The sequence below is a fragment of the Candoia aspera genome, chromosome 13 (genome assembly GCF_035149785.1).
Source record: "Candoia aspera isolate rCanAsp1 chromosome 13, rCanAsp1.hap2, whole genome shotgun sequence".
Lineage (NCBI taxonomy): Eukaryota > Metazoa > Chordata > Lepidosauria > Squamata > Boidae > Candoia > Candoia aspera.
In genome coordinates this window covers 267811-550949 of record NC_086165.1, presented here as the reverse complement: position 1 = coordinate 550949, position 283139 = coordinate 267811, and the positions used below count along the sequence as shown (strand labels likewise).

The following is a 283139-nucleotide window of genomic DNA, read 5'->3' as shown; positions in this document are numbered from 1 at the left end:
AAAAGCCCACTGCTTCCCAGCAATCCCTTGCGATTGCAGATGCCATCGCTCACTCTTGGGCTGCTCCTGGGTGCCCGAGTGACTCATCTCCAGCGGTCACCAGGGTTGATGCCCAGAACCTGGACCAGCAGCTGATCAGCTAACAGACTGAGCACATTCTTGCTCAGGCCCAGAACGACCACCAGCAAAATGTCCCAAAAGATGTGGTGTTGCAGTCACCCTGATGGGGCTTGGATCTGTGCTGGATAAGGCTTCCCAGTCCTCAGGGCTGATGGGTGAGAGGACGCGCTCTGAAGCAAGTTTTCCAGGCCCCTGAAGCCCCCTCCTCCCCCTCCCAGCATTGGTACTTTCTTTTACTCAGCAGTAACAAAACAAGTGTTAACCATGAGCCTATTCTGCACTTTACCACTGAAGCTCTTTCCCCAGAATTATTTTATGCCCAGTTGCATATTAATAGGTATATTTTCAGCACCCGTTTCTGTCACAGCAGGCTAGAAATCAAGGTGGCATCTGCCCTTAAAAGCTTAGCTGTGCTCCCTGATCAGCTGCATCCTTGCTCAGAAGGAGGTGCCGCTGAATTCAGGAGGGTTTATTATCCATTATTCCACACATGTGAAAAATAGGATCTCTGCCCAGGCTGGCAATTTGTAGGCATTTAGCAGTCAAGGTCTGCAGCTTTACCGAGTGGGCTCCGCGGTGGTCAGCCACTGATGGGCACAGGGTTGGGTCCAGTCTTTTTAGCATTTCCAGGCTCCCAGGGACTGTTCCTCCTCCTCCTGCCTGGCACCAGAATGGATGCTCTCCCCGGGATCCTTTGATGTGTCCCATTTGAGCCCCCACCCCACCCCAGCCCTGTTCGTGGCTCACCTCTTGCAGGTGGAGGCCTGGTGGTGCAGGAGCCTTTCACACACCGCCAGGGGCTGTCTTAGCCAAACTCCCTTGTCACGGATCACTTCACGCAGTCCCCCATTGCCGGCTTTTCATCCATGGCTCATTAGAGACAGCGCGGCAAAACGGACCCAGACACTGCTCTGGTTTTTCCCAAAGTCGTGCTTGACCATGCATTTGGAAATGGGGGAAATCAACAAAACAGTCCTCCCTTGAGCCCAGCCTTCTCCACCCCATGGATGGGTGCTGCCATATACGGAAGATGCTCTTCTTTATCGTCTGCCGGTTCGCTTCTTCCGCAAAGCAGCATTTGAAGAGCCGGGGGTGGGGGGGCGAGGAGGGTCCTGCTTTCCTCCCCACTTTCCATCAGTGCCTAAAAGCTCCCTTGCTTTGGAGCCCCCTCCGCCTGTCACTCTGGGTGCGTCTTACTTGACCTTTGCTCTTCGGCCCTTCGGCTACGTGGTACTGCGGCACCGCGGCTATTTCACAGTTCCACCCACCTTCCTCTGGGCCACAACTGTGCGTGTTTGGTCATCTCTTTGCCAAGGGCCATGGCGGTGCCAGAGCTGAACCCTGCAGGTCGCAAGGTGGGGGGCCAGGCTGGGGCTGGGGACCAAGTGGGTTTGTCCCAAGTAAGCGCTTGCTCTGCATGGGGAGATGGGCAGGCAGTTGCACATCTGTGAGTCATTTCCATGGGGTTCCATGGGGCTTGAGCGCCTGCAGCTTCCTTTCCACTGCTGGGCCAAAAACCAGGGGGATGTTCACTGCCAGGGAGGCAAAATGCCAGCATTTTCATGCTAGGAGGGAGAATGTGGGGTGGCTGAGCAAAGGAGATAGAGCTTCAGGTGTGAAGGTGTTCCATTAGATCTCCTGAACAACGGGAACAAGACATGGATGAGCAGAGATGGAGGAGAACTTAATTCAACTGAGTAGAATATTTCCACTTCACATTTCCCAAACCAAGATACAAAGATGCAATTAATTCTTCAACCAAGTTCTGTAGCAGCAAAAATCAGGTGGTCTTGCAGGGTGTCTCTCAGGCCTGGCATTTGGTAACTATAACCATGGTTTGGCTTGCTTTTAATTCGTTGCCTGGGAATTTCTCGAGACCACTTGGTTGGCGACTCTTGGAGGCCGAATTCTGGGTTACTGGATTACTCTGACCTGAGCTGATCTCTTCAGGCGAGTCTTGTGTGGAAAGAGTCCAGCAACATACTGAGAAGGCAGGTCCTGGGTGTCACTTTGGGAAGCTGGAAAGCCATACTTCACTGCACGTTGTGGCAGGGGCGGGGGGGTGGATATTAATCCCACACTGCAGTTGGCTCCTTTTTGGAGAGCCTTGCAAATCTCTATACTTAGCCATAGTTTCTGTTCCAAAGCAATCACGTTGTTTCCATCTCACAAGATGATTTACATTTCCTCACCCCCATCCTGTCCCCTTTAGACAGAAACTCTAGACTGATCTCAGAACAATTGAAGTTTGATCCAAGTTTACTTTCCCTCGGCAATCAGATGCAGCTTGTGTAAGGAGATGAATGGCTGGGGTTTGGGTGGTGCAGCAGAGACACACCCCAGTGAGCTGGACACATTCTCTTTTGTAAGTTGTGTGTGTGTGTGTGTTTTAATGGTTTTGGTGGATGGTCCAAGATGTTTAGCCAGGTCCCTCAACAACTTCAATCAAAAGCCTGGGAAACAGTATGCCTGCCTAGCTTGCGCGAGTGTTTTCTTTCTGCCGTGAAGAGCTGAACAAAGCATGAGTTCATCATTAGTCAACAAGATATGGGGCAAGACCATCAAAGCAAACTACAGGAGAGGCCAATATTGATTCACGCCAAGCAAATGTTTGGAGCGAACAGCTGCCTTACTGCTGATAATAGCTGCCCTTCTCAGCAGGCACCTCCTGTCCTGTTGCCAGAGCCAGGCCAGCCAGCCACCTCCGGTAGGAGCAATGGGGCTGGGCCTGCACCTTTCCCAGGGTATCACATCCTCCAGGCTAGGGACAGGCAGACCGACCCCTGAGAGAAATACCATCTCTTTGCAGAGCTCCTGGAATTATTTGTGGACATCCTTCCCAAATGTTGTGGTGAACTCCATTTCGGTGGGAACCCTGAATCGGGATCTCCTTGAGAAGCTAGGAAGTTGCCCCACAAACTGCAAGTCCAGAAGCCAGTTAGGAGATGGTGGATGGCGTCAGGGAAGCAGACTTGTTGGAGCCAAAGGAGCCCAACTTGCCTAGAGGGTCTCCCCCTCATGTTCCACCAACATGTACAGAACCTCCTCTGGGAAGCAACTGTTTGCGTTTTTCAACCTCAGCCCCAAAATGTCTTGGTCAACCATTCCAGGAGGCCACAAGAGGTCCTCTCCACCATCCACCATCCTTAGGCTACAACCTGATCCTGTATGTGGCTTGGGCAGAACCTCCTCCTGTGGGGTTGTGGAAGCTTGTCTGGCAGGGTGAGCTCAGCTGGGCCCCAGCGCTGTGCGCCAACAGCTGGCAGATTCAGGAGCAGGTGTCCATGTCAGTCCGAGGGGGGCCTTGTGTTTGTACAGCAAACAGGCCCCTCCCAGAGGCTTGCATAACCATGGTGTGCTCCACAAGGCAACTGAGGGCTCGAGGGGGGGGGCAGTCTGTGGGAATGTTGTAATACCTGCAAGGGACTCCTTTGCTTGGGCTATATTCCTCTGTTTTAATATAACAATTTTCCATTCAGCCATAAACCAAGTCTCCAAAGCAGCTCGCCATAAATTTAAAACAGAGTTTTTAACAACTCACAAAGAAAGCAATTAAAAAAAAGGGATCAAAGAAGAAGATGAATGAATGAGGGTAGAGAACAAATAGGATTTTGACACCCTTTCCCCCTGCTGAAATTGCATAATTTTTTTGGGCTATTTGGAAGTTCTGAAGGCAAAGAAACTTTGCTGCACATGAGTCAAACAAAATGTAAAAGCCTTATTTGCAAATTATACCTCGTAGAAAATAATGCAAGGGTGTTAACAGATCTAAATGCTGTTGGCCAGTCTCTGAGTAAAACCTCAGATTTACCTGAGAAGAACCAGGGTTTTCTTCCCAAGACTGGCCCATCTTGGAAGCACGTTTCCAACCCCCTTTTGAAAGGTGGAATCCTTGGACCAAGTGATACAAAAGTGTAAAGGAACCCCCAAGGAAAATGAAACCAAGGTTGTCCCAACAGGGACTGGCGCTGCAGGGGAGGCAACCAGTCAGTGGCAGCTCTACAGGTCCTTCAGAAGGTGCCAGGCAGTTAAAGGGTCCAAGCTCTTCATTGTTTTTTAAATCCCTGCTTGGTCTGGGCTTAAAACACAGAGGGGATTGTTGGTCTCTTTCAACCACACGTTGCACTTCCACACCAAGTTTGAATTCAGCCCTTGGACTCTGTATTTCCATGACACTGGCGATGGCTGAAATGAGTTAATTTATTCCATGCTCAGTGGCAAAGTGGCTGCTGTTGCTTTGTTTCCCCATTAGAGGGAACGTTTCCTTCCTCCTCCCAGCTCTTGAAGTGCAGGCCCTGAAAGGGGAATGCTGGCCATGGGGTTTTGCAGCTCCCTTTGAATAGCCCCGAAGAAAGAGCAGGTGTTGCATCTGCAGGCAAAGCCCCTGGCTCCTGCCTTGTCTTTCCCTTGGATAAAGTGGGGGAGGGTGAGCAGATGTTTGCTGGGACTGAGCAGTAATTTTTACTCCTTGGGTTCAGCATTTCTAGTTAGCAGAAGTGAAGATGATCTTGGATCACCTTCAAACTGCACTTGGGGCGTTGGGCAAAAAAAATGGACAAGCTAGGGGTGTTTTGCTCTCAGAGGCAAGGAATAAGCTAGAGTCCCCTCCCCATTCCACCCTGGACTGTGTGGACAGGCTGAGATTCTCTGGGGGCTGTATGGGAGCTGCACTAATCTCCCCACTGCTTCTGATTCACCCAATTTAGGGATTAATTGAGGGATTAAAGTGGCACCCTCTGCCCAGAGCACTGGGTGGCGCTGAGCTTTGTGTGATGATGTAGGACAAGCTAAACTCTTCCTTCTTCTTCTTTTGAGGTTGGAAAGCTGATTCAAGAAGCAGCTGGCAGAAGCAACTTGAAGAGGGTGACTCTGGAACTCGGGGGAAAGAGCCCCAATATTATCTTTGCAGATGCAGATTGTAAGTTGTCCTGCCTGCAGGCCTTGCTGATGTTCCTCGGTGCCCCGCTGACCTCAGAACACCCCTGCACCTTTGTGCATCGGCCTCAGTGTCTCCTCCTTCTCCTCATGACAAGATCCAGGGCCCCAGGGTCTGAGGAAAGAGCTCCAGGGGGTGTCAGCCCAGGGACCACCTGGGTGAGACAAGTGCCAGCAAAGAGATGTGCCCAGGAGCATCACGCCAGTCGCTTGGGACTCCAGGAGTCCAACTTTGAGTCCTTGCGCTCTGAGGCAAATTGCTGCAGCTCCTGGGTTTTTATTTGAACAATAGGCCAAGTCCTGGGTTTCTTCCAGTGGTTTGATGATTTTTCCCAGCCTGAATTGTGCAAGCAAAAATATTAATTAATCCATTGTTGTCAGAACGAGTATCGACCACCACAAGCAGCATGTCGTGGGCTTTTCTCATAGCTCTGCTCAGACTCTGGAAACCATTTTGATCTCTGCTCCATTTTAAAGGGATCCTACATAAAACCATGTGACTAACATGTGTATGGATGTTTTGATCTTTTAAACCCCCCAACTCCTCTGCAGCAGCCCTTTTTCTGTCCCTCCTTTGAAGCTGCAATGCAGGGAGCAATGTGTGATGCAAGAGCGGCCTGCAGATGAGGCTCTAACCCTTTTCTGACTTTGCAGTGGACTACGCAGTAGAGCAGGCCCACCAAGGGGTCTTTTTCAACCAGGGCCAGTGCTGCACGGCTGGCTCCCGGATCTATGTGGAGGAGCCCATCTACGAGGAGTTTGTCCGGAGGAGTGTTGAACGGGCCAAAAGGAGAGTTGTGGGGAGTCCCTTTGACCCAACTACGGAGCAAGGACCACAGGTTGGTAGATAATGGGTGGGCAGGCAGTGCCTGCAGCCGACCCTCATGGCTCAAACTGAGCCCTGGGCAAGGGGCAGGGAAGGCCCTGTTCTCTGGGTGGACTTTCAGCTCTGGACCAATGGCGGGACAGAGCAGTGGCCTGTGGGCAAGCAACCCCCTTTCCTGCTGTGGGGCAGAAGGGAAAAGGTGTGTGGCTGACAAAGACAGTTTGGAGTCCTGGGCCAGTGGGGCCAAAGAACCTGACATGGCCCCTCCCCTCCCCTTCTCTCCTTCGAGATCGACAAGAAACAGTACAACAAAATCCTGGAGTTGATCCAGAGTGGAGTGGCCGAAGGAGCCCGGCTGGAATGTGGGGGCAAAGGCTTGGGCCACAAGGGATTCTTCATCGAACCCACGGTTTTCTCCAATGTGACCGATGACATGCGCATTGCCAGGGAAGAGGTACCCCACCCAACCTGCCCTTCTGGGCCTGACAAGACCACAGCTCCAACTTATCCGCACGGCCCCCTTGTGCCCCTCCCCTGCCCTGTCAGGCTCAGCAAGACCCCCAACCCAGCCTGACTTGATAGGCCCCAGGGTCCTATCCTGGCTGAGACATCCCCTTTGGCTGAGACATCCCCAGGGCTTCCTGGAAGAGGCCATTAATATAGTCGATTGCCCCCCATCAACAGGAGCATCCAAGCCCCTCTTCAACCCACTGGAGTTACTGCTGGGGCTTCTCTCTCCCACCCGTCGCCTGGTCAGAGGACATTTCACCCGGTGCTTCTGGGAGTCCCTTGCGGGGTTGCGTGTCTGCCCTGAGACCCCAGCAGCTTTCAAGGGCTTCCTCAAGGGGAATATTTCTGGGCACGCCCTTCTCCGCCACTCCCATTGTTTGTTTGTTTTTCCTTGCCATGGGCTTAAAGCTTCATGAATTTCTTTTATGCAATTAACTCAATTATGTGTCTATAGAACAATGATTTCCCATGCCCTACAGGGGCCTTATGCGTAGGCGGCATACAAATCATTGTAAGGAAGGATGGACTCTGATTTCAGAGAAAATTGGGATGTTCCCAACATCGAAGGCTTTGCTCTACCTCCACCCCTTTCTCTTGCAGATCTTCGGGCCTGTTCAAGAAATCTTGCGGTTCAAAACCATGGAAGAAGTGATCGAGAGAGCCAACAACTCTGACTTTGGGCTGGTAGCGGCCGTCTTTACCAGCGACATCAACAAGGCACTGACGGTCTCCTCCGCCATGCAGGCGGGCACTGTCTGGTGAGGGACGGGGCAGAGCTTGGCAGCTGTTCCGGGGCGTGGGCAACGTGGGGGCTCCCCTCATTCTCCCTCTTTCTATTTTTGTCCAGGATAAATTGTTACAATGCCTTAAATGCCCAGAGTCCTTTTGGGGGTTTCAAGATGTCCGGCAATGGAAGAGAAATGTAAGCAAAGATGTTCTTGCTGGGGACTGACGGGGCTGGTCCCTGGGGAAAAGGAGGATCCTGGAACCTGCCCGACAGCAGCCTCCCAACAGAGAGGAACTTGGGGGTGGGGAGATCAGCTTCTGCTTCTGTCCTGGTTAGCTACCCCGCCTGCACAGTCACAAAATAGTTTGGGGGTGAACCCACCAGGACTCCCTTTTTTCCTCAGAGGTTGAAATCCCTCTCCACAAAATTCTTCAAAACTTGAAGACTTTTCAACAGCCATATTTCAGTCGGGCCTTGTTTCTGAGGGGGAAAAGCCAAATGTCTCCCCCCCCAAAGAACTTGGAATCACACAGCTGGACACAAGTGGTCTGGCTCATCTCCCCTTCCTTTGGGGAATCTGGCCACAGCTGGTGCCCGAGCCAGAGCTGCCCACTTTTCAGGCGTCCCTTCTGGAGCATTCTCCCGGCTGGTCCTCCTTCTGCCCACGAAGGGACCAGCTGGTCCTGTCTGTGGCGCAGGAGCTGAGTGCTGGTGGGGGGCAGCCAAGCCCAGCCTTGACCCTTCCCCCTTCCTTTTGCGGCTAGGGGCGAATGCGGGCTGCGAGAATACTCCGAGGTGAAGACGGTGACCATAAAGATTCCCCAGAAGAACTCGTAAGGGAAGAGGAAGGTGCCCGGCTCCGCAGCACCAGACGGGCCTCTGTACTCCTCTAGAGGGACTAAGCACTCAGGAATTTTTAAGAAGTGACACTGATGTTTGTTTTTTTAAAACATAGCATTGCAACCAGGTTCATTATTCAACTTGATGGTTCTTCTCCACTGCTGACACTGTACTCCTTTGATCTTGTGCACTAGAAAACCCTTTTAAAACGTCTGAGCTCGATCGCTGACCAGTGTTCCCACACAGAGACACACGTGCACACAGCCTCCTCAGCCTGACCAGAAAGGCCGCTTTTATAGGTTTTTTGGCTTGGTGTGATGCCGGGGGAGGAGAAGGCAGGACGTGGCCCACTGCCACGGCTGGAAACGAGCCACTGGCCACAGAGAGCCGCTCTTCTCTCTGGGCAAAGCATCCAGACAGGTCTTGAACGCGCCCTGGGCTCCTGATCCACTGCCTGTGCCGTCGCCTTGGGGTGGGAGGAACACGCTGCTTGGCCAGTAGCATTGTGGGGCCTCCATCCTGGGCTGAAAGCAGGGGTCTCGGAGAGGAAGCCCCACCTTGCAAACAGCTTGATTTGAAATAACTCACTGGGTAGAAGACCACCACCCCTGCAAGTTTTGCTGCATCTCCCCCACTTCTCCTTGACTTAGAGGCAGCAGCACAGTGACAAGAGAAGCCCCCATGGCTGCCATGGCCTGGCACACAACATCCCCTTCCCACCTCCTGCTGCGCCAGATGGAGTGAGCTTTTGCCAGGCCCGAATGTTGTGGCTCCCCAGAGGCAGGCTCCAAGTCCTTTGCCACGAGGCCACCGGAAAGCATCAGCCAGTTCAGTGCGCCCCAACTTTGCCCTTATAAAGCCACTTCTGGGAAGATCCCTACAGCAGAGCACACTTGGTGCCTGAGAGAGGAAGCCGTGCCCGTTCGTGGCTGCCTCTCCAGTCCTGGCCCAAGGAGCTCCCATTCTCATTCCTTCACAGAGGGGTCACAAAGGTGCCCACTAGGGCAAAGCCCTTCTGTTTCAGTGAAAATGGGCTTCCTGGATTCCCCACATTTCCTCCCCTTGCATGACTGCACAAGGCAACTGAGGGTGCGGGGGATGCTTCCCTATCCTACCCAGGGCAGTGCCGGCGTAGCTACCTCCTAGTTGCCTTGGGAGCTATGATGCCAACTCCACATAGGCTAATCAGCCACGTGGCTCCTCCCTTGCCCCCAAAGAGCACAACATCACTTCCGACTGTTAGATCTCCAGCTCATTGGATGATTTTGGCCTAGATGCCAACCTGGCCCCCTTTGAAGAGGGCAAAGGTTGACTTAATCAGCCGCTTGCAATGCTGCCTCCACCGGGTGACCAAGCAGCCCTCCGTCCCAGCACTGGCAGAAGTTTTGGGGAGACCCCTCCCAAAAAACCTTTGCTGAGCTACAGCCCCAGGAGGCTGCTTTTAAGATGGAGGAAGCCACAGGTAGGCAGATGGAGCCCAGTCACTCCGGTCAGTGGCTGCAGCATCCACCTCTGAGCTGGCTACGGTGGGACCGCTCCTTGGCTGCTTTCTGCTTGACATGCCAGTTTCTGATCTCAAGCAGCCCACGCTGTCCAGGAAGGGGGAGGCCTTTGCTCTGAAAAGAAATGAACTCAGAGGGTGCCCTCACCTTACTCAAACGGCCCCCCTGGAGCACCCCTGTCCCCCCCCCAAATTCTGGCTAGAGGAGCTCAGAAGCACATGGGAAACCGAACCGCCAGCCGCAGCGCAGATTCTCAGGCCTGTCTGGCTAGGATTCACCAGGAGTTGTGCCAAAGCACAGAGTGCCTCCAGAGGCATTTGAAACCCAAACACCGAAGTTGCTGTTCTGAGCCGTTGTTCTTGGGTTGGATTTTGGATGTCTGAAGGACAGCTGTGTGTACTCAGCTGCATTCTGTGAGTGGGTCTCCCAAAATGATTCTGGGTCAGAAACGCCGAGCTTCGGAGTGACAGCGCCTTGACACAGATGCACCGGGCAATACTTGGGAGGGGGGGCGTGCAGCTTGGTAGGGACGCAGGTACAGGATTGGGGCTGCTGGGGCTCAACCCCACACAAGTCTGGCCCAAGGCAGCGTGGTCTCTGTGGCATAAAACAAAATGGCTCTCTCTGCCCCGCCCCCCCATGCCATGTGGCACAGAGTAGCGGGTGCCTTCTATGCAAGCCTCATTGCCCAAACTGTGTGTGCGTGCAGGTGCCCACCATTTTGACCCGCCTTGCACAGGAGACGCTCCCTCTGACCTGTTTGGGCAGACCTGCCACCTCGGCCCTTCGGGGTGGGCCAGGGGCCTGCAGGGTTTCCTCCGTGCCCTGACTCACCTTCTGCCCGGGTGTATTTTCTGCCAGGGCATCACCAGGCGCTTCTTCTCTGCAAGCGCTGAAGCATTTCCAAATGAGATAAGAATATTCCTGAGCTGTGCAATGTGCATGTCACATCCTGTAGTGTTATAGCAGAGGGTTTTTCTTTAAATATGCTCTAAGAAATTAGTTTTCTTGTTATATCCAATATTCATTGTGAAAGGAGATGTCTCTTTCTTTTTCTGTTCTGTACCTTTAAAAAGGCCTGTGCTAGCAATAAGCATTTATACTGTATACTCTGAATTACATGTGTGGTGTCAGTGTGTGTTATTCCAAATAAATAATCATTGTCAGGTAACAATCAAAATTGCCATTTTCCCTTAACATTAACAAACTGCTGAAATTCAGCTTCAGGGTGGCATACCTCTCGTAGGTCTTGGAAATCTCTGGAGATCCCTTAAAATCTTGCATATAATTTTAAACGCAAGCAGCGACAAGAAGAAGAAAAACCTTATTTTCCATAAAGAGTTTCCAGAACAAAACCTGCCCCTTTTTTCCTCTCAGTGGGACCCCAAGAGTGCCTATCTGAACCAAGGCAAGGCCTTCTCAGTAGCTGTATTTTCCTTTCGAAATTGAAGTGGGGGGAGAACAGATTTTAGTGGGATTATTATTGCAGCTGCATTATGTTCTTTTTTTTAAAAAGAAAACCCTATATTGTAGATCCAGGTCAGAGGCAGAGTTCATTCTCACCCACTGTGGCCATAAAGTTGAGCTATCAGTGAAAGTGAATCGTCAGCCTCTGCAGTAAATTCTTGCTTCTCTGCAGGACTCTTGGATTAAGTTTTAAGAAGTGATGATTTTATTTCCTCCGTGGATGAGTCACAGGTATGAAGTTAGCACCCCAGTCCCTGCTGAGCCCCCTGGGTTTGAAGGCCCACTGGAACAGGAAAGGGAAGTCGCCGAGTTAGGTTAGCACAGCCGGCTGCATTCACGGGGTGGGAGCTGGCTGAGCAGCAGCGAGGGGCCCGGGCTTTTGAAGGACGCTTGTCTGCGACCTTCTAGGATGCTGCAGCACCTTTGGGGCATCCTGCATCTCCACTGAACGGGCCCCTCGCAGTGCCTGGAGACGCCCTTTGCAGGTATTCATCCACACCTGGGGAAGCAGGTTTTCAGGTGGTTCGACCTGTGGGGATTATCGAAAAGCAGCAGCTCCGAGCCCTTCCCCCCCTGCATCCCGCTACGCGACTTGTTCATGCACCCCAAAGCCCAGAACCACATGGGCCACCCCACCCCCAGGGGCCAGACACAATTATCCTGGCCACATTCAGCTATTTATTCTCTTTTTGACATTTTCCTTTGGAAGGCTCTGGCCCTCCTGTGTTTCTGCAGGCCTCATCAGGCTGGGGGGCCAAGTGGTAGGATCTGTGCCCAATGATTTCATTCCGCTCTTTGGGTTGAAAGATCAGCACCAGAGCTTTCAATGCCCTGGGACTCCAGTGGCCAGTCCGTGGCAGTTGCTGCTTCCGAGCCTCTGGAAGGCTGCAGGCCTCCAGCATCTGAAAATCCAGGGTGCACCAGCAAGTGTGAGCCTTGCTGAGGGAACCCTTGGAAGCCAAGGCGGTTGTTGGGAGCCATCCTCCACCTCAGGGAGCTGGAGCCAAAAGAGCCAAAGCTCAGGAAAAGCACAGAAGGAGCTAGAGCCTTCCCAAAGCCAGCTGGTGTCCAAACAGCTGGGAAGGTAGCAAAGCAGAGGCCCGCCTTCCCAGAAGAAAAGCGCAAGGCTCTCCAGGCAAATGAGAATCAGAAAACTCAAGGAATCCTGTAGCAGCCGTCCCAGCTGTCAGTCCCCAGATGTGGTGGGGTTGCGCCTTGGTCAGAGCCTGCACCACAGATAATTCTGGCAGGTGCAATTCCACTGATGCTGATGCTGACTGACAACGCACCAGTCCAGTGAGGGTGCTGGTGCAGTGTGGGACAAAATGTGTTGTCCTCCATGAAGCGGAGGGATGCGCATTCACATTGCATGCTGGAAGCAGCTTCTGGGGAGGTGTCTTTCCTGGGGAAGATGCTTCACTCAATAAACACACTGTGGTCCAGGCCGATTCTGCAGCTGCGTTTTTTCCTTCAGTGCCCAACGTTCTCATGAGGAGGGTGCCTCGGGGCCGCCTTCTCAGCATAGAGAGCTTGGCCAGACGGCTGGCCATGTTCCGCCTCCCACACGGAAGGGGCTCCTGAGCCCACAGGGCTTGGCCACTTCTTGCTCTGCCGATGCCCTTTGGGGCTGCTGGGCTGGGGGGCCTCAAGAGCGAGTCTGTGGCAGGGCAAAGAGCCCTGTCCCGAGTCTTTCAGGACCCCTCTCCTTCCTCTGGCTTGGCCGGATCATGCTCTGGGCTTGGATAAGCACCTGGGTGCCTTCCAAGGACGCTGTCCATTAAATCTGGGCTTAAGCAGCTGCTCTGCAGCACAGATAAATGGGGAGAGGAAACATTATCCAAACATCGTCCACTTCAAAGGCCCCATTGCAATCTGTCCGTTTGCCAAACAAAAACTGTAAAGGGATCCGAGATCAGGAAGACCAGCCCATGCCGCTTGCTCCCATGCTCTCCTGCCAGTCCCGCTGCATTTGATGTGCTAATGGCTTGTATGCCTGCCAGCACCACAAACATTGTGCAACAGACCCCTGCCGCCCCCCCCCCCCCGCTTGTGCTTGCCTCCCAGCCAGCTGGGCCTCCTCTGGAAGATTGTCGTCACCGGCACCTCCTGGGCTTTCCTTGGAGAACACATAGCTCCTCCCCACAGAAAGGGCGTGCCTGACTTGAAAAGCAGCAGAGGGTTTTAAATGTTGATTTGGGGTGGGGGGTGGAACCAGAGAAGACCACAGCGCAAAGCTCCAGAGTCAGCACTCTCTGGAGGCTCCTGGCAATGCTCTTCTTTGCTTGATTCAGAGGTTGCAAACAGTCTTGGAGGTCCCCTCCCATAGCCAGGGTTTGCAGGAGCTAAAATGCTTTCATAGCTTGCTTTGGGATGATCTCGTTTTGTTTCAGTCCATGTTTTTCCACCTGGAAGACATTTGAACACAGGTCCCTTTCTGAGAGGCAGGAAGATGACTTGCCATGACTACTCAAACCGGTCATGCTGCTAGGAGGACCAGAAGTTCCCTTGCTGCTGGCCACTGGGCCCAAAGGAAACCTCCACCAGCTGCTGCAGCATATCTCCAAATTCAATGTCAGCTGCAGGGAACTCTTGTCCCCCCTGCCCATCCCCCCAATTTAAGGCCTCTGCTAAGCTACATTTTGAAAGCGATGCTGGAGAAGATCCATGGATCCAGGTCTTCTTCCATGTCTGCCTTGAAGGAAAGCTGGACCAGGCATGAACGTATTGAGCAAGCACATTCTTTTCCTTTCACACCAACTCATTGAAACAAAAATGGTTTTAAAATCAGAAGGGCCCAATCCAGCCTCTCCTCTGTGCTCTGGACTGAAGACCAGAGGTTCCCAAGGGAAGAGACAAGGAGGTGTGTGGAGGAGAAGCCCAGAAGAAAGGGCCTCCTTTGTGGGCAGCTGGAGAGGCCAAGGAGGAGGCAAAAGGGGAGGAGAGCCTCCTCCCCAGCCCCACCAATTCAGATCCCACCCAATTAAGCAGTAGAAGTCGGAATTCATTAACTCTCACATGAAGCAACCGCTACCTCTGCTTGGAACGGGCTCCTCATCGGGCCCAGGTACGGATACCTTCCACTGAGCGTGGGCCATCAGGAAGCAAAAGGGCCAAGATTCCTGACTCTGGCCCTGAACCCTTCAAGCATGAGGGAGACCCACTGTGAAGAGCCACTCTGTGGCTGGATCAGGCTGGTGGCCCCTCAAGTGCAGCATCCTGAGTGTCAGACTAGGACGCTCACGTTGAACATGGGCAAGCAAGCGATCGCCCTTTTCCCCGCCACTCTCGGGTGCCTCAGATCTAAGGCTCACTGCCTCTGATTCTGGCGGTGGGAAAGAGGCCTCAGGATGAGCTGCCACTTACGTCCACATCCTCCGTGGGTCCATTGGACCTCTTTTTAAAACCCTCCAAACTGGTCTGTGTGGCGCCAAGAAGCGCTCCCGTGAACCAGCCTTGAACCTCCCTGCAGTTTGAGTTCATTGATTCAGCTTTGGAGAAAGGAGACAAGCTTCTCTCTGTCTCTGTTTTCCGCAGCATATCCCACGTCATGGGCTACTTCTGTCTCGCCTGCTTTGGCTCCAAAATGTAAGCCCCGGATGCTGTGGTTGTCCTCACAGGGCAGCAGCACTGGCTGCCTAAGTACCCTGGTTGCACAGCTCTGCAGAGACAACAGAGGGGCAGAGAAAGAGAGGGCCACAGGGCCTCTAGGGACCCCCAGGGCTGTAACTAGGGTCTGTGTCACCCAGGGCAAACATGGATTCCATGCCCATTTTGGCCCCCCCCGCACTCTTTTTGGTGCCCCCCAGCACAGTGCCTAGGGCACATGCCCCGCTTGCCACCCTAGTTGCGGCCCTGGGGACCACCCCACCCCCACATGTGGCATCTGCTTAGCCTGCATGACTGGAAGGATTGCCGGCTTTTGACTGCCTTCAAGACTCCTGCTGGACCCTCAGATTCCTAAACCTTAGGATAGCCCAGATTGCATGCCTGTTGGATTTCCAAGCATTCAACTCATAAGTCTACATTTCTCCCAGAAAGTCCCTTCTGGATTCAGTAATGGTTATAAGAAGATGAATATGCTCCTTGCAGGCAAACATCTTTTTAAAGCATAAAATATGGCCCTTGGAAGACAGAACCATAAATCTTCTTGACTGGCTTGGCATGGGAGAACAAGAAGTTCAAAGCAGATGGTAGGGAGTCCAGCAGGAACAACATTCACAGGCTGCCAGGATCAAGTCCGCTGAACTGAGGCCTTGGGAACGCCATGGCCGCATAATGGAGCTTTAGAAGGGTCAGCCTTGGTCCGAGTCTCTCAGATGCCTGAGGGGGCATCGGGCCCCAAGAGGCTGGCAAACTCAGGGAACAAAGACCATGGAGATTTTTGGAAAATTCTCCTTTGCAAAAGGTTGAAGTAAACATGCACAAGACTACGTATCTCAGAGGCTCGGCAGGAGAATGTCCTGATAGTCTGCCGTATTTGTTTGGATCAGCCCCATCACCTCCCACCGTTAAGGGCGTCCAGAATCCACCCCTCTGTGAGGTCATGCCATCTTCCTCATGGCAATAGGGCTGGTGCCAAGCCTGCCTCCCCACTCAGGGCCTTGTTTTTTTACTGCTGCACCAGTAGGTTGGTTGAAGCAAGAAGCACCTTCTACAGTGCAGTCACCAGCTGGTTACAAAAGGACCCCAAGCTTTGTACGGCTCCTGGCAATTCTGGAAAGAATAATTCTGCATTGATTGTGGTCATCTGCAACTCACCAATGTGATCGTCTTTGGCCCTCGTTTTTAAATGCAAAAAGCCTATATTTTCCATGGACAGCTAATTAGAACTGGTGCTCATAGGAGTCCGGGGGTGGCAGCGGTGCAAATCCCAGCCTTACAGTTTAGTGACAGCATTGAATGCCGAGGGTCAGGCGTGGACATGTGGCAGGATCCCCCTCGTCCCTCGACAGGATGTGGATTCTCTGTTTATAGAGAAGGGAAATTAAATTGTGCAGTAGAAGAATTATCCCACCGGATCTGCTTCTTTCCCAGACAAAGAGCGGCTGGGAGCACATTTAGGAAATAAACGTCCATTTTTCCTGTCATGAGTTCTGACTTAAGTCTGCCGTTTAATTTATATTGGAAACCCACTTTTCTTCAGAGGGGAGCAGGGAAGCAAGAGATCCCACGCGTTCTGGGGCGACTGCTGGAGACCCAGCTGGGAGAGGGCCAAAATTAATGTAATTTCTGGTCAAGGAATGGGACTGTGGCGCTCCACTCTCCCTCTTGCACTCCAGCTGGAGCTTTGGGCCAAGCAAATGTGCTGCAACCATGGGGTCTCACCAGCTCTCTGAATGCCACGGGGGACAATGGCGACAAAGCTCCACTCCACAGGGGAAGGTTCCTCCGAGCCCAGCTGCGGCCAGAAGACGGAGGAGGCTGCCCAGTTCACCAGTGCTAGGAGTGAAAAGCAGAAAATGGCACTTCGTGCTACAGGGTTGGGATGAAGCACCAGCCGCAATAGCAGCACGTTTACTCCTGAGTAAGACCACTGTAATCAGCAGGTTTCACACCATGTAAACAGTTCTGACATCTGCAATAGAAGCAGAGCTCGCGCTCTCCAAATCTCCTTTTTTTAAAGTTGGGGCCCCCTCGGCCCTCCAACGTCCATCTGTTCAGAAGTGCCGAGTGGTTGCTGGAGCCCCACGCGTGACATGGGCAGGAGGCCAGCCGGGACAGCAGCCGGGACTCCCCCCGCCCCAGCACTGTTTCAGCAGAAATCCCCAAAGGAAGGCATCCCAGACGCTTCGCCAGGCCTGGGCTGGAAGGTGACGGCTCCAGGGAGGGAGAGGCTGGGGGCCTTGCAGTGGCTTCCCCAGCAAGGCCAGCACCCGCCCCTGCGACCGGGCACTATGGGGGCAGAGGGAGGAGGTGGTGCAGAAGGGGAGGGAGGATCTGGGGCGAGAGCCAAAGGGCAAGTGGAAGAGGCCCAGGGCAGCTGGCAGTGGCGCAGGGGAGGAAGACGAGGATGCCCGCCAGAGCAGGAGGACTGTGGCGCCTTGACTTCTCCTGTGGGGCCACCGATTCCAGGCGGTACAGGGAGGACAGACCGCCCCACCCATCCGTTGGGGAGAACAAGGCGGGCACCTTGGACCCGCAGCCTGGGGAAGGGGAGATGCCTTCCAAAGCCTCTCCTGCAGCCCACGAGGGGCCTGCTTGGCCAGAGAGCTCCTGGCTGACCTGCCGTTCCTGCCCTGAAGAGACGTTGGGGAATGCGACAACTCATTTGTTGGGCTGCTCCCTGAACTGGTTGCGGTTGCCAGACATGGGGGGTGTAGCTGGCAGGGGTAACCGATGGCTGTGTCCTGGCCAGGAAGCCCTTTCAGTCATCTGCCCCACCTGCTCCCCTTGGGTGGCTCTCAGAAAGCCTCTGGGGCTGGATAAAGGGGGCGCGGGGCTGTGGGCTCCCTTTGTGCTCTGCTGGAGGGGGCTACAAAGCACCAACCCCCAAAGGCAACTTCAGGTGGGCAGGAAACTCACAGAAAAGAGAGTTAGGGCAAAGGGGTTCTGCCCTTCAAGCAAGGCGTGGGACAAGATGCCAGGGTGCCTGTTGCTGCCTCAGTGCCTCCAGAATAAAGGCCGGATCCAGACCAAACGCACCTCCCCAAGCAGTCAGGGGTTGGGCACTGCCTGGGGGGCAGTCAAGGGTGAGGGACCTCAGGGCATGGCCAGACTCTACTCCAGGAGTCACTTTCCCCATCCGGTGAGCCTCGATGCCAGCCAGGAGCAGTTGGTGGTTCCCAATTTGGCAGAGCATCCATCCATCCTGCAAACCCAACTGATTTGGCACCTCCTTGGCAGGCCCTCGATGGCCTGGTGTCAAAATGGACATCTCCAGTCCCAACGCCAGTCCTCTTTTTCACACACCTCTCAGCCCCGTCCATCAAGGCCATTTGCTCCTTTAACTAGGTGCAAAGGCGAGAAGGGCAAATCCAGTCTGGTGCGGGGAGCATCCAGAAGAAGCCCCCCCCCCATGGTAGGTTGTTCTTGTCCAAAGAGGCTCAGCCCGCAGCCGCTTGCGTTGGGTAGCAACAGCTGTGATGGCTTCATTCAGAGGATCAACTAGTTCTGGCCCTCCTCCCCATATTGTCCCTTGGCTACTCAAGAGTAAGTCCTAGGAAAGCTGTGGCTCAGGGCTGCCCTGGGGAACAAAGAGGTTCACCTCCAAAGACTTCCAAGCAGCACCCCAAATTGGGGGGAAAAGAGGGGGCGACAGTTATACTGCAGACAGGCTTCTCTTGTGGGGGCAAACAGAGACCAGGAAACAATGCTGGAAATCTCAGCTCATAACAGTGTAACCAGAGTTAAACACTTCAAGTCCCCTTGATTAACTCCTGATAAGAAAGGTCAACAAGTTCTTCTGTTTCTCCTATTGACCATAACCAAGTCAACCACTTGAGGAAAGAATACTGAATTATTTGTGTCAGTTAATTATTTAATCAACAGAAGTTTACCAAGTCATGATGAGTCTGAAGATAAACCGAAACTTTTCCACGTTTTCAGATAAGGTGGGCACATGATGCCAGAGAGGCGTCATGAGAGGAAGAGAGGAGGTCTCTTCCAAGCCAGGAGCAGCATCCAGAGGGCTGAACATTTCTTTCCACGTCAATGGCCTGGCTAGCTGTGGCAATCTTGATATGCGCATTGAGTTATGCAACCTGCACCCCAGCAACTATCCAGTGCCCCTCTTTTGCTGGAGATGCCACGGCCCTGCAGGGGCATCTGGGGTGTGTGTGCGTGCTACAAAAGTCAAGGTGGTGGCAACAACCCTGTGGCTGAAGCACAGCCCCTGTTTTATGTGGGTCCTGGCTTCCCTGCTGGCCCACCAGCTTTAATGCCCACCTGATGCAAAGCTGGCCAGGATGGCAAAAGCTCTCAAGCCACAGGGGATCCATTCTTTTGTTCCTCCATCCATAGCTTTGTTTCATAAACTGGTGTTTGGGGAGGAGGGACTGGCATCTCTGGGGCTGGCCAGTGCCCTGTTCAGCCTCTTTCCTTCACTGGGAGCTTCATACATCCACCACCCTTTCTGCAGAGAATTGATAAATGACGTGTCGTCCTCCTAGGTTAGAGAGCACCAAACTTCAAATAACTACAACATCTGATAACGAATTTTTTTCCCATCATTTAGAATCAAAGCACCAGGAACAGGGCCCTCTGGACCCCTCATCCCTCTTGCTCAATAATAAATCCTGGTGAAATGGTTTGCAGGTGTAGGGATTAAAAAATATCCATGGATTATGGAAGCAAAGTGCTGGGCAGTCTCATTCCCCATTTGCAGGCTGGACTCATTGCTTTGTTTAGAGATTGTTGATGGTGGAACAGCAAATAGTCCTTTGGGCGGAGACAAAGTTAAAGAACAGCCAAGGTGAGCAGCTGGGAAGCCAGAACTGTCCTGCCCCTTCCACTTCCTCTGCTGTTTAACGTACCTGCCTGCCCTGATTTACAGCAACCACCTTCGCCTGGTGCCTGCAGTGCAATAACTTCAACCTGAGTCCCATCCCTTTCGCCAGGAGGGGCTGTGGGGGCAAGAATGCAACCAGGGTCCCCAAAAAGAGGGCTTCCCAGGTCCCCCAAGGGCCACATGGCTGGGCCCAAAGGTGGGAGTGTGTTTTTCCCTGTCCCAATTACAGCACGGCTGGGTTCCAATCCCTTTTGGCTCGACTTTCTCATTGGCTCGGCCACTCACAGGCATTCAGGGAGAGGAGCTGGCTGTGGATTCCTGCGGGGTTGGATCAGGGGTGCCAGAGTAACGGAAGAAGGGCCGAAGAGAGGTGGAGCAACCCTAAAGGTGGGGGGGCAAAGCCAAGCTGCTCAGACATTAGGCCGGGAGGAGCTGCCCACTATGGTGGCTCTTTCTGCACGGCCTGCCTGCCTTTTCCCCAGTGGCAAATTAAACCCAGCACCTTTGCCTCATCCGTGTTGTTTGTCGACGGCGTTTGTACTCACGGTTGTGGGCATTACAGGCGATCTGGCCTGTTCTCTTTTTCAGAATTGTGCCCAAAAGGTTCTAAACATCTATTCTGGGGTCTGGGCCACAACACGCACAGGACCCATACAGGGGCCGACTCAACCCTTCTGAGCTGTCCAGGTCAGGGGCTTCCCACTGGCCCCTTGTCGGTCCGAGCATCGCTTCTCTGCTGCCCCTCTCCCCCTGCGAGGGACCCCCCTCCACTGCCACTCCACTGATTGGGAAGTGCTGCAGGCTTGGTATAATTCCGAACAAAGGAACAGATGCACAAATGGGCACTCTTAAAAAAGAAAACGTCTATCGCTGCCTTTTTGCCACTTAATTTCCTTCCTTCTCAGCAAAGCACGTCAAGCTTCAAAACCATTTCGGTCTCTTTGCCACGCTAGTAGTGCTTTGCTCCACTTACATACAAGGGAGATCTTGCTTTGCTATAAATAATCTTTTCTGCACTGTCATGCCCGTCCATCCACCTGCAAAATGCACACACCACTATTGTGCGGTTGTCTATTGCCAAAGACAAATGACGGTCTGAATTGGCTTTGCAGCATGTTTGGAAACACAACATGGTGCCAAAATATAGCAATGCAGGAACACGCCTAGAGGAGAGCGATGATCACATTACACGCAGGCGGGCGTGGAAACGGTACTGATCATACCACGCTTGAGCCTGAAATGGTTTGTGCTCGGCTGCTGCCTCCTCTTCGGACCCAGCTGCTTGATCGGAGAGCCATTGACTCAACACAACTCAAGCCAGCACCAGTTGAACCTCAGCAAGCGGCAACTTCCTACGGCCCCGGGGCCCAGAGAGGAGCATGGAAGCAGATCAACAGAACCTCCCATTTTGGAGAAAATCCAAGTCGCATTAGGGAAGGCCGACAAGAACTGTGAGGGTGCCTCTTTTTAACCTTTTCTCAAAGGAAAAGAAGTGCTCTTCCCAGTATGGGGTCCAGGGCGAACCAGTGAGAGCAGCAGGTGCCCACTGCCAAACTCAGATGCCATCACAAAGACCCGTCTCCCACCGCCGAAGGAATTTTTAATGGGTTTGTGGTTCTCCCCCTTTCCCTTGGGCAGAAGTAAAAACATGCAGGGTCTTCTTCCCAAATGATACTAATGCCCGACACACCCTGATGGGTCACCAATGCCATTTTCCCTGCTGGTTGGCTGTTGGTCATGCTGGTTGCCAGGCTGGATTTGTATCTGTGGAAGAATGCTTGAGAAGCCCTCTCTTGGCCCATCTGCTCCCACCCCTTTCCTCCCCTTTGGGAAGAAAAGAACCATTTCGTCCCCATTCACCCCTTTGGCTTCCTCCCTGGTCCATCCTTGGGAGTTTCCAAAAAGAATTTGCATCTGCTGAAATAACACATCTGTAACAACCACAGAGGGACTGCAGGCAGCATCAGCGTCTGCTTTGATTTTGACAGAAAATACCTTGACAAGTGTTTTTCTTTCTTTCCACCTCGCCCAGTGCTGAAGACAGGGCTCAGGCAAGAGAGCGATGGGGGAACCTGGAGGTGTGAACCTCGATGCACAACTGAGAGGGCTGGGTCCCTTTGCAATTCCACAAGGTCGTGTAATTGGTGGCACCCACCTCTGGGAGACCTCATCCATCAAGGCCGACAAGAGGAGAAGGGCTTTGACCATCACCATCATAGTGTTGAGAGATTAAGCCCACCCTCTTCCCAAGAGGTGGGTAGCCAGTTGCTCCATTGCCATGTGGGAAAGGTGGGGGAGGGAATGGAAGGGAAAGGAAGGGAAGGTCTCAGCCAGGAGCCAACCAATTCTGTGGGTCAGCCCTGCTGGCAAATGCTGTGGCCAGGTGTGAGCTTGTGAGCTCTTCTCCATTCTCCTGTGGTGCCAGTGGCGGGTTCATGTCATCGGCCTGTTCTGTTGCTTAAAGGGAGGGGGCTCCAGCAGGTACAAAACCTTCCGGGCACAATCTCTGGCTTGGCAGTTTGGCCAGGCACATGGGACCTCAAGCACTTTGGACATCAACAGCTGGACTGTCCATGGAACCAACCTCCACCTATCAGATTGCTTGGCCCAGAATAGGACCCGAATGACTGTCCAGTTTTCCCTGGAATCATCTCTCTCTCTCAGTCACACACCCAGGTGACTGACATGGAAGGACGAAAGGCTTCTGTGATCCCCATGATGGAGCCACATACCCAGGATCTCCAACCGAGGAGCATTTCTAAGGCTGGGATGCTTTCTCTCACAGGTCGTATGAGTTCAAGTTGGAGCAGAAGCTGACACACCACCAAGTTTCATCCAGGAAAGGAAGTGGGCTTCCTTTGCTCTGGAGACTTTGGGAAAGCTTGGCTTGAGCTGATCAGGCCTGGCACCTCAGAATACTTAGCAGGTTCACACAAAAATAAATCCACAGAGAATGCAGCAAAACACAGGAGCTGCATCTGATGAAAGACATGGGAAGGCTGGCATGTCACGCATTCTGATTTCTGATTAAAGTGTTTTCGGCCATTAGTCACAAAAGCCCTTGGTGACAATTCACCTGGGGGAGCTGCGGCTTTCTGCCCATGCAGTCCGAGGCTTTCGGAAGATGGCTACGGTCTCAAGACTCAGCCAGAGCCATTAAATAATGATCGGAGGAAAGTGGGAGCTTCTTCCTGATTAGCTGCATCTATGTGGGGAACCCAAAGGCTATATGGGCAAACCTGGACCCCCTCCCAGAGATTCAGTGCTTCTTAATGCCCTGGGCTTGTTCCAAAGGACATGGCTGCAGACTGGCCTAATTACTGCAATGCTTGTGCCCTGGAGACCCAACCTGGAAGGAAATTCTCCCTAAGCGCAGTTGGCATGAGAGGATTCTGAACAGACTCCACCTTCTGATTGGAGAATGGCATGTTCTGCAGATGTACACATCACTGTGGATTCCCACCAGGAAATATTCACTGGGGAGGGTCCATTTATTGCTGTCAGCATTTGCAAATTAGCACGTCTGCTGTCGCCTTTTAAACTGGGGGCTTTGAATCCTCCTCCTCAAAAGTGTCTTGCCAGAGCCAACCTGGCACCTAATTTAGTCCACCCCGCACTCCCTGTCCCAACTTCCCCAGCCTGCAGCCCTGGCACTATGTTGGGCCTCCAAGTCCAGAACTTCCAGATGGCCAGAACCAGTGGATGGTTCACAAAAACCACCAGGTGGGCTGCTTTCAAATGCCTCCTTCCTCTTGGCTGTTAGCAGGGCCACCACCACCACCACAGCAGCTTCCTTTCCAAGGGCTAGTGGTCCTGGAAACTCTGAAGGTGGGGATGAGTTCCATAAGACCCTTCCCATCTCCTCTCTTCTCTTTTAAACAATAACAAGCAGCAGATTCCGAACACTTCACTTGCTGCCATCCTTGGTTGAGATCTCCCTGGCATTCCTTCTAGCTTGTTTCAGAGAAGGGGGAAATACTGTGGATAGTTTGTCAGTCTTTCCCCTTCAGAATCATTTGTTTTTCTTTAAGCTTAATGTAGACCATGTATATTTACTGACACCCCAAAGTGTGAAATATATGTACAGTTCTAAGCTTCTCTGGCATTGCACGCCTTGCATTTAGGGACTCCGTACATCAAAAGAAATAAAGCTGTCCTTGTTGTAATCCAGCCCCTCCCCCTCACCCCAGCCTCTGGCAACCAATGTCTGCTCAGCTGCTAATCTGCATCCAGGATGAAAAAATGTTGATGGCCGCACAAATACTTCCACACAGCATATTGGATTTTACAAACTGTCCAACATCATTACTGTCAAATGAAGGACAGGTCCACATCTTCCACTTGCTCTTTTTTCATTCTTGTACAATGATATTTAATTCTGATTGAGCTAATTATAAATTGACTGCTTGTCAAAGAAGATGTCCTCCCTGAGAGCACTATGGAAGTTCTAGAATTCAATGCTTTCTGCCTGGAACTTACTTCCAAACTCCAATAGGCTGCCATCTTCCTGGCATGTCTCTGTTGCCCTCTCCTGTGTCTGGGGCACCTTTGGAATAGCCCCCCACCCATCCCCATATTGATGCCTAAAAAAAGGCATCACTTCTTGTCCTTTTTTATGCCTTCCTGCTCTTCCTTTTCCCCTGTGGTCTTCTTCAGATGCTAGCTTGTAGACCCTGAGGGGCAAGAACTATGTTTTCTGCTTTGGAAACTCCCAGACACAAGGAATGGAGGAAGAGGGAGCAGATGAAAGGTACCACCTGGGTGATGAAAGAGACGGGGACCCAGTCAGAGCTGCAGAGAAAGCGATTTGCGCCATCAGTCCCATAATCTGAGAGACACTGAAATATTCCACTGATGCTTTAATGCATTTCCTTGGGATTTTAAGGCCCGGTGAACCAGGGGAAATTGCCTCTGCTTAGTAGCGCAGCGGATCTCCAACTCCTCCCCAGGTCTCTCACCCGCCCTGCAGAAGGCACCTTCCAGACAAAGCAACATCTCCTCAAAAGCCTCCTTGAAAAACAGTTTCTTTTCCTTTATTTGGAAGGCTCACACTTTCATATTTTTAAGCAGCTTGCTTCAACCGCTATCTCGTTCTTCTCAGAGACACCAAATGCATTCACTTTTGACCAGACTAGAAGAATGATCTGCCTGCTCCGTAAATGTCTTCGCTTTCTGTCCGTTCCTGATAAAGACTGCCTGAACCTCTGGCAAAAGAGAGAACCTTATTTATGAAAGCAATTACTTTGCAAAATCCCTCAAATCTGGCCTTCCTGGGTTGTTCGGAACCACAGCATCATTCACATCTCCAGAAACCTCCAGGGCAACCGAGCTCCAGCCAGGGACCGCAAGCTTCTTGCAAACCCCATTTTTGCTTTGGTTCCTTCTTGACAACAGTCATTTCTGGATAAGGCACAACTCAGTTTCCCCACCCAGCCCAGCCAGCTGCTCAGCCCAGCCACACACGAAGGTCTCACCTTGGTCGTAGCACATTCAAGGTTATTCCAGCTGCCCAGCCTCTGGTCTTCAACCTGGAGGATATGGTTGTTCATGGCCAGCTGCTGTTGCCCAACTGCTGTCCCTTTAGCGGCAGTCCTTTTGTCCCTCCAAAGGAGCTGCTGCAGCCTCTGCAGTACAACCCGTGGATTGCTCCAGACCTTCCTTCCACCTGGATTCATCAGTCCTGCCAGTTGATGGCTTGCTTAGCCACGTGTCATAAGCAACGGGCTTCTAGGCTCATGCAACGGGCCAAGCCAAAGCGCCTTAGGTCTCCTCTGTTACCTGAGTCTAGGCCCCTGCAGGCCAGCCTCGAGCTCCCGCAACCAGGCAGCTGGGGGCCTGTGGCCATCTGGACGAGGCTGCAGCTCCAGAAGGCCCAGCCAGGAGGGCTGGAGGAAGGGTGCTGGGGGGCCGCAGCTAGGCCACAGCTGCAGAGCAGGGGTGAGCTTGGCTCTGCCTTCTAAGCGCTTGAGGGCCTCTTCATCTCGATATGAGCAGAAGCACAAGCAGGGTCTGCTGGTGAAGTGTTAGCAAAGCGTGTGCCATGTATCTGGTCAGGTGCAGACACACGGGATGGTGGTGAGACCCCCAGAAGAAAGCAGGTGGGGAGCAGAGATGTCACTGCTCAGAACATCTACCTTTATGAAACCCCTCCTCTGGTGCGAGCGGATAATCCCCAAGTGAAGGCCAAGTCCAGGTGCACTTGGTCTTCTGACCCTCCAGGAACGGGGGGAGCTGTTTGGGGCCCAGCCAGCAAGCCCCCCTCCCTGCCGCCAGTCAGTCCTTCGTTCCCCAGCTGCTGGCTTTCAGAAGGGTTAATAGGGTGCCTTTCCAAATATGTTTGGGAGTATTGTAGGAGGCCAGGATTAAATCAAAGGATGGGAAAACATTCCCACAGATTTGACATTCAAAACAGAAACAAGCAAAAAGTTTGCCTTCCCCTCTTGTGTGACATACTTGCCTGAAGGGCGGACAGGACGGGAGGCAAACTGTCGGGGAAACGGCAGGGCTTGAGCCGGTGGGCAGTTGGGGCTCGTCCCCCACACACCTTCCCGCTTGAAGAACGGCTGTAAAACCGGCACCAGGAGTCCGACGGGTGACCGCCGAGCCTGGCTCTGCTCGGGGCGGGAGAAGCCGCGCCGGCGAAGTCCATCAGCCTCCAGGCGGCTGCGGAAGGGACAGTCGAGTCTTCGCTGCCATCTGCTGGCCAGGCAGGGAAGGAACGGGCCCGACCCCTGGATCGGGGCCTTGCTTCGGAACGGCTGGTTTGGCCAACAGCTGGCTGTGCTCCGTTACCGAAGGGGCAGCATTGAGGCCAGCGCAAGAGCACCCGCAAACGTCTTCTGGCACTGCGGGAAAATGTGAGTGAGGGGAGCAGGTCTTCCCCCCCTCTCCCTGACTTCTTGCTCTGCTAGCTGTGGATTCCTGGGAGCATCTGGGCCCAACAGAGCCCCCCAGTTCTGCAGAGCTGCACTCCCAGCCAACGTGATAAAAGCAGAGCTCTTTCTGCTTCCTGTGAAGATATGCTACCTATGTGCTTCACTAGGAATTAAATTACTTTAACCAATTGTTGAATGCAAGCATCTCTAACCTGGTTAATCTCAGGCTCTTCTGCCTTCCCTCCTTATCATGAGCAATGACAGCTGCTGCTCTGGAAGTGCTGTGCCTTTAAAAAATCCAACCAATTCCCTTTTCAAAAGTGCTTCAGTAGTGACAGCATGAAAATACCAGTTTGCATTGCAAAGCCAAGAGCAACAACTTCAGGCACCGGTTGGGGCTGGGCTACTGCTGAGGAACCCAAGTGCGTCTAAATAGTGATCCAACAGTTGCTCACAAGGGAGAGGGGCCCATCAGGAATAGGCATCAAATGCATGACACAATTCTCTCAGGGTTTAGCCCAGCTGGTCATTTTGGGCATATTGTAGGAGCAGGCATGACAAAGGAGCGTATTCCACCTGGGGACAGGAGGCAGGGTGATCTGGGGTTGCTGGTAACGCAGTGGGGGAAGGCAGGCTGAGAAACTGGCTCACTGCCCTCTGGCTCACCTCCGCTGGCCTTGAAGAGCAGAACCTCCCTTGTTGGGAGAGGAACCACCCCCCCAAGATGAATCCCAGCTGTGAAAAACCCACCTTCCTTCCATCCAGCACCCGCAAGTTACCCACTTTGTAAAAACAAGCTTTAAAGCAGCACGCCTTCCTCTTTCCTCTGTGGCAAAGCATTCTGTTTGAACGCCACCTTGGAGAGCCCCATCTTGGCATCTTCCTGGTCTTCTTGACAACTCCCAGAGTTCCCCAGCCAGCACAGCTGTCACTGAGAATTCTGGGAATCTGGAGGCCTAAAAGCTGACTAGATACAGCTTTTCCCAATTCAAGTTGTATCATGCCAGAGTTTCCACACTCCACATCCCAATAAACATTCTGTGGGATGGGGGACAGAGCACGGTGTCACCAAATTCCCAGTAATGATTCAAGCATTAAATAGGGTAAGCAGCTTACCATTTTGGAAGTAAACAAAATTAAGTATGATCTGAATATAAATGGGAATTGAGCATAAAAAAAAGCCAAATTCAAATTCAATAAACTTCAGAGGAGGTTCTACCCATGGATAATTAACTCTGATGTCTTTCTAAAATGAGAATAATTGAAAACAGGGATTTAAAGTTGATTCATGGAGGCTTCTGAGATATTTATTATTGCAAGCCCACAAGATCTGTCTGGGTTTTGTCACTGGGGATGACTAAACTTGGTGTCCAGATGTTTATTTAAGTTGCTCCCACATAGCTCTGAAGTCTGTTAGCAGAAGGTTATCAGGGAACAGCCCTGCAAATCTTCTTTGACTAATATTCTCATTTCTTCTGCAACTTTGATGTTTTCTTTCATTAAAATTCCTGGCCCTTTGCCACCAGGGGAAAAAATCTGCTTGGTTTGTAAAAGAGTGGCCTGCAGACATGACATACGATCTTACCTTCAGTCTGAGGACAGCCAGTATTTTTCATCAGCTGTCATTAACCCTTGCAGAAATTGGTGCAGTGACAATCAGGAGGAATTAGAATGGAAGAAGAAAAAGAAAGGAAGGGGAGAAATCACAAGATGGTAAGGAACAATGGGGGCCCAAAGAGATTTTCAACAATTAAATTAGGAATTAATAAACTCCAGCACTTAGATTGGAAGAAATTGTACCTCCTTTATATAAAAAAGGGCAAAAGAAAGTAAATCCAAGGAGATTTAAAAGCAGCTGCTATGCAACAAAGACAGGTAGTAGCTCAGGACAGGGTTAGAGGCAGACAGACCAATCTTCCCCAGAGAAGGCCTCCTGTGCAGAAGACCTGCAGGAGCGGCATTCTTCAGACTTGGTGGCTTTAGGATGTGTGGACTGGGTGCTGGCTGGGGAACTTGATGTCCACACATCTTAAAGTCGCCACGTTTGAAGAACAATGTACAGGAGCAACAGGGGGCAGCACAACTGGACTAAAGTACATGCACGCGCATGTTCGTGTATGAGAGAGAGAGAAGCAGAGAGCACAGCCATTACCATTGTAGGTTGTACCTGTTCACTCGTAAAGAGAAGGGTGGATGTGCTCAGGAACCAGCCAGAAGACTGGAGTGGAAAAGCCTCACTCCTCCCATCCCAGGTGAGAATCACCAGCACCGTCACACCAGTCGGGGAGGCAGCAGACAGGGAGGAGGGAAGGGGGGAGTAAAGGAAAGAGGGAGAATTGATTGTTGGAAGAACGAACCACAACCTTGAAGTTCTCTTAGGCTGTTTTTGCACAAAGTGCTAACCTTGAGTTCACTGAATGACCCGCTTTCCTGAATGCACACAGGACTTTTAGCCACAAGTGACCCACTGAAGCCCAAGCTAGCCTATTTTAGTTTTCACTCAGGCAGGTTGTGTGAACCCAGCTTCCAGGTGGGATGAGAACTCAGCAGAAAGGTGCCCACAGTTCCCAGTGCAGCTGTTCCTGTTCTTGCAAGGGCTCTGCTTCTTCTAATGAGCCTGACCTTAGGTTAATTTATCCAACCAAACTGTAACTCTTCTACCCTTCAGGCTGATAACCAACCGATCATTTTAAATGCCAGCCAATAGCTCTGCAGCTCCTTCTTTAAGTGAACAAAGGAAGGGGACAGAGGAGCCCCCCTTCTTGAAACTCCCACCAAGGCTCGACTCTTGTCTGGAAGACATTCATGCGGATTGAACTACATTGCACTTAAGATTTTATTAGGGTCACACGAGTTCCCCTCTGTGATCAAACAAGACATCTTTAAGTGCCCCAATGACTCACTAAAGTGCTGGCAGGGCAAAAGTAACAAATTCAAGTTGGATCTGAAACTAAGCACCTTCTTCAGGGAAAGCAGAGTTAGCAAAATGCCCACCCAAGCAGGGCCTCCCCCTTCCCAAGAGCAGCTACACTAAATGTTATGAAAGCAACAGAATTCCATCTCGAATGAACACTACTGGACAGCTGCCAGCCATTTCAGGCCTGCCTCTCCCCCAGGATTTTTCAAGCCAGCCTTCCCCACCAGGCGTGTTGGATTTCAGTGCCCATAATAGAGGCATGCCTAGAGGTCAGGGCTACGGCAGGCAGCTCTTAGTGTTTCAAGGGTGGCCCTTTAGTGCCAGCCCTTGCTCCAGAGGCTGGCCATTTGTCCGGGTGGAGGGGGAGGCAGTAGAGACCACCATCCTGATGCAGGATGATCTTTTTTCTTCTCCTAGAGATAACAAGAAGATCCATATAGTTCACAGAGGCTCCAAATTTTAATGTAAGTTAGAAAGAATGTAGAAACAACCCCAATAAAAAAAATATTGCAGCCTTTTATAGGAGTCACTGTATTTGTTTTGGAGCAACTTTCACCAGAAGAGACTCCAAGGCAGCTGGAAGGGGTCCGTTGCTCCTGCACTGCTATTCTTTAATCCTGGGCCGTGGGAAGCCCTTCTGCCGTGGACTGCTCTTCTTTCCTAACACTCCTGCGAATGTGCACACGATCTGGATGAGCGACCATCAGGCTTCAGGGCTGTGCCAAACACAAGCCATGGTCAGGCTTACCAACATCTCGCATCTTTAGGCAAAGTTGATGCTGCCCACCAGGCTAAGCACACTCCTGACTGGTCCTGAGCACGGAGAACTTCTTCAGCGAGGCCTATCTCACCTCTACCGGCCAATTCTCTTTGGAATCAGTCCTCAGCTGAGCTGTCACCTTCTTCATCCCTTACTTCTCTGTAGCTGGTCATCATCTTCCCTTCTGGCTCATAGTGAACCATCTTAATGCCAAGCCTTTCAGCGAGTTTTTGGCCTGCGACCTTAGCTTGCATCTCCTGCAAGAAAGGAAACCATGTGTTAAGCCTCTGAATGGGTGTCAGACAGAAAACGAAATTAGGTTACTTCAAAGCAAGCACACTTAAGATACGCAGGTCACCAGATCCCTCAATCAATTCCCTTCAAGGAAAACATGGGAGGGGAGAGGAAGTTGGCTTCACAATGGACAAGCAGTTTTATGATAGCGCAGAGTACTAGAAAGCGTCTGGATATTAAAAGAACATCAGAACGAGACATAACTAGAAGGCCACAAAGACAAAAGAGGCTTATTTGGATAGAAGAAGTGAAGGGAGGAACTCCCCAATCCCAGGATTGTCACGCTTGTGCTTTTGTTCAGGCACATCATAAAACATATACATCACAGACTAAATTAAGCCAGGAATTTCATTAAAAACTGAAAGCTTTAAGGAGTCATTTTTAAAGTGAAGGTGTTCAGAGAAGATCAAATATTCCAATCTGAAGTGTTTTAGGGAGGGGGGAAAGGGGAGTTGCTTGGAGCAGATTTGTCTCTACTACATTTTGAGACACAATCACAGCAAAGCGCCAAACGGCACAATTATCTTCCACTGCTCTGGTCGCAGACCATGCCCCCCACCCACCCCCGCCTTGCTTCCACTGTTCAACCTCGCCTCCCCGCGCCCGTTCCCCCAGGTCTCCCCCGAGATAGGAAAACGCCGAGCGCGCGACGCGACTGCACTTGGGGGGCGGCCGCGGCTGCACAGAGTCCCTCTTTCCGTGACGACGGAGCCTCGGCTGAAGGGGGCGAATGTCCCCTTCCGCGCACCGAGAAAAGGGGGAGCTCGCGGCGCCCTTTCCGCCCCCTACTCAGCCGCCCCCCCGGCGGTCCCTGACCGGCTCCGGCGCGGGCCCGCCCCCCGCCCGCGTCCCCGCGCGCCCCGTCCGCACCTGCCGGGCCTGCTCCTGCCGGACCTGGATGGCGACCGACTCGGCCAGGGGCAGCAGCTGCGCGGGCGCGTGGCGCAGGGGGGGCGGCCGGGCGGCCGTCGCGTCCTCTGAGCGCCGCCGCTCCTTCTCCGCTGCGGGGGCTCCGACGGGCCGCCTGCGGAAGCGGGAGCCGCTCAGCGGGGCCCGAGGAGGACCCCGCCAGACCCGCCCGAACCCCGATACTCACACGCCGGCCCCGCGCAGACCCCGCGCCGCGGCCCCACCCGGCGCCCCCAAGGAGAGGCCGCCCAGCGCCAGCGCCGAGGGGGGAGGCTCCGTCGGGCCGGGGAAACCGCTGCCGCCGCTCCTCCGCTGCTCCTCGCGCGCCGCCACCGCCGCCCGCAGCCTGGCCGCGCATCCGCGCACGCGCTGCCCGCCGTCGGGCAGCCGGGAGACCAACGCCCTGCAAGGCACGAGGGAGACGCTGAGTCCGCGCGCGAACCGGCCGCGACCCTCCCCCACGCTCCTTCGTCCCTCACCGGTCGGCCAGCAGCCTCTCCTGCCGCCGTAGCATCTCCCGCAGCTCCGGGAGGCTCCGCCCGCTCAGCGGGTCCGGCTCGGGCTCCGCCATGCTGGCAACAGGGGTCCGGCGGCGAGGCTCTTCCGCCCCGCGCTGCGCGCCGCCATCTTTCCGGAAGCTGGCTACGGCGGCCGGGCGGGCCAAAAGAGCTGGGCGCGGCGGCGCCTCTAGCGGCGGAAAGGGCGCCGCGCAGGCCCGCCTCTGGGACTCTCCCGAAGCAGCGGGCCGCTTTTGAGCAAGCGCGGAGCTCGCGCTGACCCTCGAGGGATGTTCAGGGAGGCGTTCGCGCCCGCTGGTGGAGCGCTGCCCCAGGCAGGAGCGAAGCCGGAGCTCTGGATGCCCCCTGCGTTCCGGCCGGGCTTTCGCCCCTGCGCGCCCCGCAGGGCCGCAACTAGAGTCTGTCACCCGGGGCAAACATGGATTCCGCGCTCATTTTGGCGCCCCAGCAGTGCGGCGCCCAGGGCACATGCCCCGGTGCCCCCCCCCCCGCCCCAGTTGCGGCCCTGGGCGCCCCGTCCTGGCTTGCAGGCTGCCTCAGCGGGTCCAGAGGCTGCTGCTTTCCCCCTTTTAAAGGCTCGGCTGCTCGCCTGCCCGCCCCCCGCCTGCCTCCTCACGAGCGCTCTTGCCAAGAACGGCTCCTCCCGGCCCGCGGCTGGGCAGGAACCCCCTGGCCGCGCTGTGCTCCTTGGGGGCTCGGGCGACCCCGTCGGGGTGTAGAAACGGGGCGGGCTGCAGCCGCCCCCTCCCCAAATTGGGCAGAAGCGGGTCTGCCCTGCGCCCCCCCCCCTTGACCCAACTGGGCAGAACCAAAGTGGGTGACACCAAAACCGACTCCCAACTCGAGGTGGTATGATCCTCGAGAAAACCCCAGGACCGGCTCTGGAGGTCGACCTCCCCGAGTGCGTCGGTGGGCCAGAAACTAAACTCCGAGTCTCAGCAGCACCTTTTAGCCCTCAGCGGCCTGGGGGTCGTTTGCTCTGGAGAGAAGCTGATCTGGATCTCGGGGTCTCCTGCCAAAAGTTAGCAAGGCATTTGGATTCGCAGCAATGAACCAGAATGGAGAATCTTGGCATTCCAAGGGTAGATTTGGGCATGGAAGGAGCAGACCGCGCACTGCTGTGCTCCTCGCAATCTCGGGGTGCTGTGGGAAAGCAAGCTGTGCGTCTCCTCAGCCCAGCAGTCAGATAGGAACAGGTGATACCGTCTGCCTCTTGCCTGGGATCGTTAGCCTAGCCGGTGGAATCAACACGCTTGAAAGGCGTCTGTCTGTTGGGGTCGTGATGCAAGGGTGTCATTGTCATGGTTCCTGTTCCAGTGTTCCTAAAACATCGTAACAAGTTCCCATGCCTTGATGATGCTGACACGTGTTGCTGGACTGGAGGGAGCTGCTGCTGTTAGTCTGTACCAGGCAGGAAGGCTGATGATGCGAGTGCAAAGGAATTCATGTTTGGACTATCTTGCCTGGCCAAGGTCATTACCCGGAGATTGCCAGCAACCGTTTTGAACGCCTGCAGAGGAATGGGATTGTACCGACACTGGGGGGAGGGGTCTGGGATCGCTTGTGGTTTAATTGGGAGAAATCCCGCGCTTTTGGTATTCTCAGCTTTGCCTGTGTTTCTGCATACTATTCATCATTACATTAGATTTCCATAGACCTCTATGTGGGTCTGGTTGTTGATCGTTACAGTCACCCAGAAGTCAGAGACCCCACCACCCCGGAGCGCTCCCCGTGGCCTACTCTGGCTATCCCACCACTAAAGCTTTATTGACCACTTAAATAGCACAACTCCACAAAGAACGACAGCTCTGTTCATGTGTCTGCACAGGGCATTCCTTTAAAAGGTCTTAAGGAAGAAACGCTTAGGAAATCTACAAAACAATGCAATTGTTTAAAATTCTGAATTGGAGGTTTACAAACAGAAACGTAAGATCTTGTGGGTAGTTGCATGTGAGACCCGATGTGGTGCTTCCTGGATCCAGTGGAAAGGCAGATGTGGAAGGTTCCTCGGCAGAAAAGGGCCAGGAGCTCTGAGATTTCTGCACAGCTCAGGAAGCTGGACAGGCCACGCTTTTGCCCCCCCCCATATACCCACGCACATGGAGGGGGGCACGGGCATTCCCACATGGCAGCCCTGCCCTCCCTCTCTTCCTGCATCACGGCCGAGGAGCATCACAGTCCGGGCCGGCACAGCGGAGCCACGTGTCCCCAGCGCCAGGCAGTACAGGTTGGGCGCAAAGCCGCCACAGAAGTAACTCCGCTAGGGCCGTTTTGCCGTGGGAAGTGCAAAGCTCTGCTGTCCCGGGTGAAGCGCAGACGATGAAGCCATTTCCTCTCACAGTTCGGACTGCCGATGCAGCAGCACGTTCCAAGTGGGGCACTGCCTTCCCTCGGAGAAGCATCAGGGCACTTGGCTCGCCTTCCCGTCGCCGGGTGCCCCGGTGCCCCAAGCGCTCTGCTTGCCCCCACCCGCCCCTTGAGCTGGAGGGGGGCTGGGCACTGCCTCACTCGCAGGGGGTGCCGGGCCCAGGAGGCTGTGCTTCAGCGAATATTCCAGGACCCGGGTGAACGGGCTGTAGGTTCTAGCTGGTTTCAGCACTTTGGGGGGTGCTCTGCTTCCACTTTGGGGGCTGCTGGGACAGAAGCCAACCGCACCACAAGGTTAGACCTTTTAGGGTTCAACTGGTGCAATGCACCGCACAAATACCGGGAGTCCAGGTGCTAGGGTTGTAACAGGCATCGGAGCTCAGGTGGGCTTGGCAAAATGCAAAGCAAGAACACAAGAAAGCTGGCAGGCTGTTACCAGCCTGGGCGGAGGCACCTTTTCCACACATCTCTCCAGGTTGAAGCCTTTGAGAATTGACTTTCACTATGAAAATCAAAGTGATGGCCCCAGGGTGACCCAGCATGAAGGTCAAAATGGAATTTCCAAATGGGCTACACGCAGATGCTGTGGCAGCTTCAGAGGCCCCAGGAACAGCCCATGAACCTCCCTCCTCGGCTCAGAAACTGGGGAACGTTTCCACCTGCACTCGCCTCCAGGCTGAAACTGCTATACTGGCACAGCTGGCAGGCAGGAAAGGCAGGGCTGTACCTGTTGCTGGGGCCTCAGCCAACCGCACGCTGCCAGGACGAGGGTCTGTGGCAAAATACAGCCAGCTTGTCCCAGAAGGCGCCTCTTCTTCTATGACCCCGGGGAGCCTGGCCTCACCTGGAAGGGCCGCAGGGGCAGTCCCTCTGGCACCCAGGCGTGTCCCCTGTGCCCCCCCCAACTCCCTCCAAGAGGCGGTCTGCAAAGGAGCCACCTAAATGGCTGGAGGCTGCTACCTTGCAGGGAGGTCACATCCGACCCCAACGTCTCTGGTGTCCACCTCAGGCCTGGACTGGGTCTCCCTCAGGTAATCCAAACGGTCTTGCAGCTCTTTGTTCTGAAAGACACACAGCACGGCCCACTGGTCTTCTCTACCTTCCTCATTATTCCCCTGCCCTATAAGCCGAGCCTCGCTTGCCCAGAAGGAGAGGAACATGGTGGTCTTCCTGAAGGGGCAACAGCAGAGCTTCACACCTTAAATTTTTCTAAAGCTTTATTTCCCTTACTTTCTTCCAACGTGCAGGGGTATGCCAGAAAGAGCTCCCCCATTTTATCCTCACGATGACCCTGTGAGATAGGTGAGATTGGAGAGGGAAACAGTGAGGGGCCCAAGATGGCTCAGGGAGTTTCGTGACCAAGCAAGAACTTGAACTTGGCTCTCCCCAGTCTTGGTCTGGCACTCTGACTCCACATGGGCTCTTAGCCAGTCTTGAAGAGGCCTTGGATGGCTTGTTTTAAACTGTGATCTAAGAAGGTCTCTGCAACCTAGAAGAACAAGAAATCTTGGCCAGGGTTGGGGGCCAGCGCCCAAACCCATTCAGCCTGGAAACTGTGTCCTCACACAGGCAAGCCATCGTCCCACTAACAAAGCTTTTGGATTTTGGTTGCCATGTACAGATGCTGTTTTAGCACCTTGGATCCTGAAAGGCCCAGGATTGTAGACTTCACAGAAGTCTCTGCTGACACACACCCTCAGCCCAGTCTTATCTCCTGTTTTCAGGAGAGACTATAACAACATCAAAAGGGACCTGGGTCTGGATCAGGCCTCCCACTTCCCTTGTTCCAAGCTCAAGAGCCTCACTGGCTGGAGTTCCCTTGTAGGGAAGCTGCTTCAAACCCTCATCCCTTCATTGCCCCTTTTCAAGCTCTAGACTAGCATTTCTTAACCGTGGCCACTTGAAGATGTGTGGACTTCAACTCCCAGAATTCCCCAGCCAACATGGGTTCTGGGAATTGAAGTCCACACATCTTAAAGTTGTCACGGTTGGGAAATGCTGCTCTAGAGCATCTTTTTGCCATGGGATGATCAGAACCGGCCCCATCAGCTCAGCATGATCTCATCACAGACATGGTAAAATCCTGCTTGGATATCTGTGGCTAAACGCTGCTTTCCTCTCAACCTCTGCACATTGTAATTCTTGAGATCTGTCATGCTCTGCAAAGGGGAGCAATGGAAATACAAATGCTGTGGCCTCCAGAGTCTTCCCATGTTCTCCTGGCATCCAGTTCAAAACTCTAAACACCAATGAATGAGCCGAGAGGCACCTTCAGAGATTTATGGCTGAATGCAAAGATTGTCTGCTGAGGGCCTTTAAAGCCTTCTGAATTCGATGACTGAATGGTTTGATTTTAGAGATAAAGTGTTACTAAATGTTTAATTAATAGTAAGAGATTAACTTTTATGTACTTTTATACCTGTGCTGGAAAAGGTCAGAAGCCACTGGCCTGATATGCTTTTTTGCTTATTCCTGTACCGTTTTAGCCTTTCCTGTTTCTTTTTTAGACTTGTATTCTATTGGTCTTATATTCTGCATTATGTGCCTTAATTATATCTTGAACAATTAATAATAAAAATATATTAGAAAATAAAAAAAGATAAAGCCTTTTTACAGGCACATAGGAAGATGGATCCTGCCCAAGGAGGCTTGCAATCTAATATTGCCCAGAAAAATCAAAGTCAGGCATTGGAATTAAAACCACAACAAAGAGAGTTCAAAGCAAGCTGAAGCAGATGTAGCCTGAGACATTTTTACACAGGAAAAGCTGATGGTCAAGTGTAACCAGCAACAATAATGTTCCGATAGTTAATCAAAAGCTTACCTCTCCCTCGAGAAAAGAGATTTTCTCTAAAAGTTGTAATATAAAGACTTCCTTTTGTTTCATCTTTCTCTTTTGTAGCTCTATCTATGGAAGAAGAGCAAAAAATAGTAACTCCAGAAAATACAGCCATGCCATTCAGTTGATTCACTATGTAGAAGTCACGATTGTTGCCTATCACGGTTCATTCTATCATCGTTAGAAGGTGAAATGACTGATTTTAAAATGGTTTTTGCAGAATGTAACTGGGTGATTTTCAAATTGCAACTGGGGCACACATAAATATTTAGCATCAGGAAACAGAATTCGTTTTAGGATTCAGAGTGAATCCAACAGTTCCCTTTTGCATTTAAAATCTTTTTCTTCCATCTTTCCACAAAAGTGGCCAGTAAGATCGAAATATCAAATTAAAAACAACCATGAGATAAATCCTACAGCTGGCACTTTGGATAATTTCAGAAGACAGGATCAGTAGTAACAGGAGGAGGCAGCTGTTAGAGGCCAGGGAACTGACTATCCTGCTGAATCCTGGCAGAGGGAAATCACGCCTCGGCAGCAAAGTGAAGGTTGTGGCGCTCAGTGGGAGAGGCTGCTGAGGCTTGAAAGCACCTCCGCTTGGGGAGGGGAATGGAGGGGGGCCAAGCAAATTCTTGACCCCTGACTTGGGCAGTGCTTCCTTTGAGCCTATCAGGCAATGTTGCAGGTTTCAAAAGTGGAGGGTTTGATCTCAGGACAGAAGTTCAATCCACCCCTCACCGCTGTCCTGCTGCGCTAAGGGAGCGATTGCAGCAGGTCACTCTCTCTATCTCACACACACACGTGCGCGCGCACACACACGGCTACCTTGACTTCCATGGTGGAAAAAGGCAGGAGATACATTTAGGAAATGTGGCCTAACACACCAACAGATTCGACCAGTGAGACTGGGGTGCATCTCCTTGCACTGGACAGAGTTCACTTGGGCTCTTTGGACACATTCATGCTTCAGCTATTACTCCTGGCTCTTGCGCCTCTTACGTATCCTGCACCCAATTTCTTTAGAAGAAACTGCAAATGTCAGTGCCAACAAACTGCAACTTGCATCTCTCGCAACGTACGCCCAAGAGCACTGCTGGGATTGATTTATTGGGTGCAGGCATGATGGAGGAGAGAGGACAGACAGTGTCCAGACAAATGTGCTGCTGTTTGGAAAAGCAGAAAATTCAAACTGTCTTTATGAGGAACTGGGCTGGCATATGGGCCTTTTAAGGAAATGCAGACTAAGCTGGCCCCGCAGGGCAGGATCTTCTCTCGAGCAAGCCACACTGAAATCAACTGCTCTGCTTTCCTGCTATTTATTGGGGCTGTTGCAACAGAGCACCTCGGCTTCCGTCTCTCCAGCCGTAAACCAAGTATCATCCCTGCTATCAGAACCAGGAAGCAGGTGGGAAAGAGCACGAGCCCTGAGGGTTGCTAGGAGAACACGTTCTGGAGGGAGTCGAAGGAAGAACAGATGTGGCTGAGGTGTGCGTGTCCATGTGCAAGAGAGAGGTCCCACCTGCGGGCCTGGGAAAGGTGCGTCAGCATCACCGGTCAGGGTGGGCAGCAGCTATTCTGGCTCCGCCAGACTGAAAGGAAATGCTTTGGCAGCGAGGATTCAAAGGCAGGCACCCAGCAGGCCACCAGCTCTTGAGGCTAGGATGAAATGCAGCCGCCCCGATCCAAACCCTTAAAGATAATTGCCAGCTGATAATTATTGCATCCCAATTAGAGTAATAGCAGCATGGAACAACAACCGACCTTTCCTTGTTTGTTCTCTAGTCAGCAAAGTCACTATTAGTTGTTTTTCTTTAATAAATGTGTTCCGCAAAGTTTTTTTTCAAAGTGGCGTCATTGCAAATGGCAACAATTTATTAAATGAACAAGCCAAGCAACAAGACATTTTTTAAAAAATAGTTCATTGAAATACAGAGTTACAGAAACTCCTGAAGAGCAGCAGATACACCAACCCAGGAGCAGCCAGTGGGCAGAGGAGTTCCAGAAGCCAGGCAGACAAAACCCTCTTTATTTGAAGACCGAAGCTCTGGAAACCAGAGCTCCCGGAGGGACGGTCTCTTCCGGCCATCCCAGCCTCATGCCTGCAAGATGCTGTTCCAAGGCAAGCTTTTAGGGTCTGTGGGATGCTTCAGTTCCCACTCAGTTGGAGGAACAACCACCAATTTAAAGTGAAGCAGCAAAGTCCATAATCGAGCAGGCTTGTCTTTAAAAATAGTTATGAAATGTTTATTAAAGCACACATTCTTGTAAAACAAAATTGCACTGCTTAGTAATATTGCACAAGGTAGCACCACATAAGATAACGGTGCGCTGATCAAGTCACTGGCCCTTAAGTGATTCCGTTCTGTGTCCTGGTTTTGCTCCCCAGGAATCTTCCACCACCAGTGCAAAAACGGAGCCAAGGGACTAGTCTGGAAAGCGGGGAGACTGACAGGAAAAAGCAGCTGCTCCCAGCACATCCAGCATGGAAGCAGCCCAATCAGCAGTTTTCTCTGTCCTTGCGGTCATTTTTGGTGACTTCTGCCTCTCCCGTCGTGTATCTGTTTTCATGGCACTTTCCACTCCCACTCCTTCGCTTCCGGGATCTCCATCGACTCAAGGGTTTTCCTCGGATATCCTCTGCTTCCTCAGCAGCCGGGAAGTCCTGTCCCCCAGGATGTTCTCCCCGGAACCTGCCCCTCCACCTGGCCCCCCCGTGAACTTTGGGGCAAGGGTACCATTAAAATGGGCCATGCAGGAACCAGAAGAAGCCATTTTGGCTTTCACCGCCAAGGACATCGGCATCCTGCGCCCGAGTGTCAGACCCTGGGGCCGTCTAGCCCAATACGGTGCACTGTATTGTTAGGAGCAGCTCTCCCGCATCTCGGGCAAAGACAAGCCCCTTTCAGCCTTGGTTTTTACCAGTTCAATGTTAACTGAAGACGTCCCCCACCGGAGAATGCTGAGGAAGAGAGACGCAGAGTGGAGGAGGAGGAGGAGGAGGACTTTTCTGACAAGGGGGATCAGGGCGCCATTTAGAGCTTCCACGTGTTTATCGATGCAATTCACCAGCCCCAAAGGACTCACTTTGCAACTCTGCATTTTGGTCTGTGCAGGTTTTCTGCGTAATCCAAGCAGAACGGAATCCCACAGGAGATTCTCAGGACATTCTTGCTGTACCAACGCTCCCGCTGAGAGAGGACCCCACCGCTCAGCTTCCTCTTACTCCTTCCGAACAGGGCAGTTACTGTCATTGCAATGAGATGTTTTTAGATAGTAGATTCCAAGTCCCTTTCACAGCAAGCTGTTGCTTTTCCCTGTGTACTCAGCCTTGGGTTAAGCCTTGGTTCAGACTTTGCCACGGGTACAACCCTGAGGAAATACATCACAAGGGCCTGCAGTATCATCTCTGCCACAAGACGCTCCCGCGTGTCTGTGCTCAGTCGCCTTTTACTTTTGGCACCCGTAGGAAACAGGTGAATGCCACCCATCGCTCGGGTCCGTCCAAAAGCTGAAGGCTGAGAGACAGTGCTTCTCTGTTGCCTCCTTTTCCTTTTCGTTTGTTTAATTAAGCCTTCAAGAATCACTGTGAACTGATGAAAAGATATGCAACGCTGTATGGCTGACAATTTTTATGGCCAAGACAGGTCAGCGTTACCTCTTTTGGAGCACAGTTTCTAAGCGGACTATTCCATCAGCACTGGACTTCCCCGGGTTACACAGGATCACGATCCAGCTTGAAGAACGCTTCTTGGCCATGGTGCACCAGAGTCACTTTTCTCCATCGTGGGTGATGGACACCGCCCCTTTTTGTGCTGGGTGATCCCCATTTATCATCGTCCAACGAATCTGAGACTAAATGTGGAGAACAGCTCATGCGCCATTACCTGGAGACAGTGCGATTCAGTTGGTTAGGGGCAGGTCACGCTCAGAGTGGGCTCTGCAAGCCCTGTCTTAACTAAGGAACTTCTTACACCTTCCTTCCAGGGTCATCCCATCCCTTAACCAGCCCAAGGCGGGGGCAGAATCAGCTAACTGAGCAAGGAGCTGAATGTTATTCCCCATAATTAGCAAACACCAACTTGGTTTTTGCTGTGTCTTACTACACGCTACTTCCATACCACAAAGATTCACCAAATATATTAATCTATATGTGGATGTTTTATTTTACTTCAGTCTATTCTGACAGAATAGACTGGAACTTCTGGGCACTTGATGGTAAATTTGGAAAACCATAATACCTAAGAAATATCAGGAGAACAATTTTCTTTACGTAGTGCTGCGAATTACATTAAATGGTTGGACTTGACAGCCCTCCCTACTCCGGCAGAGCCCCAAGACAGTCAGAGTGTTGCATTTCACAGCTGCTTCTCCCATTGCAGATCTTTCCTGAACTTTTTGAGAAAACTATGAATGTAGCCTATATTCCAGAAGACATACTAAACCCCAATCTGGATGTGCACATTCAAGGCAGCTGCTTCTAGGATTTTTTTCTAGAGAGTTATGAGGTGTGAGAACATCACAGCAGAGCAGGAGAAGCAGTTTTAGCCCGAATGTAACTTCGCTCTTGGGAGTTTTTCCTTATAAACCACAAGCAAGTAATCATCATCTGGGTTTGGGGGGTTGTAACTTGCTTGATTCTTCTTATGGATGTATTGCAGACCTACAGCACTGCACACAACTCACCTCCTCAACCATGTGCTTGACTTTTTTCTGCTGACACAGAACCATATCGTCCAGGTGCCGGATTCGTTCTCGGAGACTGTCTGTAATTTCCTCCAACTTGAGAGACCTGACCGAGGAAATGTGCCCACCCCACAAAAAAAAAACCCTATTATAGTCTTCAGTACATCACTTCCCTGCAAACTCAATTCATTTTTGCCTCACAGACAGAAGTTTCCTCAGCTATTTTGACAGGTGGATCAGACAGTGGGGAGGGCTGAAGGGTAACTGAACCCATACAGCAACAACCTTCCTTGTGTCCAATTCTGTAAATAAGTTACATGGCACACGGTCCCACTGGTTCTTTAAGGGCCGATGTCTTTGGGGAGTTCTGGCCTGGGATTTTATTTTATTTTTTAATTCTACATCTCTGCAAAGTTTTCTTAATTATCCTGTGCTTTACACTTTTCTGGACCTGAGCTCCAACTTGCGATGGTCATCGTCACCATCCCAGACCCTGCTCTAACTGGCCTTCCAGGCTGGGAGTGGGACATTCAGACATTCCTGGGTTCCAGCTGAGCAACCTCCTCAAGAGAACTTTAAGACAAGTTATGACCTGCTATAGTAAGAGTGAATCTTAGAAGCACGGGAAGTCTTACCTCGGTTGGCTGGACAGGCTGTAAGCATCTGCTCCATGTAGCTGCATTTCATACTCTATTAATTGTTTTTGCAATTGATGGCGTTCCTGAGGGGATAAACAAACCAAGAAATGAATATGCTTTTAAATATTTTAATTTGGCTACAAAATGTGCTTCTCAAACTGTTTACACACGCTCTGGGCCCAAGACACAAGTTTTCTAGTTCCGGGTCTAAAGGTGCTTCCACTCGGCCATCCAATGTAGGAACATGCCTCAAGAATCTAACTAGAGACTACCAAATCTCATTCACCCCTATCCAATTTCCAGCCATTCCACTCAGCTGAAGGCTCTGAATTAGGATATTCCGGCTCCAATGCTTTTGCATTTATAAAAATAACAAAGGTGGGATAGAAAATAAATAAATAAATAATAATAATTTGCTCTGGAGAGTAAGGTGGTCGAGTTCTAGGAGGGTAGAACAAACAGTCAAGCGTTCCTTCAGATGATGGACAGAGAATGCAGCTAGTCTATGGAAAACGCTTCTCTGAAAGCCAGGAATTAGGGTGGTCCCTCATTCCTACTTTAGAGCTAAGCTAGATGAAAACGTTGGAGGCCAACATTTGCCCCCCCCCCCCATGTTTTGCAAAAGCAGCACTGTGGATCCTTGGAGATGGCATTGTCGAACCCTCTTCTGGATGTTTTCTCAGTTTTAACTCCCAAACCCTCCTCAAATGCTCATTCAGTTTTCCTGGTGGAGCAGAGGGCTAGGAAAGCTGAATAACATTAGGAAGATGGGGGGAGGACGAGGTTACTCCCCCCACCTTCTGGGCCTTTCCATGCCAGATCTTGCTGCTGTTTTCAGAGGTGTGCAGAGTGGAAAATCTCCCCACTCTTGACCCTTGTCTGGTTCTGCTCTCATCAATGCCTGGGCCTCCATCACTCAAAGTAATGCCAGTCAAATAAACTATGGCATCTACCTTTCAAAGCAACAGTCAGCGTGTGACCAAAGATACATATCCTGGTATTTCCAGAATACTGCATTTCGCTTCTCTGTCAGATGCGCATAGATTTTATTGTGGCCTGTGAAGCATCAGAACTTTCATAAACCTGCTACCAAGTTATAGGTTCCCAAGTGAATGGTGGTATTTCCCCCAGTGGCCCTAAAATAGCCTGCAAATCTTCTACTCCTTTGAAGAGCAAGAATCTGCACAGGCAAATCGTGAGCACCACCTTCTAACAGCCATTCAAACTGTGGCTTGATGACTCCCACCACCCCAATCTCCATCTCCCTGAAACTTCACACCCGTCTTCAAATAAGGAAATCATCTCCATCGAACTCCACCTCAGCAGTGGGATTCTGTTCCAGCGGGACCCCCCCCTACATAGCGGCAACTCCACAGGTCAAATAATGAAAGAAGCAATGCTAAAAAGGTCTGTGAGGCAATCTGAAGGAGCCAACTTAATGCCAAAACGAGGATGCCTAAGAAAATGTGCACTTTTATGTTCTAAACAGATTTCACATTCAAAGGACCATTTGATAGATTTCCTAGCATACATTAATTCAAGTAAAATCTTATTCAACAGAGGGAAAGAGAGGCTCCTGCATCATCCAAAAATCTCCAGACATTCACCCAGCGTAAAGTCCACCCGGGGAAAGGGCTGGGCAGAGCAGGAGATTCGAGGAAGCCGAGAGAATCTACTATAACCAGTTTAGCAGCCCTGCCTTTCCTGTCGCTGGAATCATGCGGGCAGCAGGACTTGTTTTTACAGGCAAATTGCAAGTTCCTAAGAATAAGAGACCTGCCGCCACAACATTCTTCTTTTTAAAAAATCATCCTGCTCCATGGCATAGCTGAATTGGCAAGCTCTCTCGCAAACTACGTTCTATGACTGCACAAAAGGCTCCCTTCCATTCCTGCCACCGGTGGGTGGACGCAGCAGCTACTTGGAGGCTGAACCCCTTCCCTTCCAGGGGCACCCCACAGAAAGGAGGGAGGGAGGGAGACCACCTTGGACCTGATGTGGGAGGGGCTTCCCCCTCTCTGCCAAAAAAACCCAAACAAACCTGCCTTCCAGCTGCAAAAGGGATCCTTTGTCTGCAAACCACCCTCAAGGCCATTTGATCAAGGAATAGTCTATACACCTTTAGAATAAGTATTTGGATATACGGACTGGAAGAAAATGATAAACATGGCTGTCCCTGGCCATCATGTTACATATGTGAAATATTCTGTACTGCAAGGATTAGGCGGATTTTAATCTTTATTTTGCAAAGGGCAAAGAAAGTGGAATAAACCCCGCCCCAACACACACATCAACCCTTATATTTAGAGAAAGACTTAAGTGACGTCCTTACATCTTCCATGCGCTGAATGAGCCGATCCAGTTCTCCAATTCGTTGGTCTTTTTCCTGCAAACTTGTCTCTGTAAGTTTCATCTTTTTATTTGCATCTTCGATGGCTATAAGTACCCGATTTGTTTCCGACTTCCGAGAAAAAAACGTATCAGGTCACACACCCTTGACCAGATATGACAAGGCCAGATGGCTGCCCTGTGTCTAACACAACTTTTTTCACCCTTTTCCCCAAAACCCAATGATCACTTGCAGCAACAAGGAACAGCATCAGCTGCTCACTCTACAAAGCCTGTGTCTATGTTCCTCCTGGAAAGACCTAAAAATGTAATTTATTCCCAGTAATCTTACAGCTATTAAAATCTCAAGGGAAAGGAAGTGAATTAATACAGAATTATAGGAAAGTCACCACTTCTTACAGCCCAGTTCCCAAATGCTTGTTTGAAAACTACTTCAGCTGAGTTTAATGAGACTGACTTTCAGATCATACGCACAGAGCTGCGGCATTAGCATGCGCCTTATGCTGCTTAGGGATCTTTATTCTTCACCCATTATCTTTACTGTTTCTAAAACTTCTGGAAAGTCCTATTTTCAGAGAGTGAGATTCTGCACTGAGTAAAAATGGTTTTGTGTATGTCGCCCCTCTGTAAATGGAAATTCACTCAAAGCATACAAAGCAAAGATGTTCTTCCCTCACACCAACAAGCCACACTGGAAGAGCCCCGTTCAAGCTGGCAATTTAGCAAGCTGGATTTCTACTGCTCATCTTTGGGAAGTGGAAAACTCCTGTCAACGGGCTGCAAACAGCCTCCGAAAATTGCTCTTCTAGCCTGATCTGCACTAACTGTAGCCCTCCCAAGGGGAATTTTGCTGCATCTCATGGAGAGCATCACACATACCATGAGAGTTTCTTTCTCAAGTTTATGTTTCTGTTCTTCTTCCTGAAGCCTTTCTTCATACTGGCTGTATAATTTCCTGGTCATCTCTCTCATTACTTCCACATTTGCTTCTTGTGAACATTCCACCTATTAAAAAAAATAAAGGGGAGGGGGGACATTTTTAATGTGGGCAAGTCTACAGACTAAGTCTTGTCTGATAATCCCTCTTTGCTTCTGAAACCAAAAAGTTTAAAAAGTTTCCAGCCAGTTGGTGGTTTTGGAAGGTTATCACGTTCCTCATTCTTGGAAGCCCTGTCGTGATTCCCCAGTCCAGGACAGATATCCCCACGGCTCACCTTGAGTCTGAGCAATTCATTTTCCACTCTGGCAGTTTCCAGTTGCTTCTGCTTTTCCTTCAGTTTTTCCATAGACTGTTCATGAGTTTCTTTTAGATTCCGTATCTGGTCACGTATAACCGTGTTCTCCAAAGTAACATCAACTAAGGTTTTCTGAAAACGTGTACAATGAAATACAAAATTAATTCACAACTGCCTGAGAAGAACTGGGATGAATCCTTTTTTTGAAATACACTTTTGGGTAAGAAGGACAAAGAACTAACTCTTCTGGGTTCCTTCAGGATGAAAATGTACAAAATGCATGTTATATTGGAGGACAAATAGGAGAAGGGTAAACAAGTCATCCTCTGGCTTAAATCCATCCAGGAATCATTTATTCATTTCAGTCTATTGGCTGCCCAGCGCCAGGGGACTCTGGGTGGTGAATGGCCCTAGAAACTCTGGGGCAGCAGACGTGAAAGCTGGCTCTACGGCCACAAATCAGGAAGCTAACGAAGTCCATCAAGAGCACCTGGGAGTTGGGCAGCATGCAAACTGAATAAGTAAACAAACATCCACAAGGCATATTATTTATTTATTGTATTTGTACACTGCCATAATAAAAAATACTCCCAGAGATATGACCAATTATGTCCTTCTATAAATTTGTTACATGTTTAAATACAGCACACTGACCTAACAAATTTCCAAATGTTAAAAAAAAAAGAATAAAATTTGTGAGCTGATTAAGTGAATAAATCAACACTTCTTTGGATTAAAGAAGTAAATAAAAGCCTACGAGTTTTCAGCACAATATTCTTTCATAAGCAAAGCTATTTATATATAGTAAAGGAACCAACCTTTAGCCTGTTGGTTTCAGATTTAATCACTCCCTCTGCCCCTGGGGTGGTGGAACAGCCCGTCCTCCAAAGGATTACCTAGCAGCCGGTTTCTCCAGCAGGGAGCAAGAGTGGGAAGACGCCTCGGTGGGGCCGCTTTTCCAGCAACTTACCTGCAGCTCAATGGAGGCCGAGGTCAGCGAGCTGCTCATTTCCCGAAAACCATCCAGAGCTGCAGCGTGCAGCTGGATGTGATCTTCCATGGATGCCTGCTCAGCATGTGACACCTGCAGAAATAACACCAGGTTTTACTCCCGAGTCTGAGGAAGCAGGATGTGCACATCGGCATGAATCAGACTTGCTTTGAAATAACATGCTGATCCAATCCTTTTATCGGCTGTCCTGGAAATCCACGAAAGACAAAACAAGGTCAGTACAACTTGCTGGAGGGGAAGTAAGGCTGGACCCTCTGCTTGGCCAGAAGACCCACTCCGTCTTCCTCCTCCTCTAAGGACCCACGGCGTGATGCTGACTCTGCAGCCACACTCACCAACTACCCAAGGAGCTATTGCAGGCTTGAGACCGCCCATGGCAGCACCCCAGGATTTGGCAGGGACAAGCAACAGCTCCACAGTGCAGGGAGGTCTGATCCCAACCCCACACAGTCTTTTCTGGGAACAACTTCAGGCGAGGCCTTTGAATAAAATAGAACAATGCAACAAAGCATTTTGTAAAAGCCCTAAAAGACTCAGCATTTTCAAGTTCCATAATTTCCCTTTGGAAAAGTGACAGTTAGAAAGGTTATAAGGGCTGAGCAAGTGAATAAACACTAACAAGCATCTCACGTTTTTTCAGGCTATAGCCAAATAAAATATTCCCTTTAAAGAGACACTGAAGAAAATATTCAAGTACAAATCCTAGCCCAGGTGGCCCTCTGGAAAAAGGTTTAGGAAAAAATTTATGAGATTACACCGGTTTTTGCAACTCAAATATACTCCCGCACGCCTTGTATGAGCCAAGAACAGATCTGGAACAGAGGTGGCTATTTGGTATTTTGAAGGAAAGAAGTGTGGCTCGAATGTAAGAAAAGCAGAAATCTGCAAGGCAGGCCATGCAGCACCAGAATCGCCAAGGAAGGTGTCAGCAGACCGACCAGCACAAGAAATGAGGATCGGCACAGGCTAAAAGCCACCGTAGTGTAAAAGATGCCAATTAAGGATGGTCTGACCTAGGCAGCCACAAGGAGGTCCATACTTAGATCAAACATAGAAGTTCCTGAGGCTGTTTTTCATAAATGCAAATTAATAAATTGCTCCGTAAAACATTTGGCCACCGGGGGCCAGCATGGGAGGAGGCGAAGTCCAGACTTCGAGAAAGAGGGGCATGAGAAAGGCCATCTCCACTGGGGAGCGGAAGCTGCAGCTGGGGAAGCATCTCAACCACGGTGACAAAACGTCAAGCCAGGCCTCTGAGCATCAGACCCAACGTGGGCAACGCAGAGGCGCACGAAGCATTTGTTCCGTCTCCACGTTCCCGGCAGCTCTGAGAGCAGAAACGAGCCTTCGCTGCCTTGACCGCCTTTCGAGCACAGAGATGCTTACCGCCAGTTCACTTGTAAGCTCTTGGATTTTACGTTTCATTTCGTCATATTCGCCATACATTTTCTTCCTCACTTTTTCCAACGTTAGCCTCACCTGGAACAGAAAGGTTACAGTACCTAATACTGTACAGTACCTAATACTTACCAATGCTGGGTAAATTGTAATTTTCACAGTCTAAATAGCCAAATGTTTAGAAAAGAGCAGAAACTAAACCAAAATGCTGACTTATCACAAAATCCTGGCTTCCTTGTACGGGAACCTGATGCAGGCGTAACATCAGAGCGCTCACAACTTCAAAAGGGGGCTCTGCAGTTAAGTGAGCAGCCAAGGGCAGCCCGATCCCAGGGGCTCATCACTGTAACCGAGCTTTTGTCCTCAGCAGCAGAGCCGGGCGAAATCACCACGCTCATCATGTCCTGCTACTTGAGGGAGGAGGGAAGCCTACACCTGCGTAAGAGATGCTCCCCTCCTCCCAACCCAGCCCCACCTGGTGCTTCCCCCCCTTTCTACTCCTGATGTCGATGGGGAAGAGCGGAGAGACTCCCTGGGCCTCTCAAGGGTTGGCAGAGGACACATCTGCTGAGAGAGGGCCCTGCCCTGCTTCCAGCCCCAGGGAGCAGAGCGTAGCTCGGCTGCCACACTGAGATTCACCTTCAGTCCAGATGGACAGTCCTGGGCAAAACGGACCACAGTCTGCATAAGGCACCTTCCCATGTTCATCTATACATGGTGACTGTCCAACAGACTCACAAGTGACGTAGCCAGGTCTCCTGGGGCCACGCAACCAGTGATAAATGCACCATGCATCCAAATGCATGGGTATACTTTGCAGAATTTAAAGATACCCAAATTATATTCCAGACAAAAAGCTGACTTCACAATTTTGTTCGGACAGAAACCAGAACGAAACGCACAGAGCCACAAAGCAACAGGCCCGGTGCCGTTTACTTTAGCTGGGCCTGACCTGACCTCCTCCTGCAGCTAAAAGTAAAGTCATCAGAGCGCAGGGCTGAGAAGAAAGGAGAGAAACGCTTGCTTCGTGGGGGGAACAGAAGGGGGGGGAAGGAGCAGCAGAGGCACAGCTGACCCAGATTCTTTCACTCCCGCAAGGACAACAGATACAAAGGTAACTCACATCCCTTATATATCTCATTTCTTCTCTCAGTTGCTGAGCTGACCATCCATAAACCACCATTTCTTTGTTATGATTGTCATCAGACCGGCGCACCACGCCATACACCATGCCGTGCTTCGAGCCCCTGGCAGACAATCCACAGGGCGCTTGGCAGGGTTGCTGCAGGGGAATATTCAAAAGTTATAAATGCAAGGAAAAGGAAAGGTAACACTTTGTTGTACGACCGTATTTTTTCTAACCTACCAATTTCATAAGGATCTTTAAGATGGCTTTGAAAGAGTAATAAAAGGATGAAGCTTGGTATAGTTTTTAAAAATTAAGCAGTATTGCTGCAATATAGTCCTTTTTCTTAAAACTGCTCCAAATGTCAATACACAGCACAGCACTAACAATTCACCCCCCTGCGTAGGTTTCTCCCCCAGACTGAACTGAGGGGAGTCATGGACCACAGCCACCCTGTCTGCAGGAGCGGGGCAGAAGGTCTCCAAAGGTGGTTGCTGGGGACCACAGGAGAAAAGGGCCACTGCCCTGCCCACCTCCCTGGGCTTCTGAGGGGCATCTGGTTGCCCTCTGGGGAGAAGAAAACCGCTGGCCCAGACAGCCTCCAGTGGACCTTCGTAAGTCCCTCTCTGAGCACTTTCAGTATTTCCATGGGGAGAGAACATCGGTGAAAACTCTGCTTGAGCCAAGCAATGAATACACAGACCAGGCATAGCGCAGAACGAACAAACAACTGTTCCAGAGTGCTAATTCAACTGCTATCTTTTTAACACTAAATAACCTTCCTCAAGAAGGAAAAATCAGCTTTGCTGTATTAGACAATATTATTGCAAATGTTCATATGGAGAAAGGTGAGGAGAGAATGACGTGCACTTGAAATCCTGACTGAAGCTCAATACGGCATTGCTCGTCTGCCTCCCCAGAAGATCCGCGGCAGTTACCTTTAACACCCAGGGAGCGTTTTATTTACCTCTGATTTTAATTCATTGGCTAAAATGTCAAATCAATACAAGCTGCCCCTGTTGCAATAGGTAGGCACAGTCATATAATTGCATAATGGAATTCAGACTTATCATGCAAAATATATTGTTTGGTTTAGACAAAAGGTGGGTGTGAGAAGGCGTTACCGCATGAACTGGGTGTGGTGCCAGATGCAAAAATAGCTTTTCATTTCCTGGATACGATAGTTTTGGGGATATTTTGGTTTCTTATCAACCACTTGACTATGTGGTTATTCCTCTCCAGCACCAAGGAGTGAGGTGACTGGAACTGGGAATAACAGTTTCAAAAGTATGTACTCTTCTGAAAAATATGTACAGAACAGGAAGTTCTGGCACTGCTCAAAACATCACATTCTTCCCTCTCAAGATAGCCAGTCACAGTCCAGCCCTGAAGTATACTTGCACAAAACTAAACTTTACACAGAAACAAAACCTGTCAATCTAATTAAATCCTGGAGAGTCTAATTATCCACAGTCCAACACACAATTACCTACGAGGAGCCCTTCTTGAACTTAATGGAACGTATTTCCAAGCAGATACCCTCAGGATTCCCCTGCTAATTCCCCTTCTACGTACAGAGAGGTTTCCCTAAATTGGATAACGTACGAGCCAATTACAGTGGTTTCGTACAGATCCCTTGGGGAAACCATCTCTGCAATCAGTGATTAATATTAATATGCTAGGCTTCCTGCTTTTTAGAAGGTACTAATCTCTCAGAGGAATTATTCTGCAGATGATTCTGTTATTCTTAATTTACTTATGTGCCTCTGCGAGTTTCGAAGGAGAAGGATGAGATGCCACCAGACTCACTTGCCTATGCTCACCGTGTCAAGGATGCTGCAGCAAGAGACAAGATCCAGATTCAAAGCCTTCTGCATAGAAAGTGCCCATCGCCCAGGCCATATCACAAGCTGATTCGCAATATAAATCGGCAATATAAAATCAGCTCTAGCCCAGAAAAGACGACTTGCTTTTGCAACTACCCAGATAGAAAGGCTGGTTTTTCACAGCGGTGTTTTTAGAGGTTTCTTCAGATGCCCCATCTGAAATTTTGGTGCCCCTTAATTATGAGATTCCAAAATCCAGGGTTCGTAAAACAAAATGGTATGTAGGTTTGGGGCCGATAAGGTGATGTTAGTTTTGGGGCACTCTGTCGCTCTCTTCTGGGGGCAAGTCAGTATTTTTCTGAGGTTAAAAAAACCCAGGCCTGGATGAATAAAACAGTACAACAAAACTGGTACATAGTTTTGATATAGGTTTTGAGTCAATACAGCAATCTCTGAATCCCTTTAACTAGAGGGATATAAAATTTCAGGCTAATGGTACAAAACTTTGCCACAGGTTTTTAATAAAATCTAAATCTGGTAGTTCAGTTAACCCAACTTCCTCCCCAAATGCTACATTTTAAGAGTAAGGGAAACCTGCTTTACTATTTCCAGCTATGATTAAAAAACAATCAATCAATATTCACAGACAAGATAATTCTATTTTCTGCGGGCAGTACAAGATGAGAGTTGCTCTCGTCTGGCTGTAGAAGGCTGAGCAAAACTCTTCTGCAGACACAGACCTCTGGCGAATTTGAAATCCGTGCCGAGGCCCCCTGGGCCAGACTAGCAGGCAAAGGTCTGCGATACGGCACACGCAGGTGAACCAAACCCTGCCCCCCCGGCTCCTGCCTCAGCCTTTGCACTCGTCCATCAGGCCTTCCCTTCCCCGTACAACCCAGCCACACGTGGTTCTCCTATGTGAAGAGAGATTAGCCAATCAAGACAAGTAGAGCAGCCTCATTGCTCCCAGGGTGATCTCACCAGATTTTCAATAACCTTTGGCCCCTTTGGCTGCACAGTGCCTGTCACTTCCAGTGGCCTAGCGGGGGGTGGGGTTGTTGGTTCTTTGTGGGCCCAGCTGTTGCTGTGAACATGAGCACCTCCTGTTTTTATGGACCAGGTGGCTCCTCTGGACGGATTTGCACAGCTGCCTCTCCATGCCCAGGGCACTGGCATCTCACTGCTAATCCAGACCACAAGAGAGCACGTTGCGCTGAAGCAAAACCTGCTTGCGACCCAGTAGCCAGAGCGGTTCTTTGCTGAGCAACTTGGCAGTTGTCACTGGAGCACCACCCTGACGTTGTCTCCCAAAGGTCGGACTACTGCCCTGTTGCAGAGGCAGACTGGCACCAACAGAGCGCAGGGATTTTCATGTGACCTCATGAAGTTGTGGGTGTGGTGATAATAAAGCTGTTACAAAATCCACATGATGCCGCTGGACATTCCAGGGTGGGGAAGGAGGGAACACTGTCACTTTGGCCTGGCACGTGCGGTGGGTGCCCTGAAAGCTCCAATCTGGACTAGGGGGGTGCCTCTGTTCCCACAGGGCTTCTGCAGGAGTGTGTGTGTGTGTGAGATATATCCCTTCCCTTGTGCTCTTTTCCCAATTTAAGTCTCAGGTATTATTTATTCTGCAGAGAAAAACATACAAGCGCCTTATGGGCATTTTCCCCCACAGTACAAACAGCAGTTAAATCATAATTTAGAGTATGAGATTCACGTATTATGTACTGTATTTGTATCTGTGCTGGAGAAGGTTGGAAGTCACTCTTTCTGTATTGCTTTCTAACTACTTCTGCACTTTTTAGTTTGTCTTTTTTCTTTTAGTCTTTTCTTCAATCTTTCCTTTATTTTGTATTTTATCTGTATTTTGAAACTTCAATGAAGTTTTATTTTTGAAAAAAGCAGTTAACTGGTTTAACTTTAACAAAGCAAAAATAACGTTACGTACAAGTTTGGCCGGTTATTTTCCCCCAAAAGGATGAAGGAAATTCCCACGAAATATACCACACAAAGAAGCCAACTGTGTTTCTGTGGTAGGATCTGCAACTTTGGCATGATGTCGCTCACGAATTTTTGGGGATTGTTTTCCAGTGGAGCATCAATTCCGGACAACGTGGGGGCAGCAGCCAAAGACAGGCCTCCTGTGAGCGACTGCAAAGGGCTGGCGGGCCAGCAAGCTCTTACCTTCCAGGTCCTTTCAGTCTCATCTGTTCCTTCCCGAGGAGGCTGGCCTTCTTCAGGGGGAAGAGTTAAGCGCAGCCGACAGATGTTTGCCTGGGGGAGAGCAAAGATTCTGCTTACAATCCTTGTCCCTTTTTTCAGAAAGGAGGAAAAGTTACTCCATTTAATTTGGGGCATGTAAACAGCCGAAGTCAAGGGCAGCTTGTATCAGAAACAGCTGAACGCTGCGGAAGGGCAAGGGACCACCCCTGCCAGAGCATTTTCTTCATACCTCTTTCAACTTCAAGTGAAGAAGTGGTTATGATGAAATAATCTCACGGAACAAGTAGCTTGTGCAGTTTTATAACTAAAGAGAGTGAAGCTGACAGGGATTGCAGAAAAGCTCACTGCTTTTGCTGCCATCCTGCAGTATCTTTCAAGGGAAAATAAACTGAGAATAAATTCGGGGCACCAAGCAGATTTACAATATTCACAGATGACAGAAATAACACTCTACTACAACCTAATTTTTTTTTTACTTGCCTCGCTGGCTTTTTGGCCTGAAACTCCTGCATCAACATTCTGCCGTCAGTTTTGCTAAAACTGAACTTCTGAGTGACGTTTTGTTACCTGAAAGCTGACAATAAGGGTCCCCGCCGCTTCACAGCTCTGTCAAGACAGAGACAAGCGAACCGGCGATCCCGGGGGAGCAGGCACGGAATGCGCGTCCGGCGCCGGCGGGCGGCCCGCCGTCTTGCCCCACCCGGCGACGACTGCGCCAGAGCCTGTCGTTAACTCCGGCAGGGCCAGTGAGCCGGCCGCCCAGCTCCGCGCCACCAGACGTCTCCCAAACCGCCGACATACTTGGAGCGAAGACTCTCAGGCCCGACGGGCAGCATCCGCGGCTCCCCTGCCTTCGGGTCCTCTCACACCTGCCGACGCCAACTCCGGGTCTGCCTCTCAAAGCGCGGCTTGGGGAGCCCCTGCCCGCCCCTCGCCGTCCTCCCCGACCGAAGCAGGCAGGGACCGGCAGGGCTCTCCACCCGCTTCGGGGTCTCCCGGGGGCTGGCGCGGACCCTCCGGGACGCCCGCCCTCCGCCGGCGCAGCGTGGGCAGCTTCGGAAACGCTCCCGCCGCCAGAGACGGGCGCGCGCAGCTGTACGAGGCGCCCGAGGCCTCCGTCCGGGAGCCCCCAGTTGGCTACGAACCCCTCCCCCGGCTCACGGCTGCCGGCCCTCGGGGAAAGGCAGGCGGGCGGTCCCACCCGGCCAGACCGACCCACGGCGGCGGGCGAACGCCTCCCTCCCCGCCGCAGAGCCCCCGCTGAGGCCGGCCGGGGCTGGGAGACGGCCCTGGCACGCGGGCAGGGGGCGGCCGCGGAGGGGCAGACCTGGCCCAGCCAGCCACTCCGGCTCCACGGGAGGGACCGGGCGCCCGCCCCGCTCTCCCGAGGCCGGCGGTCGAACGCTGCCCGGCGCCGGCTCACCTTCCTCCTGCCCTCGGGCTGCCTCGGCGTCGTGCCGGTGACCGTCAGCCCCGAGCTGTAGCGCAGCATCTCACTCGCCCACCCGCCGCCGCCGCCGCTTTTTTGGGCTGCCCGTCGCAACCTCCCGCCCCGCGACGGACCGGCGGGCGGCGCCTTCTCCGGGAGCTGCGCGTCCAGGCGGCCGGGGGCAAGAGCGCTTCTCCGCCCGTCCGGCCCGGCAGAGAGAGGGAGGGAGGGAGGGAGGGAGGGCGCCCCGCCCCGCGGCCAAAAGCCTTCCGGGAGGGAGGCGGACCCCGAGTTCGGGCCGGGCGCTGTGGCCGCCCAGGACCCGCCTCGGCAACCGGGCGCGCCCACGTGAGGCGTGGTCCGGACGCGGAACAGCTGCGGGGCCGTTTCCCGGCCGCGGCTCAGGAGGCCCTCGCTGGAGGCGGATTGCTCCGAGGAGGCGCCCCCGAGCGCCCCCGGGACCTGGGCCGGCGCCCCGCGTTTCCACGCCCGCCTCGCCCCGAGCGCCAGGCCAGGGCGGCGGGCTCTTCCGCGGAGGGGAGCTTCCCCGCAGCCAGCAGCCCCGCCGGCCGGGCGGGTCGCCCCGGCCCTTCTTGGGGCGGGAGGGGAGCTGTTGCCAGGCAGCCCCGGGCCGCGACTCGGCGGGGCCTCTGCTGCTTCTCCCGGAGCGGGGGGGGGCGGGGGTGCAGGGACGCCCGCCGGCGAGGCCGCCCTGCTTCCGAGGTCAGGGGCTGGCCGGAGTCCCGGTGGCCCCCGGAGACTTGCTTGGCCCCGGGTCCTCGCCAGCCTGAGGGAGGCCAGGGCCGGAGCGCTGCGTTGGCCGAGGCCGCCCCCAACGCTGCCCGTTCCTGGAGCTGCCCAGGCAGTGTCAGTTTCACCCAGGCCTTTGCCACTGAACCAGCCGCCCTGGAAGCAGATCCGCAAGGCAGAACCGCAGGCCTGCCCGGCCATCCCGTTCCTCCCTCCCTCAAGTCGGGTGGGAAGGTCAGCTCACCGCCAGGATGGGCCCTTTCCACTCCTACCAGCCTCCAGGCAGCCCGGGGCCTTCCCACCACCTGCCTTCGCAGAGGAGCGTGAGCGCTGCAAAGGAAGGATGCCCTTGGCCTGGGGAAAAGGGGGCGGGGTGTGTGTGTTTCACATCAGCAAGAGAAGCAGAGCGGCGCTTGCTCCTCGGGAGACCCGGGCACTCTTGACCACCAGGCAGACTTTGCAAAGGCAAACTTGGGAAGTGAAAAATGGTCTGGTAATTTCAAGCAAATGTTGTGTTTGTTTCAAATATGCCTTCTGCTGTTTGTTCAAGGGGATCCATTGTACTCCAGCCTAAATATAGATTTTATTCTCTTGAGTATCAGATGATGAATTTGTTATAATCTCAGATGTTTTAGATGCTGCTTTTTAATCATGATTACAATAGGTTTCCTTACTGTTTTCCTGGTGTAAAGTCAACATTTCCTCAAACAAAACAGCTCATAGGATGCAGCGGCGAAGGGTGAAGAGTCTCACCAGTGTCCTTTAGCAGGAAAAGGCAATGCAGGAATAGCAACATTGCTGCATCAGGGCTAGAATTCACCCTGACCATGCCAGTTGAGCAATTAAGCCAAAAGGACACAAGCGTGGCACACCACAGTTACCAGGCGAGCAGCAGAATTAAGCAGCTGTCAATCACAAGCTTGGCCTATGACTTTTATTCTGTCACACACATCCACCCAATTACTTTCCTGTTGAGGAATGAGAAGAAGTTGCAAAAGTCTGACAAGGTGCTGCAGGGCGTTCTGGCGTGGGCCCTGAGTTCAGGCCACTGCAATCCGAACTGCACGGTCTTGCATGATGCATCGTCTGCTGACTGACAGACCTAGCGTTTCTCCACGGAAAGGAAAGCTTTCAGAAATTAAAGTCACATCTTCCCTTGTTTTTGTTTGTTTGGGTAGTGCTGGATCAGGGCCTTGATGGGCATCACGTGGCTTCCTCTCTGCATGTTCCACAAGGGCACATTAATCATGAGCTATCAGGAGTGCGCAGGCAATCCCAGTAGTCAAATGCAAGCTGCTTTTGCAAACAAAAGGGAACTTAAGAATTAACATAATGGCTAATTACAGGTGACCGAATGTTTCGACAAATATCTTAAACAACTCCCAAACATTTGCGCAGAGTGCATCATCTCTCCTTCACACACCGACCCCACGTACAATTTGCATGTGGCACTTTGCACTGCTGTCCTGGGACTGCCTGGACCACTGCTGGCCAAGAAGCAGGGCAACTGGAAGCAGCTGTTCGCCCTTCATCTTCGTGCTGGGACGGCAGGGGAGAAGCTGGGCAGGCTGCTCTCTCATCCTGAAGGGGTGATGCGGGCCCGGGGGCTGGTGGCCCCATCTTGGGGATGGCCTGGACTCTTAGACCTTTGGTCAATCCTATCAGCCATTCAGTTTGGGGTAAGTGAGGAGACTTGGTAGCCATTGCACACACTCTTTGTGCACTCCCAATCTCACTTGTAAAACTTACTTAATATGTACTCAGGCTCTGTCAAAGCCTATAACGGTTTAGTAAATTAATTTTGAAGCTATACCTCCAATTATATATGTAGATTGGATACTAATTAGGGTTGTACAATGGCATCGCCGTGGATCTGACATTAAAAGTATTTGTTTTCTTTATAGACTCATATCCTGAGCTTTCAACAATTATTAAAGGCTGGAGGGAGTTTGATCTTTTAATGCTCGGTTTCATCCACAGAGATATGGCTGAGTAACAGATGGGATTAATAGAAAGGAACCTCCATAGTTCAGGGCCGAACTGTGGAGTCCTGGGCACTCTTGGAGTTTGGTGGTTAGCTTGCGGATGCTTCGTGACCCAACTAGGTTACATCCCAGGGAGCAAACCCCACCCTCACCAGCACTCATGATGTGACCTAGTCCACTCATGAAATGTCTGCAAGCAAACCGCCAGGCTCAGCATGAAGGACTCCATGGATGGGATTAAAGATTGAACTACTGTATAGTTAACAGGGAAAAAATAGCCTTTCCTTAGCATGCCAGTTGAATTGCCACCTAGCTGAGATTTCTGTTTCTGAAAAATCCCCACCCCACCCACTGATGGGTTTTCCCACTGCTTGTTCCCAGCCCAGTTACGTGCAAACAGCCCCTGCTGGGAGGCATGAAGGTCTCTGCTGTCATGGCTGATGTCCTGTTGATGCATTTACATGAGTTGGGGAATTCTTTCAAAAACTGAGTGAGAGGCTTTCCTCAAACCTGTGTTTGCTTGGAGCCTACTGACAGTTAATTAAAAGGCCCTGAATGTTAGCGGCTGTATGTTTGTGTGTGAGATCTGCACTATCATTCCATAACCTTATTAATAATATACTTCAAGCTACTGATTTGATATAGGTCAACATGGAGAATGTGTTTAGACCAAGGTTGAGTGACTAACAGGAAGCAAATTATTCTCGTAGGAGGGATGATTTTGTAATTAAGTTCTATAGCATGATGCAGTACCCACCTTTTAATGAGATCCCAGACATGGAAACACCCCAATGCTTTGAAAATGTGCAGTGTGTTTATCTGCGCCACTGCTCCTAGTATTTTTTAATTTTATCATCCACCCATCGCATACCGCAGCTACTCATGTATGTTTGAGAAGCTCAAACTCCTAGAGAAGCCTCAGGCTAAAGTCTGTTGAACTGAGGCTGGTCTTCTAAAAAGGGGACTTTTTAACTGCAACATTGTGAAACTGATTTTTTTTTTCTTTTCCTACTTCAGCTTTTTGGAAAGTGAGTAAGATGGTAGCACTTTTGTTGAGTCCTAGATATGTTAAAGTATTGTCACTCAGGGCTTTCTTGGGGCGGGGGGGATACTGCCCTTGTGGATTAAAAAGACTTTACCAATGTAAACCAGAAAATTAGTTCTCCAAATGTCAAGAGTTCTTTCCAACTTTTTAACATCCATGTGTCCTGCCCTTCCTTTCCTTTCCTTTCCTTTCCTTTCCTTTCCTTTCCTTTCCTTTCCTTTCCTTTCCTTTCCTTTCCTGTCCTGTCCTGTCCTGTCCTGTCCTGTCCTGTCCTGTCCTGTCCTTTCCTTTCCTTTCCTTTCCACCACAATCAATCAACATTTTAAAACATAGAAGGAGAACCTTTCTGCCTCCCCAGTGTAATATTCCGAAGTCTGGCGTCCTCCTGAGGCAGAATCCCCTGGAGCTACAGTAGAAACCCTGAGCCTTACACGTGGCCAGCAGCGGACCCCCAAGGGGTTCCTTAGCCAGGAAGCTGGCAACTGTGTCCCCCTTCAGGAGAGGCAAAGGTGCCTGGGGAGGGGAGGAAATGAGGGCACCCTCCGTGTCCCCGGGACTCAGGGCTGACACTTCTGCCACACTATGGTCGGTCTGCCCTGCCTGAGCTGGAGAATTGGGGGTAATTTTTTTTCTGGGAGCAAAGCTTTCATGACACATTGAAGATTACAATCCCGGGCTCTCTTCATGCTAAAAAAAAGAAAAAAGCCGCTCCATCCAGAACAGGTTTCCCTCTGCCCTCCTTCTTCAGAGAAGCTCCCAGGCCGGTGCCCCATGGCTGTGGCTGGCTTCCTGCGGTGGGGACAGCACTGGGAGGCTATTGCTGGCATGGGGGTTAAGCCCACCCCGCGGGCAATGCTGCCTCCTCCTGAAGACCCCCTGCATTTCCACCAGGCAAGGATTGCCAGCGGAGAGGCCGAGCCGTCCTCGAATGTGGGTGGGGGGCTCTGGAGGGCCAAAGGCACCCTCTGACCTCAAGGGGCTCTTTCTTCCACTCTGCTGGAGCCCACAGCTTGGAAGGGTGAGGGTGCCACGTGGGAGTCGTTTGCTCTGCTGCGCTGGAATCATCTGGCAGAGAAAACAGGACGCGGAGCTGGGACCAGCAGATTGTTCCATGAGCGTTTTCCTCTTGCCGTGACACTACAGGAAAGTGTCTGCCAGGGAACGAATAGAGCACCTGGCCCTGATCCCCCTCCTGAGAACAGCAGCAACATTTCTGGGGACATGGACACAAGCCATACCTGATGGGATGCTTATGGCAACAGACTGGGAGTTCACCACATGGAAACAGGAAACATCTGAGGGTTATTTGCCTTCCTCCAACTTCTTAAGTGGGCTGGTGGGAATAACAGGGCACTTTTGGGACCCTTGTGCGTTCATGTTATATACACACACACACACACACCGCCTTGCATGCAAAAGGCTCCACTTTCAATGCATATCCAGTGAAAGACATCAAAGTGCTGGTCATGGAAGACCTTTCTGCTGAGAATGAAAATCCAGCTGAGGAGTGTAGAGGAGCTACGCAGAGGTGGCCTCGAAGAAAGTATTTGGTGGCCGCAAGGGACACAGTGTAGCCCGGGAAGACAGGAGGGGGTGAGGAAGAGACTCGAGGTTGCCCTGCCTTGATTCTCTGAAGTGTAAGCGGGAGGGAGAGAGAAACTCGGCCAGGCTTTTGAGGATCTGTTGTTATGCCCTATGATAATAAAGTAGAGAAAAGTCGGGGAAATCTGGTCACCCCTTTAAAGACTAGCACCTTTTATTAAGAGGTCCAAAAGACTGCAACTGTGCCTTTTAATACAACTTGTTAGACAAGATGCTACCAGGCTCCTCCTGATTTTTTGCTATTGTAGATGAACGTGGCTCTCCTCCTCCGATGTCGAGGGCCAGAAGCAAGAAGTTCTTGGGACGCCTGTTTTTTGACCTGGCCTACCTCAAAGGGACCCAAGTGGGACAGTTCTCAGCACAGGCACTTAGTTTTACTTTTGCTTGCGTTAGTCAGCCTTCTCCCTCCCACCTGGCCTTGCCTGGAGGGCCACGTTCCCTGGGTTGTAACAGGGCTGCTTGTACACCCAGAGGGCCAGTGGAGGCCTTGCTGTGTTGGGGAACATCAAGAGGGCTGAAGTGGCCCCAAAGAGGGCCAGTCTAGCACCAACTAACTCCACCTCATCAGGTCTGCCAGTGGTGGGAACTCCGCTCGGCCCCCCGGTGCAGTTTGTACGCCCAGCCCGTGAAGAAGCAGGGCAGCTGGGAGGGCAAGCGCACCCTGTCTGGCTGCGTTGGGGGTGCCCTGAAGCCTCCTGGAGAAACAGACTGGGGTTCTGCAGCCCCATCTGGGGAGACACCAGCCAGGTGGGGTGAGGAGGGGCTTGCAGGACCGCAGAAGAGACCTGACAGGGTTAAGGGTCCGATGGGAGCAAGGGCTTTGCATAAAGGCAGAGCTGGGCTGCTGAACAGGGAGGAGAGCAGAGCAGAAGCCCCAAGGGTGCCCCCACTGGCCACCGGCTGAAGTGAACGGGGACTGTGCTGCTGGACCTTCTCAAGAGCACAACGGCAAGAGAAGGCCATCGTGTCTGTGGCACAGCGACTGCTCTCACTCCACCACCCTTAACAATGCCCAGAATCTGCCGCAATTATCACGATGCCTGAGGAAGAGTTCCCAGAACTGCACACTGAGATACCAAAAGTAGAAAGATTTACCAGGTAATTTATTTCAAAATAACTTGAGTTTTATGGTTTAGCATATCTGGAGGTAGCTGCAAAAATTATTCTGGTTTTTCTCCAAATTAGTTACAGTCTCAGCTTTCACTGGAAGTTTCTTCGGCAAAAGCCCTTGAAATTAAAAGTGAATTTGTTTCCCAATGGATTTTTGTCTTCTACTTGTCCAGGTAGAATCCAGGAGGAGAGTTATAAAGAGTAATATTAAAAGAAAGTTGGCATTTTAGCATCAGAAGAAATATACAAGAGTTTCTACTGATTGTCAACACAGCAAATGTCCAGGTCCTTTCTTCCTTGTTTTACAAAAAAAAGCTATTGAAAGGTAACGCAAAATGCATCCCATTCAGATTAGCTGCAAACCTCCTGCAGGATTCATCTGTTGAAAATCTGCTGAAAATCATGCACATCTCAGAACAAATATATTCCTATTAGCTACCCATGGATATCAAATGCTTTGTAATTCTGTATATATTGAGACATATTTACAAATCATGTCATCAAGGAGTTAATTAATATTCCAGGTGGGAGACAGACTCTAAAGTTATCCTAATATTTGGACAAATTCCTTCATGATCCCATTTCTGCTGGAGTAGAAAATAACACTATCTGGGTTCAAGATTTCTCCCAACTACTTGCTACTGTCAGAAACGGCCTAGCAAGAAGTTCCAATCCTTTAGGTTATCTTCCGTGGTTCCATCGTGGCTACCGTTAATGTGTTCTATAAAACTGAAGCAACGCCCCTTCCCTGTAGGAACATGGGCAGCTCGCCTGGTTGACTTGCCTCCTACTTTTCAACAAAGGCTCTTCCACCCCCTCTGGGATGGCAGGGCTGAACCAGGGGCCTTCAGCACACAGATGGGGGGGGGGTTTCCACCGGGGTCTTCTGCCAAGCAAAAATCTTCCTCAGGCTGACCTCAGCAGGCCGGCAGAACTTTTTTTTCCAAATCTCATGGCAACACAAAGATTCTTTACGCATCGGCCCACCCCAAAAAGCCATGGCCACCACAGTCAGCATCCAACTGCAACGGAGACCAGCTAATCCCAGTGCTGCTGCCGTACTTCCACGAACTGGTCAGTCGGGAGTCAGGATGTTTTGCATTGCATTTGGGATGTGTATGCAGACACGCACACGAAGCCCAAATGAAAATTCTGGGTTTCCCTTCCCTCGTTCCCTTTATCTATGGCCTCGGCTCCCACTAAGTGGCACTTGGACTTTGGAGGCAGGTGGTGGAGTGAAGGCAATTGTTGGTGTGTCCAATGGAAATAATTGCGTGTTTGGATCTAAAGCCCAAAACATGTTTTTGGGGGTCAAACCGGGTCCTACTTAAGGTTCCACTCACACACCAAGCACCCTCAAAGTACAGATGCCAAATCTTTTTAGGAACATTATTTTTTTCATGTGACTGCATTCTCCCTTTACAAGGTCCACAGTGGACCCTGCAGAAATTAGTGGATTGTACAGCTTCCAGGATTTATTTTTATACTGAAATTCAATATCCTCAATGCTGTCTCTGAGAAACACTCATATTTGGTGCTAACCAATTCTTAATTCAACACTTTAACCAACAAAGCTGTAGAATAGGACAATTACATAGAGCTGCCTATGCTGTTATTTCCTCATTAATCTGAGGATCAGATTGTTCCCATAGAGCAAAGATTTGGTGAAAAGATAAAAAAGCAGATTACAATAGAAACTTTTGCAAATACCCCAAAGTTCTTCCAATGTACTCAAATGCCATTTACAGGTACCCACAGCTAAAACCAGGAAACAAGAGGGTCCCAAGGGAAAACGGAAATGCTTTTTCTCATATGCTCGTTGGACAGTCCTTTATAATCCACATTACATCCAGATGTAATGATCGGTGAAGGAAAAAGCAGCACGCCTCGGCTGGGAACATAAACGGCTTCGACCAAAACGTGGCCCTTGGCTCGAGCAGGCAAGTCCAGCCAGCTTTTCTCGAGCTAAGGCTGATACCTTCCCAGAAGGCTCCAGGCCCTTTGAGTGTTGGGCCAAACTTTGGGCCAGTGGAAAAGAGAGTTCCCACTGAGAAAAAGAAAACTTTTCTGGAAAGGCAGAAGGGCTCAGGAATGGCTACTGCACTTCCTGCTGAGGCCACGGGGAATTCAGATCACCACCTGGGAGCAAAGGTGCCTTCCTTCGCTACGGCAGTGCAGGATCAGGTGCAAACGTCGACGGTCTCTCCATTGATCTGCGGAAGTGAGAGCAAGCTCCCCACACACCCTCTGAAACTAAGGGAGCTGCTAAGGCTGGGAGGGGAAACAAGTTTTCTGACCAGAAATTGCTCCCAATGTTGTAGAAGGTCCTGCTTTTTTGATCTTTCCAAGGTCACCCTCCTCTCCTTCAGACCATAAAGCACGTTAGCTGAACAAATGGAATTTAACAGGGTCTTACAGCTTATAAACAATGTGACACTGAATGTAGATTTCCACACTACTGATGTGCTCTATAGAAACATGAAATTATACCAAAATGTCGCAAGAGGAGCAAAAGACTCTCGTTTGGAAATACATACATTCGTACCTCCTGCTTTGCACGTTCCTTCCTCGGCTCACAATAACCAGCTAATCCCCCTCCTCCCCGTCCTCTGAAAAAGCCTTGCCCCAGAGCAGAATGCCGACCTCCTCAAAGTCGGGCCGAGGAGCAGCCCGTTCTGGCGGGGCACTCGTCACCAGAGCCGGAGGCGCCTTTGGATCGCCGGACTGCTCCCTTTTGTTCGCAAATGTTTATTCCTGAACTAAATCTGAACACGGCACATTTCAGAAAAATGAGTAAAATCCACCCGACGCTAATACTCCTGCTGCCAATGGCTTCTCAATTCCGCAGAGCCTGGACTTCCAACGGTGAAGGTGGAGCATCCGCAACCGGCTTCCTTTTTAGCTTTGCTTTAAGGACCTAAATCCCAGCGGGGCGTCGTAAAGGCTCTCCCCGTCAGTGCTGAGATCATCGTCCTCACAGTCAAAGTCACTTAGCAGTTTACTCGAAGTCTTCTTGCGTCTGGAAAGGCAAAAGTTCACCCACTTGAGAAAATGCCTGCAACCACCTGGGATGCTTCTGGGCCACACTGTGGAGACTGATTGATTGCAAGGCTAATAAGACAGACAGTTTTGAAGCTGTGGTGGATGCAGCCAAAGTGTGCCAAGTCCGGCAGGGCACTGCTGGTTTTGTGCAAATGTATTTTCACCTACAGAAGAAGACCTGGCAACACAATTCTGGAAGGCCAACCCCGTTTCTGGAAATTCAAGAGCAAAAGGTCCCACCTGAACCCATTGGGAAGAGCAAACTGCTCTGTGTTGGGACAATTCAATCTGCACATCAGGAAGCCCAACTGGGTGGGTCAAAAAGAGGCTTGGTGTGAATGCAACGTTATCAGCTTTGTAAGAACCAGGCCCCCCACTCCCGTGCACGGTGCCGGGGCATAAGAGAAACCTGCAGACTGCGAAGGGCTGGCCGTGCATGCAACGCGTTTCCCTTCCCACCTGAGGTCCTGCCTGATGGCGTTCAGCTGCCGCTGCAGCTGGTCGTTCGCATCCACCTGCTCTTCCAGCTCCCTCTGAAGTTTCTTCTTGGTGCTCTCCAGCTGGTCTATTTCTTCTTCAGCCTCCTCCACCTGCCGCTTCATCGCCTTCAGGCGCAAGCTGAGCTGTGGAGCAAGAAGAGGGCCCTCTTGGAGCTCAGGTGGAGCGGTGTCCATGCCTTCTTGCAAGAGGGCCAAGCTCCAGAGCAAGGTTCTGCAGGGGCCTGGGGACAGCTGTCCTTGGGGGCCCTGAAAGAGATGTGGGAGCCATCCCTCAGGGGCCCTTCCCTGCTTACCTGGTCCTTCTGGTCTGTCAGGGAGAGATGCTCGTCGTCCACCTGCATCAGGAGCTCCTTCACAGTCCTCTCCAGTCGGCGGTTAGTCACCTGGAGGTGAGCTCGGTCCCTAGGAAGGCCAGGGAGAAGGGAAGGCGAATAGAGAAGCCGTGCACCAGGTAGGGGCTCCCTGGGCCCCCAGCATCTGGCCACAAGCGCTTTCCTGGTCTCTGCTCAGTCTGCTGTCGTCACGGCACTCCCTCCACATACCACCTGCAGCCCTTTGGTGCATCCTGGCTGAGGGACCCTCAGTAGCTGACCCTGGGGATTGCAGCCAAGCAGGCTGGACCTGGATTTGAGGGGAAGGGGCTCTCCTGAATGTGGGGGGCCTCACATTGCTGGCAACCTCTTAGAACATCTGCATCCTCTCCTGTATCTTCTGCGTGTCACTGTGTGATTCCGGGGAAAGATATGTTGGATTTAAGGAGGTGCTGACAGGCGTGATGTGTATATCTACAGGCGCTCAAATTGCCTTTTCCCCTTCAAATCTGACTTGCTGCAAAGTTATTTTTTTGATTCGATTCGATTCGATTCGATTCAATTCAATTCAATTCAGGAGTCTGGGATGGCTCCCAGTAGCCAGAAAACTCCCGAAGGGCTATTTGAGGATGGCCCTGGTACCTCTCCTCTCTCTCCAACCGCTCCTCCAGTTCCACAATCTGGGCTTCCATCTGCACAAGGAGGCCTTCCTTGCTGGATTTGTAAGAGCCTTCGAGGTGAAGGATCCGGCTTTTCAGGTCCTTGTTCTAGAGGAGGAATCACCACAACTAATGAGCAGATGTACTTCTGAGCCAAGTAAGCCAGAAAGCTGCTCAGGGCCCTTTGGAGCCCGGGACAGGAGACAGAAAGTGGGATTCAGCAGCCACAAGTGAAGGACACCCCCCAGGTTCTAACAAATCTATGGGGTGTGAAGGTAGGGAAGAAGAGCTGCCTTCACATTCCAACCCAGAGTAGAAACGGCAGGAAAAGGCACCCAGGCTGACTCCATTTTGGATATGTGTGCCTGAGCACATCTCAGGAGCTTTCTGGGGATCATTAAGTGATGCCTGCTCACTCGCAGAGGAGCGAGAAGGACCAACCCCCCAGCCTCTTGGATTTGTTAGCATTACTGGTTGGTGCCAAGAAACAGGTTCTCTGGATAGCCCATGCAAATCAGATGGACTTGAAAGAGAGGAAGCTGAGGAAGCTGGCGCATTTAGGCACTTTGGGGCACCCAGCCTGGGTGGACACCTTTTCCAGGCACTGGCCATTGAGAAACCTCAACACGCTGGATTCTGGGTAGCTGAAGGGGCCAGAGTCCGCCACAAGGGGTCACTCGGCCCCTCGGGATAACACTGGCCATGGGCACAGAGTGTGCTGGATGAGGCAGTGGTGCCCGTGGAGCGAGGGAGCTTGGCCCCCAGCCCAGAGTGGAGCAAAGATGATGTAGCCACTGACCTGTCTTTCCAGGGCGACCTTGTCGCACTCCAGATCTTGCCTCAATGCCCTTTCCTGAAGGAGTTCACTCCTCATTTGCTCAATCTGCAGTTAAAGGGAGAGAAAAGGAAAGGAAAGGAAAACAACCGCAATACATTAACCTGCTCCATCAGTCAAGTTGGAGCAGGGAAGAAATATGGTTGTAGGTGCTCTACAACCATCCATACCAGTCTAGGCTGGTGTTTCTCAACCTTGGCAACTTTAAGATGGGTGGACTTCAACTCCCAGAAGTTGAGGTGGCCTGCCCCCCTTTTGCACAATTCCTCGGCATCCCCCCATTAGTACATCTCAACCCCACAAGAAGCCGCACGTACTTTGGCCCTGTCAGACTCCCTGGCTGGAAAGAAGGGCTTGGTGGGAGCAAAGAGCCCCCTTCCAGAAGTCTCCTCTTTGCCACAAGCTGAAAGAAGAGCTGGGAGATGGCCGCGGTGGCTGCAGTATCCCATCTCCTCCCAGGGGTGTGCATGGCTCAAGGCGAGCAGAAGGACGACCTTACTTCCCCAAACTAGCTGAATCAACTGAATGCTGCTGGGGGGTGGGCGGTGGCTGGAGGCAGCCATGCGGGGTTGGGTGGCAAGAAGGGGCCTGCCTCTCTGGCGGCTCCATCGGCTGTTTCCAGCACCTGCACCAAGCGGGGAGCAGGTGTATGCTGACCCCCGAGAAACTTTATCCAGAGAAACAAATGAGACTGCCTGGGACACCATCCGCTGTTTATTTCCTCTGCAGTCACCATGGAAATAACCTTTGCACAGAGTTAGAAAAGTCACTTTGGAGCCAATGGATTTGGGCTCACTCTATTTTATTTTTCTGCAGCTGATGAAGACCCTGGATGCAAACGCCAGTAGGCCACAGAAAAGGGGCTGCTGTTTGACTTAAAGAAGTGAGGGGAACAAGCAGAGCCCAGCTCCTCGTCAGCCAAGGTGGTGGGAATATGGAAGAGGCACACCAGCTGGCTCACAGGGACCACGGCCAGGCCCAGCACACTCAGTCCATCACCAGGCTTCATAATTGATAGACCTGGTTCCTCCGGATGGATTGAAGGCACTGCTGAGCGCAACGATGGAGCACCACAACATCTTCAATTTTTTACAGAGAAGCTACAGCTGCCTAGATCAGCGCACAATGGAGAAACGCAGGCCCTTCCCAACCCGTGAAGACCCATCTCACTCTCTAGCACCTTAGGGAACAAGGTGGGAGCCCACGTGTTACCCTTGCCACAGCAAGCCACGGGATTTCTGTGGGAAAGAAGCGCAGAGGGGAGAGCGAGGCTGGCCTTCATCTGCCCACTCGGGAGGTAGAGAAACCCAAAGGAGGGGCCCAAATTGTGGTCTGCCCCCATCCGAGGCAACGGCCCTGCGGAGCCTGGACACCTCCAGCCTGATCCCTGGCCGGACCAGGAGGAACAGTGAGGGCTTCTGCCCCTACTGCGCCTGGGGGAGCAAGGGACGGGGGCCCCTTTGCTCCTGGCCTCCCTGTGGGGTTTGCTCTTGGCTGCCCCCAGGGCCAAGGTCGCCTTTGCTACCCAGGTTCAGCTTGAGGGAACGGGCAGTAAAAGGCAGCACCTGCTGGGCTGCCATCCCTCAAGTGTGTCCTGTTCCCTCGCAGCAGCTCCAACCTGGGCCAGCATTGAGGCAGGGCAGGCGGCACTCCTTGTGCCTGCCTGTTGGCAGCTGAATCCCAAGCAGGGCTGTTATTCTCCTGTTATGAATGTTCAGCAGACCGGAAACAGTCTTCAGAAGTCCCACATCCCAGCCCTGACGGGGAGCAAGGCAGGCTTTGCGGCTTGTGTAGGAAATCAGGGACTCCAGAGCCTTTAATGGGGACACATATTTTGCCTAATTCTCCACTTAAGCAACCAGCTGGCAGTCAGCTGAGGTTCAGGGTGCTTCTGGCTCTAGAGGAAAGACGCTGCCGAATCGTTCCAGGAGGGGGTGGGGAGATTCTTCCTGGTCTCAAAGAGGCTGCAGCTGGAAGTCATCCCCTTAATCCACAAGGGCCAGAACTGTCGCAGAGGCTCTGTGAGCTCCGGGATTGAGCAGGGGGTGGGGAGGCGGCTGCCAAGGGCAACGGTGAAGGACCCGGTTAGGGGAGGACCAGTTTTTCCCAGCGCTGCAGGGCAGAGGTGCTCTGGCAGTGGGGGCAGATGAGGCCCAGCTGGTTACCCCAGACCGTAAGCTTTCTGCTCCCTTCCTGGCCCTGACACAACCGACTGCGAGTTGGGCCGAACAGCTTACCTGCTCCCTGCACCTGAGAACCCTCTCAGACAGGATATCGGAGCTGTTCTGTTCTTCTTCAAGCTCCAGCTCCAGCTGGGATATTTTGTCCTATGAGGAAGGATGCAACACGGGCTCAGGGCAAAATCTGCTGCATGAGGGACTTCTGAGCACACAGTGCAGCCCCTTGAAATGTGACAGGCTGCCAAGCAGAAGAAGGTGGAGCAGCTGCCACTTTATGGGTCCCACTCCGCATGAGGGGAACTCCGGGGAGGAATTCCAGCCTGGGCACACACAAACTGCAGCCAAGTGCACATGGGAGCAGGCACTTTGCGGCTGACAGCTCTGAACGGAAAATCTTTCGACCAGGAGGAAGTCAGGACCATCAACCCAAACCTCTCTCTCTAGATGGCTCCTGCGTGCAACCCATGCTTGTTGCCCGTTGCAGGAGTCGCCCTAACCTGAAGGGTCGAGGAGAACTACACCCACCCTAAGCCACTTTGCTGGGCACCTCAGGCTTCTCTTCGTGCCAGCTGCAGATGGAGAGATGGATGCCTGGAATGGCCTCCGCACATCCCAGGCTTCATCTACAAGCACATCTGGTGCAGTTTAGTGTGCTTCATTTTAAGGGTCTTGCAAGGTAAGCACGTGCTGTGTGCCCTGCCTGCCTTGCAACCACCACCAGCGTCAGCTGGGCATCCTGCCCAAATTTCTGACCTCTCTGAAGCTGGTTCCAAGGGCAGCTGAGATAAAACGGGGGGCTCTGGGAAGGGAGGTCACTGACCAAGGGACACTGTGCGAGGCAGGGCAATAGGCTACTTCGGAGAAGACGCAGCAGCCTCATATCCCCCTCAGGGTTCTGCAGGTGGGACCCTGAGCTGATCCTCATCTTTGTGCAGGAAAACATGACTTGTTTCTCCCTCTCAATCTGCCTCCCCATACAAAGCTCATCTTCTACCTCCATGATCTTGGCCTGTCTTGCCCGATCTTCTTTCAACTGGTTCTTGGTTTCCAGTTCATATTCCAAGGTCTTCACAGTGTGTTCCAGAAGCTGAGTTTTTGTAAGAGCTTCTTCCAGGGCTTTTTTGTGACCCTGTAATTCTTCTTCCACAAAATGTGCCTGAAATTAAAGGAAATACACCCCATAAATGGTGCTGGTGGTGAACGGCGAATCTGATATTCTAAGGATCAACACACCATTGGAACCTGGAATGTAAGATCTATGAGCCAGGGCAAATTGGATGTGGTTATTGGTGAGATGTCAAGGTTAAAGATAGACATTTTGGGCGTCAGTGAACTGAAATGGACTGGAATGGGCCACTTCACATCAGATGACCACCAGATCTACTACTGTGGACAAGAGGACCACAGAAGAAATGGAGTAGCCTTCATAATTAATAGTAAAGTGGCTAAAGCAGTGCTTGGATACAATCCAAAAAACGATAGAATGATCTCAATTCGAATTCAGGGCAAGCCATCTAACATCACAGTGATCCAAATATACGCCCCAACCACAGATGCTGAAGAAGCTGAAGTAGAGCAGTTCTATGAGGATCTGCAGCACCTACTGGACAACACGCCTAAAAGAGATGTTATTTTCATCACAGGAGACTGGAATGCTAAGGTGGGCAGTCAAATGACACCTGGAATTACAGGTAAGTATGGCCTGGGAGAACAAAATGAAGCAGGACATAGGCTGATAGAATTTTGCCAAGACAATTCACTCTGCATAACAAACACTCTCTTCCAACAACCTAAGAGACGGCTTTATACATGGACTTCACCAGATGGACAACACCGAAATCAGATTGACTACATCCTTTGCAGACAAAGGTGGCAGACATCTGTACAGTCGGTAAAAACAAGACCTGGAGCTGACTGTAGTTCAGATCACGAACTTCTTCTTGCACAATTTAGGATCAGACTAAAGAGATTAGGGAAGACCCATAGACCAGTTAGATATGAGCTCACTAATATTCCTAAAGAATATGCAGTGGAGGTGAAGAATAGATTTAAGGGACTGGACTTAGTAGATAGGGTCCCGGAAGAACTCTGGACAGAAGCTCGCAGCATTGTTCAGGAGGCGGCAACAAATTACATCCCAAAGAAAGAGAAAACCAAGAAGGCAAAATGGCTGTCTGCTGAGACACTAGAAGTAGCCCAAGAAAGAAGGAAAGCAAAAGGCAACAGTGATAGGAGGAGATATGCCCAATTAAATGCAAAATTCCAGAGGTTAGCCAGAAGAGATAAGGAATTATTTTTAAACAAGCAATGCGCGGAAGTGGAAGAAGACAATAGAATAGGAAGGACAAGAGACCTCTTCCAGAAAATTAGAAACATTGGAGGTAAATTCCAGGCCAAAATGGGTATGATCAAAAACAAAGATGGCAAGGACCTAACAGAAGAAGAAGAGATCAAGAAAAGGTGGCAAGAATATACAGAAGACCTGTATAGGAAGGATAACAATATCGGGGATAGCTTTGACGGTGTGGTCAGTGAGCTAGAGCCAGACATCCTGAAGAGTGAGGTTGAGTGGGCCTTAAGAAGCATTGCTAATAACAAGGCAGCAGGAGACGACGGCATCCCAGCTGAACTGTTCAAAATCTTGCAAGATGATGCTGTCAAGGTGATGCATGCCATATGCCAGCAAATTTGGAAAGCACAAGAATGGCCATCAGATTGGAAAAAATCAACTTATATCCCCATACCAAAAAAGGGAAACACTAAAGAATGCTCAAACTCTCAAACGGTGGCACTCATTTCACATGCCAGTAAGGTAATGCTCAAGATCCTGCAAGGTAGACTTCAGCAATTCATGGAGCAAGAATTGCCAGATGTACAAGCTGGGTTTAGAAAAGGCAGAGGAACTAGGGACCAAATTGCCAATATCCGCTGGATAATGGAAAAAGCCAGGGAGTTTCAGAAAAACATCTATTTCTGTTTTATTGACTATTCTAAAGCCTTTGACTGTGTGGACCATAACAAATTGTGGCAAGTTCTTAGTGGTATGGGGATACCAAGTCATCTTGTATGCCTCCTGAAGAATCTGTATAACGACCAAGTAGCAACTGTAAGAACAGACCACGGAACAATGGACTGGTTTAAGATTGGGAAAGGAGTACGGCAGGGCTGTATACTCTCACCCTACCTATTCAACTTGTACGCAGAACACATCATGCGACGTGCTGGGCTCCATGAATCCAAGGCTGGGGTTAAAATTGCTGGAAGAAACATTAACCATCTCAGATATGCAGCTGATACCACTTTGATGGCTGAAAGCGAGGAGGAACTGAGGAGCCTCATGACGAAGGTGAAAGAAGAAAATGCAAAAGCTGGGTTGCAGTTAAACCTAAAAAAAACCAATGGCAACCAGCTTGATTGATAGATGGAGAAAACGTAGAGGCAGTGACAGACTTTGTATTTCTAGGCACAAAGATTACTGCAGACGGTGACTGCAGCCAGGAAATCAGAAGATGTTTAATTCTTGGGAGGAGAGCAATGACAAATATCGATAAAATAGTTAAGAGCAGAGACATCATGCTGACAACAAAGGTCCGCATAGCTAAAGCAATGGTGTTCCCCGTAGTAACATATGGCTGCGAGAGCTGGACCATAAGGAAGGCTGAGCGAAGGAAGATAGATGCTTTTGAACTGTGGTGTTGGAGGAAAATTCTTTGAGTGCCTTGGACTGCAAGAAGATCAAACCAGTCCATCCTCCAGGAAATCAAGCCAGACTGCTCACTTGAGGGAATGATATTAAAGGCAAAACTGAAGTACTTTGGCCACATAATGAGAAGACAGGACACCCTGGAGAAGATGCTGATGCTAGGGAGAGTGGAGGGCAAAAGGAAGAGGGGCCGACCAAGGGCAAGGTGGATGGATGATATTCTAGAGGTGACGGACTCGTCCTTGGGGGAGCTGGGTGTGGCGACGACCAACAGGAAGCTCCGGCATGGTCTGGTCCATGAAGTCACAAAGAGTTGGAAGTGACCGGATGGATAAACAACACCCCATAAACCTCTCACCTAAATGTTCTGTATAGCAACTACCTCTATTGTGGTACTCTACTATAGATCCAGACACAAAGGAAATAATTCTATACTTTGCAAGCCCAGATCCCAAACCCCATGTAGGTTCCTTCCATCTCAGCCAGACTCAAGTCTATGAAGATCCACAGGGGTGGCAGGGGGCTGACATTTGATCTTGAATGCACACTGGCTTGCTACCCTAACCCTAACCCTAACCTTAACCCCAACCCTAACCCTACTCCAATGCATTTATTTGTTTGTTTGTTTAATTTATATCACCGCCCATCTCCCCCAGCGGGGGCCTCTGGGAGGTTTACAATAAAAGATAATAAAAATATATAAACCTAAAATTACAATCTAGAAATATAAATAGGATAGATATAAAACCCAAGAGCAGATGGAATCCCAATCAGTAGGGGGTGCTATGGTGCCAACCATCCCCAGGTGGAGCTGTTACCTTTCCCATCCCAAGTGTCATGAGTACTGATGGCGAGCTGGAAGGGACCTCTATCCAGGGGGGAAAACGCATGTGTAGTACTGAGGAATTAAGCAGCCATTCAGAGAGACACAGATCAGACCCGCCTTAACTTTTGGGGTTTATCTGTCTGGGGTTTTCCCACGCTTCTTCAGTTTGTTAGGATTCTGTCATATGTAGCAGTAATAAACGCTAGAGACCTACTCCTCATCTCAGCGTGATTTCTGACTGTTAGGACACCAAGCAAGGTGGCAGAACCAGGTCTTCAAATTACTCCAGAAGGCCGGGAACAAGGAAACCCATCTCAATTCTGGGGGTAAGAGGTTCCAAAAGGCAGGTGCCACTGCAGAGAAGGCCCGCCTCCTGGACTCCGCTAGATGGAATTCCCTTGCTGATGGGGTCCATAGCATGCCCTCTCTGCCCGACCGGGTGGGGCGGGTCAATGTGATGGGGATGAGATGGTCCCTCAGGTAACCTGGTCCCATGCCATGTAGGGCATTTACTGACATTCAATTTGTAGTTCTTCCCTACTGTCCCACTACTTCTTTTATCTTACCCTTCACACTCTGTTAAGCAACTAGAGTGGCCCAGTGCTTTGGACTGTTTTAGCTTCTTGCCTGGAAACACCGAGGGACCACGTGTGTCCCTTGTCCCGGGTGCAATTCTGTGCATGAAGCAGGGCTGTTGTGCAAGAGAACCCTTTTTGGAAGCTCCCTAAAGCTTGGGAGAACAACAAGGGGAAAGGGAGACAAAGGAGAGGTAATGGAGTTCTAGCTGCACTCATGAGCAACTGGGGTCAAGTGGCTAAATCAGTGGCGTTTGCCAAGGTCAGCTAGTGAAACGTTTGCTGCCCCACAGAGCAGAAAGCAGTACTGGGCAAAGCAGCATCTTCAAGAGAAGCCGGAGATAAACCGAAGCCAGAGTGAGAGCTGGCCGGAAACATTTCATGCTCATGATATGAAAGGTTTTGAGTGGTTATGCAATCCCCTCCCATAGAAACACTAGGAAAGACACCCCCTTTTCTGGGCCGATCCATCCAGATCACATTCCAGATGAGCTCCAGAAACCGTGTGCAACAGCCTGAAGACTACTCAGACTCGGGCAGCATCCTCACCCAGTAATTAGGTGCCATGAGATGTGGGGCTGGGCACCAGCTTGTCTGGCCTCAAAAACAAGTTGGACCAATTCACGGAAGTCCTGCAGATCAAGGGCTCTGAGCCTTGATGGCAACGTGACCGCCTCTGAAGGCCATCTGTTGGGGCACTGGTGGGCTTCCTTGGGCAAGTGGTGGGCCACTGTGAGGACCGATTGCTGGACCGGGTGGGCCAGGGGTCCCATCCAGCAGGGTGCTGCTTATATTCTTATGTTTTTATGTGGCCCACTCCTCAAAGCACAAGTCCACCTGTGAGCGCTGAACTTGTAGAGAGAATGCATGAGCTCAGCGGCTGTGTCCCTCTCTTCCAGCCACCAGGCGGCAGCAGTGCAACGTGATGCAAAGACCAGACCCTGGGAAGTCTAAGCAGCCGTTAGGAGAGCAAGCTGCCCTCTCCTGGCTTACGGGATCAGGGACAAAGGCCTGAACTTCCTTGGCCCTTTACCCAGCTGACAGCTAAGTTGAAGACCAAACCTCTTATGAACTGGAAAATTTATTTTCTTTGTATAATCAGAATTTGCTTCCAGACGCCCCCATTTTTGGCTGACATTTCTTAATAGCTAGTTGTTTGTTTTTTAATAGCCAGTCCGTAACTCCTTCTAGCTTCCTCCACACTAGTTTCAGCTTGCTTTGCTTGTCCCCTGCAGGGTGAGTAATGCAAATAGGGCGCTTGCCAGTCTGGCACCCGGGACTCTCTCTGTCTCCCTCTGGACTGCTCACAAGCACAAGCAGCGTTTATTTCCAGCAAGGGCAGCCGGACCTTTGGTGACAGGCTCCGCCACGGTGTTCGCTGGAACCCCGAGCGAGGTCCTGCCGTGCCTGGAACTGGGGCACCCCACACTCAGAGCAAAGGTCAGGGTGCCTCCTCAGGAGTATAAATTGGGTGAGGAATGCTTGTTGCTGCTGCTGCTGTTGTTCTTATAATACAATTGGAAGTCAGTCACACATGGGTATTCTTAGCAATTTATCAAGAGAACCCATCCATTTTATCCACATACTAGTTTCTGCTGGGCTGTTTTGTTCCAATCATCTTTAGTTTGGGTGGAGTTTAATTGATGCTTTTGGTTACATGGTGCAATTGATGTTTGATTGCTGGCTGTGTTGAGCTGTGCTTCTACTTATTTGACGAAGGAAGGAAGGGAGGGAGGGAGGATTTATGAATGCCATGAGGCCAGGCGTCATTACCTCCTCTTGCATTTTGAGGATTGTTTGGCTGGTCTTTTCTAACTCCAGGGTTTTCTCCTTCAGCTGCCGCTGGGAATTTACCAGCTCCTGCCAGTTCTTCTCCTTGTACTCCTCAAGCTGGTTCTGGAGTTCCAGCGTGGATGCCTGTGACACCTTGATGATTTCTGCCATCTGCTCAAAAGAAAACATTGATATGGGGGAGGATTAAAAGATGTCCAAGGGGGAAAGGGCATGTGCAACTTACGGGGCAAAGGCAGGTGCCCCAAACTCCACCTGTCAGACAGTCTTTCTCCTGGGTTGTGCTGAACTGGTAGACAAGACTACTTGAACGTTTGAGTTGGGTCTTGGACCTTAAGTTAAACCACAACAGTATCTGGTTTCACTCTTTTCCCTCAAGTTCTACAGACCTCAATGAGGTGGGACATGATCATGCTGGAAACGCTGCTACTGAAATACTGCCTCCTCCACAATTTATTTTCCCGTAATATATTTAAGGGATTTCCAGAAGTTTCTGCAGTGACTCTGGCTGACCATTATTTGAAAACGAGAAGAAGCCACCTCCCTTGAGAGCTGATTGCTCAAGTGTGTTTGTGTGCTGAATAAACCTCAACACTTTGGAGACTGGGAGTTGTAATTTAGGCCAGAGAAAGAAACTCTACTTGACTCTCATATAGACGCCCCCAACCTCTTTGGCCAGATAGACAGTTCAGAGTTTTGGGAACTTTTTCTGGCTGTTTTGCAAAATGTAAGCCTTGCTCATTCACAAAACAGTTGCCTGGGAACACAACTAGTCGCAAAGCACCCATGTCCTGGGCGTTCTCCTTTCCTACCAGCCCTGCTCACCTTCACCCCTTTTCGGGGCAAGGGGGCACCACAAGGCAGCTACTCTCAAGCTTAAAGGGTCCACACCACCCCAGAAACACAAGGAGGTTTTCTTGTTATTCTGCATTATAGTTCCTCCTCGGAAATAGCTTGGATTCAATTTCTTTCACTGTGCATTCCACATGGATGTGGAAGGCTGCTCGTTCACCCTTTTCCAAGATAATCTGTAGGACACACACGAGCAGAAAAATGGCGTAAGTGTTTAGAAACCAAACAGAGCAGAGAATGGCTCCGAGGTGCATGTGTTTCTGAGTGCATGACTTTTGGGGGGCTGGCCTTGAAGGGCCCCTTGGTGCTTTCTGTAGCCACCAGCCTTGAGCCCCTGGATTAAAAGGGACAGCAGCCTCCTGTGGCTGGAGAGACAGTCCTGGTGAGAGTGGCATTTTGGCTCCTGGGGAGGAGAAAGATGTCAAAAGGCATCCTCCCCTTAGCTCAAAAGAGCTTCCTTGCTCTTCTTGGTCACAGACATCCGGTGCAAAGTTGCCCTTTCACTCTGCTTGGCTCTTGTCTTCTTCTAAACCTTCTGGATAGCTTTGGGCCAGGCCCTTCCCACTCAGCCACTCAGTACTGCGCCTTCTCTCGGCTCTCACCTCCCTGTGCAGCCTTTCAACAGTCTTGTCCAGCTGCTGTCGCTCGTTCTCCAATCCACTCTTCATCTTCCGAAGCTCATCCTTCTGGGAAGCTTCATCGTTCAGGCAGACCATCAGCTGCTGCTGCTCCTGGCTCAGCCGACTGATGTTTCTCTGCAGAGGGAAGACATGGCTACGCGACCTGAGGACTGAGATGCTGGACACAGGACACTGCCAGAGAATGTGGGTGGTCAAGAAAAAGGGGACAGTGGCAGACCACCACCATAATCTCATTTGTAAGGGCACGTGCTCTTCCCTGGGACAGAAGGCTGGGTCTTTGGGCTTTCCCCACTTAACCATGGCACAAACCTGCCCCAACAGCCTCTTTTTTTTCTGCTGTGTTTCCACCTGTTGCCTTCATCTCATCCCCTGCCCAGGAGTGAGACTGCCTTAAGGCATCTCGAGGCTGTGAAATACTACCTGTCAAAGCATCTGGCATTTCTGCAGATGTTCCACAGGCATCATAAACTGAACTGCCCCCCTCAGGAGAGCTAAAAAAATCAATTCATCTTTAAAGGAAATACGAGATCCAAATTCTGCAGCAGGCACCTGAAATTTGTGAACAAGGGGAAGGCAAAGGCGCTGGAAAGGCTGGCCAGAAAGCAGAACTGATCTATGCTCCCTACTGTGGCTCCAACGGTCATGGAACCAGAGGGCAAAGGAGGTCCCACAGAAGCACAAAGAGGTGGGAGAAGGACATTACAGCATCCTGGCCTTAATTGAAGTCTTCTGCTGCACTGTTTTGATGGGAATTAAGAGAAACAGGCTAAACCTCTTGATTACTCCTCAAGAAAAGCAGCCTCAGGAACAGCCCCCTTTGAGAGAAGCATTAGCATACAAGCCCGGTTATCATCATCAGCAACAATGATCTGGAAGACAATCTGGCATTAAAAGCTGCCTAGACGGTTTGTCTTCAGCAAAGGATCGTTACATTGTCGTGGTGCTGAAGCTTGAGCACCTCAATGATGCCATGAGCTAAACCGTGAAGGGCCACCCAAGACGGGAAGGTCATGACAGAGAGGTCAGACTAAATGCGATCCCTGGGGAAGGTCATGGCAACCCACCCCAGTATTCCTGCCGTGAAAACTAAATGGATCAGTACAACCAGAGATATGTCGGTATACCATTGGAAGATGAGACCCCCAGGTCGGAAGATGGTCAAAATGCTACTGGGGAGGAACAGAGGATGAGCTCAGCTAGCCCCAGACGTGATGACGCAGCTAGCTCAAAGCCGAAAGGACGGCTAGTGGCCGACGGTGCTGGTGGTGAACGGCGAATCTGATGTTCTAAGGATCAACACACCATTGGAACCTGGAATGTAAGATCTATGAGCCAGGGCAAATTGGATGTGGTTATTGGTGAGATGTCAAGGTTAAAGATAGACATTTTGGGCGTCAGTGAACTGAAATGGACTGGAATGGGCCACTTCACATCAGATGACCACCAGATCTACTACTGTGGACAAGAGGACCACAGAAGAAATGGAGTAGCCTTCATAATTAATAGTAAAGTGGCTAAAGCAGTGCTTGGATACAATCCAAAAAACGATAGAATGATCTCAATTCGAATTCAGGGCAAGCCATCTAACATCACAGTGATCCAAATATACGCCCCAACCACAGATGCTGAAGAAGCTGAAGTAGAGCAGTTCTATGAGGATCTGCAGCACCTACTGGACAACACGCCTAAAAGAGATGTTATTTTCATCACAGGAGACTGGAATGCTAAGGTGGGCAGTCAAATGACACCTGGAATTACAGGTAAGTATGGCCTGGGAGAACAAAATGAAGCAGGACATAGGCTGATAGAATTTTGCCAAGACAATTCACTCTGCATAACAAACACTCTCTTCCAACAACCTAAGAGACGGCTTTATACATGGACTTCACCAGATGGACAACACCGAAATCAGATTGACTACATCCTTTGCAGACAAAGGTGGCAGACATCTGTACAGTCGGTAAAAACAAGACCTGGAGCTGACTGTAGTTCAGATCACGAACTTCTTGCACAATTTAGGATCAGACTAAAGAGATTAGGGAAGACCCATAGACCAGTTAGATATGAGCTCACTAATATTCCTAAAGAATATGCAGTGGAGGTGAAGAATAGATTTAAGGGACTGGACTTAGTAGATAGGGTCCCGGAAGAACTCTGGACAGAAGCTCGCAGCATTGTTCAGGAGGCGGCAACAAATTACATCCCAAAGAAAGAGAAAACCAAGAAGGCAAAATGGCTGTCTGCCGAGACACTAGAAGTAGCCCAAGAAAGAAGGAAAGCAAAAGGCAACAGTGATAGGAGGAGATATGCCCAATTAAATGCAAAATTCCAGAGGTTAGCCAGAAGAGATAAGGAATTATTTTTAAACAAGCAATGCGCGGAAGTGGAAGAAGACAATAGAATAGGAAGGACAAGAGACCTCTTCCAGAAAATTAGAAACATTGGAGGTAAATTCCAGGCCAAAATGGGTATGATCAAAAACAAAGATGGCAAGGACCTAACAGAAGAAGAAGAGATCAAGAAAAGGTGGCAAGAATATACAGAAGACCTGTATAGGAAAGATAACAATATCGGGGATAGCTTTGACGGTGTGGTCAGTGAGCTAGAGCCAGACATCCTGAAGAGTGAGGTTGAGTGGGCTTAAGAAGCATTGCTAATAACAAGGCAGCAGGAGACGACGGCATCCCAGCTGAACTGTTCAAAATCTTGCAAGATGATGCTGTCAAGGTAATGCATGCTATATGCCAGCAAATTTGGAAAACACAAGAATGGCCATCAGATTGGAAAAAATCAACTTATATCCCCATACCAAAAAAGGGGAACACTAAAGAATGTTCAAACTATCGAACAGTGGCACTCATTTCACATGCCAGTAAGGTAATGCTCAAGATCCTGCAAGGTAGGCTTCAGCAGTTCATGGAGCGAGAATTGCCAGATGTACAAGCTGGGTTTAGAAAAGGCAGAGGAACTAGAGACCAAATTGCCAATATCCGCTGGATAATGGAAAAAGCCAGGGAGTTTCAGAAAAACATCTATTTCTGTTTTATTGACTATTCTAAAGCCTTTGACTGTGTGGACCATAACAAATTGTGGCAAGTTCTTAGTGGTATGGGGATACCAAGTCATCTTGTATGCCTCCTGAAGAATCTGTATAACGACCAAGTAGCAACAGTAAGGACAGACCACGGAACAACGGACTGGTTTAAGATTGGGAAAGGAGTACGGCAGGGCTGTATACTCTCACCCTACCTATTCAACTTGTATGCAGAACACATCATGCGACAAGCTGGGCTTGAGGAATCCAAGGCTGGAGTTAAAATTGCTGGAAGAAACATTAACAATCTCAGATATGCAGATGATACCACTTTGATGGCTGAAAGTGAAGAGGAACTGAGGAGCCTTATGATGAAGGTGAAAGAAGAAAGTGCAAAAAGTGCAGCTAAACCTCAAAAAAACCAAGATTATGGCAACCAGCTTGATTGATAAGTGGCAAATAGAGGGAGAAAATGTAGAAGTAGTGAAAGACTTTGTATTCCTAGGTGCAAAGATTACTGCAGATGCTGACTGCAGTCAGGAAATCAGAAGACGCTTAATCCTTGGGAGAAGAGCAATGACCAATCTCGATAAAATAGTTAAGAGCAGAGACATCACACTGACAACAAAGGTCCGCATAGTTAAAGCAATGGTGTTCCCTGTAGTAACATATGGCTGTGAGAGCTGGACCATAAAGAAGCCTGAAAGAAGGAAGATCAATGCTTTTGAACTGTGGTGTTGGAGGAAAATTCTGAGAGTGCCTTGGACTGCCAGAAGATCAAACCAGTCCATCCTCCAGGAAATCAAGCCAGACTGCTCACTTGAGGGAATGATATTAAAGGCAAAACTGAAATACTTTGGCCACATAATGAGAAGACAGGACAGCCTGGAGAAGGTGCTGATGCTAGGGAGAGTGGAAGGCAAAAGGAAGAGGGGCCAACCAAGGGCAAGATGGATGGATGATATTCTAGAGGTGACGGACTCATCCCTGGGGGAGCTGGGGGTGTTGACGACCGACAGGAGGCTCTGGCGTGGGCTGGTCCATGAAGTAACAAAGAGTCGAAAGCGACTAAACGAATAAACAACAACAAAGACGGTTTGTGCACAGGCTGCCATGCAGAGGTTAGGGAGGTCAGGTTCTTGAAGGGGGGAAAGCCACAACTGTGGCTGGGCCTAAGTTATAAAAGACCGGCCCTGTGGAGAGGAAGGGCCTGCCTAAAAAGGTGGGCTGCTCCTTGGAAGCACAACTCTTTCTTACCTGGGCATCCTCCAGCTGGGCTTCCAAAGACATTTTGGCTGAGGCCAGCTCACGGGCTTCCTCCTTTGCATGGCCCAAGGACTGCATCTCTTTCTGCCATGAGAGACTTGGTTATGTTTGAACAAGCCGCAGCATCTGCTACCTGCCTCCACCCCCACCCCACCTCGGGAATCCTGGATTTTGAAGTTTTGATCCCCACAACCCTTGAAGCCCCAGCCACCGGGGTCAGGATTTACAGCCACGCTGCAGGCAGCAGGCAGGTAGAGGGCTGCCTAGCTGAAGGCACCCAAATGAGGCCAGGCCATCACCCCAGGCCCCCCCACAAGGCCCGCAACAGATGCCAGGAGAAGGCACTGAAGGGCAGCATCCTTGGCCAAGGCCCTGGGATGGTCTCTTTCAGAAGCTGGCACTAATGTAATGTGGACACCTGCCAGATCGCCTGACTTGTGTCTGTGACAGCTAGAAGTCTGGGGGGACATGGTAGCTATGCCTTCTGCTGATTATGCCTTCCATCTTGGGGCATGTACTCCTTTTTTTTTTACTTGTTCTTATAGTTTTCAAGTGAACCTCAATAGTAGCCTTGGCTAAAAGTGACACCATAAAGAATGACACCAAATCCAACGTGTTTGCACACCTCCTTCGCATTCATCACTAGGCTTGCCTGCTTGCTTGGAACCCTGAGACTTACCATGCTCCTTCTCAGCCTTTCCTCAGCTTCGTCCCTGCCCCTCCTCAAGTTCTCAAGCTGCAAGTGGAGTTCTTCCTGCTTCTTCTCCAGCTCCACCAGGGCCTTCCTCAGCTGGCAGTTTTGCTCTGTCATCCCAACCACATGATCTTCTTGGCTCTGCTGCATCTTCTCAGCTTTAGCCTTTGCACTGGACAGGGCATCTATTTTCTAGGAACACAACGCATTACCCAGATGAGAAAGATGACATGCTGAGTCTACTTGATCCTAATCTGAGATGTACAGCGGTCAGGAGGCTACTGCAAAGCATTTGAATTCCTCATTCCCCTGAAATGCCAGCAAGACTGGGGGCGGGGGCAATCAAGGGACAATGGTCCGCATCACCATCTGGTGTCTCAGGGCCCAGCACTGATGGCAGAATCCCATCAGAGCCAGCTTGTGATTGGCTGGAAGAGTCAGGGGTAGAAAGGACCTTCTTGGATTTTAAGAAAGAGCCCTCTTTCCTTGAAGAGGCTAACGGTTTGATGTTCGAATGCATGTTCAGGGTCTGGGGGTAGAAGAGGGAGACATGGAGAGGAAGTGCCATCACTCTAAGGCACTGGGAATCATTCACTCCCTCAGCTGCCTGCTTCTAGAGGAGGAGATGGTCACAAGTTGTCCACGAGCCTCAGAAAGAGATCTTGCCCTAAGGGTTAGGCAGGTCCTCCTTACCAAGGTCTTTAACTGCTAGATGACCGATTTCCTTGGCCATCCACAGCAAGGGCCACTGGGCATTGACTTGAGCCAGGCAAAATTAGAAGCAGAGTCTCCACTCTTCTGGTCGCATCTGTAATTAATTCCTTGAAACCTCTTCAGCCAGGAGGAAGAAATAACCACGGTCGGGGCATTCCCTAGCAGGTAATTAGAATAAATAGCACGGGTGCTTCTCTGAGAGGAGGTGCCTTGCAGTCAGGGCAGACATGGAGTTCCAGGCCAAGGTCTGGTCCAGCTGTGTTCCTCACCCCTTTTTTAGGTTGTTGAGTAACAGCAAGAATGGAGCAGAGGATAAGTGCCCTGGGCACCACTGTGTGGAGGGTAGAGCTGAGGATGAGGACTGAAAACTGGTCTGCAGGCACAGGAAGAGTGCAATAAAGCTAAACAGGTGCAGAACATTCTCTGCGTAGCAATAAAGTAAAGTTCTCTCTCTATGAAACATTCAATGCTCACTGGAAATCAGAGAAATTCATTCACACGTTATATGGCACTTTTCATGTGTTAATAAAGACTGTAATTCTGAATGCTGAAAGAAGAGCAGAGACAGAAGGCTGCAATCCGCACCGCACCTCAAACTGACCTGGACAGGATCCAGATCATTGGGATCCCCTCCTTCCAGATCTGCCTCCACTGGCCATCCGGTCAGCCTTACCTAGCACTCCATAAGACCTGGTTCCAAATGTGCTCTCCTTTTTCTTATGAGTCTCCATTAGGCTGAACACCATTCCTCTAAACTGCAAGCGGCATCAGTGACTTGGCAGTCAGTTAGGCAGGTAGAACATTGTGAAGAACATCTGGATCTCCTGAAACCTTGGCTGTTTCCTGACCTCTGTTTCCCATTGTTCCCACCCTGTGTCCCCAGGAGGCAGCACTGGCCAGATTACCCGAGAGTACCAATGCCGCTGGCTCAAGATGTCCTGAGCGTATTGAAAGGCAGTGTAGAACCCAGATTTCTGTGTTTATTTGCAGTAATCTTGCTCATCGCAATGCAATTCACAGTGTCCCTTCCAAGGGTTAAAATGCGATTAGCCTTGTCAACACACAGCCTGGCACCAGAGCCACCAAACTGGCTGGGCGAGATTCCTAAAACAAAGCCCAGAATCACCTGCTCACATACCCAGATATGCTCAGAGAATATCAAGAACTCTGAAAATGCAAACAAGGAGCTTCAAGAGCCAGTTCGCCTGGCCTTGAATTTTGGAGAGTTACGCCTCAGAATAATTCCTTGCGAGGTGGTGTTATGAGTCGGAATGGCAACATGAGCCATAGACCGCACTCACATCAAGGAGGCTGGGGAAGTGCACACCCACCCCCCTTGCACGCCCATTTCTTCTGATAGTCTACTAGAGTTGAGACACCGCCAGCCACAGAGCAGGAGTCTGGCTGAATCCCAAGAAGCCGAAACTTGGGAACTGGGGAAGTTCAAGGGTGGAGACCCCATCCAAAGCCTGGCTGAGCCACAATGAATGCAAGGAGCAACTTTGGCAAGTCCCTGCTGCCCATCAACAGGAAAGAGATGGCGAAACTGCCTGAGTCCGAGGCCACAGACACAGGCCCACAGAGCCCAGGCGGGGCTTGCTGCCAAACAGACATCCAACGGGGCTGTAAAGCGACTTCAACAAGGGACCAGGTCATAGCACCTCTGGGGTGCCCCTTTCAGGCTTCAGATGCTGGCAAAGTTCAAAAAATAAAAAAAAGATAAAAATCCAAAGATTTTGCTGGTTTTAGGGGGCACCTCCTGCCTTGCTTAATCCTGCTGTTTTTAACCTGCTTCCCTATTTACACACTGATGCTCTTTTTTGCACTGCTGTTATTTCCTTTGGCATAATATATTAGGACGTGGTTCCTATGCCTTCCACTGGAAAGACTAGTTGTGAATATGGAAATAAAACACGGATGCAACAGCCCCATACAGGGCAGGACTCAGGAGGGAGGGAGGAAGCGCTGCCGCCACCCCACAGAAGCCGGCGTCATCTTGCTCCCCGTTGGTCTCTGGGCAAAAAAGGGGCACAAGAAATCCGGGAGGGCTCAACGTGGCATTAGGAGGGGATCCCTTGGATTCTAGGATCAGCCAAGCAGGGAAGGACCCTGTTCCTCACTCTCATGACTGCCTGAGGGCAGAGGCACAGCTGCAGCGGCTTCGGCACCCCCGGTGGCATCATGACCACGTGGCTCCACGCTATTGCTGGCCGGGCAACCACCAAGCTAATCATTACTTGCAGTAGCCACCAAGTTCAAAAACCACCTTCTAACTTCCTCCCTAAAAAACACCACTTATACGTGCCTGAGGTTGTCCAGCTACTCCTTCCTTGTGGTGAAATCCCTAAATATATTATTAATCCAATTTCTCTCCCAGCTTTCTGGTCAAGTGAGTGCTCAGAAATAGACTTAGTGCTGGAGGGAGAGTAATCTGGGCAGAAGAAGGTGACTGTCTAAGCATCTGCTACCCAAGCAAGTATATTGTGGCCTGTGGAAAACAACAGTGCGGCTTGAGGGGAAGAGTCCCGGTGAAGGATGGCAGCGGTTGACCTCAGTAACAGTAGATAAAATGTGAGTTTTTATGATTAAAAAGTAGTAACACTTCTAATTTAAATAATTAAATTAAATAATAATTTTAAAAAATGATTGTTACTGTATTGGCTTGGAAGCAGCAGCAGCAAGTGTGGCCCGTTATTCCAGGCTGAAGCCCGAGATAGAGGCAGACGGACTAGGGAGATCCCATCCAGGGGAAGCTCTCCCATTTGGGGAAATCTGACCGTGGCATCTGCGCAGGATTAGTTCCCAGGGAATCACATGCTCTGTCTTATTGTGAATTGCTTTGAAACACCCAAAACACCCATTTGTATGGGAATGGGTACGGAAACAAATTTGATGATGATGATGAATCACCTGGTGAATGGAGGACTTTGGACATGTTTCTTGGCCCAGTTCTGCTGCTGACTGACTTCTAACATTCCCTCCCTTTGGGGCAAGCAATTCCACTTGGCTCTTAATCTATTTTGGGAGGCCATCTGTGTACTATTAACCAACACTTTGCTACATTTTAGGAGACTATTCAAGTGAGAAAAAATGCATGCAAAATGAAGCACGTTTCTCTCCTCGGCTCAGCTCCATGCCACCAGCTCAAACAACCGGCAGGGAGAGTCACATCACTGGCTACGATTCCTTTAGGCACAAGCTTATCGTACATTTAGCTGTAAGTTACCGAGTGCTGCACAAACAGGAGGTCAGAGAGCAAAGACCGACAGGGCTGCACCGGGTCTAAAGGAATCAGCGATGTCCCACAGAACCAGATTTCATAGATACATCTCTCCCCACCACCCATGCTTTGGTCAAGGACCGATGTTGCTAGACACAGGTCAGTCTACTGCCGGCTGCTTCCTCAGCCACCCCCATTTATTGGACTGGCAGCGGAACATGTGCCCTGATGCTAATGGTTCCTTGATAGCTTTCCATGACGGGCAGCCATGGCAGCAACTGGATCTGCTGAAGCGTCTCCTCCTGCAGGTGCCTCTGACAAACCCACAGGCAGGTCTTGAAGGCGAACGCCGCCTCCCCGCCACTGCCCCCAGAGCTGGTACCGGTGGCACTCTAATTCTAAACATGGAAGTTCATCCGTGATGACCACTGATCAGCCCCATCTCCCATAGAAATCTGTCTCACCCCGCTAGTCCTTGCCAGATGCTGGGATTATGAGGCGGGGCCTCTGTCTGGGCAAAGCGAACTTCCCTGTCCCTGTAGCTCTTTGGATACCCCTGTTCCCAGAGGTCCTCACCTCTGAGCACCCCACCCTGCAGCAAGTTGCAGCTCAGCAACATCTGGAGGGCCACCCGTTCCCTGTTCCTGCCTGGTGCCTTCCAGATAGGTTGACCCAGGAGTCAGCACACTGGGGGAGGGGAGTTTGTGCAGACAGGCGTTAAGCCAACACAAAAAGCATGGCTCTGCCTGTGTTCGGACAGAGCGTGCCACTCCCTTGTTCTGTCAGAATCCAGACCATGACGAGAATTCATGCCCAGGCCCACTCAGCAAGGGGCTGTATCAAGGCTGCCCTCGGTGCCTTTCAGTACAACCAAGGTCAGGAATCAGGTAAACATTAACTGCCATTCCCGGCAAGGGCCAGGTGGATTCTCTGCCCTGGGGCCTCGACCAGCAGACTCATCAGACCTTAAACAGGAAAGGCCCGACGTGCCCACCCTACAGATACAGATTTCACCCTCCTGCTGCACACTGGGAAAGCTGTCCTCGTGGCCCTGTAATTAGAGCAAGGTAGGGCTGCAACAGAACTGGGGCACAGGTCAAGCCCATTCAGAGAGGGCACTGGAATGTTTTGCTGCCCAGTCTCCTGCCACCTGATCATCACCAAGCAACCTGCAAGAGGCCCCCAGACATGGAGAGGTGACCAGATTCTGCCTGGCCGGCAGGCTTGACTCCCTTCATGACTACCCTCACCTGGTCCACATGACCAGAAGCTATTTATGGCAGCTCTTACTGTGGTGGCAGCCCAAGGAAAAAGGAAGAAGGAAATCTTAAAAAGGATTCCCAGATGGATATCCAGCTCAGGCCCGCAACTAGGGTCTGTGTCACCCAGGGCAAACATGGATTCCACACCCATTTTGGCGGCCCTCCAGCACTCATTTTGGCACCTCCCCAGCGCAGCACCCAGGGCACATGCCCCGCTTGCCCCCCCCCCCCCGCAGTTGAGGCCCTGATCCTGCTGTGCAGAGATACAAAATAGTAGAAACACAGACAGTGGCAATAGCACTACACTTTTGGGTAAGTGAAGTAAAATGCTGTGCATATAAAACTGGAGAGCCAGCTTGGCATAGTGGTTAAGGCATCAGGCTAGAAACGGGGAGTGTGAGTCCTGCCTTGGGCACAAAGCCAGCTGGGGGACCTTGGGCCAGTCACTTTCTCTCAGCCCTAGGAAGCAGGCAATGGCAAACCACTTCTGAAAACCCTTGCCAAGAAAACTGCAGGGACTTGTCCAGGCAGTCTCTGAGAATTAGACACCATTGAACAGATAAAAAACAAACAAACATAAAACTGAGTGAATCCAAAAAAAATTGGCATAGGAAGGTTTTGTAAGAGCAGCTTAGATTGTTCAGAGTGAGGATTTTTTAAAACAACAACCACCTACAATTATTTCCTTTAAAGCATATTTTAGCCAGTTAAAGACAACTAACAGATTGTCTCAAGGTCTTTTTGGCAAATTTGCAAATGTCTGTCTTCCAAACAAGCAAAAAATGGATAGGAGAGGTAAAAAATGGGTGATTAAAAGCCCTGCTTTTATTTCCAATGCCCAGCCCTATCGCAGAATGCTACCAGTGCCAGTACTGGGACTCTGGCAATAACCCAAGCACAAAACAGCCTGTTCAGTAAAGGAGAATGAAAGCCAGGAATCCGCTGTGTTGTGCCAGTACCTGGCATCGCTCTGTGCGGTGCAGAGGGAGAAGGTCCAGGCAGCGGGGGAGCACTGGGGGGCAGGCTGGGAAGCATCAGGGTCTGAGCTGCCAATTTCAGGGAAGGACATGAGGGAGCCGGGAGCACCCTGACCCTCCCCTTCCTCCTCCTCCCTGCCCCAGTCCCAGGTCAGGCTCCAGGTCTGCCCCTTCTCTTCCTACTGAGGGAAGGGAGGGAAAGGAGCATCACAGCAGCTCTCTGGGATGGCTTCTGAGAGCCCCTCACTGGAGGAGGCACTGAATCCAGCGCAGTCTTGTATTTCCCCCACGGCCAGCCTGGGCCACAAGGCCACCTCCCGATGCCTGCCATGCTCTGTGGCTGGCACCTGCCATCTACAGAACCCTGTCGGCCCCAGATTCCCAAGCAGGCGTCTTCATTCCCAGATGGACGCCTCTGCCATGCGGGGCCTCCTTGCATTTCCTGGTATCGGCAATTGTCGCTTTGTGCTTAAAGCCCAGCCAAGAACAGAAGAGCACATCTGACAGGGAGTCCATGGGGGCTGAGACTACAGAGTTGAAAACCAACTGTTCTGCCAATGCCCTCCCACCCCTGCCCAGCCAGCCGCCACTGACTCTTTCAATGTCAGGGAGGGTGTTTGGCATGAATCAGAAGGACCCATGGAGAGAGAAGGGCTGTGTAGGCAGCCCTGAGACCCACAGCCCATCCCAGCAAATCGCCTGGCAGTCATGCTTGTCACCTGATTGTCTCTCCTTGAACCAGTGCAGAGGGAGCAGGTGCAGGAAGGTGGGCCTCTGGGCAGAAGGCCACTAGCCAACAGCGGGACATCAGTCACTGGTGGGGTGATCTCCTTCAACTATACTGAGCTGTGCGGCAACAGGTGTGGGGTGGATCTTGGTTAGCATCCTCCTCCTCATCAGTGTTCAAGGGAAGGTGCCCAACCAAGGTTGCTCTGGAAGTTGGCTAAAACTGGTTGGTCAACCTGGAGCACTTCCATTTGGGATCTTTGTGCCACTCCCCAATTGGCTTTGGGCTTGTGCAATTCTGTTGGCAGCTGAGCCAATTTGTTTTCGGCTTAGTTACAGGGCATCCAAAATTGTATGAAACCAGTTTTCCATTAGAAGTGAGTTTGCGGTAAGAAGTTTGCCCCTTGAAAACTCTTGCCTCGCCCTCTTCCTGGGCCACCTTCCCCTGCCCTACAGAGACACACACCAGCGGTCAGCCATCTTTTGGTCCTTGGGCGGCTTTGGCCTCCCTCATCATAGGGACTGCCCAGGTGTTTTCCTTATCTCTAAGCCATGAAGTACAGCGGGAGTCACAACTTGAAGCGTGGATTGGGTCCTGGTTGCGGGCTATTCTTTATTCCTTCCTATCAGCTGTGTGCTGTTTTCACTACTGCAAGGCTGTTGCAAGTGGAGGTGACTGCCGGCCATCTTTAAGCAACCTCAAGGACTAGGGAAGTGAAAGTGGGGGCAAAGTGGAGGGCACACGGTCATATTGCGAGCCACCCAGAGTTGGGTTCTAAGATGGGCAGCCATACACACCTTTCAGATAAAGAAATACAGGATAAGGCCAAGTCTGGAGCAGGAAGCAGCTGTGCAGCCAGCCCGAGAGAGGGACAGTAGGCAAGGTGGGGGAAGGCCCCAGGCCGCCTGTACTCCAGGGCCCCTTGCCTCAGCTGCCCGAGCAGGACATGCACCATGGTCTGCTTCCCTGTGAGCTGCTCCTGGCCCTCTGCTCCTCTGCACCTGATGTCCACCACCACCACCACCACCACCACCACCTTCCTGCTGGCTTTGGCCGGTAGCACACAGGTTTGCTCTGTGCCTCACTGACCTCCGTGGCTTTGGCCACGCTGTCCCTCAGGGTCTGCAGCTCCCTGCCATGCTGCTCCTTGAGGCGGTCCATCTCCCGGTCGTGGCTGGACACCTCCTCCTTCAGGGCTCCCTTCAGGGCAGTCAGCTCCCGCTCCCGCCGCCTCAGGATCTCTTCTTGCTGGTCTCTGAGGATCAGGAGCTCCTGCTGGTCCTGCTTCAACTGCACCAATTCCTAGACTCATGGACAGGGAGCAAGGAAGGGCCTGTTCAGAAGGTGTGGGCCAGGCTCCAGTGGGGATGGTCTGAGTGTCTGCCTTTCTGCCTGCCTCATCCTTTGGTGCCGCTCAGCTCAGGGCCCTTTGGGGCAGGGCAGCCTCCAGACCTCTCTTGCACTCCAATCCCGGCTCTAGAAGCTCGGGAGCTGCTGAGAGAGCAGCAGGCCGGTGCCTAATCAGGAGCCATTTTCCCAAACAAAATCCCTCCAGCAGCTTTTCTTTTCCAGAGAAAAAAATATCCTGGCTCCATGGAGAAAAGCACTAGGGGTCTAAGCAGAAATGCAGCCAGTGACTTGGAGGAAAAAAAAAGTATTCTAGCACCAGCACTGCACTGTGAAATAAAACATCAGCAAACCCATCTCCTGCACCGCATCCGAACCGTCCCCGGGGGCAGCAGCGGCGGGAGCCTTTGCCAGGGACCGCCTGCGCCGATGACCCAGAACAACTGCCAGCCCCCAACTTAGGAGATACCGTGGGGTGAAGCGATGGGGTGTCTCAAGTCTCTAATCTGCTCTCTTCCAGAATGGCACGGAATGTGGACAGCTGCCCAAACGAGAAAAGAAAAAGGGAGTTGACCAATGCTGCTTCTACCCATCTTGCACAAAGGGCCCTTTCTGGTCGTTTAGCTTGTTGGTCTCTGCTAAAACAGTGGCTGGGGAATTCTGGGAGTTGAAGTCCACACGCCTTAAAGTTGCCAAGGTGGAGAAACACCGGGCTACAGGGACACCCCAACTGGGATGAAGCTTCCTGGTTACCACCAAAACCTTGCAACTGTCAATGACTATAAATCCTTGAGCCTTTTGGTCACATGAAAAAGATCGGAACAAAGAATTTCCCAATTATATGCAAGCTGAACAACACTTCAGAAAGCTCTCCGGTGGGTGGATAGAGAACAATTTTCACCTCAATTAGCAGCTCCTTCTCGTTATCCTCCACAAGTTTTGCGCTGTCCAGTTCATCGTGCATCTCGGAAAGCTGATCCTGCAAGTCCCGAATCTCTTTCTGGTGCTGCTCCCGTTCCATTTTCACTTGGAAAAGCCTCAAAGGGGGGAAGAAATCAGTGTTTTTAAGAGACCGTCTTTCAATCTGCCAGTTGGAGCCCATGTCCTTCTTAAAAGAAAGCCCTCAGAAGCTTCAGGAAAGTTTTCAGAAGGGGCGCAAAGAGACGTAGCAAGAGAAGTAAATGAGTAGAAAGAAAGGATAAGAAGTGCAAGGAAAAAGGAAGAAAAGAGAGAAGAAAGAGAAAAGTAAGAATATAATAAACAAATAGAAAAGAAATATATAAAGAAGTGACTTCCAACCTTCATCACAACAAGTATAAACAGATTTAGTGACTGTTCACCCCCTCTAAGGTTGCAAACCATTATCTCTCCATCCCATATCCCATCCCTTATCCATAGACCAATCCATAAAGCATAATCTTTTCTGTCCTGGCGTCAGCAGAAAGTCCATAAAGGGTTGCCAGAAGTAACAACGTATCTTGTTTTAACCTTAATCAAATCCACGAACTTTATATTCCTTTTTACTTTTAACAGTCTTAATCTTTAGTTCATTCAAATATTGTCGTAGGAGGGACAATATTCTTTTCTCATCTCTTTCTTTAAGTTTCGTTTGTATTAGATTTTACTATTATAATTATCTATCTATCTGAGAAGTCTTCAGCAAAGGATCGTTACCTTGTCGTGGTGCTGGAGCTTGAGCACCTCAATGATGCCATGAGCTAAACCGTGAAGGGCCACCCAAGACGGGAAGGTCATGACAGAGAGGTCAGACTAAATGCGATCCCTGGGGAAGGTAATGGCAACCCACCTCAGTATTCTTGCAGTGAAAACTAAATGGATCAGTACAACCAGAGATATGTCGGTATACCATCGGAAGATGAGACCCCCAGGTCGGAAGATGGTCAAAATGCTACTGGGGAGGAACAGAGGATGAGCTCAACTAGCCCCAGACGTGATGACGCAGCTAGCTCAAAGCCGGAAGGACGGCTAGCGGCCGACGGTGCTGGTGGTGAACGGCGAATCCGATGTTCTAAGGATCAACACACCATCGGAACCTGGAATGTAAGATCTATGAGCCAGGGCAAATTGGATGTGGTTATTGGTGAGATGTCAAGATTAAAGATAGACATTCTGGGCATCAGTGAACTGAAATGGACTGGAATGGGCCACTTCACATCAAATGACCACCAGATCTACTACTGCGGACAAGAGGACCACAGAAGAAATGGAGTAGCCTTCATAATTAATAGTAAAGTGGCTAAAGCAGTGCTTGGATACAACCCAAAAAATGACAGAATGATCTCAATTCGAATTCAGGGCAAGCCATCTAACATCACAGTGATCCAAATATACGCCCCAACCACAAATGCTGAAGAAGCTGAAGTAGAGCAGTTCTATGAGGATCTGCAGCACCTACTGGACAACACGCCTAAAAGAGATGTTATTTTCATCACAGGAGACTGGAATGCTAAGGTGGGCAGTCAAATGACACCTCGAATTACAGGTAAGTATGGCCTGGGAGAACAAAACGAAGCAGGACACAGGCTGATAGAATTTTGCCAAGACAATTCACTCTGCATAACAAACACTCTCTTTCAACAACCTAAGAGACGGCTTTATACATGGACTTCACCAGATGGACAACACCGAAATCAGATTGATTACATCCTTTGCAGCCAAAGGTGGCGGACATCTGTACAGTCGGTAAAAACAAGGCCTGGAGCTGACTGTAGTTCAGATCACGAACTTCTTCTTGCATAATTTAGGATCAGACTAAAGAGATTAGGGAAGACCCACAGATCAGCTAGATATGAGCTCACTAATATTCCTAAGGAATATGCAGTGGAGGTGAAGAATAGATTTAAGGGACTGGACTTAGTAGATAGGGTCCCGGAAGAACTATGGACAGAAGTTGGCAGCATTGTTCAGGAGGCGGCAACAAAATACATCCCAAAGAAAGAGAAAACCAAGAAGGCAAAATGGCTGTCTGCTGAGACACTAGAAGTAGCCCAAGAAAGAAGGAAAGCAAAAGGCAACAGTGATAGGGGGAGATATGCCCAATTAAATGCAAAATTCCAGAGGTTAGCCAGAAGAGATAAGGAATTATTTTTAAACAAGCAATGCATGGAAGTGGAAGAAGACAATAGAATAGGAAGGACAAGAGACCTCTTCCAGAAAATTAGAAACATTGGAGGTAAATTCCAGGCAAAAATGGGTATGATCAAAAACAAAGATGGCAAGGACCTAACAGAAGAAGAAGAGATCAAGAAAAGGTGGCAAGAATATACAGAAAACCTGTATAGGAAGGATAACAATATTGGGGATAGCTTTGACGGTGTGGTCGGTGAGCTAGAGCCAGACATCCTGAAGAGTGAGGTTGAGTGGGCCTTAAGAAGCATTGCTAATAACAAGGCAACAGGAGACGACGGCATCCCAGCTGAACTGTTCAAAATCTTGCAAGATGATGCTGTCAAGGTAATGCATGCTATATGCCAGCAAATTTGGAAAACACAAGAATGGCCATCAGACTGGAAAAAATCAACTTATATCCCCATACCAAAAAAGGGAAACACTAAAGAATGTTCAAACTATCGAACAGTGGCACTCATTTCACATGCCAGTAAGGTAATGCTCAAGATCCTGCAAGGTAGACTTCAGCAGTTCATGGAGCGAGAATTGCCAGATGTACAAGCTGGGTTTAGAAAAGGCAGAGGAACTAGAGACCAAATTGCCAATATCCGCTGGATAATGGAAAAAGCCAGGGAGTTTCAGAAAAACATCTATTTCTGTTTTATTGACTATTCTAAAGCCTTTGACTGTGTGGACCATAACAAATTGTGGCAAGTTCTTAGTGGTATGGGGATACCAAGTCATCTTGTATGCCTCCTGAAGAATCTGTATAACGACCAAGTAGCAACAGTAAGAACAGACCACGGAACAACAGACTGGTTTAAGATTGGGAAAGGAGTACGGCAGGGCTGTATACTCTCACCCTACCTATTCAACTTGTATGCAGAACACATCATGCGACAAGCTGGCCTTGAGGAATCCAAGGCTGGAGTTAAAATCTCTGGAAGAAACATTAACAATCTCAGATATGCAGATGATACCACCTTGATGGCTGAAAGTGAAGAGGAACTGAGGAGCCTTATGATGAAGGTGAAAGAAGAAAGTGCAAAAGCTGGTTTGCAGCTAAACCTCAAAAAAACCAAGATTATGGCAACCAGCTTGATTGATAACTGGCAAATAGAGGGAGAAAATGTAGAAACAGTGAAAGACTTTGTATTCCTAGGTGCAAAGATTACTGCAGATGCTGACTGCAGTCAGGAAATCAGAAGACGCTTAATCCTTGGAAGAAGAGCAATGACAAATCTCGATAAAATAGTTAAGAGCAGAGACATCACACTGACAACAAAGGCCCGCATAGTTAAAGCAATGGTGTTCCCTGTAGTAACATATGGCTGCGAGAGCTGGACCATAAGGAAGGCTGAGCGAAGGAAGATCGATGCTTTTGAACTGTGGTGTTGGAGGAAAATTCTGAGAGTGCCTTGGACTGCAAGAAGATCCAACCAGTCCATCCTCCAGGAAATAAAGCCAGACTGCTCACTTGAGGGAATGATATTAAAGGCAAAACTGAAATACTTTGGCCACATAATGAGAAGACAGGACACCCTGGAGAAGATGCTGATGCTAGGGAGAGTGGAAGGCAAAAGGAAGAGGGGCCGACCAAGGGCAAGATGGATGGATGATATTCTAGAGGTGACGGACTCGTCCCTGGGGGAGCTGGGGGTGTTGACAACCGACAGGAAGCTCTGGCGTGGGCTGGTCCATGAAGTCACAAAGAGTCGGAAGCGACTAAACGAATAAACAACAAAATCTGAGAAGTAAATGAGGAAAGAATTTCGTTTGAGGAAATGGGTGAAACATTTTAGGGGACATCAAAGGTCTGTACGTCAGCCAGAACTGGAGCAGGCTCCTGATCCCGCAAAATGGGGTTTGAGGACCAACAGCAGAAGACAGGCACTCAAAAGCGTCCTTCCCTGGGCAAAACTCACTCCTCCAGGTTTTCTCTCAGGTCTTTCTCGCTCTCTTTCAGCTGCCTCCTGAAAGCGTCTTTCTCCTCCATGTTTTCTTCAAGCTGTCGCTGAAGCTCCCGAAGCTCTGCTTCCATTGCCTGTCTTTCTGCTTTGACATTTTGCTGATTCTAAAATAGCAAATTTTGGAAAGAATAAAAAAATGTACTAAGTCCCTTTGCACCTTTCTAAAGACTGCAATATTTTTGAGAAATGGCAAATGGTCCTTGTGCCTATGTGAGGGACTTCCCTTTGCCACTTCTGAAGGCTCCAGGGCTGATGCCTGGCAGGACCACAACGTACTTGGGGCAAGGCGCACAGCCCATCTTCAGCCCAGAACGTACCCAAGTCCAGTGACTGGCCCCAGCACAACTGGCTCTAACTGCCAGCAGATCTCCTGAGGCTGGAAGTGAACTGGGCCCTTATATCTGCGGGGCTGAATCTCTTCCCTAAAAGACCCAGATTCTCTCTTCATGTAAGCAGGATTGTTGACCGACAGGAAATTCTCATTTATGAAACAATCAGTGCTTTCATTGTGTGTGTTGTTTGCTGTGGATGCAGGCATTGTGTGCAGGGGGGGAGGGGAGGGGGGAGGCCCACCTTGAGTTCCAAGTCCAGCTTCCTCTGTAGCATAGAAAACTCCTTTGCCAACTGCTTTTTCTCTTCCACCAGCATTTTGATTTCCACTGAAGCATCAGATGCCTGCAGTCAAACACGATTGGTTTGTTCTAAACCCCTTAACTTGCCCCCCCTCCACACGCTGCAATGGAAGAAGCGTTTTCACCATTGCAGCAACCAAGGCTGCCCAATAAGGCCTCAGGGAGGGACTTGGGGGCACCTTTCGAAAGAAAGAAACTGAGGGGGGAGAGCAGAATGGACCTGGCGTTGTGTGTGTGAGGTGGGAGAAGCCACGAGACACATTTGGTGCTTGGGAAGAGGGGGAAAGCTTATTGGCATCGCCACTTGCAAAAAACAAACCCAGCCAACAGCAAAGCTGTCGGCAAGGGCTGCCCTCATGTGCCCTTTCCCCTCCCAGAACAGGTATCGTGACAAATGCCATTGGAGATGGAAGGCTGTTTCACTTGGATATTTCACCTGGGGGCTCCCAGCTGCTCTGGACTTCAAAGTCTGTATTTTCTCAAATACTAAGTTGACTTTCCTCTTCGTTGCATCTTCGTTTTCACTGCTACTGAAATATGAAAAAAGACAATGATCTGCGACACCCTGTGTTTGCTCACACGGTCCGAAAACCAAAAGGCCCTTGATCCTCCGGCAACCTCCAAAATCTACCTTCTTACAGAGGGTCACTGGACTGCAGGTAATTCTTGTGTAAGTTAAGATCAGAGTGGAACTTCACCCTGGGGAAACCAAGCGATGCATTGCCCAAAGCAAGACCCTGTACTGATACCACCGCCCCAAGCAACCTGTTTATGTAAGCCCACTGACCCTTCCTTGAGATAGTTGTAGAGAATCTGCTTGGCCGTCTCTTCACTGGTTTGCTGGGCAAGTTCCTGCTGGCCCTTGAGCAGGTCAGGCGTTACCTGAAACACAAAACTCGGAATGAAAAGAACATCTTAGAAGGAAAGAGTCTCGCTTTCAGCTGGGTTGGCCCAGGCTACAAACAGGTTGCACTGCCCTGTGAGCTGAGCAGCTGCTGCAAGCAGCTCTGAAAAGTTGCAGGGAGGCCTGGAAACCAATGCTCAGGTCCTAAGATGTTGGAGGCAATGCTGTACCATTGCAAGGCAGAAGCCTGAATGGGGCTACCCACCATTTCTGAGTTATTTCTGAGAAAACAGGCCAGGTGGTGGAGAGAATGCATGTGAAGATGGGGGACAAAAATAAACAAAAATGTTGCGGACCTCGTCTGTAAGAGAATTCCATCTGGCGGGGTCCAGGAGACGAGCCTTCTCTGCAACAGTCCCTGCCCTTTGGAACATCCTTCCCCCAGAAGTGAGGCTGGCCCCCTCCCTCCTGGACTTCAGGAAACAGCTGAAAGACCTGGTTTTGTCCCCTTGCCTGGAATAGGGAGGGGAAGAGCCATTCTTGGGGCTGGTTGGTTCCCTAGTTCTGCCAGGACCGGTTTTATTCCCTCATGGGTTGAATCAGATCCACCATGGCTTGGACTTCATTGCATTTTATACTGATTGATTATTGGTAGTATTTATGATTTTATCGAAATTTTAAATTGTTTTTATTGTGAACTGCCCAGGGTCCCCCGTATGGGGGAGATGGGCAATGATAAAAATCTGATAGATAGATAGATAAATAAATTTATTTATTTATTTATTTATTGTTCTTTTTATTTGCAAAGTGGCTTTGGTAATGCAGACTACAAGAAATGGCAAAGTGTTGTTCATTCCAAAATACCCACCAGCATGCCAGTACCTCTGCCTTGACCTTGGTCCCCTCGGCCTGAAGTGATTCAGCTGAACTCTGCCCATCTCCTCCTCCTCCCCACAGCCCCCCTTCCCTGAGCTCCTGAGGCTGGGAGCATCCCTGGGGTCCTTCCATTCCTACTGCCAAAACTGCATCACAGGGGCCCAGCTCCTACTAAACCATCCTTGCTTTCCAGAAGTTACCTGAGCACTTTTCGAAGCAGAAGCAAATGTTTCCACAGAAAGGTTCTGACTGGCAGCGCAGTTTGGTAACAAGAGAGTAGAGACCATCGTTTTATTGTCACTTTTTCTATTCTGCCCTGGAAGAATGGAAGACGTCGAAGATGAACTCTCAGGGTTTGTTTGGCTTTGCCTGAGATGCTGCAAAGAATGAAAGTGGCTGCTGGGAGAATCTCTCATTCCTGCTGTCGCTTGGTGCTTGCCTGCTGTCCAAGGGGCCGCCCGCTCTCCAAGAGATGCCGACTTTTGCTCTGGAGACAACGGCTTCTGAAGGCAAACCTGGGAGGGCTGGACCAAATGCTCTGATGACATTCCCAAACTTTTAGTGAACTCGTTTATGCGATCAGAATTCACTTTCGGTCCATAAGATAGGGCACTGTCTACGCTCTTTGCTCGTTTATGATCCTCTGGATGAATTCTATTCCTGAACCCTAATCTTCCCCTTCTTTGGGAACACACCTTCCTGTCAAACTTTTCAATAAGCTGATCAACTGCAGGAATGGAGCCAGTATCAATATCACGGCCAGTTCCAGGCAAAAATGGGATGTAACGCCGATTTTCATGCCGGTTAACGTTGTCAGCATAGATGGCATATTCTTGGTCATCTAGGAAAAACTTATACAAGGATGCTGCAGAAGTTGGAGTTGTTGATGAAGATGAAGATTTCTGTGAACCATTCAGAACTGCTCCTGCTGAATCTTGGCGTAAAGGAAGGAGGTCAGGTCTACATTTCCTAGTATCTTGGGAGACAGAAGAACTTACAGCACATGAAGATCCACCACCAGAAGAAAGAGATTCATGCATTCCATTAGGACTGTCAGCAACACTGGTGCATTCCAATTGCTGCTTGCTTGGGTTGGGCTTGGTCAAATCTACTGTTTTTGGTTTTGATTTAGCCAATTCTGCAAACTGGGGGGCTGAGACATCTAATGCTACCTTCAAGGATGAGTTCCAAGGCTTGGAATTCAATTTCCCCTCATCCTCAAGAGACTGGGATTTACTAAACAGAGGAGGCTGAAGGCCCTCCAGATTCAAGATATTATTTGCAGGATTATAGGGCTGAAGAAGCTCTGGATATCTCTGGAAGTTCAGCAGATTAGAGGACTGGGAAATCCCAGCTTTGAAAGGTGAGGTTGTTTTCTTTCCCTCATCCATGCTGGCTTGCTTCAGGCTTATAATCCGACTGGGTGGCACATTATTGCAAGACCCTCCCGATGGTCTTTCTTTGTGGTTTTTCTTCTCCAGCTCAACAGCAGGAAGAGGCAAGTCTGGCACTGGCCTATCAGCTGCCTTGGATGCAACTGGCTGGCCATTTTCAGGCCCCGCAGGATTTGCTGACAAGCATCCCTCGGTGTTGTTGAGCACAATATACGGATGGCCATCGATCCCTTGGACCCGGATGCTGACTCCATAGGACCCAGCCTTTGCATTCGGAGTGTTCTTTGGGGTCTCCTGTGTTACAAGCTTGGGGGGGGTTGCACAGTGCTTGTGCTGCTGCTGCTGCTGCCGGAAACCACTGGAGTAGGACCTCATAATTCACATAGACCAAAGCTCTGAAAAAGGAGAGGGGCAAGTGAAGCACTGACCTTGCCTGGGGAGAACCCTTCCTCATGTCCCTACCCAGCTAGAGAGGCCCTGAGGAAAAGGCGACAAAGGTGGAGCTCCAGGGGACCATCGCTTAGTCAGCCCCTCCATTTCTATGGGCCCTCGGAGGGCCTCGGAGCAGTCTGCTCACTTCCTCCTGCCTTCGGGCTCCCCATTCGGCAACTCATTCTTTGATCCTCCAGCTGCAGGAAGCAAACCAGAAGCAGAGCTGGCCAGGCATTGGAGGGCAGCCGCCCAACTTTGGAATGCTCTGCCCCGCGGAGTGCTTGGCCTGGTACGGCAGCGTTTGTGCCGCTCAGGCGCCAGGCAAAGCCCAGGACGTGCAGCCTCTCCTGCCAACTTAATCTGGCTGCTTATTCAACTGCAATGCCTGTTTTTCATGCCGTTTTATGTCAGTTCCTTCCCTGCCTTTCATACTTATTACAGTTTATCTGTTGGCAATAGATACTTTGCTTTTAATTATCTCCTGTCAGAAGAGACGATATCCCTTCCCCGCAACACTCTGGAAGCCAACATTTTGATAGACACTGTTAGCTCCTCAGTACACACACAGGTTAATCTGGCCTCCCCTTCTGCTGCATCAGCTTCTGAGTCAAAGCCAGGAAATGTACCTTTAGCACCCGGCATTCGGATTTCCTACCGAACAAAGGAAGACAAGAGCAGCATATCCGTAATGCTGAAAATTTACATTTCAAATATGCCAGTTCTGCAGAACAAAGAGATTCTTTGCTGTCAGGATGGGCTTGGGGGAGAGATTTCAAATCAGGCATGGGCCTCCCAGCCTTGCGGAAAACCGGCAATAAAGGCAAAAGTCAAATTCCAGGCCAGGCGAATGACAGGCTCTTCCCTCCCACGTCTCATGGAGGCCGAGAGGCCCAGACCGTGCACCCGCCCTCGGTCTCCCTGGGGATGGATGCCACCCTACAGGAGGTGGCTGCTCTGTCCCTTCCTCTGCACAGGCTCAGGAGGGAAAGCCTGCAACTTCTACCCAGCCAGCCGCCTCCTTCCTACACTCACATCAGGCATTCTGCTTTTCTGCCGTGCTTGCTAGACCTTTATTTTGAGTCCTGATGAACAAATTCCAGGTCACCAGGTCCCCTTCTTCCCATTACGGGCCACCCGATCCTGTCTTCCAGCCCCAGAGCCTTGGTCCGTCTTCTACAGCCCAGGCTACCAAGCCGTCCCCACAGACTATGTGCTTCCAAGGCCGTAGGAAAGGGCAAGGCTCGCCTTCTGACACGTGTCGCTGCTCGGTGTGGGGCGCAGCCCACCCCTCTTACGCAAGCATTCCTCCCCGTATCTGTGCTTGCCATCGGGAATGGCACCCTGCTTTGGTGGGAGTGCTGAGCTCCAGACTGCACTGGCCCCAGGCGAGGACCTTCAGCTCAAGCTGAAAAGGCTGAGCAAGGGGAAAGGAAGCACAGGGGGGCCCACTGCAGGAAATGACATTGGCTGACTTCTCTCAGCTCTGCCGTTCCTCCGTGACCTTCCAAGCACCTTTCAGCTGAGCGCCATTTGTTCATTCTGCATGTTCACCACTCCTCACTCCAACAGTCCAGCTTCCAGGAATTATCAGAAGAGGCAGCTAGGAAACAATGCCTACATCTGATCACACCCAGCCAGATCCCACATCCTCTGAAATCCACAGAAACATCTAAAGATTATTTTAACCGATTTTGCAGCATGGTTGTAGGAAACAATATGCAACTGGTATGGGCTGAGTCTAGCAAAGAGACTGCTGGAATCCCAACACTGGGGCTCATGATTTAGGGAGAACCAGTTAAAAACAGGTTGAACAGATTCTACTAGTATCAGATAATTTGCCACCTCTTAACGTTTTATTATTTTTCATTTTTCATGTTTTGGGTGCTTAATGCTGTTTAGATCATATGGCCGGCACAGAGATATACCTTCAAACAACAGTTTCAATAAAACAACATCAGAATATAAAGCCAGCACCCTCGTGGAGTCCCACAAGGAGATTAATGCCATGTCATGCTTCTAGGAAGGGCACCACGATTCATTCTAGGTGCAGCCTCTCACTCCACGGTCCCACAAGCTCTTTGGAAAAGCCAGAAAAGTAGTCTTATGGCACCCTGCCCCCCCGCCCCCCGCAAACTGGCTGCCCAGGAGGCACTGCAGAACAGTGCCCCAACTCCCGGGCCTCTCAGATGGAGGATGCCAGGAAAGGAGGAGAGGCCAATCACTGTCCATGCTGCTTGCAAATTCAGCCCGCTCAGTGAGAGCCGACACCATGCCCTGGACACAATCCTGTGTGCTTTAACTGGCCGCCGAGTAGGCTTCCTTGCAAGATGAGGAGGGGAAAGATCTTGCAGCACCCAGCTTGGGCCAGGCCGGGCTTTGGGGCGGATTAGGACCCTTCGTCATGAAGGGCAGATTGCACGCCCCCTTTAACCAGAGGACTGAACGGGCTCCTGGAGTGGTCAGACGGGTTTCAGCATTTCCCTTTGTGGAATCGATCTCCTGTTTTCACTCTGCCTTCTGCATTCACACCGGGGGAATGTCTTGCTTGGAAAAAACCCCGCCCATTATTAGCCACGCCCATTGACAGCATTTTGGAAATTAAGGTGAGTTCCTGTTCTAAGAGTGCTTCCAAGCTCCACGATGCTTGATCCAAGTATGTTGCTTCTGACATTTTTCCGTAGAAGCTCAGTGTTGCTTTAAAGGCTCTTCAAAGGCACGCGGCACATTAGAGGCAAAAGATGAGCACCATCCTTCCGCCAGGCTCTCCAGCCAAGCGCTGCCCTCTCTGCTGGCATTGCCTTGACATTCCAGAAGCCCGGCTGCTTCGCCAAACAGCGCCGTGTTCGCAGGGGCGTGGCATCCAGCTACATTAGTTAGAACAGATGGCCTTTTCAGCTCTCTCAGTGATGGTGGAAATCGATTGATATGGTAACTCCCCAATCTTTGGCACCCCAGATACTCAGCTGCAATACAGGAAGGCAAAAAGGCCCTCCAAACTCTGGAGGTGCTCTGACTAGCAGGGTGACACATCTGCACTCCAGCCAAGCCAAGTGCACCTTGAGCACAGAGCCTTCCCTGAGGGCGTGCCAAGCAAGTAAGAGGCTGAATGCAACAGCTGGGATCTTCAGTGCCAGCAAGTCGCCACCAGCATTTTTACTGGATTGCTCAGCTGGCTATCCAGGCTTGCAAGTTATGACTGTGAAGCATGGGGGGGTGGGGGGGCATGGGGGCGGTGCTTTCCTCTCCCTCCAGCCATTAGGCTGCACCAGCTGCATGATCCAGGAAGGCCTCAGCCTCTGACCAGTGGGGGGGAGCAGCTGGAGCAAGATAGACAGGCTGGGGAGGGGAAGAGAAAGTCACCCAAAATAAGGAACTCAGGAAAGCCATTGGGCTACCTTTCTTTGCAAACTGGCTCATTCTGAGACAAGAGTCTCCAGGGGAAACCTCGACATTTCCCTGGTCAGAGACTCAGGAAGCACAGCAAAGTGCGGGGTGGACTTCCGAGATCAGAAGGTCTGCCCTACATGCTTGGATTGGTCCTCCCCTGGACGCTTGGGTCTCCAGAGCTGGGCTGGGCTCAAATCGCGGGTATCCCTTCCTAAGGGTGTGTGTAGACACCCCTGGCATTTTCTTTTGGAACCAGGCAACCTCCGTCCTGCCTTGTCAGCCTCCTGGTGGCACCTAAAGTGTCCTTGACATATTTGTTCCCTCTAGTTCAATTTGGTTTTCACTGGATCTCAGCATCTTTCATTGGTTCTGCTGCTTCTGCGTTATGCTATTACATTTACTACACTATTTTATTGTTCCAGGTCCTCAGCTGCTTTCAGCATAAATAAAATGAAAGCTAACAGGATGAACAATGCAGCTGGGGCCAAACTGAGCATGAGCCCCCCACCCCGTGCATGTGAGCTGAAGCCACTGCTCTACCCATCTGGGCCACCCCCTCCCCAGCAAGACTCCCCGACCAGAAAAACCAAAGTTGCTTCGGGACCGACTTGAGAGAAACCCTCTGATATCAAACTCTGGCTGCAGTGAAAGCCAGAAGAGAAAAGAGCTGCGGATGCTCCCAGAGGGACAGGCTCCCGGCAGGACAGACTCAGGGATGGGTGGGGGGAGGGGGGATCGTCTCTTCCTCCCCCCCCCCGCACATTCAAACCCTCCACCGGGAACGAGACCATTTACCTTGACTCCGCCTGGAAACACGCACTCTCTCCCTGAACAGCATCCCCAATGGTGGGTGGAGACTTGCCAGACAGGCTCGCCCCGCAGGGGGCTCTGTGATGGCTCTGAGGCACACCCTGTTGCGTTGAGGGATCCGACTGCACGGCAAAGGCCCACCGATGGAGTTGTGCCCGAACCAAGGAAAGCTGAGGATGGATCTTCCAGCTCCTGTTTCAGGGAGGTCTGCCTCATGACCCCACCCTTTTCTTCCTCTCCTGCCCAGCTTCACCCCAGCCACTACTTCGACCGGTAGGGCTCACGGCCAGAGATTCACAGGCGCAGCTCTCGGCCAGATTCGTTTACTGCAGACGCTGCCAGCCATACGACTCGGGCCATCGTACCAGTCTTACCTCTTCTTCTCCTGCCGGTGCGACTCTTGGTTTCTCAGCCTTGGCTGGCATCCGCAGGCAGCGTTCTTGCAGCAGACCCATCTCGTCTCAGCCCCTTGCTTCTGGCTCTGCCCGGCTGGCTTGCCCAGTTCATCTGCTTTATGCAGTTGCCAGCCAGCCACTTATCCTTCCGGTCCTCTGAGGAACCTGACCCAGAACGTGCCCCACTCTTTTTCTTCCCTCTTCACTTTTCACCAATTGTTCATCCCTGATTCCGCCTCATATTTTTACTTCCATTTCTAGCCATGTTGTGTTTTAGGCCACTGTCCAAATGCCCTCTCCTTTCCTTTCTTTTATTTAGTCAAAGACCTGGGTTTCAAATCGACACAGAACCAGGCAACACACATTGTTATATTTCTTTTTGGAGGTGAATTATTCTGCCTGTCAGGGGGTGTTGGCTCTTTTAAAATGTCTGTTTCCCCCCATTTATTCTACTTTCCATTTTTGCTTTCCTCCTGTTTTATACCTTCAGAGATATTTATTTGTTGTTCTTTCTGGATTTTATTCATATAAACGTATATCTATTGCCACACTGGCTTCTGGATATTGATGCCACGGCTGTATTTGCAGCAGGATTTCTGGGGGGAAACAGATTTGCCTGCATGGCAAATATGTTGTGAACACTGGACATAACCCTCACTTCACAAAGTCCATTGCTGGGTGCTCCATAAATGATTACCTTTTTGGAATCTAACCTCGTTTTCTGAGACCAAGCAAATACTTTTCTCCAGACAGAGGCTTTGGGGGGTCAAAATATCTCATTGTCTCTTCAGACCTCGGTGACAACTTGGCCGGTTTCCTCAGCCTACACTGATGCTGACTTCCCAGCGCACTGAGCTGTTCTGCAGGCCTCCCCGAAGCCCCTTTGCCGGTATTTTAGGAGGAGGACTTCCCTCCGTATCCCCCTGCCCACTTGGTGGGAACACGACGGTCGTCCAGGCACACCAGCAGGACTGATGGGACAGATGTGCTTTAAAGTGAGGACTGTGGATGTTCAACTGTGTTGCCGAGATTTCTTCTCGATTCTCCTCCTCGCCGCAAGCAAACGATGGGCTTCTGGGTTGCTGCTTGTTCTTTTTCCTCCCCTCTCAATCACACAAAAGCTCCTCCTCTTAAACAACCTTCTCTCCAACCCTTCCCATCAGCAGTTCCAGGTTCTCTCCTCGCTGGGAGCCTCTTCCTCTGGGCCACCCGCCTGCCAGGCCTCATCAGCTGCTTCACGCTCTTTGGGTGGCTCTGCAGACGCTTTGCTCCTATGAAATCAGGCGCTGAGCTTATCGGCATTTTGGGCTCGCTGGGCCACTCGGACCTGAGGTCCCTCTTCAGACCCTTCTCTGCACGTTCTCATCTGCTCGTCAATGGAACTGAGTCATCTGCCATTTGGGAGGTTCCACTGGGGCAAGTCCCATGATCATCACGTGGGCGCTGGCATCCATTTTCCAGCGGCCACAGCATTTCCCTAAAATACGTTTGGTGTCATTTTCACAAGAGCGGCGAGAAGGAAGCTAATCTTGCCCTCATACTGCAAGCAAAAGGGGAGTCTGAGGGAGCCAAAGGCACCTAACTGCGCACAGGCCCGCAACTAGGGTCTGTGTCACCCAGGGCAAACATGGATTCCGTGCCCATTTTGGCACCCCCCCAGCACGGCGCCTGGGGCACATGCCCCACTTGCTTCCCACAGTTGCAGCCTGGACTGCATGCCTCCCCTCTGCAGCTCAGACTCTTCCAGAAGCCCCACCTCAGGGCTGGGTATGTGCCAGAGCTTACCATAAGCCTGCAGCTTGTAAGGATTGGCACTGAAGGCAGAGACGTTCTGGTTTTTATAACAATGACTTAGAACCAAATTTAAACCGGTCGATTCTCCCTTCTAACATGACACGAAGAACAACCCCAAACAAGCTTTTATTTCCAGAAATTTCTTGCAGCACACAAACAAAGCCAGCTTTGGCCTTCCTCATATTTTTGCCACACAAGACTTTGGGCCTCTAGTGTGAAAGTCCCATCAAAATCAACGTTCCTGTGGGCTGGTGCGCCACGTCCGCAGGCTGCTGAGCCACCCCATATCCAACCCCTGGCACCAGAGGCTCCTTCCCTGCCATGAACCGGGGAGGAGCTGGGCAGCAAAGGAGGGAAATGGGTGGCATGCCAAGGCGCTGGCTCAGGGCACAGCTCTCCCTGCACTCCAAAACCCATGAATCACAGTGGGGCAGGCAGGCAGGCGGGCACCACCTCACGCAGCACTCTCAGAGAAGGGAAGCAGCTGATCAGATCAGAAAGGGGGGGCTTCTCGGGGGGGCTGATTAAAAGGCAACATATACAGCAATTAAGGAATGGTAACGTTGTGCTTGCCCCTTTCTCAGCCCAGCCTACCCCACAAGGTAGGGGGTGAAATTAGGGAGATTCTCCCCTGCAAGCCACCTTGAGCACTTAGAAAAGAAGAACAATTAAACAAATGTCCACCTCCCCCAGCTGTTATTAACCACTCTGGAATGCAGCAGGGGGTGGCATGTGCACAACTCCATCCAGGAAGATGGTTCTGATGGGGAAATGGCAGAAGGAAAGAGCAGGGTGCTTCCTCCTTTGCGGTGACTTTCCACGGGGGGGGGGGGAGGGATCGACGCACCAGGGACCCACAGACCCAGCCCCCTCCACACTGGGGGCACCCCTAGCCAGCCCTTCTGATCCACTGACAGCAGCAATGGACCGCCTCCAGAGGTGGAGGTGTGTGAGAACATTCCAGGGTGCTATTCCCCCACCCCCTTCCCAAGACCTGCTGCCTCCATGGAGCCCTGGAGGGTAACTCCTGCTGCTCAAGACAAGCAGGAAGCACTGTTCCCCACCCTCCCGGCACAAGGACATCTTCAGAAACTGAGAGAGCCACCCGGAGGTCTTTGAGTGACCCCCCAGCCACAACCAGCTGCGGTTGTCAAGACCAGCGTGGTCCATCAGCAGGACTGGCCCTGTGCCGCCCCAGTGACTTGCGAGTCGTCTTCCAGAGCAAAGGGCAGACCAGCAGCACACAGCAGGGGTGTCAGGGCACCCCACTGGGCCTCCATGCTGAGAGCACTTCAGGCAGAGCGGGAGGATGGAGCCAGAAGAGCAGGGCCTCACAGCACAGTGGCACCCAGGGAAAGGAGGCGGCAGGGCAGGAGGGTGGCCAGCTGTGTCACCCACTCTTGCTTCTCTGGCCGACGGGGCAAATGCTGGCTCGTAATTGGCTGCCTGCTCACAAATCTTTTGGCGAGGCCCTCGTTGTCTCTGCCATCAGTGGGGAGAAACACCAAGGCAGGCTATTCAAAAGCTACCCCGTTCTGCTTGCTTTGTCAGCGAAGCTCCCAAGAGCTCATGCAATGCTGAAAATCAAAAGGGGAAGCATTTACCACCCCCAAGAAGAGGGGGGCAGCCATCATCTCTGCACATGTCATGCAATGTTAGGCCACGGCATGTTACAGGAATGCAGAGAACTGGGGGTGAAGAGTTCCCCAGCAAGTTATGCCCCCTGCAGATGCTGCTATTAGCCTCATTTATCTCTCTCTCTCTCTCTCTCTCTCTCATTCTCTCTCTCTCTCTCTCTCTCTCTCTCACACACACACACACACACACACACTCACACACCACTCCTTCCCTTTCCAAGGAATGTTGGTTTAGGGAAGGAAGATGCACGCAGAGAGGACTCCTCCCAGACTGGCACTGGACCTGAGCTTGCTCCAGAGCCCAACTGAGGCTGCCCCCTCCCCTCCGTGCCCAGCTCAGGCAGGGCTGCAAGAGAACGTTCTCCCAAGTTGGCAGAGAATCAGAGGGAGGGAGGGACCCTCCATGCTGGGGCACTGCATTACTCCCCACGGAAGAAAAGCTGGATCAGTGGAAGGCGGGGAGGGGATGGCAGGGACCCCAAGAACAGAAGGAAAGGCCAAGGGGCACCGGTCTCCCTCTGCTTCCTGAATGAGTAACAGTTCCCTAGACCTGGCCTCCCTTCCCAATCTCTGATCACGTGGGGCAGGGCCTGTGCAGTAAACACACTTTGCCCTCATCGCTGAAAGGAAGGCACATGTGTCCCAAATCTCACATTCATTACTTGTTCTGTATAACAAGCTTTTGCCCTAACCTGGGCCCATTGGGCAAAAGAGACCCCCAGGACCACGCGAGGGCCTCGCATGGAACAGGAGCCTCCCTCCTCTCTGGCAGGGCTGCCCAAGGCCCCGCCGATGGGGTGCGGATCCGGATCGCAAAATGAAAAAGGCAGATCTGCCAAGGGCTGACACAGCGAAATGGGTCAGATGAGCCGTGCTGCTTTCAGTATCCTATTTCACGAAAATATAAATAATGGCCAGCCGGATCAGGAACAATATAGATGACATGTCTGCTAATTGATACTGTAATTTTAAAAGGAAGGGTGAGGAAAGACCACACGCACAACCGGTTCATCCACTGCCTGGCACAGCCACCAGAGTCAAAGAGATGGCTACATTCAAGCTGTCAAAACAGGAGCCGAGAGGGGGGTCAGCGATGGGGAGGGGCAGGGCCCTCATTGCAATTTGCCAGAGGTCCTGGGCTTTGGTTACCTGACCTAAAGCAGTGCTATATCTCTACTGGACAAAGCTCAAAATCGATAGCCGATTATTCTAAAAACAATGCCATACTATAAAGACACACCGCCCCCCAAAACAGAGCAGTAATCCAAAGTGAGGAGGAGGCGGATCTCACAGAGCGGCGGCGGCGCACCCGATTATCAGGAGTTTCTGCCGGAGAGAAGCGCCGCCCTGGCACACAGCTGCCATCCCGGGCTTGCGCCGCGCAGACCGAGGAGAGGAGAGACCGCAAGAGCATTGATGCTAACCCCCCTCCCCCGCGCGCGCCTGGGAGGAGCTCGGCGTTCCGCTCGCTCTCGGCCGCCTCCAGGCTCCGCTGTCATCCCGCCAAGACCCCCCCCGCCCCCCCCCGGCTGCAACCCAGCTGCGAAAGGCGGAGCCGTTTCTGGCCGGGCGAGTGGTCGCGGGAAAGGCAGCTGGAGGCGCCTTCACGCCCGGGGCCCCGCCGCCCCGCGCGGGCCACGCGAGAGGACAGGGCCCTCGGCTGCAGGGTCGCGGGCACGTTCAGGCAAAGCCGGTGCACAGGTGGGCTCCGGCGCACCCCTGCCCCGCGGCGGCTGCGCCCTTGCTCCCCGGGCTGGTGCTGGGCTCGGCGCGGGTCCTACCGGGCTCCCCGAGTCCCTCAAGGCCGACCGCAAGCGCCTCACCAAAAACCGTGCCCCGGCCCGGCGGAGCGCAGCAAGCGGAGGCGCCGAGTCGGCAGCGTAATTTGCCCCCGCCGCCAAAGGCTCCCGCGGCGCACCCGCTCCTCCCCGCTCCGTGCGCCGGACGGCCAGCCGCCCCGCCGCGCGCCCCGGCCCGCGCACCTCCATCCAGTCCGCGCCGCGTCTCCGCCGAGCTGAGCCGAGCGCCTCTGTCCGGCTGCCCGGGCCCGCCCGCCCGCCTGCCTCTTCCAGGCCGCCGAGGGAGGGAGGGACCTGCGGCGGGGAGCCCGCTGGGCAGGGCAGGGCCGGGCGGGGCGAGGAAGGCCGCCCGCGCCGCCCACCCGCCCGCGCCGCCGCCCTCTGCACGCGCTCAGGAGCCTTGTCTTCCGCCCGGCTGAGCTCGACGGAGAGCCGCGACTCGGCGGACAGAAGGAGCAGGGACCGGACGCCAGGCGCCCCGTCCACCCCCTCGCCACCGCGCTCCGCACATCCGGAGAATCGGGACCCTCCGGGCAGCGCTTTAGGGCCTGCGCGCTGGCTCCTACCCGGGATAGGCGCCGCCGCTGCTCCTGCCCCCGGCGCGCGGGCAGACCGGCCGGTCCTCCGCCTCCGCCTCGCTCGCCTTCCGAGCGTTGGCATTCCCTCCCCCGCCTGGCCGACCTGACCCAGGAGGGAAAAGCGGCCCCTCGGATTTGCTCCCTAGCCCCCGGAAAGGAAGAGAAGCGCTGCCCGCTTGGCTCATCGGCTACCGGAAGGCATCTTGGGAGAGGAGCAATGCGCGCGGGGGGGGGGGAGTAAATCTCAGTACTCTTGCCCAGTTGGGAACCATGGCACCGAAGGGGCTGTCTTTGGAACATCCCCCCGAACAGTCCCAGAGTAGCTTGAGCGTTTTCACAACCCAGCCTTTCCCTGGCAAAAGGCCCCCGGGGCGGAGCGTTTCCACGAGGGCGGGCGGCTCGGCCCTTGGCCCACCAGGCTGCTGCAGCAGCGCCAAGCCAGAGCTCTGGATCAGCTCCAAGGCCCGCCAGGTCTTCGGGAGGCCACGAGGACTGGCAGCAGACCTTTGGCTTCCTCTTCCCAGGCTGTTGACGGGCCTCTGCCCTGTCTGCTTGCAAAGCTCGCAGATCATGGGTGGGATCACAGCCGGTTGCTTCAAAATGGCCATTCCGGTTTATCTGTGTCCTCTGGAAAGAAATAGGATCCCGGGAAGACTCACCCAGTGACGAAAAGAAGGGATTTGCCAGCTTTGCCCCGTCAGGCTCCTTGATGGTCCAGGGCTTATGCAATGGCTCCACCTGCTGGAGAAACACATCGTTACTCCTTGAAACTGGACGGGAGTTTCTCCAATGGGGTGGCTGGGCAGGTGCCCGCGTTGACTCCCGGCCACCGCCCGGACGAGTCCCTGCGGTTTCCTTGACAAGGTTTCGGAAGCGGCTCACCCTGGCCTGCTTCTTCCCGGGGCTGAGCGGGACTGGCCCAAGGTCCCACCGCTGGCTTTGTGCCTGAGGCAGGACTGGAAATTGGGCTCCTCTGGTTTCTAGGTGAAAGGTCCCGTGCAAGCATCGAGTCCGTCTGACCCTTTGGGGGGACACCCACGGCACCCGGCTGGCTCTCTAGTTCTCCACTTAACCTGTGCAGTCTTCGGCTACATTTGTCAGGCTACTGAGGGCCAACAGCTTTAGCTTCCGAGTGTCTTCGTTCTCAGTTTGGAGCATTCAAAGCTCAGGAAACCCGAGCCGCTTGTGAAGGCTCCTGGCCCGAGAGGCGAGGCTGCTCCGGGGCACCAGCTGGGCCATGCCTGCAACCCTGGGGCTCTGGCCCCTGGGAACCTGGGTCATCCTGGAATCAGCGTGGCCCACTCAAGCTGAGAAGCCGACTGCTTCCACGACCATTGCTCTTACCTTAGGGGAGCCTCTACGCTTCCGTGGGGTGAACATTCCTCTGGCTGAAGGCCTTATCTGGATCTGTTCCCAGGATGACAGGACCACCACCTTGGCCCGTGGCTGGCCTGCGCACAAAGCGCACGTTGGCCCAGGTGAGACTTGGTGTGTTTAATCAGTTTAACTGCTCAGAGGCCCGTTCACTACCACCACCCAATGGCTCATTCTGAAAATCTGGCAAGTAACAAAGTGACCAGCCCTCCCCACTGCAGCCCGCCGGAGAGGCCGTTCTTGAAGGCCGAATCTGGTCCATGGGAGGTAGCGCAGGGTGGCCAAAGCCCCGGGTTCTGCCCTTTTGCCAGCCAACCTAACCACTCCTTGTTTCTAAAAATACCTCAACTTTGCAAGTGTAGTTTCATCTTTTTAAACTCCAGCATAAGGATTACAGTGAGGGGAGAGTAAAGAGGGCATTTTGAGTTGCAGGGCCACCAGGGCATGTTGGGGAAGGGTTTCACAGGGAAACAAGGCAGTGCAGGTGGGGCCGGGCTGCTCTTTGGTCCTTGCTTGCAAGCGTCTTCCTGGGCACAGCAGGACCATGCAGGATTTCCAGAGCAGGCACGGGGTCTCTGGCCAGAGGCCGCTTCGGCAGAGAAATGGGTGCCCAGACCCCACCTGCTGGCTTCCCCTTCCCTTCCCCCTGTTGTCAGAGTTCAGAGGCCCCCTTTCTGCCACTCAAGGGATTGTCTGTAGTGAAACTTTCCAGGCACATCCTTGAAATGTGGAATGCAGCATTCACACAGAGATCCCCCTGGACTTGCACACACGGGAGTACCCCTCCCCCCCAAGGCCAACAGCAGACACCTGCCTTTAAAAAAATATATGCATAACCATTTACCTAAATTATTTTTAGACAGGGTTTTTATTAGCTTCCCTAATGTAACCTGGTGTTTTAAATACCACATCCTTTTGGTTTCAGGGTTCAGAGTTTTTGGTCTTTCAGCGCAGCTCCTGTCTGATCTCCACTAATGTCACAAAGCCAAGGCAGGCAGTCCTCAGTACTTGGAGGAGAGGCCTGGGAAATCCCAGGCTATAGGCTGAACTGAGATGCTGAGAAAATATCCTGGAAAAAGGAAATGGCAAATCCAGAATCCACCCACTCCCTTCCATTAATTGGGCTGAGAGATTAACACTTTTTTTTTCGTACAGGGCTCACACTTGGCTGTAGTGTCCTTTCTTTCTCTTCCATGTCCCTTTTCCTCCAAAGACCCACTTTTGACTCTACAGAAAATGGTGTTCTACATACAGCACCCCATCACCACAGTATCTCTTCTACGACCTCTCTCAATCTTCCATCATAAACAATCAAACCAGTTAGGCTTTTAGGTGTGTGTTTCTTTCTTTCCCAGGTATAATTATGACTCAACGTACACTGAAATTGCCCATCTGAAACCAACAGACCTTTTCCTGACCAGTCTTCATCCATTCCAGGATCTCTACATGGTCCCATCATCTCATTCTCACATATCCATTCACGTCAATTAATTTTTTCACGGGGACGGAACTTACTCAAAATGCTACACAATTTCCCATTTCGTAGTTCACTGGAACACAAAATGCAACTATCACCCACCTACCTCCATGCAGGCCTGTAACCACCTATATGGCACATTTTAGCCCTTTCATCATAAATAAAACCTACATCTCCAATTTGCTGCACGTGTTCACCAATGCCACTCTCAGATGGCATCCTTCCCCTTTTTCATTACACTTCATCTGATAATCCATGTTTGTTATCATTTCCTCCTCTTATGTCCTTCTGTATACTACGGTTATTGCCAGATGGGCCCATGGATATTGACCTCCACCTCCTGTTACGTTATGGCTCAGTAAATCAAGGCCTTCCGGTAATGCTTTTTAGTAAGACAGGGAAGGCTGCTCTGACCACCTCTGGTACCTGAGACTGTGTCAGTTTCACTGAGTGGCATCTTCCCAGTGGCCCACGTGGTGGGGTTAGTACACCTTCACATGAACTGGCTCAGGGAACACCTAGTTGTGGTCATGCCTCACTGATCTATAGTGCAGACAGACATCCACAGGGCGCAGCTCCCTTGTATTCTAAGCCATCGTTTGGATTCTGGTGTTGCTAGGATCCAAGTTCTAGAACTGTATTTCAAGCTAGCTCTGGATCAGTTCTTTTCAACAGAAAGCCCTTTTCAGTTGTGGCTTCCAGAATGAGATTCTCAGCAGCAGCTTGTTTATGTAACCAAAACCTACCTAAGGAGACAGCCAATGCCCACCCACCTAGCATCCTGTCTTCCACGGGGGTAACTACAAGCCCCCGAGGGTGGCCCATCCCCAGCAGGGCACGAAGGGCAAGACCTCTCTGGATGGGGCTTCCTGCAACTACTGGCACTCCATGGAGATTCCAGAGCAGGCCAAAGGCACCTGGGTTGTTTGCTCAGGGCAAAAGTCTTTGTGCATCCCTAGGCAGCTATGACGATGACACAGAAAACATCCCTAACATCTGTAACTTGCAGGAGTTGGGAGGTTGGTCAGGACACAATGCCTCTCTGCGTTCACACCATCCCTTCAGGGCGCACCCAAGAGTCGGAGGATGACCCCCTGCAATGGTGGGGTAGGGAAAACAGTTACCTTCCAGAGCTTTTATCTATAAATACTGCTGGGATCTTGGATGCTGAGGCAGGAAGGGTTAGTTTATGCACACGTTTAATGGGTTTAGGTGTTTTTGGCTATATATGTGTATATCCCACCTTTATTATTTTTATAAGTAACTCAAGGCAGGGAACATACCTAATACTCCTTCCTCCTCCTATTTTCCCCACAACAGCAACCCTGTGAGGTGAGTTGGGCTGAGGGAGTGTGGCTGGCCCAAGGTCACCCAGCTGGCTTTCATGCCTGAGGCAGGACTAGAACTCTCTGTCTCCTGGTTTCCAGCCCAGCACCTTAACCACTAGGCCAAACTGGCTCTTTATGTTTTAAACCACCAGGAATCTGTGTGGAGTTGGTAATATATGAATATAGTGACAATTAACAAACAGAACCCGCAAGAAGCACTTGAGGGCAAATACTATTTCCCAAAAGGCAGGTTGTGTTTGTTCTTGGATCTCCCAGCCATTGTGGATCACCTCACTTGCAGATGTCCTCTGCCTGCTTTATAAGGTTTATTACATTATTTTTGTAATCTTCTCCCTTTTGAAGATTTTGCATCTTATACTGATGTTAAATGTTGCAATGGAGTGAGAATAGCAATTCGTATGCAAACAAAACTAAGTGGGAGGCCATCTCTGCATTTCATTCTCCACCTGGTGACTGGATGCCACTGCTAGAAGAACCTTGGGCCATTTTCTGTCTTGAGGCTCCAGCAGCCTTCAAAATCCGTAGTTCCTTCTCCCTGCCCTCGCCTTCATCCTTGAACCATCACTTCAGCTGGGTGTAAAGCAACTGTGGCCACCCTCCCTGGAGGGCCCCGCCCTACAGCCAGTGACTTTCTCCCGCAGGTCCGCTCCTAGCCCTTGCTCTTCTCCCTGGTCCCCACCCCCACCCCCTTCCTCTTGCCTTGGCCTGGAAAGCCAAGTCCCTCCGTGACCTTTTCCTCTGGTCTCTGCGTGTGGATCTGTCTGAACCAGGCCTGCATGCTGGGCATGTATTCCAGGTCTTTTAAGGCAGCAAATAGAGCAGCAGTGTAAATCTAAAGAAACAAAGTCAGCATCCTTGTTAATCTTAATGTAAATGGGGAATGGCTTCACTTCGCTTTTTAGACACTAGAATTAACAAGGCTGAAAATCAGCCTTGCACTGACTTATCTTTAAAATGAGAGACCTTGGCACGTTCATTTGAACCCCATTCTTTATATTCATGTGCAGATAAGGATTTGCCCAAAATAGACCATGAGAACCTATTAAAATTGTTAAGGATTGACCGAAAACAATAATTACAAAAGGATGGCACATTTATTGCTACATAAATGTTATATACATAGTGTTTTCTGTTACATTGACAGAAAAAGTGTTGAACTTCTTGTTGCTGGTCAAAAAGGTTTATCTGTAACATCTTGAAATTTGACATGGGGTACAAATTTGCAATGAACCAACAATGGGAATTGAGTAACAAGATGAGAAGCAATTCATCTCGGACAAGTAGCTCTTACAATACTCCATAAGGTACTACACAGGATGCTAGAACCCTACTATGCTCTTACAATGCTATTGTAAATTTCTGATATTAATGAACAGGTTATGGTAAATAACCCTACATTTTTTACTACCTAATATAGTAAAATAAAGTAAGAAAATTTTTACTGAAAACCTTTTTTGATTTCAAAAATCTAGAAAGAGTAATATTTAGAATTCAAGAAACTTTCTTACAAGATTATTGTATAAAAGACTAGCTATAGTGAAAAATAAGCCAAATGTTCTCTCTTGGTTTTACAAAGGGAAGCTCCGGGGTGTGCTGCACACAAACTGTGCAGTCCAACAGAGCCAGGCAGCCACCACCAGGCCCAGACAGGGGCAGGGGACCCCCCCACCAGGTGGCCAAGGCTGAAGTCCACTGGCTGAGGAGCACTGAGAAGCGGAAGGAAAAGGGCCACGGAGACTTGCCCAGGGCCACTTCAGGACAGCTGCTCAACAAAACTAGGATTTGTAAGGAACCACCTGAAGCACGCTCTCGCTTGTGCAAGCCAGTCAGAGCCACATCATTTCCAGAGGTGGAGGAGCTATTCAAATCTTTACTGCCTGCTGCCTGTGGGAGAGCATGCTTAGGATTACAGGGCAGGACCATGGCGGTCCTTCCTCTGAGCTGCTACAGCGGAAGACGGTGTTTACGGAAGTTCAGAGGAGGATCGATGGAGGTGGAGTGGCCCAGAGAGATGGCTTACCTGCTGCATGCGCAGCAAAGGGAGCTGACCAGTAAGGGAGGAACCTTCCTTCTCCATAGGGAAGCTAGAAACCAAGCTAGGCATCAGGACAGCCTGAGGGTTCTTCTTGCATCACAGGGACAAAACCAGGCTACTCTCGTAACAGGCCAGGATTTCGACCCAAGTTGTGCTTATATCTGCTTTACTTGTTCTTATAGCTCCAAGGCCAAAGGAATTCTAGACAGGCTTCCTCTCAACCAAAGAGACAAGTTCCCATTACAAGCTCTAGAAGGAAAGGAGCTGTTTGAGGACTTGAAAGACCAAGGACTTTTCAGCTCAAGGAGCACTGTGGCTCTACCATGGCTCCTGCCTGTGACAGAACAAACAGAAGGCTGTGCATAAGAGGGCTGACTGGAGGCAAGTGTTCTTCAAGGTCAAGACATATACCAAGGAAATACATGTCCGATGGCCAAAGAAATGGGAAATGACACACGCCCTTGTCCCTTCTTTAAGACACTTGTAGGTATGGTGGGAATGTGAAGGGTCAGTGGCAGTTGTGGCTTTGTTCTCGGAATGCGCTTCTCAACATCAGTATCTCAACCGAACTATCAGCTTTAAACAGATTGATGTTTCCCTTCATACTGTGGATCTTTATAGGTCCATTACAAATAAATAATGTTTTGTAGTTACAATGCATTTGTCAATTCAGTTTAGGCACAAGGCAATTTCCACACCAAGTGGAGAGATCAGAGTCTCTGATTGTGCTGGAGCGACAGGCTGCTGCTTGCGACAGGCGGACCAAGAGGAAGAGGAGGAGATGTGCCAACCGTCTCAGGGGCCAAAATTCTCTTGGAAGAAGACACTGGCACCATCTCTTCTGAGGCAGGGGATGACCAGTAATTTTTTCAAACGGCCACTTCTGGATTTGTTGCTTCTCCTATTAGATGGTCCTGTTTAATGCTATTTTGAGTGTCCTTGTGAAGAAAAGATCCCCTTCTTGGTCTCTTCCATATGATTCTGGAATTCTGATATGGACATTAAAAGGGCATTGTTGAAGCATTTTTACATTTTACAGTGGAAAACGACGCCTAATCTGTAGTTGGACCAAGCTGCAGAGACTCCGGCTTTTGGATGGGAGAATCTGCTTCCAGCAGGGCCATTTCTCAGAGCTACAAAATCTGAGGCCCCAGAGCTGTAGAGTCCCCGCCCACCCCCAATAAAAGCAAAAAGCATTACTTGGATGTAATTTTTAGCGTGCCAGAAAGAAAATTCTAGACCTGGACTGAAGTAGCATCTGTTACTTTATCCTGGGCTGCAAAACAAGCATCTATGCCAAACAGGTTTGCAAAAAATCAGAAACAAGCCAAGGAATAGAACAGGCTCATTTGTGATTCAGTTGGGAAGTAGGAGAAGAAATGGACAGAACAGTGACCTCAAGCCATGATGGCTGAACACAAGGCTCCTTTGAATCCCACAAAATTAGGTCTCTCACAGTGGCTTTGACCTAGATCCCCCCTCGTGCAAGAAACAGAAACAGTCCCTGGACATTCTGAACGCAGATGCAGATGGACAGATCAAATTCAGTTCTTGTAGATTTTAATACATACCCTTTGTAGAGTATGATTACTGATTTTAACAAATCTTGCTAGGTATCTTGGACTAAAACAGTAAAGGCCTCCATCGTGTTTTAAACACAAAGTCTGGGTTTTGTGATGCCGCAGCTCAAATCAACACATAGCATAACTGAAGAGTCTTTGCTTTTCACCATATCCTGTGTGCCCAACACACACACACACACACACACACCGCAGACATAAAACACGTCACCTGGTTGATGTTCACATATGTCCCATTGGGTTGGCAGTTTCACTAAGCGCTGGATGGCTTCCTGGATGGGGGGTCGGTGGCTCTGCTGATACAACAGAACCTTTTTCCTCTTCCCTTCGTTTAAGGCAGGCTGCTTTGGGGTTTAGGTTCCTCTCTAGAAGCAATGGCAAAAATAAACGACTGTAGGAATGCATGGGAAATACCTCTGTTTGCTGCTAGTACTGAAGACAGGGAGCTGAACTGAGCACTTGGCTCTACATTTGGGGGCAGATTTGCAGAAAAGCACTTGCATGTTACGCCTTCTCATCTACGCTCTTTGCAAACTGCTCCCCCATACAGATGTGCATGGGAACTCCTGGCTTCCGCTCTTTAGAACTTCTGGTGAGGTATAACCTGTTCTTGTAGTAAACTAGGAGCCAGTCTGCTCAAAAGTGTATTTTCAATAGGACAAGTTATTACATTTGTAACCTGCCCTCCCTTCAAAGAATGCAGGGCTGCTTAAATGGTTCTTGACAGTCCCGTGAGGGTCAAGCAAGGGGCTGAAGAACAAGGCTTGGATAGGAGCCATCACACCCAATCCTCCAAGAGAAAGGATATGAAAAACAGGGAGAGAGGGTATTCCTCCCCACAGACAGTTCCCAATTCTTGTTACTTTACAAGATCCCTGAGGCGGGGAAAGAGAATAAAAATTAGGTCAAGTCGCTAGCATAAACAGTGAAATGAATGAGATGTCAGTACTTCAGGCCCCTGAGAAGATACTACTGCTGACACCATCAGCATCTCAAGGACGTTTATATACACATCCCAGAAACGCATCAGCAGAGAACGCACAATGGGACCCACAGGTGAGTCCAGCTCGTCTCCTCGAAGAAACACACCCCCCCCCCTTGAGCAGGAGGTGGGAGGCTTCGATGTCAGCACCATCATTTCTGAGATAAAAGAAGCCTGCCTGTTAGTGGTCAACTGTCATTTCAGTTCCACCAGAGGAGGCGATTCTAAAGAACTGGGCTTGCTTTATCACCTGACCTCTGGAAAGGATTGTTCAAATCTGAAATGGACAGAATATGGATTTGTTGCTGTAGATTACTTTCAGTTGCAGCTGGTGACCCCTGGAAGTCAGGCAAATCCTGTAAGAATCACAATAAATGGACTTGACAGAACGTAATTTAAAAAAAAATGCCTGTGTTTCCAACACAAGGCTCTGGGGGCGAAGTGCAGAGGTCAGTTTGACGATGCCTGAGAAGGGGAGAGCCTAGATTGGCTTGGAGTCCCAGGCAGTCAGTAGATGCAAAGATGAATTCCAGGTCAGTTTTCCCTGTGGCCATAAAAGAGCCAAGAGAACTAATGAATGCTCAACTTCATCCCTTCTTTCCTTTATATTTCTATTTGCAAGGACAGGCAATAACAGACAGTTGGAACATTTGGGAGTAATATTTGTAGCATTAAGCATCTTGGGAAAGAGAAAAGAGTTACAAAAGCACAATTGTTGAACTTGAGGCTGCCAGACTCAAGGCTGTAGGAAGGAAGCAACCTGCTCTAACCCCAGAACATCCTGGTGCTGTTTTCCACCCACAGGAGGACCAGGATGCAATCCCATAACTGGAACAAAGCACGTGCAGCCCTCCTTGTAGTTTGGGCTTGGCGAGTCTGAGGATATCCCTAACTTGGTGTAGGAGGGCTGGACTTCATACATCCAAATGCTAATGGGTAGGCAAAGATCTATGGGCTGACAACCATAACTAACTCACCCTAAAAGCTTGCAAATTATGATATCAAGAAAAGAAGTAAATGGAGGGCTAGAGAAGAAAAAGTACCAGCTGAAGGGAAGAGGTCTGGACCAAGACCTCCTCCCTTGAGGAAGATGGGTCTGGCCAGACCGAATCCTTTTTTCCTGCTATCCTGGCAACACAAACCCTACCCAGCCTGAGATGGAAAGCAAGCCACTTTTGCCTTCAGGAGCCTGGCTGAAGTTCTGGGCGAAGGGCCTTAAGCCCCCCAGAGCTCACCTCGGACCTGCTGCTCCAGACTGAGGATGACTGCCACAGCCTGGTGAAGGATCAGCAACTTGGTCTGGGGCTTTTCACTCTTCAGGTGAAGCTGACACATCCGCCCCAGCTCCTTGAATGCTTCGTTGATGTCGCGGACACGCAAGCGCTCGCGGGCATTGTTGGCCATCCGCCGTTCCCGCTCCCGTTCCAGCTTCTGCTCTGGGTTCAACTCCTCATCTTCATTAGTGCTACTTTTGAGACAAAAACAGAAGGGAAAGGCATTGGGAGACATTATTCTCCCATGTTTCCAAAGGTTGTCCCATTGCCTACAACTGGCAGGTTTTTTCAAAGCAACATCCACAACAGCACACAGTTCCATGCTCAGTCTGCACAAGGGCCACGGAATGTATACGTTCCGCCACAGACACTGTGCTTTTGTTCCCCAGGGGGTTCCTTTTGGCTGCTCTCTTACACGTGGGGGAATGGCACAAACCTCACAGCCTGTCCAGCTATACGGGGAGGTACCTGGCTACTTCTGTTCCGGTCACGGTGAGGTTGCCAATATGGCGTTTCCTCTTGCCTTGCTAGCTATTTCCATGGGAGCCACGCTTCTTAAGATGAAGGAATGCGCTGCTTTCTTTGGACAGCAAGGTGATCTGCGTCAGATGGACTGAGAGCCTTCAGAAGTGGCAACAGACTATAGTATTCCTGTCCTTTGCTAGGCAGGGAGAAGTAGGGTCTACCTAAGAAGGAAACCGGACCTTCATCCAACCCCGACAGACTGCCTGTACCCAGAAGACTGCCCGCTTCCCAACCTGAAGGGCATGCCATGATGCCCAGGCCTCAACTGAAGGGTAATCAAGACTGTCTCTCCTGCCCATCGAGAGGATGGCCAGCCTCATGTGTTTGGAAATGGAGAGGATTCCTCACTGGATTCCTTTCCTATTCCATGTTCTCTCACCTCGAGATCCAACTGATCCCTGCAATTGGCATATACCAAGAAACTAGTTTTATTACTCAGGAGGTATTCTGATCCAGGCAGAGAGCTTGATTTCTGAACGATGGGACGCTGGGAAAGAGGCTACCTTGTCCTGCCTCTTGAGGAGATTTTGATGTCCTTTTGGGAAGACTCATCATCAGATTTCATGTCATCAGAGGATGCAGGTTCATGTGCATTTTCATCTTTCTCCTTGTGCTCTGACTTGATCTCCACCGGGCCCAATGCTACTGATGGGGTTGGCAGCCCAGCGGACAGCGCTGCAAGAAAACCCGACAAAGCGCAACAATCAACAAAACAACCGTGGCCTCTGGATGAGAGAAATGGATAAAAGAAGCAGTTACTAATCCTCTTAATGGAGGGCACTTCAGGAAAAATCTAAAGCAAACAGAAAGTGGTTAATTCCTATGAAACAGAGCTAGGACACATTTAAAGAGTTACAATTTGAAAGTCATGGCAAGAGGTACTGCAAAAAGGCAGATTACTGGAGGGTGGGAGGCTCGGGGTGCTGCGGACTTCTTTAATTTGCACCCGAGAAATGTCCTGAGCGGAATGAGAATCCAAGCGCTATTGCAAGCCCTCTGCGGAGTCTCCACATCAGCTGGTCTGATAGAGGAATGGAGCGTTCTGAACACCCCGGAGGGTTCCATTCCCAAGAGAGACAGTTCTGTGCATACCAAGTGCCAGGGCTCAGGAGGAAGGGGACTGGAAACAAAGCTGCCGGAAGAGCAACGCCCTGCTCTAACAGTACGGTGCAACTCACTTGGAGTACTTTGCACCGCTCTGGTCCCTACACCTTAAGAAGAATATTACGATTCCATAAAGAGCAACCAAAATGATTGCTGGCAACAAAAGCTCTTCCATGAGGAAGGTAAAACATCCTAGTTCAGAAAGACAACATATGAAGGGTGTGTGCGTGTGCGTGTGTGTTGGGGGAACAGGTAACAGAGGAATATGAAATAATGCATGGTGAGGGAAATGAAGACAGCCACAAGTTTTTCTTTCTCTAGAAATATTAGAACTTGGGCTGATCCACTAAGCTAAATGTGGCTGGGATGCGAGAAGTTCTTTATCCAACGCATAAGCAAGCGAGAGCAATCTCTTAGTTGGCAAGGAGAGGAGTTTTGTAGTCCCATGAAAAGGGCTTACTGCCGTTACTCCTTTCACAAAGATTCCCACTGAATTTCCTGACTGAAGAAAAAACTAGTTGAAATGTGACTCAACCCACCTCTATAGCTGTCTTGTGTTTTATGGTTTAGTTCTGTACTCTGGGCAGGAACGGGGTTACACAACCCTGAATGGTTGCTACCAAGGCTGACACCGTCTTCCCGATGAGTGCTGACCTAAGACAAAGAAAGTGCAGACGCCGATCGTCATTCAGCCAGGGAAAGGGGTCACAAGTGCAATCAACCTGGGAGATTTTGCCACTATGCTGACTGCAGTCCTACAGCAGGAATCACATGCAGATGCCATTAGAAAGCTGTGGGAACTCAGTGGGACTGGCTTCTGAATCAGCAGGTTTAGGGAGCCCAAACCAAGCAAAATAAATGGCATTGCCATCAACGTATTTACAAATGACATACCACCCAAACAAAATAATAATGTCCTTAAACAAGAGTCCCAGCACATAAAGCAAATCCAACAGATTCCATTAAAGGGAATCCCAACTATTTACGAGAGGGAGACTCATGTGAGTGGTTGGAACAGCAGGTGGACATGGTGGCCAGGAGGGCTTTTGCAGAGCTATGACTGGCCAAGCCCGAGCGTGGCCATTCCTGCTACAGACGAAGTGTTGGAGCGTGCCTGCCCTCATTGGGACTATCACGAGGTGGACGTCCTTGAAGGCCATCCGAAAACTACAGCCAGTGCAGAATGCGGCAGTCCACCCACTACCCAGGACTTTCTGCTCCAGCCACATGACGCCAGCACGGGAGCTGCACTGGCAACTGGTTGGTTTCTGGGTGCGCTTCAGGGTGCCGGTGGCCACCTTTAAAGCCCTGCCTGGTGGGTGGCCTGGTTATCTGCCAGTCAGCCAGCTACAACAGACCTTCCTGCTCAAGATGTGCCAGCAGAGGGGGCTCGCTGAGAGACTCTACACCTCAGGAGTCAGAACAAGCACTTCCTGCAGGAGCTGCCCCCCGCCCCAGAAGCACGACTGGCACCCTCGCTGCTGACGTTTGGGGAGGAAGAGAAGACACGGCTGTTCCAAAGAGCCTGTGGGACAGTGGAGTGACAGGCTGCGCCTGGAATGAGCCACGGTGCCCCTCCTAGAAGCATGACATGGAATGTACCGTAGACTAGGATACTGATCTTACAATATTTATGCCTGACTGACCACAGAATCAGAGAATGGCAAGGAACCTTAGAGTTCTTCCATTCCAGCCCCCTGCTTGGTGCAGGATCCACTACAGCGTCTCTGACAGATGACTCTCCACTTTGTGTCGTGCCACATGTACACTGTTTGATGGTAGTCTTATATGCTAATTACAGTCGCACAACTGAAATGGCACAAATCCACCTGAAATCAACAATAACAACTCCCTGAAAGATTTAGCTGTGTTTAGAAAGGGAGCTGCTCAGGGACTCTTCTTCCCATTTTGGCTGAGGGCATTTCTGTTACTCTAGTTCATTTTTGGCTCTAATTAGTGGAGTTTAGGTATTTCTAAAGGTAAACTAGAATACACTTTCAAGTGACCTTGAAAGACTAAAGTTTTTCACCAAATGAATACTGAAAATTTAACAGACCTCCACTCCCAGTTAAGATGCAGGAAATGAATTTTCATGCTGGCTAAGGAATAAAATAAGCTGCTACAATGGAACATACACAAATGACAACAATGGATATTGGTTTCCCTTATCCTGTTTCTTCCTCCAGCAGGTAGATGTCTGCCTGATGAACTCCTGCCTACAAACTGCACTTCAGCCATGTGAATAAAGGGGGCAGTCTGAAAGGGCTGAGCCCTGGCCCCACTTCCAAGTCCTCCCCTCCCCAGCCTGCCAGTTAGAAGAGGCATCTTCTTCCCCCAAGACCAGATCCTCTCTCCCATGAGGCCTCTGGGGGGAAAAATCCCACATCTTCCTGAGCAGGTCCTAGAGGCAGCTGGCCAGGGCTGAGTGGTAGGGCTGTGTGTGTGCGTGTGTGAGTGAGAAAGGGAGGCGCGACAGCATAAAAGAAGGAAGCCGGTTATGAGAAGGAATGGGACCCCAACAGAGGGAATTGCCCTCTGCCAGGTGTCACTGGCTGGACTAAAAACAGGGGATTAAGGAAGGGGTGCTCAGTCACAAGGGTCCCCCCTCCTCTCTGGCTTTGGGCTGGAGCTTGCCAATCCTGCTACCCGCCCCCATTTGCTTGCTTAGGGACTGGCCTATCCTGACTGACAGCTTGCCAGGCTGAAGAAGCTGAGAGGAGGGGCAGGTGGTCCTGCCTTCTCAAAGAATGAAGTTAACTCTTTCCTGTTGGCTCCTCTGATGATCAAGGCAACTGAGCTTTACCAGCAGTTTTTGTATAAATCACTGCCTCACCCAGATGTGATTCAAATGCTTATTTTATGAAGTCACACTTTCCAAAACTTAGATGAAAGCTAAAAGGAAACATAAGCCCTGGCATTAGACCGAGGAGATCAGGTTAAAGGCATATTATGCTTTAAACAATTTTCAAGAGCAACAAACCACACGCCTGAAAGAGTATCAGGCCTAGATCTTTTGTCCTTTGCTGACCACCCTCCTCCTCAATTTGATGGCTACTCTGCTTCACCCATACACATCTGCAGCCAGCTACATTCCAGTATGCCTCAATATTCCTTCAAAAGAAACAAAACGTACTGAGGGTTGACAACAAAGACTCAGAATAACTGCAGGGGAATGGAATTCAGAAGAAAATATACCGAGAATCGTATTAGAATAGATGTTATCCTGCACGCAAATCTGAGCTGAATTCTGCCCTCCCCCCAAGGAAAGCTTGTTTTTCCACCGTAAAGTTTTCAACTTCTGTGCATGTGGACACATTAAGTTGTTTGCTTCATTGCAGCTTCTTTCTATAGCAAAATACATGAGTAAGCCACCAATGCTTACCAGAATGAATATGAATGGAATTTTGATGTACAAATGGAAAAAAGTGAAGCCATCCTGACTGCTGTATTACATCCCCTTCAATAATCAAGCTGTGCTTAGTGACTAGTGCTACTGGATGGAGGAGGTAAACTGAGGTGGAATCCTGCCTTCATTATGAAATGCCCAGCTGCTAATGGGTTCCAGGCAGGGAAGTTTTCTTGTAGAGGGGACTGGTCTGCTGCCCAGAGATACCTTGGGTTGGGCGGCTATAAATAAATAAGGATACACCTGGAATCTGTGGAGTGTTCGCCTGGCCAACAATTTCAGGTCTGCCCTTCTCTACACTTATTCTTGTTAAAACCACGTCTCCTCCTCCATTTCTTGATCAACTTGGCACCTGAATAATGACCACTACTGATCAGCCTCAAGCATTCACACACCAGTTCTACTGAAATAAGGAAAACAAGGAAAAAGGAAAGGAGATGAGTTTGGCTAATAAGGAAAGATGTGAACCTCACCATCGAACCTTGTCTGCTGGCTGTGACAAGGCTGGGCGTGCCGTAAGTGGCACTCAAAACGCTCACAGGCCTGTTGTGGGAGGGCCCCAGTAAGCCCTCCACCTCTCCGTGGGCACCCACCAGGCTCGTTGAAGGCCCCACAGCGTGATTTCTCAGCACGTTGATGGCATCATCGAGTCTGTCCAAGCGATCTTCCATTCGGGACTGCTGTTGGGATTTAGGATGGCACAAAGGTCATTTATTGCACACAGCTCTTTATTCCATCCTATTCTCAACCATTCTACAACAGGAAATGGGAAAGGCAGCGAGCAGTATCAAAGGGGCTTCCAAAGCAGCTGGAAGCACAATCAGCAATTATTCAAGAGCGTAACGCTTCTGCCTCCAAAACAGAAGAGAAGTGAATTACAAAACTAACGTTGTTTAGTATTCTAGAATAAAGCTTAAAGGAAAGGGGGGGAGCAAAAAAGCAAAACTCTCAATGTGGATTAAAAAGGAAAAACGGTGGCCTAATTTGACAGTTTGGGCAAGATGGCTGTTTTCTAGGCAACGAATGACAGCAAGCATGAATAGCCAACGAACAGAGGAGATCAAGATTAAAAACCAGATCAGGGTTTCACCGCACCTGAGAGCTCTTCCTCTCCACCCAAAGTGCCCCTCCTCCCCGGGCCCATTTACTCTTCCTCAGCCGTTCCCGAGAGCAGCGCCAGGCCTCTCTGGCCCTTATCTGCCCCAACAGAAAGACGCTGCTGTGAATAAGCATGGTAGGCATAAGCTGGGCACATCTTCCACAGTGGGCTTCCTCATTTGGATCTTGCTCTCTTCCCAAAGAGTTTAGAATGGGATTTGAGCATTACTGCCATTATGCAAAATGCAGGAAGAAGGGTCAAGACAGAGCAGTTTGCTTTTAGGACTAACCTCCTGAACCAGATTTTCCTGATTTCATGCCAGCGTTTATCTACTACATTTACTGATGATTGAAATAAAGTATGCAAAAGCTCATTCAAACTTAAAGCCTTTCCACAAGTTGAAAAGACAAACTGATGGAAGGAAGAGATGCATCAGCTGTGTCATATTAAATGGAGTGGGCTGTTACTTTTAAAAATCTGTAAGTAGAGTTAACTGGAAAAAAAAAAAAACAAGGCACTCTCTAAAGAGAAATAGTACCTCACAGACATCCTTTAAGAAGGACATAGCATCTTGCAAATGCTCGTGAAGTTGTTGCTCAACTCGATTTTTCTGGCAAAGTCAAGACAGAACAGAAAGCAAAGCACAAGTTAAGTAACAATAAAGAGGTGAGGTCAACAGCTGGTGCGCATGTCAGCCTCAGTGGTTAGTTAAGTTAATTCCATGAAGATTTAATTAAACTCAGAAATGAGGGGATAAAATGCTGTACACTACAGCAATCTCTACAGACTGCTTATGTACATTTGCAATGGATGGCAGTAACCAAATTACTGTATTTGTTAGCTGCATGAGAAAAACGTTACCTTGGGAGATCTTAAAAAGACGCAAAAAGCTTTATCAATATGTACACATTATTTTTTGCTTCCACACCTAGTACTAGCCTGACAGCTGCACTTGACTGGGGCAGCTATCTACAGTAATACCTACTCACATCTTTAGGCAGCACACAAACAAGGCATTTAGGGAAGATCAGGGACGCAGACTGGTACTTTCCTTTCATTCTCCACAGCCAAGTCCTCTGAGCCCAGGGATGGCACACAGCTATCTGGAGCAACCATTCTAGTTTTATCTGCCGTGGATTTCACTGAACACCTTTTAGGTTGATGGCGATCACACACATCCCATTTCCTTCTGTACACTTCTTTCCCTTTACCCATAATTTTTCTGTGCTGGAGAGCCCAAAATGGTGCCCCCCCTCTAGTTACACTGATTGTCTTTTGGGCATATTTCCAAATTCTACAATATCTTTTGAGACCGATGGCCCATAAAAAAAATAGAAGCTAATGTAGTAATGTAAGTTGCAAGCAGGAAAAAAAGCCACTTTATACCATTTTTCAAATCAATGTAGGAACTCCACACCTCTCAAAGGCAAAGCTTCTCTTGTTTTTATATTGCAGTTTTAACCACTGCTTCGGGGTTTTTTTTTAAAGGAACCATGATTTTAATGCAGGGTAAGCTTTCCTGGGAAAAATGGTTTTGAAAGACAACTTACACAAAAATAAACATCTTGGTTTTGTTTGAGGAAGTAAGTGTATGAGCAAGGTTTCTTTTAATAAAAATCTGTTACATTATGGTAAAAAAAGATCCCTCCAAGGGATTATAAAAAGCATAAGACAAAAAAAAATAATGAAATATTTTCCCCAAGTTCTTTTCTTGCAGCTATCATCCTCAGAACTAGCTGGTGGCTTATAAAAAGGAAGAACTTTTTTTTTAAAAGCACAATCCAATCATCTGTTTTCAGCCTCAATGTCTGAAGCTCAAGGAAGAGATGGTGAGAGACCCAGCCTGCTGGTTTGGCCCTGCTCTTGGGAAGACAGCCATTCAGGATCACATCCCTCCTAATCGCTTTACTCAACAAAACCGGAAAGCCATTGTGTGGCGACTGAGTTGCCCAGTGATCCTTACCAAGGAGTGTAAAGAATTTTCATAGCTTGGAGACGAAGGGGTTTGTCCTCCAGTTCTTGACCAATGACCAGCACCTGTCAAAATCAACATGGTTGAAACATGGCATGCGCAGGAGAAACTGGCCATACCGCTGCCAATCTCTTACTGGCTCATAAAGGACTTTCTCTTATTTTTATATGCAATTTGGAATGAGTTTCTTTGTGGAGCCCAGCAAGGATCAAGCCCAGAATGCTGACTGACAACTGGGGGTGGGTGGGGGCGGGGATAAGCGCCCCAGAAATGGAATGACCAGCTCCCAATGTCTGAAATGGGAGCACCTCAACAGTGCAGTATCGAGTTGTTGGTTTGTGTTTGCAATAGTTGTCGTAAGTTCTCCTAGGGAAATACCACTAACATTTGCCAATGATTCCTCCCCTGGAAAAGAACTCCCTTCTCCTCAAGGCGTGACGCACCAAGGAGATATCTTCATGGCCTGGAGGTGTTTTGCAGGGACAACTTTGCTTCCAGCGTCCACCCAGGCACAGGCACTCGGGCCCTCCGAGCAGCAGCAGCAGCAGCAGCAGCAGCAGCAGCAGCAGCAGGAGGTTTTTTTTCCTGTCCAAACATCCTGCGCAGAAGGACAAGGACACCTGGCTGGTAGCCTTTGGGGGAAATAGGCCAGTGGAGGGGATCAGGTGGCTCTATTGCCTTCTCTTCACGTTACTGAGAAACTTGCTCCAGATCAGGACAGCTGCCAGGTTTAACAGCAATCTGGCTGTGTAGATATTTCACATATTGGAAAACGAGGTGCAGAGGCATTTGTAAATGTGTCTCTAAAACGTATCACACAAGCTACATGCTTTAAAAGTGACACTGTTCAGTCCTTAACACCAATTCCTTGTTAAATAACAAATTCTGGTCAGTGGGGCATTCATAAGTCCTCTGCGTGTGCTCAACAGCTGTTTGACGTTTACTAGAGAGCTGAGACCCACATGTCCATGGAAGCAGCAGTCCCTGCTAAGAACGACACAGCCACCAGAGCGCATCTCTACGCTAGAAAACCAGTTCTTACAAGATTTCGAAAAAGCATCTGAGGCCAAGAATGTTGCCATTCCAGGTCTCCTTTCCTTTCCAGAAAAGATTAGCCTAAGAAATATAAATACCTTTCCAAATAAAGACCCAAGGTCAGGGCCCGCTTTTTAAACATTATTAGGAGCAACTCCACTGTCTTTGCATAGGGCTAATCTAACGTCTTCCTTAAATCCTCTGAACCCAGATGCTAGCCTTACTATAAAGTCACCCAAACTTAACAACAACCTTAGTTCTCCTAAGCCAAGAGGGCTGCTACGGTCCTTGGCAGGTCTTTGAAGTACCTGCATATATTATCCAAACCGCTTCATGAAGACTCAGCTATAAGGTCAGTTCCTTGTTCCTCTCTTTTCCAGCTGTTCCAGTATGTTGAAGTCACTAAACTGTCCTTGCCTCCGGCATTCCCCTGCGTACGATTTACTGACTGTTGGGGCCAGAGAAAAGGACGTTAGGGCCATGTTCTTGCCTTCTAACCGCCGGTGCGCATTACTGGGCATTGCAGCACAGCCAGAAGAAATGGGGCCACAACCATCTGCTCATCCTCAGCCTCCTCCTGAGTGAAAGGAGAGGCCTTCCCTCTGCAGCAGCCCCAATGGAGTCTGCTCTGGCTACAGGCTTCAGAGGTGCAGGAGTGCCCTCCGGGAGAGACTCAGGAAAGGGCAAACCACACAGAAAGGAATATGACTCTGAAGCAGCACAGAATCTAGAACTAATACATTTCAGCTATTGAGAAGTAACACAAAGCCACAGTCCTGCACGTTTCAGCACCCTGAGCTTACAGCATTAAGGAACCTGCTCCACATGGATGGGAGTCCCAAACATCAAAGGAAGGCCATGGGTGGGCAGGCAGGGAATTGCAGATGTCTGGGCCTGACAGCGCAGCACAGGAACCATTCTGTTGGTTTGAAAGAAATTTGGCAGAGTATCCCATTGGGTCACCTGCTTCTCTGTGGCAGCACCTGCCCTCTGGAACCACCACCACCACCCCACGCAAGATCCAGACAGACCCAACCCTGCCTTCCTTGAGCAAGTCTTGAAGAAAATGGGCTCCTCCCCATGCTGGGCCTGGGGGGGTTATCAAGCCACTTGAGGTTGGGCACTGTATGGGAAAGGGGGTTTCTATTGTTCCCTCAGGGCGACTATCATCTTTCTCGCTGCTGTGAGGTTTCTCTCTTTTTTCATTTGTTCTGCAGTTGGGTGGCTCTAGAAAGATAATCAGTCAATCAAGGAGCAAACAAACAAACACCATGTTACCTTCAGAAATGCACATAAATCTGTTCTTAGGATTGGTGTTAAGAAAAAATATAGAAGAATACACATAATCTTGGCAAACTACCTGTGAGAGATGATGGTGATCCAACAGGTGTTGAGGGATTTGAAGGAAAACTACTGCTAGTGTGCTCAGGAGAATAAATCTGGAAGAAAAGAAAGAACACAGTCTAAATGTAGCCATTTGAACTATTTGGTATGCTAGAAACTATACACACTTAAGAAAAATTCAGCTGAACAGCAATTGAAAAAATAAAATGTTTAGAAATATTCAACCTTGTAACTTCGAATGTTTTATTAATATAACTGTAATTCATTGTGATTCTCCCCCCAAATGCAGTCTCCATAGCTCTTGTATAATAGTTTCCATTGCTACTATTATCCTTAAATAAATGCACACCTGACCAGGAACAAAATATGGAAGATTTAGCAACTCCCAGGATAAATCTGTGCATTTCACTTTAAAAAGGCAAAGTTCTCAGAGGCTATAGAACCCTGCAAAATACTTTTATCGCTTGCCGTGCAAATATACTTCTTTCTACATGGAAGAACAGACCTACATATTGATTGTCATATGCAAAAGCAAAGGAAGATATGAAAGCAAAATAAACCCTGACAGGTAGATTAAAAGTACAATGGTTCTGTTCAGACCTCCTAAAATGGGATAGGGTGTTACCAATGATACTTTCCCTTTCCTTACTTGGCCATAGGAGGGATTCATTTCAATTAATCACAAGTTAATGTCTCATACAAGTCCTAAATCACCATTAATTAGTATAGAAAAGCTAGCTTCATAAATGAAGTCCGCTTGTTTCCATTATCCATAGTTAAGACTGAATTTGTCCAAGACTGGAGAATACAGCTACCTGCAGCTAATTAACACCAGAAACAAAAGCTTGCAAATTTCTCCCTGCCCTTCTCCTGTAATGAGGAAGAGGAAGGAATGTGCAAGGGGATGATGGTGGTAGGGGGCAAGGTAATTTTAATTTCCAGGGTTAGAAAATGATTATTAATCTTCTTGGAGGTAGCTGTATCTCCTAACCACTGGCTTTATCTATGTTTTAAAGTTTTTAAGCCAACATCCAGAGCACCTCTGTTCATATTTAACCAGATGTTTCTGGTGGATAATAATAATAATTATAAACTTGTATGCCGCCCAACTCTCAACGACTCTGGGTGGCTCACAACAGTGAAAGAATCTATATACTACTAAAACTCTCATTGTGCTTATCTGTTTCTGTTTGTACCCTCACGTTAGCCCAAACGGTGCATTATACCACAATGATTTTTGAATCAAGGTACCTAAAATCTGCTAACTTGAAGAATGCATAAAAATTCCAGGACCCATTACTCCTGCGGAATTGAAATTTCCACAACATTCAGACAAGTTTTATTTGCAAAGTTGTGACTGTTGCAGCACCCTCACAGTCATGTGATCAAGATTTCCAGTGCTGCCTGCCAGCCTCCCACAAGCAAAGTCAATGGGGAAGCCAACAGGAAGTTGGAAGTCGCTCCCACTCCCACTGCTTTTTTGCCCGCCCATGCTCAGTCTGTTGATCTGTTTAGGTAAGAAAATACTGACTTATTCTTGAAGTTTGTTTGCCATTTTTCTATTTATAATATATACTCTTCCAAGATGATCATGGGACCGTCCAACATTGGGGTAAAAAAAAATAATGGCCAGCCTAAAATTTAATGTTCATTCTGATCACATCAGACTGCACTGTCTGTCTCCCAAAGGATGACCCAATGGGCACAGGGTGTCTAGTATCACATAAATTTGTTTCCCTAATTTACAAAGCTTCTTAAAAACAGCCTCTTGCACAAACCCTAAACATAGTACATTATTTAAAGAGGCTATTTCTCATACAGGAGGACTGCCTTTGCTCATGATGACCCAAGGCAGAAGGCACCACCTAAGGCCTCCCAGGAGGCTCCAGGGCTCATTTTCTTGCAACAAATGAAAGATCACGTTCTCTTAGCCCAGCTTGGCTCCAATGTGAACAGCTCCAATTCAGAGAGCTTCTTACCAAGACTGCAGCAGCAGGCCCTGAGCTGTTACACAGGGTCTGAGGCACTGCAGCACCCATTTCATTTTGCTAATATCACTGGGCCTCAAGCAACAAAAGCCATTCAAGAATCACTTGGAAAAGTCAACTTCCCAAGATTTTCCTCTCTTTTGTTCGGGGACTATGAGCCCCTGAGCTATCTACGCTGCACAAAGGCTGCTTTCTCTGGACTGGAGGTAGGAATCAAAACAGAGGTTCTGACAAAGAGATCTGATATAATCAACATTTGAAACCCCCCTGCTTTGATCTTCTTTAAATTAAAGACCAAGTGTTTTGATTTGGCATTAAACACTGACATAAACCAGATGCTTCTCCCACCATATAACCCCCTATGGGCACAATCTTAAGGGTTATTGTTTGGCAAATGTTCAGGGAGACACATTGGAAATGGCAGAAATGTCCAGATTTTCTTTGCTTTCTATCTACACTCGTTCATTACCCAAACCAATGTATAATCCATTGGGTTTTGAAAGCTTTGTGTAAATACTTTCGTGTACAATTCTCTTTCTTTCCTGCTCTAAGATTAAGACTGCAATTATCCTGGCTTAAATCTAAAATAAAAGGACCTTTGCAAACGTATTATCTGACCTTTCTTCTTTAACCATGCAGTATTTTGTAAGGTCTTTAATATTTAGACACAGAAACAAATGTTGTATCCTGTTATTTCACAAGGTTTCACACTGTTTCACACGTGAAAGCCTTTTTTGAAAAAACACCAGACCAGACCCAATCTTATTTTTGCTATTAATGGCAACGTTTAAAAGGAAGGGAAAGGCAGAATTTTTGCAATCTCAGGATGGTTTAGTTACTACTTCAGAAAAGTTAAGAGCAAGAGAACAAAAGTAACGGGATTCCTTCAGTCATATACCTCTTTCCTCAAATGCAGCTGAGAGCGGCATATGCGTATCTCCAGGTTAGGAACAAGCAGACCACCTGGGTGAAAGCTCAGGATTGCTTGGGTGCTGGCTACAGCAAGAGCTGATGAGGCAGATGGGCTGTCTCTATCAGCCAAGATGGAATATTTATGATCTGATTTGCTTACTCATGTCAAGCAGCAACTGAGAAGGTGAAGGACTTCATTATCACAGCCATGAATCTTTCTGCCAGTTAGGTAAACCTGCCTGGTTTACAGCACACAAGATATCTACAACTAATTTTGCCACTACCCTAACTCCCCCCTTCTGCCCCCCAACTTCTTGTTCCCATTCATACTGGACTCTTACTAAACAATGGTTGTAGTCAGTGTTATAGATTAGCAACTTTTCCAAGAGGGTCTGCCCTTTCTCTGAGTAACTAGTTGGCAAATCTTAACAGTCACTCAGGGAGAGGGATTAAGAATTTAAGAACCCTCCCTCCCTCCTCTTTCTGAAAAAGACCATCTAATAAAATTGACTCCAGTGTTGAGCGAGCCAACCTGAGGAGGAAGCTTTGTTAAAATGACTTTGCCAAGGAAACTTTAGTGCAGAGCTGCTACAGGCAAGGTAGCTGAAACACTCAACTAAAGCAAATTCCATGCAGTTCATCGCACAGTGTATTTCTCATGATGAATGTAGCTGGGGACTGCCAACAATTGTAAAAAGAGCCTTATTTACCCTAATGAATTGCATCCTCCTAGCAAACACTGGGAAATACACAGCTGAAATCTCTCTTATCTACCTACCTACCTATCTTACACTTACATGTACAAAAACAAAAATTTTGCGACTACAAAGGATTTTCTTAACCTCTGGACAATGAACAGTTTCCCCGTGAGCTACGCTACTCCATTTTACCAGCCGCTACCAGTTGTAGATCTAGAGTGGAATTTTTTCAAGGGTCATGGCTTAAAATATAAACGGCACTTAAGAAACAACCCTGAACTGAAGAGGTCTCCGGACAGTCTTTGGAAATCCACAGCCTTCAGCCATGCAATTTTACTGTACATAATTAATCAATTTGTCTTTTGCTTTGGGTCTCACATCTTGTTTTCTGTTACTCTGGGTGGGTATGCCCCCATCTGCCTACACCTGTGTCGGGGGGGGGGGAGAGAGAACACCTGCTACTTCAGGATCTTAAGACTTTTTTAACTGAACTAGGAACCTCTCTGTTCCAAGAAGGTGAGTTTTGCTGCTATGTACCTGATCAGAGCTTTATGTGTGAATGAACTTTTGAACATTGATCATGAATTCCATGGATCCCGTTTGTTTACACAGTAAATGTCACTCTCAAATCCAAATCACACAGGGGTGCCTTGCCACAGACAACTGTGTACAAGTTCTCTACTTGTTCACTGATATCTGCTTGGGGCAATCAGAAGGGCAAGAATTTGTATGTGGAATTTGCGTGATTCGTCTGATTGTTCCACACACAGTTACTTACAGAGGCCAAAGCTTTTCCAAGGGCATCCCCCGTCTGTGAACTTCCAGCAGGATTCCCTCTATTAACTATAAAGAAAAAGGCAACACAATATTGATGCAGTGCAGACGATGAGAACACTGTGCCAGCGTTTAACAGGACTAAATGACTTCCAGAGCAAAATGGGGGGAGATGGAGAGAGAGACCAAAAAGGATACTGGGGTTTACCTGTGAATTGCTGTTCTCAACAGGGCCTTCATTTTGGGGAAAGCACGTCCTCTTAGTTACAGGCAAGGCTAGTTTGCAAAGACGCTAAGAGAAGGGGCTTTCTTCAAAGACTGCTGGAAAGCAAACTTCCTCAAGCTATAGCCAACAGTAGAGCCCCAAAGAATCCACTGAACTAGCTTATACGAAATGTGTTTCTCCCTTCTGGCTTCAGTACATTACTCAGACCAATGTACTAAGACTAATGGAATTCAGTGGTTCCAAAAGTCCCAGAACTTGCTGAAAGGACGGGTGATCACATCCAGCGTTCTCACCTATTCTAACCCATTTTGAGCTGTGCCATGGATCACTCTCTATTTTAGGGAGTTAGGCAGGCGGACTGCCCTATCCCAGTCTTATTGTGATCAAGAATTAAAATGCAACTCCAACCTTTTTTTCTCCAGTGGTACAGGGCTAAGACAATATTCGTATTTGGGATTTAAAATGCAATGTGTCTCTAAGACAGGTCTTATGTACACTCATTTGCAACCTTTTCAAATGCAGCATTATCATGCTTAAGAAATGTATGTCAGTGTGTCAAGGCAATTACAAGCTTGATCGTTGAGTTCAAAGAGGCCTTACAGCCCATTTACTCCAATCCCCAATCAATGCAGGAGACCCAAATCTAAAACATTCTGAATTTCCCTGGCAGAGTAACTAAAATGGCTACATGTTATGAGGAATGGACTTGGATGTCCTTTAGAGAAGTCTTACCCCTGGCCTGGAAGGGGTAAGACCTTGAGGCGTTCTCTCTCTGAGCCATCTGGCAATGGCAGAAGCAGAAACTCTGACCTCGGTGAGGACATCAACCTTGCAGTTTCTCTGTGAATCTTAGTTCTGCCTATAAAGAATCCAAGGGCCCTTCAAACGCCCAAGTTCTGCTGTACCCTTCGGGTGAGGGAGATTAGAAGATTGGTAGTGGCATGTCCAAAATCTATGGAAAACAGAAGTAACTTTAGGTCTGGATGCCAGATCTGGATGCAGCATTTAATCTTTATGAAAGAGAAGATTGATTAACTTAGGCAAATTCAGGGTCCTGGATATGGGCTTCCTATAGACTGCCAATGTGGGAGGAGAATGCTAGGCTAGAGAGGTATGTTCCTATTCTGAAAGGTCTTCAGGCAAAACATCCATTTCTTTTTCTTCCAAGTCATCTGATCAGCCCCTCTGACATGATGATCCAGTGTCAAGAGACACCTCCCATCTTTATTGCCAACGTTTTTCCCAGCAGGCGAGCAATTTGTAGCTTCCTTGTGTACCTCGACTTGTTCCTCTCTGTCTACAGACCTGGTGTTGCTGTCTGCCAGCCTATCCATGCAAATGGGAATGAAAAATGAAGCTGCTGGGGCGATCTGGTCCTCGAGGAGTGGTCCTGCATGGGAGTATTGCTCAAGCTAGGAAAACACAACTGCCCAACCAACTCTATTCAGCCCAAGGCTACTGCACTGGTACTATCATGCTGGGTAAGCACTGCACAGTGTTTCAGGATGACATTTGCACAAATAAATAATTTGGCTGTTCAGAACAGCTGAGTTAAATTAGCCACCCGAAAACACACTGCTTAAGACAACAAGAATTCATCACTGAGGCTGATGAGTCCCCAGATTTTTTTTTTAATGTATATCTTCTAGAGAAATCATAGTAATTATTAAAAGGACTTCAGAATCACTAATCAGAATGCACAAAACACACCAAATCCATGAATAAACTGAAATGTCACCTGAATTTGATCTCCTATAAATCTGGGATTTCAGGAAAAATTGAGCATGGAAGAGGATGATTGTTCGTTAGTTAAATATATGTTCTTCCTGAACAGAAGGCATAACCATATTGCAACTACCATCAATGATAGATGATTCCTGGTCCAATCACTTTTTAAGGTCTGCCTATCATGCATCTATTTTGCAGCAGTGCAGAAATCATGTCCGGATCAACACGTACTGTCATCTAAGACCCCTCACACAGGCCTCATGAATGGCTCCGCAAGTAGGAAAAAACGTTCTGTAGGCCATGGTCTCAGAGTGGGGGCCAAATTAAGAGAGATATGAAAATGTTCCAGTCCAACTCTGACAATAGCAACATTCATCACACAAGCCTTGTCACCTAACAAATCCTCTTTACCATTTTAGCAGGTAATTATACTGTCATAATTAACTGTGACTAAACTAGCTATAATTACAATTTTCATGGGCAATTGTAGGACTCAAAAATCTTACCAAGCACGTTCGTATCTGATCCATTGACGGGTGGAGTATGAGAGGCGGCGGCAGCGTATAATGAGCTACTGCTACTGCCCCGATGGAAGCTAGACATTGGCAGAAGACTGGCGCTTACATCTGTGGGTGAGACTGAGTGAGGCGGGTAGCTCTAGGAAAAAGCAGAAACTGGAATCACAACACGAGGAGGAAACATGGGTGCCAATTTCATATTAACAAAATTCAAAGTAGCCCTAAACTCTTGGCAAGTTAAAAACATCACAATGGTCATGCTGGGCTAACCCAGAGTTCGTGAAGCAAAGGGCAGAAAGATACCTCTAGCAGCTGTTCCATTTGCCTCAGGAATCCATAATCAGAGGTATATCGTCCTGGAATGTGCGATTTTATTTTGAGGCATTATAGTCAGTACCTACTGAGAGGAGGAGGAGGGCCAGTCTGGAGGTAATGGGAGACTCTCCTTCTCCATCATGTGGAAATAAATACTCTAGACCTGTAGAGTCCCATCACTCTGCAGATGCCTCTACAGCTATTTATTATAACTGGAATTCAGAACACCTCAGGAAACTAAAACCTGGATTCTGGTCACAAACTATAAAACTTTAACAATTCTTAGTTTAGCAAGCTCGAATGTAACGGTTAACAGTATTTACACTGGTGGATGAAAGGAGTACATAAGCTCAACGCTTAAACAATCTCATTCATGTAACAGGAAGTAAAGGTTCCCATTACATCCAAAGTGACCCTTCTCAGCCCATTAATCAAACTTTTAAAAAAACTTTCCATGTCACAGCCCCAACCAATCTTGTGGTACTACACTAATTATGCTTTATTAATTCTTCGATGTGAGCATATTGCAGAAATAATGGGACAGACTATACACTGTTTTATTTTCAATCCTAGACAGTGCATTTGTATGGTAAACATGGAACAGGATACAGTCGTTTATAAAGAAGCTTCCGTTAAAACCCTAAGATACTTGAATTGTGTAACTACAGAACGAATATGCAACTCTAGATTTTTTCACTCTGATGTCTGTTACTTTGTGCTTATGCTGAAATTGATTCTGTTGCTCAGTCATCCAGTTTAGGGAGCTCCTCAGTGATACAGTTATTGGCAAATTTGACTGTCATGGAAAATATAAATAGTATCAAGCACCATATATGAAATACATTCTAAGAAGTCTTCACTTTTTGTATCCATAGATTATAAAAATTCTGGTCGATGACTAGCCCTCCACCCCCCCTTTTTTGGCATAAATTCAAGGTACCTTGGCTAAATTGATAATTACCTATTACAGCTATGCAGCAAACTGGATTCAAAGGGGAAATGGATGATTCTGAACATACACGCGCATGCACACACGCAGAAAAAGCCATGTTTGATTAAACTGAGGTGCCCACAGATGCTATGTACAGAGACAAGCAAGCTCTGAATCAATTTTCTCCCTACAAATCTGAATTGCTGCACAGCCCTATCATGCCTGTGCAAAACCTGCCATTTCAAGGGAGAGTGCCAGACCACGTCTAAATACTAGAAACTCTTCTGGTTTGGAAGACTAACTTCCAAACCATACCCAGATTGGGGTCTGCTATGATCCAGAGGAATTTGCCAGCCTTTCTGTTCCCAGAATAGGAGGTACATCTCTCCTATTAATTTAGCATCACCAAATTTAAGAATACAAAGGAACAGAACGTGTTATACACACAAACTTTCCCAAAGTATCAGGTAGACCACTGTAAAAGTTTATTTTCCCACTGCCTCTGCCTTAACAGACTGTACAGGAACACACGTCATGGCCGCCGCCCCCACCTCCTTACCAGGCGTTCATGGGGATGTCGGCTGCTGTAACTACTGGAGGGTGACAGGTGAGAAGAACTTTCCAGCATTCCACCATAACCCGACTGGCTCATCCCACTGGAGGGGCTCCAAAGTTCAGAAGCAATGTGGGTCCCGTCTTCATTGTTCATTGTTTGATGAAAATAAAAGACAGAAGGCGTGAGGCTGCTGGTCAGGCGTGGCTATCAATCACTATTCACCAGAAACTCAACCCTGCATTCAGGAACAGGCAAAGAGCGGGACATCCACAGGCTTGATAGCAGGAGGTAAGAAGTGATAAATAAGACGGAGAGCTGCCTGCTGCAGGACACAGAAGTCAAGCCCATGCGTCCATATACCCCAGGATTTCGTTCTTAAGCCTCTTCCTCCCACCCTTTCAACTCAGTGGACTTTGGGCTCTTTTTCCCCCCAGCCTTGAGCCTGGGAGGCACCTGCTCCAAATGTGCTCTGTCTGCTTCCACCGTGCTGGCTTCAACCCTTAGAGGAGGAAAGGATCTTTGAAACATTATTGTCTAACCATGTTCAGTTTGACTCTGTGTTATAACTTCACTCCTTGGTTTCTGAGCCTTGCACAGCAAAACAGCATTTCCCAGAGAAAATCAAACAGGAACCAGAAGTCCAAACACTCTAAGTACCTTCAGCGAATTGTCTGAGGCTATTCACCAACCAAGGACAACACAGCAGCAAGCACACAAAAGCTGTGGCAGAAGAACTGGCACATTGTGTGACTGTCAGATCTTAGTTCCTTAGAGGAGAAACTGAAAAATTAAGAGAAGGATCTGACACTGGTGTGTGTCCTGGCAAATGCAATTTCAGGGTCTTGGACTGGCCTTTTCAACTTGGCCTGGATTCATGAGAGCTTCTGCACAATCATACAACCTCCCTGCTTTAAGATGTATAGTAGTGACAACTTATTGCAGTAAGAGAAACAATAGCCATTAGATACTTTCTGTTGCAATCCAGAGGATATGCCACAAGAAATTTAGTTTATTCAGGTAGAAACAAAACCACCACTGTAAGCCTAGCTGTTATACAAAGAATGTAGAACTGTAATGGCTGCTTGCCACTGCTCTTTTAATTTTGCTTTACCTATCAATGTTCTGTATTTTATGCTCGCCTCCTAGGGAACATTTTTGCTAAGAAGCAGGTTAAACATCTGATTAAGTTAATAAAACAGATGCGGGCTTAAGATCCAGAAAAAGGCAAGACAGCTGAGATGACCCCCTTTGGCCACTGAGTACAGTGACGTGGTTGCAGTTTTTCCATGAAGGACAGGGGAGAGATGTCATAAAATGAAGGGGAGCGAGTCTGGCTCAGATGCTGTGCAGACGTGTGGTGGACAGGTGATACCAACTCTGACTGAATGAATGTACCCCTCGCCTAGTTAGGACAGAGCAGATAAGCCCAACTGTCCATTCCAAGTGCCCTAGCCAAAGAAAAAACTCTGCTGATCAGATCTAGTTTAAGGCATGCCCTTAAACTGCTGTTCGCAATTCAAATCCTATGAATGTCACGATACTCCTAACTTTAGACAGCATAAACAAAATCAATTACATTAATTATACTCCCCTCCCTTTTTTTGGTTATTAGAGCTATTTGTCCCTTTCTCTCATATATCCTCTGAAAATATCAGCAAAAAACTTTCTTACCTTGTAAAAAGAAAGTGCTAGCAAACATACTGCTTGGTGGTTTAGGAGATGGGTAACTTGGAGATTCTCTATTAAAGTCATCTGAATTAGGAGAAGGCGCATAGACCTAAACCGCAAAATGAAAGGGAGAAAAGGACAAATACGTCATCGCCTGAAGGGTCAGGTCACAATCAGGAGCAGCTTAAAAAAGTGCAAGCAGCACAGCAGGACATGAAGTCACAAGTCGCAAACTGATAATGCTCTTTGGAGAACTTCTCTCTCTCTTGGGATGCTAATTCAAGCCGGCAGAATGACAGAAGCTGACGGGTTGACTGCTCAGCAAGCGCAAACCTTTCACAGCATTTAAAATGTGAGCAACTGCTTGGCCTTGACAAGCTGGAACAATGGGCAAAAGCCAAGTGAGACTTCCAACAGGGACCAATGCAAAGTCCTACATTTGGGTAGAAAAAACAAAGGGCGTGAGTGGAAGGGGGACCATACTGGGCAGAGTAAATGAAAAAATGATCCGGGTGTCTTGGTGGATCACATACTAAACATAAGCCTTCAATGTAATGCAGCTGTGAAAAAAGCAAATGTAATCCTAGGTTTTATCAATACAGTAGCAACATAGGGTCATAATTCCTCTCTATCCTGTGTTGTTCAGGCCGTAGCTAGCAGATTGCATCCAGCTCTGGACACTGCATTTTAGGAAGGATATTGGCAATATGGAGCATATCCAGAGGAGAACAACTGAGATGAGAAGGGGCGCGGAAGGAAAAATCCACGAGGAATGGTTAGAAGTGCTGGGTGCGTTTAGCCTGGAGAAGAGAAAGCTTCATGGAGACCTGAGCTCTTCTGAAGTATTAGAAGGCCAGTCATGGAGAAGCTGGGGCAGGCTTTGCAAAGTTGTTCCAGAAGACAAAACAAAGAATAATGGGCTTAAATCACAAGGGTGCAGATATCAGGAAAATTCCTAATGGTAAGACTGATTCAACAATGGAACAGACTTCCTTGGGAGGTGGCAGACTCTCAGTCACTGAAGGGGGGGAGTATAGTGGGTGAAGCAGTGGGTTCCTACACTGGACAAGGGGTTGATCTAGACCCAGTCCTTTCAGCAAAATCTGAATTAAAAGCAACTCAGTTTTGTTCAGTTTTCACTTCTTTTCTAGGAGACAGAGAAAGTTATCATCCAAAGGAGAACATGTTTAGTATCTCACATAAATGCAGGCAGAATTGCAGCCAAAAACTCAGGACTTATACCAGATCTAGCTGTTCTTAAGTTTCAAGTGGCAAAGCTTTACAAATCCAGAAAGGCATTGTTTGCTGGCATAATGTGCTGGTTTATTGCACTTTTCATAGTTAATTAATTTATACCTTGAAAGGGAATCCAACTGACTTTTTACAGGGAAGCACAGTATTAATCCATAATAAATGGTCCACTGCCTCCCTCAGAATTTTAGCTTATAGAATGTTTGTTAAAATGTCTGCTTGTTAAAATGACTAACATGTAACATGCTCCTGAAAAACAAAGCCACTCTCAACTGGCTTCATCAGTGCCATGGGGATATTTTCCTTCTAGCTACTTAAAGAGCACACACAATTTATCCCATGTTGCCCAGACTCTATTCAATCAACTTCAAGGCATATTTTGGAACTTCTTCATGGTGGCCAGCTATCGAAGAGAGGGGTGGGAAATACATGCTCCTCTGCGTATCGTGACACCCCAGCTCCTGGGGTGGCCAAAGGGGAGGGATGCCATAGTTGTAGATCAGCAGTATCTCAAGGGCCAGGTCTCCCCGCAAAGGCAAGGTGGATGCCCTTCCCTTTGTTAGAGGTCTTCAAGCAAAGACTGGAAATTGTCTGCTAGGGATGAGTTCCAAATTTCATAGACCACCTTGTCTGCAATCCCTCCCCCCACCAAACTCTCCTGTGCTGCACTCAGCCTTTTCAAACCCCAAGATGCCTTAGTCCGCCTGCAGACCAGGAAACGAAGCACCACACTGAAGAAATCTGGGAATCCAAAGGCAAGACAGGGGAAGAAACTAGACTTATTTGCATAAAACTCAAACAAGCCCATTCTCAACCTCTACTGCCCACAGCAAACCATTCAAAATGTGCCAGGTTGCTTCTGGCTAATTTGTATTTGAATAATATGCTTTGCAACCGGGCTTTGCTTAAGAGCTGCTATGTGCAAACTGATGATCCTGAATAGTGAAATGCTCTTTCTCTTTAGCATGCTTCCCACCCCAAGGTTACGTTTGCAACGAGAGCATCGTCCTTTAGGGCCACCTCCCTCTTCTAATTCTGGCCTTGTCGCGGTTTCCATTTAGGGAGAAAATGTGATGCACCCCTCCAATTCTTCTATCCTTCCATGCCAGACAACAGCCACAGCCACCAGGACTATCTTCTGGAATTCACTCCCCAATTGAGAAGAATGAATAAAGCTGGAAGATGCTATTTAGTAAGTGCAATATTTAATACTGCATTATGAATTAAAATACACGTGTCTTTATGTTTTGTTCTGATAAAACTCTAACATAACATGCATCCACTTAAATAAATAAATCTGTCAATGGAATACAGAACTGGCTCCTTTTATGAATAAAAACAATGCACTAGATCCATTAAGAAAAAGAGAGGGGGGAAGAGGAGGAGGAGGAAGACAGAAGCCACTAATTTTAAGAAAAGGATTCGAAATTTGTATGTGGGGAGAGCAAAAAATCCCCTTTTGATTCTACACGTAATGTCTCCTACACTTCATAGGAAATATGCTGGTACTAGCATGTGTTGTGTGTGCTTGCACATAATACGTGCTGCTCCAGGTTTCCAGGAGTTGGACTATGTTAGCGGAAAGAAACATCCCCTTGCAGTTCCTCTGGTCATTGCCTGACACTGAATGGCACAGGAGAAATGGAGAGAAACGGTGATTGATGTTTTAAAAGTGATTGTTACAAAAGTGCCAGACTTAAAAATGATCTCTGAATGATGCTCCACTGTCCTTGGAAACAGTCATGAAGTTCTTTTGCCGTATTCTGTGCAAGGAAGATGGGAAAACTCTGTGCAACAAACTTCTGACAGCTCTATGTTTTTACAGGCCTCTTGCTTAATAAAAGGATAGAAAAGAGCAGCAGAACTGCTCCACTGGAGCACAAAATTTGATAGAGTTTCACCATGTTCTTATGCAGAGCCTACAACCCGCCCCCCCCATGCAGTGATATCAAGCTGCACTTCTTTCAGTCTGGATTTTGAAGATTAAAGATCTTTTGCAGCAAAACACAACTGATGTGGTCTCAGACTTCATTCGGTCCAGATGTTGGGAAATAGTCTGCCAATTCTATAAAAAAAGCAAGTTTCCTTTGTTACAGTGAGAACCACACACAAATTAAAACCAGATCTCTCAAGTCATTTGATCACCTGCAGATGACTGTCAGTCCCCCCCCCCCACTCCCTGGTTAATCACAGGTTTTATTTTGATTTTTGTTCCTACAAACAAAAATGCAAAAGCACAAGAAAAAGCTTACTGAGATAGTCAGATTAAACAGTCCGTAAGTAACCAGATCCATGCTTAGTACTACGATTTGACCAAGATGGTATTTTAGGTTTTCAACATGGGTAGATATTTCCCAGCACATTTCAAACTCAGGCTTAGCAGAAGCCCCAACCCAGCACAGAGTAACCTTTGTTGTCCTTTGTGACATCTCAAGTCTCCCAGTACCTGGTTAACATTACCAGTGGCCTCACCAAGAAGGGTGCTTATAGCTGCAGACCATGACCTTAGCATATCTTGAAGGGAGATTTCGCAAACGCCCCGTCAAAAAACGTCTCTGTACTTGTGTTGGTCAAGTGGAGGACAGTATTCATTTTGTCCTCCACTGCCCCACTTGCAGTAAGATTAGGGCCAAATTCTTGATGGTAGGTGAAGTCAAGGGCTTGGACCTCCAACAATCAAACTATCTTCCTGCAGTTAGGTTGCTACTTTTGCTCAGTTGTCATTAAACTTAGACAGAAATACTTAAGCTCTTAATTGTAGCTCTGGCTTTATCTTGTTTTAACCTTCTTACATCTAATACTCTCTTTATTACTTCATTTTATAATCTTACTATTCTGTTATTTTATTGCATTTTATGGTATGCTGTATGTTATGACCCTGTGGTTCCAACAATAAACTTACTTACTCATTCCAAGTTGCCAGAGGCTTACTAACAGAAAAAACGAAGAAGGAAACTCTCTCGAAGCAGCACCAAAAAGCCTAGTGGAAAACAGGTGCTCAGAATATATTTTGAGGCATGGAAGACCCAAAATACTACTAAAGGCTGATTCATATGGTAGTCCTTCTACATAGACTTGTCAGAGACGGTCCTCACATGGCTATGCAAGGTTATTTTCCTATAGAAGCCAATAGATTGGACTGCTTTCCAAAAATTGTACTCACGCCAATATCTTTGTGGTACTTGCTTAGAGTGAAATACACATTCACAGCCTGTTTTTCTGCTTGAAACAATGGGAAAATCTATCTTATGTGAAACGCACTTGGAGAACCAAACTAATAGTAAACCGCCCAGAGTCCCTCTTTTGGGGGAGATGGGCAGTGATAAAAATTTAAACAAACAAGCAAACAGCCACCGGGAGATGACCTTCTAAACCCTTCAGGTCAGGAGAAGAAAGCTTCCGGTCACCCTGTGCCTGATCTGGCACAGGGTAGCCTATTCCTGTCAGCAGCTGGTAGAATAAGGGAGAGAGTTGGGAAGGTGTATGTTAATTATGGTTCTTCTGGGTGGCCTCACTGCTGCTATTCAAATCATTTCCCAGAGCACCACAAATGCCACTGAAGTCTTCCTCCCACCGCTTGAGTGGCTCAGCATTTTGTCTGAGTAACACTAATCCAGTTGTCCAGACAATGATAAACAGAAAGTCCAACTGCCTGGATTTTCCCAAACTCTCACAAGCTCCCAGGAACTCCTGCTCTCATCAACCTGAGTGTTCCCTCCTCTTGAATGCAACCCCCCCTGCTGCTGGGGAAAGTGAGTGGTAGGGGTCACTGACACCGGGGGAGGGGAGAACCACCGCTGCATGTATGGAATTCCAGATTTCCAACCCAACACTGATGAACGCTATGCGTGCCGTGCCTTCTGCTGTGCCCCGTAAGAAACAGAGTACAAAGACAAATGAATATATGTTTCCTGCCATGCAAAGGAAACAAAAAGACCTCTTTCCAAGAATGCTCACCATCTGTAGTTTCTCCTGACACATACTATTGGTTTTATTGTGCTTTCATACTTTTAGTGAGTAGGAAAAGATTTTGGAAACCATCTTATCTAACCTCCTCAATAAAAAATCTGCCGCAAAGAATAATACTAGAGCAACTCAGAGAGATCCATTTAACTCATTACAGCTTTGTGTGCTCTGAACTATTTTGAAAACAGAAAAAATAATATATACATTCAAGTTATAAATCAATGCTACCCATGAAAGTACCATGATATTTAAGGAACAGTTGCAATGTTTCTAATTATCAGGTTGACAAGATCCCATAGAGTCCAAAAAGGCAAGCAATAGTTAATTTAGAATTAAACTATGTAATATAAAGTTGTTAATACACACACACACAAAGTCCACTTTATTTAACCAGAGACTCATGGCATCTTCCAGACTAATGGAAGTTTTCACAAATGACTGTCCATCAGATGCAAGAAGTATTATCCTCCATTAGCATGTACAAAAAACCATGTAAATAATGAGGTCGGGGGAAATTAAATTCAAAAGTTAGCAGTGAGATGATTTGCTAATGACACAAAGTTATTAATAATTTAAAAAGTATTGGCAGTGATGGTAAAAACAAAAAGATTGTCCCAAGGGAAACAGACATTAAGAAAGACAAATATATTGTTGAGACAGTAGATAAAAAGGGTTTTCTCCCTCTACAACAATAGTGAAACCTGAAGAGATAAAAGTCTCTTCACAGCACAAAACTTGAAAAATACCACTACCAAAGCCAGTGGGCAAGGGAACTGTTCTAAGAGGGCATTAATGGGTCCAACCAGATGGCACGTCCTCAGAGCCAGTACTGTTAAGAACTGTTAAGGTGCTGGTTCCTCACCCTCAGCCACGGAAGCCCCCGGCCAAACTCAACTGACTCAAAGAGATGCTGCTGGGAAAACTGGGAAGAGAGCGCACCCCATCTGTCACCTTAAGCTCCTGAAGGACACGCTGGACCTAAATTCAGTGCTTTGGGACTAATCCAGAAAAGTTTTCACTGTCTGATAAAGTAGCTCCAGAGAATTTCAATGATGCTATAAAACTTTGCTGGAGTTTGCCCTTTGGAAACCGGCTTGCTGCATTTTCTTTCTTAAAGACAGTAAGAGTTTGGTTTTAATTCTATCCTTCACAGTTGTTGTTGTTTTACAATTCACAACTAAAAAAAATGTATGAATCGTAAGTCTGTCCCTATTCCTTCAAAATGCGCAATGCTGCTAGTTATTTGGAAAGGTTAATTGGAAGTAAGGGATGCGGTGGCGCTGCGGGTTAAACCACTGAGCTGCTGAGCTTGCTGATCAGAAGGTCGGCGGTTCAAATCCGCGTGACGGGGTGAGCTCCTGTTGCTAGTCCCAGCTCCTGCCAACCTAGCAGTTTGAAAACATGTCAATGTGAGTAGATTAATAGGTACCGCTTCGGCGGGCAGGTAACGGCGTTCCATTTAGTCATGCTGGCCACATGACCACGGAAGTGTCTATGGACAAACGCCGGCTCTTCGGCTTTGAAACGGAGATGAGCACCACCCCCTTGAGTCGGACATGACTGGACTTAACGTCAAGGGAAACCTTTACCTTTACCTAATTGGACGTAACTATTAAATACATTAAACAAAATCCACATTAAAAATAAAATGGAACATATTAATATTGTGGTGCCTTATTTCACACTAGCAGGCATATTTAGAATGAACAGACACCCTGAAAGTATCTGTTCATTCTGCACCCGTGCCAGAAGCAGGGCAGAAAGACTCCCAGACGTGACATCAGTCAAGGATGCTGGAGAGACGTGATCAAGGTGCCCTCCCTGCTCACTTCCAGAATGCGAGCCAGTAAGCCAGCCTTGAAGAGATGGCCCATGAATGCAGCCACATTCGCAGTCACCCTGTCTTTGCACTGTGCCTGGAAAGAAAGCCAATGAGGACTATGATCTTTTCCAAATGCCTGGGGGAAAGTCAAAGGCTCCTGCTGTCTCGGCCTCTGCCCAGCTGAGCAGCGAATCCCAAGGCTCGAAGGATTGGCAGGGATGCCATCCTGAACCTGGCCAGGACAGACTGCTGTGCTGATACCCACCCTACAGGACGGCAGCGAGAGGACCATGGCCTCAGGGCATGTTGATTGGTAGTACAAATCTACCCTGATGCCACCAAGTATAAGGCTTTTAACACACCGTGCCACACACTTTAAAAATAGAAGAGGTTTTATGAGGACACATCATAGAGTAAAATATACAGTACTGTTTGCATGGAGTTTATTAAACTCTCCTATCCCATTTAAGCAGTAAGAAAATGTTATAAATATGTATTATGTAAAATCTAGAAATATTCTTTTAACATTTTTCTTTCTTTGATGGCATGGATTTTGGAATATTCACTGTTCCAAACCAATATATTATTTCATGCAGCAAAACTGAAAAAGTGGGAATGTATCCATTAATTTCTCTAAAATCTTTTTAAAGAAAATGAAATTTTAACAACAATAATAAGCAATAGCATGTGCAAGTAAGACTTCTGCAAGAGTGCCACTATTTAACTATAATTGTACAAAGCAGTCTTGGGGATGAAAATATGTACAATGTTACCAGGTAACATTTTGAAACCCCTTTCTATTCTTTACACTGTACATCCTGTATTCAAAAAGCAACTGTCTTCTTTTTCCAAGTAGTAAATGAAGTGGAAGAAAATGTAGAGGGAGAAAATGTAGAAGCAGTGAAAGTCTTTGTATTCCTAGGTGCAGAGATTACTGCAGATGCTGACTGCAGTCAGGAAATCAGAAGATGCTTAATCCTTGGGAGAAAAGCAATGACAAATCTCGATAAAATAGTCAAGAGCAGAGACATCACACTGACAACAAAGGTCCGCATAGTTAAAGCAATGGTGTTCCCCGTAGTGACATATGGCTGCGAGAGCTGGACCATAAGGAAGGCTGAGAGAAGGAAGATCGATGCTTTTGAACTGTGGTGTTGGAGGAAAATTCTGAGAGTGCCTTGGACTGCAAGAAGATCAAACCAGTCCATCCTCCAGGAAATCAAGCCAGACTGCTCACTTGAGGGAATGATATTAAAGGCAAAACTGAAATACTTTGGCCACATAATGAGAAGACAGGACACCCTGGAGAAGATGCTGATGCTGGGGAGAGTGGAAGGCAAAAGGAAGAGGGGCCGACCAAGGGCAAGATGGATGGATGGTATTCTAGAGGTGACGGACTTGTCCCTGGGGGAGCTGGGGGTGTTGACCGACAGGCAGCTCTGGCGTGGGCTGGTCCATGAAGTCACGAAGAGTCGGAAGCGACTAAACGAATAAACAACAAATGAAGTGGAAAAGCAACTCTATCCAGAAATTAAATTGCTTTCCCCGAAACTCTCATTGCAAAAACAACTTTTTTTTTTTTTTAAATGCTTGATTAAAATCAAGGCCATGGTTTAATTGAAGACAGCTGAAATTTTTAATAATCTACTGCAACATTTTAAAAAGAATAAATTACCTAGAACTTTTCCTTGCAAATGTATTTGAGCAACCGTATTTTCACAGATAACGAGAAGAGTGTCTTCCAGCCTTGTTCTTCTGCTGCAGCTATTAAGGAACTTGTAAACCTCTGCTCCTCTTAAAGTCCAAACCAGCCAGTCAAGGAAAGCTGCAGACCTAACAATGCCGTACTCCAAAAAGCCAACTCAGCATTTCCCAACCCAGCTGGCTGCCAGACTGCCAGACACTTGGTTTATCACTGAACAACAGGATCTGTTGATATGTAACAATAAATTAAAAGCCTTCATTCTTTAAAGTTCTGAAGCAATCTATTATTAACTAATTGGTAAAATGCTATGAACAAGGCAGTGGACAGGATTCTGATCAATTACTAAGAGTAGCTTCTCTAAGACCTTAGAGCTCTGCCTCTCAAGATAAAAGCATGCTTGAATCATAGCAAAACAGAAGCCAGCTTTCCAGGGATTTGTACCAAGAAACTAATTAACTGGGATACCTTGGCTTTCCCCCACTCGCCCCCAATGTTTAAATCACTTCATGAAGCCAAATGACTGAAGTGTCACTGTTAAAGAATACCAAGAAATTAGACTTCTCATTCAATTTTCTAACTCTTCCAGTTCACAAAAGTCACGCCTGAACAATAACAAGCAGATGCTATGAATTCTCCAGTCCTGCCACGCTTCAGTGCCACTTCCATCCGTTATACGCCTGGAAATACTTAATAACATCAAAGCCTTCCCCTTCCCACAGAACAAAGGGGAATGTTCTGTGCTCAAGAAAGAATAAAATCAGTACTTCACACAAGCCGTAACGCTACCACTCTGGGAGAAGTAGATGTGATTTTACTTCTGGGGTCAGTTTTGAAACTATTTCAGCAGAGGAGGGAAGGAAACAAATCCACATCTGTAGGAGTTTGCTTTTCACTAGAGAAACCACTAAAGAGAACAAGCAATTTCCCTCAAGTTGCCTAACACTAAGATGCATTTCCCAATGGATCTGAGATGTCATGAAGATGATTTGTCAATCCCGTACTCTTCAGCATTACACAGATTTGCTAAAACAGCTTTAAATACGAAGTTGGTCATACAACTCCACTCCAAAGATATTTCACAGTCCCCTTCAATGAGTAGAAAAAATAAGACAATAATTGGAAACTATCTGTAAATGTAATTGAACATCATCACTCTTATTTAAAATAATTTATCAATGCACAAAACTAGTAGAATGTTTAAAAGATTAAAGCTGAAACATTCTGCATTTAAAACAGATTTTGCATTGACAAATTGCAAATGAAACCGGATTTCATCTCTGCTTTGTCTGAAACAAATTTTTGTATCAGACCCTGGAAACAAGCTTATGGCTCCTGTGAAATGCAGAAGTTTGATCATATACCATGCAATAATCATACATGCAATTTATACCATAATAATTAACAAGAATTCCCTACTTTAGAATCTTATGCTTTGGAACAGGGAGCACAATCTTTCTCACTTACAATAGAATATTGTATTCTATTGTATACAATAGAATACAATAGAAAATTCTTGGATATAAATCTTAACCAAATTTTTGAACAATATTACATAAATTCAACCCCCTACCCCCGAAAAGCAGATGGCACCACAGTCCTGAAAGTATCTAAAACTCCAGACTGAAAAGAGCAATCAAATCGCCCAGCAGTGCTTGGAATAATTCAAAGACAGCTCTGAATACAGCAAGTAACTGGAAAATACTGCCCACATCTTCAAGCGCACAGTATTTAACTGGCATCAGAATGGCATCTTTGAACCAATGGAAGACTTGCCAGAAAGTCAAAGTACTCCGGCTCACGCCAGCATTGGGGCTGTGTGGCTGGTCGAGGCTACCTTCTAAGCCACTCTGGAGATTTTGGGGACTGCCGGAACAAAAGGAAGAAAGCCTTACCCTTTTCCCACTGCAGTAATACATCAAAGAGGTGCTGCTCATTCCAGGGATCGGGTAAGCGCAATACATGCTTGCCTGAAAAATTACACCATCTGCAGTCCCAAGGCCTGGTGCCCGTCCAAGACGTCAAATTCACCTAATGAAGCACAGCAGTTCTTCGGGCAAAGGAAGCACATATGGATGTACTTGGAACAAATTTATGCAAAGTAGGACTGAACCATCTCATACAGCAAAATGGGGTGGGTGCATATTAAGATAGAAATGTTCCTCCGAAATGTTCTTTCAAATTCACCCTAGGGTGGTTTTGAAGTTACAACACAAACAAGGAATCTATTAAGAATGTAAAAATTTGCACTTCAGTTAAAAGAACATTAGACTCCAGCTAATCCCAGCCCCATTTTTTGTTTTAGCCTCAAGAGCCTATAATGACACCACTGAGCAAGTCTTAGCAAGATAATCCTTTTGTTTTAATTAAATGAGAAAAGAGACCTCCTGGCTTGGTGCACTCCTCCATCAGCAATCATTACTGCTTCAACATTTCCAGATCTGTCACCCTTACCTAGAAAGGCTGAATTGTAGGCTAATGGGAGAACCTAGACAGCAGAAAATGTATTAAAAAATAAACTAGCCTTAAGTATTTTTATGTTTTAAAAATCTTTAATCTGTTTTATGCCCAGTACTAGTAATCTATTTACTACTAATAAAGCCAGCTTTTTTCAGTCTCTATGACCCGCAAGCAGAACAGGGCCACTCTAAGGAACTAGCCATCCCCAGAAGTGATTATGCTCCCTCCTGTCCCAGGCATTCTATTGCATTGTGTTATATTTTATGCTTTATTTATGATTACTGTTTTTAACGCTTAATTAACTTATCGTAAACTGCTCAGAGTCCCTCTTGGCTGGGGAGATGGGCGGTAGCAAAAATTTGAGAAAATAAAATATATGATGAAAACTGAATCTCAAAATATAAAAGGAAAGAGCGCTCTCCTATAATGGATTAGCTCCAGCAATTTAGGCAATCTAACTGGATCCCTTTAATAAACATTTCACCAATTCAGAACAAGATACAACTCAGCACATCACAGGAAGATGCAGTTTTGGCTGTTCCCTGTAGATGGCTGTATAATGCAAACCTATTCCATAATAAGAATATTTTTAATGCCTAATGAAAATTTGCATGAACAAAGAACAACTGAGCCATCTGGCAGTGGAACCAATCACACCAAGAGAGCACAGGCTGCCCTTCCCTGCATATGTCCAAGCCAAAGTTGGACAGCCTTCTCTTGATGTTTGGATTCCTGCATGGAGCAGGAGGTCGGACTCGATGTCCTCAATGGCCCCATCAATTTTGATTCTGCTTTAGAAACATGTGCTGTACGGAGCTTCACGGTATATAATGCGGAGAGTCACAAATGCAATTGGTTTAACAGAAGACTGAAACAGCTACAGCATCACTAATCCAAATGCTTCAGAGGACTTTAAACCACCCTTAACGGATCTGCACACCAAGCGATTCAAGGCAGATTAAATGTCCCATAATATTTTTCTGAATTATAGTGTATACTTCCTGTTCTTCAGGAAGAAGGACATGTTTCTCCAAAACCAAGAAAGAAATGGGGGAAAGGAAATGATTACTTTTATATTTTAGCACCACTTATCACAGAATAAGAACATCTGTATGGAAAGAAAGCAATCAAGCCAAATCTTTAGAAACCTTTCTTTAATACTATTATCCCCATGAACTGATAAAATGCCCTAGTCCTTCTCTGAACAGTAAGTATTTCTCCAATACTTGGAAAAGGAAAAAAGATGTATTCGTATTTACTAATTAGTGTAAGGCACAACCTATATGAGATAATGTAAAATGTAAGGCAATGGAAACAGATACGGCTTGGGATTTTCTCATTCCCACCCCTCCCTAGCTCAGCTTGCCTAAGTGACCCTTTTTTATTCAAAGCATCCCATGTTCTTTCAAACATCAACTCAGCAGAAAAGGAGAATATACAGTTTTCCAGCACCATATTAAACCCATTCTCATAGGTATCTGGGCAAAGGAGCAGAACACTTCATGACTGCACTCCAACGTTTATGAGGTGTCCCAACAACCAATTCTTTCTATGCTGCTCCTTCCCGAATCACGGATGAGTTCATGGCTCTACCAAGACATCCCACATTCATCATTTCCTAAAGAAGTGGGGATTATTTCCCCATGGTTACTGATAATGGAACATGAGGCCCTTCAGTACTGGATTTAACTGCTTAGGTGTTAGTTTGACACGTACCATGACTGTAAGTGGTTCAGAAATTGATACTGTACATAACAGCCTTACGGGTACCTGTGCGCGCAGAGAGGGCCATAACTATCCAGTATCCAAAAACAAAGTAAAGTTTAACACAAGAATTTGCTTTAACCTCAGCTGAGTCAGAGCTGGTAACTAATGGAGCTTAACTATGAAAGCCAGCTGGGTGACCTTGGGCCAGTCCCTCTCTCTCAGCCCAGCCCACATCACAGGGCTGTTGCTGTGGGGAAAATAGCAGGAGGAAGGAGTACTGGGTATATTCGCCTCCTTGGGTTATTTATAAACAATAAAGGCAGGATAAAAATAACAAACAAACCATCTTTTAAAGAATGGCAGAGAAAGACATCTATGCAACAGAATGACTAGCTGCTCGGGTGTTAAGGCTCTAGACTTTTTCCCAAGTCACCATATGGTCTGTCTCATTCAAATGTAGTAGTTAAAAAAAAATCACTGTGAAAGGTAGATCAGTGCAGCTTTAACTTCTCTTGGAAGCAGAAGAGGAAGGGAAGGTGCCTGCATCTAGGGGCTGGGGTTTGGCCCTCTGCCCTGGAGCTTATCACGCCAGGAGCTTCTGCAGGAGAAGCTTTCCAGAGGGCCTCCAGCATTAAGCTTGGCTTTCAGGTAAACTGCAGCAACCTGCATCTGGGGGGGGGGGGGGGGGGAGGAGAGCAGGGCGCCTGTCCTTGTGGGAAGCAGCACATGAACAAGCTGGCGCTCAGGCCAAGGCACCGGGGAGGCCTTCGTAGCCTTGCTCCTGCCCTCAGCAGCAGCAGCAGCTCCTCCTTCTATTTGCCCTCCGTGTGATGACTCATCCAAGCGCACCTGCGCCATGTGTGAAGTGCTGCTGAATAAAAGCCCAACACCTCCATTTGCACAACAAAGAAGTATGTTCTTGTGTGTCCTGAAAGGGAGGGAGGGAGGGAGGGGAATGAAGAGCCCTGCTTTTATCTGATGTGGATTTTAAATGCAGATTCATTTAACAATTTTCTTAATTTACCGAATGAAACATGGTAAATATTTCAAACCCCCAAAGTGTAAGATTATCACAGTTGGTAATGATTTTTCTGCCAAGTCCCTCTAAACCTTCTTCATCAGAGTCTTTTATTCTCCAAGGATAAAAAATTTCTGCAAGAAGGATCAACAAACTGGTTGCTTGAAAGCCTTTCTGATGCTCAGCTCAAGTTAGAAAAGGCTTAATGAAGGCTTGAAAATCCACCAGGGCTTCACAATAAGCATCAGACTTGGTGATTTATGCATATTAATAACTTCAGTCCTATTGAAGCAAGCTGAGCTGTACATGTCCTACCTATCGAATCATAATGTCTTCAATACCACTGGGATCATTAGCAATGTAAATTTCTACAATTCTCTGCTATTAATCTCTGTCCTCCTGTTCAGCAACATAATGACTAATTCAACATCAAAAGACATGCATCAAGAGATAGTACCTGGGCCACTCTTCTCCCCTTGGATTACAGGAACTAGCAGGTAAGTGAATGGATGTTCCATAAATCATTGCTACCAGATCTAAAAACTACACATTTAACAGGAAAACTAGACCGGGGCCTGTCCCTTCCGTTGACTCTGGTGATAAGTCTCCAAGTTAACAACACAGCAAAGACTTTTGTTCTTACTTTTGAGTGTTTCATATGAATCCTCTCCACTCACTCTCTCCTCTGTGTACTCACAGGTCTCTCTGGAATCCCTTCTCTGGTCAAATCTAAAGCAACACATGCAGGCAACACTTTTTCCTCATGCATACAGTGCCAAAGGATTGCACTCCAATTTTATTTTTTAATTCTTCTCCTTTCTTGCTCACAGGCTAGCTATCAGTTTGATTCCTTATGACCAAGAAATAAAAGTTAACAATGGCTAGATATATAGGAGAGTGTTTTTAATTAAAAAGTTAAAAAGCTCCAGGACTTACAGAAGAAGGCAAACCAGGGGGCACCTTCCTTACTTTTTTTGTCTGCAGAGAATCTGCACAGAAAAAAAATGCTGTAATTAACAGGAAAAAGTAGCAATACCGAAGCAAAATTGGTAAAATGACACAATACAAAAGCAACTCAGAAGATCAGAAGCATATGGTTTAACATCTACTCGAAGCTGCTGGGTGAGGTCATTCAACAGCATGGGGTGAGGTATCATCAGAATGCTGATGATACCCAGCTTTATATCTCTACCCTTGGCCAACTGAGCAATGCCATGGGGGCTCTGCCTCGGTGTCTGGAGGCTGTAGGAGTCTGGATGAGGAAGAATAGGCTTTAGATCAACCCTAACAAGAGTGAGTGGTGCTGGGTTTTAGGGCCTCCAAGTTCAGGGATTTTCCATTGTTAGCTCTGGACAGGACTGCAGTGCCCCAAATAGAACCTCTGCACAACTTGGGGGTCCTCCTGGACTCACAGCTCCTGTTCAAAGAACAGGTGGCAGCTGTGGCCAGGAGGGCTTTTGCACAGCTTCATGCTGTGCACCAATTGTGCCTGTTCCTAGTCCGAGAGGCTCTGTTCACAGTCACTCATACCTTAGTCACCTCCTGGCTGGATTACTGCAATGCGCTTTTCATGGGGCAGCCCTTAAGGGCATCCCAAAGCAGCAGCTGGTGCGAGATGCAGTGCCGCAGGCAGTTTTGTGTGCTCAATTGGTGCATATTACACCTCTGCTCTGTGGGCTGCATTGGTTGCCAGTGTGCTTCCAGGTTCAATTGAAGGGGCTGATAACTACCTATGAAGCCTTTTGTGGTATGGGACTGGGTTATCTGAGGGACAGCCTGTCCTCAACCATGTCTACCCATTCCATCAGATGTGGCAGGAGAAGCACGTTACAGGTCCCCTCTATTAAAGAGTGCGAGCCTTGCCTTGTCTGTCATGGCACCTGCTCTTTGGATTATCATCCCCCAGAGGTTAGATTAGCTCCAAAACTGGTGGTCCCTTGAATGGCTTTAAACACCTGGTTATGCTACTGCACAGGGGGGCTGGAATATGTGACAGGACTCACAGGATGGTTGTGTTGATGGCTGTGATGGTTTCTGACTGGGCTGCTGATCTGTGTTTATTGTGATATTGTTATGGTTGAAAGGGGTGACCATTTAAATTTAAGTAAGGAAGTGTTTGAACAGGCTTTACTTATGTATCCTTCATATTAACCCAAGAACTCAGGACCAGTATTATGTTCACCTGGCCTGGGAACTCAAGTTGTAGTCTAGTAATCTCAGCCAGCCTACATCCAAGGAAGTGTAGAGTATTCAACTGTTGCAGTTTGAAGTTTGCCACTGTGTAACTAATACTTCAGGAAGGAAAGGGCTCATACGGTTAGTGAAAGTAACAAATTATGAAATTACGAATCATTACTCAATTTATCACACACGCTGTGCATGGCTTTTCCTTTTCCTATTCCTCCTGTGAAATAGAAAGTGAAAGGTTCCCTGTGCAAGCACCGAGTCATGTCTAACCCTTTGGGGGGACGCAGCTTTTGTGACATTTTCTTGGCAGACTATAGAGTGGGGTGGTTTGCCACTGCCTTCCCCAGTCGTCACCTTCCCCAGCAAGCTGGGTGCTCATTTGACCGACCTCGGAAGGAGGGAAGGCTGAGTCGACTTGAGCCGGCCACCTGGGAGTCCAGCTTCCACTGGGATCAAACTCGGGTCGTGGGGGGAGTTTTGGCTGCAATGCTGCCGCCTGCCACTCTGCGCCACATGGGGCTGGCCCTCCTATTCCTCCTAAAGGCTTCTATTTTATTTTAACAGTACTAGACCATTCTAGATTTTTCTCTGGACAAAGAACAATTGAAAAACAGTGGATAAACTCACTGTAGTTTGTTCTTTTTGTTGCTTCCACCTGAGTAAAATCTGGTTCAGTTTGGTGTCTTGGCAGTAACTTAAAGTCACTCCTTCATGTATTATCTGAGAGTGCTCTGAATTTTGTATTAGCAACTACTTTTTCTCCCAACTTGGAGAAAACACTTTTTTTTACCCTTAGATGGTGAATTACTTTTTAATATCTAAAATAAATTGGATATAGCATTTCCGCATCAAACAAAAGACATTCCAAATAGTGTCAAGTTATTGTGCCATCTCAGTATAAATTATAACAAATTCCTGTTCTTCCAAATAATTCATTCAATAACACTGAATTATTAGAGAATTACACTGAAAATTTAAATCTGATGAGGAAGCAAGAGATTCACACTATTATCCATACTAAACTTCGCACTGACACACGTGGTCAGGCTCTAGTGCTGGAAATATTTTGTGTGAAATTCATGCTGACTGGGGGGACAAAAGGAAAAAGTTGGAGCAATTATCACCAAGTTCTACTTTCCAGGTGGCAGCAGCAGCAGTTCCCTTCTGCAGCCTCTCCTCTCACTTGTTCCCATTCCAAACTTGAGGATTTAGTGAAATGGATCTCATCCAGCAAATGAAACCTATAATCAGGTACGTTCCCTGGGAAAAAGCAGCACAGCGTGAATGACTCACCAAGGGAAGATGAATCATGAAGGGGCCTTCGTCGTGGATTTGCAGAGGAAAACGGGTAATAAGGTGTTCCTGTTTTTCCTGAGCAAGGCATGGGGCCTGGGCTTCCAAGACCAATGTCAGACCGAAGCAGACTTGTCTGTAAACAAGACAAAACAACAACCAAGAGAACAGAAAGGTTTAGCCTCTCTCCTCTTGTCACCTCAGTTGTCCTCCCAAGCTAAATACTGAATGATACACGTAAGGTTGCTCAACCTCTGCACCAGAGAGAGAATGCAACTACATCGTCTTTTCCTTGTTTCCCCAGAAATTGCGAGCATCAAGTCTTTTCTCCTGAAAGCTACGTATTTTAAGGAAAATACCTGCTTGTAAACATTATGTTGGAGCTCAACTTTGATACAATACTGTATTGAGCAACAGTTCCACTGCTGAAGCTCTGTGTCATTTAGCGGTTAAGGTGCAGGGGTGAAACGATGTGCATGCAGCAGTCAGGGTTTCATACAAGGACTGGGAAGATTCAGACTCTAGGCCACCTTCAGCTGTGGAACCTCCCCGGTGACTCTGGACTAGCTGTTCTCAGCCCACCCTTGTAGGCTTATTTTCTGATAAAATGAAAGGAAATTAAACCGCCCGCAGTCCTAGAGAAACGGAGAACTACACATCACCACCATTATCATCCCCATCCCAATGTAGTTTCAATCTGTTTGAGGGGAAGCTTCAACCCAGGAGCAATTCTTAGCACAGGACATAACAACTTTCCCTGATGTGCCCCACTGTGCCTATCAGTAGTACCCAACTGCACTTATGTAGTGGTGGGAGGTGATTATCGCCATCAGTGGAAATGTAGCTGTTCAGGCTGGCAGAGTTTGCTGTCTCGTTCACACAAAGAAGCAGTCTTTATCGAAATCAGAACCCTTTTTGGAAAGGTACTAATCCATAAGCTATGTTGGAAGCTAACTCATATTAGCTGGGTTCACAGAATAACAAATATATTATGGTCCAGTGTGCTCTGAATTAGGCCAGTTTTAGATAACTTTCTAGTTTCGTAAAAAAGCAAGGAAGGATCTATTAACTGAAAAAGGACTTCACTCAAAAACATGTTCTTTCTAGCCTGCTGACTCTTGAAAAAAATTAGCCAAGTTTATATGAACTACTACCGTTTGCCAAATTAAGATCAATACAGATGTAATTAACTCATATTGATTTTACTGCCTTGTGAAAACAACAGAAAAGTAGTATGAAGACCTATTCCGTCCAGAGGGCATCAGATGGAGACAGCGCATGCTCATCCCAAGAATAATACTGATAGCAGTAAAGCAGCTTTGTATCACCAGGATCTCACTTGCTGTTGACCAGTTAATGGTCTGGGCTCTCTCCACAAAGATTGCTTCAACGAAATGATACGTGCAGACCAATGGAAGTCCTCCAGCCAACTGAAAACCTAATTTTCTAAACTTACATCCAAGCCTCTGAAAAAAGCTGTTCCTTTAGCAAGTCAAACGGAGGTGTTTTGCACGTGCTCCTCTTCATCCCAAAGGATTTGCCCGGCCTGGTTACGTGGTGTTCTGTACACTTGGTTTCCAAGCCTTTGGAGGCCTTCCACCCTCTTCTGTGAAGCTGGGGTCGGTAGGGCTTGCTCAGAGGGCTGAAGAGCGTCTTCAAAAGTGACAGCCTGAAGCACAGGGTTAAGTTCTATCAGCACTGAGTACCTCCTGATCTTCTTGCTTCTCTGCATCATAAGCTTCCTCCTTACGTTTTCCAGGGTTCACTTTCCTTTTCTGCCCCTCCTTAAGAGCTTTGCCTCCTCAGGAGCTCCTGCTCAAGAATTTCTTTTCTTCCCCAGTGGTCTCTGGTACAGAAACTCTCCGATTAAGCCTGTTTACCTTCTCCGAGGAGGACACCAACCTGCACTTCCATCAGGTAGGTTTGGATTCTCCTCAGGGAAGAGAACGAGCACCATTCAGTCCACGCAGGTTACCACAACCTTCCTTCATTCTCCAGGCTGCCTGGGCTGCTTGGCGTGTTCCCTGCATATCTCCCTGACAAAGTCTCATGCAATCCCCGCTCATGAGATGGCTCTCCCTATTTGTAACACGACTGAGCTTGGGATTTTATTTTATAGGAAAAAATGGAAGAGACCGAGGCCCTACCAACCTACTAGCAAAATGTTTATCAAAAAGAAACTCTAAGACGTGAAACTCTACATACGTAAAATGTGTAACACGAATGTTTTAGAAATACTATTCGTTAACTCCATCAGAACTTGGTGCCTAAATTACCTAGAATACCTGAATAAAACAAGCCTTATAGAAAACCCAGTATTTTATTCCATAAAATGTGTTTTTTAACATTACATAAACTTATTTTTCAAAAGAAAAAAACAGAAAGCATGGATACCAATGCTGGTTCCTCTGATAGCACTGGGAGGCCCTACAATATGTAAAGCCAAACTACGTAGACCAAGAATGAACGAACTATTCTCTGTACTGTATTCCTTAATTTTATCAGTGTTAAAAAAACCTTCTGTATTAAAGCAACCAACATATTCATAAGTTCACTACAAATGGACCCCCAGTAGTGCATACTAATTAAACATCACAAGTGAAAATTGATGCAGAATATTTAACACTAACTTTTATCTAAGGAAGGGAATACTTTAATTAACTAAAATTATTTACATTTATTTATTTTGTCGGTCCGTTGTTTTAAAGCCATTCAAGAACATTCCTCACTGATCATTTCCTTGCTTGTCCTCATGCTACTTCCTAACACCTGCTACCCTCTTGGCTCAGTGATGACTTTCAAGATTAAATTCAAGTCAGCTCCAACCTCAGACTGATCCTCCAGGCAGGAATCTTCTGTTAAGACAGACAGTCATGTCTATCAAGAGACAGTGTTTCTGGCTTGAGATAAAAAGCAGGTTTAGCACTGCTGCTCCAAGGGCTTCCTAACCAATGTGGGTGTAGGTGAAGGACAACAGCTTCCTGGTTTGGTTTAGGAAATGAAGCAGGCCACAAGATAACCCAACCCCATTTAGTGCCATTTAATAAGGCCAAGAAATTGCAACTTGACTCAGAGAAAAAAAATATTACTGCTAATTGGTGGGCTGTGCACACAGCCTGTTCTAAATAGGGTTGCATGCCCTCCCAAAGGATGTTTCAGTTCTAGAGATCCATCTTGGCTGTACATTTTCTTTAGAGTCCCAAATAACCTCCATGATTTAAAACTCCTTTGATCAGCACCTTGATCAGCTCTAGCCAAAATGCCAGGAGCAACTTTACCTGAATGGAGAGAGTTTAGCTACATCCTCTTGCAAAATATTGCACGTGGGGCTCTTTTTTAAAACAGTATGAAAACTGCACTTCAATCCAAAATCGGACCCTACCATTATTTACTAGATCTGGACAGCTGTCTTTTTTGAAAACTGGTTAAAATGCTAGTTTCCACCTTGAAAGTCTTCCAAGGTTTGGGGCTGGACTCCCCGACCACCTTCTCCAAATATCTCTAGCATCTTCACAGACAGTGAAAATGTGAGGGAGCCTTGGGGAAGGGAATGAAGTGCCTGAACCCCTGGCAGGGGCAGGCTGTAACTCTAGTGGTCTTCCAGTTCTCTTACTCACTTGCCTCTGCAGAGAAGGTCACCTGGCATCACCCTGTAGTCTTTTCACAACTAGGTGAAGCGTTTTCTGTTTACAGTGCCCTTTAACATCTCTCAGTTTGGACCGCTCAGTTTTAACATGCTTTTGATGTTTCCCAGCTAGGTTAGTCACAGCATGGTCTAACAACCACCTAGCCAAAAACAGTCAGTCTGTGTTAAACAGGTTTTACAAATGAATGTACAGCATTTTACTAAATCCTAGCTATAAGTGAACTGTGATTTATTTGATTTATTTAAATTACATTTAACAGAATTACCACTGTTAAATAACTCTATACGTAATGCATTTACTGTTTTAAAAGCCAGTGCCGGAGCAAAAGAGGGGATTTTGACACAGAAAGAGATGTTTCCATGGTCAATTCATAACTATGACTATACCTGCAGCAACTCTGAAAATGTATGAGCAAGAGGAAATTTAAAAGGGTACAGAAGGAAATGCATATATGAAAAAAAGAAAGCCTAGCTGTTACACAGCTGACCCAGGCCAAACACAGAATCAGTGCCTGAATTAATAATGGATCAGATTATTTTTTTATAAACCTTATTTTTCAAATATATACAGCTCAACCAGAACATTTTGCTTTGGCCAATATTTTTATCCTACAGAGCAAGTGCCTGAAGAGCTTATTACAAGGTTTTTAAAAATAGTGAGACAGAGGAGAATATTTTAAGTGAGCTAAAGAAAAATATATAAGTAAGTTAACTACATACTTCACATTACAAATATGAAGCATTTGGGAGCATCCCACTGAATGACTGTAACAGTATCTGTCAAGGTTTTTGTAATGTCCTTACTTGAATTTTAGCAATCTTTTTGAATAGAGAGACTAGCAAACTTGTTTGCAAAGGAATTCTTGAGGAAGATTTTTGACTAAATAAAGCCGGAAAATATAATCTGATATTCCTTGACATTTAGCGCTGATAGAAGTAACATTCCTTTGGAAACTGGGATGAAAAAGAACTTGTAAGTGCCCTTCTTTATTCCTGACTCAAACCAATATCTGACATGTGCTCAGCAGAATATACGTTCGGAAGAAACTCCTGTGTGCCTGGCTGTTTCATGTCCTCACATTACATTCTTGCCCAATCCCGGCTGATCAGATTTTCAGTCTCTCAGATTGAAAAGACTTGCCTGAAACTCTACATCTTTATGAGGGGATGCAAAAAGAAAACCAACTAAGCTGACGTTACTTCCCTTACAAACCAAGCAGTGTTGCAAGCAAGGTGAATGACAGAAAAAAGAGGTCTACCATAGAGAGCATTGTCCACCTTCAGGTCTTACAAATGTGAATTCTCAGTGTTGTGAATCAAAATCCCATTCATGTTCAATCATTTCTGGACTTCACCCAAAACCCAACACGTGTCAGGCCCAGCTGAAGAACAGCGAGTCCGTGCATTCCAAACTCTGGTTCTTTACTGTTCTCACCACACAATCTTGCCAGACTAAAGCTATCCTAACTAACCTAAGAGGAAATCACCTGGGACACTCTAGGGCAGGGCTACTCTGACTCTCTGATTCTCTGCCAAGGCTCTCTAGACTGCGAGTCCTCTTATCTCCTTGGAATGTGCTCTCTCCTTCCTGAGATCCAGTGGCAGCCTCGATATCCACCACATCACCCCCCCTTCAGGGACACATTCCATCACAACACGTCGATTACAGCTACTGAGGAAAAGAGGTTGGTCTAGGAATGGGGAGACCCAGATTCTAGTCTTTCCTTTCAGCCCAATCTGCTCCACAAAGTTATATGGGTGAGAAAAAATAGGAATGCCATGTACACTGCCTTCAGCTTCTGGAGGAAGGATAAGATAGAAATCTAACAGATAATACATGAAATGTGTATGCCCAAACATTCTGCTGCAACTCAAAGAGGCTCAAAATATCAAGATAATTTGCTAATCCTAATTACTACTGTATTGTGAAAATGCAGGAAAGTCTTTTATTTATGTGTGTGTGTGTGTGTGTAAATTTTATTAAGAATTTAAAGCAGAAAATAAAAACTAATATAAAGTAAAAAAGAAAAAGCTTCAGCAAAGGATCGTTACCTTGTCGTGGTGCTGGAGCTTGAGCACCTCAATGATGCCATGAGCTAAACCGTGAAGGGCCACCCAAGACGGGAAGGTCATGACAGAGAGGTCAGACTAAATGCGATCCCTGGGGAAGGTAATGGCAACCCACCTCAGTATTCTTGCCGTGAAAACTAAATGGATCAGTACAACCAGAGATATGTCGGTATACCATCGGAAGATGAGACCCCCAGGTCGGAAGATGGTCAAAATGCTACTGGGGAGGAACAGAGGATGAGCTCAACTAGCCCCAGACGTGATGACGCAGCTAGCTCAAAGCCGAAAGGACGGCTAGCGGCCGACGGTGCTGGTGGTGAACGGCGAATCCGATGTTCTAAGGATCAACACACCATCGGAACCTGGAATGTAAGATCTATGAGCCAGGGCAAATTGGATGTGGTTATTGGTGAGATGACAAGATTAAAGATAGACATTCTGGGCGTCAGTGAACTGAAATGGACTGGAATGGGCCACTTCACATCAAATGACCACCAGATCTACTACTGTGGACAAGAGGACCACAGAAGAAATGGAGTAGCCTTCATAATTAATAGTAAAGTGGCTAAAGCAGTGCTTGGATACAACCCAAAAAACGACAGAATGATCTCAATTCGAATTCAGGGCAAGCCATCTAACATCACAGTGATCCAAATATACGCCCCAACCACAAATGCTGAAGAAGCTGAAGTAGAGCAGTTCTATGAGGATCTGCAGCACCTACTGGACAACACGCCTAAAAGAGATGTTATTTTCATCACAGGAGACTGGAATGCTAAGGTGGGCAGTCAAATGACACCTCGAATTACAGGTAAGTATGGCCTGGGAGAACAAAACGAAGCAGGACACAGGCTGATAGAATTTTGCCAAGACAATTCACTCTGCATAACAAACACTCTCTTCCAACAACCTAAGAGACGGCTTTATACATGGACTTCACCAGATGACAACACCGAAATCAGATTGATTACATCCTTTGCAGCCAAAGGTGGCGGACATCTGTACAGTCAGTAAAAACAAGGCCTGGAGCTGACTGTAGTTCAGATCACGAACTACTTCTTGCACAATTTAGGATCAGACTAAAGAGATTAGGGAAGACCCACAGATCAGCTAGATATGAGCTCACTAATATTCCTAAGGAATATGCAGTGGAGGTGAAGAATAGATTTAAGGGACTGGACTTAGTAGATAGGGTCCCGGAAGAACTCTGGACAGAAGTTGGCAGCATTGTTCAGGAGGCGGCAACAAAATACATCCCAAAGAAAGAGAAAACCAAGAAGGCAAAATGGCTGTCTGCTGAGACACTAGAAGTAGCCCAAGAAAGAAGGAAAGCAAAAGGCAACAGTGATAGGGGGAGATATGCCCAATTAAATGCAAAATTCCAGAGGTTAGCCAGAAGAGATAAGGAATTATTTTTAAACAAGCAATGCGCGGAAGTGGAAGAAGACAATAGAATAGGAAGGACAAGAGACCTCTTCCAGAAAATTAGAAACATTGGAGGTAAATTCCAGGCAAAAATGGGTATGATCAAAAACAAAGATGGCAAGGACCTAACAGAAGAAGAAGAGATCAAGAAAAGGTGGCAAGAATATACAGAAAACCTGTATAGGAAGGATAACAATATCGGGGATAGCTTTGACGGTGTGGTCGGTGAGCTAGAGCCAGACATCCTGAAGAGTGAGGTTGAGTGGGCCTTAAGAAGCATTGCTAATAACAAGGCAGCAGGAGACGACGGCATCCCAGCTGAACTGTTCAAAATCTTGCAAGATGATGCTGTCAAGGTAATGCATGCTATATGCCAGCAAATTTGGAAAACACAAGAATGGCCATCAGACTGGAAAAAATCAACTTATATCCCCATACCAAAAAAGGGAAACACTAAAGAATGTTCAAACTATCGAACAGTGGCACTCATTTCACATGCCAGTAAGGTAATGCTCAAGATCCTGCAAGGTAGACTTCAGCAGTTCATGGAGCGAGAATTGCCAGATGTACAAGCTGGGTTTAGAAAAGGCAGAGGAACTAGAGACCAAATTGCCAATATCCGCTGGATAATGGAAAAAGCCAGGGAGTTTCAGAAAAACATCTATTTCTGAAGAATCTGTATAACGACCAAGTAGCAACAGTAAGAACAGACCACGGAACAACAGACTGGTTTAAGATTGGGAAAGGAGTACGGCAGGGCTGTATACTCTCACCCTACCTATTCAACTTGTATGCAGAACACATCATGCGACAAGCTGGCCTTGAGGAATCCAAGGCTGGAGTTAAAATCTCTGGAAGAAACATTAACAATCTCAGATATGCAGATGATACCACTTTGATGGCTGAAAGTGAAGAGGAACTGAGGAGCCTTATGATGAAGGTGAAAGAAGAAAGTGCAAAAGCTGGTTTGCAGCTAAACCTCAAAAAAACCAAGATTATGGCAACCAGCTTGATTGATAACTGGCAAATAGAGGGAGAAAATGTAGAAGCAGTGAAAGACTTTGTATTCCTAGGTGCAAAGATTACTGCAGATGCTGACTGCAGTCAGGAAATCAGAAGACGCTTAATCCTTGGAAGAAGAGCAATGACAAATCTCGATAAAATAGTTAAGAGCAGAGACATCACACTGACAACAAAGGCCCGCATAGTTAAAGCAATGGTGTTCCCTGTAGTAACATATGGCTGCGAGAGCTGGACCATAAGGAAGGCTGAGCGAAGGAAGATCGATGCTTTTGAACTGTGGTGTTGGAGGAAAATTCTGAGAGTGCCTTGGACTGCAAGAAGATCCAACCAGTCCATCCTCCAGGAAATAAAGCCAGACTGCTCACTTGAGGGAATGATATTAAAGGCAAAACTGAAATACTTTGGCCACATAATGAGAAGACAGGACACCCTGGAGAAGATGCTGATGCTAGGGAGAGTGGAAGGCAAAAGGAAGAGGGGCCGACCAAGGGCAAGATGGATGGATGATATTCTAGAGGTGACGGACTCGTCCCTGGGGGAGCTGGGGGTGTTGACGACCGACAGGAAGCTCTGGCGTGGGCTGGTCCATGAAGTCATGAAGAGTCGGAAGCGACTAAACGAATAAACAACAAAAAAAGAAAAAGAGGAAGAACAACAAAGAAAAAGCCAAAGTGCAATAAGAAAAAATAGAAAGGAATAGAAAGAAGTTGCTTTTGATTTCCTTTATAGCAACTATAATTACAAATACAAAATTACCTCTTACTCTATGGTTAAAAAGCTCTCCTTTTTCTATTATCTATTTTTTATCTAATCATCAAAACTACAAGTCATAAGTGCATTTTTTTCTGTTTCCCACAAGAAGTCTATAAGGGACTTCCAGTCAGCAATAAACGTAGATAATGTCTTTTCTTTAATCAAGGAAGTCAATGTGGCCATCTTTGAAAATTCCATCACCAACCATTCCTCCATTGTGGGTAACGTCGAATCTTTCCATTTGTGCATATAACAATCTCGCTGCAATTGTCATATATAAAAACAAAGTTCAATTATTTTTTTGAGCTGTTTGTCCATCAGTTCCAAAGAAAAGTCTCTGGTTTCAATTGTACATTAATCTATAAAATTCTCTGAATTAGTTTATGTATTTGTATCCAAACTTTTCTGGCTTTTTTACACATCCAGCAAAGATGATAAAATGTCCCTTCATGTTGTTCACTTTTCCAACATAAATTTGAAGTACCTTTGTACATTCTAGACAATTTCTCTGGTGATATGTACCAACGATACATCATTTTATTAAAATTCTCTTTAAAGTTATAACAGTGTAAATTTCAGTCCTTTCAACCACATATTTTCCCACTGTTCCACTTGTATGTTGTAACCAAAAATTTTAGCCCATTTTATCATATATTCTTTTACTTGTTCTTCTGTTTCATATCTCAATAGAAGTTTATCATACCACAAATATCCATGCCACCCAAATCTCAGATTGTGTCTTCCTAACTCCAAAAGTCTTCTATTTCTCAGCAATAGCAAAAAATTTTTCATTGGCAGCATTTAAAGCCATATCCTCTTTAGTGCTAGGCCATTAAAAGTGAATTCCATTAGCCCAGACATTTTGTCCGTGTAAACATGGTAATGTTGAATCTATGAAACACACATTATAATACTGTAATTTTCATAAAGGAACTACAGCCTTTTGAAGTCATTCCTGAAGTCATTCAAAGGTCACTTGATAATAATAGTACAAAACTGATTAACTTTGATATTACTATGCAAGTGATTAAGTGTTTAAATGCTGGCATTAACATAAATTCATTGATAGCAGTTTTACACCGATATTTATAACTGTATTTGTTTACTCTCTCAAGCTGACTAATCAACGTTGCTTGACACTGAAATGGCAACTGTTTTAAATTGCAGCATTTACCTGACAGCCTGAGAGCCCAGCTTCTCGACCAAACATTGGAAACTGACTCCTCTCAGAAGCCTTTCCTATAAAGCAAACAAACTTAAAAATGAGACATTTTAAAATTTAAAAGGGAGCATAAAATATAAATGAAAACCAGCACAATATTTGTTTTAACAAAAGCAGTAAATAATTTGGGGAAAGGCAAAAGACTAAAAATACTTCAATGGTTTGACACGCTTGATAGCATATAATGAAAAACACGCTGATATTTCTCAAGAACAAGATTATTTTGCTGTCTGAAGTAAATCCTGTTTACCCATGGCTATTAAGGGGAGAAGGCCTAGATCAGGCATTCTTAAACTTTATCATGCCATCACCCTCTAAAATAATACATGAATTTGTGTGGTGCCACCTCCCCAAGTTACAAACCCAATTATTCTTTTGGGGTAAGGCTGGTTAACAAATAAACAGATATACTTATTTTTAATAATTACACTTTATGTATCAAACAAAACAATAATAGAAACTTGAAATTTTATGAAATAAAATCTTTTCTTTGGAACTAAACAATAAAAGAAGCAAATTTAAAATAGTATTTTAATGGGAAGAATTAGCTTGCTTAGTTCTACATAATTCCTGAAATTTGGGTTTTATTGTTTTGATCAAACGTAAGCAGTATAGAAGTCTCTATAAATCATGGAAACAACCATTACTTGTTCCACCCTTATTTTGGGTTAGGGTTAGGGTTAGGCTGCTCCTTAAGGCAGGAACTGCAGAAAAAACTAGGCTTGGCTGCTGGCCTAGCTCAGGGTGCATGGCCCTGAGGGCTGAGTCCTCAGAATTCATGCTGGGCTTTGCTTGAACCAACCACCCTTCCCACCCTGCCTGGACTAGCAGCACTCACGTTCTAACCAGGCTTCACAAGCCCCAGTGTTCTCCAGACTGGCCGAGTTAACACGTAGCCCGCAAGCCTGTCCAGGCTGCCCACCACAAGCCATAACAGAACCTCCCAGCAATGGGAGGGGGCATTGTGGGGGCACCTCTGAAATGAAGGGCAAAAAAGCCACTTTGCAGCATCTACTACACCCTGCCCTGCACTCACCAGCACAAACCCATTACGGAAGGCATGCAGGGTCAAGGCTCCCCGGAAATAAGGCCAAGGGATTGGGGGATCTGGCATCCACCTCTGCTTCCTTGGGGTGACCAGCATGACTGTCCTGGCTACCAGGCTTGAAATGCCATGGCACTGAGAGCCAGGACAGCCCAGTTCTTGGGAAGTGTTCTTCCCAAGGGTCCCCTCCCTGCCTGGGTGGCAACAGGGCAGCTTTTCCCTTGCAGGGAGACCTGCAGTCTTCCTCTGGGAGAAGGAGTGAGTCATGGACACCCCACTGGGGCCACACATATAAAACCAGAGTCCCGTCAATCCACACTCAGGACTCTCCTTCCCTTTCTCTGATCGATGAAACAAACAGAGGGAAAGGCCTGGTGTGCACCTCAATGAGACTCTGGCTTTTGCTCCCCGCACTTCCTCTCCCGGGGCGGGGGGTGTCACACCCCGGTCTCAGAACCCCTGGCCTAAACCTTCTATCCTTTGCAACACTAAATCAAAATTTCTTATGAGGTTAACACAATTTTACTACATTTCCTTGGCAAAGCAGTAATATTACAGTGAAACCTCAAATTGAGGAGCCCCCATTTAGTGGATTTTGGATGCAACAAACCCAATTTCTATCTTGACTTCCCCCATACTAATAGGTTTCACTCATATTCAAAAGCAAAATAAGCTACAGCTTTCCAATCAAGCAATCTGACTTCAACAACTGTCAGAGATCGACCAAGGAAAATAGTACTCAGCAGGCACATTTTTTCTGAAACAATATTAATCATGCTGTTCATGTTAACTGGTCTTAGCATTTTCTTTCCCATAAATCAGAAGCCCTACACCAACTGATAAACAACTCTAAGTTATGCAATATTTCAGGCAGGGCTTAAAATATATGTTTGCACAATAGTAAATTACTAATACTGGAAAAATTACTCTGAGGCAGCAGGAAAACCTGAAATCTGCATCATTCAAATTCTGTGGGAGAACACAGAGATATTTAACAGCTTGCCATGGGCTTTAAAGAATTTCATGCGAGAGCTGGCATTCACCACTTCCATACTGGTTGTGAGTATACAACACAGCACCACAGGTCAGGGCTATTGTTTTGTCTGTTTGTCTCTGGGTAATATAGGCAGGCTAGAGCTATAAAGACTACAAATATTTTTAATGGATTTTTATTTTTTAAAATTTAAACTGGAATTAGAAAAAATGGTGATAAAAATACACTATACTGTGTATTCTAAGAAACAGCCACCATCAGCTGGGCGGGGGGGGGGGACATGGCAGCAGTGGTGTACCACTTTGTCTCCTACAGCTACAGAGGAAGAAGCAGGGCATGAAAAACTGACCAGCAGATGACATTCAGAAAGACTGAGGGCTTACCAAATTAGGCCAGCAATTTCCTTACCGCGTGGAGATGCTTGCTCAATTAATGAAAAAGAATTTTTTTAAAAGGTAAAGACTCCTTCAAGTCAAACTAAATTCCTGCAGTCACATGGGACACGTTCACAAACTCTTCTTGGCAGCAATCCGGAAGTAGTTTGCCACCGTCTTTTCCCAACCAAACATTACCCGGGCCTGACTCTGCTTAGCCCTTTTTTAAAGTTCAGCTGAGATTTCTAGATCTGCCACCCACTAAAGAAAAATTCACAGCACAAATGAACATGTAATTAATTGTGTATTCATTACAAATAATGCTCAAGACCACTAATAATGAAAGATTATGCTGTAACTTAAACATAAAAGCAAATCAATTTGGATCACCAAAAATCAATAGGTTATCTACTGTTACCCATGATCTTAAAATGTTGTGTGCATCATTACAATAAGACAGCCAGCCATCCTGGCAGCGTCTCAGGAAAGCAACTCTGGCAACGTGAAGATGACTCGGCTGTGAAGCCATCATGATATTCTCTCTCACAGCTTCTGCCACATGCTATGCAAAGGAGTAGAAGACACAGGCATCGGATTAGTCTTGCTGTGAATTTAGTGACTGGGCTAGAAAAACTAAGAAATCTTCAGATAATCAGAAAAAATAATTTAAACCAGGAACTGTACATGCCCTAAATGCTTTAATTAAGTATTAATTAATTTTTTTAGTTGGATTGATTTTAGTAGCAGCAAAGATCACATGGTATTTTATTTTCCATGGAAAATCAGCCCTTGATAAATAGATATTTTGAGTGCACAGAATTGTGCAAATCCAATTGTGTCTAACATAAGGCAACACGTTGCTCTACCACCCTTTAATTTCCACCTATTTCTCTCCAGTATTAAACGCATTCTCTTGCTGTTGCCCCTTCTGGCAGTCAGCACAGCTGGGAATGGTCGACGGTTTGCCCACAGCCCAAAGCAGAACTCTAGCAGAAGAGTCAGGCAGTGTTGCTGGCTTCCTTGAATTCTGGAAAGACAATCCCAGCCGCAATGGTCTCGCCCGGGTCTTCCTCAGCTCAACGCAACGGCATCTCTGCCTTGAGCTTTGCTTTGCTTTTCTGCAAAGGACGGGTGGATGGAACTGCCTTCTTGCCCCCAGATGTAACTCCCACGCAACCAAGGTAAGTTGGTTAAAACAAAACAACCGACCCCAAGTTCTGCACAAATCTGAGTATTTCCTCTAGCTCTACATTGTCCGAATCCAGGCAATATAAATCCAAACAACCTCACTTCTACCTAACACAGATGGGATGCTGTGCAACCCAGGCTCAGCCACACTAGCAGGAGAGGATCCGGTCAGGAGGCAGGGGATCCGCAGGGAAATGCCATGCCTTTGCTGTTCGCTCTGCTTAATGCTGCTGCAGTTCAAAAGCAACTGCTCCTTCCCAAAGAGCATTTCAAAGAACGTGTTGTGCTGTTTCCACTTTGAGGCTTCTGTTAACAGGTACCCTTCCCTTGGGCAAGATGAGCAAAAAGCCTCTCTTCTCATCGGGCCCATTATCATTTTAATTATGTTCTCCTCCCAGGCGGTCTTCTTCTTCCTGGCTGCGGCAGTTTATAGGCAGTTACTGAGAACGTGCAGAATGTTGACTCACAACTAAGGTATAATTATTTTTCACAGCTTAATAAAAATAATTATGGTGGTAAGCATATTGTTACTTCAATAGCCTCTTTTTGCTGACCTCTGAGTTGCCTGCTGGTTACTTTTAAATGTGATGATTACACAAAAGAGGAAAACTAGCGTTTCACTTTGCTTGACAGTCCAGAGGTCCAAATTCTACTTCCTCTTTGTATGCAGACAAGCCAAGCAAATTTGCCACAAATAATTTACAGAAACAACTGAGGGGGTTTTTCCCCCCATGAAGCATCTGAAAGCCAAATGCTTCAAAATTTATTTAGTCACTAGCCAATTTTGGAGCAACTTCTTAGAAACTTAATAGAAAACTCCTCCTCCTGAGAATCATTTTAACTGTTTTCCAGATGCCGTGTGTGTGTGTGTGTGTGTGTGTGTGTGTGTGTGTGTACACGTACAAGTACTTGGCACTTACTCAGTGTTCAAATACGCTCATTAATTCAATTTGTATAGGTGCCCACTTGCCGTGTGACTTAGGGTGACTAACATCCAATTAAAAACAGCAAAAAATCACCAAAACAAAAATAAAAAAATACCTCACGTCTGAGGCCACTCACACAGTATATAAATACATCTTCTGAAAACAGATTCAGCTAACCTCCTGGCCCAGAATCCAAGAGGGAAAAAAAGAAAAGGTCTTTGGGGCCATCAAGACCTTGGGGGTTATGCTGTTCCATGAGACAGAGAAGGTGCATCTTCTGGGTCCCATCAGGTAACACTGTTTTAATAGAAGGTCTGGAGCATGCACACCCTTGCAGGACCAGTGGAAATAACTGGAGACAAATGGCCCACAAATAACCCAGCCTTCTGCCTTAAAGAGCTTTGAAGGTGATAACCAGCATCTGGAACTGCACCCAAAACCACCACAGCATCTGGGGCTTACATTTTGGAGCCAAAGCAGGCGAGACAGAAGTAGCCCATGACATGGGATATGCTGCAGAAAACAGAGACAGAGAGAAGCTTGTCTCCTTTCTCCAGAGCTGAATCAATGAACTCAAACTGCAGGGAGGTTCAAGGCTGGTTCATGGGAGCGCTTCTTGGCGCCACACAGACAAGTTTGGAGGGTTTTAAAAAGAGGTCCAATGGACCCATGGAGGATGTGGACGTAAGTGGCAGCTCATCCTGAGGCCTCTTTCCCACCGCCAGAATCAGAGGCAGCTAGCCTTAGATCCCAGGCACCTGAGAGCGGCTTGCCCATGTTCAACGTGAGCCTCCTAGTCTGACACTCAGGATGCTGTGCTTGAGGGGCCACCGGCCTGATCCATCAGGGCTCTTATTATGATCTTACGTTGTGAACTGATTACAGGGAGTCTTTGCTTAACTATCACAATGGGGACTGGAATTGCAGTCATTAAGTGAGGCATCACGTGACCGAACCCAATTTTACTGCCATTTTTACCACGGTCGTTAAGCAAATCAATGGTTCCCTATTGATTTGGCTTGTCAGAAGCTGGCTAGGCAGGTTGCAAATTGTGATCACGTGACCACAGGATGCTACAACCAGTTGTAAATGCAAGCTGGTTGCCAAGTGCCCAAATCGTGATCATGTGACTGCGGGGATGGTATGATGGTCGTAACTTGAGGGCAGGCTATAACTTTTTAGCTCTGTTGTATCTCTGAACTGTTATTAAACAAATGGTAGCTAAGCGAGGACTACCTGTATACTTATAATTTTCGTAGACAAACAATATTCAATTAAAATAAACTCAAATCACCCAACGCTGAATAATTCATTATACAACCCCCCTTTCTGTATGGCATGATGGAATGCCTGCAAATAACACTGCTAAATCATCTTAATGTGATATGCAGAAAAATACTGTTAAAATGAGTACTTTTCTATTCTCATATTCATGTCTTTGGTATAGATGTTGCATAACTACAGAAATCCAACAGTGCTTCCTTATAACTAAAATTATTTAAAGCAAGTATCTTTATAGTCATAGATGAATTGGGAACTCCCCAAAGCCTCCAGTTCTTGGCATGACTTGGCCGATCAAGGCAGAGAAGATGCTCAAAGAGCAGAATTCCAGTTCTGGCCTCCAGAGGAACAACAATAAAACGCTAAGAAAACACACCATCAAATCCTAAACACAGCATCAATTTCGGTTAATTACAGCCTTGTCAGCAATGTGATTATTCAAACAGCTCGTGCAAATGTTAATGAGTTCTTATTTGCATATTTATTTTTTCCTTTGTTGAAATGTCATTATTACATTCTACAATGATGAATAGTGCTGATGAAGTGGCCGGATATGTAATTAGTCATTAGGTGGAATGAATAGATCAATTATGGAAAAAACTGAGATTAAGAAATAATCAAACAAGAACCCCCAATACTAAAAAAAATTAGAAGAAAAAAACCCCCTAGAACGACCAGATAATGATCTGTCATTCAGGTTTCAAAACTCAAGTTCACAATAAAACCTTTTCTAAACAAGTGAGATTGTAAGAATTAATCAGATATCTGAAACAATAAATATGTTCTGTAAAAGCAGAGTTGGACCAATATTTTAATGCCAACTTTGCTGAAACTCTTTTTCACATAGATTTTCATAAAGGGTTTCTCATCCTTCTATACTCGAAGCATGCAAATCTTTAGCTTTGTAAAATACATGGAAATGGGAGAAAGCATGGTTTAAAAGACTACTTTATTTTTAAAAGAAACATCTTCCTTAGTCTTTTGCAACTGCTTGTTTGTTATTTGCTGGGAAACACATTACTGAAGACCAGATGGGAACATTCCACATGAACAAACCAATCAATCACCTCTGCGGGGCGCAGGTGCAACACAGCCGTGCAGCAACACCCCATTTCACAGTCTATCGGGCACAAACACATGGTCACCAATCAATGGCACCCTAAGGACTTCGGATGGGGGAGGCTCTCTCGAGTCTTACTGGCCCATGCCTGATGACTTCATAATCACACATCATTTCATTCACTGGAGGATACAAACTAGCATTCTAATAACCTTCCATTGAAAGTGTTCATGTTGTGCATATTAATAAGACTGCAGTGAAATCACTGATTTGAAGTGGCATAGATAAGAGACTGAACTACATGAAGCTGGAAACTTCGATCTTAAAGGTGTTTCTGTTCAGCCTAAGAGCAATAACAGCATCATTCATTTTGACAAAAAGACTACATATTTTTTCTTTGCACAGAGAAATAATTAAGTATCAAGCTAGCATAGGTAAATAGAAATTTTAAATAAGAAAACAAACTTTTGCTATAAAAATTATTCCGGCATATCTTCTGAAGTGATAGCTATGTTAAAATCAGAATTTTAACTGTATACCAGGATAATCAATAAAAACTTCTCCCTTGCTCTGCTGCAGCTTCACACTGCCACTGCGTGGGGTCTTGCAGACAGACGGCGTTCCTAGAGCATAAACGCCTAGCGGGCAGCTGACATACAGAACTCCGGCACTGTTTCTACAGTCTCCATAGAGAACTACTGGCCAACTGGTCTTTTTCCTCCCCAGGGCCTTCCTCGTGGTTCATCTTTCTTAGCCAACATACAAATATGGACACACACTTTTCAGGCAGCCACTGTCATTCTTCCCTATGTTCTCAAACTGGCTCGGCACTGGACGTGGAACTGCTTTCCTGATGCCAAGAATTGCCGCTTCTTTCCTGAGAAGCAGCAACGTTCGGTAGGTTCTCTGGGAGACAGGGAAACAATATTAAGCAGGGTACCCGGAAACCTATTTGTGCAGCAGTGTGCGAGAAAGACAGGGACTGCAAATAAGTTGCCCCTTTCTCAAGCTTTAGACCAAATAAGCTCTGGATCAATATACATGGCTGTGGATGCCCAACAAAATAAAAAAATCTCAAGTCTCCTTCTCTAGATTGCTATTCTGAAAGGGAGCTAATCCTAACAGGATACAGCCACACACCACAACTTCTATAACCTGTTTAAATCCCCCAGGCTGGCAAGTGGGACCTGAGTGACATCACTTGCTCTTACAATGACTTCATTCTGATTTAGCATCTGCTATCTAAAGCACAAGAAGGGTGAGCTAAGCGTACTCCTATCCATCCATCCATCTATTAAATTTTACCACCGCCCATCTCCCCCCCAAAGGAGGGACTCTGGGCGGCTTACAAGAAAACAAAATTTAAAATTCAATAACCTTATAAATACAATATAATATAGACAGACGGTAAAAAAAATAAAACATAATAAAAATCCAGGTGGCTAAAGGTTATATCTCAGTCCGTTGAGTATAAAGGCCCTTCTAGCCATCCCCATGTGTGACTGTCCCCCTTCCTGCTCCAGGCATGACGACAGAACCAGGTTTTTAGTTGTTTACGGAAATCCAGTAAAGAGGCGGCTTGTCTCACCTCTGGGGGAAGCCTGTTCCAGAGGGCGGGAGCTACCACAGAGAAGGCCCGTTTCCTGGACCCCGCCAGATGGAATTCTTTTACAGATGAAGTCTGTAACATGCCCTCTCTGCATGACCGGGTGAGGCAGGCCGATATGATGGGGATGAGACGGTCCCTCAGGTAGCCTGGCCCCATGCCATGTAGGGCTTTAAAGGTGATAACCAACACCTTGAATTGGACCCAGAAGCAAACTGGGAGCCAGCGCAGCTCACGCAACAAAGGTGTTACATGTGCCCACCTTGGGGCACCTAAAACTGCTGGTGTGGCTGCATTCTGGACCAGTTGTAGCTTCCGGATATTCTTCAAGGGTAGCCCCATGAAAAGCGCATTACAGTAGTCTATATGGGAGATGACCAGGGCATGAATGACCGTTTGAAGGGCCTCTCGGTCCAGGAAAGGGCGTAACCGGCGCACAACATGAAGTTGAGCAAAGGCTTTCCTGGCCATGACTGCCACCTGCTCTTTCAGCAGGAGTCGTGAGTCCAGGAGGACCCCCAGGTTACACACCGGGTCTCTCTGGGGCAGTGCAACCCCATCCAGAACCAAAGATGACCATTTCCCAGATACCGAGGAGCCATTAATCCACAGCCACTCCGTCTTCTTACCAGGGTTCAGCTGAAGCCTGTTGTTCCCTATCCATGCCCCCGCAGCCCCCAGGCACCTGGAACGGGTGGTCACGGCATCACTTACTTCACCCGGGATGGAGATGTATAGTGACAGATGATCTCACCCAGCGGTTTCACGGAGATGTTAAAAAGGAGCAAGGAGAGTACCGAGCCCTGTGGCACCCCACAGAGAAGGGGCCGTGGGCTGTATCTCTCGCTCCCTATCAACACCAATTGGGACCGGCCCTGGAGGAAGGAGGCAAACCAGCGCAAAACCACACTGCCCACTCCCAACTCACTGAGCCGACCCAAAAGGATACCATGGTTGATGGTATTGAAAGCCGCTGAGAGGTCAAGAAGAGCCAGGATGGATGTACTGCCTCCATCCCGCTCCCACCAGAGATCATCCCTAAGTGCGTAAGTGTGGGGCAGAAGCAAAACCAATACCTCTGTTGGTAGATCTAGTCTTTCATGGTCAAAGAGATTTGTAACCATGAGGTTTCTGAAGGCACCACCAAATTTAAAGTAGAGGAAGTTGATAGTAATTATTTGGCTGAAGTCATCCCAGCTAGTCTAGGCGTGGGGTCAGGGTGGGGTAGCTTGTGGTTCACCATACTGTGAGAACTCAGTCTTTTGACTAGGGAATTTGTGTGAACCAGCCCTTCACATTAAACCATCTGTGGTTTATTTCTTTAGGTACAGTATGCTATGTGAATACTCAGAAAGCTTAGACTTAGCAAGTTTTGTGAACCCATCCTCTTAACCCAGTGCGACATTTTCTTTTATTGCTGGATCAAGCATTTCTCATTCACATTTTGCAATCCTGAAACTTGACAGTTAGTCACAATATAGACCAGCAGGCAAACATAGACTAGTACTTGTTAAAAGATTCTATAATTCAACTGACCCATCAATAATCTGAACTCCATCTGTTTTTTTATGACATTCTTAATTCACTCAACTAACAAATACTTTCCTCTTTTGAACACTGTATCTGATACTCCAAGCTGAGCTGGACTGGCAGGTAAAACCAACATTCCATGAGTTCAGAATCTAAGAGTGGAGATGTACCTCTGTAGCTGCTTCCCAAAAGTCCAGTTAAACCCCTGTTCTCTCTCTACATTTATCAGGAGCCATTTGACCCAAAGCAGCGTCAGACTTTTCACTTTCACTGTTTGTCACAAGCAAATTTTATGTTTACTTTCCATTAAACCTGGATTAAACTCCTTTTTAACTGACTCAGGATTTAGCCTTCATCTGTGTTGATTCCTGGTTCTTAAATTCATCTGGGTTTTTGTTTTTGTTTTTAAATCAAAGCCTGTAGTATAGATTACCCTAAAGTTGTTCAATTTATATGGTTTGCCTATTATACAGTTTTCTGGCCATATCCAGACAATGTGTTAAAAATGTTATCTGAATGGGGAGAAAAGCTGGCATATGGTTCTGGCGTTAGGATGTTTTGTGGTAACTCCTATTTTTTTATGTGACTGAAATACAGAAGATAATCTATTGGAGTGAAAATGGGGAATACAAACCATAACGTGCCGAAGAATGAAAGCACAGTCAAAGCTAAGAGCAAGAACAAATCAAAGCAACAACGCAGGAGGTATTGTAAAGGGTGATAACCCAAAGGAGAACCAGAGTTAGAAGAAGTATTTTAAAGGTAAAAATGACACAGGGTGGGGAAACTTAACTCATAAGAAACAAGGTAATAACTGGAAAAATCCTCTGCCTCAACTCCCCTTTCCCTCGAAGCCGGCAGTTCCATCTCTAGAGGAACACACGAATACCTCAACACAGCGCTAACGCCTGCATATAACAAATAAATAGTGTCATGCTACAGATTGCAGAAAATGAAATAAACAAGGACAGATGGCGTATGAAGAGAGAAATAATTCATGCTCTTAGCCAGCTCCTGCATTGCCAAGGTGACAACAGTGCTTTGATGCAGTGAATGCAATGGACCTAAGAGTGCGCTAATCATTTTCAAATGCTCCATTTTGCCATTGCTAATTATTAGAATGAAAGGATTTTTTTATTTCAAATTGCCACTGTTCTGGTCTTTAAAAATAATTTTATTCATCCTTTATTCAAGCACGGGCAGACGTCTACAGACATGAAGGAAGCTGGTGAAAGAGAAAGCGATAGTGCCCTCAGCACTAATAAAGAGCTTGAAATAAAATGCAGAGTCACCCTCAAGGCCAAATCTTCTAGAACCCTTCTAATTAGAGAGAGGAGGGGAAGGAGGAACTGAGATAAGATTATGAAACCAGAGTATAAACACAGGCAGCAAAAAAGGTTGATCTACTCTTTTATTAATCCCCCAAATTAACAAAATAAACTCGCCACTGATTAGAGATATTAAAAATTGTGATTACATCTGAAACTGCTACAGAATCACTTAAAATGTTTACACCAACTAAGAGGAAAGATAAAGAGGTTGAGCTAGATTCTGTAATTAATAAAACAAAGATTCAAGATGGACACGGATCAAGGTTTCCAGTTAATTAAAAAGGAGACATAGGAGGCGGAATGGATATTAATCCTATAGGTTTCGCATCACAACCAACTTATGTCAGTAATTGCCTTCAAATTAATGATACTGATGTGATGGATAAGATCAAAGGGCTGGAAAATTCACAAGTATGTGAGATTTGAGCTGATTTGATCAAAGATTCTTTGGGAAAACCTCTCATATAATTTGCCTAGGAATTCAGAAAGTCCAGACTTTAATAAAGGAGAGTGGGAGTAATGGAGGAAGTTCCAATGGTCCACATACAGAAGATAGTGCTAAAACTGTGGGCCTGCATGAGACAAGAAGGTCTGAACAGAAACACAGCAAGAAAACACTGAATCTGCTCTGATATAAGGGCAGGAGATGTCTCCCAAAGTATTAGAAGAGTCATTACAAAACACAGAAACATGTCAGAGCTGATTTCCAGTTATAGTAAGAGAAGAAATTATATTTCCATTATGATCTTTAGCAATACAAAAACAGCAGTTACTCCAAGTGCCCACTGATTCAACATCTTTTAGTGAAAAAATGTTTAATCTCTTAATTATAAATTATAAATTCTGTATGGATCAGACAGAATTATATCGCTTGGAAGCTTGCTGTCCATAGCAGAAAGAGATCTAACCTGCTTAAGGATGAAGTAAACATCCAATAACACACAAATGCTTAATGCAATTCTTGGTACTTTCTACCACAGTGGTTAACAATTGATTCAGGTGAAGGAAACATCACCACATCCTTTACACAACAGCTTCTCTTGCCATGGCATCCTACTATCATTATTCAGAGTTCATTAAAGTCTGCTTCTCTGAATTCCAAGGCTTTAGTTGTCCTTAAAATCAAACCTCCCAACACTACATGGTTACTTCCACCCAAAGTTCCCACTACTTCTACCATCAACCATCACCTCTATTGGTTAGGGCCACATTGTTAATGGTTTTCCTACTAACAGATTAAGGTGCTATTGTATCTAATCATTTTGGCGGGTGCAGAGGTTGAATTCAACTGCCCCCTTTTCGAATGTTTATTATTGCACCTGGGGGGAGGAACCTGCCCGGACTTGTTTCAGTTCCTCTTTCTCTTCTGTGCAGGCATGTAGCAAGCCAGGTAGCTCTCAATGAGAACTAAGTCCTTTAAATATGTTTTGCTTTTGTTTTGCTTTCTGTAAATAAATTATTTTTATAGATATGCCTGGTGTGTGTGTCTTTTCTGATCTCTCCTGGGCTAAAGGCTTTCCCAGCAATCTGCCAACAGGTTATGGGCCCAGTGAGCAGCCCAGTAAGCCCAGTAAAACCCAGAGAGAAAAGAGAGATCAGCTCCACACCTCATGCACAATTTAAAGGCAGGTAGCAAAGACCTGTGAAGATTTTCTTTGGAGCCGCCTGGAGATTTTCCAGCAACTGCCGGTCTACAGGACAAAGAAGCTAGCTGAGGTGACTTGCAAAAGAAGGAAGAAGCCATGGCTACCTCCCAGCCCTCAGCAATGCCTCTGGAGCGCCTATCAGAGACCAACTATTTGAATTGGGCCCTGAAGATGGAGATGTATCTTCGCAGAGAGAATCTTTGGCTGCCAATTGGTGAGCAAAACCCCCAAAATCCCAGTGCTGAATGGCTGAGACAGGATGAGCGGGCTAGAGCCACCTTGATCTTGGGAGTTGAGGACAATCAGCTAGTCCACGTGCGAGGCATGCAGTCTGCAAAGCAACTTTGGGACGCTTTGAGAGACTTGTATGTAAAGGCAACAGCAGGGAGTAAAGTTACTCTGACGAAAAAGCTGTACAGAGCCTACCTTGCAGAAGGAGACAGCCTTCCTGAGCACCTGCATTATATTCAGCAGCTGTTTGTTGAGTTGCAGGAGAGAGGAATGGAATTTACACCTCTCACAAAATCATATATCCTCCTGTCCTCACTGAATGAAATGTGGGACACGCTGATTTGTACCCTGGAGGCTATGCCTGAAGCAGACCTCACCCCATCGTATGTTACACAGCACTTACTCGCTGAATGGGAGAAGAGAGAGGAAAGATCCCCCCCATCTCTTCTGGAAAGCTGCAATACCAGAAAACGAGGGAAAAGAAGGGAAAGGAACCTGAGGCCACAGCGCTAGCCAGCCAGCGATGCTTCACTTGTGGTTCAGCTGGACATTTGCAAAAAGACTGTGCCTTGAGACCCAAGAGTAGAAAGACAGAGAAGAAGAACACAAGGGCAACACAGAAGAAGGCTCTTCAGACAACCCAAATTGCACAGGTTGCTGAGAAGGGTAATTCTGATGTATGGGTGTTAGATTCTGGGGCCAATTGTCATTTATGTAATTGTAAAAGCTCTTTTGTGTCACTGTCTAAAACTGAAAGACAAAGTGTATCTTTGGCTGATGGGTCTGTGACCAAAATTATGGGACAAGGTGACTTGTATTTATCCTGCTTAGGAGAAACTGTAAAAGGTGTGTTGTATGTGCCAAATTTACAATCAAACCTTTTATCTGTGGCACAATTGGCTGCAACAGGGTATATCATAACATTTAAGAAAAATGGTTGTGAGATACGAAAAAATGGGAAATTGTGTGCTACTGGTATGTTAAAAGACTCCTTGTACATTGTGCAAAATGCAAGGAAGCCAAGCTGCAAGGCTGCAGTTGGCAACACTCCATATCATGACCAATGTGTACACCTGATGCACAGGAGATTTGCTCATGCTAATTTCAAGTATATAGCACAAATGCCACAGCTGTGTGCTGACCTAAAGATAAAACCCTGTGATAAATACTTGGACTGTGTAGTTTGCAAAGAATGCAAAACACTAAAAGCTCCTGTGAGTAAGCACAGTGACAGAGTTACAACTAGGCCTCTGGAAATTGTACACTCTGACATTATTGGTCCTTTTGCTCCAAGTCTTGGACAAGCAAGGTATGCAATGACCATCATTGATGATTTCTCAAGATACACATTTATCTACATCTTAAAACATAAAGATGAGGCATTTGAGAAATTTAAAAGTTTTGTGACATGGGCAAATGGAAAATTCCCTAGGCCGGTATCTGCACTCCAATGTGATAGAGGAGGAGAATATCTTTCTCACAAATTCAGAAGGTTCCTAGCAGAAAAAGGGATAGAACAAATTCTTTCTAACCCTTACACCCCTCAGCAAAATGGTGTTGCTGAAAGGGCAGAACCTTGCAAAATGCGACGAAATGCATGCTAAAAGATTCACAATTATGTTTTAATTATTGGGCAGAGGCCTTATCGACTGCTTGTTATGTACAAAACAGATTGTATAACTCTGTGATTCAGGACACTCCATTCCATTTGTTTTATGGTGTGAAACCAAAGGTAAACCATCTTAGAGTGTTTGGTAGCACTGCATGGGTTCACATTCCAAAACAGCAGAGAAGGAAAGGAGGCCCCACAACTAAGAAAGCCATCTTTGTTGGCTATGAACAAAGCCAAAGGAGCTACAGGTTCATAATGGGAGAGAAATTAATAATTAGCAAAAGCGCTTCTTTTGCTGAACAAAACTGGAGGAGATTAAATTCTAGCTCTCCAGTTTATCTGACCACCACAAGAGAACAGCAAGGACTTGCTGATGGTGATCTTTTGCCTGATGAGGACATTAAACCAGAAAAGCAAACTGAAGATCTGTCTGATGAGACAGATGCTTCTCAGGAAAGTGATAGGAGTCAAAATTTAAGCCCTGTATTACCTCGAAGATCTCAGAGAAGTAATAAAGGCGTTCCTCCATCACGTTTTCAGGCTGAAACAGTAAAGGCTTTTCACATATTCACAGAACCTGAGTCTTTAGAACAAGTGAATGCTTTACCACCTGAGATTGCACAAAATTGGCATTCTGCCGTGCAACAGGAATTAGCATCCTTGAAAGAAAATAAAACATGGAAACTGGTAAATCTACCTCCCAATGAACGCTGTCTGGGTTGTAGGTGGGTTTTCAAACTGAAAAGGGATGCTGATGGCAAAATCCAAAAATATAAAGCAAGGTTGGTTGCAAAAGGGTTCACTCAAAGGAAAGATTTAGATTTTGACAAGACTTTTGCACCAGTTATTAAAGGTGAATCAATTAGATTACTGTTAAAAGTTGCTGCACTGAAAGGAATGTCAGTTAACCACTATGACATTCAGACTGCATTTCTCTATGGTGATTTAGACCACAGATTATACATGCAGCAACCCCCTGGCTATGAAAAAGGGGATAATCTAGTCTGTGAACTGCAGAAGTCAATCTATGGGTTTAAACAAGCTGCTGGATCCTGGAACCAAAACGTAGATGAAAAACTGCAGAATTTTGGTTTTGAAAAAGGAAAAGCAGATCCATGTGTATATATGAAGAAGGACAAACAAGGCTGTATGTATCTGTGCATTTATGTTGATGATTTGCTGCTGTTCACATCAACAGAAAAACAAAGGCTTGATTTTGAAGCCTGCATGAAAAGCCATTTCACATTAAAAAGCCTTGGAATTATAACAACCTAGGTTTGGAAAAACACAGGAAGAAGGATGGTAGCTTTCTGTTAAACCAAAGGGGAGATAATGGTAAAATAATGTGAATGGAAAGACATACAAAGTTGTCAAAGAAGATTGGTTTGCATCTTAATCTATAGTATAAAAAGGGGAGTGTTAATGGTTTTCCTACTAACAGATTAAGGTGCTATTGTATCTAATCATTTTGGCGGGTGCAGAGGTTGAATTCAACTGCCCCCTTTTCGAATGTTAATTATTGCACCTGTGGGGAGGAACCTGCCCGGACTTGTTTCAGTTCCTCTTTCCCTTGTCTGCTGGCATGTAGCAAGCCAGGTAGCTCTCAATGAGAGCTAAGTCCTTTAAATATGTTTTGCTTTCTGTAAATAAATTATTTTTATAGATATGCCTGGTGTGTGTGACTTTTCTGATCTCTCCTGGGCTAAAGGCTTTCCCAGCAATCTACCAACACACATCAAGGGCAGTTGATCTTCCTGTGCCTTCTTCTATCTCTGAAGGAAAAGGTTGTCAGCAAGATAAGTCAAGAATTCCCTGGAAGGAGCATGTTTGGCAGTTTGTCTCTCAACAGTTGTAAGGCTAATTAATGTTCTCCATCACTACTGCTACTTGACTCTTTGAGACATCTGCAGTTTGCTTCTGGAAGGCACCAACCACATTTTCTTCTTCAGTGAATGGTCAGTAGTAAACATCAACAACAGTGCTGCATTTATTCCTTCTTCCAATTATTTTAACCCAGATGTTCTTAATAGTTCCAGCAATATCTATCCAGATGCAGATATTTTTAACAAACAACACAATTCCTTTTCCTTTTACAGTTGTTTTTTTTGAACAGCTTTATTCTTCAGCAATTGTATTCCAATCATTAGAATCATCCCATCAGGTCTCAGTTATACTATTAAATTATTTATTTATTTTTAAATTTATTATTCACATTTCTATTACCGCCCATCTCCCCCCAAAAGGGGGACTCCGGGAGGTTTACAATAAAATTCTCCTTAAAACCTCAACATCATAAAATCACCGAATCAACACCTACAATACTAAAACAATATAAATATGGAATCCAAGTGGGAAATTTCCATTCCGTAGGGAGAATTCTACGTCACCAGCCACCCCCAGGAAGAGCTGTTGCCCTTCCCATCCCAGGCGAGGTGGCATAACCAGGTCTTCAAACCCTTCTGGAAGGTCAGGAGCAAAGGGGCCTGCCTCACCTCAGGGGGGGTAGAATGTTCCAAAAGGCGGGTGCCACTGCAGAGAAGGCCTGCCTCCTTGATCCTGCCAGATGAAATTCTCTTACAGATGGGGTCTTTAGTATTTTCCTTTGTGTAGCAGAGTTCAAACTCATGTTGTTTTATTTCCTAAAACCTGAGTATAACTGTATAGACTATAAACTTTATGAGTCAATATCCCTGATTGTTCACTGATTGGTTTCATAGACCCAAATATAGTTATTTCCTCATTTATTTCTGCTGTGCACAAATCCTTATCTGAAATTCTTATTTCTGGATTTGAACAATTGCAGAAAGCTAGTGTTGAAAAACATCTGGTAAAACTGAATTGTTTCTGACTTAAATTCAACCATCCCCTATATTCCACATGATTCTGAAAAAAGGAAGTAAGCCAAAAGCAAGCTTTTACTTGTTATTTAAATCATTAATATAAAAATAGCTTCAGGGCACAGTAATTAGAGCACTTAGAAGAACATAATTTGCTTCCCCAGAGACAGACACATACACAACACCCCTTCTAAGTTGCATCATCAACACATTAACCAAGAAGCATTCTATATTTTTCATTCTTTCCTTGATTTATTTATAATGGAAATCTATGAATTCTGTTACTATTGCTCCATTGCAACTATTTGGCAAATCAGTATCACAGCCAGAAAATGCACAGATACACATGAATTTGTCAGTCAGATACTTTTCTTCAATAACCAGTTACAATTACTTTTAAAGTAAAACATTAAATTCTTTGTATGTTGTCTGTCCTAGCAAAATTAGAATTAGGAAGAAACACAAATCAGTTCAACGTAATAGCTTCCTCTGACAAAAACACTTCAGAATGTCTAAATGAATTTTAAAATTCATCTTCTAAAGCATAATGTTCATTGCTGAATAATTATCCTTTTCTGTTTGACATTTTTTTTGCTCTTGTAATGTACAAGATCATTAAATGTTTAGAAGCTTCATCGTTTAAGACACTAGCAATTCATAACCCACTATCTTTCCTGGCAAACATGCCCATGGCTGAACATAATACAGAAAACAACATTCTGCTGACAAACAACTCTATTTTTAATGCTGCAATGACAAGAATCATGAAAAGTCCCTTTATCTCAGTTTTAATATTATACAATTTTAAATACTGTGAAGAATATGACTGTAGTAGGGAGAGCATGAACAAGCTAGTTTAAGGCAAACATACAAGAACTAGTTTCTCCCGCTCTCTCAAAAAAGCAATACCCTGGTAAAGAAATGCATCTAGTCTCAAGATCTGACCATCTGCTTATGTATGGTATCAGACATCATCTAAGCCATAATGTGGTTCAGCACACATTAACTCAGTCACTGTGGTTTTTAAGTCACAGTGAGGCTTATTACCAACTGTGGCTTCCTCAAAAACTCTGGTTAAATAAAACATCTAAACCAGATAATCATAATATCTTCCTAGTTTAGGAAACTTAACCTTCCACCAAAATTCTCAGAATTAAGGGAAGCCAAAGAAGGTCATATCTAAGAAATATGGACCAGTTCTACTTCTCCTCTAATGAGAGACGACCAAGTTATCATGAAGGACTAAGATGGACTTGGACGGGGTGGGGTGGGGGCATAAGGAATCCTAAAACACAAAGCTCTGCAACATATGCCCTCTCATATGATCTCAATGCACGGAGGAGGAGGATTCAAATACAGACTACTGCTGCCGAAAGAGAACATGGAAGGCAACACGTGAAAGATACTCTTAGGTGCCCACTCCTATGCCAAAGCTAGGTTCATTCAATAGGCTAAGTCATAGCTTGTTTAACCATAGTTTATCCGTAAACCCAATTGGTTTACAGGAACTCTACATCAAAATGAAGCAAGCCACATCACGATTTTGCAGAATGTGCAAAATCCAAAGTTACTTCAACTGCAACAGCTAAAATTATTTCTAATCCTATTAAACAAAGTAGGTAAAGGTAAAGGTTTCCCTTGACGTCAAGTCCAGTCGAATCCGACTCTAGGGGGCGGTGCTCATCTCCGTTTCTAAGCCTTGGAGCCGGCGTTGTCATAGACACTTCCGGGTCATGTGGCCAGCATGACTCACGGAACGCCGTTACCTTCCCGCCGAAGCGGTACCTATTGATCTACTCACATTTGCATGTTTTCGAACTGCTAGGTGAGCAGGAGCTGGGACGAGCAACGGGAGCTCACCACTGGAATTATTCATTCATAAGAAATAAAAATTAAGATGGAGCCCTTATTAAAAAACAGGGTGAAGAACATGAAGGATTCAGAACTAGCTTAAAGGAAGTTAAAGTCTGATTTTAAAATATTTACTTATTAAACAAATTTAATTGGCTGCTCAACTCACACACAGTAACTCTGGATGGCTTACAGAATTAAAATAAGAAAACTGTAATACAGTCTGCGTGGACTAAGGGTGAGCATAGGAATCATATTCAGATCGAATCTAGCATGTTAGCAAATGGCCTGATTCAATTTGGATTGAAACATAACTTTTGGTTTAGTTTTGAGGGCAGTATCTAAGTGATTAGCATTTCCCATTAGCTAACAAACAGCTGCAGAGGTGGCTGCAGAGTAAAAAAATTTACAAATTAGCATGAAATGTGGCGGTACTATAGCAAAAAGTGGCCGTCTGCCTCTTCCGCAGAATTCTAAGAAACAATAACGTCAGTGATTTTGTCCCTAATACTCTTGAGTACTCAAGTCTCTACCTCTCTTTATCGAATCGAAACAGTGCACGCTGAAACCACACATTTTTTAAAAGCTAACGATGTCCATTGATGTTTCTGATTTGTCCTTGCAGCCAATTTCCTTTCCAGTGACCCAAACCATATCCACCCAATTCCCCTGCCCTATGTCTCCGCTGGAGCATCCCTTTGTTCTCTGCTGTCCCACAACCATCAAATTATCCACCCAACTTCTCCACTAGGGCGCATCTTCTTTCCCCTGCTGTCATTTGACAGCTACATGCCCTTTCCCTCCCCTGCTCTGGAGAAGCCCACACTGAATATGCATGCTTGGCGTCCTGGTATGGACCAAACTCTAATGTCTCAGTCTTGGTACTGACTGCTTGCTCCTGCCTGATTGTATCCCTATCATTAATCTAGAAGGAAGGAAGGAAAGCCATTTTGTAGGAAGCAATTCAGAAAAGAATTCCTACTTACCTATCAGATTTGAATTCAGGAAAGGAGTTGGAGATAATCCTTCATTGGGTCCTAATCGATTATCACTCAAATGATCACCATAGGAAGGAGTATCTGTAAAACCCTGTGGGTAAAAAACAGTATTTAAGCTATTATTTTGCAGCTCTACTTATTAAGTTCAAATAAACTTTCCCCAATTAAAACATGGATATACAGTAGGTCATTTTTCCTGAAGTTGGATTTTAAATTTAGACCTCACAGAGAATATACATGAGCTGAAATTACCATTTTTAAACTTCCATCATACTATAAAGACCACAGATTTATTTTTCATAAGTGAACTGAATTTCAAGGGATGGGGCTCCAATATGTTCCATAAAACAACTGCAAATTTAGTGATTTTTAATTATGCCATTGGGAGCTTGCAGCCCCTTAAGCTGAACGTTAATTCTTACGGGGGCAGGGTCTCGACTGGTGGGCATGTGCGTGTAGAGGCAGCTCAGAGATTTCCAGTTATGGCCACACTGATACTAATCTAGAGCGCACAAGGCTGCTCCCAGTTCTCCCGGCAGCAATTCCAGGGAGACAATGCCATCTGAACACAGCCAAAGACCTTGTCATGCGGCATGTAACAGTATTGTTCACAATAATCTTTCGTTACCTGCACCCCTCCTTTTGTCCGCTCCCCTTCCAGTATAGCAGAAGCAGGCCCACTCAAACAATCCAAGGTACACATCAAATACGTTCTGTGCAATGGTGCTGGGGGACCCAGAGGCCTACAGCTAAGACTCTGTGCCATTGTTGTTGAGGATACCGAGGGCTCCACCTTACCGCCATGCTGCCTGGTATCTATGTGAAACTGTGTAACAAGGTCATTTGGTGGTTTGGAGTGTTTTGTCAACCGTTCTTCAATCCAACTGAGTCAGATTCAAGCAATATGCTTGAAGAACCTTTAATTAGAGGTTCATATGACTGTGGTGACACTTTTAAAAAAAAATCTCTTTAGGCTCCCTCCCAGCTAGTATTATTTGGAGATGGACAACTTGGCCATAATAAGTCATATGCTAGCAACTTCTAATTGGGACTACCTTATCACATTAACTAGCCTGAATGTATTACTCGTCTGTTTTAAAGATGGATACAGGAACAATTTCTCTGTGTATTAGTATCATCTGGCTACACCACCTTTGAAATTCCAAACCTTCAACAAGCCCACACAGAATGCCATCCAGTAACCTACTGATTTTGTTTCAAATATATGCATCTTGTATCAATATTTGGTTAGACAGTGTTGTTCAGACTCAAGACAGAAAAACTGAACACGCAAGAGCAGGAAAAGTGACAAATTATTCTATTATTGCATCTATTCCGTTCCTACTTTATTAGAAAACAAAATACTTTTTCTAGGGAAAATATCTGAGGGAGGGGGTAAGAAACAAAGGAGAAGTCTACTATTAATAATTATCAGTATCTTCGCAGAAACCTTCATTTCACTTGTTTGAAATTCTTTGTACCAAAAAATGTAAAGGAACATCTAAGAGAAGATGCAAAAGAGAGAATTGCTCTGACCTCCAAAACAAGAAATCACCAGAATCCCAGAGGACTAGAAACCTCAATCACTAAACATTTATCATTTTCCAGATTGGGGCTTGCACTGAAGGTGACATTAATGGGACTGAAACAGGTCTCTCTATCTTTGCAGTTGTGCTGTCAGTTCAATCACAAGGCCAGCAACTAAGGATCTTTTTTTAAATAACAATTTTATTAAATATTATAGTTAAATGGATAAAAACTAATACAAACTACAAAAAACAAAAGAAAAATAAAAAATAGAAAGTACAGAAAAAAATATACAGTAGTTAGAAAAATAAAAAAGTAAAAAATAGCAGAGGAAAACAAATATAGAAAGAAGTAACTTCCCCCTTCGTCACAAGTATAAACAATTTTAACAACCTAACCCTTCCTTTAAAATACAGCAAAAAATCTCTTCGTCCCGTTTCTCTTATCTATAAACAGACCCTTACAGCCTCATCATTCAGTCCTGGCCAGCAAAAGTTCATTAAGGGTTGCCAGAAAATAACAACATATCTATTTTAACCTTGATCAAATAAACCCATTTTATATTCCTTCCTTTTACTTTTAACAATCTTGTTCTTTAATCCCTTCAAATAATGCCCTAGAGCTTGTTTTCTTTTTTTTGTCTCTTCTCCCAAAATCCTTCTGAACTTTAATGGATCTCTTTTGTAGATCCAATATAAGAAAGTTATCCAAATCACTCTTTCGGTTTGCCCCTTGCACATCCCTTTCAATTATTAAGACATCAGCCGGTTTCATTTGTATATCCAGCATAACATCTTTTTCTATATCCCTCTTGCAGCCCATCATTTTCAAATCCACTTTCCCATCAGTCTCAGTCCTGCCCAACAAACCCTGTTCCTCTTCTCCAGCAACCCTTAAAAGCCATCTACCTATCTACAATAGCAGACACTTTTTGGGTTAACGTCTGGATCCACTGCTCACAAATATCCTCAAATACATCCGGTATTAAAAGTATTTTGCTCCATTCTGTGTCAGTAAGTCAAATTTAAGTTTTCTTCTCCTTTAACTGTAATCTTTAGTTCCCTCTAGTGTCTAATGTTCAAATTCCCATCCTATCATGTTTGCTTTCAAGAATTCAAAACAGCAGCATTTTCCCACGGGAAGGATTCCCACGACCAATTTCAAAATCTTACTTCAAATCCATCTGGACCCCCAGTCCGTTTATAACTTTCCAAAATCAACGTTTTAATCACCCTTTTGCCACATTTCAGAAAAAAGATTTTTTTATGTCCTTAAACTTATCTTTTAATATTTTTTCATTAAGGATTAAAGGGAACTCACCCAGTGTCTCCTGTAAAACTTGTCAATCGAAAAACAATGAATGTGCAATTTCCAAAAGTGATTAAGAAATAAGGCTTGGCAGAACTTTGTGTCCATAAGGCTACATTGCGGCTGTGAGCTTAGATGGAAATCCTTTGACTCCCAGTCACTCAACTCACGAGCCAGCTGCAGAAACCTCAGTTCCTACAGTTTACTCATGAGGAGCAGCTGTCTGGAGTACAAGTAGGCAATCTCATGATCTTTCCTTTATCTGGAGAGATGTGGCTGGTCAGAAACTGCCATCTGGCCGCCGATCTCATTTCAATGCCACCTCCGCTCCCTCGGAGATGTCTAGTTCACCATGAGTCCTCACCGGAATGCCAGCAACTAATGTTGCTGTCAAAACCCTACAACTGCTCATGGATGCATGTCACAACTTCCTGCTATGCTTGTCTTTATATTTACCTGGCAGGCCCAGAAGATTCCTCCACTTTATCCACTTCAGAATCAGCAATACATATATGACAAGCACTCAGGAAAAATCATTATGACATTGGTACTTGCTTATGCTTCAGCAAAGGATCGTTACCTTGTCGTGGTGCTGGAGCTTGAGCACCTCAATGATGCCATGAGCTAAACCGTGAAGGGCCACCCAAGACGGGAAGGTCATGACAGAGAGGTCAGACTAAATGCGATCCCTGGGGAAGGTAATGGCAACCCACCCCAGTATTCTTGCCGTGAAAACTAAATGGATCAGTACAACCAGAGATATGTCGGTATACCATCGGAAGATGAGACCCCCAGGTCGTAAGATGGTCAAAATGCTACTGGGGAGGAACAGAGGATGAGCTCAACTAGCCCCAGACGTGATGACGCAGCTAGCTCAAAGCCGAAAGGACGGCTAGCGGCCGACGGTGCTGGTGGTGAACGGCGAATCCGATGTTCTAAGGATCAACACACCATCGGAACCTGGAATGTAAGATCTATGAGCCAGGGCAAATTGGATGTGGTTATTGGTGAGATGTCAAGATTAAAGATAGACATTCTGGGCGTCAGTGAACTGAAATGGACTGGAATGGGCCACTTCACATCAAATGACCACCAGATCTACTACTGTGGACAAGAGGACCACAGAAGAAATGGAGTAGCCTTCATAATTAATAGTAAAGTGGCTAAAGCAGTGCTTGGATACAACCCAAAAAACGACAGAATGATCTCAATTCGAATTCAGGGCAAGCCATCTAACATCACAGTGATCCAAATATACGCCCCAACCACAAATGCTGAAGAAGCTGAAGTAGAGCAGTTCTATGAGGATCTGCAGCACCTACTGGACAACACGCCTAAAAGAGATGTTATTTTCATCACAGGAGACTGGAATGCTAAGGTGGGCAGTCAAATGACACCTCGAATTACAGGAAAGTATGGCCTGGGAGAACAAAATGAAGCAGGACATAGGCTGATAGAATTTTGCCAAGACAATTCGCTCTGCATAACAAACACTCTCTTCCAACAACCTAAGAGACGGCTTTATACATGGACTTCACCAGATGGACAACACCGAAATCAGATTGATTACATCCTTTGCAGCCAAAGGTGGCGGACATCTGTAGTCGGTAAAAACAAGGCCTGGAGCTGACTGTAGTTCAGATCACGAACTTCTTCTTGCACAATTTAGGATGAGACTAAAGAGATTAGGGAAGACCCACAGATCAGCTAGATATGAGCTCACTAATATTCCTAAGGAATATGCAGTGGAGGTGAGCAATCGATTTAAGGGACTGGACTTAGTAGATAGGGTCCCGGAAGAACTCTGGAGAGAAGTTGGCAGCATTGTTCAGGAGGCGGCAACAAAATACATCCCAAAGAAAGAGAAAACCAAGAAGGCAAAATGGCTGTCTGCTGAGACATTAGAAGTAGCCCAAGAAAGAAGGAAAGCAAAAGGCAACAGTGATAGGGGGAGATATGCCCAATTAAATGCAAAATTCCAGAGGTTAGCCAGAAGAGATAAGGAATTATTTTTAAACAAGCAATGCGCGGAAGTGGAAGAAGACAATAGAATAGGAAGGACAAGAGACCTCTTCCAGAAAATTAGAAACATTGGAGGTAAATTCCAGGCAAAAATGGGTATGATCAAAAACAAAGATGGCAAGGACCTAACAGAAGAAGAAGAGATCAAGAAAAGGTGGCAAGAATATACAGAAGACCTGTATAGGAAGGATAACAATATCGGGGATAGCTTTGACGGTGTGGTCAGTGAGCTAGAGCCAGACATCCTGAAGAGTGAGGTTGAGTGGGCCTTAAGAAGCATTGCTAATAACAAGGCAGCAGGAGACGACGGCATCCCAGCTGAACTGTTCAAAATCTTGCAAGATGATGCTGTCAAGGTAATGCATGCTATATGCCAGCAAATTTGGAAAACACAAGAATGGCCATCAGATTGGAAAAAATCAACTTATATCCCCATACCAAAAAAGGGAAACACTAAAGAATGTTCAAACTATCGAACAGTGGCACTCATTTCACATGCCAGTAAGGTAATGCTCAAGATCCTGCAAGGTAGACTTCAGCAATTCATGGAGCGAGAATTGCCAGATGTACAAGCTGGGTTTAGAAAAGGCAGAGGAACTAGAGACCAAATTGCCAATATCCGCTGGATAATGGAAAAAGCCAGGGAGTTTCAGAAAAACATCTATTTCTGTTTTATTGACTATTCTAAAGCCTTTGACTGTGTGGACCATAACAAATTGTGGCAAGTTCTTAGTGGTATGGGGATACCAAGTCATCTTGTCTGCCTCCTGAAGAATCTGTATAACGACCAAGTAGCAACAGTAAGAACAGACCACGGAACAACGGACTGGTTTAAGATTGGGAAAGGAGTACGGCAGGGCTGTATACTCTCACCCTACCTATTCAACTTGTATGCAGAACACATCATGCGACAAGCTGGGCTTGAGGAATTCAAGGCTGGAGTTAAAATCTCTGGAAGAAACATTAACAATCTCAGATATGCAGATGATACCACTTTGATGGCTGAAAGCGAAGAGGAACTGAGGAGCCTTATGATGAAGGTGAAAGAAGAAAGTGCAAAAGCTGGCTTGCAGCTAAACCTGAAGAAAACCAAGATTATGGCAACCAGCTTGATTGATAACTGGCAAATAGAGGGAGAAAATGTAGAAGCAGTGAAAGACTTTGTATTCCTAGGTGCGAAGATTACTGCAGATGCTGACTGCAGTCAGGAAATCAGAAGACGCTTAATCCTTGGGAGAAGAGCAATGACAAATCTCGATAAAATAGTTAAGAGCAGAAACATCACACTGACAACAAAGGCCCGCATAGTTAAAGCAATGGTGTTCCCTGTAGTAACATATGGCTGTGAGAGCTGGACCATAAGGAAGGCTGAGCGAAGGAAGATCGATGCTTTTGAACTGTGGTGTTGGAGGAAAATTCTGAGAGTGCCTTGGACTGCAAGAAGATCCAACCAGTCCATCCTCCAGGAAATAAAGCCAGACTGCTCACTTGAGGGAATGATATTAAAGGCAAAACTGAAATACTTTGGCCACATAATGAGAAGACAGGACACCCTGGAGAAGATGCTAATGCTAGGGAGAGTGGAAGGCAAAAGGAAGAGGGGCCGACCAAGGGCAAGATGGATGGATGATATTCTAGAGGTGACGGACTCGTCCCTGGGGGAGCTGGGGGTGTTGACGACCGACAGGAAGCTCTGGCGTGGGCTGGTCCATGAAGTCACGAAGAGTCGGAAGCGACTAAACGAATAAACAACAAAACTTGCTTATGACCATAAGGGTGTCCTCTAGCAACTATGACCTGGTCCCGTCTGACAGGTAGCATGGAGCAGCAGCTGCCCAGAAAATGAGGTCACAGTATATAGTTTCTTTTATGTTCAAACCCAGCACAATGTTTTAAGAAGAAAATATTTTGCACAGAACGCATCTATAATTTGCAGTCTTTGGGTGGCTTCCTATATAACTAATGTGATAGTTTTGGAGTAATAGAACACATCCCTAATTTTCATCATTTAAAAAAAAAGAAATGGACAGTTATACTCAGTTTTTGGAAGCTCTTCTGGAGACCATTAGATAGTATGCTGTCATCACCTTGATTAGTAGTAATCCTTTATTAGCAGTAATAATATCACTAATTAATATCAATAGCAGTATGCATATTTATTATGTAAATTGGTTGACTCCATCTGTTATGTTTTATCCTATATTTTTATGTTGGATGTTTTAATTGTTGATTCTATATTGCAGATGTTTTGCTGTTGATTGTTACTAAAAACACTGTAAGTCTGTAATTAATTGTCATATAAATGTAATCAATTAATACCTGCCTATTACTCCATCTATCTAATCCAGGACTATCCCATCTCTAAAAGCAGACATTTCAGGAATCCAAGCATGAACTGCTCTCACTGACCATTACCTGTCCTTCCCTCTTCAGCCAGCAAGACTTCCAGTCACCTACATAAAACTTTGCCTGGATTCATCTTGACTGCCCCAATACTGCAGGGCCAGATGTTCTGCATGCCAAATTAATGCACAATTCCTGAATTGGGCCCTTCCCCTGTGCCTACCCTATCTGAGTCTGCCCCTTGACTAAAATAGAACCTTCTCCATTAGACCAGCTGGTCAAAAGGAAGGCAGAAAGGGAAGCAACTGCTGCAGCCATTAAGATGTTTCTCCTCTGCAAGTAGCAGGGTTAGCTAAGCACTTAATGGAGCCACAATAAGCAACATCTGCAGCAAGGGACAAAATGGTCAACAGGCCTCTCTCTCTAGCAGGATTCTCTCACATATGTACTAGTACTGGGTGCTATTTCTTCATTCTACTGATTTGCTAGGCAACCTGTAGAGTCAGGAAAGTTTTCCATTTGACATTTCAGGGAGAGGGAGAGGGAGAGAGTAAAAATATAAAGGAAGAGAATCACACACACACAAGCAGCAAATCCCACCTCCTCATGTTTCAGCTTCTCCAATGCTGTTGAGATATCTGAGTTTTTTCCAAGAAGGCTGCCATTTTCCTGTAAGAGAAAAAACACTTAGGATGACCAACCAACCTTTACATTTCTAAATGAACAAAGATAACCATAATCAGAAGAAAACCAAAACCAACTAATAGGCTGGTCAGTGGCCTGTTTTGGCGAGTACCTCATATCATGAATAACTGTACAAATTATTTTGGCAATATACTTGGTGCTCTCAGAGAAACTAGTGATCTGAAGCACCCATGCAGCCTAAGACCCATGCTGTCCTGATGTACAGTTATAGCTCCTAAGGCCTTCTATGATTAAGCATGTGGTGACTTGTTTACAACCAGCTTATCTCAAAAAGTACTTGCTAACCTTTAGGAAAAGAGTATATGAACTCTCATGAAAAATAAAAAAGTCATAATCAGGGCTTGATGCTGTAGTGTTGGCCACAAATATCGAAAGTGCAGCTGGGATTCCCCTTGTGTTAGCTAGCTAGGGAGACGTTACAATTCTTGTTATCAGAGTACCCTTCAAGAGAGTTAAGCTTGTCATTTTTTGTCTGAACCTTCTGAAACACATTCTACAAGAAGGCTGATGAACCTCTAGTCCAAAAGATACCACTGAATTAAAATTTCCTAGTATTCCTGATAATTAATCATAGTAATTGAGGCTGTTGGGAATTGTAATTCAAAAACATCTGGAGGGGCACTGGTCCCTACTTTCTTCCATCCTTCATAGGCTTGTGCTCAGTTAAACTAACAATTTAAAATCATTTAACCCTAGTAGTGAAAACTGTTGTCTTGTTGAACACGACGCAAACTATTTCAAACAAGCATGCTAGATTACTGACTTCCATACAAGGATTAATTCTATGGCTTTACTAGACTTGTATAAATAGAACATAATGGCAATAAGCAAGTTCGCCATTTTGTCATTAAATATAGCAGAGTGATCCATCAATAAGCTCTTTCAGTGAAACCCTAACATCTGTATTTTGGTTGGGGCACGTACGTTTTGATGGAAGAGGAAAATATTTTCACGAGAAAATGGGGGGAAGCTGAGGGATGGCCCTCTTTGCCCAGCGATGAACTCTTGATTCAAGCCTCTCAGCCCCAAACCTGTGCAGCTGCTGTAACACCTTTTTCAGATCTGTTCACAAGTGTCCCTATCCTGTACCTCACCTGGTGATTAATTATTCATGTTAGGAAGTAACTGAGAGTTGTCCATTAAAAGCACTCTAAGACAAATACATGTTCAAGAAAGTGCTCAAATACTGGACATTCCTGTAATCAACACAGTTAAATTACACTCTTACCCTTGTAGGTTCATATGAAGGATTTGACTGACCACTTGTTCCCCAAGACATCGCCCCTGCTCGTTCTTCCATACCTATCAGTGGAAAGAAAGCACATGCCATATAATAAAATGCAAAGATCAGGGGAAATCATGAGCTGCAATTATGCTCAACTCTCAATCTCCTGAAAGCACCCAAAAGATTCCCCAGGGAAGCTTTCTTCTGACTATTCACACCCAATCTAGATGGCAACATACATTAAGTGAGGATGTATTCTCACAAAATTTGTTTTAAGCTTAGTTACACTGAATCACATTTGCCTGTTGATGACTACTAAGCCAGTTTGTGAAGCTACTCTTTGTACATATTTCCTTTCAATCCATCAGCCACCTAGTAATATCTGTGATCTTGCATATTTCATAGTCTAGCCTGGTTGCAAATCATTCACAAATGTTATAAAACTCAATACTTCCTTGTTCTCTTCTCTGTCAAATGCTTTTTGGAAGTAAAAAAACATTTAGTGGTGGGACTGTGCCGATTCATCTTTAACTAGCTTGTTGTTTTGCATGCTTCCTAGGGCTCTGCAACATCTTTGAACTGAATTCCAAAGAGGTGCCTCAGAGCAAGTGAGAACATGAATGACACACTTTAAATCAGGGACGTTCTTCCCTAGGATGCAAGGCAGCTGCAGAATTCTGGGAAAAGGCATGGCTTCTTTAAAGAAGAGGAGTTGCAGACAAGTGCTGCATGTTAGCCCCATGGGCTCTGAAATACCATTCTGGAAAAAACATCCAAAGTCCTGCACAGCCTTATTGCTTTTGACAGCACTTTCCAATATACTAAGAACGAAACTACAAGACAGGAATTCTCTGGATCTACATTCATCATATTTTAAAAAATAGTGTTCAGTTGCTTCACTTTCAAGCTCCATAAAGGAGGCTGATTTTACGCCTGGTAACTATTAGTAACTTTTATTCTTCCTCTAACTTGCCTGGATACATAACAGGACCCTTGTGGGTAAAAAGGATCTAACACCTATGCTAAAATTTATATAAAATTGGTACAAAATCTTATGTCAATGAATTACTTTTTTCCAAGAGAAAAATGTGACACAACAAATGACTTGGTTTTGAGAATCCTCTTTATACAGTAATACTGTATGCAGGACATACTCAAAAAGCACAAAGAAATGTAATTCGTTGAGTGAGAAACACAACTCTGTAAGTTACAAAAGCAATGGAATCCCACCATATGATCACAGTAGCATGTTATCATTATACAAGGCCAATTTTCCAAAACATTTCCCAGAGCCAAAGTCCATTACAACTTTGCCACATTTTGCAGCTGACAATGATGTAGCGATTTTATTGTACTTGGTCCAAGAAGTGAGGAAATGTAGTGGCTGGCACCAACAAAGACAGAAGTCATCCTTGGCATATCAGATTCTTTTCTCCCAAAGACAAGGCAAAATGACCACCACAGCGAACACAAAGATCTTTGCTATTCAGTGCAAAGAAAGAAAACAATACATTTTAAAAGGCTTGCAAAACCTATGTATAGACTTGATTAAATACACTGTATAGAGAAAAAAATAGTGCTAAAATTAGTATCTGTAGCTTGTATAGATGCAAGCAAGATTCCACTAGGAGAGACATTCCATCAAGCATGTTTCTAATACTAAATGTATTAATATTAGTATGACTGCCTTTCTTCCTTGTGTGAACAAAATGCAATACAAGGAAAGCCAAGCTCTTGGGTATGGAGATCATCACATAGAAAAACTGTGGGTATTGTGACAAGAATTATCAGGAGCCCGGTAGCACTTTAATGCATTTAATGCAATTTTAGTCAGAAAAGGTGCCACCAGCCTCCTGATTTTTTGCCACCACAGACTAACATGGCTCTCTTTGCTATGCTTCTATGTCGTTAATATCTGTTTCTTGTGTATTTATATCTTGTATGTTTATTGTAGATGGTTTCTTATGTACGTTATCTGTAAACCTCCCAGAGTCTGTAGTGATTTGGAGGTATATACATGTAATTAATACTAATAATAATTTTTCTTGCCATAATTTGTGAATTTACAGAACTGTTTATGAACAGGCAAACTGCCACTATTGGCAGAAGAAGGAAAGTGACCAGAACAAGCAAGATGACACTAATAGCCTACACGCTACTGGGACATAAATGGGAAGATGATAATTCCTATAGTTATTTAGTTAATTACAGTCAAAGATGAAATGAGATTTTGCCCAAGTCATTTCTATTATTCATCAACATTAGTACAAAACTGTATCATTCAAAGAGTACAAAATCAAAGCAAAGTAACACAAGAAAAGTCTAAGAATGGGTTTTCTGTGACCAGGATTTGAAGACAACTAATTGTTTCTCTGGAGATTGCCAAATCTTACAAGAAAAGTTATGGAACTACTGATCTTGGCCTTCTGAAGCTTTTTTGGAAGAAGAAAATGCTTCCAAATTCCATTAACCAGAAGATTTCCCAGTATAATAAACTGTTTCTCATTTATGTTTGGGAAAACACAGGACCAACAAGTTTTGCTACAAGGGAAAATTCTAAGTAAAAATAATTTTATTTTCCTAAGCTTTTAACCTAACTTAATAATTATATATGTTCTAAAAGTTTGCATTGTAAATTACCTTGCATACATTTATATTAAAGAGCAGCATAGTAATTCTTAAAATAAAAATAAAAATATTTGTATACAGTACGATTAAAATCACACAAAAAGCATTTTTGTTAATTAAAGCAATGTATCTTTCTGAGTTTCCAGAATACAGCAATTTTGGAAAGGGGGAGATTAAAAGATGCTAGGAATGCTTACAAATTGAACACAGTGGATCTTCCAGGTTGCCATGATTAGTGTATCAGAACAAAAGCTATAACAACAAAGAATGCTAGCAAGAACAGAGGAATGAAGGCTTTCCTTGAGAAAAGATAGTGCTATTTAATTCTCCCATAAATTATTAAATAAGGAAGCTAACAGCTGACTAAGGAAGACAAATTTTGTGAGAAGTTACAACTCTACACTTCAATGTGGTAAAGAACAAATGCAGTTAACAGAGCCAACAATGGACATATGACTGAATTTACAAAGCAGTGTGACAAAATGTTCTAAATTGTTTACATTGTAAACTCAGAAGATACAGATTTCAGGTAGAAAGTCAATTCCATATTGCATTATTATAATATTCTTATCTATTTAAATGTATTATAAATTTAAATACAAAACAAAAAGCAGTTAAAAACATACACTTAGTTGTGTTACAGCTAACTTATAAACATGAAGGAGTACTCTACTGTATTGCTGTATCATATTCTTTTCAAGTGGTCTTCAAGAGTCAGAAACCTTACTCGATCAAGTCACAGATCAAGGCTGCTATCAAGGCATTAGAGAAATACATGCAGTCCTAGGCCTCAGGTTTGTGTCTCTTTTTCAAAGTTAAAAAAAAGCAAACAAACCCTTTTACAACAGTTCACAAGTTAGATTACAAGCAACGGATTTCAAAAATAAAAGCCACAAGCAAAAACAAAACATCCATCTCATTCCCAAAATAAACTAATGTAGCTCTATTAAAATGTACTTTAAGGGAAATCCACAGAAAGCAGGACAAATATGAGACCTTTGCTAAAAATCTGTTGCAGTTGGACTTGGCAGACTATAAAATAATTCTGTTCCAAGGACACGGGATTTCAGCAGAAGAGAGATCCCTTCTTCATACTTTCAGTCTGACTGGTCTTAGAGATGGATATAAGAGAACAACAAAACAAGGACCCTTAATTTGTCAGTGTTTGATGCCAAGAACAAATATCAACTTCAAATTCTAGGTGGCTAGGAAAAGAAATCAAAGATCACGGGCCGATAAAAATTATAAATAAATCCTAGTCAGGTATTCCCTAGTTTACTTAACAACTTTCACAAACAGGAGGAAATAAGCCAAAGAAATCATTTCACACTCACACAATTCTCATATTCAATCAGCCTACATCCTTAAGGATTTGAACAGGATCAGTAGGTAGTCTTCTCCCAAAACTGATTAACTGATTTATTAAGTGATCACGCAAAAATCAGAATATGGAAAAATGAAAAGCGCTGTTAATACATTCCTGGTTCACAAAATGAGCCATGATTTTATTGTAATCATCCTCAGGTGAGAGTTCATTTTTTACACCCTTAAATATTTTAGTGATCAGGTTCATCTGCTGAGAATAGTTTGAAAACAGTCTTTCAGTGTCATGCAAATAATAACGTCAAAGTATTGTTTTCTTTCCTAAATTGCTTTCTTACTGCTTTATGGCAAACCAGACCCAAAGCCGTAATGCCCCCCGCCAAAAAAAAGGCTATTGGCTTTGCTATCAACTGCACCCAACCCAAATAACACACTTTCCAATAAGCAATATTCTATCAAGTCCCATGATTATGAGTTTTTAGGAAAGCTGTGAAAATCCACCTGCTTCCTTCTTTCTTCTTCTTATTTTGCATTTCACTGGACTGTTCCTGGGTTTTACCTTTACAATCAATCAGATTTACTTATGTAAGCCACCTAGATTTGTTTTTTTCCTTTATAAGCAGCCTAGAAGTACTTTAACTGATGCTCTTAACAGGTTATAACAGTACTGTTACAGTATTTTCCATCCAGCAGGTATCTTAATGTTGCAGCAAAACCCATCCGTCTTCTCACTTGTCCCGCTCTCCAAGGGAATTACAATGGAATGCAAGGGCTACTGTGAGTAAGAAAAGACGAGAAATGGCCCAAGTAAACTAACATAATAGCTACTGAAACAGTGTTAGGGACAGAAGGAAGAACCTTGCAACCCCTTAACCGGCATCAAAATTATTTGCCTACTGAGGCATAAAGGTATACTTGAACTTATTTCATAGAAGTACTGGTTTCATTGAGGAGATGCAACTGCCTTTTGTCGGTCAAAGCCCAACTACAGCAGACGAAAACCAAATATAATGGCCTAAATGATCCTTTCCAGACACAGAAACATATACACATCAAACAGTGTCATCCCAGCAAAAAGTAGTCCATAAGTTCAAAACCTCCTCCATTCCAGCGAGTTTTTTTTATTAAAGCAAACAGATTAACAAGAAAAAAGTATGCAGAGCTATAATAGTATTGACAAAATAATATACTATCAAAGTTTTCAAAAAAGGGAAAAAAGGCTCTGCAAAATTACTTCATAAACAAAACACTCCCAAAACTGACCCAATTGCTCATCTACCTTGTTCCTGTGGCTCCTGCCCCACAAGACATTAAATATTGACAGGTCAAACATATCAGCAATCCACTGCTGCAAATCAGGCACAGATTTATTCATCCAATTGTCATTAGTTTCTTTTATCATCCCATATGAGTGAAAAATGCTCCATTCTTCCGTCTTGATGGGTTTCAAATGTTAGGGATGTAGCTAAGCAGAACATCTTTATCCACAACCATCAATCTAAGGTCAAGTTACCAATTCTTTGACTTTTGGCTCAAAACACAGAAGAACCAGGTCAGGGTTCCAATGCCTGAAGTTTATTTCTACCACCAAGGCAACTGCAACCAAACATTACCAAACATTCTCTGAAGTGTCAGATATACCCAAAATAGAATTCTCTATTGTACTGATTTCATTATAAAATAAAAAAAAATTAATTTTATATTGTTCAAAGCAAACTTCCATTGTTTTACAAAAGCACAACATTCATGCTCATTATCCCAAAGCTCACATGAAATTCATGTTAACTATTTATGTTATCAACTTTCTTCAACTTCTTATAGTTTATTTGCATAGGAGTTTCAATCATTTCTTCCAAAGCCTCTAGCAACTGCAAAAGTTCACAAATAGCAATTGAACCATGATCCCAAATAACTAAATAGTCCAAATAAGCTGAATAAACTGCCAAAACAGTCAACCAAAGTCAGTTAGAAAAAAAAAATCAGAATGTTATCTGAAGTAACTTAAAAAAGATTTAGCAGCTACAGCTAAAATTTAATTTTTCCATATTGAGTTTTTCGTGGCTAAAACAGTCAACATTCTACTTGCAACCTATTATTGTCCATATGGATCTTGCCACATTAATTCCAGTGAAAGCGAAATAAAATGTACATGGATTTAGATAAACATTCCTTGTTTCAATCCAAGTAGATCCTTAATGAGCTTGAGCTCCTCTATGTCACAAATGTTTTATATGATGGCATTATCCACCATACTGACATGCTTCCTTGAAGACCATAAAATTATCTAACAGTAAGATAGTCTTTAGGGAAGCGGTGGTGCTGCGGGTTAAACCGCTGAGCTTGCCGATCAGAAGGTCGGCGGTTCGAATCCGCGTGATGGGGTGAGCTCCCGTTGCTAGTCCCAGCTCCTGCCAACCTAGCAGTTCGAAAACATGCAAATGTGAGTAGATTAATAGGTACCGCTTCGGCGGGCAGGTAACGGCGTTCCGTGTAGTCATGCCAGCCACATGACCACGGAGGAAGTGTCTACGGACAAACGCTGGCTCTTTGGCTTTGAAACGGAGATGAGCACTGCCCCCTAGAGTCGGACACGACTGGACTTAATGTCAAGGGAAACCTTTGCCCTTTACCTAAGATAGTCTTTAATCATGTTCCTTCCCTGGCAAAATCTTCCTTGATTGGAGCAGCATATAAATCCCAGTAAACAAATAAAGAAAAAACACAAAATAATGTGATTTGGTGAGAAAGTAGAACATGCTTAATTTTCTTTGAAATGCTAGTCATATATCATCACAATTTCTTTTTGAAATTCTCTCGAATTTCAAATGTAGTTTGTAATTATATTTTGAGGGTGAGAAGATAATTAAACTAATGTCATAGGTGATGCATGTATTTTCTCTTGCCTTCAATTTTACCTGAATCCTATGCCCAACACTAATAAAACTTTTTTTTTTTAGATCACAGGGTCTGATGTTAAACTTCCTGTCCCTTTTCACAAGTCTCTCTCCTCAGAAGCCATTCTGCACTTTCCAGTTCTATTGCTTCTATGTTAGAGGTGAGGTGGGGTTATATCTTACTTGCTTATTCTCTTTCATGGAGTTCTTCTATATCATCCAAGACGCTTGGGTACAGTTGTTCCCTGCAAGCAGATGGAGACAGCAACAAATAGAATTTTTTAATGGCAGCATCCCCAGGTGAGGGGAATTTACAGGCTCAAAATCCTAAATCTTCCAAGAAAAGTAAACAAAACCCCCTATCAGACATGGTATTAGTTTAAGTGCTTAAATCTCAAGTGATGCCAAAATAATTGGTGCAGATATTAAAATTACAACTCAAATGAGAGCTAAGAGATAAAGACTCATCCTACACGAGATAATACCCTAATTGCTAGCTTTATATGAACATTTGAAAGAGGGAGGAAGAACTGTGTAATTCTCATGGAATGCTGGGTTACAATCGTCTTTCTCAACCTGGATCCAACAGTTCTCAGACTTCCTAGGCAGCATGACTAAAAGCTAGGGCAGACAGGAATTCAGGAAACTACAGCTCCCAAATATCTGATGAGTGCCAGGTTAGGGAAGGCTGTATTAGAGTCATCTCTTAGAAAACAATACACCTTTGCAATCCCACTTAATTCCATGTGTAATACTTAGAGCACTTAATAGAACCTGGATTATTTTCTTAAACACTTTCTTCAAAACAGAATTTCTCTTAAGCAACTGGCTTCCACCTGGTACATTAATTAGTGATAAGCATATTAATGTCTGCAATCAGAAGATTCACATGCAATTTCTTGTATAAACAATATATATCCTTAAACAGCCCCTCTTGCATGGACAAAAATCTTTGAATGGCTCCATCTAGTACCTTTTATTCCTTTCAGACTTTCATTGGAACACAGTATTTCTTTTCCAGTGTACATGACAGAAGAAGCCATCTGTTAATTATACTTCAAATATTCAAGATACCACAAAAAGTCACTAGTGTACCATGGCTTGGAAATTCAATTTTCCCCACACACTTCTGAAGACGAGACTTTCCCCACTGCCCACAGACTCTTGTGATTGCTTTAAGAACTAAAATTATACCCACACCATCCTCTCTCACTGAATCCCTCAGCAACATTAAAATCTGCCTGACAGAAAACAAGGAATCGACTTTGGTCGCTAATGAATCCACATTTGCCTTTGTTTGGAGGTTTGTGATAGAAAAAATGGAAAACAGTTCTAACAGGGAAGTGAATATGCCAGAACTTCAGCATTTCTAAAAAACAAAGGCTATAAAAGTTATGTTCTCTATTTACAGCAACTTTTCCAATTTAATATAATATCTTATCGAACAGTTTTAACACACATCCATTAGTAAGTCACAATACAACCCAATTCCAAGAGAAACCCAGAAGCTGTCTGATGGATCATTCTCTTCTCATTGGCAATGATGCTTCCTGCAAAAGTAGATTTTACTATAGAAAGTCAGTTCTACAGGAACATTTTTTACTGTTTGAATCTGCCCAAGAATAGTTATCTAAACAGACTGATCCTTGCTATCCACTCAGTCAAGACCACAGACAAGTCAACTGGTTTATCCAAAACCACTCAAATGTGCCATTGTTGAGTTTTAACAGATCAACTCGAAGTCAAACTTGAACTTCGACCATTGCAATCAGTAACGTCCTACAGCACTATCAAAGCTAACACAAATAAACTTTTGCATACCATAATCCACTTCTTATATTTATATGCAGAGATGTTTAAGTAATTAAAAATATTTTCATATTGACACCTTTTAATTAAATGAAGAATTTAGCAACATGGCTTTTCAGTGAGTAAAAACTGGGCTATTTAAAGCAGCCATAACCTTAAATAGGCATGAATATAACAAGTTATAATATTAGTATTTTAAAAGAACAGCTATAAAGAATCTCCACTTTGCTTTACCAGAACACCAGATTTTTTCTACATTAATATATAGTTTTATATATTAATATTACATTTTTAGTATTACATTTTTATGAATGTCACGAACTTTGCTTTTATAATTATGCAATATCTATATAAAGAGAACCGGTATTTCTGAAAACTCTCGTTTCCAATGTTAACTACCCTATTTTCGTTATGCCCCTCCAGCTTAAAGCAACATTCCACACATCTGACCAAAGTTCCGTCTTTAAGATACTGTACCTAAAGATGGTATTGTTTTCTTTCATTTAACAAGGCTTTCCAAAAGCCCTTTAACGTCAAAACTTTCAAAGCCAAAGAGGAAACATTTCCCCTTTTTTAAATTACTTCTTCAGTTAAGTATTTTTAATGGAAGCCCAAAATAACCAGATAATCAAGCACGAAGCATCATAAACTAGTTCTGCTAGAGGGAATTTCCAGCAAAAAACCCACCTTATATACCCCCATCCCCACCCCCCCAACAGGCCCCAGCTATCCAACAAGCGCCTATTTCACTTGAGAATAGTTTCCAAAACCAGTTTGCAGCTACCATTAACAGCCAGCCCCTTAGATGGTGGTGGTGGTGGTGGTAGTGAAGAATCAGACAACCAGCTGTACTCCTGAAGAGCATTTGGAATCATAGGTTTACTGAACGTTTTCCTCAGCCAACTGCAACACTGAACCAAAATTGGCAAGTTGTATCACCCTTCGTATGGTCATCAGGGAGATGCTTTCAATGAAGCAGGGCACCTGCAGCAAAGCCCTGCCTTCCAACATCCAATGGTCTTTATCTACAGGAGGCAATGGAACAAAAGCTGATCGGAAGATCCTGGTGTACACTGTTTCATGCAAGCAGAGGCAGTCTCCAAATACCCTAGTCCCAAGATGCAAAGTGCTTTAGGAAGGCAACTCCCAGCACTTGGAACTGGGATCAGGAAATTAAGGGCTGGCGGTGTAGTTTTATACTCATATTTTTGCAGTCACGAGAAGCTAACCTGTGGACATCTGCACTAGCTGTATCTTCCAACTTCTCAGACTTCCCTCTGCAGTCTGGACAGAAAACAGTCTATCGCAAGAATGAGAATCCAAGAGTTCCAATTAATGGTAGAAATGAAGGTAGAAGTTATAATGCAAGAGTTCCAGTGACTACTCTCCCTTCAAATGAGATACCTATATAGAGGCAATTTTAGGGCGGCAAACTCTGTTTCCTCTCACCCATTCTAGGCTGAAGGCTGAACCCTCTTTCATTATACCCCTTTTATCAGTATGGTATATTAGTTCCCCACCTTCAAGAAAAATAGTAAGACAATTAAAGAGCACTCTTATTAATACCACCTGTTTTACCAGAAGCAACACAGGGCCCAGGCTCATGAAGTTCTGATCACACCACCAAAGCTGGCCTAACATCTAACAAACTATGATGCACTTTCATCCAATGGCCCACAGCTTCCTACTACTAGTTTCTGATGAAGATACTCCCGCATGTTTATAAAAATGACATGTAGCTATTATTAGCATGTACATGACATCCAGATCTAAAACGTCAGATGATTTCTCCCAGCAACTTCACGTCATGTTTAACAGCAAAAATGATGATACAAGCATGAAAATATCCTTGCAGGGGTAAACTAGCATGTCCCCAGAGTATGGAACTAACTGCTCATGCCATCACCTCTACGCAGACTGGCATGAAGACTGATGCAGTCATCCTTAATATATCCACAAGAATCAATGAGACTAAAATTAGTCAGAATTAATAGAAATCTGGTTAATTTCAATAAGTTTCCCTTTTTATGATTACACGTGGACCAACTTAAATGTTATGCTCTAGGTAAATTTTTAAAACATTTGAAGTGCTATACATTATTCTCAAATGCAGCTTGAAGTCTTCAGCACTTATTCACCTGAAATAACATGATTCTGTTTTATTTCAGTTCTATCAGTTGTTGTTGTTCTTTTTGAACTAGATATAGACTGTGTAAGATTAAGGTTGCAATCCTATATTCATTTACCCTGGGAGTAAGTTCACAAAGCCTTTGTTTCTTGCTATCCTGCTATTATACCTTTAAAATCAACAACTGATACTGTACTGCTTTTTTCATGATGGCCTTTTGTAGTACAGAAAAAATTGCTGATAGCAGCTAAGCTGGCCCTCCTCAGATTCCTGTTGAGAAGCAAGTTCCCCCCCCACCCGCCCATCTAGTTGATTATTTCTATTGTGCTAGTTACTGAACGTTAGATTTTTTTTAAGTGGCCAGTGCCATAACATGGTGATGCATAGTATATAATTTTACAATGAAATAGTTATATATAAACATAAGTAAACATAAATAAGAATAGCAATATTTAGCTATATTTTCTTTTCTTTTTACCTCATGCCTTAATTTCTTTGGCTCACTATATCTTGATTCTTTTCTGCACTTGAAATAAAGTTGGTATCCCAAAAGGGAAAAGCATGGTATATACATAGGAGAACAATCCTAATACTTCATATATTGGTTATCATTTTTAGTTACTTATTTTGCTGTTTCACCAAAGGAAAGCTGTCCCCCCACCCCCCGAGACTGTAAGCCATTGCTTGAAATGCTGTTTCTGGCTTCTGAAACAATATATCCAGGAATTACATCTCACTTGAAGATTTTTTTCAAACTCTGCTAACAAACTGCGATATAACATACTACACCACTAAAAAGAAACTTCTTTAATCAACATTTCATTCCATGAAAGAGCAAGTTATACCTCTAATGCTGAAAGCTGCCCCAGTACAGCAAGGCATAAATGGCATGTTTAAGGAATAATATACGAAACTTCTGTATATAGTTTGATTAGTCAACCCATGAGAGTAGAAAAAATCAGGAACGTTGTGATATACACTATTACACAGCTAAATATATTATAGTTTAGATGACAGTGAAGGAATTAATCTAGAAGCCTAAGAATCCTGACTTGAAATTTTACCAGCGTAATTCCTATGTAGCCTTCAAGGAGATACTACTGATTTTGTTTACCCAAGTGGATTACAGGGGTGATTGTTAATATTTTAAAGGACTGCTTGAAAACTGACATAATTTTTTTCCCAATAATTGCTGACAAACTGGGTGTTGTTGTTTATTTGTTTAGTCGCTTCTGACTCTTCGTGACTTCATGGACCAGCCCACGCCAGAGCTGCCTGTCAGTCGTCAACACCCCCAGCTCCCCCAGGGACGAGTCCATCACCTCTAGAATATCATCCATCCACCTTGCCCTTGGGCGGCCCCTCTTCCTTTTGCCCTCCACTCTCCCTAGCATCAGCATCTTCTCCAGGGTGTCCTGTTTTCTCATTATGTGGCCAAAGTATTTCAGTTTTGCCTTTAATACCATTCCCTCAAGTGAGCAGTCTGGCTTTATTTCCTGGAGGATGGACTGGTTTGATCTTCTTGCAGTCCAAGGCACTCTCAGAATTTTTCTCCAACACCACAGTTCAAAAGCATCGATCTTCCTTCTCTCAGCCTTCCTTATGGTCCAGCTCTCGCAGCCATATGTTACTAGACAAACTGGGTAGAACCTCTTATATTAACTGAGAAGCTTTTGTGTAGAAAGAATTAGCATGAGGTACAATGAGCTATAGACATCTGATACACAAAGCATGAATTCCTTTGAAAATTAGGGCAGGGCTGTTCATTTGATTAAACACACACGCACACACTTCTACGACCTAAACAGGTTCTCTTTCCCTTTTCCCTACTTCTACCCAGTTATTTCTTCTTCTTGCCTCCTCTCTATCCAGGTTTGTTCCTCGCCTTCTCTTTCCTTCTCTCCTCACCAAAGCTCACAAATGCACTGACTTCCATTTCTGAATATGAGTGGTTTGTGAAAGAGGGTGATTGGTATGTGCAGATGAGGGTCAACTAATTTTGCAGATGAATTTACTTAGAGAGGCAATTCATTTTGATTGTAGGTATTAATTCAATTAATAGGATTTCAAGTGAAATAACACATAGTAAAGAAATTACTGTTCACTTATTCTACTTTCAAATATTACTCATACAATATTTGAGCCTAGAAAGTCAAGGTACTAATAAAGTCCAGTACTTAATACAGGCGAAGTATAAAATATAAACATTCCAGTATTGAAGACTGAGCTTTATTAATTACTAAATCAAATGTAGGCAAGAGGTAAAATTAGTGCAAAAGAATCCTAACAGGATCTATCTTTGCTTTACAACTGCAGTCACTATTCCAAGTTAGTGTTTTTATACAGTAATACCTTAATACCTGAGTCAAGCGAGCTACTTCCAACTGCCTTATCTATTACAATACAAAATTATGTACGTTGAACAAGATATCAGTCACGGCTGGGACACCATGCCACAACAATGACCACCGAGGTGTACCTGCTTATTATAATGCTTTCATCCTGAAGCCAGTATCACATTAGCCCAACTGAAAGGTACTCTTCTCATGCCAGAAAAGCTGTAATTCAAGTATGGATGGAGAAGCATGTTCACTTAGAGATGTACCATGAGGTGGTCCACAGGGAACAACTCAAACATTCCTGGTGAAAATGACTGGAGTCCATTCGCTCCAACACAATACTTGGTCAGATTGCGAAGATGTGACAAGCTACCTTGCAACAGAAATTTATACTGAAGTCTTTTAAGTCTTTTAGGAAACAAACAAATGAGGTGAAACTGTTGTTTTAGTATGTGTCCAACTGTTACTCAAATAAAATATTAAACAGTATTTAATACTTAAGAGAGAAATTGCTGCCTTTACAAAGTCCTCAGAAAAAAATGACAGTACAGGGTAATGTCACAAAAAGCACTAGTAAACTTTACAGGAGGCTCTTTAAGATCCAATCACTGTATGCAGCTTGTTTTAGTAAATAAGTATAACCTAAATAAATGAAGTACAAAATAAAGCTTGATATTCTACTATTACATGCAGGCAATTATTTTTTTAAAAAGAATCTTACCACTGAAAGATAAAGATCAGACAACATGTAACAGTTTTTTTAAACAGGCACAATCTCCCCACAATGTCACAGTTAGTAGGTAAATGCTGGCAATTATTTTATTATGTGTCTGTTTAACTGAAATGAATCAGATCACAGCCAAGTAAAAGCCATTAAGAAAACTGGGGTCTTAACAGTTTCACAGATCTGCTGCTGTTTAATTTTTAACACAGCAACTTCTGTGGATATAACTTTAGAGTTTAGGGAACTGAAGCACTGCTGGGCTGTAAATGGAGCTTTATAAACCCAATTTCCCCATCCCCAAATGATAAGACGCTCAGCATTTTTCCAGAGCTGCAATCAAAGAAAAAACACGAAATACAACAGCTGTTGTCCTCATCACATTTACAGAGGGGCACTTGTCTTGTTTTTTTCTTTTAAGTCATCTGCTAGTTAAAATTTCAGGACTCCACAAAGGAACGGATATGACAAAATGCAAGTAAAATCCTGAGATAAAGGGTAGCCAACTTTATTCAAATACCACAACAATATCCTACAATCACCCTCCACTGTAGGAAACAGGAAGAGGGTTAAAAGTGCCCAATTGTCACAGATAAATAATAGAAACCTAATGCAGTTAAATCTATTTGGACAAGATGTAAGAAGTGCACAGTTCTGTAACAAAATCTAACATGCACTGTGTTAAGGACAGATTCATCCAAACAATTTAGTTTTCAACCTCTGTTCCTCCCTGATCAGCCATGTCATCTCCTTAAGTTCTGAGACCACCTACTTTCACTGACTTGTTTTTTATTTTCTACTACACACATCATTCAGTATAGCTGTATTAAATCAATCTCATTTTTTTATTTCAGGCAGAATGTTTTGACTAAAAAGATGGATTAAGCAATTTTTAAATAACATGTTATCATATTCACGATTAAATAATATGGGCAGGGAAGATAATGGCATGTATCATCAACAGTTAAAATGCACTTCATATATTAACTTTAGAAGATTAACGCCAGACAGAACTGTTTTCCACAGAAAATTGATTTGGGAATATTTTTCCCATCTGAGAGAAGTAGTTTGTTGTACCTACTTAGTTGCAAAGAGTTTAACATGTAAAATACAGGTGGCCCATTACTGGCAGTCTTCTTAACAGTTTCACCTATCTGCAACTGATAGCTGGAAACCAATAAAGTTTTTCACATATTTGCAATCCTGGCCTTATTTTTTATTATTTCCTATATCCACAAAATAGCAGGTGGGTTTTTGGTGTGCACAAAGCACTTTTTTTTCAGAGTTAGGATAAGGCTGTCTGTGTGATGTGACTAACGGTATTTGCTCGCGTACCCAGCCTCCTCCTCCATACCTCTTTCCATCAATACTTGGGCAAGTTACTCCAAAAAAAGGCAGGGCGGCTGAAGCAAGAACACCCCGTAGAGCCTTACAAATGGGTTGGTCCAGTGAAATCAGCTACAACAGAGTGAGGAGCAGGAATGCAGGCCAGGGCCAGGGCCAGGGCACCAGTATCGGACAGACAGCTGTGCTGGACCACCAACTCCAGAATCCAAACCCTCAATTCCAACAGACTCAAGGGGTTGTCATTTATGACTTCACTATCCACAGGCTTACACTGGAACAGAACTGCTGCAAATAATGCTGTTGATAATGAAATACAAGTTTATAAACTCTAATTGAGAATTTAATTTTGGGTTGTTATAACCTGAAAAAGCATTTCTCTGGACGTAGCAATTACATGTTAGACTACTTAATTGCTTTGCTAATCTGTTTTTCTAGTACAAACTGACTGGTTAAAAAAAAGGCCTGAAAGAAAATATTTTACGGCTCAAGTCTTTAATAAGCTACTAAGCTTAAGTTAGTTTCTGGAAAGTGGGGCCAAAGCCATTTGCCATAATTCATCTAAATAACCGTTTCTCAGCTGAGTCCGTGAGGGTTCACTAGGGGTTCTGCAACAGACTGTGATCTTTTAAAAATCATTTTTAAACTTTGCATGCTGTACAATATAGTTGTAGATATGATGTTTATGTAGGAGTTCCCCGAGACTGCTTCTGGGTAAAACATTTGAGAAAGGGTGATCCAGGTAATTCAGCCCCCATGTGGGCCACACACCAGCACTTTGAAGCTGCAGCCTTTACTCACCTACCCAGTGATGCTTCTGCTCAGTGCAGTCTCATCACCTGGTGATCACGGATCACAGATCCTAATGAGAAGTCAGATGCTGATGTATTAAAGGTAAAGGTAAAGGTTTCCCTTGACGTAAAGTCCAGTCGAATCCGACTCTAGGGGGCGGTGCTCATCTCCGTTTCTAAGCCTTGGAGCCGGCGTTGTCATAGACACTTCCGGGTCATGTGGCCAGCATGACGACTCAGAATGCCGTTACCTTCCCGCCGAAGCGGTACCTATTGATCTACTCACATTTGCATGTTTTCGAACTGCTAGGTGAGCAGGAGCTGGGATTAACAACGGGAGCTCACCCCGCCGCGCGGTTTCGAACCGCCGACCTTCCGATCGACAGCTCAGCGGTTTAACCCGCAGCGCCACCGCGTCCCTTATTAAAGTTAATATTATTAGAATTTGTAAGTATTTTAGTTTAGTAAAACATCAGCATATTGCAGCCTTGTGGTAAGAGATAAGAGTTGTAGGAATATGCATTGTTGAATTGCTCCTTTTATAGAGAAGTAAGATCTATTTTCATGATATCTATTATTAAAAATTTGTTAAGTGGAGATAGGGAACACATTGTTATATACCTCCTGTATGTTCAATTTCTTACAGAGTGGGCAAATCGTGAGTCTCAGCCAATCCTCAAGGCCTCCTTCAGCTTTTGTAAAGTAATATTCAAGAAAATGCCTAGGAAAGTGTTTCTCAAAGTTGGGGTTGTAACCCTGGGGGCTTGCGAGACAACAGATGGAAGATTGCCAGGAAGTTTCTTGCACCCTTTTCTGAGCAGACTGACCCAAAGCAAAGCAGTAGCAATTCCACAATTCTACATGATGCTTGAGCATTTTCTTCTTTTCAACAGGCTGTTTCGCCTCTCAGGGGAGAAATCATGCTCAGAGGCAGGGGGGCTTCCACACAAGGCTCTGACCAGGGAAAAAGAAGAGGAGGGGCTGTGACTGTGACCTCAGTCTGGCTATGCGGGGGGGGGGAGACCTTGCCAAAGCAACTTACCGCCTGTGTTTTGCGAGCTGCAGCATTTAAAGAGCTAATCTAAAGCAAGGAAGCACCCCCCCTTTTTTTCCCTCTGACTTTTGTGGAATGAAACTGGCTGTCTTCAAAATAAAACCAAATTTCAGGAAATATGCAAAAGTAAGCAAGTTCATCCTTCAATTAAAAATAAGTTTTTAAATTTTACCGGAAAATTTTTTTTTGCTTATTTCTATTGAGTGGTAAGATTCCTTTTTTAATTTGATGTATACATTAAAATTTCATTTTTAAAAGTGGTATATTTATTTCTTATCCAGCCCTAACCCCAACAAAATAGTTTCAGGGGGGCGGGTTGCACAAATTCATTTTATCAATGAGGAGTCATGGTAATGCTAAATTTGAGAACTCTTAATTTTACAGGTTGCAAATGTTTTAATGAAGTTCACACGTGCAGAAATTCTGCACTTAAATCCCTAAGGATGTATCTGCACCAGGGCTTCTTTTTTCAGGTTCTGGAATTTTTTTTATTTTTTCTCTAGGGATACCTCCCATTTTAGTGTTTAAAAAAACTCTGAAATCTTGAATTATGTTGAATAGTTTTCATGGAAATATTTTAAAAGGAATTTTTAGTATGCTAATTTAGTCCACAGATACAATGGCCATGCAGAAGACTTATCAATTAGTTTTCAATTTCGCTTTCGCATTGATCTGTCTATCTTGGGTCACAAATGTCACTCATGACTCGGGCTACTAGTAATACACTCCCTAGTGTAAGAAGGTATGTCTCAGTTTCCAAGTTTAAAATACACCCAATTTAAGGTTTAACTGCTGCCTTCATTTTTTAGAAGTGATACAACTGTTACTTGCTAATCATACTGAAAATCTAGCTTTTCTTGCTGTACGGGATGAGATAATTGGTGATTCTATTACTTGAATGTTTTGTATTACTGTGTTTGGCAAACAATGCTATAAACCATCAGAAGCAAAAAGAGCACACTTTTTTTAGCGAAGATGTTAAGTGAATGTCAAGGAAAATGAACAAAATAGGCTCTTCATACAATGCATAATGTAGTCCTCTATATAAGTCCAGATGTGTTCCTAGATATCCCTGATCTTTAGAATGCAGTTGAGTGCACATATCCTTTGGGGGTTAGAAGGGTAACGTCGAACAAATTAACACATTAAAATTATTTTTCACGAAATAGGCTACTTCTAAACCAGAGATCTACACTTCACAAAAAGCCAAAATTTCTGATCATGAATGAGCCAACCATCTAATAGATGCTACTCAAGTGCTAGTGGGAACAAACAAACAGGATACAGAATTTCCTCTTGGTTTATTTATCAAATCTTCTTAACGCCAGGTCGGTGAACAACAAGGCCCCCCTCATATGTGACTTGATCACAGAGGAGGAGGCAGACCTGGCATGTATTACCGAAACCTGGCTGGGCCCAGAAGGGGGAGTGGCTTTGTCGGAGATGTACCCGGTCGGGTTTCAGGTGTGGCACCAGCCGAGATGCCAGGGCAGGGGAGGAGGGGTGGCAGTTGTCATCAGAGAGTCTCTAGTGGCCTTCAGGGGCCCTGCCCCACAAGTGGCCGGGTGTGAGACCCTGTTTTTCAAGTTGGGTGCCCAAAAGCAGTTGGGAGTGTTGCTGCTGTACCAGCCTCCCTGCTGCGTAGCAACCTCTCTGCCTGAGCTGCTGGAGGCAGTCTCAGGGTTGGCGGTGGAGTTCCCCAGGCTTATGGTTCTGGGGGACTTCAATTTGCCATCCCTGGGGCAGGCCTCTGAGGCAGCTCAGGAGTTCATGGCCACCATGGCGGTCATGGGCCTGACTCAGAGTATTCGGGACCCGACTCGAGACAGTGGCCTCACACCAGACTTAGTTTTCTTGTCAGAGCAGTGGCAATGTGATCTGAGGGAGAGTTACATCTTTCCCAGTTGTCATGGTCAGATCACGCCCTGGTGACCTTGGGATTCTCATATGCCACCCCCCTCCGCAGGGGGGCAGGACCTACTTGATTGGTCCGCCCCCGGCAACTGATGGACCCAATGCAGTTTCAGAGGGAGCTGGGGGCTGCTGCCTGGAATAGGGAGATGGCCGGGGCCTTGGATAGGATCGTGCCTGTGCGGCGTCCCTTATCCTATCGAACCCGGCACTCCCCGTGGTTTATGGAGGAGCTGAGGGTTCTAAAGAGGATTAAGAGACACCTGGAGCGCCGCTGGAGAAAAACAAAGACCGAACCTGACCAGACACAAACTAGAGCCGCAACTAAGGCCTACCTTGTGGCGGTAAGAGCGGCAAAGCGCCAGTACTTCTCCATTCTTATTGCGTCTGCAGAATGCCATCCGACGGCCCTGTTTAAGATTACCCAATCCCTTTTAGGGAAAGGGGAGTCAGAAATCCATCTACAGGGCCGTGTGGAGGAATTTTCGGGGCACCTGCAGGATAAAATCACTTGGATCCGGACCGAGCTGGACTCCAAGCGTGAGACAGGTCAGAGGAGATACCCAGGGAACGAAGGGGTGACGTGTGCTGATCTTGGGAAACCCAAGATGGCCCGCACGGCTGCATTTTGCACCAGCTGTAGCTTCTGGATACTCTTCAAGGGTAGCCCCATGTAGAGCGCATTGCAGTAGTCTATATGGGAGATAACCAGGGCATGAGTGACCGTTCGAAGGGCCTCTTGCTCCAGGAAGGGGCATAACTGGCACACAACACGAAGTTGCAGGCCCTCCTAGCCACGGCTGCCACCTGCTCTTCGAGCAGGAGCCGTGAGTCCAGAAGGACCCCCAAGTTACACACTGGGTCTGTCTGAGGCAGTGCAACCCCATCCAGAACTAAAGATGACAATTTCCCAGAAATCGAGGAGCCATCAATCCACAGCCAATCCTTCTTCCCCGGGTTCAGCCACAACCTGTTGTCCCCCATCCAGTCCCCCACAGCCCCCAGGCACTCGGAAAGGGTGGCCACAGCATCACTTACTTCACCCGGGATGGAGATGTATAATTGGGTATCATCTGCATATTGATGATACCTCACCCCGTAGTGACGGATGATCTCGCCCAATGATTTCACGTAGATGTTAAAAAGGAGCGGAGAGAGTACCGAACCCTGCGGCACCCCACAAAGGAGGGGCCGCGGGCCAGATCTCTCGCTCCCTATCAACACCGACTAGGACCGACCCTGGAGAAAGGAAGTGAACCAGCGCAGCCCACCCCCAACTCCCTAAGTTGGTCCAGAAGGATACCACGGTTGATGGTACCGAAAGCCGCTGAGAGGTCAAGAAGAGCAAGGATGGATGCACTGCCTCCATCTTGCTCCCGCCAGAGGTCATCCATAAGTGCGACCAATGCCGTTTCCGTCCCATAACTGGGCCTGAAACCTGACTGAAAGGGGTCTAGATAATCCGTTTTATCCAGAATCCTCTGGAGCTGCAAAGCCACCACTTTCTCAACCACCTTCCCCAAAAGTTGTCCAGTATAGTAGGATCCAGCTATGGTTTCTTGAGGAGGGGGCACACCAGCGCTTCCTTAAAGGTTGCTGGGAACACCCCCTCTCTCAAGGATGTGTCTACCATCGCCTAGACCCAGCCACATGTCACCTCCCACACTGCTTTCACCAGCCAGGAGGGCCATGGGTCTAATTGGCATGTGGTAGCATTTACAGTCCGAAGGATCCTGTCCACTTCCTCGGGTTCAACAGGATCGAACTGGTCCCAGATAACCTGGTAAGTACGTTCCCTGGGTATCTCCTCCGACGCTGTCTCATGCTTGGAGTCCAGCTCGGTCCGGATCCAAGCGATTTTATCCTGCAGGTGCCCCGAAAATTCCTCCACACGGCCCTGTAGATGGATTTCTGACTCCCCTTTCCCTAAAAGGGATCGGGTAATCTTAAACAGGGCCGTTGGACGGCAATCTGCGGATGCAATAAGAGTGGAGAAGTACTGGCGCTTCGCCGCTCTTACCGCCACAAGGTAGGCCTTAATCACGGCTCTAGCTTGTGTTTGGTCGGGTTTGGTTTTTGTCTTCCTCCAGCGGCGTTCTAGGCATCTCTTAACCCTCTTCAAAACCCTCAGCTCCTCCATAAACCACGGGGAGTGCCGGGTTTGGGTGGGCAAGAGAGGCCATGCAACAGACATGCAAATTCTAATCTCGATCTACTCAGCAACTTCAGATATATCAGTTTTCAACTGAACACTGTGTTATACTGAATTGCAGAAATGTCAGTCTAACTTGAACAAAAAAACCCCAGAAACTTAGTTTTGGTACGAGAATATAAGAAACTGGAAGCTTTCCCTAAGACAAGATGTCTTTAGGGATCTCTGCTCTCTCACTTCTGAGGAAATGCTGGAAGGTTCTGACATGACTTCCCGTTGGCCTACCAAATCAGATAGCTCGTCTTGTAGTCTCATCGATACAGTATATACTATCAAAATTAAGCATCATAATATAATAAAAACACAGGTATGTTTCCCCCAATTAAATTAAAAGAATTAAATATCATTTAAGTCTCAAATTGTAATCAGAAACCCTAACCCTAACCATTGAAAGAGAAAGACATACATGTTTTATGTCAAAACTGCCAAATCTCAAACACAGGATATTCAAAGCATACCTAAAAATGCATTTGCAAAATGCTGTCAGAATATTCAGGAAAACGGATTGAATATGCTGCACTTATAACTCGCCCCAATCCTAACAGATTCCAGGCAGGCACAAAGAAAGACAAGACAAAAATGAAATTAAGCATAAACAATGTGTTTAAAAAGTTGGAAAACTGTAGGATCTCTTAACTGATCTAACCTAATCTAAGGGCCGGATACATGGTGGAACAAAACTGCTTTGACTTTCTAATGAAGTATCAGCAGGGCTGGAGAGATGAGCGCAGTGAGCTAGCTAGTGAGGTGGTGTTTCAAAAGGAAGGGCTGCTGAGAAGGCTCGGGCTATTGTGAAGGTTTTTATAACCCACTTTTACCTAGTATGAAAAACCCTATTCATGTTTTACACTCTTTGACACATTTCACTAAGTGCTGCTGCTTTCGATTCAATGAATTTTAGGACTGATATGCAGAACCATCAGGTGGTAAGAGGCAACAATCTGATCAACTGACTTGGCAGTATTCCAAAAACAAAACAGAGAAACACCCTATGCAGAATTACTGGAAATACCTTAGTCAATATTGTACTCATTTCACCTTGGGAAACAGTTAAAACAGTAAACAAATAGTATGTAAAAAACAAATACAATTTAAATTATTTAATATTAACAGTACTATTGGATAATATAAGGTCCATCAGAACTGAGTACTAGAACTGCCAGCTGTTATGCAGGTTTACATTACATCAGACACAAGAGTGACTAACAAATCTGTTGTATAGGACAGCTGAGCTGCAGTGGAAGAGGAATACTTAAACAAAGGGCACTGTAATTCCCTCAAATATTGGCCATGAAGCACCTGCCAAAAGAACTGAAGCATGTTCTTCAATGAGCAGAAAACTGTCTTCTAAGTTTGCTAAAGAACAAAGACATCCTAGCATTGCAAGGAAAAGAAGCAGAGAGACAAGTTGGGCCAGCAAAAATACACTTCCCCCTCCAGAGGCAAAGAATCTTTGAAGTCAACAGGCCAGTTGGCAATCTGCCTGACATAACAAACTAGATTTCAGGACCCAAACCAAGCTAATCTAACTATATAAATATATACCTGAACTGCAAATCTAATTATTTTAATTAATTTCCAGAAAGTAATTAGAATAATCAGTCATGATGTCTTTCTACACTGGAGACACTGGCTTAAAAATAAAGGTAAAAAGGCTACAAAGAAAGTAGAACATTTTGTGCTATAGTCTATTTAAAAACGACAAAAATACAAGAAAAGGCTTTACGAGGCAAATTACACTAGATGTATAGATATGATTTGGCACAGCCAGTTAAAGTTCTGAAAGACATTTTTTCATGATCAAAACAGAAATAATGAGGTTTTGATTCCATGTAAGCATTGTATTAATATTTATCACTTGCTCCTAAAATTTAATACCAGTTGATTTTGTCAATCCCCTCTTCAGGTTATAAAAATTTCAAAGTCACAAAATCCATCAGAATTATTCAACGTGTTAAAATAAAGTTGCACATAGTAGGGAACAACTGACATGCCAAATTTTTATCTAATATTCAGCACATAGAAAACACATGCAAGGCTTACTCATAGATATGAAAGATTTGGCAAGGAACAATCACTAAATCAACTCCTCCAAAAAGGTATATTTAGATCAGAAACATAATTTCTGAAAATATAGTCCCTCCGTCAACATCTGTACAGAAGGATTATTGTCAGATGTAGAAAAGATTTAAGACGTTAAACGTTTATGCAGATATTGATGTAACAGAAGCATTTGCTCTTTTCTAGAAACTAAATGAAGAGATTCAAAGAGAAAACTAACTATATCACTCAGCATAGCTCTCTAGTTTGCAGCTTTGTTAATTTTCACTTCAATTTCTAGGCAGATAGCATGTACAGGAAATTCCTTGCCAAGCGACAAGTGAAAGCCTAATTATCAATAGGCTAACCACTTCTGCTCCTTATACTAAGGACTGAATCTACATCTACACATTACCAAGTAGAATAGCAAGAAGCATGTTTAGCAACCATCATCTGGGATAAAACGGTAAGCATTAATAACAGTACAACATACATATTTTAGAAGGCTATATTTGCACCACACGATAAACTATCCCAGTTCATCCGCCGTGGGTTCTAAAACTAGACTGGGAGAGTCACAAGCAACAGGGGGGGTCACCATTTTTGGACAAAAACTATGGTGCTTGCAAAGAGAAAAGTAGGACGTCTATTAAAACTCACCCAGGGCTTGGCTCCCCCATTCAGCCTGTGTGCAGAGGGAGCAAGTGCTGACAGCAGACACACACCCTCCCCACCTTAGCTCAATCAGGCAATGCTGAGGCCCTAAGAAAAGTTGCTCTGGGTTTTGCTTTTCATTTTGCCTACAGTGAGCAGTTGTGCGATCATAAACTGAGAAAAAAATTAAATCTCTCTTAAGTCAAACGGTATATTTTTTTCCCAACCCTAACACCAATACGATCATTGCTTTTATTCTCTGGGAAAGATCCTAGAAATTTTCATAATTTTAGGAGGCTGTGATACTGCCAAGTCAAGGAATACCGGACTAAGCCATCACAAAAGCAGAACAAGCAAACTAGATTAAACCCTAATATGGCCTAGTTCACACAACGAGCTGAAATACAAGAGGGTCAGTATTTGTGTGAAGAGAAGCAAAATAGGAAAAGTTGTCTCCTCACGGCTGATCTTCCCCATCAACCGTGAAGAGACAACCGGGAACATCAGGGGTCACGGGAGAGTCAAAAAAAAAAAAGGATGGACGTTTTCATAATCCGGGAGCGTTTGTTTGTTTATTTAATTATTTGGTCGGTTTTGCTGGCCGCCCATCTCGCCAATAAAACCCTGGGCCGCTCTCAACACCTAACGCAGTACTAACGAAGACGAAAAACCCCACAGGGGTCGCCGGGGGTAAAGCCACGCAGAGCAAGCCAGGAACACCTCCCACTTCGCTCCAAGCCTAGCCCCCACCGCCGCAGCACATCCGGGCCCTCAACGCGGAACGAAACTTGCACTCGGAGTTCCTGGCGAGGCTCGCCAAACGTCCCGCTGCCGAGAGCCGCGCGCCGGCTTTGTCCAGGGCTTCGCTCGCGGGCCACTCAGCGCCAGCATCCCAGTCGCGGAAGGGCGCAGCGCGGCGTGCTGGGCCGGCGGCGGCAACGAGGCGCTCCGCGGGCGCTGCACACGCGCCGTCCCGCTTAGCCCAGCCCTGACCTTCGAGTGCCGGCAAAAGCAAACGCCGCCCGCCGCGGGCTCGAGAAGCAGGCTTTGCCCCACGCACGGCGCCCGCGGAGCTCCGGGCCCGCCCCCAGGGCCGCAACCGAGGGGGGCAACCGGGCCCTGTGCCCCGGGCGCCGCACCCATGTCTGCCCCAGATGACACAGACCCTAGTTGCGGCCCTGCCCGCCCCCGCCGGCCCGCCAACCCCCTTCCCCTCCCAAATGCGCGCACCGCAGGGAAGGGCAAGGGGCCGCATGCGCGGGCCGGCCGCGAGAGAGGGCCCCCGCCCAAGGCAGCAGGGGGCCGCTCCTCTTTGGCGCCGACGCCCAGTCACCCGCCCCGCCGACTATGCTCCAGGCCGCCCCCCGCCGCTCGAGGCGGGCGAGCGCGAGGCCCGGCGGCCCCACGGGCGTCGGAGAGGGCCGGGCCGGGGCCGTGCAGCGACGCGGGCGGCTCCTTCCCCGCAGCGGCCCTTACCTGCCCCGCCGAACTGGCTGCTCCCCAGCGTGGTCGGCCGGGCCTTCCCGCTGTTCACGGGGGGGGAGAACATCTGCAAGAGAGAGACAGATGCGGCTCCTCAGCGCGGGGGCGGGGGAGCCGCCCCCCGCCGCCGCCCCCTCCCCCCGCCGCGCAGGCCTACCGCGCTGAAGTCCAGCAGGTCGCTCAGCTCCTTGTCGGTGCCGATGGCGGCGAGCCGCTGCTGCTGCTGCTGGTTCATCTTCGCCGCCGCCGCCGCGACCTGCGGGAAGGGGCGCCGGGCCGTCAGCGGCGAGGCTCCCTCACCCCCGCCTGACAAAGGGCACGCGCACGCGCGTGCCCGGCCCGCGGCCCTCCTCACCCGCTCCCCGGCGCCGGGCCGGACCGCGGCGCCCCGCTCCGAGTGCTGCCGCGGGCGCTGGGCCGAGGCGGGCGGGGTGGCCCGTCCAGCGCGCCCGGAGCCAAGCAGGGGGTCGTCCTCTTCTCGACGCCGCCGCCCGGCCCACTGGCCTGCCTGCCTGGCGGAAAACGCGGCCTCCCGGGCGACCTGTCGGGCCGCAGCACCGCCACGTCGCGCCGCCCGCCCGGGATCCGTCCGCGCGGGGGCGGGGTTTCACTTTCCCTCCCGCCACGCCCCGAGCGCCCCGCCCACCCGCCCGCAGCGGCCGGGGAGGGCCCGGAGTGTCGCGGGTCTGCGGGCGGCCTGGCCCGCCGCGCCGACTCCGGGCCGGCGGGCGAGGGGAGGGGGCGATCCGCCGCCCAGGAAGCGCGCCGGATACCGGGCCGTTGAAGGCCCTTGCGGGGGCTACGCCGCCAACGGAGAGGCAGGCAGGCGAGGGAGACGAGGGCCGCGGCGCTGGTCCCCAAGTTCGGGAAGGGACTCTGGGTGCGCGGGCCTGCCCATCGTGGGAAGCCCGCGCGACCTCCGCGCCTTCTGCTCCCTTGTGTGAATGCGGCCGGGGGCTTACGAGGCCGGGGGCGGCTTCGGTAGTACGGCACAGGCTGGCCCCGTCGTCCACCTCGAGGGAACCCCAGCCGTCCAGGAAGGCCGAGCCCCCGCAGAAACCGGCCTGCTCGCGACACCCCACTCGGCGCGGGCCGTCCTCCCCCCGGCGGCATTACGCGCCGATCTCCGCCTGGGCTGCAGACCCGCGAGAGGGACCAGCCGGGAAGGGAAGGGCGAGGCCGGCCCGGCCCTCTCTCCGACGCGCCTACGCCCCCCGGAAAGGCCCGTCGCCGCCAAGGGAGGCGCGTCTCCTGGGCCGGGGCGGCGGAAGCCCGGGGCCGCCCGGCGGCGTTCGGATTCTGCGCTCGGGCGCGGGGGTCGAGGCGGGGGAACAAAGGAGCGGCGCGCTCCGCCCAGACAGCGGGTCTGATCTGACGCTCTTCGGGCCCGGGCACGCTTCGCGCGTGCGAACGGCCGGCTGCGCCGCTCCGTCTGGCCCGGCCAACCGGCCCGGCAGGCCTCTCGGGACCGCGGGCCAGCCGGACCTTTCAGGGCAACGCGGCCGCAGGCCACGTGGGGCCGCCCGCGGGGAGGGGCCTCCGCCCGCCCCGCCCCCGCGCCGCGCATGGCTGAGCGACCTGCGCCGCCGCCGCCGCCCGCGTTCCCCCGGCTGCCCTTCCTCGCTCCCGCCGCCGCCCGCCCGCCCGCCCGCGGGGTAAGCCGCGACCCGCCCCGCCGCCGCCGCCGCCCGCTCCGGGCCCGGGCGGGAGGGCGCCGCCGGCCCCGCCATCTTGGATGGAGCGCGGCCTCTTTCCCGGCCCGCCGCGGGCGCCGCCGCCCGGGGCCCTCCCGCACCGGGCAGCGGCGAGGCCTGTCAGTGCGGGGCCGTCCCGGCCGTCGCGAGGGCTCCGGAGGGAGGGAGGCGGAAGGGCGGCCCTCCGCCCAGCTACTTCGCGGGACCGGTGCCGCCCGCCGGGCCCTGGAGCCGCCTCGGGGGATAACGGAGCGCGCCTCTCTCTCCCCGCCAGGCCGCCGCCACCCCGGGCTCGATGCCGCCGCTGCCGCCGTAGACCGGCCCCCGGCCAGGGACTGGAGCCAGGCCGGCCGCTCTGCGCCTCTTCGGGGCCCCCGGAAGATCCCCGTCGCGGGCGGCGATCTGCATCAAGCCAGCCGGCCGCAGGCCCCGATCCCGCGATCCCTTTCTCGGCCGGCTCCTCCCGGGTAAATCGGCGGGAAAAGCAAGGCGGGGCGGTTGGTCGGAGGGGGCGCCAGGCCTGGTACGCTCCAGGCGGGATCAGGGAGAAGCCCTCGAGGACCGGCGCCTGGTCGGAGGGTCGCCGGTGGGGTCAGGCGCCGAGGCTGGGCGTGGAGCAGAAGGGGCCCGGTCTCGTCCAAACCGCGGGAGCAGGGAGGGAAGGCGCCAGGTTTCCTGCCGGGAAGCACCACGGGAGAAAAGAAAGGGGGGAGCAGGGAGGCGGTGAGGGGTCTTGGGGCTACGGCGGGTCTGGTATGGGGTGCGGAAAGGCCCGTGTCCGCTGGTGAAAATGGACGCCGGGTTTGCGCGCTCTTGCAGAGCGAAATCCTGCAATGGAGGGAAATCTAGGAGAGGTGGGTGGTAACGCTCAGCTGTGGAATTCCCTGTGGTGATGCCCCTTCTTCAGCAGTTTTCCGAGAGGACTAGATAAGTTACTAAAGGAGGAGGATCCATAACCAGCGGCTGTTAATCATCCTACCTGCAGCCTCCACGCTTCTAATTCTGTTCAGGGGACAAGAGGCCAAATTGACAAGCCTCTGAACTGCTCTGACACACTTACTTTCTGGCCTCCCCTCCGACACAAGCTGCAGAGAAGGGCTTCGTGGGCGGCTCTCCTGTGAAACGTTTTTGATCTTGCCAGTGGTCAGAACCACCTTGTTTACCTTGAAGGTTTTGCGTGCTGCTTTCCTTTTTATAATAACAGTATCATTGAAGTCACTCCGCAAACGTTCAGTGGAGCAACACAACCGCCTTTTTTTTTTTAGGTAATTCTCTCTACTGATTTTTACCTGAGATGCTTGTGCCAGCCTGAAATAATTGGCATAATGTGGAAAATCCAGGTTTCTTCCCAACTTTCATTCAGGGGAAATGTCCAAGGACTAAGTAAGATTTGTTAAATAGAATCGAATAGAACAGCTTTTATTGTCATTTCACTATATACCAAAGTGTAGATTAAAAGGAAATTTCATTACTATTGGCTCAGCAATGAAATAAAAATATCCTAATTATTATAATATGTATATACATTCTTTACCCATTCCACTTCTCTGATCTTGATCCCTAATGAATAATCGGTCCTACACACAGCACGTGTACCCATGGAGTGAGAAGGGGTTATTAAGAGTTCAGGAGTCTAATCACCCAGGGAACAAAACTATTATCTAATCTAGCTGTTCTACATCAAATGCAGCAGAACCTTTTCCCAGAGGGTAACAAGGAAAACAAGCCACAATGGGGTGGAAGGGGTCAGTAACAATATTTCGGGCTCTGGACAGGCAGCATGTATGCCCTATGTCCTGAATGAGAGGAAGTGAGATCCCAATTATCCTCTCTGCTGCCCTCACCACCCTCTGCACAGACTTCCTATCCGAGGCACTGCAGCCTCCAAACCGGACAGAAATACAGTTGGTCAACACACTCTCTATGGTGCCTCTATAGAAAATGAGGAGGACGGGAGGTGGAAGATGCGCTTTCCTCATTCTGCGCAAAAAATACAAACGCTGCTATGCTCGTTTTACCAAGAATGTGGTATTAAGAGACCAAGTCAGACTATTCGTCATCTGCACCCCCGGATACCTGATGCTACTGACTGACTCCACTGTTATGTCATTAATGAAGAGTGGCGCGTGGCTGGGCCAGTTTTTTCTAAAGTCGATAATGATCTCCTTGGCTTTTTCAACATTTAGCATCAGGCTGTTTATATTACACCCACCAAACCCTTCGCCTCCTCCCTGTAAGCCCAGTCATTGCCATCCCTGGTAAGACCCACCACAGGCAGACAGGCTGGCAGATGTGACAGAAAGGCCTGCTGTGGAAGAGGAGCATGGGCTGGTTGCAAGGACAAGGGATGGGACTGGACCAGATGGACCAATGATCTGACACCTGCATACAGCATTCATGCAGCAATGTTAGCTGACTGGGTGTAATCGGTTAAGCCGCTGGCTTTGCGTGATGCTGAACCTCTTAAACTGACCATACAAGCTGTGTTTGTGCAACGCGCTTGGTTGAAGTGTGGTCTGCTGGGTTGAAATTCGGTGTGTTGGAAAAAACAGCCTTTGTGTTTCTTCTCATGGTTATGCAGCTGTTTGGATCTGATGTAGTGCGGGGTTCCTGTAGCTGGGGAAACCTTTCCTGCTTCAGATTGGAACAGCTATGCACCCCTCTGCTTCACCTGCTGCTTTTTTTAATTCACTAGTTCCACAATGGCAGAGCTTTTCATGGAATGTGAAGAGGAAGAGCTTGAACCCTGGCAACAGAAAACAAAGCCCATTATTGTTGATGATGACGATGATGATGACGAGCCTATCTTCGTTGGGGAGTTTTTGAGCTCCAAACCAACCAATACCTGTAAGGGACTGTTTTGAACTATTGGGGGGCACATACAAGGGAAAGGACGAGGTTCAACAGTTAGTCACCTCAGGGTTGCAGTGGAATGCAGAGTGGCTAATAGGCTAGCCAACTTATTTGCAGTCCTGTCCTAAATAGGCTGACCCAGAAGTCCTGTTGAACTGGTAGGAATCGTAGCGTAAATGTATTTTAATTAAACTGGTGTAACTGTTCCTTGTGCTGTTGGATCCATTCTTGGAATGATTGCAGGAAATTCTGCAGCTTCTTTTAAGGAATGAGAAGTGTGCCAAGCATTTGGGTATTTCTTTAGGAATCGGTGCAACTTCATCGTGAGATGTTACTTTCCTTTGGGTTATATTGATAAGTTCTCTTGAGCATATTTTTGTTCTTTGTTTTCTGAAAGCAGTAATGGTACCTTTTTAACAGATATATTGAACAGAGTTAACCCGAATTCATCACGAATCGGAGTGCAGAATGGTGCCCCCAAAAGAGGTACGATGTTCTCCAAGCAATGCCTGAAAATGAAGTCTAAAAGTGTTCTGATTCTAGCAGTGCGTAATAACTCGTTTCCTCGTTCCACATGGCAGGTGCTGTGGCGGTTTCTCCAGGGTTTCACTCCGTGGGCAGACCCGCAACTAGTACTCTAGCTGTTCAGCCACAGCCGCGCATCAGCAGCATCTCAGGGACCTCTCAAGTCTTGCAGAGGCCACTTTCGGGATGTTCGTCGCCGCAGGAAGAAGCCAAGTCCAGCACTGGGATCTCTCAGCCAGTCAATAAATCTGCCCCGCCCCAGTCGTTGTCGCGGAACCTCCATATTCCTGCATCGACTCAGTCTGCCTCCAGGCCAGTGGCCACCGTGACAGCCCAGCCCGTTGCACTGAATCGGGTAGATTTGATTTCTTTAATTATTTACTTGGTTTATACCCCGAGTAGCAGCTGTGGCCCCACCTCGGTTCCTCAGAGAGGATCATTGGTTGTTCTCCTGCGATTTGGTGAGCAGGTTTGGCCCTGATGGTCATGTGATTGTGTTAACTTGGTGTGTTCAGAAGAGGAACCCTGAAGAACAAACTCAGCCAAAGGTGCATTCAGCTTTTCAGAAAGAAATGTGATTATAATTGGTACCTTATTCACTTCTGTAGTTTAACTATGTGTTAACGTAGTTAATTAAAGATTGATTGATGCATCGGCTTTAATTGGCTAAAAGATGGTGCTGGTTGGTCAAGCCATGAGATTGAAAGGGAAATCGCTTATAAACCTAGTCTGAGATTTCATCTGTGGCAGGCAAGAAGCGTCGTCTTCAGGGGCTCCTCTCTTCCACAGCCTCGCACCGTCTGGCTCTCCTGGGCAGAAGACTGGCACCTGGAGGCTGTGGGCCTGGGAAATGTGGGATGATTTCATCTTTCCTGAACTGGGGATTCCACCTCAGGGCTGCCTACCATGCCAGTAGCAAGAGCCCTCCCAACCTGAGAGGGCTGCTGCTGCTTGCAGTAGCCTTGTGATTTTTTTACCTGCCCAGCAACACAAATTCTCTGAAGTTCAGCAAGTTCTGAACTGCTTCCAGGCTTACTAGAGAGGTGGTTTTGTTGGTGAGATAAAAGAAAACAGATTTCTTGCTACGTACCCACCTGTTATTTTTCTAAAATAGGGATGTTTGCATAGACTCTGAAGCAGAGTTGAGAGTCATCGGGTGAGGTCCAGGGCACACTCCAGCTCAAGGCTGTTTTCTTTGTTGGGACTTACTGTGATAGGAGGTGAGGAAGGGCGGTTCAGGCCTCACGCTTGCGTTCCAAGCCCGCGGTGCAGCTGAGAGAGGCCGGCTGACAGGAGGCGAGAGGACGAGGCGGTGAAGCAGAAGAGGGCCTCCAGGCCAGACGGAGCACCTCTGCAGGGCTCTGGGAATGGGGAAGGTGCTTGGCAGAACAGCACTGTATCTGCCGAACGTACATCTTGCCAGAATAGGGCACATAACTGAAATGTGTAAACTTGTTGAACTCTTTTCTACGGCAACAGAAAAATGCTCCGAAGAGTCCCATGGCTGAGCTAATTAACACATTCTCCACAGGTTACCCCAGATAAAACTTCAGGCCTGACCTTTGGCATAAGGCAGAATTCAGGAGGGTCGCCATACCAGACTGCATCACCCATGAATACAACAGGTATGTCTGAGTCAAGTTTTTCATTTTGCTTGTGATTTGGGACAAAAAAGCCTTTAAAAAATGGGTGGCTGCAGGCTCACAATATTAAGGCAGGGACTGGCAAATGTTGGGTGACCATCTGAGTAAAGCTGAGGGTGTTTCTTGGGAGAATACCCTTCTTGATAGCAATAACTTTGACATGAAGACGCGGAGGGGCTTCCTTGCCTGTCATCCCCGTGGAACATGGTGGGACTGGCTTCTGAGAAAAGACGTCTTGGATTGCAGCATGAGCTGTGCGTGTGGACAGATTTTGTGTCTATTGGGGCCACTTTTAAGGGGCAGGAGGCCTGGCCTGGAATTTGAGAGGCTGAGCAGCAATTGGCTATGAAAAGCTATCTAAATTCAAATTTTAAAACATTTGTAGGCTTGTCCAAGCGTCCCTCCACTTCTGAAGCCAGTAGTATTGCTCCCAAAAAGGCCAAGGCTAATGAAACCGGCTCTCGGAGTGAGTCGCCTCTCCTGCCCCCTGTTAGACCTCCAAATGATCCGCCCCTGCTCGAGAAAGGTAGGATCACTGGACGCACGTTGTACGCCATGTGGGGGAAAGCTTGTCGGAAGGTGCTTTAAAGGCCGCCCTGAAAATACAAGCAGAAGAAGGGCATCAAAGCTTCTGGTCTGTGGGAATCGACGTAAGGGCTTCATTCACCTCTAGTGAGTTGTCAGATCGATTAAATGATGCCTTTGGAACGATCCCCCAGGCCGTTGATGTATTTAATTTATTTGTCTTACATAATCACACACACATTAAATAACAACATACCCTTTCTTTTTCCCCAGGTGTTGCTGCAAGTAACATTAAGAACGGAGCCCCTTTTCCACAAGCATGCCCAAAATGTAATATTCATTTTAACCTTTTGGAGCCATTGAAAAATCATATAAAGGTAAATATCTTTGGTGGGGAGGCAACAAAACACAGTTATAAAAGTGACATAGGGTCACTTGGCATTTCTAAACATGATAAAATCTGGGACTGTTTTATTCAGTTCTGTACTTTTAAAGAAAAGATTGGACACAGATAAAGATGACTCTGTTTTCTTATGGCTTTTAAAGGTTTCTTCCGTTGTCTTGCACAGATACCGTTTTAAATAATAGCTTGTTCAGCTGCCACACTTTGTTTGAGATGAACACACGTTCCCATTTCCAGTGAGAAAATGCACACTAAGTTCATCCTCTTAGTATTAGCCCGTGCTCCTGTAGCTGAAATAAGGCTCAGGCGAAGTATAAAAGTGAAAAATTCTGTGCAACTTGTATCAGCTATTACTTTCCCTGGATTTTTCCGGCTCTGTTGTGGAGATTGCTTTGTGGCATTGTCTTCTGTTTGCACCCTTACTGGACTTAATTTTTGGCCTGCTTTCCTATATGCCCCCCACCATCAGAAGTAATTTCATTTTATGGTGGTGTAATAATTTGCTAATTTGAATTTGGGATTATCAGTATTTATGGTGATCATTTTTATTTGAAATGAAGTGCTCTTAAGTGCAAGTAACAAGCAGTCACATTCTGAGAGGGTTTTCTTGGTAGTTGAAATGCGTGGCACGTTTATGTATTTAAACATTTGCCTTACTCTTTTTTTGTAGTCCTCTGAACTCAGATATCCAATTTTGATAAAAATCTGTATAGGCATCTTGATTATCTTCTTAGCGATTCCTCAGGATTGAGTAAATACCTTTGTTCAGAACTTACGGTGGCTGTTGGTCTTTTCAGTATTGCTGTCCTGATATGGTGCACACCTTTCTGGGAATAACCAAAATGGACTGCTCAAGTACATCACCTAAAACTGCTGAAACAGAAAAAGGAAAATTGATCATGTTAGTTAATGACTTCTATTATGGCAAGCACGAGGGAAACCTCCAGCAGGTGCGTCAGGAGCAGAAGACACATACGACATTCAAGTGCGCCAGCTGCACAAAGGTCCTCAAGAGTAACATCAGGTATTTATAGCCTGGGAGAGGAGCAGCTCTGACCTGGAGCTTCGGGGCAGCTGGAGCAGAGGTTGGCAGGCCTTAGCAGAGTCTTGGTTTATGTGTTGTTCTAGGTTATTTTTAATTTTAGCAGAACTGATCTCACATTCTTTCAAAGAGTTCTGCTCAATAAACCCAAAGGGGGATAAAATCACAGCTGGGAATTGCAGCAGGTCTCCATACTAACACCTCAGGTGGATACGTTGGGGAAAACAAGAGGCTCTGTCAGTGGCCAAGTCCCAAAGAAAATGAAAGCCAAATCCTCCATAATTAGGTGCCAGCACGCCCATGACGATCCAACCCCAGGGCTTCCTGCTCCCTTTGGTTCATATTTAGAACCTTTCATCTGCCACTCAACCATGGATGAGTGGTGTGCCAACATGCTTTAATGTACTGTTTTTCGGGTTCCTTGGATGCCACTCACCCAGCAGAGGAATTTACCTCTCGCTTGTGCAAAGGCTTTCCCTGGAGCCATCAACCAGAGGGTACCCATTGATACAGTGTGCCAAACAGCAGGGTCCTCCATCTCTCTCCAGTGCATGGAATTAGTGGTGTCCTCTTAAAAGCAGCTGCTTGAGCTGTGAGCTGTTCCTCCCAGGTTTATGAACCACATGAAGCATCACTTGGAGCTCGAGAAGCAGAACAGCGAGAGCTGGGAAAGCCACACCACCTGCCAACACTGCTATCGCCAGTTTCCCACACCCTTCCAGCTGCAGTGCCACATTGAAAGCACCCACACACCTCACGAGTCCTCCAGTGAGTCCTGTTTGGGAAAGATGGCGGGGGCGGGGGGGGCGAGGCATTCCCCAGATGAGAACCTTGGTGGGTTTTTGAGGCTGGGGCCGAGCCAGGGTTCAGGCGTTCTCAGCTGTCTGCCCATGGGCGTGGAAAGCAGTAACAGCAAACGTGGCCCTAGGCTTGCACTTGTGAGGTGAATATAGCTTATGACGCAGATCGGACAGTTCAACTAACTAAAACAATTGATCTGTTATATCTGTGCCGTGAGCAATACGCGTCTGTTTGCTTTCACTTAGAAGCCAAATTAAGGGCATCTTTGATTTGAAAAAAGCCCTGAGGTTCTGATAAATCCCCTTTGAGAGTCATGGCTGAATTACAGATGCCAGTAGTTTTGTGCCACTCCAGTGTTCTGATTTTTTTAAAAGTTGGTTCAGTTGTTGGTTATTCTCTTTTTTTAGCTATATGCAAAATCTGTGAACTCTCTTTTGAAACTGAGCAAGTTCTGTTGCAGCATATGAAAGACAATCACAAGCCTGGGGAAATGCCTTATGTCTGTCAGGTACTCCCAAACATTTTTTTTTTTGACATACGTTGGTCTATGCATTAAGAAGGTTGTGAGAAGTAAATATCTCTTTTCTCTTTATATTGATGTTTAGGTTTGCAATTATAGATCGTCAGCATTTTCAGATGTGGAAAAACACTTCAGATCTGTTCACGAAAACACAAAGAACCTGCTTTGCCCGTTTTGCCTTAAAGTTATTAAAATTGGGGCACCTTATATGCATCATTTTATGAGACATCAGGTAACGTTCATAATCTTTGTGGGAGGTAAGCGGGAGCCAAAGAATTGTTAACCACCCCGCTGTTAGTTCCTCCTCCCCACAGAAGATGGTTCCAGCTACTGTTCAGACGGAACCTCCTCTCCAGCGCAGTGCTGTCGTGCTGCCCCACATCTTGTCTTGAGACATGCTCATGTACCTCTTGGGCACAACTAATAGGAGTAACCCGTGGTGGCTGAAGCTGAGCAGGCAAGGAATATTTATGAAGAGATCTGTTTCTGGGAAGGCAGCAAAACTCTCCTTATTCCTGGCAAAGACTTGAGGGATAAGAAGCTGTTGTGGTTTCCAACTCAGTGTGAATGTTTTGAGATTGAATGTTGAACATAGTTAAATCCATTCATTACTTTATAGGCATTGTTGGAAGTGACCACAATTTTAACAATTTCAGGTCCTCTTGCAACGTAAAATTACTCTACTTGTGAATTCAGCATTATTAAAATGGAGGTTGGTGGTCTGTCTTACTATTTTGGGATGAGCATCCCTGTATTTTACCCCCCCCCTTTTTTTTTTTCCTGAAGAAAAAGGGAGTACATCGCTGTACCAAATGTAGACTCCAGTTCTTGACATGCAAAGAAAAACTGGACCATAAGTCTCAGCATCATCGGACCTTCAAAAAACCCGCTCAGCTAGAGGGCTTGCCTCCAGGAACCAAAGTAAGTGGACCGTCTGATGCAATAAATGCTGCTTCTGTGCAGATTCCTGGGAGCGAGTAGCCAAGGGGGTCTTGCGCACACCTTTCCAGGACATGCCTTCCTGGCTGGGGCTGTTTAGCCAGCTGCCCGCAGGGGTCTTGTCCGACCACTCCCCAGCGGAATGGAACACAGCTGCTGTGGCGTAGGTGTGGTTGGCTCTGCATTTGCAGCCCCTTTGGGAGTCTCTGCTTTAAGGACGTGCTGGTCTGCAGCTTTTCCATGGGAATGCGTATTTCTTTTCATGGTGATGATGGTGGTGTCCCATAGAATTTGCTTTTCACTAACCGTACAGATGTCAAAAAGTCCTGGGTACCTTTTGGCAATATCCATTACCTTCCTGTCGGCTTAGGCATAAGTTTGCAATAGAATAGAGACTTTCTGGGGGAGCGTCTTACTCCGGGCTGATGAAGGGAGATGTTGCTTTAGCTAACAGCCCAGCCCTCATCACGTCGCAGGCTGTTCCGTGTGTTCTGGCGCTTTCTTGGTTTGACAGTAAGATTCCAGCTATCCCCGATCTTGGGTCAGAATTTGGCTGTTCTGTGGGTGATGCGTGAGAGTGCTGCAGCTACGGAAAAAGTGTGCGTGAGGGAGAGGAAGAGAGAGGCTTTGCTTGGATTCTTCCTCCGCTGAAAGTGGGTGGGCACTAGTTCCACGGAGCGTACGCCGACATTCCTTTCGAAACCTGAGCAGGCAGGTCAGTGCTTGTGTTTGTGAGGCGGAGGGCGCTGAAGGGGTCTCGTGTCCTAGGTGACAATCAGAGCTTCCGTTGGATCCCTTCAACCGGCGTCTGTGACGGCGTCTCCTGCGAACACGAATGCGCCCACCTTGCTGTTGTCTCCCGGGACTAACGTGACGAACAGCAAGATGCAGAACAAATTGAACACGAGTAAGGGAAAGGCACGGCTGAAGCCGCTGAGCATGCAGAAGAAGCAGATCCTGGGGGGGAGCGTCAGCGGGGGGGGCAAGAACAGGAGCAGCAGCAGCAGCAGCAGCAGCAGTAGCGGCGGTGGCAGCGGCGGCGGGAAGACCAATAAGATTGCAAACACAGCACTAAATAACCTCAGGTAACTCTTCCCAGAACTTGGTGTAGAACCTCAAAAGACCCCGGGGCTTCTCCAGCTCCAGACACCCACTCTGCAGCGTGGATTGGGCACCACGATTTAAGCTGAGCAGTTGTATCCAGTGGAAAGTGGCTTGATGGGAGAATTAACTTACTCTTTGGTAACTCATTGTGACATCGGTCCCTCACAGGTGTCCTGATATTCAGAAATGCATTGAGTGTTCCTCGGACATCCGGACTTTTGCGAGTCACTTCCCAGCATATGTCCGCTGCAGTTTGTGCAGATACGGCACCAGTTGCAGTAAAGCGTACGTGAATCACATGATGAGGTGAGAGACCTTCCGCCCCCAGGCCAACACTGGGGAGGCTGAGGGTGGGTGACGTCACCGCTTAGCCTTCCAGCCTGGATCAAGTGGTGTTTGTTGAGATATATGCAATTAGCTTCTGCCACAGTAAAATAAGCTGCCTTAAAACCGAGATATGAACACGGACAAAATAAAACCGCCATCTCCCTGATCCCACTCCCTGGCTGGCTGCTTCCAGCTCAATGTATTTATTTATTCTTCAAACTTCTATCACCACCCATCTCCCCCACTGTTTGCCCTAAAGGCTTGTGGGAAAAGCATGGCTGTGCCAGAGATGCTAGGGAAGGGGTCTTCCTCCCTTCAGGGGAGGGGCTGCTAGAATTTCTTTCCAGCCTTTTGTCAGGTGAATTTGGAGTTTTTATTCATGTTTTGTTTAACTATTTTGGCACAGAATATGCTGCTTTATACAAGATGCATTACAGAAATCATGTGATTCTAGCTTTTTTTCATGTATTATATTTTATGGTAGAAGCAAGTCATTTTTTCAAGAATTCGGTTTAAGGTACTCTGTTTTTTTCTAGCTTTCATAGTGCTCGTCAAACTAAAAGATTTTGGATTTATAAGACACATTCAGATGAATTGAGGTAACCACCTTCTAGCTTTTTTTAATTAAAGCTGTGCGCTTTTGATAGTATGGGGTGCCATTCTAGCATGCTTCCCAGGAAGTAAATCATCCTGTGCTCAGTGGTGGCAGTGGAGCTGTGGGGTTGTGTGGCAAGTGGGAGCCCACAGCTATGTGGACCCCCATGGTATCTGGGGAGGGGGCTCTCCCACAGGTAAGGTCTTCATCCCCACCACTCAGTGGCCTTGGGGAAGGGAGGGGGTGATTCCATTGGCTCCCTGAAGAGGGGGGACGAGGATGTGAGGTCTTGAGTGGGCCTCAACAGCTCACCCGAAAGTGCATTCCTGGTGATGGTCTCAGTTACTGCTGAATGAGATGTAGACGGTAGGCAGTTTGTATTTCTTATAGGAGGGATTCACTGAAAAATTAAAACTTGGTAAAATGATTTGAAATGTGTGCCTGTCCTGATATTTATTAAATATTGCCAGGCATTTTAATTTCTCGTTAATAATCCATACTTTAAGTCCCATTTTAGAATTTAAATATAATTTATTTTTTTGATCTAATGTCACTAGTCCAATTCAAGGGCATAGCGAAGCCATTCTTCCCAAGGGGCACTGGGAATTTTGCTGTGGGGAAAAAAAAAGTGCCACCGTTCCATCTGTCCCATTCTTCCCAGCATCAAACCTCCTGCAGTATGATTCCCAGGAAAAGCCTGGAAGGGACAAGCAGGAAAGCTAGGATTCTTGTCAGTCAGTGGCTGCCTCATGGGTATTAACAGGGCTGACAGGGCACCCAGCAAGGGCAAGCATGTGCTCTGGTCACCTTGTCCATCTCACCCTCCCAACCCACCCCCGCTCCCTTCTCCTCCCCAGGGGCACCACTGTGGTTTGCCTTAACTGTGACTTCCTGACAGACGTTTCTGGCCTGGACAAGATGGCCACCCACCTCAACGAAAGTCGGGCTCATACTTGCCAAGTGATTGTGGAGCACGGTAGGTGTCTCCGAGGCCTCAGCTTCTGAGGGGACAGTGAAACAGCAGCATTGGCCTTGATGATGGAATTCTCTCTTTCTTCAGTTCCAGTTCCCTTGGGTGATTCAGCGGCTGCTGGCCTTCCTGGGTGAGTTTCTGAAATGCAGTTCTTTGGTCAGCTGGGTAGATGGGGAGGTTCTTTGCTTCTACATGAGAAGGTTGTGGGAAAGCAAGTTTGGCTGTGCCCTTGATTAGATGCGCACATTTCCTTTTTCATGTTCTGTTACCAAGGGTGGAACATGTGTTCCCAGGCCATTTGCTTTACTGGCTCGGTTTCTTGCTCTCCTCCCCAGCCCTGAAACCAAGGGGCATGTGAGAGGAAGGTGGCTCTGGGGTCCTCCTCAAGCAGGGAAAAACCCTTTTAGGGTCCCAAGCAGGGGTAGTTAAAGGGTTTCACCATCTAAGAGATCGTTGTGTTGTGGTTCATTCTTACCAACAGTGCCTCCAGGAGTAGCCACCAGAATAACCCCTCTAGGAGAAGCTTTTCCCCAGATTTGGCACCGAACTGCTTCTAGTAGCAGGAAGGGGCAGAAGCACAGCCCCCATTGTAATGGGTGCTCTGATCCCTGCCTCTAATCCTGGAGGTTTAGAAAAGGCTGAAAATGGCTGAATCAGGGCCAGAGACATTTGCCCTCTTAAACGGATAGAGGTGGCATGAGCAGTGATTGGCTCCAGTGCTGGCAGACCCTTTTTGTCCCAAGGGCCTCATGGATAACATTGGTGATGCCTTTTGTGGCCCACAAGGTGGAATCATGATGAACGATGCAGCTGGTGTCATGCCATACTTCAGCGAATTAGATTTCACTTTACGCTGCATCCACAAAGATGATGACCATCACCGGCCATTTCTTTGAGTAAAAAGCCTTTGGAAAGTTAAATTGGGTTGCAAAAACTGATGAGAGGACATGTTTGTATAAGAGACGGGCCTTTCTCACTATCCATGCAGAGGAATTACTCCTCCCTAAACACTAAAAATCAATCCTGGTGGGTGATAAGCTGTTTGCTTAGAAGTCAATACGTTTGAATAATGCATAGCTAGTCTTGGGTCCAGACTGGGCTTGAAAAATTACTGCAGAAAAACCTGCACTATAAGTGACAGGTTGGGGTCTTGCCTGTTTGGGAACAGAGTGTTGCAGGACAGCCTCTTTGTTCTGGGCAAGATCCGTCGATGGAGCACAAGGCTTCGCCCACCCTGCTTTTGTGGACCTGTTAAAATCACACAGGGTGTGGAGAGGAGGCAGAAGTTCTCCTTCTACAGCACCCTCAGCGTCCCTGGTCTTTTCATGGGAGCCACACGTGTAAAGTAAGGTTGAAAGCAGGTGAAGAGAGGAGCAGCCTCGCTTGTTGTTCCTGTGCCATTGTCTGATGCAGAAAAGAAGACTCTGAGATTGCAAAAACCACAACCAGGGGCCGAGCTGAGAAACTCTAGGCTGTCCCTTTTCTCTTCTTTCTTTGCTTCGTGCTTTGTGTGAGCAAATGTTCTCGCAGCTCTGTTGCACTACCAGGAGAACATGGAGCTGGGGGGAAAACTGCCCCCGAGAAGCCAGACAGGAGATGTTTAAGCCACTCTTCTTGATGATATACAGGTAGTCCTTGCTTATTGACCATTTGTTTAGTGGTGGTTTGGACTTAATGACAGTGCTGGAAGAACTTACAACCTGTCCTCACATTTATGACTGTCGCAGCATCCTGTGGCCACATGATCGCCATTTTCGCCAGCTTCCCAGCCGGCTTCTGGCAAGCAAAATCAATGCGGAACCGCATGGTTTGCTTAATGACAGCCGCAAAAAAGGTCATAAAATCGGATTGGATTTGCTTAATGATCGCTTCACTCAGCAACTGAAATTCCAGTCCCAGTTGTAGTCGTTAAGTGAGGACTACCTGTAACCAGGCCTCCCTCCTCCACCTCAGGGAAAGGATAGAGCGGGTAGCAAGTATGATATATCTTTTTCTAGCTTCAGCTTACAATAGAATAGGAAAGTTTTGAGGTGGAGTTACCAGGAAAGCACAGCTTATATTCTTCCCTTCCCATGCAGTAGAGTAAGGAGGACATCATGCAAAAGGTTGAAACTGTTAAAAACGGTCGTGTTCCATTCCCAAGTCAGTGAGTTTTGTGCACTCCTTCTACTTAGGCACTAAGAGAAATATTGCGGGTATGAACACCCTCTCCTCCCTTCTCAGAGTAGTGGGCTTTTCTCAGCAGCCTCACGCCATGTTGGGCCACTATGACACAATGCTTTGGCAAGAGTCAAACCACAGGCAGAGATCCACGGCAGGTTCTTGTTTTGTGGGAAGTAAAAGAATCCAGTAACTCTTAATGGAGATTTTCAAACAGCTTGAAATTTAAAAATACATGTTTGTGTTTTTTCACATTAGTTTTAGATAACATATTATCAATGTCAACACTAACCAATGTTGTTTTGTCCTTTAGCCTAGCAAAGGATGCATTATTGAAAAATGAAATTGAAGAAAAGTCAGAGGTAGTCCCTTTTTTTGTCTTAAAACCTTTGTGTAGCCATATCTACTGAAAGTATTCAGCAGATGATGTGTAAGTTCAGCTGTAACAATGAACTACTGAATAACCCCTAGTGCAAATACACAGACTTCAAACGCAACGTCCATTTTAGATTTTCAGAGGATGGGCTTCAGAATGGTAGCCATATTCTTAATAAGGAACAGACCAAATTTTAAAGAGCCACCCTTTCCACCTTTGTGCCAGTAGCACAATGTTCCGTTGACATCTTTTAGCGCGGAGAAAGAAAAAAACTCCCCCCAGATCTGGCGGTAAATTGGCATTGCCCTTGAAGGTGGCGGGAAAGAGCTGCTGGAGCACGTCCGCGTCTCGTAGAAAGTGGTCTGGGAGGTGGAGGGGGACAACGGCAAGGCTCCTGTGCCTCTGCATCAGGAGGAAGCAGATAGGAAATAACAGTGCTGAATGTAAACATCTGGCCGGGAGCAGGATCTGGCGTTATTGTTACCTACCCCGCATGGGTGTACACAGCATCCCCAGCTTCTGAGGTAGTTGCTGCACCCCTTTCCTGCTGCGATGAACGCTTGCGCTCTCCTCTCCCTCTTCTGCCTGGCCAGCCGGCTTCTCCAGGATCTTGAGCAGCCGGCCCTCTGCATGTGCAAGGTTCCCCTAGCTCCGTAGCTGGCTTTGCTTTCACCGCGTTCCTGATCCAGATCATAGCTGCCTCCGCATCTGGCTCAAGGGTTTCCCTCCTCTGGGTGTTTCTGCGGCCACTCCGTTGGGGATCCAGGCTGATATGGCATACTGTGGATTGTGTTCATTTGTTTGTGGTGGTATTAAATGTGAATATTGAGCAAAAAAACCACTATACTATGTTATATTGTGTTCTGTTCTTTTAGAAATGTTCAGTGCCTGCTATGTGTGAAGAGCAAGGGAAAGCATCCATTTCAGAAAGGTAATAAAGTTAAGTCTTCCACAAACTAAAGTGTGAATGAACTTGGGGCTTTTAAATAATATGCGGTGAGTGAAATCAAGAAGTTGACCCCTGGATTTTTGCAAGTGTTGAACTGGGGTGTGCGATTCTTTGGATTGGGAGGCAGCAAGGCGCTTTGAAACGGGAATGTTATAGAAGCAATGCATCTCTTTATCATGCAACAGGTGGCAATTCCAGGGAAACGTGTGGCTGCTTTAAAGGGTGGCAAGCAGGAATTCTATTCTTGCTCCCGTGTGCTCTGAACTTGCACAGAGGCCCCCTTAGCCACAGTTGCCACCTACTCCTTGAGCAGGAGCCTCAAGTCTGGGAGGATCCCCAAATTGCGCCACAGTCCTGTCCAGGGAAGAGCTGCCCTGCCCAGAATCCGCGATGATAGATCCCCAGACCCCAGGGGGCCACACCCCAAAGCTGCTCTTTCTTGCTAAAGTTCAGTCAGAGCTGGTTCCTCCCCATCCAGACCCTGACAGCCCGCAGGCCTCAGGTCAGCATCGCAGCAGCGTCGTCTGCCTGGCCAGGTGTGGAGATGCACAACTCGGCACCAACACATGCTGCCACACCCTGTGCCGTCAGATGAGCTTGCCCAGCAATTCCACATAGATTTCAAAGAGGAGCAGTGAGAGACCCAAGCCTGCAGACACCTCATACTGCAGGGGCCTAGGGCCAGACCTGCTCCCCGCAATGCCCAACAGGCTGAAGCAATTAGCGTGTTTTATTACAGTCAAGTGATTAAAGTGCTCATGTCACTTTTTCAGCCCACAGATGAAAGGGTCTGCGAGAAAAACAAATGCAGATCTTCCTGGAGAACAGAACGGCGACACTGCTTTAGCTGTTGACCGTGACAAAACTAAACTGCCAGTTCCAGAAAACAGAAGGAGTTCAGAGTTTCAGGCCCGCCCCAGTAGCCCTGCAAGAAGAGGGGCCTTGGGGGGCCTTGGATGCCAGCGCAATGAAAGCTCACTGGCGGCTGGGCACAAAGGGAAGCTGTCTCCCACTGTGGAAGACGTTTTGGGCCCAGAACCAGAAGCCTGCTCGAAAGACTGTGCTGGAGAAGGCAGCACCAGCAGCCTGGGAAGCCAGACAGACAGAGACGGTTCAGGTGCCGAAGAGAAAGGCAACGTGTCGCCGTCTGCTGCAGCCACTTCAGAACTTTGTGCCTATTCCAAAGGCCCTGAAGGCCATGGTGTAAAAGTTTCTGCAAACCCGGAGAATCTTGGTCTTTTAGCTGCTGAAAACAAAAGTGGTTTGCCCGTCCCAGAAGGGGCTTGTGGCTCAGAGTTCGTAGCCAGCTCGAGTAGCACGGCAGGCCCTGCGGGGGACCGCTCCCCGAATCAGGGCGACCTCGGCTCTCTGGCTGCAGAGCACGAAGGCCGCGCAGCCGCTGCAGAAAGCTCCTGTGGACCGTTGCTTGAGGCCTGCTCCCCTGACCCCGCAGGGCCTGAAGCAGCAAGGGATGCAGACCCTCCAAGAAACCAAAGCGATGTTTCTTTTTTGGTTGCCATGCACGAAAGAATGGAAAATGCCTCTGCTTTAGGAGAGTCAGCTCATTCAAACAATTCTGCAGGTCTTGCAGGTGAAGGAGATGAGGACAGAATCGAAGACGGGGCTAACATAGCATCTCTGACCACACAATGTGAAGAAAGTATCTCCAGAGAAGAGTCACCCACTGCTGAGCTCCAGACTTCTTCAAAAAAAACTGCAGCCAGAATGGCAAGGGATCCTGTTGGGAGTCCAGCTGCAGGCGAGTGTGAAGGAAGTCCCTCTTCGTCAGCTGTGAAAAACACAGCCGCTCCAGGGTTGCAAGCAAATTCATTGGGGCGCTCTTGTGGAGAGGCAGCCTTGGACAAGCGAGGAGGAGAAGCAGACTCAGCGGAGCTTGGAAGCAGTAAAAGCAGTGCTTGTCCAGAGCAGGCCGATCCTGATGTCCGGGCAGAGGTGGCCGATTTGGCTGAAGCTCAACTGGCAGACATGAACGTTGATACCCCCCAGTTGGCATCCGGTGATGAAGAGGTCAGCTTTGAACAGTTCTTGAGAAGAAGGGGAGAACCGGACTCTGCCCATTCAGACGCAAGCGAGCAAGGCAGCGTTCATCTGGAGCCGTTGACTCCCTCGGAAGTGCTCGAGCACGAGGCTACGGAGATCTTGCAGAAGGGAGGGGTTCCAGCCTCGGCCAAAAAAGCCAGGCTAGGTTTCGAGCCAGCTGACACGCCTTCTGGAGGCAGCAGCCCGAGCCGAGAGGACTCATCTGTTAGCCAGGAGGAAGAAAGCTGAAGGAAGGTTCTTGCCTTGGCAGTGCATGGATTGTGAAAGGTGAAACAGGCAAGGCGTGGTTGCTGCCTGTCGGTTGCCAGTTAGGTGGGCAGACACCCTGAGATCAGAGAGCCCCGAAGACACCAGTGGCTGCTTGCAATAAATCTTAATCTGTGAAGCCAGAGGAAAAGGGGTTGTTGGATTCAAAGTAAGGGCTCCATAGAAACCACATTTTTAAAAACTACTTGGGAGGATGTGTGCCAGAAGGACAACTCCAAAGGGAACCCTGGGCTGGAGGTTGCATTCCATCCCATCAGTGGTAATAGTTTGGAACTCGGGCACCTCTGGACTGGTGTGATCTTACAAGAGGCCGAGCTCACCTTGAATACGTTTGTGGGTTTCCGTGTACACAAGCAGAACAAAATAGTACAAATCTGTTTGTAGGAAAGGCGGCATATGATGAGCCCCCTGGCTCTTCCTTTGGGGCAGGTACTCTTTTACGCTTTCTGTTAACGGCGGGCCCTGAAAACACAAAGCAGCTTGAAAGAAATACAAAGCTGAAAGGATGTAATCTGTTACCAAAAGAAAGGAGGAGGAACTTGGAAGCATTTAAATCAGGTATTGAAGGGGGCCTTTTGGATCTAAATTTATGTAAAACAAATTGAAGTGAAATTATGAGGTGGGGTGGGGTGGGGTGGCATGAAAATCCTTTTGATATACTGTAGCTAGTGAAGGAATGCGTAACATTTAACAGCAGTTTGCTTTTTAAATATTAACACGCTTAACTAAAATGCTCCATCTGACTCTTGTAGAAAGTGATTTTGGACTTGAGGTTTGTTTTTATGAACTTAAATGTTTTGAATTTCCGTTAAGACACCAATGTACATATTTTGGAGTAAATATTTGCAAGAAAAGATTACGAGTTTTATTCCTGTTCGTGTACATTTGAGAAACTTGCTGTTTCCCAGGCTGTCGCTTGCCCTTTTCCCCCAGAAGGAATGCATTTAGGCCCCATGTACAATTTGTACCATCCCTGTAATTGCAAATGCATGCAAACAGTATTTAGGTTTTTTTAGCCTCCCAAGGCACAGCACGTTCTGAGGCAATACTGAGCTGCTGCTATCATTCACCTTCCGGTGCCACTGAAACTTCTTCAGTTCTCCAGAAAACGTAGGTCTCAGGCTGGATCATCTCTGAAGAGAGGATCACAGCAACAGAAATTGCTAGGAAAGTCGCAGAGGCTGGTGTATTGGGGCGGAACCTCTGTTCTTTCCAGCAGTCTCCCTCTCGTTGGGGGGGGGGTGTTGGAAGGATTAATAAGGCTACCCAACTTGAGAATTATGACTGGCATACAAGTTTAAAACCAGTATGAAGATGAAGCCCCACAACATACGTATGTAGCCAAGGCACAGGACCATTTCAGGCCATGGGACGGGGGGCTTCAAAGAGGCCCTTCTGTTTAGAGTGGCCCGAGATCCAGGAGGCTCTCCTACCCTGACCCATTGAAGGAAGGGCGGATGCAATCTTTCTCCTTAATTTGAATTGTATAGATGTGGCAGATGCTTCAGAACATCGGGAATTTTTTTTTCCTCCAGCACCTGCAAGCATAAATGTACAGATCAACCAAAATGGAATGGAATTAAACCTTTCGGGGGAGAGAAAAAGAACTGCATTTAGCCTTGCAGTTCAAGGCAGTGTTCTAACTAGAGCAGAGTTGTAAACAAGCTTTAGAGGCAATTCACAAAGACTTTTCAGCCGCCAAATAGAGAATGCCAACCTGTAAAGGCTCAGAGAGCCCCAGCCTTGATTTTATCTGAAAAATAGCCTGCAGAGTTTTGAAAGAAGTTACTGTGATTATCTTCTGAAATTAAATGAGCCCCTTTTCCCTCAAATGCCACACATGCCCAGGAATACTGTAATATTCTGGGTCACAACCTGCTCACCAGCCTAGGTGTGCTGTTGTATGGCTTTCAGTAATTAATGGAAGAGAACATTGTCCACAGATGTAAATTGGGCAAACTTTTAATTTGACTCAGCAATCAATTAAAGCCCATAACAGCTGGCCCTGGATTACCAACCCTGCTTTTGGGTGCTGGAGAAAGCTTGTAGTTCTTTGCTCCCCGAGGAGCAAAGAACTACAAGTAGCTCTTTGGAACATGCTCCTTCTTGGGAAGTGGAAAAAAAGCAAAATAGAAACGGTCCCGCAACCCGGCCCCCCGGTTTCTACGGATAAACTGCTATTGCACCACGGTAAATGCTAAAACGAGGAGCGCGCCGTCGGGGGAGACACCCCGATCCCGTGGACGGGGCTTCTCGGTTGCGTCGCGCGGGCCACCGATGCTCCCCGGGCTGCCTGCTGTTTCTAAGCGGCCGCCCTCGCCCCAGAGGGGGAGTCGCGCTCCGAGGAAGGGCCCAGCGGCGACGCGCGCTCAGGCCCCGCCCGAGGCCGGGGTCCCTTTCGCGGCCGTGCTCCGTCCCCGCCGGGAGGGTCCCGCGCGGCGAGGCAGCCTGTTCCGGCCAACGCCATGGGACTGAGTCAGCGCGTCTGCGCCCAGCCTCGCTCGCTCCTTCCTTTCAAGCCCTCCGGCCCGGGCTTCTGCGTGCACCGGGGCGGAAGGGGCTGCCCCGCCGCAGCCCGTTTTCTCCGGCCCGATCTGCAACTTGCCACCGGCCCCAGCCCCGCTCGCGGCTCAGGAAAGAGGCCGGGGCGGGTTCGCCGCCGACGCCGCCGCCACCGCGGGCGGGCGGGGTGGGGCGGGGCGGGGGACGGGCGCGCAGCGCGTTGCCAGGAGACGCGGTGCGCTCTCTTCCCTCCCTCGCGGGGCAGGCCGGGGCAGGCCCCTGGTTTCCGCCGGAAGCGCGCCCGTTGCTAGGCAGCGCGGCGCCGAGGAAGAGGTGCGTCCGGGTCCCCGCGCCCTCCCCTGCCGGAGCTGGGCCTTCCCGCGCCCCCGCGAGGCGGTCCGGGGAGCTTCGGTGGGTACTGCCTGGCGGGTCCCCCCGGGGGCTGCCGGGTCCCCGCGCCCGGCGCGCTCCCGGACGAGGCGGCGGACGAGGGTCGGGGTTCTCGGCGCTCGGGCCGGCTGACGGCGGCTTCCCGGCAGGCCATGGCGCAGCAGCAGCAGCAGCAGAGCCGGCGGCGGCGGCCCACCGCGGCGGAGCTGATGGACCGCAAGCAGCACGAGCTGTACTTCCAGCAGATGCGGGAGCTGGAGCACCGGAAGAAGCTGGACCGCGTCCACCAGCTGGAGGTGATGTGGGAGGCCGAGGACCGCGTCCAGCAGAAGCGCGTCACGCGGCTGCTGCGGGAGGAGCAGCACGAGCAGTGCCTGGAGGCGGCCTTGCAGAAGGTGGGCGCGGGCGGGCGGCGCGGAAGTATATTCAGGAATATTCCCCGGCAGTGGAAGTCTCTTTGGGGACACAGTAATGTCTCCCCCTTTCTCTTTAAAGCCTTTACGGAAAATATGGTAAGGACCGATGCTGGAACGTTTCCCTGGTCTGTGTTGGTAGCTGCAGCGAGCCCTCTCGCTTTAAAAGCTTTGCAGGCATTCCATTGCTGCTCAAACAGAATAAGCAAAAACTCCATGCCCCCCCAAAAGAAATGCATACTGTTAAAAATATGAAGGTAAGTATTAATGCCAAAGTAATAACAGCTAACAAATTATCATCTCCTGCGCTGCACAATGAAATTAAACCAGGTATTTCCATTCTAATGACAGTTTTGTAAGAATTATTATCAAGCTCAACATCTACAAGACTTCATTAACCATCAGGCAATTGCAGAAAAGTGTACACAGGAATTTATGAGATTCTGTGCTTTGCCAGGCAGAAGAGAATAAAAGGCTGAAAGACCTGGAATTGCAACAGGAAGAAAAACTGGCAGCTGAATTAGCAAGATTAAACCATGACAAACTGAGAGATGAAAAGATGAGGCAACAGATCAGAGAAAACAGGTATTTCCTTCACTGACCACTTTGTGGCTCTTCTTATTTCTGATTATGTTGCTTGAAGCTCATCCTGATGGTTGGCCCATGTGAAGAAAGCCGGCTGCATATTGAGGGGCATGAAGAAGCAGTGGCTGGGGCCCACTCTGGCCTTAGGGAACAGAGGGGTGTGGTCAGAGACAGCAGGTCAGTCCCTAAATGTAGCTTTCCTTAACTGGTTGGCCTGCAGTTGGCCTGCTGTCTGTTTGCCGCTGTTACCCCATATGGTGCCTTTCGTGCTAATTCTTTAGGGGGCTCCTCAACCAAATAGTCATTTTCATCTTTTTTTGTCCACTTGTTTCTAGTATTGAACTGCGGGAACTGGAGAGGAAATTGAAATCTGCATATATGAATAAAGAGAGGGCTGTTCAGGTTGCTGAGAAAGAAGCTCTGAAATATGAAAAAATGGTAACTATTTTTGTGGAATATTTAATTTTGCGGCTCTTGATGAAAAGTTATAAATGCAGATGATGATGTGCTGTCTGAAAACCTGAATGATTTGTAGCAAATATTAGATACTGTGATGCGACAAAGATAATGTATCCAAAAGTTAATGTCTCAGACAAAGTTAGATGCAAGTTATATGTAAATAGAGGGAAAAAACAAAGCAAGTAAATGAATTTGTGTACCTTGGTAGAATGTGTACTAAAAAAAGGGAAATTGATATTGTTTAATTTTGTATTGTTATGAGCTGCCATGAATGTTTGAATAAACAGAAATAGGGGGTGTACATTCAGTAATAACTAAATATAATAATTTTTTAAGATATGTAAACGCTGGTAGAAAGATAGTAAGTGGTCACTGGCCTGAATAAATGTCTGTTGAAAGAATAGAAATTGGCTGTGCCCACTTTATTAAATGGTTGTGAGAATTGCTTGAGTCAGGAGAAACAAGAATTAGCTGAATGTAATTGGAAGCCTTTGTTGTAAAACAAAATATGAGAGGATCAAGAATGAATGGGTGCCGAATGGGTGTGGACTGAATGTGACCAGTACAAAAGACATATGCTGAGGTAGTTTGGTCATAGAGAGAATGAAAGAGGATCAACGTGCAAAACAAAGATGTGAAGGAAGAGGGAATGGGTTGACAAGAATGGGAAGATTGAGAAAGTTGGGCTGAATTATGATGATGAGATCTGCAGAAGGGAGGTGAGAATTTAAAAGGTAGTGTAAGAATTGGGAATTGTGTTCATGGCCAGTAGGGTTAGCTCTGTTCCCATCTTTCCTCTCTCTTTTTTTTTTTTTTTTTGCTTAGCAGTTATTACTCATTTTTGTGCTTTGTATAATACTATTTATTCCAAAGGGAAATAGCACGATGGGTATGCCTATTTCTTCAGGCACCTAATATACATACATATATACACGTGCGTACTAGGTACCTGAAGAAGTATGTATACTAGCAATGGCGTACTTGTTGGGGCCTCCTCATTGTGCCAACAGAAGGGGGATGCAGAGATCTACCGAGCAATGAAGGAAGAACAAGAAAGAGCAGTCAAGGAGAAGAATGCTGTTGAAATTAGGCGCAATCAGGAGAAGCTGCTCTATCAACAAGAACTGGAGAAGCAGCTGGAGGAGCAAGAGCGGCAGAAGCAGGCTGCCTACAAGGAGTTCCTTAGAGAGAAACTCTTGATTGATGAAATTGTGAGGAAGATCTATGAGGAAGATGAAAAGTTAGTTTAGATTATGTTAAACCTGTTTGGCTACACTGCTTGTACTTTCTTCAGTATGAATTGGCCTGAGAATTAACATGCCGGGGGTTGGGACTGGCATTTCTCGCTTCATGTTCACCAGGGTTTTGTATCATGGAGCCCATCCCTCCTCCTCAGATCCAAATCAGTGATTTGTTGAGCCTCTGCTTAAAGGCATCCAGTGGGGGGAGCTCTCATCCCTGGGTAACTGGAGTCATAGCTATGGCCCTGTTGTGCAAGGGAAGCAGTTCTCCAGGGACCTCAGGGCTGGCGGTGCCTCAGCCCATTCCCCCCCTTGCCTGAGGCACCTCAGAAACCTTTGGATGTGTTACTTCGTGTGGGAGAAAGCTTGGACTGTCTCTTAAGGCTGGTGGCTCCTTTCTTGGCTGGGGTTCTCGTGCTATAACCAGTCCTCTTTAGTTGTAATTCCCTTCCTTGTAGTCATAAGGAGCAGTGGGACTCCTGGAAGATCGTTGTATGGCAGCCAGCTGTGTGCCCATGCGGGTGCCTGCAACCAGGTGTACTTCAGAGTGTTCACTGAAGCAGGGGGCAGGGCAGGTCACAGAGGAGACCCAAGGGAAGAGGGCGTGCCAAGGGTCCCCCAGGAGCATTCCTGAAGCTGTGCACTTCTCCCATAGGGTGAGACAAGACAGACTAGAGAAAAAAAGGACCACACAGAGGTTCATTGAAGAATTCAAAAAAGACCAGGCCCTGCGGAAGAGAAGGCAGCATGAGGAGATGGAAGAGGAGAATCGGAAGCTCATGGAATTTGCTAACATGTGGCAGGAGAGAGAAGACACCCGGATGGCCAAGATTCATGAAAATGAGGAGAAAAAAAGAAAGCTCCAGCAAATGGTATTGAAATTGCCCTCCCGTTCCCCAGATTTGGTTGGGTGGGAGCTGCCTAAAGTTGCCTTTCCTCTTGCTTGCAGCTTGCAGAAGTTTTGAAAAAAGAACAACAGGAGCGAGAGGAACTTGATCAGATCAGAGCCGAGTTGCACTTTGAAGAACAAGCTGAGGCAGAGAGGAAGAAGGAGATGGTAAATGCCTTTGGCTCAAGTCCTATGTTGGCATGGGGGGCACCCGTGGGGTGGCAGGGGAAAAAGGATGCCTGAGGCATGTTACCGCAAGTCCCTTTGGTGCTGTACTTCTCACCAAGAGCACAAAAGGTGGTTGGGGCTGAGCTCTTGTTCCACATGCAGGAAGAGATGGAGAAGATGATCAGGCAGCGCATAGAGCTACGGAACTCGTACGAAGAACAGTTGGCCTCAAGGAAAGTGCTGCTGCAGGCCTTGAAGGAAGAGGAGGCGGCCTTTTGCCAGGCCATGTTGGCCAAATTCGCAGAAGACGACCGTATCGAGCAGATGAACGCTCAAAAACGAAGAATGAAGCAACTGGAACACAGGAGAGAAGTAGAGAAGCTGATCGAAGAACGACGCAAACAGTTCATTGCAGGCAAGGTAAGCTGGATTTCGGACACGCATTGCACAAAGTCAAAATGAATTCTAGAACCGGAAGAGGCTTTAGAGGTTATTTAGTCCAACCCCCTACTAATTGCAGGTTCTGTTAGGCATCTGTAACAGATGAGTATCCAGCCTCTGTTGGAAGACCTCTAGCAAGGAGAATGCACCACTTCTTCTTACAGTCTGTTCCATGGGTTGACAGATCATGTCAAGTTCCTCCTGATGTCTAGCCAGGACCCCCTTCCTTGTAGTTTATACCTGCTGTTTCTCCAAAGCTGCATATAGGACTCCAAGTGGGGTCTGACCAGGGGAAAGTCAAGTGGAAAAATCATTTTCCCTGGCTTGAATTCTGCGGTAATGTAACCCAAGGTTGCATTTGCCTTTTAGAAGCTTCAGTCTGGCTCATATTTAACTTGCAGTCCACAAGGACACCCAGATCCATTTCACACATACTGCTGCTGAGCCAGGTGTCTCTGACATTTGTCCTACCAGAATGCAGAACTTTACATTTCCCAGTATGAAATTCTAGTTCATTTAGTTTTGTCTCCTTCGTAAGTGAACATGAATGTAACCGTTGTGGCTAGTAATGGATGCTTTGTCTCAGCGTGCTGGGTGAACCCATCCTTTGAGCTGAAAGAAATCAGTACGAATAAACCCAGCCCTCTCCAAACCAGCATTTTGAGTAGAACGCAGGAGTATTTGCACCTACGATTCAAGCATTGTTGGGCACTCCAGTAGGCCTGGTTAGGGCATTCGAGTTCAGATTGCAGCCAGTGTTAAGAAGAGCAGCTGATATTTGACAGCCAAAGCACAAAACTGGTTTTGAAACAGAAAAGTGACACGCTTCAATTTTACTACCATAGGAACGTGAAGTAGAAGAAAGACAAATAGACGAGAGGAGGAAAGGACGTATCGATGACATCATTGAGGAGGAGCGACAGAAGCTTCTTAAAGAGCACGCAGTTAAACTCCTGGGGTATCTTCCGCGGGTAAGTCGTGGGCAGTCTGACGACAGAGCGGAGGCCTTCTGAGCTGGCTGTGTGCGGGAGGGCTTGTGCAAATACTGCTCTGGGCTGGGCCTCTGCCCCGAGAGGAAGGCCTGTTACTCTAGACTGGCCTGCTTCTCAAAAGGTGGAGAGGGCGGCTCTTACCTGAGGGGATGGATCAGGGCCAACTTGGGCAGGTCTTAGGGTGGGGGGGGGCAGGTGGAGCGAACAGTCCGCCTGACAACTCTGCACATGGTTGGAGCTGAAGGGCAAGGAGGAGACAACAAAAAATGGGAATGGGCTTGAAAGAGGAGCGGGATTAGTCGTTTTAATGGAGTTCTGCTTTGGCCCGGAGGAGGTGGTGGTGGTGGTGGTGGGTGGGAGGATGGGTGGTGGGCCAGGCCAGAGTCATGTCTCCCAATAAAGGCACGGAGGGGGCAGTTCAGGACTCTAGGGGATGGTGTCGGACACAGCTGCTTCTGGGTGGCATTTGTTCGATGCCGCTTTTTTCCTGTTAATCCAGTTTCCGCCCCCGCTCCCCTGGCTCTTCCCCACATTGGTTTTTGCTCCTGATTGGGGAACACCCTGCACACCCTCCGCTTTTGTCCCAGTCCCATTCCCCGTCCCTCTCTTTACCTCAGCACTGAGCTTCATGGTGAAAAGACTGAGGTTTTCCTTTCCAAACATAAATTGCATGGACAATTTCAGGAGCTGAAGGGCTCCTTTAATTCCACTCTGATTCTTCCAGATGAGCGGCCATTTGGCCCTTTGCTCCAGTACTCCAGATGTGCTCTTACCAGCTTTTGAGGAACAGAGTGCAACATAAGCCCTGGCTCTTGCCCGAGCCAAAATGCTGGCCCTTGGAGCCAGCGTTATCTTCGCCGGCCAGCAGCTGTTGCCAAGGATTCAGGGCTGTCCCGCCTTCGCTCTCCTCCGCCGAACCTTCTCTTCCCGTTATTTCCACTGCTCTCCATCCTGGCTGCGCTTCTTTGCTTGGGTTCCAGTAGGCCAGGACAGTCTCAAAATGGGTCATCTGGGACACAGAATAGAGCAGAACACTTCCATGTTGTAGCCACCTTTGGAAATTGCAAGGGAGAACGTGGGCAAGTTCTGCAGTGCCTCTCGCCCGTTTCTCCTCGTGGGGAGAAAGCATCCGCCCTCTAGCCGGGACTGTGTGTTCTGTATGCAATTCTTACATGGGAATTAGCCCAAAGACTTCAAATGTTTTCTCATGATGCGGATCCCGCAGTCCTGCACCCAAACTGGGTTCAGGTGGCTTGAAGTAGTGAAATGGCTACAAGGAGTATTTTTAGCAATCTTTCGGTGGGTTGCACTAGATCTGTAGACCAGATCCTACCCCTGCAGATCTGGGAGTGGCTGGGCTGCTTTGCCCTCGAGTTTTGGAAGGACGCTTGTGATAAAGTGGCAGAATGCATTTCTTGGTTCTCATTGATGTGAAAAAGTTGGGTATTTACCGAACCAGGATGAACTGTTGTTTTGAAGGGAGGGTTTTAAATTTAAAACAAAAGGGATGAGAAAAATGGCTATCTTGTTTGTATAATTTTAAACGGCTGTGCAGTTAAGTAGCAGTTTTAAAAATAGTTCTGATAATGCTATGTTGAACCTTTTCTTCTGTTGTGTCCAGGGAATTCTTAAGGACGAGCAAGACGTCAACATACTTGGAGAAGAGTTCCGGCAAGCTTACCAAAAGAGAACAAGGGACGGGCTTTCCGAAGGCAACTGAGTTTTCACCGCTTCCCCTTTAGAGTCCTCCTAGGAGCCACCTGGCCACAGAAGCTGCATCCGCTGCTCCACTGACATGATATCCCATCAGCTCTCTCTTGGAAGTCTGCAATTTTAGTTGACAGACTAGAGCTCTCTTTGATCATTCCAAGTGTTGGAAGCGTTTTTAACAAATAATTTGTAGTATTCTCTGCTAAGTTAGTGATTTAAAACAAGCCAAAGAAGCTTTTGTTATTGGGGCACCCCTGAATGTAAATAGCCTTCTTCAGTGGCTGCAGCTGTCATTTCTCCAGTTAGCTCCTACTTTTGATACGATGTCCTATTACATTTCTTTTATTATATTAACTGAAAAATGCTCCCGATCGATTAAATCATTTCCTGTACTTTTATTTTGAAAAAAAATCCTTTATAAAGCTACTTCAAATAATAAAAACTAAGGGACTCTCTGGTCTTAATGGAGTATGGTGAGCATCCAAATTATTTCAACAGCCTGGAAGTTTAACAACAGCTATAAATTAAAAGAGTGGCAAAGGTTAGGTTAACCTTGCTAAGTGATGAAGAATGAGAAAGCTTTTAGCAAAAATGTTGGTGGGAAGAGGCAAACAGGCTAAGTATAAAGCATATATTCTGCCTTTTTCCCCCAGAAAAAGTGGTTCAATTTCAGTGTTCTGAAGATGATCCACATCCCCTGTAGAGGGGTGATGCTGCACATTGCGTTAAGAATTGCCCCACTCCAGGGCCTTCATGAATTCCTCTTCAGTGAAAGAAAGCATCTTGGCAGATTCCACGTGCATCTGAGGAGGAAAACGATTTTCACTTGAGTAGGAAATCCTTACATCTCTCTCTCGCTCATCTTGCACTATCTGAAAAATAGCTCAAGTATGTATTTGACTGGCTGGCAACCCCTGTTGAACGATCCCCCAAAGACAGAAACCAGTTTCCACCTCTCAGCCAGCAGGACCCTCGAGACACTGCTACAAGAGACCATCCAAAGCTGCTCTATCTCCTGCGGTATCTGAGGTGGGAATTAGAGCCAGTTTTAGGGAGCTTAACATCTCTCATAGCCATCTAAAAGACTGGATCCTCTGCCTTGATTAAAAGTAGGTTTATTATGTATAAGCCACCAAGATGGTTATAAAATAAATAGGAAGAAATAACACTTGTTTTACGATTAACTAATCAAGCATTAAAATACTCTTCTGGTCAAAGCACAATTGAAGAATAACCTGCTGCTCTCCTCTCCAGTAGTTACCGGGAAAGAGGCAGCTGTCCAGCCATGTACTCTTCCCCTCCCCTCACAAACCCCCCCCAGAGATTCCTTGTAATTATTGTGGATTTACCGCATGATCCAGTTCATTATTGCTTTTCAACCTAGAGACTGAATTTCAGTCAAAACAATAGTGAAGCATGCTGCAGCCCTAATTTTAACCCAATTAAAGTTACTAGTAGCATAGGATAGCTTGCCTTTTGTCTTTTTAAAATGTCGATCAGTTTTAATTGTTTCTTGAAACCTGCCATTAGTTCTTCTTTTTGTTTCTCCAGCCTCTTATTTTCAATTTTTAGTTCTTCAAGTTTTTTATGCTCTTGGTTGACCACATCCTAGTAGGAAAGGAAGAACACAAAAAGGGGTACACCATTGTGAGTACAGCCCTTGGGCACGTCTGCAGGAGAGCATGGAAGTGCCATCCCTTAATGACAAGGCTCAGCCCTGCTGCACGAGTCACGAGCCCCTGCAGCTTTCTCAGACGGCAAAGCCCTGCACGGATGTGGCGCTTCATACATGGCCGTGGCTCAAAGGACCTGTCATCCTGCCAGCAAGAGAAGGAGAGCCCACAACGCCTGCACTTGCAGAATTGCCATCTCCTCATCAATTCTGAATGCGCTGCACAGAACAAATATGAATAGACCAGGCAGCAAATAGGAAAGAAAAGAGGGGGAGTTGTAATCAGGAAGCCTCCTGGATGACCTTTAGTCTATCCTACTGGACAGCAGACATGAGAGAAAAATGGGCACGTTTCCCGAGCAGTGTGTAGAAAAAGACGGGGCGGTGGGGAGGGGCACTATCCTGGGCCGCAGGGTCTCCCAAATCCACATTCCTTTGGGCAGCTTCCAGGCAGCCGCTGTTGAATATTTCTTAATCACAGAAGAATTTCAGAGGCTTGAGTTTTTAAAAAGACACCTCACAGGAAAAAACGTGGGGGCTACTTTTCTGAGTGGACCTTTGGTGCCTGGCTCTCTGGGTCATATTCTCAGGAACCAAAGGTTATGTCCTTGTAAGGTCAAGAAGCTCCTGAATGGTTGATGTACACAGGACAGAATATATTAATGTTGTGTACCAGCTTCTTACTAGAAGTCTCTGTAGTTGTTAGCTGGCTAGCTGGTTAGTCTGTTTATACTATGTTGTTTTACTTCCAGAAATGCCTGGTCTCTCATTCTTATTTACTTCTGCTGCATAAGCAATCTGCTACAGCTGCTGTCTGGGCCCACTAGCTCTCACCACCATTCGCGAGCATGCACCCCCCCTACCTTGTTACTCTGCTTCAATCTGTTCAGTTCCATTTTGCATTTCTCAGCCTCCTCGAGAGCCCTGTTCAAGCGAATGTCCGTTGTGCTCTGGGTCGCCGCAGCTTGTTTTTGTGCTCGCTTCAGGTTTTCCAGTTCCTGTTGGACCAAGTTAAAATAAGGCCAAGCCCCCTCAACTTCAGGGGACGAGCCCTTTGGTGCAGCAGCGGGAAGGAGCATCCTGACGTCCAGCCCTGCCAGCCCAGGAAAAGGGCAGCAACGGCGTCTCCGGTAAGCCTCGCCCGCCCTCCTCTGAGTGACGGCCCTTCCGCAACACGGGTGAAGCACTCAATGCCACTGCTTTTTTACAAACAAGCTGCAGAATCATTTGTCCTATGCTGAGGGTGTTCTATAGCTATTTGCTGCTTCCATTTTTTCTCACCTGCCTCAGTTGTGGGAAATTCACACTGGATAATTTATGTGCCTTTGGCTAAACTTGTTGCGAGCCCTTAGGACTTAATCCAATCATGGTTAAACAAACCAAGACTTAGCATGATGTGAGTCCAGCCCTGTGAGCAATTTCGTAATGATCCTTCCGAGGAAGGCAAGAGATCAAAATGGCTGTTACCTTTTCTAGCGCAGAGAGTTTCTGTTGCAGACCCTCGCTTTTTCGGCTGGCTTCCTCTGACAACATTTTGTACTTCTCTACCTGAGACTGGTGTAGGCTGGTTGCACGGTGCAGCCGTCCACGTTCTTCTTCGGCCTCCTTAAGGCGGCTGCTGAGATTTTCGTTCTCATCATCCTGTGGGCCCAAAATTAACAGCCACAAAAGAGGTGGAGCCATGTTGGGTTAATGCTAATGTTCTTCCTCTGCAGCTCTACCACCTTTTTTTTCAGGATTCCCACCTTCAGAAAAGCCCACACCCTGCTTGGATGGTGGTCCTTGGGGCTGAGCCTGTCTTTCAGAGACATTCTCCTCCCCGCAAGCCAGGCAGATCATGGAGACACATTTGCTGTTTTATTTTTGAATTTTGCCACCGCCCATCTCCTCCCTGTTTTCCTTGGGAGGGCCCTTTTTCTTCTAGGGACATTCCCCACAACATCCACACCAAGCAGCAGGTGAGACCACCCTCCTATTTTCTGCAAGGGAAAAACTGGAAGGCTGGCCATCTCATGAGGAGCTGCAAGTGTGAACACAAATGGGATTATCACAGAGGACTTCAGGCTGGTGAACGTGAGACAGTACCTTCATGTGGCAGATCACCATAAAGTGCAACCTGTTGCTTAGTACAAGCAAGTCACCGTCTGTCTTTGGAGGAAAGTTAGCGGTGCACCTGCTCTTACCTTCTTGCTACACTCCTGCCCTGTGGCATCCAGCTCCTCCTGCATCACACGCAGCTTTGCCTTTAGGAACCGGATTTGGGCCTCTGCAAATTGGCAACAGTTACACTTAGCAGTCTAGCTTAGTACTTCTTTCTAGACCTGACCTAAAAAGAACCTTATTTTTAGCCACGCTTAAAAAAGCCACTTTGGCCGTAGATTAAATATGCATGTTTTGAAACTAGCAATTCTTCAGGAAGCCAAAGGTGTTCTATGAAAGAAACTGAGCAGCTACCTTGAAGCCCTCCGGAAGATTTTAAATCTGGAGTACAAAATATTGTTTCACACAACTCCACCTAAGGAGGAGGAGCTTCACACACAAAACCCATTCCTGCCCTTGGAAGGGCTCCTATCCTAAGCGGGCCGAAAGGAGACACTCTGGCAGGCCATGCAAAATGCACAGCGTGCTGAAACACTGATTTCCTCATAACAGGAAGCCTTGCAAAATGCACACTTGCGCTCCATGAATGCAAGAGTTTAATGAAAAATCAGGGCTTTTAGATGAAAGACCAGCTCCTAGAAGACAACTCCCCCTTCTACAGAAAGAAAGCGACAACTAATGAAAAACGAGACCCCCCAACAGAACAGCCTCCTCACTTGCCTGCTCCAAGTTCACTCCCTGTCCTTGGGATGAGGTTATCTTCCAAGTCAGGCAGGGCTCCTTCAATTCTCCCAGTTATTTTTGTCAGGGAGCAGCCTGGGGCTGCAACATCAGGAGTGCTTCTGACATCCCGCAATCTTGATTTCGTACTGTAAAGTTGAAAGCAGTATCAAGCAGAACGTGGTAACAACAATACTGCACGCTTGTGGCAATTCGACGCAACACGAGTAAGTGAAATTTATCTACGGTCACAGAACAGCATTTTGTACAAAACAGAGTACAGCAAAACGTGGATAAAGTATAACATTAGAATTGTAACTTAGGGAGCTAATCACCACCTTGTGAAAGTGATCTGATCCACTTTAATCCAGAATCATCTGCCAGCCATGAAGACTGAGCAAAGTTCTGTAACCTTTTTAGAAATCTGTAGAGATCTACCACCAAAAAGAGCCCATTTTCCATGGAAATATTAGGGAGTGGTCCAACAAATGTGAGGGGGATTCCATGAAACACCCTGCTCAGGGAGGGAGATTATCTAGAGAGGGGTGCTGTCATCCCTCCCCTCCACATTTAACGCTCTCTTCCCTCTGCATAAAAAGGGGGAATTATTCAAGCCTGGGAATGGCGGCATAAGAGATGGACTTGGCTCTCTTGACCTCCAACTAATGCAACCTACATTACCATTTGCCCTTTTCAGGCTGCTGGATAGAAGTAGCTGAATTCAATTACAACTATCACACTATGAAAGCCACAACATCCCAGAAGGTGCCAATGCCTATCGTGCTTATGTGCTCAGCTCCACATTCTATACCTTAGAAGAGATCTTTTCCCCTTTCGTCCAGTCAGCGGCCTACCCCGAATTGTAGGTGCAGTGCTGGATTTCTTCTTGTGTAGCTGCTAAAGAAAAGTCAGAAAACCAATGTTTTTAGATATTCAGCACGCAAGCTAGTTCTTAACGTTGTTTTCTTTATGAAAAATGACTTCTTTAAGGCAGCCCTGCATTGTCTACCAGTCTAGTCTTATCCCCTAGGGAGTCATGTTTGACTTCCTTTTCAGATCCTGGCCCAGGTCAAAATGTCTCTTAAGGCTCATGGAACAGGCCAACCTGAGTAACTTGGAGGTAACATGGAATAAGCTGTTGTCAGCGCCAGTGGCTGAACTCTGTTTCATAGAATTAATTCTGCTCAGCACAGGGCCTAGTAGAGTATTTCTAGCCAAAGACCCTCCAACTTCCAGAGAAGGAGAATTCGCCCCTGCCTGTGGCAGCCTGTGCGGCCATCATTTGCAGCATAGCCACAGCATCCTCAGCAGGTATGGCACAATCCTTCCACATCTGCTTGTTAACTTTATTTAATCAGTGCGTATCACCAGCTATTGAATGGGCAGCTAACAATGTTAAAAACAAATAAAAACAAGTACAAATAAAAGCAAATACATATACAAAAAATTAAAACACAGTAGTCACGAAAAATCACAAACCATTGTTAACACAACCAAGAGATGGGCTCCACACAGCTGGGGCCCCAGGCTTGAGCCTTAAGGAACACCCAGAGTGCCTACAGACCTGCTTTTCTTAGGAGGTAAGGCTGGGTTAGAACTCTTCAGCTCCCCCTGCCCCCCCCACCCCCAACTCACAAGTGCCCTACTGGCTTATAACTCATTTCTCTAGAAAGATATAAAATGAAAATTCTGCTTCCAGCACCTTATTAACTTCAAGAGGAAGAGCTGACAGTTCAGGAGAATTTAAATCTCTGGAAAGAAAAAAAACCGGCAGTGACAGCTTACAGTTTTGGGGAGAGTAAAGCATACCAACTACGTGTTTTATTTCTTCATAACCCTCAAATTTGAGGGGACTGAAGGAGGGCTGCCACCATGAAACGGCTGCATCTTTTCGTCATCTGAATTCAAGAGGGGCCCCGATGGGACAGGGCCAACGTTAAAAGCAAGGGGCGCGGAGACCTCCCTCCGGTTCCCCTGTGCCCTAAATGGCAGCCCCAGGAGGGACGCGGGGGCAGCCCCCCCTCGATTCCGGGGAAACTAACGCTCTCGCGAGCCCCAAAGACGAGGGGGCTCTGGAGAAGCCAGGACGGGGCTGCCCTGCGGAGCAGGAGCCCGGCCCCCCAGAAGCAAGGGGTCCCGCGTGCCCACCCGCCCTCCGTACCTCTCCTCGGCGGCCGCCGCCGCCTCCGACGCGTCCTCGCGGGCCGGGATGGGCCTGGCAAAGGCTTCCTGTTGGTCCCTCTGGCAGGTGGGCGAGAAAAGCACGCGGGCCGTCAGAAGCGGAACCCCCGGCCGCCCAGCCACTCCCTCCGGCCACCAGCGCCTCCGGGCCCACTTCCGCGGCCCCCCACTCACCATGACCTGATCGGCCTGCCGCACCAGCGCCGCCGCCTTCGCCTCCAGGGCCGCGTTCAGGCGCCTGCAACGGGACGGGACGGGACGAGACGAGACGAGGGCGGGCGGTCAGGGCGGCGGAGCAGCCCCGGGCGCCCCCTCCCCGCAAGCCGCTCCGGCCGGCGCCCTACCTGTACTCCTCCTCGCGGGCCAGGAGCGCGGCGGCGGCGCTGCGCGGCCTGGGCTGCTGTTCCGGCGGTTCCTGCGCGACCCGCCCCGCCGAAAGCCGCCCCGCCGACCCCACCATCGCCGCGCGTCGCTGGGCAACCGCACCGCTCCCAGCATGCTCGGGCTCGCTCGCCGCCAGGCTTCCCCGGCCCCCGCCCAGAAGGCGGGCCTTTCTTGCGCCCCGCCCCCGGCCGGGGGCGCAGCAGCCGCTTGGGAAGCTCTCCGCGGTCCCCCCCCCTTGGCCCTCCTCCCGTCCCGCGCGAGCAGCCCCGGCCGGCCCGGCTCACTCATGGGCCGAGCGCTCCTCCGCGCCGGCCGGCCGGCTGCCTTGGGGCGCGGGGCGGGCGCTCGGAAGGCGATGACCCGCTTCGCTCTCGCCGGGCGCCGAGCAGCCCCTCCGCCTTGGCCACTGGTCCCGCCGCGGACCCTCCCGCACATTCTGCCCGACGCGCCGTGTCCGGGCACCGCGGCCAGAGCCCTCTTCGGGGCCCCGGCGGCTCTAGGGGGCTCCAGGGGGGCGTGGTGCCCGCGGGCCCCGTCCGCCCCCCCCCGTGCTTAGGGGGAGCGCGTGGGCCCAGCGGCCAGCGGCTTTCCTTCTAGGAGCCCCGTGGAGCCCGCTTCCGACCAAGGGGGCTCCCTCACGCACAGCTTGGCTCCGAACCCCGCGCCCGCCTCTGCCGATCCCCTCGGGGGGTTGGGGATCGCCCCAAGCAGACGCCGGACGAGGGGCGGCCCGATCATTCCGGCTTTGCTCCAACGCGCGGGAGCCGCCGCGGCCCCTCCCTTGGCCCGGGGCGGCGAGACGGGCCGCTCGGGCCTGCCGTTCCTGCTCAGCCGCAGCCCCCGAGGGAGCCGCCCGGCCCGGCTGCCGCCCGCCCGGGCAGCGGAGAGGGGGGCGGTGCGCGAGGGGCAGACCGCCGTCGGAGGCCCTCGCCCCGCCCTGCGCGGAGCGGGCGCGTCCCCGGCTCGCGCGGCGCCCTCCCTTTTGACGGCCCGCGTGCCCGAAGGCGGCGGGGGCGCACGCGGCCCTGCCCTGCCCGGCTCGGCCGCGGAGCGGCGCTGCGACGGAGGCTGCGCGAGAGAGGCGGCGGCTGCGGCTCCTGCTGCTGCTGCTGCTGCTTCTGTGCTGCTCCCGCCGCCGCCGCCGCCGCCGCCGCCGCCGTGCCCGGCCGGCGCCGAGAGGGAGAGAGCGAGGGGGAGGCTGCTGCACCGGCGCGCTGATCGGAGCTCCGGGCGCCTGCCCGCCCGCCCGCCCGCCATGCGCCACCCTCGCCCCCCCGCGTAGCAGCGCGGCGGCGGCGGCGGCGGCTGTGCTGGGGATGCGTCGCGCCGGGCGGGCGGCAGCCGGGCCGGGCGGCTCCCTCGAGGGCTGCGGCTGAGGCGGGGTCCGCTGCGACGGGGAAGGCCTAGCGAGCGCCATGGCGGAGGAGGCGCCGCCCGCGCCCGACGGACCCAGCGGAGCCCCCGCGCCCGCCGCCGCGCCCGCGCCCGCCCTGCCGGCGCTGGTGCCCGGGCTGCAAGGCGCGGAGGCGGGCGCGCTGCAGCACAAGATCCGCGGCTCCATCTGGTGAGTCGCCGGGGGGCGCGGGCGGGGAGGCTGCGTGGCCCTCGCCCGCCCTCTCCGCGGCGCTGCGCGGGACGGGCCGCCCGCCGCCATTGTCCCCGCGGCCCCGGTGAGGGGCGGCGGGGCGGCCGGGCCGGATCCAAGATGGAAGACAAGATGGCCACGAGGCCCCCCCACCTCGCCTGCCTCGCCTCGCCTTTGTCTGCCCGGCGGCGCCGCCGTCGCGTCCTCGAGGCGGGCGGCGGCCGCGACCGCGGCTCGGAGCGGTCCCTCGCGGGATGGGGCCGTACGCCCGAAGGCCCCCGGCTCAGCGAGGGCGGCGCGCCAGGCCCGGCGGGGCTTCCCTCCTGGGCCTGCGGACCGGCGGCGGCGGCCGGAGGGCGCCCTGATCCCTTGCTGGCCTCCCTCGCGGGGCCGTTGTGAGCCTGGGGGCAGGACTGCTGGGGGCGCCGCCACGCTCCCCCTCGGAGGGCTGCGCCTAAGTCAGCGTTTCGGGGCCGTGCCGATTCGCGCTGTCAGGAGAAGTGGAAGGAACCCCCGGACCCTCCGAAGCTGCCGAGCCGGGGCCGCGCTCGGTGTTCCTCCTCCTGCCCCAGCCCAAAGGCAGATGCGCGGCCTCCGCGCGAAGCGCTAAGAGTCACCTCCCCGCGCAGGCCGGATAGAAACGCGGTGCCGTTCAACCGGCTCGGTCGGCTGTGGCTCGCATCGGCCTAAAAGGCTGTCCCGCATTCCCGAAGGCCCCCTGTGCAGGAGGGCGCGATTCTGGTTCCTTTTTGGCCTACCTCGCTTCCTGTCCCTGCCTCCCTTGGCATCTAAGGGCTTTATGAGCAAGGCGGAGTGGTTCGTTGGTTAAAAAATTGAATAGGAAGAACAGCCTGTGTTACCCTCCGGTTTTGACAACCTCTTCCCCGTTTGTGTTTGTAGCTTTCCTAGAAGGATGTGGAAAGGGTGGAATGTGCAGACGTTATTTGGACAGTTTTATGCCAAAGTAATTGGGAGTTGGAATTCAGCTTTGTCAAACGTCAGTGCATCTGGCTTCCAAGATAGTGCCATGATGCGTGTCGGTGCAGACTGTTTGAGACGGGGTGCTTTGCAGACAGGCAGGCCTGCTCTTGGTGCATAGTCACATCCGCTGTGCAGGGGAGATGCCCAGGCCGGAGCAAAGGGAGACTTCCGAGACCAGCAGGCCGTGCCCTTCCTGCTCCTTGCTCTGGGGAGCATTCAGGTCCTTCCTCTGACAACATCCTGGGGATCAAATGGAGGAAGGCCTGGCCCATTCTCTGGCCTCCAGGGTGGAACTGTGTGGTGGCCCAGAGCTGCCCTCTTCCCAGAGAGTAGGCCCCATTCAAGGCCACAAGCTTATTTCTCCATGGAGGGTACTGAAAGTAGGCGCAAAATGCTTTGAATGTTACCTTGCTCTGTAGAAGTGTCTATTTTATCAAGGCATTTTAATTGGTTCCCATGTTTTAGAGCTCACGATTAGCCACTGTGGTTGTGCTTTATGTCTGGGGAGGATTTTGAATGGATGTAGTAGCATTTATAGCATCTTTAATGGCTAGTGTGGTGCGCAGTAGCCTTCCCCAACCTTGTGCTCTCCAGATTTGGGGGATTTTAATATCCCAGTTTTTTGCTGACCATGCTTGATGCAGATGAGGGGCATAAAGTATGGAAGTACTTTCAGGGCTGTGAAAGATGGAGCTGTGATAGAGGTGTTATCAGCTGTGGCCCTGACGATGTTAACTGTTTGTTCGATGTATTGCATTGTTGCTTTTAGGTGTAAGCTGCTTAAAGTCAGGAGGATTGAAGCAGCATAAAAGCCTTTTAAATAATAACCTTTGGCCAAAGAGAGGGTGGCGGAGGTGTGCAGCCTGCCATAGCAGGACTGGGCAGTTTTATGGAGGAATAAGACCTCAGTAGGACATCTGAGCAGATACCGGAGTGGTATGCCATGAAATGAATTTTTCAACCCAATGTGGTACATGAATAATGCCAATGAGACCTGCTGAGTCTTACACCCTCTGACTCTCAAGTGGAGGGACTGCCTCACGACAAGCCCCAAAGTAAAAGACGGGTGGCTGCAGAGTCCACCAGCCTACAAGGAATTCACAGGAGTCCAGATGGTCGGATTTGTGATCCTACAGGTCATTATCACACATAATAAAAAGGAATCATCTCTGGCTCTCACCTTAACTGATATGGTGATAAACCAGGGCCAAGGAATAGGTGGATGCTGTGTCCACAGAACTACTTTAGCTAATGGTGTTACTTTTCTCATAGCTGGCGGAACTTATTTACTGTATTTATAATATTTATGTATCTTTGTGCCACATTTCTCAGCGGAATACCACAGAAAATTAATGCAAACATTAAAATGGATTAAGGTAAAACAGTGTAATGTGCAATGTAATTACTACCAAATCAGGAGCCATAAATTGATGTCATAGAACTCCTGTACGTTCTCAGATGCTGATTGAATTAAAAAGAAAAGCCATCCTGAGCATAAGCATGCTTTGTTTCTGGGAAAGGGGCGCTCCAGCCGTAGGACGTGGCCCATCCAGGAAGGCCCCAATGGGTAGTAGCAGCTGGGCAGACAGTGAGGGGAGGAGGCGGCAACGGAGGCAGGAAAACAGCCACCCCCCAGCAGAGCAGAAGCAACAGCCATTTTATTTATTTATTTAACAGATTATAAGGCTGCCCAACTCTCACATGGTGACTTTGAGCGGTGACTCCAGACAGCTTACAGAATTAAAAACCATAAAAACACAATAGACACCTCTTGGCAGCAGCAAACACATTCATATCAGCCATTTGATTGGCTCCAAAGCAGTTTGGGTCCCCCAGACCCATTGACGGAACCATGTCTTCAAGGCCTTCCGGAACAGGAGCAAGGAGGGGGCCAAGCTTGCAGAAAGCCCCCCCTCCGTGTTTGCACAACACCTTAATCTGTGTGTTCTTTCCTAGTTTATTTGTCATTGCCCATTGCATTGCCCTGATTTTCCTCCGGGAGATCATTTAAACCCATTTTCTCTATCTGGATGACATAGCAAGCCTTCGGCTGGGCTGCCCCACCTGCGAACTAGCAGCCCTGTGGCTGGGGGGTTATATGGCTCAGGGGCACTGTGCAGATAGAGTGGCAACCAAGACTAGTGGGGGGAGGGGAGGGGCACCTTTCACCAGAGCCCCTTGAACCCCCTCCAAGGAGAGCCAGCAAGCAAGCAAGGCCGGCATTTGCTCCTGCAGGTCTGGCTGCAGGAGCCAGGAGCGCCTGCTCGCTGGACCTTTGCCTTCCGCACCTGCTGGCTGAGAACGCGTGTCTGTGGACCTTTGGCTGCTTTTTCCCTGTTTCTTTGAACAGGCACCATGAAATGATGCCATTTTCTTCCAGACAGGTTGCGTGCAGTGCGTTAAAGGCGCAGCCAAGCCCACAACTGCAAGAGCATGTGGTGGCTTTTGTTTTGTCTGGCTGCGTGCTGGATTTTTCCTCTGGTCCCGATGATGAAAAGGCCAGAGATTATCTGAGCTCTCCTTTTCTCCTTCATGGATAGACACGGAGGAGACAAAACAGCTGAGCTGCACTGGCCCAGGATGGCAGGTTGTCCTATCTTACGCTGCGCTTTGGGGATTTAATCTCTGGGCTTCTGCTTTGTTAAAGCTTTTATGCTAATTGCTTTTGTGTCCAGACGCTCAGTCTCAAGGAAGATTCCTGGCCTACTCGGCTCTCCCTGAATGTGGGATTTTAGGTTGATTTAGGGAGGGTGGTGCCGGGGCAGGACCTGGGGGGTAGGTTTGGCCCAGAGATGATGGATAGACATCTGAGGCACTTGCAGCATGGGGCATCAGCCAGGCATTTTGCATAGGTTGCCAGAATGTGTTCTGCTTGCCCATATAGACAGAATTTCAAGGGGAGGACTGGAAAGAGGTTGGCAATTTAAGATCTAGCCATAGAGAACAGCTCCTGGCCAGGGATAATCAAGAGGAAAGAGGGGGGTTGAGTTGGGGGGTTGACCCCATGCAAATAGAAGGGATGCAGAAGGAGGTGGTTTCAGAGCTGGGTCCACTTTTCCAGGGCCCAGCCAGCAATTCTATTTCTGGGAGAAAAAGCCTTCTGCTTGGGATTAAGCACTTCCGGTCCAGGTCCAGAAGCTGACACAGGGTAGGTGAGGCACCCATTGAACCAAAAGGGTGGCTGAAAGCCTGGGCAGCACTGGGTGCTACCCACATCATCTAGCTCATACTGGGGAGCTGTGGCCTTATTGGTTGGGTGCTTCTCAGGGGACAGTAGACCTTCCATGGACATTTTAAAGGTGCATTTCCTTTGGGTCAAGCTCTTTGGCAAAGGTGCAGTGCAAATTGTTTTTCTTTTAACATGCTGCTCCTGCAGTTCAGGGCGGGCAGGTGGGCGTTTCTTCTGATGCCATCGTTGGCTGCGTCAGTCAAGGAAGGAAAGAAGCATAGCAAGCGAGCAGAATAGTTCTTGGGTTTAGCTGAGTCCCTTGGATCGCAAGATGACATGTGGGGTGCAGCAGCTGAACGTTGAGCCGGCATAGCACGGGGTGGAGATGCTGACACTGCAGCTTGAGTTGGCTTTACCCTCCTCCGTTTCCCCATTTCCTCTGCCTTGTGGCCTCCCAGCCCTGAGAAGAGAAGAGAAAGGGACCTCTTTCTCTTGCCTGGGATTTCGGGGGGAGCAGGCAGGTGGCTGAGCCCAGGTGAGAGCATGTGCCCGTGCGTCTTGCCTTTCCCTGCCACCTCCTGGGTGCTTGTGGGATTCCTATGGGCAGTGGCAATGGCAGCAGCTTCAGAGGCCTCGCCCTTGAACGGCCAGAGGGCAGCCGCCATCTCCATTATGCCTGCAGCACAAGAGCTTGACTAGGGTGAAGTGGGTGCAGGAGAGGAGGGTTATGAAGTGAGGATAGGCAACCCTGGGCATCTTTGTGGCCATTGCGTGAGACCAGTTAGCAGTCGAACAAGCAGAACAAACAATGCACTGTTACCTTACAGAACTCACTGCCATGCTGTGAGGCGAGAGCAAGGGATCTGCCTGGCTTTGAAGGGGCTTAAATTGACCAAGGGGAAGAAGAGAGGATGAGGTGGGGCATTGAGGTGCAGTGGCCTTGTGGGTGCCCTTCCCCATGGAGGGAACTTGGACCTAGAGCCTTTAGCTGGCCTTGGGTGAGAACCGCAGGGGCAGAATCCGATTACGGCTCTTTTGTTCCGTGGGTATGTTTTGTGTGGTGTGGTGTGGTGTACAATGCTTGAGCCAGAGAATGTGCAGCCAAGCTCTAAACGAAGAACTGTGATATGACCTGTACTGGAGCCTGGAATGGAAATTAAAAAGAGGAGGAATACTGCTCCCAGTTCTCCCTGATCCAGCAGGCTTGCCTGTCTGTTCTGAAGAAGGAAAGGGGGCAGCTCTTTCTTGTCTCCCCCACCTCTCTTCCCCTACGGTGCTGCACACACTTAACAGTGCAAAGGGAAAGTGGGACGAGCCCTGAGCTTGCGTATCAATGTCCTTGCTGGCATTTTATGCTTCTAGCATGCTGGAGCTGATCTCCAGACCTCACTAAACTTGCGCTGAGGTGTCCACTACTTAAATCCTTTCGTTGAAATAAAGGCATCTAAAGATGAAATAATATTATTTAACATTCCTTAAAATTCTAATCACTGACTTATTAAGGCAGAGTATTTCAGGTCCTCGTTCTGCTTGTCAATATTAATTTTCAGGATATTCTTTGCTTTTCTGTAAAAATAAAGGAGGTTCAGAATCTTCCGGACCTTTTTCCAATGATAATAGTTGAGGTGTCTGGGATGGTGCAAAGAGACTCTGTTACATATGCCTGTTTGTGACAACCATGCATGTTAACTTTTGGTTCTTTTTGCTTTTCTCCCCTGCCTCTTTAGCAAAGCTGTACAATCTAAAGTGGACTGCATCTTGGTAAGTAGAGCCGGCAATGGGGTGTTTCCAGCTGAGGCTGTTTGGCTCTGGTCTTCCAGAGCATCCTGGACTCTGCCCTGAGCCACGGTGCCCGGGGCTGGGGCTTCCAGAGAAGGCTCCTCGTTGGGCTTCTCGGGCAACTGCACTGTGGCCGAAAGGGTGGGTCAGGATTGAAAAACGCTTCTCCGCTGAGTCTGCTGGCTTGCCTCAATGCACAAGCTGCCAAGTCCCGGACCTCTGTGGGGCAGGGAGGCGGGTAGCCACCCTTTCCTGGGCTCCCTGAAAGGTCCAGGAAAAGACCTCATAGGAACAGGAGCAGCTTCCAGGGCTGGCCTGCAGGCAGTGATCTCTCTCCCTCTGCACTTAGCAAGAAGTTGAGAAGTTTACAGATGTACAGAAACTCTACCTCTACCTTCAGCTGCCTTCTGGCCCCAGCAATGGCGAGAAAAGGTACGGAGGGCTGATGTCATGAGTACTGATGGCGAGCAGGAGGGGGCTCCCATCCCGGCTGTAAAGCGCATGCGTAGTACTGAGGAATTAAGCAGCCATTCAAAGAGACACAGATCAGGCCCGCCTTAACTCTTGGGGTTTATCTGTCTGGGTTTTTCCCATGCTTCTTCAGTTTGTTAGGATTCTGTTTATGTAGCAGTAATAAACATTAGAGAACTACTCCTCATCTCAGCGTGTGTCTCTCTGTTAGGACAGCTGTTTCCCGGGATCTGAAGAGGGCGCCCCCTCCCCACCCTGTCGCCCTGCAGGTCCCCAGCCGAGCCGAGCCAGTGGGCTTCCTCTGGCGCTAGGGATGCAGGGTGGCGAGACAGGCTTCCCAAAGGAACGGGCAAGTTCCACAATGCCCCGACCCCTTCAAGGTCGAAAGAAAGAAGGCTTTCTGGGGAGAATCTTGCGCCTCCTTTCAGCTGCTCAGACAGACCCCGGAGAAATGGTCGCCTCCTCTCCCTCTCCCCCGAGCTGCACTATTGCTGCAAGAGGAGGCTTTCTCCTGACTCAGTGGCCTCCAGCCCCTTCTCCCCATTTCGTTGCCTGCCTGATCTGTCCCTGCGGGGCACAGTAGCGTGTGCCAATGCTTCCTTTGGATTTCTTGGAAGGGAGAAAGGGCAGGCGCCCCAGGCATTCCCTTGCCATTGGGAGCCTGGGATTGCCCCTTGCTTCCCACAGACAGCGGAGGCTCTCTCTGTTCTGGGACAACTTGGTTGGAAATAGTGCCTGGCCGCCTGCTTGCTTTGGGGCCCGGCACTTGTGCGTGCCTCAAAGCTCTCGCTTACAGGGAGGCAGGTCGGAAAGATGTTCTCCTGAGCCTGGGGCGGTAGTTCCCCAGGAGCCAAAATACTCAGGGGCCTTTTCCACAGTTCGTCCCTGACACCGGCCTTCTCTTGGGCTCAGGGCTGGAGGGACAGGCCGCTGCCTTCCTCACTGGGACTGGGGAGCAGCTGGGAGCTGTGGGGGAGGACAGTGCCATATTCCCGTGCCTGAGGCCCTGACTCCTTACTGCAGCGATCAGCTTTCAGTGTCCTCCAGCCGCGCTCAACAGGTGCATGCCCTTTCCTGGATCCGGAACACCCTGGAGGAACACCCGGAGACCTCACTTCCGAAGCAGGAAGTGTATGACGAGTACAAGTGAGTCTTTCCCAAGCATGTTGGGTCCTGTCCGTGGTCAGGGAAGGTGTCAGCAAAGGGCTGGCTGGCTGGCTGCTTTCTGCATGCTTCACCCAGAGCACTGCATAGGGTTGGGGTAGCCCTGCCCTTCCCAGATGGCCATCGGGGCCCAGGACATTCCCTCCCCGAGGAGGACTCAGGGCTGTAGGCCATGCAATGGGATGGCCGCCTCTACCCCAGGCTCCTGGGGTTCTAGAGCAAGTGGGGAGGCTGAGCAGGCAGGTCACCCCATAACTTACTTCCAGGGACGAGAGTCTTGGTAGGGTTGGTGAGGCCAGAAGAACTGAGTGTCTCCCTGCTCGTGGGCCGCTGAGGAGGTTCCTGGGAGTGCCAGGGCCACCCCACTTTCCCGTGGAGTCTCCGGGTCTTGCGGCGTGTCGGAGGCTATTCTCCCAGGCCCTCCGCCAGTATTGGGGTCAGAGTCCCCAGCCTGCTGCCCATAGTCCCCCCGGTGCCTCCCGTTGACACTTCTTCTGTTTCAGAAGCTACTGCGACAATCTCGGCTACCACCCTCTCAGCGCCGCAGACTTTGGGAAGATTATGAAAAACGTGTTTCCCAATATGAAGGCTCGTCGCCTGGGCACGCGAGGCAAATCTAAATATCCTTTGTGAAACAGCTTTGAGGTGCCTTTGGGGCTGCCTCACCTGTTTCCGTGGCTGTGTGGGCTTCGCTTCGGTAGAAAAAGCATCTTGCGCTGCTTGAATTGGAAGATATTTTCACCTTAATTTTTAAAATCACGTATTGCTATAGTGGACTTCGGAAGAAAGCGCTTGTGCAGATGCCATCGCTCCCTAATCTGGATTTCCATAAAACTGGAGATGGGGTAAGCTCCATGCCTGCCTGACAGTTGTACCTGCAAGCCATGTGCCACTTCCTATGCGTTAGCCAAGCAGAAGGTTGGCCCGTGTAACGGGCACAAGGAATAACTGAGAGGAACCGAAGGAAGAGCTGCAACCAAGACGGTGGCCAGATAAAAGAGATCTGAGTCCGGGCCAGAACTGTAATCTGAGGAAGCGTCTCAGACAAGTCCCTCCCTAGTCCTCATGGAGATGGAGGGAGGGAGGGGGAGGCCCATTCAGCCTTGCAAGGTTGTATTACTGTAACCTGATAATGAAAGTACTATTAGCATGCGTGATTTTGGTTTCCTAGTCTGGTGTACCATGAAGGGCTGACAGGCCTCTTAGTAGCATAAAGATCTTTAACTAGAGCTGAGAGAGCAACATTTCACAACATAAACTCATACTGTGCTGGCAGTTTTGGGGTTTTCATTGTGTGATGATCCTGAATGAAGAGAAGGGAAACCTTGAAAAGCAGCTGGGTGTGTGTGTGAGAGGGGGCAAAAGGAATATTTGCTAAGTTTTGCCTTGGTTCGTTTGGCATACAATTGCAGGGCTGCATCAAGGAATCATTCCTGCATTTAGATGCCTTTAATGAGGAGCCTCTGTTTATGCAAAACGCCTTTTGAGATTTGGGGGCTGTATAACTATGCAGCGTGACAAAGTGTATTTTTGCAGCATATGTTTGCGTCATGCACAAACTCGGAGGTATTGTCGCACATCTACTGACAGCAGCCTTAATTGCAGACAGTGATTTTTTAAAGAGAGAAATTGACTTTCCATAAAAGTTTTATTGAAATAATGAACCTGGTCTCAATTCTCTTTTGGTCAAAAGCTTGACTGAAATTGAGAGCTGAGATTTTTATCAGGCAAAGGACTTTTTTGCAGCATTTTTATGTCAAGGCCTGAAGTCATGTCTGTTTTAAACCACTTTTTCCATAGGTGAGGAGAGTAGATCGTGGGGCCTGGTGGCTCCGTTTGCGTCTGTCTCAAGAGTACAGATGCGTCAGAGATGAAGGAGCAGCTGGGTGGGGCAGACAGCCACCTGGTCCTCACTTCTTCCCTCTGCTTTGGTTTCAGCTGGATGGGTCAGAGCCTCCTGGGCGCCTGCAGAGCGCAGATGAAGAGATTGTGTCGGCTGCTTGCCAGCTGGTCTGCGAGTGGGCTCAGAAGGTGCTCAGCCAGCCCTTCGATTCTGTCCTGGACTTGGCCCGCTTTCTGGTCAAAAGCCACTACACGGGCACCAAATCCATGGCAGCTTTAGCTGTGATGGCAGGCGCCCCTGCAGGTAAGAAGGGGAGAAGCAGTCTCACTTTCAGCCTAATGGAGGGCTTTTCCCCTGGGGACACCGAGGGGCATCAGGAAGGGCTGCACGCTGAGCTTGCAAGAGCTGCTGCTCTGGGTGAAGCTTTGCTCCTTCTTTGGTGGGGGGGGGGCGCAGTCTCACCCCTGCCATTGAGAAAGGCAGCTTGAACACAGGAGACCGAGGGTCTGTAGGAGGAACTGCCAGGCAGCCATCAACACTGGTCAGGTTAAGGGGCAAGCTGGTCTGGGCAAAGATGGGGAGGCAGAGGGTGGGACCTGCATAATTCTCTTCTTCCTGTGTAAAAGAAAAACCAGCCTCCCTGCTCCTTGAAGGTTTGGCAGAGGAGGGGTTCATTTGAGGGGCTGCCCTATAGTTCCAGCTCTCGGCACAATGCACACAAGTGCCAAATTAGGCTTCCTGAAACGACTGGCCCGAGCCAAGCCCGGCCCCTGGTCAAACACCTGCCCGGCCCTTTCAGGACTCAAGGGGATCCCCCAGCCATCTGCTTTCGTTCCAACGGCGGAGAGCAACTCCTTCCAGCCCCAGGTGAAGACACTGCCGTCGCCCGTGGACGCCAAGCAGCAGCTGCAGCGCAAGATCCAGAAGAAGCAGCAGGAGCAGAAGCTACAGTCTCCTTTGCCAGGCGAGTCCCCTGCCAAGAAGGCTGAGGGCACGGCAAGCAACGGGGTTGCCAGCCTTCCGAATGGGAGCCCAGCCATCCTGTCCCCTCAACCCATTGGCATCGTGGTGGCTGCCGTGCCAAGCCCCATCACGGTAAGTGGATGGCACTGCCCAGAGAGCTTGTGTTAGGGGAGGGAGAAGCAGCACTGAATGTCAGGACGGGGCCAGGAGGAAGAGAGCTGGGGGCAGCTCAGGTATGCAGTGTGCAGGGAACGCGGAAGCCCCGCTTTGGGGAAGGAAGCGTCTCCCATGATTTGGGGAGACATTCGGTGGCAGTTGGAGCGGCTGCAGCAGAGCTGGAAGTACGCTGAGGCAGTGAGAGTCAGGAATTGGGCGGGAGGCGAAGTGAGATGGGGGTGGATGGGAAGGAGAAGTCCGGGTTGGGGTGGGGGGACGCGTTGGAGAGCAGGGGGAGAAAACCAGCCTGCTCAGAGCAGAGCTTTGGCACATTCTTTCTCGCTGTCACTCACTCTTCCCCCCAACAGGTGCCAAGGTCCCGGCAGTTGGTAACGTCTCCTAGTCCCATCGGCTCATCAGATGGCAAAGTCCTCCCGCTCAACGTCCAGGTGGTCACTCAGCACATGCAGTCCGTCAAGCAGTCACCAAAGACTCCCCAGAATGTTCCGGCTAGTCCTGTGGGAGACCGTTCTGCTCGCCACCGCTATCCCCAGATACTGCCAAAGCCGGCCAACACCAGCGCGCTCACCATACGTTCCCCGACAACAGTGCTCTTCACGAGCAGCCCAATCAAGACGGTGGTTCCCACTCAGCATGTGAACGTGGTCAAGATGACCGCGATATCGCTCGCCCCGAGCAGCACCAGCAGCACGCCCATCAAGCACGCAGCCTCGGCCCTTAGCTCAGGAGCTGCCGAGGAACCCAGGAGCATTCCTCAGATTAAGAACGGATCCGTCATTTCACTTCAGTCCCCAGGAACCAAACTAGCTCCCGCCCCGTCTTCAGTTGAGGTCAAACTGGAGCCAGAATTGCTGCTGGATGAGAGCCTACGGCAGAACCAGGACAATTCGGACCCCACTAAAGCAGTCAGGGTCACCCTCCTAACGCCTGCGGGTCAGCCGAAGACTGTGGAAACAGAGCCCTGGAAAGGGCAGACGGGGGAACGTCTCGGAGCAGCAAGCTGTGACCCCCTGGGGGGAGGAGAGCCAGAAAGGAAATCCCTTTCCCAGCCTCATGAATCCCTCCCAGATCCCTCGGAGGCCACCCAGCACGTCTCCAGTGCCAGCGTCGCCACCTCACCCCCGGCAGGTGACCAAGCGTGCCCCAAGATCCTGAGGAAGAGGCTGCCTTCTGCCTTTGCAGACTCCCAGGGCCCCCCTGTCAAGAAGCTTTCCGTGGGACAGGCGTCTGCAGAAGCCCCCAAGGCCGGCGGTGCTAAGAAAGCTCAGCAGAGGGGCGGGCTGCCTCTCCCTAAAAGTGATGGCCCGGCTGCTCTTCTCCAGGTACCCGGCAAGGTGACAATCCAAGTCCATTCGGCAGCCTCGGGGAGCGGCCTGGTGACCTCCTGCCCTCTGAATGCTGACCTTGTCATTACCTCCAGTGACTCCCTGCTGGAGCAGCGGCCAGCGGCCTCGTCGGCAGGGGTTGAGATGAAGTTGGAAGGAAACGTCTTTGTCCTGGAGAACAGCCCCAAGTCCAACAGCAGCTTTAACCCCAATGTGTGGCAGCAGCTCACCAAGAGCTCCAGCTTTGGCCCTGAGACCCACAAGCCACAGCCACAGCTGGGTGTCACAGCACTTGCCGGGCCCTCCGACGCAGAGGACTTGCCCAAGTCCGCCTGGGAACCGGTGCGCTTCGAAGGGTTCCAGCAGGCAGGGGCGGCTGCATTCAGCCAGCAGTTGCCAGACCAGGGCCAGCAGCCCTCCCTGGAGCAGCCCCTGCCAGGCCAGAGCTCCGGGCAGCTGCCCCTGCAGCAGGAGCTGAAGGAGTTTGAGGACGCTGCCGCCCAGCCCCACGAGACCTTCTTCTCCTTCGATGATGACCTGACCCAGGACAGCATCGTGGAGGAGCTGGTGCTCATGGAGGAGCAGATGTCCATGAACACGTCTCACCTGTACAGCACCTCCCTGGGCATGGCTCTGCAGAACCAGGGGACAGCTCAGGTGGCCGCCCTGGCCCCTCACTCGAGCAGCACCCACTTCTACCACCCAATCCACAGCAGTGGCACTCCTGTTCACACGCCCACACCTACCCCAACGCCCACCCCGACACCCACCCCCACCTCCGAAATCATGGCGGGGTCACAAGGTGTGTCGCGGGAGAGCCCGTGCTCCAGGATGGCTCAGACGACGCCTGTTGACAGCGCACTGGGGAGCAGCCGGCATACGCCTGTTGGCACACCACACTCCAACTGCAGCAGCAGCGTGCCCCCGAGCCCTGTGGAGTGCAGGAACCCATTTGCCTTCACCCCAATTAGCTCCAGCATGGCCTACCACGATGCCAGCGTCGTGTCAAGCAGCCCCGTGAAGCCCATGCAGCGGCCAATGGCTACCCACCCTGACAAGACCAAACTGGAGTGGATGAACGCTGGGTACAGCAGCATGGGAAGCTCCTCGGTCTCCAGCCATGGGATTCTGCCAGGCTACCAGGAGTCAGTGGAGGACCGTTTCAGGAAGCCTCACGCCTTTGCCGTTCCAGGCCAGTCCTACCAGTCTCAGTCGCGGCACCACGATTCCCATTTTGGGCGTGTGACCCCCGTCTCCCCTGTTGGCAGCAAGCAAGAAGGTTTTGCTGTCCCTGCTCCTCTTGATAACAAAGGGACAGGTTCCTCTCACGGCGGCCATTTCAGGTGCCGGAGCGTCAGTCCCGCCGTGCACCGCCAGCGCAATCTTAGCGGAAGCACCGGCTGCCCCATCGCTGCCGTGCTTCGCTCTGGACCGGCGGTGGCCTCTTTTGGGAGCCCCATCGCTCCAGAAGTCCACGGCGCCCTGGCAAACATCCACACAGACCCAAGTGCCAGCAATCTCGCCCAGAGGAGCCAGTCAGTCCCCCTGACGGTCATGATGGAGACTGCCTTTCCACAGCCCCAGAAACAGACAAGCGCCAAGAAGATCACCAACGTCTTGCTAAGCAAGCTGGACTCCGAGAATGACGATGCGGTGAGGGGCCTGGGGATCAATAACATGCCCTCCAATTACACCGCCAGGATGAACCTGACCCAGATTTTAGAGACTTCTGCCGCCTTTCCAAGTGCCAACGCCCAGAACATGCTCCCATCCAGCCCATCAGTTTTTGAATTCCAAACACCAGGTTACCTCGCCAAAAACAGCAGCCCCGGTCCGGTGGACTTTGCTTCTGGAGACCAGGCAGCGCAGTCGGAGGCCGGGGAGCAGCAGCAGCTGGACTTCAGCGGCACCGTGAAGGAGCTTCTGGAGGAGGGCAGCCTGCAGGTGGGCCCGGTGCCTGCTGACCTGAGCAGCGTGGCCTCGGTCTTCTCCAGTGACCTGCGGCTGGCTTCGGAGCTCTCAGGCAGCATGAATGACCTGAACACTCTGGACACGAACCTGCTCTTTGACCCAGCTCACCAGCAGAGCCAAGAGGACGAGGCCACCCTGGAAGAATTGAAGAATGACCCCTTGTTCCAGCAGATCTGCAACGAGTCCATCAGTTCTATGACCTCAGCAGGTTTTGATTGGATGGAGAGTAAGGACCATCCCGCTGTAGAAATGCTGGGTTGAGAAATACATTTGTGTGTGTGTGTGTGTGTGTGTATGTGTATATATCTATATGTGTGTGTGTATACACACACATATACCTTTGTGTGTGAGTGTATATATATGTATATGTGTATGTGTGTGTATATATGTGTATATACACACACACACACGTGTGTGTGTGTGTATGTGTGTATAAAATCTATGTAGCACACTGTATTTAAAAAAATCTAAAGACAAGACATACTGTATTTGTCTTAATGGAAGTGCCTCCTGCAGCAGAAACAAAATTTGTGAGATTTTTTTTTAAAAAAAGAATTGCTCTACCAGCTGCTTTATTCTTCAGCAGGGTGTATACAATCTTAACCAATTTTTAAGACATTTCTGAAGGATGCAGCCTGCTCCAGAGCCAGTATTAGATTTTAAAATGTTGCTTACTGAAAACAATTGCTTGCTGCCTCCAAAGGATAAAGGAGTGTTTGGGGGAGGGTGTCGAGAGCGTAGGAAGCTCCCAGGACACCCGGAAGGGAGTGCTCCCCCGTCTTCCTTCCCATCTGCTCTGCAGGGCGTTCCATTTGGCATTGGGATTCCTGGCCTACCAGATAGGCACCACTGAAATCTGGAGGTTACCCAGCAGATAGGGGGTGTGGGTGGATTGCATTATGCTGTCCAATTGCAGAGTGCCTCTGCACTCTGGGTTCATAAAGAGCGTGGGCATTTGCTGGCATGCTTGGCACATGAGAGAGAGTAATCTTCCTGATAACAATACAAATAGGCCCACAAAATGAACAGAGAAAGGGAATTAGGAGCCGGCGTTCATCTACCTGTATAGGTTGCTAGATCGGTTGGGGGGGGGGTCCTCCAATTTGCTGTTTCCCAATGATTGTGGACTTGGCATCCCCTCCTCTTTTTGCTGCTGCCAGGGGAGTTGCCCTGGTGGTGTGGCCTTGCTGGCCAGTTGCCAGGGAAGGCCAGCATGATTAGGTGGAGGGGGAAAATCAGCACAACATCAGTACAATATTAAATCATTATCAAGGGCTAAAAGATGAGCAGGAGAGAGCTTTCACGAAAGGAGCAGCAGCACTAACCTTTCGTCCCAAATGGGAAACTTACTCTTTGCCACAAGTTGGTTCCTAAGCTCGTATTAAGAAAACAGCAGAATGTTTCAAACAAAAACAATTTAATGCTGCTTTTAATATCATTGATTAGGGAAGACTAATTCCAACCCTGCAATTTAATAAATCTGTTCCTTTCCATGGCAACTCTACCCTACAGTGTTTGTCAGGGTGCGTAGTTCTTTTTGTTGACATACAATGCTAGAAGGCCAGTGGTTCAGGTTTTCCAGTCTTTGGAAAAGGAAAAAAAAAACATTTTTGTGCAGAAACTAGTTCATGTTTCTGGATTCACACAACTGGCTGGTTCTTTCTTGACTGAGGGAAAGTTAGAGGAGCCCTGTTAACACTCAAAGGTGAACGTTCAAGGCCGTCCGTGGCAGGAATGGCCCAAAGCCTGCCACGGCTGAGCCCATTCTTAGGAACTGCTGCCCCCAGTGCCCACGTGGAAATAGAGCTGCTGCTGACACTGGGCTCCCGGGGCGGTGCTCAGCCTTTCAAGCTGCCACAGCACTGGCCAGACGAGGGGCATCCCGTGGGCCTCGCAGCCCTGGCTCTGCTGCTGTGTGGCTGCCCCTCGTCTCCGGCTCCGATCCCCTCTCACCGGTGTGCCTCCGGCGAAGGCAGATGGCCAGGTCTTCCTGGGGGAAGGAGAAGTGCAAGCAAGGGGTGCCCGAGGCAGCTGGTCAGGCCGGTGAGCTGCACAGAGGGCCCTGTGCGCCGGCTGCGTTGCCTCCTGCTGCTCGAGGTGCTATCTTGTGCCTCTTGTGGCTAGGATGCCTTTCAAAGAAGTGGTGCATCAGGCGTGGCCGTTGCCTTACTCCATAGCCAGCGCCTCCAGGTCAGCTGGGGGTCCTTTAGGAGGAGGGAGGAGGCAGAGCCGCTTCTGCTTCGAGGCCAGGTGACCCCCGCCACTCAGCCGAGCCCCGGCTTAAAGGAGGGCTGCCTTGCCAAGGTTTCTAAGGGCTTGTTTCCACACACAGGCATGTTTCCCGAAGCATCTGCAGCCATAAGAGCCTGGTCCTATAAAAGCACACGCAGGGGCACTCAGGCCGCTTGTTTCATTGTTGGCATCATCCTTGGCGAGGAGCGGCTCAGCTTTTTCCAGGACACCCCTGTGATGGTGACCCACTAACCCGTGGGCGCGTTTCAATTGTTCTTGTAGAGAGTTTGACCCACCCCCACCCACTAAAGTAGTGTTTGTGGGGTTGCCCTGTGGGCTGTTGAGCTGCCAAGGTGCTGGGCAGAAGTAGTTCCAAGGCCGGCAGGACCTCGGGCTTCCTGCCTTCCTGCCGGTTGAAAATGCAGTGTCCAAATCTGGGCACTGGTGCAGCACCCAGACTCGGCCTCTGAGAGAGCACCTTTTAGAACTGAAGTTTCTTTTTCAGCCATCGCTGGTGTTTTGCCCCCGCTTGTGGCAAAATGGCAGTGCTATTGAACCCAGCTGGCTCTGTAGGCATCTTTCGGGCGCAGCGGAGGGGCTGTGCCTGTCCCCCCCAGCCCCCATGGTGCTAGAGGCAGGCCAGGGTCGGGCCTTCTGCTCGCAGTTCCGTGGTTGCCTGTCCCTGGGCTCCCCCTCGGAGAGGCGGCCCCGTTTCGCCGGACGGACTCCCTGCCCTGCCGGGGGAGAGCGAAGCGCCGCAGGAATGCCGCCGCTGCGTCGGCCGGCGCGCCATCTTCCCCTTGGCCTTCCGGAGAGCGGGGGAGCCCCGGCCTTTGCGCGGGCCGGGTAGCCGCGGCCGGCGGGGGTGGCCCGTCGCCGTTGCGGTTGGACACTGCGGCGGGCCCCTGACTAGGGAGGGGCCACCGACGCGGCCCGCAGACTGAGGAGGAGGCTCAGCGTTTCCTCCCGATGAACGCGGCGCGTCCCCGGGCGAAAGGTCCTCGTCTTCGCAGCAAACTTATCTCAGTGAGATGCATCTCCTCCTCCTCTTACGCGAGAATCTTACAACAGGTGAACGCGTTTGGTTTGCCTCCCCTGTTAGCGCATAATCGCCCGACGTGCATGCGGTGTTCTCGGCTTGCCTGTACCGTGCTAGTTAGACCCCTCTGCGGCCCCTTCCCTAACTCTAACCCTAACCCTAACCCTGCGCCGGATCGGAGCCGGTTCTGCGTAACAGAGAGCTCGGGGAATCGCCCGCTCGCCCCTCGGCTGCCGTTTGGTGGACCCTGTCGGGATCTTGGAGGCTTTTCCGAGGCTCGGCTCGGCTCGGCTCTCGCGCAAGATGCCGCTTCCTCCCAGAGCCGGCGAGGCGAGGTGAGGCGGTTGCCCCGACTTCTGGACCGGCACGAAGGCGGCGCTCCTCGCGCGCCCGGACTCCCCGCGAAGGGTCGCCCCCTGCCGCCCCGCTTTCGAGGAGGGGGAGGAGAGGAGGGAGGAGAGCCCGCCCGCCCGCCGCGCGTGTTTGTTGTCTGTTGGACTGCTGGAAGGACAGTGGATCGGTCTTACCGCGGTAGCATTTCAGTTCATTTTTTTTATTGGAAGTGCTCAACATTTGTTTTTTAATGTTTTCAGGAACAATAAACATTTTCTACGACGCTGGACTCCGGAAGCAAGTTCTTGGCGGGGGCGGGGGCGGGGGCGGCTCTTGCTCGGCCGGGGAGGGGGCGCGCGATGGCTGGCGGGACGCGGCGGCCTTCGGGGGTTCCGGGCCGGGGGTCCTTCCGGCCTGGGCAGAGGCTGCCTGCGCCGTCCCCGGGCTCGCCGCTGGCCCGGGAAGGCGGCTGCCGCTGCCGATCCACACTCGCCCTGGGCGAGGCTCAGCCCCGGGGGCCTCGGCTGCCCTGAGCTCGAGTTTGGCCCTTTCCGGCCGGAGGGCGAGGTCCAGCTCTTCGCGCCTCCGGACCCAACGCCGCCGCCGCCGCCGCTGCTGCTGCCGCCTCGGAAAAGGCGAGGCCCGCGAGGCTGAAGGTCGTGGCTGGCATCGGTCTCGCCAAGGAAGACCTCCTGGGCACGAAGGGAGAGCGTCCCCCTGCCCCCGGGAAGAGGGCATCGGGGGCTGGAAGCGAGCCTGGCGCGGGTGGGGCTTGCTGGTGGCCCCGGGACTCGGGGTGGGGCCTGGTGCTCCCAGGCTCAGCGAGGCGGTGGGAACAGGGCCGGGCAGCGGCCGCTCCAGGAGCCTCGTTTAACGACAACAGCCCTAATAATGCTGCCACAGGAGGTGGGGGGGGGCAGCAGGTACACGTGGAGGTGACAGCGGCAGGCTTGTCATGCCAGGCGACTCTCCTGGGAAGGGTTGGCTGCTGCTTGTGGTTATGATCATCGGGCCTTCTGCCTGTGGGCCTGGTCAGTCAGCCCCCAGCCCCAGGAATGCCAGAGGCAGAGGAAACCGGGGAGGAATGCCTGGGGAAGGGCTTCCACAGGCAGGCTGGAGGCCTCTGGCGCAGGAGCAGCATGCTTGGCCTGCAGGGGGGAGACCTGAAGATATGATAAGGCACAGCAGAAGCTGCAAGCCAATGTGATACTTGGGGAAGGGGCCTGCTGGGGTTTCTATCTGCTGTGGAGAAACTGGGTTTTCTTCATAATCCATTCCTGGAACCATCCAGAGAAGTTGGATTGGGAGTGATTTGGGACAGATGAACAGTTAATTTGTCTATTATAAATAGATGGCCATCCAGATTCACTCTCTGATGGAGCAATGCCCATCAATGTGACTGGCTTTAAGAAGTTGTTGTTGGTGGCTGCCAATTTGGGGTGGGGCGGGGGGAGGTGTCTCTACAGCATTGCTTGGTGTCAGAAGTAAGTTGCCTTGCAGTCTCCAAAACTGTTTAGTATTAAACAAAGCCCGTTGAGAGTTGCTTCTGGATTAGAAGGAGATTGGCACAGATCAGAGGGCGCCTTCCGGGCCCAGGGCCTCCTGATGAAGCAGTGCAGGCAGTAGAGCCCCTTCTGCCCTGGGCCTCTGGCTGACTGCAATGGGGGTCAGTCTGGGGACTGGACGAGCCTTTGAGTTCTTCCACTGTTCTTTCGAGTAATGCTGCCTGTGGTATTTTGTGCAATGATCCTTACGTAAAAGTGACAGTATTCTTACCAGCATCCGAACAGAAACTGTTAAAAAGGTTAGACTTCACATTTTTCCATTATGAACTGATTCAAAATCAGGTGCAGGTGGAACAGCAATTGCTTGAGAAAGTTTTATTTGTTAGCATAAAACAGCGATTATTACAAAATATCAACATACATTGGCAAAACGATTCACACTTAAAATATAACTTTTTGTACTTTTGATACGGCATTGAAGAGCTGCTTGGCAGAGTGTGTTTCTTTCCTGGAACTGCATATAACACAACATGACTAATTGATGATAGATACAAGGATTGATTCACATGTAGCTCCAAACCTTTGTTTGCTGTACAAGCATTGTGGCTCGACTCACCTACTGCACTGAGCACATTAACCATGGCTTACAGATCACAGCGGCTGGATTCATCCTGAGGCTAACCTTAAACCTTAAACCAAACAAATCTCATGGAAGTTTAGTGCAGATGTTTGAAAGCAGCTACATCTTTGCTCTGCACAAGACGGAACGATTCAAGGGCAGGGGGCAATTGTGGCCAGTTTGCTGATCTGCCTTAGGTGACCTTCCAGCTTCCTGGATGCCACCTTGCTCTGCAGTTTGCTTCTCGCTGTGAATTTGCTCCTTCATCTGATGGCCTGAGAGGTCCATTCTTCTGGACTTCTTGGGAAGGGCACACATTTGGGGAAAACTACAGTGAAGGGAAGCTTTGTATACTGTATAGTAACTTACTCTCTCTTTACTCGCAGACGTTGAATCCAAAGTGGAATGAAGAATTTTTATTTTGGGTAAGTGGCTTTGTGGTATATTGATGTATCTGATTAAACAAAATAATCTGATGTGTTTCCAGGGTAAGACACACTGTTTTCAGTTTATTATTATTATTAATATTATTATTACTATTATTATTAATATGCTGCCCAACTCCCAGCAACTCTGGTCTAGCATAGGGGTGCAATCATTTTGCAACCCTGAGGAGTGGGCCCAAAAAATTGTCCCCTTTTTGCATTGCACTTTCTGGAATGGAATGGAGGAGAAGGGCAAAATAAATACTTTAAATCTTTCAGAAACATCTTCCAGCAAAATGGATACCCACGCCACTTTATCAAACAGTGCCTGACCCCTCAACCCACTACAGCACAACCAACACAAGCTATGAAAAGGACAACACTGCCTTATCTCAGAAACATCTCAGAAACAAACCAACAGCCTGTTACAACTACACGGGATCACGGATTGCACACAAACCAACCAGAGTTCTCCAAACTATCTTAAGTGCACCAAAAGTCCCAGCAGCCCAAGAAGAAAGAACAGGAGTCATCTACAACACGCAGTGCAAGGACTGTCGCAGCCACCGTGTAGGACGGACGGGCAGAAGACCGGCAGAGCACATCCAGGAACACCAACTGGCAGTCAGAAGCCACCATGAAAACAACTCCATCCCACAAACACACGGACAGACTCAGCCATAGTGTCAACTGGGAAGCTGAGAGCATCCTAAGCCAAGCCAAGTCCAGAAACGCGAGGGGATTCCTGGAAGCTTGGCACCCAGACAAATCAGCCATCAGTAGACACGGAGTGATAAACCAGATTCACACACCATTCAAGAGAGGCAACAGAAAAGCTAAGAAGGAAGCCAAAAGAGCAGAACACATCCCCTCCAGCGGCCAACACCCAGATAAGCAGGGACCAGCACCAGACAAACGATCAGGCAGAAAACAGCTCTGGAAATTTGAAATGTGACTCAAACCTAATTCTACCACTTGCTTCTCAGTGTAGCAAAACACAAAAGATTGGACAGTCTACAATCTCAGGAGAATACTGTATTGAAATGGAAGACAGGATGTGCCTGAATGTCAATGCATGTTGCCTTTGAAAAGGAAGAATTAGCACAATTCAAAACTTCTGTCAAATGGGGCTACATATTGGACCAGAGAAATTACTATGGTGTATGATTCAGGTCTTGCCTTGGATCAAGTGAGATACTCTTTCACAGCAGGGCAAGGCTACACAGCGATGGGGCTTTGCTTCCTTGCAGCCCCCCTAAAGGACTGGGGAGGCTGTGTGAGGCAGTTCTGCCGAGGCACTAGGGGGCGCTAAATAACCACATGGCACACAGTGCCCAGAAGCAGTTTGTTCGGTTGACTTCTGTCTCTACATAGCACTCCCATTTCCCCCAGAACACCGCTGCTGTGTGCCAGGCCACACTGCCTGAGAGCTTCCATGGCTGGTGGGAAGCCCGAAGGTGGGTCTCCCCA

General features: G+C 48.0%; 9 protein-coding genes across 18 annotated transcripts in view; 4 read left to right on the top strand and 5 right to left on the bottom strand.

Annotated features, from left to right (window-relative positions):
• ALDH1A2 (aldehyde dehydrogenase 1 family member A2) overlaps nt 1-8425 on the top strand; it is a 17835-nt gene extending 9410 nt beyond the window's left edge. The window contains exons 7-12 of the mRNA XM_063314016.1: nt 4936-5038; nt 5710-5894; nt 6171-6335; nt 6992-7149; nt 7239-7313; nt 7883-8425. Coding sequence (XP_063170086.1) covers nt 4936-5038; nt 5710-5894; nt 6171-6335; nt 6992-7149; nt 7239-7313; nt 7883-7955 — 759 coding nt within the window. The 3' untranslated portion in view covers nt 7956-8425. The remainder of the gene's footprint in view (nt 1-4935; nt 5039-5709; nt 5895-6170; nt 6336-6991; nt 7150-7238; nt 7314-7882) is intronic.
• Nucleotides 8426-30044: 21619 nt separating this feature from the next.
• Nucleotides 30045-33123, bottom strand: POLR2M (RNA polymerase II subunit M). Its single transcript, XM_063314331.1, has 4 exons — nt 33110-33123; nt 31608-32051; nt 31090-31531; nt 30045-30182 (listed from the first exon to the last, which is right to left on the bottom strand). Exons 1-3 carry the CDS (start codon nt 33121-33123, stop codon nt 31312-31314), a joined length of 678 nt encoding a protein of 225 aa, XP_063170401.1. The 3' UTR covers nt 30045-30182; nt 31090-31311.
• A 269-nt stretch (nt 33124-33392) lies between these two features.
• Nucleotides 33393-54983, bottom strand: MYZAP (myocardial zonula adherens protein). The gene is made up of 13 exons (XM_063313838.1): nt 54769-54983; nt 53307-53396; nt 49291-49449; nt 48156-48248; nt 46728-46841; nt 45737-45889; nt 45402-45527; nt 44506-44634; nt 42171-42256; nt 41536-41641; nt 36838-36921; nt 34974-35074; nt 33393-34276 (listed from the first exon to the last, which is right to left on the bottom strand). Exons 1-13 carry the CDS (start codon nt 54835-54837, stop codon nt 34048-34050), a joined length of 1539 nt encoding a protein of 512 aa, XP_063169908.1. The 5' UTR covers nt 54838-54983; the 3' UTR covers nt 33393-34047.
• A 6255-nt stretch (nt 54984-61238) lies between these two features.
• On the bottom strand, nt 61239-109780 carry CGNL1 (cingulin like 1). Of its 2 annotated transcripts, none has more exons than XM_063314532.1 (19): nt 109705-109780; nt 98074-99662; nt 96941-97035; nt 96590-96683; nt 96095-96196; nt 95477-95625; nt 91324-91459; nt 90165-90377; nt 82161-82367; nt 81473-81565; nt 77143-77295; nt 75671-75841; nt 69788-69949; nt 68851-68940; nt 66578-66661; nt 65762-65886; nt 65102-65210; nt 64768-64931; nt 61239-64285 (listed from the first exon to the last, which is right to left on the bottom strand). In XM_063314532.1, exons 2-19 carry the CDS (start codon nt 99640-99642, stop codon nt 64165-64167), a joined length of 3837 nt encoding a protein of 1278 aa, XP_063170602.1. In that variant the 5' UTR covers nt 99643-99662; nt 109705-109780; the 3' UTR covers nt 61239-64164. The 2 variants fall into 2 exon arrangements, with proteins under 2 accessions (XP_063170602.1, XP_063170603.1); XM_063314533.1 differs by having other exon boundaries at nt 96590-96680.
• A 5594-nt stretch (nt 109781-115374) lies between these two features.
• On the bottom strand, nt 115375-223787 carry TCF12 (transcription factor 12). Of its 6 annotated transcripts, none has more exons than XM_063314499.1 (21): nt 223642-223787; nt 223479-223551; nt 198158-198231; nt 196825-196893; nt 189013-189115; nt 168467-168531; nt 158376-158511; nt 155832-155884; nt 140973-141078; nt 139305-139441; nt 137488-137638; nt 135032-135096; nt 130672-130750; nt 128268-128341; nt 126843-126914; nt 125679-125885; nt 122339-122453; nt 121199-121370; nt 120132-120361; nt 118126-118279; nt 115375-117323 (listed from the first exon to the last, which is right to left on the bottom strand). In XM_063314499.1, the coding sequence occupies exons 1-20, from the start codon at nt 223717-223719 to the stop codon at nt 118137-118139; spliced, it is 2202 nt and encodes a 733-aa protein (XP_063170569.1). In that variant the 5' UTR covers nt 223720-223787; the 3' UTR covers nt 115375-117323; nt 118126-118136. The 6 variants fall into 6 exon arrangements, with proteins under 6 accessions (XP_063170569.1, XP_063170568.1, XP_063170571.1 ...); XM_063314498.1 differs by having other exon boundaries at nt 120132-120364; nt 223642-223785; XM_063314501.1 differs by lacking the exon at nt 126843-126914.
• A 1659-nt stretch (nt 223788-225446) lies between these two features.
• On the top strand, nt 225447-244095 carry ZNF280D (zinc finger protein 280D). Of its 2 annotated transcripts, XM_063314496.1 has the most exons (20): nt 225447-225645; nt 227874-228025; nt 228452-228517; nt 228613-228911; nt 230088-230181; nt 230585-230725; nt 230998-231101; nt 231925-232151; nt 232780-232937; nt 233378-233478; nt 233576-233722; nt 234277-234411; nt 235198-235514; nt 235702-235839; nt 236397-236459; nt 237313-237431; nt 237516-237558; nt 239902-239950; nt 240840-240895; nt 241687-244095. In XM_063314496.1, the coding sequence occupies exons 2-20, from the start codon at nt 227881-227883 to the stop codon at nt 243200-243202; spliced, it is 3918 nt and encodes a 1305-aa protein (XP_063170566.1). In that variant the 5' UTR covers nt 225447-225645; nt 227874-227880; the 3' UTR covers nt 243203-244095. The 2 variants fall into 2 exon arrangements, with proteins under 2 accessions (XP_063170566.1, XP_063170565.1); XM_063314495.1 differs by lacking the exon at nt 230585-230725 and having other exon boundaries at nt 225537-225645.
• Nucleotides 244096-246061: 1966 nt separating this feature from the next.
• MNS1 (meiosis specific nuclear structural 1) lies at nt 246062-253680 on the top strand. The gene is made up of 10 exons (XM_063314504.1): nt 246062-246076; nt 246283-246528; nt 247004-247131; nt 247467-247569; nt 248601-248830; nt 249487-249703; nt 249781-249888; nt 250051-250308; nt 251175-251300; nt 252943-253680. The coding sequence occupies exons 2-10, from the start codon at nt 246286-246288 to the stop codon at nt 253039-253041; spliced, it is 1512 nt and encodes a 503-aa protein (XP_063170574.1). The 5' UTR covers nt 246062-246076; nt 246283-246285; the 3' UTR covers nt 253042-253680.
• TEX9 (testis expressed 9) lies at nt 253681-260179 on the bottom strand. 3 transcript variants are annotated; one of them, XM_063314505.1, is made up of 11 exons: nt 260049-260179; nt 259879-259942; nt 259685-259764; nt 259226-259274; nt 258335-258420; nt 257524-257672; nt 256887-256969; nt 256171-256344; nt 255567-255701; nt 254505-254639; nt 253681-253834 (listed from the first exon to the last, which is right to left on the bottom strand). In XM_063314505.1, the coding sequence occupies exons 1-11, from the start codon at nt 260162-260164 to the stop codon at nt 253757-253759; spliced, it is 1149 nt and encodes a 382-aa protein (XP_063170575.1). In that variant the 5' UTR covers nt 260165-260179; the 3' UTR covers nt 253681-253756. The 3 variants fall into 3 exon arrangements, with proteins under 3 accessions (XP_063170575.1, XP_063170576.1, XP_063170578.1); XM_063314506.1 differs by having other exon boundaries at nt 258335-258417; XM_063314508.1 differs by lacking the exons at nt 258335-258420; nt 259226-259274; nt 259685-259764; nt 259879-259942; nt 260049-260179 and having other exon boundaries at nt 257520-257581.
• A 1204-nt stretch (nt 260180-261383) lies between these two features.
• RFX7 (regulatory factor X7) lies at nt 261384-277020 on the top strand. Its single transcript, XM_063314447.1, has 9 exons — nt 261384-261652; nt 267551-267584; nt 267952-268034; nt 269097-269219; nt 269741-269861; nt 270002-270082; nt 271176-271383; nt 271880-272175; nt 272568-277020. Exons 1-9 carry the CDS (start codon nt 261504-261506, stop codon nt 275775-275777), a joined length of 4305 nt encoding a protein of 1434 aa, XP_063170517.1. The 5' UTR covers nt 261384-261503; the 3' UTR covers nt 275778-277020.
• The last annotated feature ends 6119 nt before the right edge of the window (nt 277021-283139 follow it).

Bases quoted from the DNA above. Each gene is read 5' to 3' on its own strand.
- MNS1 (XM_063314504.1), top strand. From the start codon at position 246,286: ATGGCGCAGCAGCAGCAGCAGCAGAGCCGGCGGCGGCGGCCCACCGCG. The intron at 247,132-247,466 runs GTATTTCCTTCA...ACTTGTTTCTAG, and splicing joins CAACAGATCAGAGAAAACAG to TATTGAACTGCGGGAACTGG. The intron at 249,704-249,780 runs GTATTGAAATTG...TCTTGCTTGCAG, and splicing joins AAAGAAAGCTCCAGCAAATG to CTTGCAGAAGTTTTGAAAAA.
- CGNL1 (XM_063314532.1), bottom strand. From the start codon at position 99,642: ATGAGGTCCTACTCCAGTGGTTTCCGGCAGCAGCAGCAGCAGCACAAG. The intron at 81,566-82,160 runs GTAAGTCTCAGG...CTCTCATGGCAG, and splicing joins AAAGGCTGAGAAGGAGCATG to AAAGAGATGCAGTCCTTGGG. The intron at 65,211-65,761 runs GTACCAGGGCCA...TGGCCTTCCTAG, and splicing joins CGGTTGGAGAGAGAGGAGAG to GGACCGAGCTCACCTCCAGG.
- MYZAP (XM_063313838.1), bottom strand. From the start codon at position 54,837: ATGCTGCGCTACAGCTCGGGGCTGACGGTCACCGGCACGACGCCGAGG. The intron at 45,528-45,736 runs GTGAGCCGTGGG...TTTTTTTAATAG, and splicing joins ATGAATTGCTCAGACTCAAG to GTGGAATGTTCACAAGAAGC. The intron at 41,642-42,170 runs GTAAGACTTCCC...TTCCTCGGTCAG, and splicing joins AGCCTGTCCAGCCAACCGAG to GTCTCTCAAGTTGGAGGAAA.
- ZNF280D (XM_063314496.1), top strand. From the start codon at position 227,881: ATGGCAGAGCTTTTCATGGAATGTGAAGAGGAAGAGCTTGAACCCTGG. The intron at 228,518-228,612 runs GTACGATGTTCT...TCCACATGGCAG, and splicing joins GAATGGTGCCCCCAAAAGAG to GTGCTGTGGCGGTTTCTCCA. The intron at 237,432-237,515 runs GTAGGTGTCTCC...CTCTTTCTTCAG, and splicing joins CCAAGTGATTGTGGAGCACG to TTCCAGTTCCCTTGGGTGAT.
- TEX9 (XM_063314505.1), bottom strand. From the start codon at position 260,164: ATGGTGGGGTCGGCGGGGCGGCTTTCGGCGGGGCGGGTCGCGCAGGAA. The intron at 259,765-259,878 runs GTGAGTGGGGGG...CCCACCTGCCAG, and splicing joins GGCAGGCCGATCAGGTCATG to AGGGACCAACAGGAAGCCTT. The intron at 254,640-255,566 runs GTAGGGGGGGTG...CTTTCCTACTAG, and splicing joins GATTGAAGCAGAGTAACAAG to GATGTGGTCAACCAAGAGCA.
- POLR2M (XM_063314331.1), bottom strand. The intron at 31,532-31,607 runs GTGAGGGACGAA...CGTGCCTTGCAG, and splicing joins GAGAGGCTGCTGGCCGACCG to GGCGTTGGTCTCCCGGCTGC.
- RFX7 (XM_063314447.1), top strand. From the start codon at position 261,504: ATGGCGGAGGAGGCGCCGCCCGCGCCCGACGGACCCAGCGGAGCCCCC. The intron at 268,035-269,096 runs GTACGGAGGGCT...TCCTTACTGCAG, and splicing joins CCCAGCAATGGCGAGAAAAG to CGATCAGCTTTCAGTGTCCT. The intron at 271,384-271,879 runs GTAAGAAGGGGA...CGGCCCTTTCAG, and splicing joins GATGGCAGGCGCCCCTGCAG to GACTCAAGGGGATCCCCCAG.
- TCF12 (XM_063314498.1), bottom strand. From the start codon at position 223,719: ATGAACCAGCAGCAGCAGCAGCGGCTCGCCGCCATCGGCACCGACAAG. The intron at 137,639-139,304 runs GTAAGGAGGTGG...GCTTTTTCCTAG, and splicing joins GACATCCCCATGAACGCCTG to AGCTACCCGCCTCACTCAGT. The intron at 120,365-121,198 runs GTAGCCTCTTTC...TTGTCTCAAAAG, and splicing joins TCCTCAAGAGGCAGGACAAG to TAGCACTAATGAAGATGAGG.